Source organism: Tasmannia lanceolata, unplaced genomic scaffold (genome assembly GCF_043159265.1).
Source record: "Tasmannia lanceolata isolate RefF3 unplaced genomic scaffold, GAP_Taslan_0.1 ptg000008l, whole genome shotgun sequence".
Taxonomy (NCBI): Eukaryota; Viridiplantae; Streptophyta; class Magnoliopsida; order Canellales; family Winteraceae; genus Tasmannia; species Tasmannia lanceolata.
This window is the reverse complement of record NW_027518685.1, coordinates 12,078,352-12,366,709: the sequence shown is the minus strand read 5'-3', so window position 1 is coordinate 12,366,709 and position 288,358 is coordinate 12,078,352. Positions and strand designations below refer to the sequence as shown.

Genomic DNA, 288,358 nt, shown 5'->3' with positions numbered 1-288,358 from the left:
TAAAAATATCTTTCTCAATACCCAAAGAAGATCATCAGCCACATGTTTTTGGTTTCTGTAAGTGGGGAAGTAAATGAAAATAAGTATGCATTGAAACAAAAGCTTTTTCTTTTACCATGAATTCAACAAGCAATCCCAACTCGTTTAGCTCAATGCCTCAATCCATCTATTGTTTAAGAGATCAATTAGCAAGACCATGTCGTAATTAACAGAAAAAGGTGGCTAACTGTACACTTGGCATACATGTTTGGTGATTGAAAGCCGTTTATTTGATAAACCATCATGGTCGAGACCCATCCCCAAGAATGAGTTGTTCAAATATCAATGGCTTAAAGTCTCTTTAATGGAAGTCTTTTTTCGTGACCATTGATCAAGTGATACGATCATTTGATGAAGGTGAGACTAAGTTTTACCAATTTCCTTAAATATGGTGATAGCTCAAAAGAGTTTTTCATTTGGGTTAAACTTTATCTTCAAACTTTAATTAATAGATCTTTCTAATCATCTTCTTAAATTCCCCCGCACCATTGTTTAATCAATACACTTGGATTACTTTATTGCCATTTTGATTAAATTACTATATAATCTAAACTAATCATTTTCTCTTCAAGAAGATGCTTTTTGAAGATCTTTCCATAACCTTAAGGAGAGTTTGAGACCATTTGTGTGAGTTGTCTATGGTGTTTGTCCCTAAATTTCAGTGCTTTGGATGCCATTACCTAAACATCTATAGTCAAATTACACACGTGTTGTGCTGGAGCAACTAGCCAAGCCAATGCATCCAATTGAACATTCAAAAGTAACTCTTCTTATAAAGCCGACAAGAAGGGACACCTTTTCCTTTCAAAGCCCATACATGGTGGCATTTTTTTCATTCAAACCTACAACTAGTTAATCCCTTTTCTTTGAAGCCCATAAGAAGAAGCAGCTTTTCTTTTAGGCCCATAGGAATTGGAACCTACTTTTAAGCCCACAAGAAGTGGCACCGTTTCTTTTAAGCCCGAAAGAAGTGACACCCTTATTTTTTAGAGACCAGAAGAAGTGGAACCTTTTTTTATGCCCACAAGAAGAGACACTTTTATAGCCCAAAAGAAGTGGCACCATTTTCTTTTAAACACCCAAGAAGTGTCACCCTTTACTTTCAAGCCCAGAAAAGGTAGCGCCCTTTGATTTTAAGCTCACAAGAAGTGGCAGCCATTCTAGAAAGCTCACAAGAACTGGCACCCTTTTCTTTCAAGCCCACAAGAAGTTATGCACATATTTTACTTTCAAGCCCACAAGACATGGTACCCCTATTTCATTCAAGCCCATTGAAGTGGCAACCTTTTCTTCAAGCCCACAACAAGTGGCAACCTTTTCTTTCAAGTCTACAAGAAGTGGCACCCTTTTATTTTAAGTTTACAAGAAGTGTCACCCCTTTCTTTTTAGTCCACATGAAGTGACAATCTTTTCTTGTAAGCCCACAATAAGAGGCACCCTTTTCTTTCAAGCCCGAAAGAAATGGCGCCCTTTTCTTTCAAGCCCACAATAAGTGATATCTCTTGCGCATGCTTTTAAAATCACATGGCACCTTCGCTTTTAAGCCAAATAGAAATGACATCTTTTTCTTAATTTTAAAGCCCACGTGAAGTGTCACCTTTTCTTTTAAGCCCACAAGAAGCTGCACCTTTTCTTTTAAAGCCCGCAAGGAGTGACGCAGGAGTAGATGCTCGATCACTTGATGGACCACTGGATCATCCCAAAAGGTCAGCAACATGGACCTTAAATTTGTCCAACAGGCCTTCAACAAACCTTTTGCAAATGAATTACATGAATTATCCTTGTTAGTTATTAGCAGTTTTGAGCTCTACCCAGAAGAGTCTTATTTCCAATTTCAGTATCTCGGGTAACAATCGATCTTATTATTATGTGACAGCAGAGGAGACTGGGGTCAGCCAGTTGAGAGGACCTAGGACAATAAATCCCACCAGCAGATGTTTCTTTTTACCTAGAGAAGACTGTTTTTCCCTTCAGTGCCGGGTGGGGCTAAGGGTGGTGCTATTTGACAATCGTTGCTGGGGTGATATGCGTTCTTTATTCCACGGTACCCCTAGGGGGCGGCCCTTTTGTTCACTGGTCCAGGTTTCACTCGGCAACTACTCCCATCCTCCTTCTCCAAGATGGTGTAGCAAGGCAGTCCTACAGCCCCTGCTTTGTGCCCCATCACTCTCTTCTTCTCGGGTTGAATCTGGTCCAGTTACTATCCATCAGGTGATTGAATTGATGGTGGATCATACAGTGTCTCTCAGCTCACACTTGGGCCTAGTTTATCCGGGGCCGGCTGAAGATTACCGATCCAACATAAAGGCGGCAGAATTGAGGGAGGTCGATGGAGTGTCATCTCCTGCTCCTATATCCGATGCAAATCTGAAACGTACGGAGAGAGAATTGATACGGCTCCACTCAGATATCAATTATGACTCTGGATCGCATAGCAGTGGTCTCAAGCGTAAGACAAAAGGAAGAAAAAATGGAGTTGGGGAGGGGAGGATCTCACTGCACTCTAGTTGTTGATGAAGATTCTATCCTGGAATATCAATGGTTTGGGCTCTCGGGAGAAACGAATTCAAATAAAAGCAATAGTTAAACACCGGCGACCCGAGGTGGTGTGTCTACAGGAAACTAAGATGGAGCAAATCAGTTCCATAGATATGAGTAGCATGGGGTTCAACTCTGATTGGAATTTTGCTTTTGTAGCATCCAAAGGAGCTTCAGGGGGTATCTTGGTGGCATGGGATACAGTCTTGTGGGCCAGCTCGGATGTTTGGCGAGGGGTCTTCTCACTATCTGTAGCCTTCTGCAAATGTAATGATCAATCAGAATGGTTATTCACAGGCGTCTATGGTCCTTTGTCCGCTTCCGACAAGTGTTCCTTTTGGGAAGAATTAAATCAGAGGCGTGGCCTATGTTCCGCTCCTTGGTGTATTGGGGGGGATTTCAATGAAGTTCTAGATTCACGAGATCGAATTGGGGGTCAGCGCATTACTGTGGGTATGAGAAATTTTGCTGATTTTATCGCAAACAACGAGCTAGTCGATTTACCGTTGGGCGGTGCATCTTTCACATGGGCAAGAGGTACGAACCGGAGCCGCCTTGATAGGTTTCTTTTATCGGGCGACTGGTTGACAGGCATCTCAGAAGTTTACCAGCAGGCATTACCCCATTCTGTCTCCGATCATTGCCCTCTTCTTTTGTCCCCTAAAATGGAGTCCTGGGGCGCCCCTCCATTCCGATTTGAATTAGCTTGGCTGGAAAATCCCCTCTTGGAGGCTCAATTAGTTCGATGGTGGGCAGACTGTGCCTTCTCGGGACCCAGTGATGTTGTCATTGGCAAAAAATTAAGGTTCATCAAAGGGAAATTAAAAGCATGGGCTAAGGCGCAGAAAGAGATTGCCCTCGGCAGGAAGAGGGTCCTTGAGGACCGATTGTTGGAGATCCATTCATTGGCTGATCGTGGATCGGCAACGGCGGAGGATTTTGAGCAACAAGGAAGGCTCATACAAGAACATAAAGAGTTGTTAAGGCTTGAAGAAATCTCATGGCGGCAAAAATCCTGAGTCAAGTGGTTGATGGAGGGGGATAAAAATACAGCCTTCTTCCATGCCATAGCCAGTGCTCGCAGACGAAGGAACCGAATTGAATCTTTAGAGGTGGAAGGGGCTGTTGTCTCGGACCGGGAGAGGATTATTGCGGAAACTATTGCATTCTACCGATCTTTGTACTCCGATGACGGGCTTGTTCGCCCAATACCCCAAGACATCTGTTTCTCAAATTTGAGTCTGGAAGCTTCTGCTGGATTGGAAATCCCCTTCTCCGAGGAGGAAATCAGAATCGCTCTATTCTCTCTAGCTCAGGATAAAGCCCCTGGCCCTGATGGATTCTGCTTGGCTTTCTTTCAGACGTGTTGGGACACAGTCAAATCGGATCTTATTCGTTTCTTCCTAGAATTTTTTGAGGGTGCTATTCTCGACAAGGGGACGGGGGCGACTTTTCTAGTCCTTATTCCCAAAATTGATGGAGCATCCAAAGTATCAGATTTTCGTCCGATTAGCTTGGTGGGCAGCCTATACAAGGTACTTGCGAAGGTGCTGGCGGACCGTATCAAAGTAGTTCTTCCATCCATTATCTCGGTAAATCAGAGTGCTTTTCTAGGCAAGCGTCAAATTCTTGATTGTTCCTTAACAGCAAATGAGGCAATTGACTATTACCGGCGGTCAGGGGAAGGCGGCATCTTATGTAAGCTTGATATGGAGAAAGCATATGACCGTGTGGATTGGGCCGCTTTAGATTATCTTATGGGTCGTATGGGTTTTGGGGAAAGGTGGAGAGGGTGGATCCGGAATTGCTTATCATCTGCATGGTTTTCTGTTCTACTCAATGGTTCAGCAAAAGGATTCTTCAAATCCTCTAGAGGATTGCGGCAGGGCGACCCTCTATCTCCATTTCTTTTCTTGATAGTGGCCGAATCCTTATGCAGTATACTGAAAAAGGGTAGTGACATGGGGCTATATAGAGGATTCCTAATTGGGACCAGTAAGGTGGAAGTCTCGCTGCTTCAGTTTGCGGATGATACCCTCCTGTTCTGTTCACCGGTCTTCTCCCAGCTTCTCAACCTTAAAGCCATGCTTCGGTGTTATGAGATGGTCTCAGGTCAACGATCCAATTTTGGCAAATCTCGGTTGTATGCGATTAATGTATCTGAGAGCGAGGCTTCATCCTTCGCCGGAATTATGGGGTGCGGTCTAGATGTCTTTCCTGCTACCTATTTGGGTCTACCTCTCGGGGTGGGCCGTCCGAGACACAACCTATGGGCTCCTATTATACAAAGGATTGAGCGTCGGTTGGCCACATGGAAGCGCCGTTTGGTTTCCAAAGGAGGTAGATTGGTGCTTATAAAGGCTGTTCTCTCTAATATGCCAATTTATTTTCTATCCCTTTTTCATTGTCCAGCTTCTGTTGCTAAGCGCATAGAGCAAATTCAGAGACGATTTCTGTGGGGTGGTTCAAGGACTTCCAAGGGGGTCTCCCTTCTTAAATGGAGTCTAGTCTGCTCTCCAATTAAAAACGGAGGTTTGGGTATCAGGAGAGTCCAGCTCTTTAATCAGGCCCTTATGGGCAAGTGGTTGTGGAGATACGGAGAAGAACACTCCTCTTTGTGGGTTCGGGTCATTGACAGTAAGTATGGTTCATCTCCTGGGAATTGGGACTCCGTTGATACTTTCAAAATCAAAGGAATCACAGTATGGAGGGACATATTGCGTTTGAAGTCCTTTTTTGCCCCTGGAGTTCGCTTCAGAGTCTATAGGGGGGATCGAATTCGGTTTTGGCAGGACCCTTGGTGTTCGTCCCATTCTCTTCAAGTTTTGTTTCCTGACTTATATATTGTATCTTCTCAGAAAGAAGCTTGGGTATCGGAATGTTTCGAACGGGTCCAAGGGCAAGTGGAGTGGATTCCCAAGTTCCGTCGAGCCTTTTTTGTTCGGGAGTTAAGCGATTACAGCGCCCTTATCTCCTTATTAGGCTCTTGCTTCATCAAGTCTTCGGGCTTAGATCGTCGTATTTGGATTTGGAATCCGTCGGGGATTTTCTCTGTTAAATCTTTTTATCTCCATCTGATCCCCACTCTAGTGGAGCATGCGTCCTCCGCGGTTTGGCGCCTCGCATGCCCTCCAAGAGTTGCTTTCTTTGGGTGGTCGGTTAGCTGGGGACGAATTCAGACGATAGATTTCTTACGGAAGAGAGGAATGTGGCTGGTGGATCACTGCCCCCTATGTCTATCCGCCGGGGAATCCATCGACCACCTATTTATACATTGCCAGGTTGCTTCATATATTTGGGGTCATCTCTTTTCTAGATTTGGAGTCAGTTGGGTTGCTTCCAATTCTATGGCCGAATTTATTAGGAGTTGGGACTGGGCTCCGTGGAAGAGGAAAGGTAGAATTTTGTGGAAGATGTGTCTCTTAGCCTCCTGGTGGTTCTTGTGGAAAGAGCGGAATGCGCGGGTCTTTGAAGGGAAGGTCAGGTCCCCATATTGGATTTATATACAGGTGGTAGCAGCGGTCATCTCCTGGGCCCGTTCACTTCCTCTTTTTCGGTTTGTTTCTGCGTATGCCCTTTGGGAAGGGTGGTCAACCATATGCATGGAATCGGTTAACAAAGTGAAATCTCGACCCTCATGGTCCCCCCCGCCACCGGGGTCTCTGAAGCTCAATTTTGACGGTTCCTCTATCGGTAACCCAGGAGCGGCTGGAGTGGGGGGGTTATGTCGGAACCATAAAGGGGAAGTCATTTGGGCCTATTCGGGGCCTCTTGGATTTGCCGACTCGTCTGAGGCGGAGGTTCGAGCCATTCACAGTGGGATTCTTTCCATGCCTCGCTTGGAGTGCGACAGTCTGATTGTCGAAGGCGATTCCGTAAATGTTATTCGCTGGCTTTCGGGAGACGCTTCTCCCCCTTGGAGATTTGTGCACTTCTTTGAGGAGATAGAGGATAGAGGAAAGGGCTACTCCATGGTCTTTCAGCATGTCCGGAGATCGGCCAATGTGGCAGCCGACTCTCTGGCAAAGAGTGGTGTTTCCCGGGCCGAATTGGAGTGTTTTGACTATCTCCCCCCTTGAGTCATTGTCTTGCTATTTTATTTGCTCATTGTTCCGACAGGACCATCTCGGTTCTGCTTATTCATATATATAAATATATATTCTGTTGCTTTCTTCAAAAAAAAAGTTATTAGTTAGAGAGTTTCTATCAGTTGTTAAATTATCATTACTTAACTTATAGAGTTTTTATATGGTGCCCGAGTGTGGCCATGTATATTATGTAATAACAAGAGGAAGGAAAGAGATAGATGTGATTAAAGTAAATTTTTGGAACATCTTTTGTGAAGAGAGCCTTGGCTCATTCACATGGTTGAAGTAACTTGACTCCTTCACAGGTTATGTTTTGAGTTTCTTCTCCAAAAAATGTGGTATGAGATTTTCAAACCCCTACAAGTTAATTTAGTCGCTTCTTGTGTGATCTTCATTTTGGGTTGTTGCTCGATGGCCCTACATGAAGGAGTAACATCTTTGCTTTTCAAGCCCACATGATGTGGTGCCATCTGGTCTTGTAAGGGGTATTTTATCCTGAGATAGAAATTTTATTACATATTATGTCATACATGTGCATCATATATGACTTTCAAAAAAAGTATGGTCTCAAAGTAACATGTTTGCTTTTGTTTAGATTTCATCCCCAATATGGTGGTCACAAGTTTTCAAAACATTTTGTCGGTGTCGAAATCCGATCTAGCCGAGGAAGGAGTGAGGATTTGCTTCGTGCTCGTCCAACGCTCAAAGAACACAACATTAGAGGTTCTGGAGTTTAGACTCCGGAAAGACCCTCCGATGCTCAAGTCAGAAAATTGCTCAGATAGAGAAAACCGAGCAACAAAGGAGCAGGGTAACGGTGTAAATCCGAGAGCTTAGATGCTTACCTTGGGCGTGGGGGTCCCTTTTATAAACTCGGAGTTTTAGGCAGCTTAGGAGACCTGCCTTTTTTGGAGACTCCCTTATTGGGGGCCTATTTCCTATTAAATCTGTTTCATACTTACCTTGGCGATCTTTGGGTTTCCTTATGGACCTTGATTTCTAAATATATCCGAACTTTTAGGAGAGTTGTTGTATAGGGCTCGGATTCTTCTTTTAGCTTTAAGGCACTTTCCTATTTGAATAGGATTACTCGAGGGGAAGATGCGAAGTGACCCTTTTGTCCTCAGCTTTCACCTACTGAGTTAGACCCAAGGTCAGTCTGGTGCCACATGTTGAGCGCTTATAGGTGGACGGGTTTTATCCCTTAACACGTTTGTAGTCCCCAATTGAGAAGTGTGGTAAATTGTTCATTCGTATACAGGGAAGGCTTCAAGGTACCATGACACAAAAGCATAGGTGAGTGGCCCATCTTTTAGTTCTGAACCCCTAGAACAAGTATCTTATTTCTGATGTCTCATGGCCAATGACTGTCCGATTAAGCCAAACAATAGGTGTCATCTTTCCCCAACACCTCATTTGTTGGCTTTGCACAAACTACCCTCAAGTTGAGAAAAAATTCACAATGCAGAAAGAGTAAGTGGTGATTTTATATCACCAAAACTAAGAGATGTAATGCTCAACTTGCTAAACTACATCTTGTTACCATCCTTATAAACCTTTAGAGTGTTAACATAGAACATGGTAGCCTTGTGTCGCCATTTGAATAGTCCCTTTGCTACCACAGGCAGACACCACAATCAGGACCCATTGAACTTTGGAACCACGCTTTAATCTAAAATGTAATGCACTCAATAACAAAGGGACCAGAGCTTTTAGGCTGTGAAAACTCAAAAAACCTTCCCCCACCCCCACCTCCTCAAGCAATTAGGACATAAAGGCCTTCCATCTAGCTTTACCCATTTAAGGTACAATTTAAAGGGAAAAGGGTTTCAGCTAAAAAGAATCACGCATGCCACTTGCCCCACTGAACTGAAAAGTTAGCTTTCTCACTTTGTCACCAAAATAATGTTGAAAGAAGCTATACAGGTTCAGGTTCAGTGATAATCCATATCAGAATCAAGTACTGTTTTGGTGTAATTCTTTTTCCTCAACTTTTTTTTTTAACCTGAAAATTGTCTATAAAAGCCAAGGATACAAGGGTGGCAGAGTCACCTGGTCTCAGTACAAACAAGAATAAGAATCTCAATTATGTTGTACCCTACATATCACCGATAATGGATCTTAAGGAATGAATTTTCTCTTGAGAAATCTGCCGACAAAAATCCGATCAGATCGTGCACAAAAAAAAATGAAAAAGTAGAAATAAAAGAAAATCACAAGTCGAACACTGAGATTTTACATGATTCGGCCAAGATGCAAACATCTACTACGTTCATGGGTGGGAACATGACCTTCCACTATGAGAAAACAGAATTACAAGGCAAATTACTATGTATGAACTCTCTCTCTCTTATATCAATAATCTAGACCATCGATGGAACATCATAGGTGGACATACACTTAAACGTCAGTGTATAAACTCCATAAGCTGTGAATAATGGTAGCGAAGAAAATCACTCGAATAATTGAAACTTCTGATATTTCAAGCTAGTGAATAAAAAAAAGGAGAAATAATTGGGATTCATAAATACAATTCCAGTTGGCTTTCAGAAACTTACCCGTGCTTGGAGTGAGGGGCGCCAAAATTTCAAAAGAATGTTCTCCACATGGGTAGTCTTGGGAACATACGAGCCAAAAAAAAAAAAAAAAACATAAGAAACAACTTCAAAAGCACGGAACTGGAGATGGGCAGTAAACAGAACTACCTCTCCATGAAATTATTTCTTTATAAATTACAAACCCACACAAGAATTAGTTTAAAATACTTTTTAACGGGCACAAACTTACATACATATATCTAATGCTGGGACCATAGCTCGAGAATTGGGGAACCTCGTGGCTCGAATGAGGACCACAGGTGTCAACCATGTATTGACCGTAGATGAGCCTGCTCGCATTGCAATGCGTTTGGGAAACGAGTCAACTCGGTATGCTCTCCCTCTCCGTGCCACTTTATTAAAGAGTAAAATTAATGTGTGGGGAGAATGAGAACCTTAATTATCCATCAAATTACAACCTTCCAAGTTCGAGTTATAAATAAATCTCAGCCCGTTGAAAATGACTGCATTCTCCTCAAGTACTCAGATTTTATTAGAATAGAGAGGGCCAAGTGTCTTCTTGTAAAAGGATGGCAATATAAAACCAACTCGTAATTTGTGAAAAAGAAGGTAGTCCTTGGCTTTACACATTCACGTAGGTTGTGAAGTTTACTTCTCATTGTGTGGAGTGCTTGGACCTGGCCACCGAGTGGGGCCGCCACAATCCTTTTCTTGGTTAATGATGTAGTTTGGCAGCAAACTGGCCCTCAAATAATATACTAATTGATAAGTTGTGTTGAGTAGAAAGACGATCTCATGTTAGTGAATGAAAAGGACTATGACTCAGAACACACACGACATATGTACTTGGTGATTGGGATTGTTGATCTGATGAGCCATCAGAGGGCCATCCAGTGGGTTCACGTCTGGTGTCAAACAGAGATCTTATTGGCAAGATTGATCAGGCATGCAAAGATTAACGGGTTAAAGACATATTTTTCATCATACTCATCAAATGTCAAGATTCATCGATGAGGTGTGACAGGGAAATAGGCAAGACTTACAATATTCATGGACCTAATCTCCTCACACATGGCAGTGGATCCCATAGTACAAAGATTGCTGGTCCTTAACAAAACAATGTTCATTCAAAATGTTCTTCGTTGCTACTCTATGTAACATTTGGGGTCCAAGAACGTGAATTCGGGACTCACATATTTGACACAATTTGGCCGTTACTAATAATGAATTAAATAGCAGTGAGATGTAGTTGTTGGTTACCGAGGGGGCCCATTTTCACAATCAGGCCCACCACCCACGTCTGTTTGTTTCACATCTCTAATCAGTGATTTAAGGAAAACAAAACAAATGACGTTGGTTTACAAAGAGAGTATCAAGTATCTATCCAATAACTAAAAACTAAGTCAATTTGGCTCTTTAACTATTCCCATCTTTATTGAGAGGAAAAGGCCAAGTGAGAAGAGACTGAATTATTTCTTGATTTGGGGATATTTTTGTCTTTTTGAGTGGAAGGATTAGTGCTTGATTATCATTATTATTTTGTTCTCACCTCCCTTGTCTTAAAATAAAAGAGGCATTGGTACTTGGCGTGGGCCAAAAAGAAAGTGAAGGAGATATAAAGTGAAGAAAAAAATAAAGGATAATAGGGCACGGGAAGGTTGGATGTTTGTCGGTTTGTAGGTTAGGGTGTGAGAGAAGAGGTGGGGCCTACACTCGCACCTCAACGACCACCCTCTTGTTTTGACCAATCCCTAACTCTATGGACAATGACTTCGAACCACTCGCACTCCTCCTGCACAAAACACACCAAGCTCACTCCCCCATAATCTTATCCTTGTGCTTGTATTTTTCAAACGTAAAGGGGTTGTTATAATCCATTCATGTCTCTAGTTTTTGGTACACAATGGTTTTTTAACACAATCAAGGCAGAGAACACGGCCTTATCTTATAAGAGATAAAAGATCTAGTCATCTTGAACGAAAAAAGATCATGACCCACTACCCACATGGCCTATGTGCTTGGTAATTGGGACGGTCATGACCGTCGGTGAAAGTCACTTTTCTTGAAGTGATTGATCTGATAGGCAGTCACAGGATCAAATGACTGGACGGAGATCTCATTCACAAGATTGAGGCATGCAAAAATCGACGGGCTTGAAGAAAGTCCTTTTCATCATATTTGGTCGGAGGACTAGAATTATTTGATTAAAGTTGGACCAAGGGCAATATGTCATATTTGTATTGTGGGCCCACAGTTCGTGACAAAAGTTGCCCGACTTTTCTTGATCATGTATACTAGGCCCATCCTTAAATATTTTAGGCCATTTATCTTGTGGGCCCTTTATGCTAAAAAAATCTTTTCAACCTTGGCGTGATGCTAATTATATCTTTGAGGGCCTACAAATTAATAATGGTAAAAAAAACTGTTACAAACAGTCCACAACACTTTTGAGGCCCATCAAACAGAGGAGGCCCATAGGCCCACCTCTACCTTTTGGATCGGTTGCTATGGGGTACCTTTCTTATTTGGTTTCATTGGATCCCCGTAATTGAGAGGGAAGAGGAGTGGAAATTGATCTCCCAGAGAATACTAAATCGGGACTTTAAAACTTTCATTACTTCAATGAAGGGCAGCATTGTCACTTGACATGCGATCCTAGCCCCAACAAATCTATGGTTAAGGGAAACGGGCCCAGTCCACATTGGAGAAATTAAATTCAATCGTTGGTGGGGCCTGCAATCCAAGGTTAGGGACCACTATATTATAGTGGCATCGAGGTAAAAAATGAAGTCATTTTAAACTTTTATCAGAGTGGAGTAGTGGTGACCCACAGCAACAGCAAAGAAAAGTTGTCTGGGGACCCACCCATAAAAGATGGGAGTGACCCACTGTGCATTAACTGAAAATGGGTAGGCCCTCGTCACTTCAGTCGACGAGAGGAGAGGGAGTTGCCTGAAAAGAAGTGCTGTCATTTTCCTCATCGGGAAATTATAAGAGAACCGATTCCGTAGTGTGCAAGAGCAGGGAAGTTGTAGTCCACTTTTAGCATCTTATTGTATTTAGATTCCACCCTGTACTATCATTATTTTTATGATAGATAGCTATATTTAGAGAATTAAAAGAGACGAGAGAGGGTCATGAATAAACGGTATCCTTTATTAGCCAACCGATCCGCTAGATCATTGGCACTCCTAGGGATATGAACAAAAGAGAGAAAGCTCTCTTTACACATAGAACTAATCTCATACAAAAACTTAGCTAATCTCCACAGACCAATGCTCGATCCTTGAACCCAAGAAATAACATTTGAAGAATCCCCTTCCACCTCGAGCTTGCCTTTCATTTGATCCCTAAATAAGCACATGCTGAAGTGGAGAGCACGAATCTCCGCTTCTGTAGAATATGTTATTCCAATCAGCCCGGAGAAGACAGATAATGATACTGTTGTATCTCTAAAAACCCCTCTGATTCCCACTTTGCTGGGGTTGCCAAGAGAACAACCATTGACATTGAGCTTTAAAACATTAGGTGGGGGAGGTCTCCAAAGCGCTAATCTCTTTTCCTTTGGAATGGAACCCATTATGACTCTCTTCCAATTCCGTAAAATGCAAGCCGTAGAGTAGCCCAAAAGGCACTGTATTGTCGAGCCCAATTTGCCACATTGAATCTGATATTCCAAGCTAGCTTAAGGGAAGATGAAGACTTTTCCTCAAAAGTCCGAGCGTTCCTTTCCACCCAAATCTCCCACATTACTGCAAAGGGGATGAGACACCAAAGTATTTTTCCAATGAGCCAAAACCTGTTATATTCCACCTCAATAGAAGATTCTTGATGGAGTCCAATGCTACCCACTGAATGCCATACTAACCATACACCTGTGACTATATATGACGCACCTCTTTGTAATGAACGAATATGTGATTAATAGATTCTTCCTCTATAGAGCAAATGATGCACTTGTTTGCTAGCGAGATATTGTGCCTTCTGAGTCTGTCCAATGTGTTGATTTTATTCAATGCTACTGTCTAGCAGAAAGCTTGGATTCTCATTGGCACTGAAAAATTCCAAACTTTAAACCAAGGGAAAATAGAAGCCGAGGGGAGGCCGAGAAACCTGAAAAAAGACTCGACAGAAAAGAGACCTCTCGGATTAGGGGTCCAAATTCGACGATCATCTTTATCCTGCGATATGTAACACTCTTCCAAACATAAAAGTAGGTTAATGAAGCTATCAACATCATGACCGCTAAGATTCCTGTTAAAATTAATATGTTAAAATTAATATCCCAAACTGTTCTACCCTCCACTCTCTTATAACACTCAAACATACCAACATTTTTGTTGGTTGCAATCCTATAGAGACTTGGGAAAGCATGGGATAAAAGACAAACCCCTATCCAAATATCACTCCATAATCCCACTCTCTTCCCATCACTCACCCTATATCTAATCCCTTACTTAAAACAATTTCACAATGAATAAATAGACTTCCATACCCCTTACTAGCATTTGGGTCACAAAATGAACGGCATCAAGGGTGACAATGATACCAGAGCAAAATTAAAGGGGGAAAATAGCGGAATCTATTTCCTGCCCTAAGGTGGTATTCAACCTTCGCTCCGCTCGAAATGAAAATTCTATTTGATATTTTTAATAAATTTTTTAATTTAATATTTTTCATTGAGTAATGAGTTATTGCCACAACATCGTGACGTAAGGCAGCCCTTAGGTATAGGAAAATCAATAAAAAGTGGATTTTTTTGCCCCCATGTCACATGGGTATAGGTTACCGATTCCAATCCCTAATTCAAGCAATCCTAATGCAATGGTATTTTTGGTAAAAAATTATTCCTCACATTTTCAGAGGACTACCATGTTTTAATAATTGCACAAACTCAGCTTGTCTTTTCTTCATGAATTGGTTCTTGAGAACTTTTTGTGAGCTTAAATAACCTTTAACAGTTGTTTGAGTAAATAATAAAAGACAAGATTTTTTAGTGCAAATATAAAAAAATGGTAGTGCCAACATTAGTAGTCTTTTATCTGTGCTCTTTCTTTTGGGTTTCCTTCTTCTATAATCATTTACACATGGGAACCTCTTGGTGGATGAAAACCTTTTTTTCTGAGAAAGCAATGGAAAGAAAGACGATAAACCTCTCATTAGGTGTATCTAGTTGTCATATGGAATACATCATCAACTTTCTCCTTTAGTGTGAATTGGATGACCCCAATGATTAAACAGGGAAATGTTGATCTTGTTTGGCCGTTAATAGCTAGGAAATTTGTGATTAAGCATGATAACTAACTAAAGCAACATTTCCAAAACCCGCAGAACCACCTGATTTCTTAATCCTCTCGATCTGTACCGCACCATGATCCGCGAGCAATGGCTCAACCTTCTTTCCATGAACAGAGCCGTCAATATTGTATCGAGCCCAATGGTTCTTAACGTCGGATTAGTAGTATGGAAAAAGTCAATTAAAACAAAAAAAATTGGATAAATGCCAATTGATTTGAAGACTGACGGATGGGGCCCACGGCCCGTATCGTATCAAGTGGGTCCCATCACTTCCACCAATGAGAGAAGACTAATTAAATTGAGTCCCTAGTGAGATCACACCTGCCGTTTTTAACTCTATAAGCTTATTCAAAACAATTCATGTGATGTTGGATTAGCTCGTTACATAGATTTTGTCTTTGGCTGCAATTGATGATTAACTGGAATTAAAAGTGGTTAACAGAAAAATTATATAATGATTAGATCGTTAAGATCTGAGTCACAGCACGACAGATTGTTTAACAGAAATGCTATACACAGAGCTTTAGTATATATATCTGTTTTAGAGAAAGAGAGAGAGAGAGGGGCACGTGAACACAATCCACTGTCATCTCACACGAGTGACATGTCACTTCAATCAGTTAACTAAACCGTAGTAGGCGGTTACTTTCGAACCCAAACAAGTCTTGAGCGAGTGCAATCAAGCTCACACTCACACGGTCACACCTATATATAAAGCAACGGCCTCATCAGACCTGTTTAAAAGCTATATCACCACTCTACCAAGTACTAGTATTAGCAAAATTCATACCACACTGGTGGTGCCAATATCAAAAACCAACCCTCGTCAATATCTCCTCCCTGAAGAAAACACCCGCCTCCTTCATTTCTCCCCCTATTTCTCTCTGCCGCATTTCTGCACTTACTGCCACCTCCCTGTCCTCCTCAATCCCAACCCTCCAGTTCGTTATCCAACGGATCTTTCTTCTTCCAATTATACCCTCATCTCCCTACCTAATTTAAACCGAATGCCATTCTAACATTCCACCCTATTTTCTTCCTCCTTAGTCCTTCCTCTGTAAAACATGATTTCATGGAAAGATCTCTACACCGTCCTCACTGCGGTGGTCCCGCTCTACGTTGCGATGATCTTAGCCTACGGATCTGTCCGGTGGTGGAAGATCTTCTCGCCGGACCAGTGCTCCGGCATAAACCGGTTCGTCGCAGTTTTCGCTGTCCCTCTCCTCTCCTTCCACTTCATCTCCACAAACGATCCTTACTCCATGAATTTCCGCTTCATTGCCGCGGACACGTTGCAGAAAATCATCATGCTCTTCGTCCTCGCTCTCTGGACTAATCTAACAAAAAACGGGAGCTTAGAATGGATGATCACAATCTTCTCACTCTCAACCCTCCCGAACACGCTTGTGATGGGGATTCCACTCCTGATCGCCATGTACGGGGATTTCTCCGGTAGTCTAATGGTGCAAGTCGTTGTTCTACAGTGCATCATATGGTACACTCTCCTTCTCTTCCTCTTCGAGTACCGCGGAGCTAAGATCTTGATCATGGAACAGTTCCCTGAGACCGCGGCCTCGATCGTTTCCTTCAAGGTGGATTCGGACGTTGTGTCGCTCGACGGACGGGATTTTTTACAGACCGACGCCGAGATCGGAGACGATGGGAAGCTACACGTGACGGTGAGAAAATCTACATCATCTAGACGGTCTATCGGCGGTGGAGGTTCAGCATTCACGCCGCGGCCGTCGAATCTCACCGGAGCTGAAATCTACAGCCTTAGCTCGTCTAGGAATCCGACTCCAAGAGGATCGAATTTCAATAACTCTGATTTTTATTCGATGATCGGAGCGATTCCGCCTCCACGGCAATCGAATTTCGGGCAGGCTGATTTATATCCTCTCCAATCGTCAAGGAATCCGACTCCTAGGCCGTCGAATTTCGAAGAGCATATTGCCGGAGCAACGGGGAGTTCGCCGAGATTTGGATCTTATCCAGCGCCAAATCTGGAAATTTCATCCGTGAAGAACACTCAGCATCCTTCTCAGAACCAGATCAAAGCAAATCATGATGCGAAAGAGCTTCATATGTTCGTTTGGAGCTCTAGTACATCTCCCGTTTCGGAAAATACTGGTCTCCATGTCTTCGGTAGTACAGATTTAGGTGCGTCCGAGCAATCTGGACGGTCCGATCATGGCGCAAAAGAGATCCGGATGATAGTTGCTGATCACCCCCAAAATGAAGGACACAAAGGTTAAAAAAAAAAAATATTAAATTTCTATTTTGAATTTTGTCTGAACTTTCTAAATGGGTTTTTAATTTAATTTTATACCGATACCAGAACCTGAGGATTTTGGAGGTGAAGATTTTAGCTTTGTTGGGAGAAGAGGGATCCATGGAGAGGAGGAGAGAGACAAGGAAGGTACGGGAGGGTTATCGAAACTTGGTTCAAGTTCGACGGTGGAACTCCACCCGAAGGATGGGCTGACGTCAGATTCCGGTGCCGGAAAACAGATGCCTCCGGCGAGCGTCATGACGCGCCTTATTTTGATTATGGTTTGGCGGAAACTTATTCGGAACCCTAACACCTATTCCAGTCTCATCGGTCTTACCTGGTCCTTGATTGCTTTCCGGTGAGGATAAAAAATAAGAAAAAATTAAAAACAGGAAAACAAAATTCAAGAAAAATTCTCTTTTCTTTTCAATTAAAGAAAAATTAATTTTTTTTTTTTGCAGATGGCATCTCTCAATGCCGAAAATAATCGCAAAATCGATCTCCATACTCTCAGACGCGGGTTTAGGAATGGCCATGTTCAGCTTAGGTGAGCTCCGGATGCAAACATGCGCCTTTCGTTTATGGTAGCCATGGTTTTAAATTTCGACCGATTTCGGTGGACATCGAAACGGTATTTTATTTCGGCCGAAATTTCGATTTTTCCGAAATTTCACCCAAAAAACCTGTCTATTTAATTAATTTAAAATTTCACTGAAATTTCGACCGAAATTTAATATTGAATAAAATATTATTTTCTTTGTTTCATTTCAGCCGAAATTTCGCCGAAACTGGTGCCGAAGCCAAAATTTTAAACCATGATGGTAGCTAAGGAAAAGAAAAAAATTTATCCAAAAACATTAACCTAACAAAATCTCCTCGAGGTTTACAACTGTTAAAACCTTTCGGCGCTGAATAAAGAGATCATGCGCATATGGGGGCGTACGTTAGCGTATCGATTAGTTTTATTGTGTCGGAAGGATTATTGATTTTGGCGGTGTTGTGACAGGCCTCTTTATGGCTCTCCAACCGAAGGTAATCGCGTGTGGGAATTCTGTCGCTACTTTTGCGATGGCCGTCCGATTTCTCACGGGTCCCGCAATCATGGCCGCTGCTTCCATCGTAGTGGGCCTACGTGGTGTCCTCCTCCACGTGGCAATTGTTCAGGTAAAAAAAAAAAAACAAACTGATACTTCCACCCTCACTTGTTTTGGAACTGTCTAAAGTTCCCTGCCCAATTATTCCAGGTTCCAGCCAATGAAAAGTTGTATCATTATGGCAGTTGTGGAAAAAGCCAAAACAAGAAGGGTGTAGTTAATAAATATCAACCCCCAGTTTTCATTTTATAACGTCTTACTTTTTTATTTTGTTTTATTTATCTACAGGCTGCACTTCCTCAAGGCATCGTTCCATTCGTGTTTGCAAAAGAATACAATGTCCATCCCGCAATTCTCAGCACCGCGTAAGTAAAGGATGAAACTTATGGACAAAAATACCCTCTTCGTACATACTAATATAATGTTACTGAATAGATAGACTGATTACATTTATGGACTTTTCATCAGTCAAATTCAAATACCCATCTAGGGGTGCAAATGAGCCGAGTGGAGCCGAGCTTTGGGGTGTTCGGGCTCGGCTCGTTTAGTTTTTATGAAGGCTCGTGTTCGGCTCAGCTCGTGAAATATTCGAGAAAGCTCCGCTCGGCTCGTCTCAGGAATGATAAAAACATACATTTGTGGGATTTGAATCCAAGCCCCCTCTAAATCTAGCGCCTTAACAACTCGGCCAAACTTTCATTTGTGAAAAACAACCCACATTCTTTTATTATATATATATAAAAAGCAAACATAATCCAAGCTTTAAAGTTCGGCTCGGCTCGTTTATGAACCGAGCCTAAAAAGTTCACGAGTTTTTTCGAGCCGAACTATACAACGCTCAAGTTGAGCTCGTTTATTTGGCAAGCCTAATCTTTGGGCTCAGATTCAGTTCGTTTAGTAAACGAACGAGCCCGAGCCGAGATATTAACATGTTCACGAGCCGGCTCGGTTCATTTGCAGCCCTATACCCATCAAACAAAACCGTCCAATACTCCAATCACTGTCCTTCAAATGGACAGTTAAGGAAAAAAATTATTTCCACCTTTATGAAATCTATTTTCCATGCCGTTACAGTGCAAGTTACTGCGTACAAAGGGAGTTGTGGTCAAAATGCATTCATTTTTTTCATGTGGCATCCACTAATTCATTTTTCTAATTCTACTTTTTGGAAATTTCAGGGTTATATTTGGAATGCTAATAGCATTACCAATCACTCTCCTTTACTACATTGTTCTTGGATTATGAATTTTGGAAGAGATTGAGAACCGAAAGAGAGAGAGGAAAATAGAAATTCGGTTTCTATCTGACTTTTCAGAGGCCCAAAGGAGTGACTACCGGCAAGTCCCAACCTGAAGAAACTGATATTGTGGTGAAACATTGAAACTTTCCCGAAATTCTTCAAGAATGGAGATGACTTATAAAGAAAGGCAGATTTTCGTCTTCCCCAGAAAGCCCCAACAATCAATAGACTGAAGCCCCATCTATTTTCATATGGCCGGAAAAAGAAATGAAATTTGATTCCGAAAACATGGAGAAGAAAAAGGAGAAATGGTCATATATTTCTTTTTATACAGTGCCGGATTAGTAAAGAAAATTCTTTTCTTGTAATTAGCATCTTCTCTGCCATCAGAAAGCATTGGGAATCACCACCTTCAAGATTTTCTTCTTTGCCTTTTTTTCTAAATTGATTAGCGCAGATCCTGCAATGGTTTCGGTTGTGACTTCTTCTTTTCATGCAGAAATTGCTGAAAGAAATTGTTCTCATTAGTTCTATTAAAAATTGTCACAGTATATATAGTTAAATGACCAAAAATCTATACACCAAAGCTAGGTAAATAAACTATTAGTTTTTAAAGCTTTAAAAAGCTTACTAGTTGTCACAAGCATAAATATTGTTTAATGTATTTGCTAGGAGCAACCATTATCTTTACGGAGTAGCACCATAGTGTGACGGGTTGGGTTAATCACATCCTCGTACTGTCTAGGCCCTTTCGAGCACGAGGCATCGCTAGCGCGAAACCATATATTAAATTTTCTTTATGTGGTGTTGCCCTATAAACCCCAGCAGGCCACGCAGGTCTACCAATAAAAGACATCTGCACAATACTAAAGCAATTTCACAGAAAGCCATTTCGCCAGCCCATTGTGGGGGAGAATAGCCCCATAGGCTCATTTTTTTAGCAGATTTTTTCTTATTCATTTATTGCATCTGAGGTGGCTGTTCTTTCCAGCAAAAGTGAGCCTCAGACAAATTGCCCACCACCAATTGAGTTTGGGAAACTTCGTAGCACGATTCTACAGGTGGTTGGTTCGAGACTTCCCATGTTTGTTGCTTTGGTGGGGGAGGGAGGGGAGGATTGTTGCCTTATGGTAGCTAGCAATGCCCCATATGCTCGAAGGGCCTAAACCGCACAAAGGTGTGATTAACCCTGCTCGTCCTGCTAGGGTGCTTCTCAATATAGATAATGGTTCGGTCTTTCCCATCACCAATTAGTTTTGATAAACTTGGTAGCGCCATGATCCTATAAAGCCACTTATTAGGGTTATAGGTGCTAGGTTTTCTTTGAGTTTTCTAGGCCAAGGAGAGTTTTGGAATCCTAAACCGAAATAATGAAACCCTTCTCTCATGGATGCAGGCACACAGTCGAACCACGTAAATCTTTTCTCCTTGCATTGTGTGATTGTGTTTCTCATATTGTTTTTTGACGATTTGTGGCAAATCGTGTTTTATCCTAATTGAGAAGGTATTTCTCGGTTTCCTACACCTTGCAAATCCCATAGTTTAATGGCCAATATCAAAGCAACGGTGGGAGGTGGAAGCCCCCTCTCATCTCGTGAGACAAAGAAACTCCACTACGATCGATTTTTATACTAGCTAAGCATTAATCAGCGCTTACCTGACATAAAGGAAGCTAATGTTTGGTAGGTAAATGGACAACAATTTAAGGATCAGGTTTGTGCCACTTTTGGGGATGATCTAGCAATCAAAGAAAGTACAATGGGAGGAGACGTGCACAAGTAAGCAATAAGGATGGAGTATGAGAAGCTTTCGAATGGGTGTCCTTCACCGTCGGGTCGCACGTCTCACGTCGCACGGAACTATCATCCTGAGCACACAGGGTATGAAGCATCAATAGTGAAAGACATTTGAAAGACGTTACATACAACTCCCAAGATGTTACCCTATATATTCATGGTAATTAAGGCCTACCATTCTACCCAATTTCATGCTAGGGCGGGGCCCACTATTTTACACATTGATGTGGTGGGTCCCACCAACGCCATTCAAAGCCATGCATTGGGTGAGGCCTACATTTTACCTCATGTTTTGATGGGGTGGGTCCCATGAGGTTGGGGGATTTTTGCTGTAGCTGCAGTTGTTGCCGTTACTTTCCAAAAGACAATACGGAGCATCGCCATGTCACGGTTCCCACGATCCACCCAGAGGAAGTACATCGATGAAATAAAATAAAATTATCGTTTATCTGCAACATCTAAGGTGTATAGGTATCTTGTTCACCTTCTAGCATGCAATTCATTTCCATTCTTCTCTCATTGTAGTGTTCACTCTGCCTAGCGGACTCGTATTCGGTGATAGACTAATTACACTCATTGCACTCTATCTATTCGCCCACTATGTTAAAACTGTTCTTCAAGCAACCATACTTTAGAGGGGACCCATAGGGAGGGGAGCCCAGACTGATTTGAACAAGTGACCAAACCAGCACCCAACGAACCTCAGCTGTGAGCGATCGGATGTCTGGTTTCATGGTTTGGATCGAGATGTTGAACCACTACTAGTTCTAGCATGCCTGCACGCACCATCAGCCAAAGTAATTGGGAAATGAATTAGATGATCTTTTTTTTAACTGTACGAGCTAGTATGTAAGAAATATAGAGGGATTGGCGAATCTTAATTAAATCATCGATAATGGGAACCCAACCTAGTTGACTGGAGATCTCAGGAGCTAGGATCAATGGGACAGACAAATGTTCTCAGCGAATTGGAATGCACCACTAACATTAAAATGATGGGATTTAAACGTTAGCTGGGAATATAGTTACAGGGCGCCCTTGACAGGCTCACATATGTGAGTGTGGAAGTGCTTCCACTCCTTATGTGAATTTAGTTTGATTCTTTAGAGCGGTCATGAAACCTGAATATAGAACCTGGCCAAAAGTTAGCAATTATGAGAACTCGGCTGGGCTGAAGTCGTTTATGTGTACGTGTACTACATTTCTCAGTCTTATATTCAAAGTATTTGATTGAGGATATATGTCCACCAAATTCTTAAAACATGGCGCACCTACATTAAGAAACATGGTGCACCTACATTAAGAAAGTATTTGATTTTGTGGTGCCCATGATCGAATTTTGTATTCTTTAAAGAATGCGAAGCATGGAGGGGTCGTTAATTGTTAAACATTCCAAAAGTTAGTTATTATTAGTTGTAAATATTTAAAAATAAGTTTATAAAGTTTTAAAAATAGTTTGATAACTAATTAGTAGTCTCACTAAGAAATTAATGACCATTACATACTTTATCACCACAATTAATTGCTAGGAAAGCAACATATGGTTTTCCTATATAGAGAGAGATTGTTCACTCATATAAGAAAACTTTCACTGCTTTAATTTCTTCCATCAAACATTTTTTACACACCATTTTCTTCTCATAGATCTACAACCAAGATTTTACAGACGTTGGGGGGGGGGGGGGGGGGGGGGGGGCTGGGCATATTATAATTGTAGTTGGCCACAGGGGTGTAGGACTTATCAGAATACAAGTTCCATGATTGAATCATTAGGACTGTCTTGAAACTATGATTTTTTAGGGTATGGGGTAAGTACAATTGGAACCATCAAACGATCACTCAAGATCAGGCTGAGGTCACGTGGGGTGGGCCCAGCCACATACTCTAATATCTCTTGGGGAAGTTATATATTGGCCCTTTTTTTACTTGGGGCAGTCCCCTCTAGTCTATTTTTTACTAATCTTTTACACTAGAGGGGGCTGTCTCAAATTATTGGGGGGGGGGACTATATCATTTCCCTTTCTCTTGGAGTACTACTTTTCCATAGCTTCATGCCCTTCAGATCACATGTTTTCTGACTTGGGTCACCATACAAACCAGAAAGAGCGACAGACACCAAGTCTCTGTATATACCCAGAGCCATGCTAGTTTTTATGGGCAGATGGTGATCGGTGATCGGGGATGTGGGTCCCAAATGCTTGTATAACAGTTGGTGGGTCCCACATAGGTGTGAATACACCGAATAGTTGTTGTACATGCCGTACATCTGAATCAGTTCACCTCCTACCTTTTTGCATGTGAAAATGGAAAGGAAAAGGTTGGCATCTTTTAAAGGACATTGGCTTTCCATGAGTGGGTTTTCCCTTTTACTCTTCAAAGTTAATTTGAATAAAAGCTCTTCATGGAAAGAAAGAGAAGAATGGTCAAAAGCTGCTGCGCCTCCTTTTCTTTTGATTTACACCAGGGCTGCAAATGAACCGAGCCGGCTCGCGAACATGTTTGGGTTCGGCTCGTTAAAAGCTCGGCTCGGGCTCGTTTGTTTACTAAACGAGCCGAATCCGAGCCCAAAAATTAGGCTCGCCAAATAAATGAGCCGAACTTGAGCTTTGTATAGTTCGGCTCGGAGAAGCTCGCCAGATTTTTAGGCTTGGTTCATAAACGAGCCGAGCTGAGCCAAGCTTTAAAGCTTGGATTATGTTTGCTTTTTATATATAAAATAAAAGAATGTGGGTTGTTTATCACAAATGAAAGTTTGGCTGAGTGACTAAGGCGCTGTATTTAGAGGGGGCTTGGGTTCAAATCCCACAGATGTATGTTTTTATCATTCTTGAGACGAGCCGAGCTTAAGCTCGGTTCGTTCCACTTAACGAGCCCGAGCCGAGCTTTCTCGAATATTTCACGAGCCGAGCCGAACACGAGCCTTCATAAAAACTAAACGAGACGAGCCCGAACACCCCAAAGCTCGGCTCATTTGTATCCCTATTTCCACCACAAGACCCATCTTCAGTCTATTTTTGTCATTCACAATAAGGGGTGGTTATTCGGTTATAACCGAACCAAAATTTGATAACCGAAATAATTTCGGTAACTGAAACCGAACCGAAATTTTTAAAAACCGAACCGATTAAAAATTCGGTTATAACCGAATAACCAAATAGTGGGAGGAAAAGAGGGAAAAAAGCAAAATCTTGGTTTCGATCGGAGGGCTAGGATCATCCAATCAAAATGATTTTTTGAGCACAACCTAATTAAGTTGTGATCAATCAAATGGACGGTTTTGATCATCCTACGGAGTGCCCATATAACACTTTTTTTGAAAAAATAATGGTTTTTATCATTATTTCGGTTAACCGAATTTTTTTTTAGATAACTGAAACCGAATAACCGAATTTCCAAAAAAAAAAAAAAAAAACCGAAACCGAACCGAACCAATTCGGTTCGGTTCGGTTATTCGGTTTTAACCGAATAATGAACACCCCTAATTCACATCTTCAACTAAAGGCATCTAAATTACCCCACTTCTTGTACCTTGCTCGGGTGACCAAATCCCTCCCAGTAACTCAAAGACGAGTAATTTGTGACTCAATAAAAACTCCAATTAATTTTGTTTATTAGTGTACTCAAGTTCTTTATAAACGCATATTTTTTAGATATTAACAAAAAACTAATACAAGGTGTGAGTTTTAACCCTATACTTCTTGCGAGAAATTATATGGTGGCCGACCGTGAAGGTTGTACGTGAAACGTACCATCCTTGATTTTTGATCCAACAACAGCCTCCTAAAAAGTGCGCTCCTTTTGGATCAAATATCATGGGTGGTACCATTTTCACGGTACTTGACAGATCGGGCACCATATAAAAACTCACCTCTTGCACCTTCTACGATTGTATTTAGGAAAACCACTCAAATCCTTCGTAATTCTAAACAGCATATATGGTGGAAATCATGGTTTTAAATTTCAACTGAAATCCGAAATTTCAGGACCGAACAGAAATTTCGCGAAATTCCAAAATTGGTCCGAAATTTAGGTAATTTTGGCCCGAAATTTTGATTAAATGTTACAAAATTTCTTCCGAAATTTCGAGCCAAAATACCAAATTTCGGATTTCAGTGGGGTCCGAAATGGGTTCTGAAACCGAAATTTAAAACCTTGTTAGAAATATGTAAGTTCAAAGTGAAAATTAGGCTCCCAACCACAGATGAGACCGGATTTTCATCCTTTTTTTAGCATGCTAGAAGATCGGCCAATAGAGAAGCTGACAGGTTAGCTTGATCGGATGCAGCCAGATAGAGCTTGGACATCTTTGATCACCTCCCCATTTTAGAGCTTTGATTGTAGTTATGTTACTCGTTCCTCTTCCGTTGTTACACAGTTTTTTGGTTTGTAGTGATCATTTCCGCCGCGGGGTCTTTCTCCCCCTTTCTTTCCTTTTTTCTCTTTGAAATGGTGGAATTTTATTAAATGAATAAAGAAAGCTCCAGACCAAGAAGGTCACGGAGGCACAAAATATAAAGAATGGAAGGACTTAAAAAAATAAATTCAGAGATCTCTAGAACCAGGATATCCACTCCATCACGAGCGAGCCGGTCTGCTTCTTCATTAGCCAACTTCCAAACATGCAGGAAGCGGACTGGATGACCATCCATATAGTCCAAATTCTTATCAATCATCTCAAAGTCTCAAGAGAGTGGCTCCCATCCAACCACCTTACAATGTTAAGGGAATCACCCTCCACGGTAAGGTTGTCCAAATCTTCTCTAGCCGTCTATCTAATGTCCTTAAGAATAGCTATCCCCCTTTCTTTCCTTATTAATAAATTTTTCATCATTAAAAGACACAAATATTTGTATCCATTTGTAGTTTGCTAGTTTTGACGTACTATCTGTTTCACATTAAGAAGTTTGGTCCCCAAAACTAAGGTAAACGCTATTCTGCCTGCAAATTCTTACTCTGAACACAAAGAAAATGGACCTCCATTAATGGTGAAACTTAATTGGGCCCCACTTACATATAACCTCCAATACTTGACCGTTTTCCTTCCCATATATCAATATTTCCCTGTTTTTAAGCTGTTTATTTTTGTATTAAAAGATGGGCAGTGATAAATCGACTCCCCAAATTGATAAATCGACTCCGATGTGTCTTTCTCTCTCCTCTCGACTCCCCAAATGGATAAATCGACTCCCCCATGTGTCTATCACTCTTTTCTTTCTATGTCTAACCTAGAGGAGAGAGAAAGAAACATGGGGAGTCGATTTATCACTCCCCTAAAAGATTTGGAGCTGACCCTACTGAAGTTTTCTTTATATGTTATTATTGTAGGATCAATAGGGAATACATGTAATGCGACGGAATTAAGGAAACCAGGAATTTACTAATAAAAAAATTTTGTTTGGTATTTTAAGATAAAAGACTAAACAATTCATTTCTAGTTTAGCTCCATAGGAAAAAAGTCTGTGCATCCAAACAGAATAGCAGCATTGATTTACATACACAAGGGGGGTAATTTATTTTTTTACGGCAGAATTTATCTAGGAATCCTGTGCACCACCTTATTTTATTAGTAAGAATAAGAGTTGCAAGAGGAGGTCATAAAACCTTGCGTCATCAAAGTACAAGAAAAAACATACATATGGGGATGATTTGGTGTGAAACACATTTTATAGCAGGTGGGCATTGACAATTGGATCATCAGAAGTGGGCCCCACAAGGCCACGCTCACTACATAAAATGTTAATGCATGTGGGTCCAAACTCCCATCACCCTTCAAGGTGTTGAACATTATCTTTGCAGGGTGGTGGACTAGTCAATTCAGAAATTCATGTAGATTTCCCCTTTAGGTCCTGTTCGTTTCACAGTTTCACAACCGATTGTCAGCCCTGACCCTATTATTAGAGTATAAATTAATAGGTTTAGGGCTGACAATCGTTTGTCATAATCTGAAAGGAACAGGGCCTTAGGGTAGTTTGGGAATAACAAGGTATGCCATAGAACAAACATACCCCATTGGAAAGGGATGGGTCTTTACTATTTGTGACAGTACCCACATACGATCACATGGGGTGCCGGAAAAATAAACATATATGGACAACTGCTTTAAAAGTAGGCAAATTAGCATTCTAATCATCTAATTCTTAGTAATTGACAGGGCTTTTTAGAGGAATTTTGGAAATAAAATTACGAAAATGATATCCACACTCCCTTGTTTCAAAAGTATCACTCTTTATAATTTTTTTTTTTTTCTGGTTTACCTTTGAAGCCCACTTTTTAAGAGGCTGCTGTTGGATCAAATATCAACGGTGGTGCTTCTGTTGCCCCCGCGTAATTTCTCCTTTCCCAGAGGTGGTATAAGTTGGGAAATTATATATATGGTGGGCATGCACATGCAGCCCCAAAAAACAGTGGGGCCCGAATTAATTGGGTGATCCAAACCATTCATTTTGTTGAGCCCTGACATGGATAGGCTGTAACTAGAAAATCTTCCTAACCCCTCGATCCGTAGAGGTTTCTATACCATACTTTCCATTTTAAACCTCCACAGATCGGGAGGGTTAGGATCATCCTGTGAAGAAGATTTTTAGGGCACAACCTATCCATGTCAGGACCCAACAAATGAAAGGTTTTGATCACCCAAATAATGTGGGTCCCGCTTTCTTTCTTTTTTTTTTAGGGCCTGCACCTGCATCCACGGCCGTCTACTATATATATTCTCGGTGTAAATATAGCCAAGAACTAGGTCTCTACACCCGGAAAGCAAGACTGACTCTGTGAGAGTTACTGAATCTAGAAAAAGAGCGTTTAGCAAAAGTGACCGTTAATATGGGCGTAATTTAGCGGAAAGCCATTTTGCTGCTGACTTTTGCAGGAGGGAACAACCACCACTGATGACTTACATGAATAAGACAAAAACTGATAAAAAGTGAGCCTGGGTGGCTGTTCTCTCTTGCAAAAGCCAACCACGAAATTGCCTAGCAAACCCCACTTTCGTTTTCTTTTTCTCTCTACAACTTTTGGAAGAGGAGAAAATATGAGTGAGTAGGTTCGTAGTAAGGGGAACAGCCCAGGTAGTTATGACTCGTGAGATGCACCCATTTCAGACACTCCTCATATGTCCGGTCACGTTAGCATGATATGGACAGTTCATCCATTCCCCGGACCATGCGGACCCAACAAGCATATAGGGCCCGCCTGGCTCATTGACATGCCCAACCGTCCGATCTTGATTGGTTTGCAATAAGATTCTAATATGATTTGCTGTTGTTCTCGCCAACAAAAAATCATTTCAATTCAAATAATGATATCCTTCTAATAAGAGGAGTCATTTATCGTTGAGGCAACAGCTAGGTTGATTAAGGTCACGTCTCCTACCAGCTTTGGGGTGGCAACAAACAAGTTATTCCAAATCAAATCAACCAACTGCTTGTAAATGAGAAATTAGGAAAGAAAACAGAAGAGAGAACAGTTAGGCGCTTTTGGTTTTGGATTTTGAGAACAGTTGGTGTGACTAAAACTGATTGTTGGAATTAAAATTAGTTTTGGACTAACAATCATTTCTCAACCAGACAGGGCACCTTTGGCTAAGAGAGAGAGAGAGAGAGAGAGAGAGAGAGAGAGAGAGAGAGAGAGTGTGTATCCTAACTCTCTTCTTCTCATAATTTCATGTTTCGAGCTTTGCTTAATTTCGAGTGCAAAAAGACTAAGAAAGTGCAATATCTCAAAGAAAGAGTTAATGTAAGTCCAATGATAAGTTTTGGACTCACAATCGGTTCATAACATCCAAAACAAACAGGGCCTTGTGTTAGAGTATAAAAGATAAATAACGCCTTTCTCCAATAACTTAAGCTTTTGGAGAAGTTGGTAAGTTAGCATGGTATCAGAGCCAAAGGTCTCGAGTTCAAGTCTCCTGGATAGCAAAAATTCATATGCAATGGTCGGCCCAAAGTGGGATCACATGTGCCACGTGTTTGCCAAGTGGGCCACACGTACTAAGGAGTGTTAAACTCTAAAAGATAAATAACGCCTTTTTTCCAACAGCTTAAACTTTTGGACAAGTTTGCAAGTTAACACCTTAAGACAATGAGGTCCCTCTCGCAATAGATTTTAATTTGTGCTTGCCATTTACAAGACAAGGAGAAGGTTGGGTGTGAATGAAAGAAGGAAGCTCGTTTCTCTGTCTGAATACTCGTATTTCTTTGAAAAGATTAAGAATTGTACGTTAAATAAGTACGACCAGTGTCATTACTTTATGAGACCAAACGATATCAATATTTATATAAGGATTTAACCATCACACCAGAGGAGTCCTTATAACATTTCTCATGGGCCCCACACGATGAATTAGTGTTGAGACCATCCCACAAACACCCATACTCATCCGGACCCACCAAGAAACGGACCCCCACCTTACATATGAAATTTTTATAATGATATACTTTTATTAGCTTTAATTATGTGCTAATACAGTTTCTTCTAGAACTGTCTCTTTCATGGCACTCGGGACCGTTTGAACCATTGTTTCAAATTTAGGTTTCGGAATGCGTTTTGGTCCTCACCGAAACCGAAATTTCGAATTTTCAGATGAAATCCAACGAAATCAAATAAAGTATTATTTTATATCGTACAAAATTTCAGCTGAAACCATGGTTTTAAATTTCGGTCGAAAATCTCCTACACCATTAAAAACATTATTTTATTTAATACCAAATTTCGGTTGAAATTTCGGCAAAATATTATATAATTAAAAAAATGAGATTTTTGGGTTGAATTTTGTTAAATTTCGGACGAAATATTAACAAATCGAAATTTGTTAAATTTCCGATACCATTTCGGGTATTGTCAATTTTGGTTTCGGTTCGGTCGAAATTTAAAACCATGGCTGAAACTACCGAAATTTCGGGGAAATAATAAATAATGAATAGATTCAAGAGTTTTTGGTGAAATCCCTTCAATTTCAGAATGAAATTTCGATCGAAATAATGTAACATTTTCGGGTTTGAACTAGACACTCTCTTTCATTGTATGAGAGCATTAGGGGTGCCAACCGCTAATTGAGCATTTCACCTTAGCCAAGTTACTGATCTCTTGTGGGAAAGAAGCCACGACCTTCCTTTTTTAAATGGCAGCAAAAACTTTATTAAAAAAACCTAGACCGAGATGGTCAATACATAAGAGGAGAAAACAATTACATTGGTCACAAATGTGCCTCGCTCCCATCTCGATCCAACGGTCTGATTGGTCCCAAATGTCAAGGATAATGACATCTAACAGCTCATGGACGGATGTACGTGCATCTCAATTAATACAGTCTGTCGTTTATGTTCACACGCACACATCCTCCTCATTGATCAAGTGAGACATAGATAATCATGGGGCCTACATCATGTGGATCTCAATGTCAAGCCCATGTGGTTAGCACTTTAAGGAGTGATCAGAATCAGCCGTGGGGTATGATGTGAAATGGATAGAACTTGACTAATAAAGATTGAAGAGAGCTCATTCAGTTCGTAGTTTTTTGTTTGGTTTTTTCTTAGAAAAGGGAGCAGAGGACCCAGAGTTGAGAGTGACTACTCTTGTATTCATGAAGGGTCTCTACCAAGCGATACAATGTGTCGAATAGAAAATGAAAGACTCTAGATAGTCCCTATACCATGAACGCAATAGATGAGTAATTTTCTTAAATATTATTGCAACTGGTCTTGTCATTTGGTAGACGAATAGACGGCCACCATGGCGATTCGATTTTCATATGGGTTATTTATTAATTACTTGTAAGTACGATTAGACTGCTAACCAAAAAAATATCTTGTTATTTTGCAGAACACACACAGCCTGTTTTGTCTTTGATTTTGAGCCCAGAACTGATTATTGGAGACTAAATTGTGTTTAATTTTTAGTCCAATGATGAGTTTGGACTCAAAATTACTTCTTACAATCCTAAACGAACAAGTGCGAAAGTTGGCCTTTGGATTATGATCCCATAATCCAAAGTGACCCCTCATATAATAAAAACATATTTTACTAAGACGACCATAATCATCAACAATTTATGTTGTTCATTTTAAAGAGGAATAATTTGGTGTGTAATCTATACACGAACATTCAACCCATACAGTTATTCACCATAGAATAATGTGATTTCAGCATTCCTTTTTTAATAACACTCACTTTTGGTAAATACATCTCTGATTGGTGGGTTTACTATTCTTTTTTAACATCCTTTAATAGAAGGAAAATGATATAGTTACTGAGAGTAGACTGATGGAGAAACCAACAATGAGAATAATGTGCTATATGTGCAAAAAAAATTTCCTTTTGGTGATTTTCCTGAACCAAAGGATTGGTTGTATGTCACTTGTGATGCAATGGCAACAGCCCATTTGTTCGGTTTCCTGCTCAGCTGTAAAACCAGTTTCCCTAGCATTACTCTTGGCTTCGTTTGGTTGCAAGTAAAAAAAAATTCCATTGAGTTTTTGTGGAAAAAGCGAGGAGACAAGGGGGTGTTGAAAAAGCGATATTTTCAACACCCTTGGAAGTCCTCTCCCTTGTCTCCTCCCTTAATTGGATTTTTGTTTTTTACTAGGGGAGTCCCCCCCCCCCCAAACAGAAATCACCCCCCTAAGAGAAATCGTTAACTTTTATGCTTTTGGAGTTAACGGTTGCTTCTCCACCCCTTCATAAAAGTTAACGAAAACTGTTAAAGGTGGGAAAATATCCACCAAGGGGGGGTGGGGGATATCACTGGCCTACTCTTAATAGAACATAGAACAAGAAAAGTGTAAATAAAGATAAAAGAAGATATGGTAACTGAAAATAAGAACAACAATGATATTTTCAACACCAACACCCCCCCCCCCCCCCCCCAAACACACACACACACACACACATACACACACACACGTGCAGTACGGATTCACCCCAGTACGGATTCACCCCCGTATAATGTGAACAACAGGCAACTTTAATGTTATCACGTTAAAAGGGGACCGAATGCGTACTGCAGAGCGGCGGGGGGAGGGACACACACAAGTGCACCCATTTGTTCGGTTCCTTTTGGTCTTACTCCTGGTTTCGCTAGCATTGGGGTTGAAAATATCATCCTCCAATAATATAACAGTCTACTTTTTGTTGTCTTTCCTAAACCAAAGGTTGACCCTAAGTAACTTGTGATGTGGTGGCAAGCACCCATTTGTTCGGTTCCTTTTGGTCTTACTCCTGGTTTCGCTAGCATTATTAAAACTAAGTCCTAAAATCATGAGAAATTATATGTTGAACGAGCGGACATGCTTATATCCAGCATACGACGAAAGTACCGCCGTTGATATTTGTTCGGACAAGAGCATCTTAAAAACTGTGCTGCTGTCAGATCAAATATCTAAGCGTAGGATGATGAATGCATATCCGCCGTTCATCATATAATTTCTCCCAAAATCATTTCCCCAGCATAATAATCGAGTACGGTGGTTAGTGGGGCCTGGCTCTTGTTTGAGGTACAGACCCACTTGAGTGAGTCACAATATATAATTGGTAGGCAATTTTGAAGAAAGCCATTCTGGGGCTCAATTATGCATGAGAGAATAGCCACAGGGGCTCACTTTTGAGCAGATTTTGTTCTATTCATTTAATTCATATGAGGTGGTTGTTCTTTCGTGCAAAACTAAGCCGCGCAATGGTTTTCCACATACGACCTCAATGTTGAAAACCAAAGCCTTAACCAATTGAGGAAAAGGCTCAACCCCTGGAAATGAAATTTCAAGCATTTTCACGCCTCTTGCTTCTCTTTTCCTAAAAATAGCTTCATTTTGTATCTCTTTTTGGTTGCCTTTTTATTTATTTTATGGGAAAGACAAGCAAAATAGTGAAAATAAGTGCAGTCAGTCTATAATAGATGGAGAACAGATAAGGAGAAGATGTTGTGTTGGCCGAGCAACCTTGACAACAACTTCTCTTGCTGTACGTGACACATTTCATTCATTCTCTACCTTGCACGGGGACCATGGTTAAATGTTTTCGTTAGGGTATTCTAGTATATGCCATATAATAAGACCATTCCATTTCATATTCTTAAACCTTTCTTCCGTTCTTTTTTTTTCTTTTCTAGTGAAAAGTTCAGGTCCGGTTTAGATATAATTTTTTTTTTTTTTTAAATTTAAGGGCGATGATATCCCCCCAACAGTACGCATTCGCCCCCCTTTTAACGTGATCTAACGTCAAAAAGCATTGAAATTGGGCCATTGTTTGGGTTACAAGGGGGGCGAATGCATACTGCAGGGGGAGTGAAAATATCATCACCCTAATTTAATTCTATTTAGGACTAGTGAAAATATCATCGCCCTAATTTAATTCTATTTAGGACTGACACGTGAGGTATGGGCTAGAGAATCTGAATTTTGATCTGTGGTTTGGACTAAAATAAATGGATATAGACAAAACGAAATCAATGCAAGAAAAAAGGAAGAAAAGAGAAAGGAAGAAGAGATAAGTGATGGGTTTATGTTGGTTGAACCACCGACAAAAAACCCAGCCCAGTAAGAGGTCCAACAAAGGCTCGTTCTCTATCTCGGACACTTTCGGTGGGTCCGAAAGTGACATAGGAGGGAAGGTTCTTTTACAAACGGAGCCATGACAAAACACATTCCCATACGTCTTTTCAAAGCCAAGTTGGCCCTCAGCTTAGCTTTACCCAACTCCTCTTGGACTAGTCTATCAGGAGAGGGAGTGCCCTGTGCCCTGTTCACGTGAGGCAGTGGTCCTTGGCCCACGATCTCAGCCACATGCATTTATTGTATCCGAGTATGTATTAAGATTAAAAATGGTTCTCAGAAATTGGTATTCACAACCCTTGGCATTGTTCACAGGCAGATATATCATCCAGTTCAAACTCCAACACCTAATGGAAAAAGTGAAAAATAAGGGGGTACATCTATCAAAATAAGGGGTCCTAAGAAATCTCTCTCTCTCTCTCTCTCTCTCTCTCTCTCTCTCTCACACACACACAAATATACGGGGCCTCTAACATGTTAGAAGATCATCTCACTGCTTAGCTGTAAACAGCTGGTTAAGCAGATAGGACAAGGTGAGTTTGCACCAATGAGAGAGATGTTTGTACATATGTGCTTCCTACCTCTCTAATGCCCATATGGCCTACATTGATATGAACCATTCACGTGAATGATGGAAGCAAAAGGGGGAAAATACATGAAAGTCACACACACGAGAAGTGCACAAAACAAGATGGGAAGAAACGAAGATTAATGAAGAGGCCTCACTCGGTGGTCCTCCATGTCTAAACAAGCCATCAATACCATGGATGCAAAAGGGGAAAAAAACATGAAAGACACACGGGGAGAGCACAAAACAAAGTAGGGAAGAAACAAAAATGAATGAATAGCTGGTGGTCCTTAATGTCATGTATGAGTGGTCCTTAATGTAATGTATGAATGTCTTGTAGCTTATTTACGAATAACCCTATACGATATTCATGTATGGGACCGTGTGCCCTTAATCTGTGAGTGTGTCCCAAAGGTGTTACATGGGATTGTGGTCACCTTTCAAGGGTTTCAGCTGTTTCTCACAAGTTAAGTGGATTTTTCAGGGGAGATGATATTTTCACTGCCCCTACATGAATGCACGCTCCCCTTATAACTGATTTGACATGAAAAGTGGGCAACTTTATGTCAAATCGGGGGGTGCAAGTAATGCAAATGGCTGAAAATACCATTACCCTTTTTCAGGGACATGATATCCACAATGTTAATGGAATGCTTTCTACAACTCAGCCACAGGCACACAGAAGAAAACACAGGCATAGGTGCTTTTTAATGAACTCAGTGATTTGACTCGGTCCTAGGCTATAGTGTCCATTTGATGAGCGGGTCTACATCTGACACGTTTTCTTTTATTTGGAATGTCTCCATTCATGCCCCCCATAATCTCTAACAAAACCCATGCACCCCACCGTTAAAGTTGTACACCCATGAGCAGCCCACCATCTCCACTCAAACTCATGCACATGGTGGACTCCACCATTTTACACCATGTTTTGATGAAGCCTCACCACAACTCCACTCAAACCCATGCATCAGGTGGGGCCCACAAATTTACACCTATTTTGTGGGTGTGGGGCCTATTATTTTATTACCCATGCATAGCATGGGCCAAGAATGCTGGTGGCTGGTCTGAATTGCGACAGACCAGCCGCAAAAAGCCTTTTACAATGGACACTAGCATATATATATATATATATATATATATATATATATATATATATATATATATATATATATATATATATATATATATATATATATATATATATATAGGGGTGGCAATGGTTCGGTTTCGGCTCGGTTTGACCCCCAAACCGATGTTAGGGTTATTAGGGTTTAAGCAGGATGCTTAAAGCATTACACCCAAGGTATCTAGTTTGGAATACCAAGTTTGTTGCCTCCAGCCCCTATATATAGAGATACACTAGGGTTAGAAGAGGTTAATGGGCTCCAGCCCAAATGGGCCCACTACACCTGGTCCATTACCTATTGGGCTTATATTAGAACATACATGGGTTATATGATATACCCAACAACCGAACCGAACCATCCTACACTCCAAACCGAAACCGAACCGAACCGAACCGAAATTCTGAATGGCCAAACCGAACCAAACCGAACTGATTTGAGAATTTCGGCTTTGGTTTGGTTTTCGGTTTCTTTCGGGGTGTAAAATAATTGGCCCCTTTCCATTAAAAACATGAGGTGAAAATGGAGGGCCCACCCTATTAATGGATTTGTGGCATGGATGGTAATCACCTTATGAAAACATGGGTTTTGGTGGAAATGGTGAGCCCACTGATGGTATAAAATGATGGGCCCCATCATACGCATGGGTTTATATTGGGCCCTACCATATAGAAAACATGAGATGTAAAATGTGAGGCCTCCCATGCTATGGCTGTAAAATGATGTGCTCACCTTAACATCTGATGTAAAATGATAATTGATAAGCCCCACTCATGTTATGAATCAAGCATAAAAAAATATTGCCATTTGTTGAGCTGCCTCCAACAAAACACAACGATAGAATATACTTCCTGAAAAATATTGCCATGATATCAAGGAAATATTCCACCAATCTTCACAAGGTTACAGACATCCCCACAACTAAAAGAACCATTGTACACATCCAGAAATCCGAAAAGATGCAACCCACCCACATTTATGTAGCATGACACACATACACTATATTATCATAACACTACTATATGATGACTAGTCATTACATACAAAAGAGAAAAGTCTCAAAAAGAGATGTAGGAATTTCTTTTCCCAAGTCAAGTCATAGACCGCAATTGGCTCTGGCATCAAGCAGCATACAAAATGGTGCAGCCATCAAATAAATCCTAATTACCCACTATATCAAATTTAGGGTGTAAATGGTGCAGACATCAAATAAGTAACTCCATAGATATTGTTTCCATAAAAAAGACAAAAAAGAGGGGTGGACATTATGGAAAACATAAAATAGATTCCTTTTGTTTTTCGAGAAATTAAAATCTAACATTACATATGACTAAAATCATACGTCTTCCCTGGCCATTTCCTCATCCTTCCCCGTGAGAATGGTGGCATGTATTGCATCTAGAACAACAGCACAACAGAAACAACACCAATAAGATGACTTAAGAAAAGAAGACGAACAAACATAAGTATGAACATAAACACTAACAAGTAGTTATTACTAATAAACACTCTTCCATCCCACTCATAACACATTCCATGTTGAAAAGATGCAACATTACTAATGCTTAAAATTACTTACCATCATCCAATCGTTGATTCATCATTCAATGATTCAATTAAATGACTATCATATTCACTATCAATTGTAGAAGCCGAGTTAATAGTTGAATATGCATCAATCGACCCGAGATGTGCGATCCCTATGAAAAATAAAGCATAAATATATCAAAAGAATTTACATAGTTAAAAAAAGATAAATCATAAAAAAACTTATTAAGTAAAGAAAAAACATTACCATTTCCTTCAGCCTTCAACCAATCTTGAGTACAAATTAAAGCTTCTACAGTACTTGGTTTCAAGCTACTCCTATACTCATCAAGAACTCGACCTCCTGTGCTAAATGCACTTTCAGAAGCAACAGTAAAGATCGGAATGGCTAGAACATCACGAGCAATTTGAGCAACCATTGGATACTTTCGACCATTTAATTTCCACCAAGACAATATATCAAAAGTACCATCTTCAATCCCTGCCCCAGGATGCACTTTTTCGTCCAAGTAGAGTTCTAATTCAGATTTTTGTGGTGTCTCCTCGGTAGTTTCCATAACAAAAACAGCAAGTTTTGCCAAGTTGGAATTTGATGTCGAGAAAGTTGCAATCGATGTGGAAACATGCCCATGTGGAATTATATCATGTCTATCATATTTTTCCACGTATGCATCATAAAGACGAAATAATGCATTCTTCACATTCTTAATATTCATCTTTCTTTCCTCTTCATATGAATAAATTTCTCGAAAGAAGTATTGAATCGATTTCATTTTATATCGAGGATCTAAAATGGAAGCAATCCCCAATATAATGCTAGTAATTCCCCAATACTTCTCAAATTTTTCAAGCATTGACGCGGCCATGTTGCTAATGCAATTAACTTCACTAGTATTCCATTTCTTCAAAGCAAGATATATATCACAAATATCATTGAAATAGAGATTTGATGTGGGATATCGACAACCAGGAATCCTTTCGGTAACATCATAAAATAATTTCAAACAACCAACAATCATCTCTGCAAGATTCCATTCATATTCTGATGGTGCACAAGTGTACTTCGTATCACATTCAGCCATACGATTAAAAGCTTCCTTGAATTTAAGAGTGTTAACAAGCATCAAGTATGTGGAATTCCATCTAGTAGGCACATCATAAAAAAGAGAGCTTTTAGGAGACCGAACTTGATTTGCAATTTTTTTGAACCTCTCCAATCTAGCTTGTGAAGATTTAACAAACTTGATACTTTCACGAATATTGTGGATGCTTTCACGAAGATATCCTAAACCATCTTGAACAATGAGGTTTAAGATATGTGCACAACACCTAACATGAAGAAACTCTCCATTCGAGATAAGAGATTTCTTTGGGTGGAATACTTTCAACATCTCCCGAATGACAACATCATTAGTAGTACAATTATCCAAGGTGATACTAAAGACTTTATTATCAATGTTCCAATCATAAAGTCTAGCAGTAATTGACTTAGAGATCTCTTCACCCGTGTGAGGAGTTTCAACATTTATGAAGTTTAAAATTTTCTTTTGAAGCTTCCAATCATTATCAATGAAATGACACGTTAAGCATAAGTAACCTTCCATGGTTCTTGAAGTCCACATATCCGATGTTAGACTTACTTTACAAGGAAGGCTCTCAAGTTCCTCATAAATGTTATTCTTTTCAATTTCATACATTTTCAGACAATCTGCTTTCACAGTATTCCGAGTAATCAACTTAAACATCGGCTGAAGATTTCTGAGAAAAACTCTAAAAAAAACATGATCGGCAATAGAAAAGGGATATTCATGATAAATAACCATCCGAGTAAAATCATCACGGCTTATTTGTTGATTGAACTCAAAAAAACTAATATCAACACTCCCATCAATCTTTTTCTCCCCCATTTTAAGAATCTGTTAGCCCACATCAAGCTTTTGTCTCTTGCTCTTTTTATAAGCAAAGCACGTCTTTAAATGGTTACTCAAACTACTAGTTCCAACTCTACTACTTCTTGCGTATTTTTTATTGCAATGTTTGCAATAAGCCCATTCAGACCCATCTTCCTTTTTTTCTTTCCTAAAATCGATCCACACTTTTGATCTCAAATTCAAGGCATTATCATAGGCACCTTTATCAGATATTGGAATATCATCTTCATCAACATTAATAGGCACATTCATTTCCACAGAATCAGAATGCCTGTAACAAAAGAAAATAAATAGATTCTTCAAATGTATCTAAAAACTCTTATGTCATTCTACTTCTAAAACAACATAATAAGGTTCTAAAAAGTGAGATTATATACCTAGCCACTGGTTGGCTTGAAGATCCTTGATAAGATAGATTCCTTTTTTCTAAGCGGGGGATGCAAGCACGACGTGGGCTACGAACAACTTCCTGAGTAGTCTTAATTGGAGGACTTTGCGAACTCATCTTCCTGCAAAGTTAGGAAAGGTTGAGCAAAAATTATTAGACTTACAATACTCTAAGAAGCTTCATTTACAGTTCCATACTTGTGAATTAGAGACAGGAGAAGAATATTACCTTAGGCACGGATTGAAGATCGAGTAGGATTCAACTATGTCTTAGACACAAGTCTAGTTGTTAGATATGCAGCCCTGGCATAGCCAATATGAACACATAGAGTTAAAATGAGAATGCACCGGATTTTGCAATCCATAAAAACGTTTGCACATGTATCAGAATTACAAAAGAAAAGAGAAGTGACTAAAAGAATCGGAAATTTACACAAACTTTCCTTTCTTTTTCTTTTATCTCAAATCTCTTTCGCCATGAAATTCACAGAATAGGAGAAGAAAACAAACAGAAAATTTGAACTTTGAACAACACTAATGTTCAATAATACGTACTATAAACAGGAAAAAAAGAAAAAAAATTACTTTAAATATTCATAACATGAAGAAGATAGCAATTGCAGGTCATGCAGCGATCAAATGATTCTAGATTCATAACTTAAAATTCAATTTCGTACATCACTTAAAATATAAGGATGGACAGGTGAAACCCTCTGCAAACCAAAATAAATTCCTAATTTTCACATAATTACACATTACTGCCCCAATTTCACACTAAAACTGAAAAAAAAGAACCCAGCAGCCAGAAAGATAATACTGACTTTTAATACTAATCCTTCTCAAAATCCACAATGACAGTCATAAAAAAAATCAATCAAAATTCAGAAATCACCAACATAATCCCTTATTTCCACGACGAATCCCTCAATCCTTCACTATATTCGACACTAAAAATCTCTAGAGGCCCTGTTTGGATTGCAAGAATATTTTGGAAAAGTTAGGAAAGGAAAAATATTTCTAAAAGTTCCTACATTTTTACACAAGAAAAAAGATGACCTGTACAAATCCTACACAATTTTTACTTAAAAGGGACCTTCAATTTATAATTATATCCCTGTAAATTAATCATTTTTTTAGAGCAAATCAGAAATCACTGTATTATGCAAAATAAAGAACAAAAAAAAAAACATAGCCATTCAAAAAAAAAAAAAAAGAACAAAAAAAAAATAAAATCAGAAACCACCTCCATCATTTTCAAAACACCCAAAACCAGAAATCACTGTATAATGCAAAATAAAGAACAAAAAAACATAACCATTCAAAAAAAAAAGGAACAAAAAACACAAATTAAGAAATCACCTCCATCATTTTCAAAACACCCAAAACCAGAAATGAAAAAAAAAAGGCAAAATTTACTCAAGCTCAAATGAATCAAAACAAAATATAAAAAACCAGAAAGGGAACTGTAATTTTCATTAAAAAGCAAAATAAACCCAAATTAAAAAAAAGCAGAGATTCTCCAAATCTTCCCATTTTCTACAAGGTTCCAACCAAAATGGGGAAGAAAAAGACAAAACCTCATCCAATATCAAAAGCAAGAAAAAAGAAGAAGAACATTTTCTATCAGAACAAAACAAAGAAACAGAAAAGGAATGATACTTTCCTTCATGCAAAAAGCAAAATAAAGGAAAAGAGAACAAAACCCATTTGCAAAAACAGTGCAAAAACAGAACCCAATATCAGGAAAACTGAAAAAATTGGAAGAAAATCCAAACCTCTTCAAGTCTTCATTTTTCACAAGACCCAAAATAAGAAGCAAAGATAACTGTGATGTACAACGAGGTGATGAGGGCAAAGGCAAAAGCTTGAGCGAGGAGAACACCCGAGATTTCGAGAAGGAATTGCAGACAAGTGTTTCAAACTTTCACTGTTTCACAGAGAGGCAACAAGACTACAAGAGGAAGAATGACCTTTTTTCCCCTATATCGTTGGGGTTTTCTCCACGACCTAATTTCTACGGTTCAGATGATCCTAATCCTAAGGGCTGAGGTGAAATAAGCGGTAATTAATCACACGTGTGTAATATGTGTAGAGAAGTAACCGAATCAAATAGGCACCCCTTGAATTTTAAAATGCCACCCCCATCAATATGTTTTGATACTTTTAGTGTTTCGGTTCGGTTTCGGTTCGGCAAGGGTTCAAACCGAAACCGAACCGAACCGAACATCGGTTTGGTTCTACGAAACTGAAACCGAACCGAAATTTGAATCGGTTTGATTTACCCAAACAGAAACCGAATTATCGATTCGGTTTCGGCCCGGTTCGGCCAATTTTGCCAGGCCTATATATATATATATATATATATATATATATATATATATATATATATATATATATATAGAGAGAGAGAGAGAGAGAGAGAGAGAGAGAGAGAGAGAGAGAGAGAGAGAGGAAAAGGAGTGTGCGGTCGACCGCTTTTTGTGGTGATCAAATCCATTTATTTGCAAGGCCCCATCATAGATAGGGTGTGTACAAAAAATCAGCTCTATTGGATCATCCTAACCCCTCAAAAAGTGGAGGGCAAAAATAGGCAGATTTGTGGCAAACGGTGTCTGTCCATTTTGCCCTCCACTTTTGGATGAGTTAGGATGATCCTATGGAGCTGATTTTTTGTACACACCCTATCTATGAGGTCTTGCAAATGAATGCTTTGGGCCATCCTAACAATGTGGGCCCACATGAGTTTTTGGCCCTCGACCGCACCTAAGCTTAGTGCGGTCGAGCGCACAATCTTATTCCTCACACACACACACACACACACACACACACACACACACACACACACACATATATATATATATATATATATATATATATATATATATATATATATATATATATATGAGGAAACTGTTGGTGCGCTTAAGCTCACCAAACTTATGGTGAGCTTAAGCGCCCAATCACATGGGGGCCCACTTTGTTAGGATGATCCAAAGCATTCATTTGAAAGTCCCTTACATAGATGGGGGTGTACCAAAAATCAGCTCTATAGGATCATCCTAAGCCCTCCATTTGTGAGGGACAAAAATGGAGAGACATAAATCTGCCCATTTTTTGTCCTCCACAAATGGAGGGGTTAGGATGATCCTATGAAGCTGATTTTTGGTACACCCTCTATCTATCATAAGGCCTTGCAAATGAATGGTTTGGATCACCACAGAAAAGTGGGCCCCCATGTGATTGGGGAGCTTAAGCGCACCATAAGTTTGGTGCGCTTAAGCTCACCACAGTTTCCTCTCTCACTCTATATATATATATATATATATATATATATATATATATATATATATATATATATATATATATATATATATATATATGCAAAATGTAATATGATATGAATGAACACCGTTTTTAGAGAGATTTCGTGTCATAAACATGTAAAGCTAGTTATTTTGTGCACTATTCTTTCATTCGATATATTTATTTTGCATGGAATAGCAAAAATAGAAATTATATTTACACGTCTATGGTTTAGTAATGACACTTCTCTCTTTTTGAAACGATGAGATATTATTAGAACCAAGGAAGCAGGATTCTTCCCTGGGAGTGGGGAACCTCGATTCCCGGTTTCTCGAATCCGAAACGAGAATTTTCTCAAATCCCCAAAAACTGGGAATCCCGGTTCGGATTCACCGTAAACCTGATTCCAACTTTTGGGAATTGCGGTTTATGATTCCCCAGAAACCCGATTTCTACTTTTGGGAACCGCGGTTTAATGTTATGTGAAACGTGATTTCCTGGCAATTCCTCAGAGATTCCCTGGCGATGTCCAACTCCCCAATGATTCCCCGACAATTCCCTGACGACTCCCCAACGACTTCACGATTCCCGCTTCCTACCATCCCGAGAGCCTTCGATTCCCGCTCTAGAAATCTTGATTAGAACAGCTATCCCACGACTAAGAAAGTTGAGGCGAACAAGAGTACAAGAGAAAAAGACAGGAAGAACAAGAACAAAAGAACAAGACTTGGTGGGTAAGAAAATCAAAAATCACTTAAGTAGATCTATGTACACCTGATCGGGCTAGTCTATCTTCTGACTTGGTGGAATTGGACCATCCGACCGACCCTCTACTCGATCGAGGATCAAATCAATAAACTCTACCCTCTACTCGATCGAGGATCAAATCAATAAACTCTAAGAATCTTTAAGGAGAAGTGGATCTCCTGCCCAACCATCTGATAACAGGTTGTCCATATCTCTACCTACGATTAGCCTAATACCTTGAAGCTTCCACGTCTTTTGAGTCAAAAGGCCCACTTGGTGGTGCCATACTCATCTCTAAGAGCACCCCAATACCCGTTGACCCCGAATTACCCAAGATGGACCCGTCAAAATTTAATTTTAGCCATCCGGGCCAGGGGGCTTCCATCTAGGGGCAATTACCTAGTGACACTCTCTTCTAAGACAAATCTCCTTCCAACATTGTCTGATGTCGGTGTATAAAGCTAAAACAGAGGAGGATTTTAGCTCAAGAAATGACTTAAGGATCTTTGCATACAAGGGCGATGCACTTCTAACTTCGTTGTCGAACATGCGAGCATTTCCCTCTTTCCAGAGCAGCCATATAAATGCCATAAACACGAGCTTCCATAAGATCCTTCCCTTGGTAGGCCACGACACATAGAACCGGCAGGCTAAAAGCTCCGTGATATGGACGGGGAAAACCCACAAGATCCTAAGCAAGTCCAAGATTGTGGCCAAATTTCTCTAGCGAGCCTGCAATGGATAAACAAATGGTTCAATGTCTCGCCCACCCTCACACATAGGGCACAATGATCGACATTAAGAATATGACAATGACAGAGAAGGTCTATGGTCTAGAGCTTGTACTTGCAAGCTGTCTACTCGAATGCTCATACTCTAGGAGGAGCTGGAATGGACCGCACTCTAGAAAAATGCAAGTAAGGGGAGAAAGAAGCAAAATGGAGATAGAAAGACCACCGAGAACAATCAAGAGGCATTCAAAGTCCAAACCCTTTTATCCCTTCAATACTTCTCTATGCAGTGGGACTCTACAAGATGATGAGTGGCAATCCTATCAATCTCCCTGTCAAAGAAATTCTATCTGAATTCAATTTTCTATGAGATCCTATCACCTTCTCTGACGAACAAAGGCTTCTCCATTCGAACCCACTCTAAAAAGATCTAGGAACTGCACCATGAGGGGCTCCTAAGTGCACCATCTATCATGCCAGAAACTACATCCATTTTATACGCTATATATGTTATATTGACGCCTTCTGGGAATTTAATATTCTATCTTAAGATGTCTCTCCAGATAGTGAGAGCAGAGGGGCTACATTTGTCTTCCCACATCCAATGGCCTGGGTTTGACCCATACTTTGTTGCAATAAATTTAGTCCAACAAGCGACTGAGATGAAAACATGAAAAGACCAGCCAACAAGAAACCTCACATGGAGCTAAAGAAAAACAGAGGCGGCTTGTGTTGAATCCAATCGTGTTAAGTTCCCAATCTCCAAGATTATTATCATATATGGACTGGACTAAAACTATGTTCTACAGGTATTTCCCAAGATTATTATCTCATTTGGATTGAAAAAACTACTCCAAAATTATTCTTAATTGATGTTGTGAATTAGAACTGAATTCCTTCTACAAGTCTTTCCCTGCCCAAATTGGGATTAAGTTTTTCCTAGAACGTTCTCAGCTGCTAAAAACATAAAATATGCTGTGGTTAATGTAATAGATTTACTTCCTTTGTGTTATGGTTGACGTAACCTAAAATTATTTCTCTGTGTATCAGTTGGATGACCTCTACCAAGTGTCACGGTGACACTATTGAAACTGTTAATCACGTAGATTGTTAAGTGGGGGTTATAACTAATCAAAGCATGGGTTCCTATACGATGGATGCACATATTTTCCATGGATACATATGAGTAGGCGGAAGTACAAGTGGGGGTAACTTGTTCAATGATCCAAACCATTGAATTCCTAGGCCTTGTTATGGATGAGCTATAGAACAAAATCCACATCCATTGTCCCATGGCTCATCTATAGCAAGGCCTAGGAAATAAATGGTTTCGATCATTGATAAAGCCCCAATTGTACTTTTGTCTGCTCATATTTTTCCTTGGAAACGATAGGCGGATGCATTGTATAAGAACCATCAAGGCATAGGCCAAATGACTTATTTAAAGAAGACGACTTACAGCATATATAAAATAACTAAAATACCCTCACGCACATGAATACTACATTCTCACCATTTAAGAAAATGTATTTACATTCTAATAGCTCCCCTCAAGGTATTACTCTTTAGAAGCATAAGTAGCCTTTCAACTAAAAACTAAGGATGATCTCATCAAATTTGGTAAAAATATAAGCCTAATGATCAAGACGAGATGTATTTTGGTGCTGAATCATCAAGCTCTATCCTTTCACACACAAATTGATAATTAATTTCAATATGATTAGCGCGTACATGAAGTGAGAGCTTTAATCAAAAGATGAATCCATGTCAACTCAGAAGTACCAACAACCCTTGATCAATATTTGACCTTTGTAACAGACCCTGTAACAATTCTCTATATTTTGCTACTCCATGAAACGAGGCAACCATTCATGACACAGAAACCACATATACAGTTCCATCAGAGGTGGCGCCTCTTAAAAAAGGCAACATATTTGGCAAATTGAAAATGTTCCTCTCAAGGATCATGCAAGAACAGGCAGACATGAGTTACAACAAACAAGTTTACAACAAACATAATGGCAAGTCCAATGGAAGTCGGGTGTTGATGGGCTCCAACCAGAGGCTTCAATATCATACAATCTATGACAATTCCTCCCTCCCCCCCCCCCCCCCCCCCCCCCCCCCCTTTTTTTTTCTTTTTTTTAATGATGACCTTTATTAAAAGAGAAAGACTGAGTGGTCTTTATAAGCAAGAACAACAATAAACGAAACATAATCAGTCAATATTAGGGGATGCAAAAGGATTTGACAATTGCAAAGGAGGCTCTATCAACACTCATCAACAGTGTTATTGGCCAGCCTCCGAACATTCTGAAAAGGAAACACATATCCTCCAATAAGGTCAAAAGAGTCCAACACATCAGCAAACCTACAGAGGAACTCCTTGGCCAACATCCAATTGATAACGTTCCTCAAATCTCCCTCGAAAAGAAATGGGGTGATCTTCTTCTAAGCTCATAACATAGTGCCCCATATGAGAGCAAGCAACTCTACCTCATTCTAGTCCATATTGTAATGGGACCCAAGAAAGCCAAAGAAACCATCCCAACATGATCACTGGCAAATGCCACTGACACCTACCAAACCTAGTTTCACAATACTAGATCTTTCAAAGTTGAATTTGATGGAACCGAGTGGAGGGGAAATCATCGCTGACTCTCTAATGATGTGACAGCCCAGAAATGTCCCGAGACCTCCTGAGATCCTAACAAGAGACTTAAATGAATGGCTTGTGCCCTAGAGCCCACCGGATGATGAGACCAAAACGCCAACTACAGATGGCCCTACGGGGTCTAGCCTTACCATCGAACACCCTCATGTGCCACTTCTTCCAAGCTAGTTTGTTTTCACTGAACCTTAAATTAGCAAGAGTAGTGATGAGATTATAATTAGTCATATTAAATTTAGGCGATTGATACTCCATGCCCCCTTAATATCGTATGCCAATACTTGTCATTGTCTAATATCCTGCATGTTGCGACGATATAGTTTCCCCAGCCAGTTCTCTTGGAAAAAAAAAAACAACACTTGGAAGAAAATGTATACTATCAGAAACGGATAGGAGCCTACCTTTCCTATTTCGAAAACTCTACAATGAAGAGCAGAGAACATAAGAGGGAGAGGAAGGGACCATCCTTGTACCTACAGTGGAATTTGCAAGCTTGTTTGCTCTTTTTCGCTTTTCTTCATAAGCTCTTGCAGGTCCAGCATCTGTACGGTCAAGAGAGCCCCTACTTTCAATCCAAACGAATTTGAAAAGTCCATTCTGAACCACAAACAAATAACCAGGTTTGGCATTGGGGTATCTAAAACCATACCCTTTTGCAATGCTGATGTGAATTTGGGGTTCACAAATTAATTGTATGGGAAGAAAGGGAACGATCAAGGAGGACTGATGCTCAAGGGAACAGAGAAGATAGATATACAGAGAGCAATGGTTGGCAACCGGACATGGGAGTATAAACTCAATTTTGTTCAACCATACCATCATAATTAACTAATTAAGGCCATAGGCCTCTATAATTTATAGGCAAAGTACTTCCCATGAAATTCTAAGGCAAAGTACTTCCCTTACTTGAACAGGATCTGATCTATAGGCTCGTACTTCTGTTTCCTTAAGCTCTAAAGAGACAGGCATCCAAATCTGGTTGATGAATCATGACCATGTGACCAGAGCGTGATTGACGGCTTGGATCTCCCTGTGAGATCTTCAGCTATGGAGGATCGTTCTCATCCGGTTTACCAGTTGGGGCGGTCGCATGGTTGTCTGACAGATCAAACCCTTTTTTTAGGGCCACTAATGATTGAGGGGGATTCCTAATGTTATCGCATGGGCACTTGGGAGAAGTGGTGGACCGTGGCGTATCTATCAGATTATCGATGAGATCAGGGACTTAGTTTTGCTCCTAAAACCCCAGCAATCCCATAAGCGCAGATCGGCGAACTCAAATGCAGACACTTTGGCTAAAGCTGGGGTTTTATTAGCTGAGCCGAGGATCGCAATATCTCATATTGAGGGGAATGTGTTGTAATCTTGGCTCCTTTCTTACGGGTGTATTTTTGGCTATGGCATTCTGTAATTGTTCTGTCGGTGGGACATCTTGTCCCCTTTACTGATTTATAATAAAATCCGTTACCTTTAAAAAAAAAAAAAAGTGGGAGTAAAACTATAGTCCTAATTGTCTAATGATAATAAAAGCCCTGTTAAAGTACAAAAGATTAAATAATATCTTTAATGGTGAAAAATTAAATCACATGGCTGCCATTTAAAAAAAATAAAAGATTAAATCACATGGCATTGACTCAAACCCCTTTAATTAGACACCCTACTATTACGACTTTTATTCTCCCTGTACATGGACTCTATCTTTTGATGAGAATGGCGAAAGATTTTATTAATAAAGTGAAATGCCCCAGGGACCGAGGTGGTCAATAAAAGAGAAAACCAAGATCAAAAGCCTCATATATTGACAACAAACACTAGAAAAGTCAAGGACAAAGGAAATCAAACAACTCAAAGTGGGTTCTCTCGACTACAACCCTATCCAGCCGATCTGCGTCTCTATTAACCAACCTCCTAACATGTTGAAAAGCTATGTCGTGGCCCTCCAGTCGATCCTGGATTTCTTCCATGGGTTCTGAAAACCTCCAAGGATATGGATTCCTATGACCCATCCATCTAATCACGTTCAAATAGTCTCCTTCCACAATCAAACAATCCAAGTCACCATTACATGTGAGCCTAATGCCATCTAAAATAGCCATCACCTATGCTTCATTGGAATTCTTGATACAAATTTCATCTGGGTTCCATCGAAACCAATCTAAATGTTACCAGCTGTGAAACAACCAATTACTCTAAAAGCTTAATGCTCTGTTTGGATGCTAGGTTTTTTTTGTTCCCAGGATTTATGTGGGTAAAGTTTTAGTGGTCACATCAGCTTTTTCTTGCTGACATCAGCAAAATCTTCTCTTGAAAATTGTGTTCTCTCTTTCTCTCTCTACCCTCTCTCTCCACTCATCATAATATCTTTCTCTAATTAATGCTTGTCCCCTCTTTTGTCTCCTACCTTTACCCACATAAATCCCAGGTAAAAAAAAAAACCCGGCATCCAAACAGAGCATAAGCGGTTAGCGATGGTGTTATTTAATCATTTATAGTTTAACACACTTTAACACACCCCTCACCTTGGCGCCTCTTTTTTGGGCTGGTCGTACACATGGAACGTGTAGCCCCTCCTTTTCTTTTATACTTTAACACCAGCCAATCCACATGCCCACCTCTGAGCTTTTATAACTGTATAAGCGACAACCTGTGATCGGATGAAAAGCCCATGCCTTTAGTTGACCGTGGAAACAGAGGGTAGAAATTCAATGGATCGAAAACTATCAAGCGAGACTTGATAGGTGAAGAGCTCCAAAAGACGTCATTTGTCCCAATCCATTGAAGGGTATCGCGGCTCAAAATGGGCAAAGAAGCTTCACCATTGATCACTCGTAATGGCCACCATTAAAAGACTACAGATACAAGGATGATCTTCTGCTCCTCTTCATCCCCGCTCTGCTCATCGTTGCACAAGTTTTTGAAAAAGTAAAGGTGGGCCCCTTCCCTTTTGTGATATTATTTCTTCTTTCTTTTTTCTTCCAAGATTTTTCAATATAACCAACAAGGGCAACTATTACTTCCCCAGCCCACAGGATAATAGACAAAAACATGTTCGGCACATGCCAAATATTGAGCACGGAACATGGAGAAATCTTTTTTTCCAGAATGGAGATATCGATCAACTAAATTTATCAAGTAAATCAGAAGCATACTTTTGCTGGATGAAAAGACATTTCTCATGATGTTCTTTATATCTATCCCAAGAAAAAAGGAGTTGTCCATTGTGATGTTCTCTACATCACAATGGACATAGATATCTTCACAAACAAGGAGTTGTTCAATGCACTCTTTTGAAACCTAGGCTTTAAAAAATCGGTCAAACCAAAACTTTGAGACTTGCATCAATCCAAAGAAAGCTTTCTTCAATTTACCAACATATTCTCGACTACCTGTAGTATAAAAACCTGGTGGCTGCTTAATAAATAATTCTATTTCAATATTAACAAAATAAATAAATAAATAATTCTATTCCAACGTCCCAATGTAGGAATGCAATTTTCACATCCAATTGATGAAGAGCCAGTCATAGATAACAAAAACCAGCAAGGGCAACTATTACCATCCCAGCCCACAGGATAATAGAAAAAAACATGTATTGGCATGCATTATATTGAGTACGGAAGTTCAAGATATAGTTTTTCTCCCAAATGATAACGGAGCGTGGAGATATCAATCCCCTAACTTTATCAAGTAGATCGGAAGCATACTTTTGCTTGACAAAAAACATTTCTCATGATGTTCTTTACAACTAACCCAAGAAAAAGGAAGCGAGATGAGGTCCATCACAATGAACTTCGATACCTTCACAAACAAGGAGCTGTTCAATGCACTCTTTTGTAACCTAGTGTCACGAGCCTTTTCTTTTTCGTGCAGACAAACACGTGTGGCGCCCCAACATACGCATATGCTAAGGCTAGCCTTCTCTACTGCAAGGCCCCCGAAAGGCCCTACACCCTCTACACCTCTTGATGCTTTACTTGTGCTAACAATCTCCAAACTATTCAACAAGCTACTAGGCTAGTTCCTGCTATGTACCTTTTGATACTTTGATCACGGCCAAGGTTTCAAATTTCGGTTTCGGAATGCGTTTCATTCCTCATCGAAAACGAAATTTCAGTCAAAATTTTGAAATTTCGGACGAAATCTAACGAAACCAAATAAAATAATATTTTATCTCATACAAAATTTCAAACAGAATTACAGAGAAATTTCGGTAATTTTGGCTGAAATTTAGGGAAAATATTAAATAAAGAATAAAATCCAATTTTTTTTTGGAGATTTTCCTTAAATTTCGGACTGAAATTTCAGGGAAAAGAAATTTTGTAACGTTTTGAGTTTACGCAATTTCGGTTTCAGGGTTGACCGAAACCCGAAATTTCGGATTTCGGTCGAAATTAAAAACCTTTATCACGACTACCAAGCCTTTCATCAACCTACTAATATTGGCCTTGCCAAGCCCAACTGATGTAGGACTAGGAACAGAAATAGAAGAAAGGGGTGAAAAAGAGAAGACGAAGAGAAGAGAAGGTAGAATAGAAGAAGAGAAAGAAGAAGAAACATGTAGAGGGGGGAAGCCAATCCATTCAATTAATCATTCAAACTTAAAATCTATACTGCATAAGGCCTATATATAGGCAATGGAACTAAAATTCCATAGAAAATAAAAGCTCTAAAAATAACATGAAAAATAAAATCCTAGAAACTAAATAAAATGAAAAACTAAAAACATGTAAATAAATACTAATGGGCAAACATGCCACTTATTTGGCCTACTATCTTCATCACGCATTTTCTTTGGCCCCCGTCCTTCAACAAAAGAAACTGGAGCATCCTTTTAGAAAACTCACAGTCCGCACATTAGAGAAAGCCTATGAACTGCAAGTCGATTTCCTGATGTGCCTCACATGCACAAGCAAGGTCTTCGTACAACACTTCAGCAAACCACCAAGGTTCCAACCCATAGCTTGCTAGGCCTGGTAGGATGCCACGGGAGCAAACCACCAAGGATTGGACCAACCAAACGCTTAGACAGGAGTGCCCATCAAACGTGCTCTCCCAACATACTTTTGATGACAATGAGACGCAACCATTTGTGATGTTCCATTTTTACAAAAGAGTGTCTCCTTGACACCAGTCTCTGTAAAATTAGCCAAACCAAAACTTTGAGACTTGCTTCAACCCAATGAAACCTTTCTTCAATTTATCAACATATTCTCGACTATCTGCAATATAAAAACCTGGCGGCTGCTTAATAAATAATTCTAATTCAACGTCCCAAAACAGGAATGCATTTTTCACATCCAATTGATGAAGAGGCCATTCATATATATTTGCAAGGGCAACGATTAATGAAAAGAATATATGCCTTAAACAACTGAGTTGAATGTCTCATTGTAGTCAAGTCCAAATTTTTGGCTGAATCCCTTCGCAACATTACCAAACAATTTGTCACTCTTCCTCACCCTCCTAAATTCCATTCTACCTGTTAAATTGCATTGGCTTTCGAACCCCTCCAGTCCCCTCACTGTAGAGTTTTTTTCACCCAGGAGGGGCTCGAAAGTCAATTCATTATACAATAATCAAATCGTGACATACATTGCGACTTATTGCTTTTGTGGGAAGTGCTATATCCACCCCCTTTTATTACTTGTGAGTCAGACCCCCCTAGTGTATTTATGACTACTCTTTTACACTAGAGGGGCTGATCGAAGTAAAAAAAGTGTGAATATATCATTTCCCTAAAGCGTGACTATTATATTAGAGTGCGTTGATAGATATATCTTTGAGAATCCTTGCTTTGGATCTACTCTAGCGTAAAAATCATGCAAATCATCCATTCTCACAAAAGCATACTATTATTGTATAATGAATTGGCTTTCGAACCCCTCCAGGGTGAAAAACTCTACAGTGAGGGGACTGGAGGGGTTCGAAAGCCAATGCAATGGCACGGGTAGAATGGAATTTATGAGGGTGAGGAAGAGTGACGAATTGTTTGGTATTGGGATTTCGGACATAGAGTTGTGTTTGAAAATCATCCCAGCAGAGGAGCAATCCATTGCAAGAGCGGATAACCCTACAAGTAGAATGGCATGGCAATAAACTAAGTGTTGGATTTATTATAGGGAAACACGTGCCTTGCACAGTAGCGTAACATCTACGTTCATAGAAGAGGCCAGACATGGGTAGGGGTGATTTTCTCTCCGAAGAGAGAGATTTTGGAAATAAGACGGCAAAATTCTTTGGAAACGCTTTGGAATCTGAGGAGACAGGTGTTGGGCAATCGAGATATGATATCAATGACCACATCATCGGATAAAGCAACACTTCTCAACCTGCTACTTCTACTAGTTCTGTTAGTCTTATCAATGACGGTTAGTCTTATCTATGACTATCTCTCGTTCTTTGTAGAATCAATCAGTAAAAAACTAAGGTTTTCACACGTTAATAAAATCAAGGAGGTGAAGGACTTCCTCTTAGGAAGAAGAAGAAGAAGAAAGGAAAGAAGTAGTAAAGAAAAAACCTAGAAGAAAAGGCTGCGTACACTGAGAGAGATTCACGTTTTTCTCTTATAAATAGGGGAGATGATGAATTCACACGCCTTCTAGATGGGCAAGGCCAAGGTATGGTCAAAAGGTGAATTAGATCAACTATAACACATCCCAATTACATGGTAAAAGCTCAGACCAAAATCCTGATTTTTTCCTACTCAATTTTCACCCTGCATCATAGCAATCATAAAGTTTAATACTCTTTACTTGGACCATTCTACACAATCATTGAGCTCTACAGTTTAAGCATAAGAAAAGATAACCACACCTTGGCTTCTCCCAAACTTAACCCCATCAACCTACTCATGCCCCATCCATTTCTTTGTTGAATCAATCTCAGTTCGAAAATGTGAGAAGTGAGAACAGGTAAAACATTTATAATAACATTACAAGTCGAAATTCCACATTGAAGCACAACTAACTCTCTTCAGTTTTCAGCTTAAAGATGAGAAATCAATCATAAAGCGTACCTAGAGCACTAAAGTGAACAGATGAATCCTCAACCTCCTGCTTCTGGAAACTTTGCCTGCCTCCGGAATTCCTCATCAGCACCCCTCAAGAACTGATCCCATCCGCTCCCCGGGCTCATATCCAAGTAATCATGAGGAACCGCGGATTTCAACCAGGGGCGAACCCCACACCGGCTCTCAACAATCCTAAACTCAACACCCCCTCTCCTTCATTCCTAAAATTCTCCTCCAACTCCTCCCAACTGAACATCAATGGCAAAGTAAACCCACCCCAAGGATTAAAATCTATAACCTTCACCCGCCCATCCTTAGTAACATAAACATCAAACACATAGTCTTCCAATTCAAACTCTGACTTCAATTTCACCTCAAAGAATTCCCCAATAGACAACTCGAGATCAATCTTCTTTGCAATTAGGGCAGGGTAGAACATTGTAACCTCGCACTGGGATATTCCAACTAGACGGCGGAGGAGAGCAAAACAGCGGAACTCCATTTCCGGGCGGAGGGAAGGGTACCATTTTCGAAGGGCGAGGAAGAATTTAGAAGGGCGGGAGGTGGATTTATCGGAGCAGGAATTGAAAGCGTGGCAGAGATCATGAACTGCGATATCGGAGGATCGGAGAAGGAGACAAATCTCGGCGAAGGAAGTACACCGGAGGGTTCCTGTGGTGGAGATCCAAGCTGCATCGTTTGGAGCGCTCCAGTTTAGTTTGGGAAAGATTGCGCCGCCTAGGGTTTTGATTCTGATTATGAGTTTGATGGGATGATTGAATCAGAATCGAGGTTGTTGATTTTGCGGCAGGGGAGGGCATCTTCGCCGGAGATGGAAAGGGGGAGGAGGAATGGGCCGGAATCTTGGAGAAGGTATTGGATGAAGGATTCAGGGAGTTGGTGGATTAGGGTTTTGATGGAGAGGGATTTAAAGCGCGGGCACCATTCTTGGATTTGGCACCGCTTTACTTCTTCTTCCTTCATCTTCTGTCTGGTGTGGTTTTGAGAGAAGTGATAAATGGGGTTGATATCGTGTTTTTTTTTTTTTTTTTTTTTTTTTTTTTTTTTTTTTCTGGGGTAAAATTACATTTACAACCCTCTACCCGCCCATTCAACTTAACCCCTAATCCATTTCCTTACTATACTAAAAGCGAGTATCCTATAATTTCCGGCACGTTCTTTCCTGCTATTGTCTTATGCATCCCGCCTTAATTTCTGTCAAAGTCCCACGTATGTCCTTTTTCACTACTTCTTTTTTGTCATTTCCGCTTCTCATATGCCCTTGCACATGAGTTAAAAAAACGCCACCTGTCTCCCTTTTATGCCTCTTTTGCCCGTAATTGTCGTAATTTTTTAAATTTCTTTGTGCTTTTCCCGTAATTGTCATATTTTATTACACTCTTTCGGTATTTTTTTTCGTAATTTTGCTACTTTCTTTCATTTTCGCTTTCATTTTCCCGTCATTTTTCATTTAAAACTTAGTACCTACATGATTATTATTTATTACTATTATGTATTGCTAGCCACTTTTGCACAAATCGTTCTTCTGCAATCTCTGCTGCAAAGGATGGATGACAAGCAGACAAGTAGCCTCCGTGAAGGTGGCTAGCAAATCTCTATACCAAAAAACAATATCTTCAGAAAAACGTCAAAATTTCAGTTGACCCGCGGATCAACCCTGCTCGCATGGGCCGGGCGCGGGTCCATGCCCAATGACCCATAAAAATTTACGGGTGATTTTGACCCGGCCCGTTTGACCCGTTTCCCCATGATTTAGAGGGAAATGATGTGATTATGAGAGTTTTTATATAGTGTAAGTCCTGGTAGTGAGTATTTTTTTTTGAAAAAGTATTGTATGGCTTACATCGTAGGATGATCCAAACCGTCAATTTCATGGGCCATAATGTAAGTAGGTTGTGTGCCAAAATTCATTTCCATAGGATAATTACAACCCTCCAACCAATAAATGTTTCCTAAATATGTCGTTCCTCTATAGACTGCAGGGCTAGGATCATCGCATGGAAATGTGTTTTTTAGGAACACCCCATCAATAGGACGGTTTGGATCATCCTATGGTGTGAGTTATATAGTATTGTTTTTTTTTTTAATAGGGAGTGGAAGAAATATGTTTTTGGTTTGCAGGCTTTGTCACAAAATTCTTGTTAGAATATATATGATGTATACCCATGTAGTGAAGTATTTTTTAATAAGCCGGCAGGGGTCCCCGCAAAACCCCAACTTACCTATCAAAAAAGAAAAAAATTGTAATGAATATTTTACTGCCTACAACATAGGATGATCCAAACCGTCCATTTAATGGGCCACAATATAAATTGATTGTTCCCAAAAAATAATTTACAGATGATAATCCTTTGTTCACGCACGTGCAATGCACATGCATTTTTACTAGTGTTTAAAAAGTTACAAGTAGACCCCATGTGGTTTCAATTTGTGTAAGGTAGACCCCCTCCGTTGACGGTTCGTCCACAGATTGAAGGGTTAGGATGATCCTATGAAGCTGATTTTTTTTAGCACACCTATTTATGTCAGGGCCCATCAAATGAACGCTTTGGATCAACCAAACAATGTGGCCCCACCGTGTTTTTCGTAGTGTTTGGATTCAGGTATGGGGTTTGGAGGGGTGTATGGGTCTTCATTAGCATTGATAGTGTTTCAAAAGAAGGGGCCTACCTTGTACAAATTGAAACCAAAGGGGGTCTACTTGTAACTTTTTAAACATTAGGGGTTAAGTTGAATGTGTTAGAAACCACAGGGGTCTAAGTGTATTTTTCCCCCTTTTTTTTGGGGGGGGGGGGGGATGTAAAGCCGTCACTTAAGCAACTATTGAAATTGAAAAAAAGTGTCTGCTACAAAATAGATGGGTGATTTTTGGAGGAAAAGTGGGTGATTAACAAAGGGGTGATGATAAATTCGCACCCATGGAGAGTAGTTCACATCCTTTAATGTGATTTTGACGTAAAAAAGCGTTAAAACTCTGCCACATTCTCTCCTTTTTGACGCCTTTTTACGTCATCTCACGTTACAGTGGTGCGAATTATCCTGCAATGGGTCCAAATTTATCAGCTCCCTTAACATCACCGCCTCATCGCTTCTTCTAATCATATGATACCTTGGGTTCATGGAACATAAAAGAAATCTTTTTTCATGTTTTAGGTCGCAGATCCCCTAATGTGTTCCACGAAGGGCCGTTTACTTGATAGTTGATCCAATAGCAGCTAACTTTTTGAGGAGATGCTGTTGGATCTAACATAAGGATGGTACTTCTATCATACCACCTTTACATATTTATACGGCCCTTCATCATATAATTTCTCTACATTAACAATTGGGCCCTTGTGAACAAGTTGAAATTTGGGTTGGCTTGGGTTAACCTAACATAATTAAACTGGACCCCAGTTCATGATCAGCTAATTGGTAGAACAGCTCGTAATTCATGAAATGCCTCGCAGCTTAAATAAAAAAGCATGCCATTGAGGCTTGCGACTCATTCCTTCTAATTTTATAATCCACACATTAACTGAGGGCTTCGATGCCACTAAAACGGGTACTTAACTGCAAATAGGACATGTGGGCCTCTTTGGAAGCCATTAACTATATAATTTACAAAGCTAATTTAACCATTATTTGCAAATAATTATTTTTGACCTAAACCCACGTGGATTTAAGATAATATCTCTATATGTTTAGCGATATCAAAAGAGACCCTAACTTTTAAGATGAAAAGAAATGACACCCAAGTTCTTAAATAATCATATAACCTTGATCAACAAGGCTCTAACCATGATCAATAAGTCTTTAACCTTGATCAATAAGGTGTCTTTGAAGCCTTGCCGAGAAAAGCTAAGGCCCTGTTTGTTTTCGATTTTGAGAACCAATTGTAAGTGAAAAATTGATTGATTATTGAACTCAAATTTACGTGAAAAAATTGATTGATTATTGAACTCAAATTTACGTTAAATTTTGAGTCTAATAATAAGTTTTGGGCTCACAATTTGTTCTCGAAATCCAAAACTAAGAGGTCCTAAACTGTTAAATTGTGTGATTGTTCATGCTAAAGAAGTAGCATTTGTGGGGCATTTGGACCTTACATCAACTTGTAGGGGACCACATGTATGTGTTATGTGGGACCCAGGGTTAGAAGATTAGGTCCTACTAAAACATAGGGTCTGATATGTGCACGACCTCGTTTTGATAATCCAACGAATCGCCTTGTTTTATTTTGGGAATTGTAATAGCTTTTCACAATCGGTTAAATAAGTGTAAAACAAGGTGATTTGTCCTATTGTCAAAACATGGTCGTGGGGATATCGATCAGTCTCATAAAATATTAGCCATAGAGCTCTTATACGAAAAACAGGTGCAGCAAGAAATACAAAGTGGGTCCAATCTGTTTGGAGATCAAAACCATTCATCCACCGGACCTTACAATAGATGAGTAATAAGAGCTGTTATTAGGAAAAATACGTGCAACAAAATTACAAGTGAAGTCTAGCTATTTAGTAATCAAAATCATTCATGGATGGTTAATGAACAAAAACTCATCTACATTAGACAATGCTCACTATAATACATATTTGCGGGGTTTTCTTTAATAGTTTCTCGGCTTTATGAGACGTCCATTTCATACCCTGCAGTATGGATGCATAGGGATCTTCAACTAGTGAAGAAATTTTTAGTCGCATAGTCAAGCTATGCCCAGGACAAACAAATGAACAACTTAGATCATTTAAAAGTAATATCCTACTATTCTTTTCTTTGGGCATAATTTTATTTGAAGAAGTATAGCCGCGGATCAAATATCTCTAGGACAAATAAAGAATTAATTGCATTTTGAGTCTAAATTTACATATGGATGGTAGTTAATTTCATCTCTATTAACTTTTGCCAGAGTCTACAAAGTCTTTTGCCATTTTCTTTTCTAATTTTTTTCTCTTTTTATTTCCACCTCTTCCGGCTGTCACTGCAACTCGGAAGAGAAAGAAGGAGAAAAAGATAAGGAAAATGAAGATTTGACGCCGGAAAAATCATTAGGTGCTAGAAAATGGAAAATGATGAAGAAAAAGAAAAAAAAGAATAATTTGGCATAAAATGAGGTCAAATGGGCAAAAATCGTGACGAATCTACAAAAAGTTGAATCAACTATGTAAAATTGGGTTGACTCAGAAAAAGATAGGGTCGACTTTTGCCCGACATCGATTCTGGTTCTTCCTTCTTCCTCCTCATTTTCCTAGTTCTCTTCTTTTTCCTCCTTATTGCCCCTCCTTTTCTTCCTCTTCCTATTCCTCTTCCTCTTCCTCTTCCAAGTTGAAGCAATGGTTGGTGAGATGGTGGGGTTGGAAAAAAAAAAAATAGAGAAGAAGAAGAGGGCAAACCAGTATTTTTGAACTGCTATCCATACCTAAATTCAAACTAAAAAATGCAATTAATTGATAATTCGTCATTGTCATTTCTCTGGTGCATGAATCTCGTTCACGCAAAGAAGCAACGTTGTGGGCTTTTGTCGCTTCTCACCGTATCAAACACTCCATACGAACAAAAAACAAACAAAGATTTCAAACTGAAAATGGAAAAGTATCTAAGTGTCTGAATCTTCACTCCTAGATACCCATCCCATCAACAGTGACTATCGCTTTTCATATAAAAACAAAAATCCCATAAATTCCAACTATATTCACTGAAATGTTTGATTATTATTTTCTATAGCAAAAATTTGTATAAATGCTTAGTGAGCGGCGGAACGGTGGAAAACGGGGGTTGGGGTTGAGGTGGGAGTGGGGCCCGCATGCGTGGTAGGGGAGGAGGCGGGTCCCACCTTGTCGAGGAAGACACGGTTGGTGACGCGCTCACATCGAGGGCACATGCTGAGGGTGGACGCCTGTAAGGGCTGGCACGAGTGCGGGGATAAAAAGGTGGGTGGGTCCACCTTCATGGCTCTCAGCTCTTCCACTTCCCTTTGTAGTCTTCTGTTCTCTTCTGTTAGAGACCCATAGCACCTCTTCAGGTATTCGCATTCCATCTCCGTTTGCTTCAACTTCGTCCTGTTTTTCAATGATTTTTGTTTCTTAACTTTCTATTGATTTAAATCATTTCAATTATTTCTTCTCTCAATTAGTCAGTATAAGAACAAATTACCATAGCCAAAAAAAAAAAAAAAACCCAAGAGAAAAAGACTTCAGCTATATTAAAAAAGATTTTTAATCATGCAATTGTCAAATAAAAAGCAAAGAAGAGATAATAAAAGTGACCAAGTGATTAATGGTCGACAGTCAACAGACAAAAGTCTAACATTAGATGATTATGTCTAATCTTTGTCACCTTTTGGTCTATGATTCATCCCCCAACGGTTGGGGTTTCGATGTCATGTATTTGATCATGTCAAACACGGTTCAGTGTTTTCATATTGACTTCTTATCATGAAACCAAGAGTTTGTGATAAGGTAAAGAATTATATAAAATCTGATACTCTTCAAGGCTATGTTTGGTTGTAGGTATTTACCGAAGAGTAGTGGTATAGGTAGTCCACGGGGAGGAAACAAGTCTTGGATATAGCTGGAACTTTCTTCATAGAAGTGTTTACTTTTTCTTTTTCTTTTTTTATGGGTAGAAGTGTTTAGTTGTCAACTTAGTAGGGTAGTGGTAGGGAGTGTCATTACCCATATAGAGGGAGAAGAGAGAAAAAGAAAGAAGAAGCATTGCTCCTGACAATTGGAGTGTGTGTAATCAGATATCAGGTACGCCAATTGTGAGTGTTCATCTCGCCCAAAAATCAGATAAAGGGTGTATTTCATCTCGCCGCATCGAAAAGGTTTCATCTAATGGTTTATGTTTATGTTTTTTGGTTTATGTTTCTGTTTTTTCACAGAAATCAGATATCAGGTACGCCATATTTTTATATTTAAGGAAAAATTTCACAACAGTTCCTAAGAAATCCAAGCAAAATTTCCGCTTTTGTGGTTTTTGGCTTAATTTTTTGCTAGGAGGCTAGGGTGGCACTAGGGTTGCAACTCGGGTCGGGTGGGTCAGGTTTTAAGGAACCCAACCCTACCCGAGAAATATCTCGGGTCGGGTTTTTTTTCGGAAAACCCACAATTCCCAAACCCGGCCCTACCCATGATAAATCTCGGGTCGGTTCGGGTCGGGTCGGATTTTTTCACGTTGACGCAATTTTTTAAGGAAAATTCTTGTTTGGCAAGGCAACTCAACTCATAGAAGCAGAAATTACACTCACATTACACTTGAATCAAACAATGATGTAATTACACTCACATCACACTTGAATCAAACAATGCTGTAATCAAACAATGTTGTAATTACAATCAAACAATGCTGAATCAAACACTTGAATCAACTCAACTCATAGAAGCAGAAATTACACTCACATACAATAACAGTGGGTGCGTGGGTTTTCACTTTTAACTTTTAACTAACAATAGAAAAAAATGTACATACTATAACTTATGTAACTCGGGTCGGGTCGGGTCGGGCCCCTTCAAAACCGGCTCGACCCGAGATTCATGCGGGCTTTTGAATGCTCAACCCGGCTTGACCCGAAACCCATGAAACTTGAACCCAAAGCAGGCTATTTTCGGGTAGGGTCGATGCGGGTCGGGTAAAACCCGGCTCGAGTTGCAGCCCTAGGTGGCACATCAGCAGACATGCAATGGTTGATAAAGCAAGAGACATCTAATGCAAGTGGCCAAATAGTGATTTTGGCGATCTTTGGAAAGATGCTCGATTTTTGAAGAAAATGTTCGATTCTTGCAAGGAGTTGCAAGAACACTCAAATATGACAGGAATCTTGTATTAAACAAGATAATTGACCAAAGAAAAAAGGAAAAGATGTGAAGAAACCTAATCACAATCTCCAATTCTCAAGAAAAGCAAATGGATAGAAGAGAAGAGAAAAGCTCCCCCTAATTTCAATCCAAAGAAGGATTTCTACATAATTTCAAATCAACAAAAACTAAAAAGAATTACATGGGAGGGGTTTATATAGGCTAGCCCTTAACAAGTATTTTCCAAAATACCCATAATGAAAAGTTATTTCCCAAACTACCACTACTAGTGTAAAATGCCACAAAAGTACATGTAAAACCCCTAGAAAGATTAAACTACCACTAATGAACTGTGAAGACTACTGATGTAGAAATGCTAAAGGTGATGCTCCTGCATCAACATCCTTGCTGGTACTCTCCAAGGATTTCAATGGTATATTGGCAATCAGCTGACGTGGCATCCAAATGCAAAGCAAAACCCCTAAGCCATATCAGCTCTTGTGGAACCAAACACATTGTAACCCTCCCCAGACCCCGCAATGGCGGGAGCCTCATGCACTTGGCCGCCCTTTTAAGGATACTATTACTCGTCTTGTAAAATTAATTTCACTCATCACGACAAGAAACCAGCACGTGCTATGCTCGAACATTAATAATGCAAAATATGCGCCTTTACAAAGTAAAAATAGAGTCCCAACTCAACAATATAGAGGGCATTAAATAGCTACGAATAATTTTACAACTATAGATACTTACTAGGTATAGTAAAATTTACATTTGTAAGTTATTTAATACCTAGAAGAACCTTTACAATTATATGGTGTTAAATACTCTTAGGGACCCATTCTACTTGCCTGGACATGAAATTAATAAGATATACTTCTCTTTTACTACCTCATAAACCATCAATTAAAATATAAGGTGTTCAATAGCGATAAAGAAATTTAATTTTTTAAGTTATTTGATAACTACATAGAAAATCACATTTACAAGGTAGTTAATATTTAAAGGAAACTTTTCAGCTAAAAGCTTTAAAATAACCTCGAGACCACCCAACTTTTCCCATTATATATAGTATAGATTAATAGAAAGTCTACAATGTAAGTAAAAAAGGATAAAGAACTTAATATAATCGTGCTCATCAAACAATCATAGCGCAATGGATGGTCAGGATTATCTAATTGAAACACCAATGACAAATCAACATTGGGGACTAAATTACATTAACTACTCGGATCACATGCATGATATTTCCACCTGATCTTCTGGAAGTTCCACCCCCCTTTGTCCTTCTTTTCCGGAAAATGAGAGCATTTTCATCTCCTCTTGGTTGTCCACCCCCTTCTCCCCAGCATTTACACCCCCTTTTGTTTGTCATTTTCCTAAAAAGAACTTTATTTCCTAGGAAAAAGCAAACAAAAGATGTGAAAATGCTGCCATTTTAGGAAAAGAAACAAAGGAAGGAATACTGGAAAAGGGGGCAGAAACATCATTCCAAACACACAAGGAAATGATATTTTCACGCCTTAAAGAAAAAGACAAACAGGAAGGGAAAATGCAGCCATTTTTAAGAAAAGACAAACCCTAGAAGGGGGTGGAAAATATTAGTTTCCACACATATATATGCCCCATATCAAGAACACAACTACAATTTTTATTAAAATGTCAACCCATAATTCATAGTAAAATATTTTTATAAAGCATTTTCTTGTCACTTAGAAATACTTATGAAAGATTAAAAAAAAGAAAAAAAAGATGAGAAAATATAAAATAAAATAACAGCCATACCTAGCTCGACGATTTTGAAACCAAACTTCGACTTGGCGTGGTTTCAGCTTCAATTCAAAGGCCAAAGCTTCCTTCCGCTTCTGTAAAATAGGAATTAAAAAAAAAGAAATACATCAGGGTTTCAAGTTTCACCGATAAATAGAAAATAATAAAAAGAAAAGAACGAAAAATACGCACAGGATTCAAGGTCTGATTTTCTAGGAAACTCTTTTCCAACAACTGATATTGTTCCTTTGTGAGCCGAAGCTTCTTACGCGGTGGACCATTTTCTTCCTCGTCATCAACCATTCCTATTGACCACTCTTCAGATGGTAACTGGTTCATATCAAAATCCCTCATGCAAAAACCACCCTCTTCAAAAAAGATTAAAAAAAAAACCCATAACATTCAGATAAAGAAAGACAAGAAGAAAAAAAGGGAAACACCCAAGAAAAAACAAGATCATAAGAAAAAAAAAAAAAAAAGATGAGAAAGGATTAAAAACCAACTTGTCAAAACCAAAAAGTAGATAAAAAATCTACATATGGGTTGGTAATTATCCATGCAGAAAACCCAGATCAAGAAATAAATAACTGAAAGTGCATGCTAATTAGAAAAAAAAAACAAAGAAAAGATGATCATAAGTTAAATTAGAAAGAAATAAATAGGGAAAAGGGTTAGGGTTTCTAACTTACCAGATGATGATGATGAGATGAAACCTGGCATGGACATCGTCAGTTTTAACGACGAGGGTTTAATCGCCATGGAAGTTGCAGAAGAAGAAAAAAGGGGAAAAAAGAAGGTAAGGTGAAAAGGGAGTGGGGAAGAAAAAGGTAAATAAATAAAACATGAAATGATATATTTGTGGCCTTTTCTTCCTCGGGCCACCCTCTTGTAGTGTAAAAGACGGTCATAATGCACTGTTTGGGGGTGGTCAGATGAGAAAGGGGTGTGAATATATAACTTCCCATAAGTAATCGTGGGGCGTGGGGTTCCCTAGGGTTTTGACTAGTACCTTCGTGTGAAAAGCCTCTCACCGTTGGATCATTGACACGTGTCTTCAAGCATGAATTGGTGTAGGAAAAACGCCGGCAGGTTTCCCGTATAGAGGATGCTGAGTCAGCTTCGTGTTGTCGGGTTGTAGGTCGGCTGACGAAATGATTGGGAAAGGGGCTGAATATAGCAAACATTGGAAAATGGAAATAATCAAATGATTTTTCCAAACTAAAAATTATATGATTAAAAGACAAAGTTACCCCTGTTTATAAAGACAAAGACAAGATAAGGGCTTGGGATTCTTTATAAGAACACCCTTTCTATTTGTCTTTATCGTGGAACTGTCACACTCAAAATTATAAAATGTTAATTAAGTATGCTACGAATATATGATATGTGGCACTGGCACATCAACAAAATCATATAAATTTTAGTTCATTATCCCACTAGTAAAACGAGGTTGAGTGATTTTTTCACTCCCCCTGCAGTACGTATGCGCCCCCTTATAACGTGAACACGGGGCAACTTTAACGCTTTCTGACGTCAGATCACGTAAAGAGGGGGGCGAATGCGAATATCATCATGCTGTGTAGGAGTGAAGTTTAGTATTTTTCGTAAAGTAAACAGTGGAGGTCCATTTCATAGGATGATTTAAACCGTTCATTGGTTGAACCCCCGTGAATCATCTCCATAGGATGATCCAAACCCTCCGATCTTTAGAGCATATTTCTAAACAGTTGTGGGCGCCTACAGATCGGATGGTTAGGATCATCATTTGGAGATGATTTATGGTGTACGGTTTGGATCATTCTGCAAAGTGGGCCCCAGTGTACATTTTGACTATTACAAGCCTTCCCACGCACACGTAAAATCTCAAGGGGGTATTCTTATAAAGAATGGGCATGCCCTTAGTAAATTCTTTTAAGAGAATTATCTGCAATAAATTTATATAGTAAGGCATTGTTAAATTTCTTGATTGCTTACCTAATATTGTATTTGATGAATGATAGAATTGAATGAAGGGCGCCCTTGCAAAAATCATCTTCAAGGGTGCCCTTATTTGTTGATTTATGCAAGTCAACACAGTTTCCACTTTTTTTTGCACCACCATAAGTACATGTTGCATAAATCAACCAATAGGGGCACCCTTGAAGCTGGTTTGCATAAATCAACCAATAGAGGCGCCCTTAAACCTGGTTTTTGCAACGGCTCCCTTCATTCTATCATTCCTCATTATATTTTGTTAAATTCAAGAATGTAGAAACAAATTGCACATCGATGGAGTTATTTGTTAATTTAAATTACCATAAACAAGCTTTCTTAAAGTAAAAGTGAAATAATAGAGTACCCATAATGGGTATTTTTATATAACCAAACCTAACAAAAAATGGCTTACAAGAAATCCATTTCTAAAAGAGAAAAGAAAAGAGAATAAGAATTCAAAAGTAAGTTATTATTAAATTTTTTTTAAATATTTGGTATAAAGATAAACCATTTTAAAATATTTTTTGACATGTGATACAAAATTAGTATATATGGAATTTATATTTAATATCAACCATATTTTCTTCAATAAGACTTTGATTACTGAAATTTCACCCGAGATCTTGGCCACGTGGAACACAGGTTGCTGGTATATTTAGGCCCTTTCTTTTGGATTTTGAAAACGATTGAGAGACTAAACTAGTTATTGGAGTCAAATTTATGTTTAATTTTGAGTCAAATGATCAGTTTTGGACTCACAATCAGTTTTCAAAAAACTAAAACAAGCAAGGCCTTAATAAAAACAAAAAATGACAAAAACGCGTGTGTGAAATGATTTTCTAATAGCGGATCAAGTGTATGACAGAGTAAGAACTGTCCAAATTTCTGCTCTTAACGTCGCCCAAAAAGGCCGAACACATGTTCTATCTGTTCGCGATTCTCTCTCTCTCTCTCTCTCTCTCTCTCTCTCTCTAGCTCTCTCTCTCTCTCTACGATGTTAATTTTTCCGTGGATAAATATTCTAATGAGGAAAACATTAAATGTTTTATTTCAGAAATTTAGTGATAGGGTTATACGAAACGGTCGCTGAAAAATTTAAAAATTGCAACGCTTAAATTCCTCATGTTGCCAAATATTTTTACGGATTCCAAAACTGTCGGGGTAAGTCATTCATGGCGACATAAAAAATAGCGTCGAAAAAATATCCATCACTACTAATTGTTTTTCTTATAGTAGGAGGACAACCATCAATATATTTCGAAAGGTGAGCAATAATGTTGCAGATGTGAGTTATTTGGTTGTAAGTGTTGGGACCACCCTTAAAAGCTAGCCGTTAAGGGAAGGGTGCCCAAGTCCTTATAAGCCCATCCACAGCCTCTAACTTTTCTGATGTGGGATCTTTGCTTTCGCATGAAACCCCTAACAATCCACCCCTCCATGTTGAAGCAGCGTGGACAATCTCTCCCTCTAAACGGGAGCAATGTTGGAACTACAAGATCTCCCTGAGGGATCTTTTTCGTTCTCGGGGAGGCACACCGGGGCTACCGAGATCTTTCCCAAGGGATTTTCTCCATCTTCAAGTGCACACACGAGTGACCACGTCTCGTCTATGATACCACTTGTTGGGACCCAGGTAGAACTAATTAAACCTTAAAAGTTAGTCATTAAGGGGAGGGTGCCCAAGTCTTTATAAGCCCATCCACATCCTCTAACTTTTCCGACGTGGGGTCATTGCTTTCACGTGGAACCCCTAACAATGACATAGAATAAAGTGAACAATCGGGGGTTCAATCCCAGCTTACCAATAAAAAATAAACATTCATTGTTGCCAAACATGCCCATAGGAGGAATTGATATGGTTGTCATGAAGCATGAGTCTATGACCACTAGTAAGGGTGTCTATATTCACTCCCCTTTTAATTATACTATTCTATTTATAACCTGCCTTAGTAAATTTTATGGTATTTTCATTGAATCTCAACTTTTAATCATCGATTATGGATAAGAAGAAAATAATGGACGAAAACTAATTTCTAAAGATAATATGGGTGTCAACTTTTTTATTAATATAATTTGAGGAGTATCTAAATATATAATAAATTTCAATCTTCTCTGATAATTATTATTAATTTTAGGCGTACGATAAGGAGTAACATTAATAGATGAGACAATTGTTATCTAATATTTATTACATTGAAGCATGATTAGATTTTTATGTGGGTATTAATTTCATCTAATACCCACATTTAAATCATTTCAAACAATGTATTTGGCACAATTATGGCTTTGCTAGAAAAATAATATTTAAGAAATTTTCATTTAATATCAATCAATTTTTATTAAACTATTTTAAAATTAATATTTATGACATTTATATTTAATATCAACCATATCTTTTTCAATAAGGCTTTGATAGGTTTTCAGAACGATTGAGAGTCCAAAACCAATGACTCAAATTTATGTTTAATTTTGAATAAATGATCAGTTTTGGACTCACAATCACTTCTCAAAATCTAAAACAAGCAAGCCTAAATAAAACACTCAAAATCTAAAACAAGCAAGCCTAAATAAAACACAAAATGACAAAAAAGGCGAGCGTGAAATGCTTGTTTTGATAGCGGCACCAAGTGTACGACCAAGTTGGAACCGTCCAAATTTCTACTGTAACGTCTCCTAAAGAGGTGCATACCTTGCGGATGTAGCCATGTAGGGCGGTGGGGGGAGACGACAGAGAGAGGAGAGAGAATGGGAAAGACCGCTCGCGTTTTTGATAGGCTATGACATTTCGTGATGGATTCTACAACCGTCGCTAAAAACATATCTTCGGCTACCAAAATTTTCATTCTGTTTCACATAAAGGAAAATGAAAAATCAAAAAACTTTGCGACGGATAAATATGTTCTTCTCAATCGTATTTCAAAATGTAAAAGATGTTGAAGATGAGATTACTATGAGGGAAGCAATTTACAACAAAAATCCTTCTCAAATGAACCTTGATGGGGTGGTAGAGGCTCAAAACGACCTAAAGGAAACATTACTTCTAGAAGAAATTTTCCTAAGGCAGAAATCTAAGGAACAGTGGCTTAAAGAGGGTGATAAAATACTAATTTTTTTCATGCCTCTATGACTAATAATAGAAAATATTGTGGGATTCACAAACTCTTTCATATGAACAATTGGGTGGATGACCCACAAGAATTAAGTAATATTGTTTGTAACTATTACAAAAATCTTTTATCCAGTGAAGAAAATACAAGTTTAAACAACATTTTGGATAGTATACCCAAGATAATAAATGAGGATGATAATAGAACTATGGCTATTATCCACACACAGGAAAAAAATTAGAAAAGCTATATTTAGCCTTCTTCCTTCGGAGAGTGCCCCGGTCTTGATGGCTTCAATGGTATTTTTTACACTAATTGTTGGGATATTATTAAAAAAATACATAGTGGAGGCTATAGAGGCTTACACATCTCTAGTGTCACGGGAAAATAGTTGAGGGCAACCCAGTCTTTCAGAGCGCTCCGTGTCATGGGGATGCAATTGGCATTTTGGGTCATTAATGTCTAGTGAATTCTTCAGGGGTAGTCTTTAATAGAAATTTTAGCCAGAACCTTGGTGGTTTGCTTGTGGGTTGTAAGAGGACTTGCTTGTTCATGCTAGGCACATAGCAGGAAATTATACTACAACTAATGTGCGTGCCCTCAAGGTGGCAAACGGGCCGTGCCGGGCCTGCATAGCACGAAAAAATTAGGCCCAAAAGGGCCTACGGGCCGGGCACGGCACGGTATGGAAGGGTTCACGGGCCGTGCTATGCCAAGCCGGGCCGTTCAATCACATTTTTCAACCAAAGGACTTAAATATCAAAAAAAAAAAAAATTCTTCGATCCTAGCCCTACAATCTATAGTGGAACTACATATTATGGAAACCTCTATAGATATGAGGGTTCGGGTCATCCAATGAAAATGATTTTTGGGGTAAATATGCGGCCCATCAAATGGATGGCTTGGATCATTCTATGGGGTAAGCCTTATACTTTTTGAAAAATACTTTTCTATACGGGGTAAGCCTTATACTTTTCCATATTACATGTATATCGTGTAAACTTGTGCGTTTTATATGGGAAAGTGTTATATATATCTGTCCCTTTTTTAGTAATTATCTAATGGGAAAGTGATTATCTAATAATTATTTTAATCTAATGTGACAGGTTTACACTAAGCCATCCATATCTTAACTAAGGTAGGTGTAGACACCAATGAACCAATATTATAATCACGATGGGTTCACATGGTAATTTCACATTACCATTCTCTTCAATTCAACCTATTCATAGGCCCACAATTTCAACGTGGCAAACATGCCGTGGGGCAACCAACTCAGAATGAATACCTTAATTTTGAATATTGAGACCTCCCATCTTTATAAAAAAAATTTTAATAGGGTTGCTATAGGAAAATACTAATCACTTTTGGATAAAGAAAACTATGCAATAAACTTGTGCCATGTGTCAAAGGGATGAGAAACATAAGTACTAAAATAACCATGTTATAAAATTGTTGGAGGGGGTATTTTTGAGATTTTATGAAATATATAAGTTTTGGATGAGAATACCCCCCAAACTAGCCGTTTGAAACACGTTTTGGGGGGTATTCTCGGGTTTTTTTAAAAAAACACACACATTTGTTTTAAAAAAAAACACATTTTTTACAGGAGGCATCCGGGCTCGCGGGCCGTGCCACGACAGCCCGCCGGGTCACCCAAGCAAGCCCGGCATGGCCCGTGACTTCATGCTGTGCCGGCACAGCACGCGCCACTGTAACTATCCGTGCCGTGCCGTGCTTCGCCTGGCCATGGGCCGGCACGACCCGTTTGCCACCTTGAGTGTGCCCTAAGGGAGCTTTCGGTGTGGGCTGCAAGTTTTCTAAAGTGATGCTCCAGTTTCTTTGGTTGAGGAAGGTGGCCAAAGATAATGCATGTTGGGTTGGGTTCCCGCATGCATTGCGCTTACTGACCGGTGCCGGGGGCTTGCTATACTACTTGCCTTTTGCACCAGGTACATCTTGTGAGTAGGCCAATCTCTAGGTCTTCCATGAGTTTGGGCCAGGGGGCTTCGGTTGCGCTTGCGAGATGCATACCTTGCGGATCAGTCCATGGGGCGTGCTTGCTTCTTAGATGACCAAACCTTTGTGCTGGGCAGTTTTGTACGTGGCATCATCATGCCTTGTACTGGATGGACTTTGCATTGGACTTCAAGGCCTAATGTTCGATGTACTCGTGATACTGGCTGATCATGAGACTAGGCTCAGAGTTGGTCTCAGCAAGTCTAAGTTCAGTAGCTTGGTGAAAGGTTTAATGGCTGTGAGTAAAGGGGGTGGAAAATGATATTTCCACTCCCTTTTCTATCATTTCCACCGCTTTAATTTGTTCTTTTCTAGGAAAATGATATTTCCATTCTCCTTTTCTACCAAGGTTTGAACTTTGAATGCCCTTTTTTTGTAGGGAAATATTTACATTTGGAAAATATTTGCATTCAAGAAACATTTAAGGGCCCGTTTGGATACCTCAGATTTTGTATTTGGATTTGGAATTGAGTTTTCAGTACAAAATGAATAGATCTGCCAGCTCATGTTGAGGGAGACACAGAGGGAAGGGGGTAATCCCTGCTGCATGGGAGAGGTTGAGGAGCTAAGAGAGTGAAGGAAACTACCAGATCTATGGATTTCCAATTTTGTATTTCCACAACTTATTTGGAAGTCTGATTTTTTCACTTTCAGTTACTAAATTGGAAATTCAAAGATTTGATCGGGATCCAAATGGCAAGGCAAAAAGGGGTGCAAATGTGAGAATTCCAAATCAAAATCTCCTCGGCATCCAAACGGGCCCTTACCTTACTCGATTATTTCAAGAGTACCCCTCCCTTTAAATGGAAATTTTTAAGGATCAATTACCAATGGGGAACAAATTTTAGGTGGAATTATCAATAGGACCCATGCTTTTCAGAAATTATCAACGAGGGACAAAAGAGGTCTTGTCATAAAAAGCTGGACGGAAATGCCCTTTTCTTAAGCATCACGTTTTGCTTTTCCACTTTTCCCTCTTCTCTCTTCTTTCTCTCTCTTTTTTTTTACTTTTTCATTTTCAACTTTTTTTTTTACCTTACCAGTCATCTTCTTCATCATTTAGCCACCATTGGAGGCGGGAAAACTCAAAAATTTGAAACGTGAGTTCATTCCCATCTATCTCTCAATATCTAGGTTTTGTTTTTCATTTGTTTTAGCGTTTTGCATTTTTCCTTCTCCCTTTCATTGGAGGATGAGGAAGATGATTCGTAGGGTAGAAAGAAAAAAACGTGAAAATGAACGAGTGAAAAAAAACAGAAAGTAAAAATGTGTTCATAAGGGACTTGATAAGCCCATTCGGAATTTGGTAACCCCATTTTGATACCGGATAACCCCAACCCCAGAGACTTGAAAACCCCCTTCCAAAACTCCAGTACCCTTGGGCAATTTTAAGAGACTTGATATGTCCATTCGTAAATTGGTAACCTCATTTTGATACTAGATAACCCCAATACCAAATACTTGAAAACCCCCTTCCAAAACTCTAGTACCCTCCGCCAATTTTCAGGGACTTGATAAGCTCATTCAGAAATTGGTAACCCCATTTTGATACTTGATAATCCCAATCCCAGAGACTTGAAAACCCCCTTCCAAAACTCCAGTACCCTCGGCCAATTTTGAAGGACTTGATAAGACCATTCAGAAATTGGTAACCCAATTTTTGATACTAGATAACCCCAATCCCAAAGACTTGAAAACCCCCTTCCAAAACTCTAGTACCCTTGGCCAATTTTCAGAGACTTGATCACCCCATTCGGAAATTGGTAACCCCATTTTTTCTAGAGACTTGAAAACTCCTTTCCAAAACTCCAGTACCCTCGGCCAATTTTCAAGCACTTGATAAGCCCATTCGAAAATTGGTAACCCTACTTTTAAGAGTTACTAACCCCCTTCCAGAGAGTTGATAACCCCTTCTACTACAAAACCCCCTGCCTATAGCAACTCTTCTAATGGCATTACAATTCTGCCCATGATAGAAATAACAAAAGAAATGGATGTCGTTTTCATTAAATGTGCTTCATGTATTACATCCCAAATTGTGTATTACAAAAAAAAATTAAGTAAATCCAAAAATGTGTAGCCATCCATTCATGTATTACATCAACTTTTTCTTATACAATCACTTGTCTTCCAAAATAGTGAGTGAAGCCATCCATGCATTATCTCCAGAACTCACCCTAAAATACAAATCGCTTAAACCCTAAACAAGATAAATCAGAAATAGAGGAATGAAAAATAGTGCAAAACCCTAAAAAATAGAAAGAAAAACAAAACCTAAATACAAAGAGATAGATGGTAAGAACTCAACATTCAAGGTTTCAAAATTTGCCAGCAACAATGGTGGCTGAACAAGGAAGAAGATGACTAGTAGGACAAAAAATAAAAAAGGTAATAATGAAAAAGTTAAAGAAGAGGGAAGAAGGAAAAAACAAAGTCAAAACGTGTTCTAAATGCCAAAGGGCATTTTCGTCCAGCTTTTACTGACAAGACCTCTTTTGTCACTCATAATTTTTGAAAAGCATGGGCCGTGTTGATAATTTTGCCTAATGTGAGAATTCCAAATCATAATCTCCCTTACATTACTCGATTATTCCAAGAGTACCCCTCCCTTAAAATGGAAAATTTTAATTATTCGTACGGAAGTATCCTGCACATTGCTGTGAAAAATCATACAACACCCTGCCTCGTTCCTCCACGGACTGGAACCGGTCCCAGACAAATCGGGATCGCTGGGCCCACTTTGATTGTAAAGTTCGGAAGAAAATCGGCCTTCATGTTTCTGAAATCCACACAACGCGACAAAGCTATCGTACCTTTTGCCGATACGTGTCACAACAAGGAGCGACACGTGGCCCCACCAAACTTTTGCGTGTCTCGCATGCCTTATAACAACTTTAAAAGTAAGGAGTTATATAGCCATGCACACGGAAAGAGAATAAGAGACATCTTATGTACGGGGCTCATCTTAACCGTAGGATTTTTTCCACATGTGATCATATGAAGGCCTCCACCTTTGGGGGCCCACAACCAAAATTACATATATAAATCGTTATTACCGTTGATATTGGGCTTCCAATCCTGTAATCGTTTCCATTTCTAGGCAATGGTAGATGAATGGCCCACATAATCTACAAGTATCAAATTTGTACATGCATTTGCATTTGTATGGGTTGAGAGATTGTTTTTTGGGTACCAATCCTCAAAACCACAGTCTAAGTGAAGAAAGAAGGAGACCTCATCCATTTCACAGAATCTTAGATTTTAAGTAAGAAATTCAGGTTTTAGAGATCACTCCCCCATCTTGAGATCTCTAAAACCTAGAAACATGGTATGATCTACTCTCTTGCCGACAAAAAAAGGGTGAGAAATCAGAAAATGATGTCCGGACTGCTTCATCTCTCGTCTCCCAACTATGACTTTGAGGAAATCAAGATTATAAAATCCGTGTATCCAAACGGCCCCGAAATGTCCAAAGACATGGGTCACGGGGCCATTTTGTCTAGCTCCATTCGCACCCATGACACATGACCTTTTACTAACAAGGCAGCCAAGAGGTTGGTGGGGCCAACTTCTAGAAACGTTTGATCTTGATCGAACCATAATAAGATTCATCCGTGATCCGTACAGTCTGATCTTGGATGTTTCACATGTGATTATTCTCATTAAAATACTCAGTTTATAAAGTATATCTATCCAGTGCAAAATCATGGTTGGAGGAAGGAGACAAAACTACCAAGTTTTCAAGTCACCATACCTGACAAGGGAACAAAGCATGTAAAGAAATGATGCTTAACAGGGAATAAAAGTATATGAAGTGGAAGACAATGAATTTTCAACCGACATAATGTTGTTTTTATAGTGGTCATCCTTCTTATGATTTCGATTAGAATAACATGAAAATGAGCAAGTAGTAGGTTGCCGAAACTCTAGAGTTGGTGGTTTGACACTATTTTCTATTGTACATGTCCTCTATTCGTAATGTCCTACTTTGTATGTACATCATAATAAAATTACGTGACTAAGTTCAATGTGTTACAATCATAGTTTAAAAACTATAGGGACATGGAAAATTCACCCCTTTATTGTTCAAGCGCACACCCCTCTCGATCTGTCAAATTTCTTGTAGCATTGTTTGATGTGCAATATTACAAAAAGAAAAAAAAAGAAAAGAAAAACGGGCTCCTAACTGTTCACATTCAACAGGTGGAAGTCCTACTATTGTGGGAATGGTTGTCTATGACCATCTGTGATGGGGCCGCCAAATGAATTGTCAAGAGCTTGTATTTGTGATTGAATGTAATGGCCCCACTGATATAAGCGTTTCACACAGCTGAGGCCCTGTTCATTTTAGATTGTGACAACCGATTGTGTCTCCAAAACCAATTATTGGATTCAAAATTAGGTTTCATTTTGAGTCCAATAATTGTGTTACGTGCCTAGACGGGTCCCGCTTGGGGTGAAATAAATTACTTTGGTATTTTAGAGAATAAGATTAGATCTTACCACATGTGATATATTTAGTAGTTAAAATATTTAAGGATGCTATATATTTAGTAGTTAGGATATATTATGATTCTAATTTAGATTAAGATAATCTTTATTTAGTTAGTTCTCTTTAGATTAAGTTCATCTTTATTTAGTTATTTCTCTTATTATCATAAGATCTTTCAATCTTTAATTATCTGTAAGTGCTTTATATAAGCACATACTACATTAAATGGAAATCAAGGAAGAAATTATCTTAGAATTATGTCTTTTTGCACAATGGAGGACTGATCCATCCCTCGAAGTGGATCAAGAGGCTGATCTTCCCTTTAAGAAGATCAATCACGTTACGAACCGTTCAGGTTCGTAACATTTGGTATCGGAGCAGTTCAATCTGACCTCATGTCAAAGAAAATCGAAGAAATAATAAATCGATAGGAGGACGATATAAGAGGTTTCAAAAGGAAACTTGCATTTATGAATGCCAATTTCAACAAGATGGCATTATCACTTGGTGTGAAAATAGAAGAACCTCCATGTCTGCAGAAGCTAATGGAAGAGTTCAACGAGAGCACCGTCGAGAAGGCTTGCACAGTGAAAAGAAAAGGCGAAACAGAAAAAGGGGAAAAAAGCAGATAAAAGAAAAAGTAAAGAAGCTACAATAGAAAGTCGTCGTTGATTTTCAATGTTGTCGAGTTCGATGAGTTCACCATAGAAAAATCCGTCGTTCCTCTCAAACTGTTCAACACCATCAAGAAGATCCTCATCCTCGATCTTCCATGCATCAAAATTACAAACATTTCAAGAAAACATGGCAAAAGAGCTTCGATAAATAACACGACAAAATCCATTGAAGATGGAGCTGTTGTGACCCTTGGCGATGACATGCGAAACGATGAACAATTGCAAGATGAAGAGAAGTAGAAAGAGAGCGAGAAAAAAGAAGAGAAGAGACAAGATTTTTTGAAAGTCCCGCTGAAAATTTCATTTTTCACCAACTGGCCAGTGCTTAATCTCCAACCTTGAGGACAATGTTGATTTCAAGGGAGGTGGAATTTCATGTGCCTAGACGGGTCCCACTTGGGGTGGAATAAATTACTTTGGTATTTTAGAGAATAAAATTAGATCTTACAATATCTGATATATTTAGTAGTTAAAATATTTTAGGATGCTATATATTTAGTAGTTAGGATATATTAGGGTGCTAATTTAGATTAAGATAATTTTTATTTAGTTATTTCTCTTCAGATTAAGATAATCTTTATTTAGTTATTTCTCTTATTGTCATAAGATCTTTCAAGATCTTTCAATCTTTATCTGTAAGTGCTTTATATAAGCACATATTACATTGAATGGAAATCAAGGAAGAAATTATCCTAGAATTGTGTCTTTTTGTACAATGGAGGACTGATCCTTCCCTCGAAGTGGATCAAGAGGCTGATCTTCCCTTTAAGAAGATCAATCACCTTACGAACCGTTCGGGTTCGCAACAAATTGGTTTTGGACTCACAATCAGTTGTCATAATCTAAAATGAACAGGACTTTATTTTCTCCAACAGAATACACTTTCAAAACGGATCTTTTTTAAACTAAAGATGAAAGTGAAATTGACCAATGATTGATAATCTCTACAGTGTTATTTGTATTTCGTGGGTATTCGAGCTCACTTCTTTGTCTTTTGCTCATGTGTCACAACATAGGGTTTCGACTTTTTTTGTTTTACAAAACTTATTTCCATTTCGTGAGCAGCCCTCTTTTCTAATTAATGTAACAAATGGATGCATGTGATGTAGGACATGTTTGACAGCCATGAAAGTTCTTTCTAAGCAATATTGGTTCATCAAGTAGTGGGAGAGGGACAATGAGGGGTGGAGGAGATGGTGAAAAAATGGGGAAGTAAAAAACTCTAATCAAAATAAGGCTCTTGTTTTCTTAGTTTTCAGCCACTCCGGACCATCTCCTCACTCATGCCCTCTCAATTCTATCCCTCTCCTTCCCTACTCCCATGTTAACACTTTGGTTTGATAATATTATGTTAAAAAGGGGAAATGATATCACCAAAACAGTGTTTTAATAATCGCACTAATTCATCTTGTCTTTTATTATTTAAAGAGCTGTCATAGGTTTTTACAGTTCCCAAAAAACCCTTACAAGGGAATTAAAAAGGAAAAGACTAGCTGAGTTTGTGCAATTATTAAAATAAGGTTGTGCTGATATCATTTCTCAAAAGAAGGGCAGTGATAAATTCACCCCATTCTAGGATGAATTCACCCCGTATTTTTCAAAATGCTATGTACAGCCCACACCATAGAATGATCCAAACCGCCCAATTGATGGGCCAAACCTGGCAGTAACGTATCGTTCAACGAGCTTAACGAGCTGACAATGGTTATTACAATTCCCAGAAAGCTCTTAGCAGCCAATCAGAGAATTGTCAAGCAAGGTCATCCAAATTAGTCTGGGAAGTTCTGTGATTAATCTCACTAAAAGTATTTTTTTTAATCTCTGTCCATAACAAAAGAATTGAAGAAGGCTGGACAAAAGAAAACATGGCCGTAAAGTTTTTTTCAAGTGGTCGAACAGTTATAAGCAGCCTTATTTTAACCTGCCTTAGGAAATGATATGATTATGGACTTGCGGTTCATTTAGAGGGATATTATGAGATCAGGCTAAGTAAAAATTGAATAGGGTTGGTTCAAGTTGTCTTTTTCACTTCCAAACTTTTCAAGAATATTCTCGCAAATCCATAAAACATTGTAAAATCACAACTCAACAGCTACAACAAGTGGGTATTTTATTGTGTTGATTAGAGCGATTTTCTCAGCAATCATTTTTCAACGGTCAGATTTGAGAGTCGGGTAATGAGGAGTGCAACTGACCCTGTTTGTCGTTTGAATAACAAAATTCCCCCCAACGGGTTTTCACACGCACCAGTACTTTCATAAATTTACATATTGATAGGTGAATGGCACCTGAGCAAAGTTGCCTTCTTAGTTTACTAAATAATGAAAACCTACACTTTAAGTAAGCTAAGAAATTCAATATCCATAAAGAAGTAACAGTTTGAGTCCGTAATTGGTTTTGGACTCACAATCTGTAGTCATAATCTCAAACGAACAGGGCCTTGGTTGTTCAAATCTTAGAAATGTAATATTCATAAAGAAGCCGCAACAGTTTAGTGGTCCATCCCGACCGTATGAAATGTGGTCCACCCAGTTCCATTGGTGTCAACATGAAAAATGTATAGCAGATTTATCCAAAGATGCAATAAACCCGTGCTGACTATCGTCATTGTGAACAATCAATTTGAATTTAAATTCTGCTAATTCTTTTGCAACCCTTTTCTAAAAGAATATGGTGCCAAGAACGCGCTCGGCGCAGGGTTGTCCCAAGCACTTGACCTAATATCTATGTATTGTTGGACATGTGGCATGAGAGGAATGCGGGTTAGGGATGTCCCTAAACCACATGGTTCTTCGTAGCATTTATCTTTCCCAAATTAACCACTACTTAATGCAATCAAAGCAAAATTAATTATCAATATCGAATCTTTTCTCCGCTTTCTCTTGTTCAAATTTCGCTCATCCGCTCCAAAACAAACAATCCCTCCCAAAAACTCCCTCTTCGGATTTAGGGATTTTGCGGCCGATCGATAGGGTTTTTCTCATCACACTAGAAGTGGCAAGCCATTGGATAGAGAAAATGGACGACACAAGCGAAAAAGGTACCATGTATGAAGCTTCTTGTTATCCTGGTTCTTGAATCTAATGTACATAGGTGATTGAATTTCTTGACAATCAAATCCATTTTAGACCTTATTTGTAGAATTGCATGATATTCTGTTTTAAGATTTTGCTTAGTTTTCTAATTTCAACAACATTAACAAATGTTTAATATTAAAATAAATTAAAATTGTTGTGTCAAGGGAGGAAGTCCCTTTGTTAAACAAAACATAATTTATTGTCTTGCTTTAGTTTGTTTTAATAAATTATTCGTAATTATGTATTTGCATTTTAAATTGTTGTTATGGGCATCTTTGGTAGCTATTAAAAAATTTCATGGAATCCCTGCTAACTAGGGCTGGCAACAGGGTAGGTCGGGACTGGATGTTGGGGTCCCCCCTACCCCTTCCCCTCTACGGGGAATTTTCCCCCTCCCCTTCCCCTCCCCACTGCGGGGATGGTGGGGAATCCCCCTCCCCTTGCCGCGGGGAATATCTAATCCCCATCCCCTCCCCTTCCCCGCCCCAACATCAGCCCCTCTTTAGTCATTGATACACTACTGCTGGGTGTCCCTAATCTCATCACTCATCAGAGAGATGTTGCCTTTATTTGAGGGAGGGAGATTTTCAAAGGATTTAATGTTACCATTAGTGATTGTTCGATGGAGAAATTTTAGGGATTTCTAAGGGTAATATACTAATATAATGAGGGCCAATGCCCAATGGGTTATGGGTAAAAAAAAATATAAAGAACTATTTTAGGGACAAAACTGTACTAATGGTAATTATGAAAATTTTAGGGGAATCTTGTAGATATGTTTCGATCCAAGGGGTTTCTAGTAGTTTTCTCAAAAAAAAAAAAAAAAACACTTAAAAAATACAAAAAAAAAAAAAAAAAAATTGCATTAATGAGGCACGGGGCGGGGCCAACTCCATCCCCTTCCCCTTCCCAGCTCAAATTGGGGAATCCCCCTCCCCAAGCGGGGTGGATCTCCGCTTTCCCGGGTGAAATTGACGGAGGTATCTCTGGTGATCATTTACCCCTATTCATGGCTGAGCGCGTACATCAATGTCTCCCCACTAATTAGGCGGACGACAGGACTAGTGTCGCACAACGCCAATACCCTACAGAATGCATAGCCCTATATGTACCGATGAAAGTCACAAAGGTCATAAGCCTTACGAAAAAGGGGCAAAGCAAGGGTTGTTGGCAATGCGACATTAGTTGGCATATAACAATGGACAAGTGAAAGCCAATGACGGAGCTTACAAGAATACCGTCGCCTATTGTCACTAAGAAACTAAAAGAAACTTCAGAAACAGAAGAAAGGGGGGAAAGTGAGGAAGAAACAGATGTAGAAATAGAAACAACTTCCGAAAGGAAGGGGACTAAACAGGAACAAGAGGGATCCACCGAAGAAGACCCTTCCTTTTGTTCGAAAGAAAAGGAGGATCCGGACAAACTAGATGAAATGGAAGAGATCCGAGTGAATGGAAAGGCAAAACTTAAAGATAAAGAGGAATTCTATTTTTGGTTTGAAAAACCTTTATTGACTCAAAAAATTAATTGTAAATTAATAAAAAGATTGACACATAAGATAAATATACGAAGAGATAAGAAGAGATTCGTCCACCCCCTAGATATTTGATCCCCTCTCCTACAAAGAAACTTGCAAGACCAACCCCATTCGTAATTCCATCAATTACTCGTCTATCAAAAAAATGAGTTAGTTCGGCTAATCCTCTTATGCCCTGAGTTAAAGATATTGCATAAAACAGGTCTATGTAACCACGATTATATGACCAATTGTAGATCCCATTTATTATTTGGTCCAAGAAAATTCTCTTAGGGCTGATTTTAACAAATGAGTTGATTAATTCCAAATTCTGAAAAGATGAATAAACAGAACCATATAAAATAGACGATATGAATATTCCGAAATAGGCTATACTGACTGGAAAAAATGCATTTGTCGCAAATTCATACCAATTCACCTAATAGTTCGAATTTCGATGTAAAACGTTTATTGATGGGGTTAGCCATTTGGATAATATATCCAAACCCATTACTCCTTGATCGAAAGGAATTCCTACGAATCCAACGAACAAAGTAAATAGGACCAACACAAGTAGCGAACTACACCAAGGCACCAACAAAAGCAAAGCGTAGCGACCAAATCGAAGAAGAGAAGGAGAGGGGAGCTTACTCCGCTTAGAGAGACTAGAGATCGTAGTTTCAATCCTAACCTCATAGAAGATCTTTTCATGGAATGCCTTCCTGGCTCGTATGATTGTGTTGCCTTCCTCACTGGTATTCCCATATCGGGATCGGGGACCAAGACGAAGCGTAGTACCATACTCGAACCTACCTCTCGCTAGTCTAACTGATTTTTCCGACTTGGTGGTGGAAAGGGGAATAAAGCATGATTGCGAACTACACTAAGGTTCAGATAAACTCGTTAGCGGGAAGAACAACGACTAGCAGTACAAGGAGGCGATTCAGCAAGAGAGGCACACCTCTGCTATTGACCCGATCAACTTGTTTTGACTCAACAAAACCGAATCTACTCGTACTGATCTACGACCACCCTTTGAAAATTGAGTTCATAAAATGAGTTTTTCTCTTTGAAAAGGTTCCGAGTTTTCGTATCTTCTCCCGAGAAGGAATGACCTAAGTTAAGTAAGTGGTCATCAGTTGTATCTTCCCATAGAGATAGCTAGGCTCGCAGGCACAACCCTCTATTGTAAAGGTTTTTGGCTTTCCTCTCATGAGCAAAGAGCAAGCAGCTTACTTACCTAAGAAAAAAGGGCAGGATTTGATTAATAAACTAAGCTTGCAGGATCTAAAGTGGAGTCTCGCTACAAGTTGAGCTTGAAATGGAAAGTCCAATGGATAAAGTATCGCTCGCTTAGACAGGAGCGATATACGCAGGTGTTGTCTTGTTCTCTTTTCACCTTTCTAACTCTTCCTGCCAAAGGTGCGATGGGTTCGGGTGGCCTAACGAGATTAGCATAGCAGGTCTTTTTCATATGAACGGGAAAGAAGAGGCTAGGCTTAGGAGTCCTTAAGAGCAAAAACCAAGAAAGATAGAAGTTAGGAGCTTGGCTTTATCCTATTTTTCTTTGGGTTGATTTGATCAGGAAGGGATTTCTCGTAACCCTACTACTAACCTAGTATCAGAAAGGGGCACAAAGGGCAACAGAAGGAGTGATTTGTGGGAGTGGTGAGTGAAAAAAAGGGGAAAAAATCTACAAGCCAAGCGAAGTAGCTGCGTAAGAAAGGCAATCAAAAGAATGAGTTGAGACCAGGTGAGGCTCCTCCCACCGCTACTGCTGCAAGAACATCAGTTGACTTTGAAGCTTCGATCGTAGGATCGTTTGAACCATTTTATTTGAAATGGGAACCTGATTTCGACCCGAGGAGGGAAAATGGAATCTGTGTCCTTGGGTGAAGCTCCCGTTCCCCTTCTGCCGAACAGTTCGGGCCAAATCCTGAAGAAAGCTAAAAAGCGCTGTTTGATGTTGTCGCCATATTCCATATGTCTTAGTCATCTCTGCCTCGCTGCGGGTCAGCACCTCCGAAAGAAACGGAGAGAAATAATTTTCCTGCCCATCATCCGATACTCTCCTCACTCACTGCCCTCTGAAGTCTCTCTCACCATCCTTCTTTCCTCTCCTCACATTGGGTAAATACTAGATAAATAGGAATTCCTTGAAATGTTTTTCATGGTTGCCAAACATGCCCTAAGAGATCAAATAGTTAATGACTTGTAATATATATACCAACAACATGCTATATATACAAAAAATGTTAGTTTTGAAAATTCTTAGTTGGTATCGCCTGTATTTTCAATCAAATGGTCTCACATTCGTATATGCCTGAAAATACTCATTAAAGCCAGTCCATCTTCACATGTGGAAAAATCAAATGGCCTTACCCATTCATATATGCCTGAAAACCCATTAAGCTAATCTAAACTTGAGGAAAATCTATGTACCTTGAAAAAGATCAATTTTGGAAACATATATTCACCCCATTTTCTTCCCAAAAAAGTAGTCATAAATAGATTGGAGGGGGTGGCCCAGTGAGGAAAAGGGTAACCCCATTGTAGGATACTATGCCTTCATCTTCATGATCTGATGGTTCATCGGATCAATCTGCCTTCACTTAAAGAAGAATTGTCTAGAATATGCTGAGAAGGACAATTACAATAATAATTTTATGATTAGTATTAGTGGTAAGTGAGCAAAATCTGCTTGCCAATTTTTTCACAATCACTAGATGTATTAGCACTTCTCCTCATGATGAATATTAGATATTAAATTAAGGGATGCTCTATTCATATTTTATCTGGGGCAGTGATAAATCGACCCCCAAATATCTTAAATGGACTCCCTATGTGTCTTTCTCTCTCCTCAGGGTTAGAGAGAGAAAGCGGAGAGAGATAGACGCACAGGGGGTCGATTTAAGATATATGGGGGTCGATTTATCACTCCTCTTTATCTGGGAGGAAATACTTTGAGTTGTCCAAAGAGAGAAGAAGAGGTGTAATGTCCTCAGGGTCTACTTGTATTGTCACGTGTGACAATACGCCAAAGGTTAAAATATTTGATGGAGTGGTGTATATTTTGGGTTCTGTACCTATCACCTTTCTCAAAGATGCAGGTGAATCTAATATCACTTAGCATTCTAGACTACAATGAATGAAGAAAATGTGGAGCCACGATAATGAATGAAAAAAATGCGGTCGATAATATTGTTAGGTGAGGAATTTGATATCTAAATGTATTCCTATGAACTCGACATGTGACAGAAAAATATGATATGAGGTATGATAAATGTTGTGCAAGGTTTCTTTCATAGTTGGGGAGAGACAGATGTGACTAGTTTCCTAGTAGGGGATGATGATGGTGAGAAGCTAGTTCTTATGATGGGATAGGACGAATCAAGGCATTTCTCCATAGTTAACTATGCAAGTTGACTCATATGGCTACACATGTGCATTTATTATGTTGATCGAGTCAGGTGGCTTTAGGACCAGAATGATTCGATCAATGGTATATAATTGGTACTTCAGAAGGCCAATATAGTTTTGCAGTGATGGCAAACATGTAAAGATGCTATCAAGATATCTTCAAGAGGGATGCGAAATAAGCAAAGGTGGAGATTGTTGGATTTTATCATATTTCTTGCTTAACACTTGTGGGGCTTTTCAAGTATGACTAGGATAGAGTTAGATAGTAGTTTTACGTTCAGAATGATTTAAGACGATCTTGTCATTACCTAGGCTTTAGGTTTGGGAGATAACCTATATACCTTGCGACGACCAAACCCCATTGTGTAAATATATATTGTGTTCTAGGTTTCCTACCCGCCCCGGTTTTGTTATCCAGCAGCACCACAGTTCCGACCCATCCAGCAAGACCCCGCCCCTTGAGATGCTGAAAACGGGTCTACACAGTTGAAGGAGAGAGTCCACAAATATAGCCTAGCAAATTTTCCTCCCTTTCCAATGTGGGATCTCACAATCCACCCCCTTGGGGCCAACGTCCTCGCTAGTACACTGTACTGAGGGAGGTCTAGCTCTGATACCATTTTGGGACAACCCGGACCCATTGTGTAAACATTGTTCGGCTCCGAGTCTCCCCCGGTTTTGTTTTCTAGCAGCACTACCGTGACCGACCCACCCCGTAGGACACTGCCCCTTGGAGATGCTAAAAACACGTCTACACAATTTAGGGAGAGAGTCCACATATATAGCCCGACAAGTTTTCCTCCCTTTCCGATGTGGGATCTCGCATACTGCAATACACATAGAAAAACTGCATAAATGTTTGGAGATGATGATTTTTCTATTTGTTCATAGAGATAAGGAGGGGTGAGTGAATTTTTTTTTTTCTCTTGATAGAGAAAGCGAGAGGAGGGAAAGGTTTACATTTTTGGGCATTGGGAAATCCTTTTTGTAATCGTGTTATGATTCTCTCACAATTGAAGATCATTATCTTGCCTGTCAAAGTCTACTTTTATGTCAAACCACGGAAACACTCATGTGATATATTGTGTGCTTGTGTGTCTTTTCTTATTCAATTACTGATGATCGAATTTGGCCCGGCGGATTTTGTTTTAGAAATAGCTATAAAGAAATTCAGATCTATAAGTTATTTAATTGCTACATAAATTTACACGTATAGGATAATTGATTGTTAAAGAAAGTTTACATCAATAAAGTATTTAATAGTTAACAGAAACTTCATATTTCGATGATTATAAAGAATCTAAACGGACGGACACCCAAGTTTTTCCATTGTATACAATATAGATTGTTCAAGTCATAGAAAATTGGAGCTAAATCAATCCAACTTTATGAGCAATAATGTTAACAAATGTTAAAATCAAGTTCACAAAAATTACGATGGGAAAAGAAAATTAGAAACAAAAGATGAACCTGTAGTGACTTTTATTCCAGTGTATTTGTTACATGCACCAACTGAGGAGCTGATGAGGATGTCCGGATGAACCTGTAACTTGCCCATGGGAAAAGAAAAAAGTTCTAAACAAAAGAGAAAATCATTAATCTCCCGTGTCTAACTAGAGAGGCCCGCCTTTCTTATGTGGACTTGAGTGTAAGGAGTCAAACACTCCTAGATGTCCATTTCATGTTGAAATTTTTATGGTTAAATAACACCAACTCTAACAACTTAAGCTTTTGGAATAATTGGTTGTTTCACAAGGTATTTGAGCTATTGCCTCACAGCAAGTCCTAGCCACTCCTACTCGAGCCAGACGGTTCGCCTCTCCATCGCCGACCTCCTGACGTGTTGATAGCGAACCATATGACCCTCAATCTAACCCAAGATCTCATCAAAGAACTCTGAAAATCTCCAAGGGTGAGGGGCTCAGCCTTCCCACCGCCTCATGACCTTTATTAGGGAATCACCCTCGACTATAAGATTGTCCATTTATTTTTCCGACATCAATCTAATACCTAGGTGGATTGCTTTCACTTCTACTACACTAGAGTCCTTAATTCCTATCAGACATGAGAAGGCCCACTTAGTAATGCTCTTTTCATCTCTAAGAACACCCCTACACCTGAGGCCCTGGGTTTCCCAAGCTAGAGCCGTCAAAATTTAATTTCAATCACCCCATGTCAGGCAGGTCCATCTAGCGGCAACTATCTTTTCACAATCCATGCTACTGCAAATCTCCTTCTAGCACCTTTTTATGTCTAAGTCCGAGTAAAAAGAGAAATCAAAGAGGACTTTAGCCCAAGAAATGATTAAAGCGATTATCCTAGAGAAAGATACAGAAGCACATCTGACCACATTCCTAAAAGTACGAGCAATTTTCTCTTTGCACAAAATCCAGAAGGGTGCATATAGGTTTGAGTTGCAAACTCTCATCCCTCTATTGATTGCTAGGATATACACACTGTTTGGAAAAATATGGCACGACAGAGATTCTCCTAACCATAAATCCTCCCAAAACCTAGTAACCCTCCCCCTTCTCACCCTAATTCTAACTCTATACTTAAACAAGGGTACGTATTGACAAGCAAATTGTTACTCTCGAACCTTTTGCCTAATGATGGGGTCCCTACTCCCTATTCCCTCATTGCTTCCCATATTTGTCCCCAATAATTGTGCACCATTAGCCAACAATGCCCATTTCCATAATGTCTTTCTGTGGTCCAAGGAGAAAAAGACAAGCTTCAAAGGAGTTCTGACATGTTAGCTGGAAAAACCCAAGAGATGCCTAAAGATTAAAATGTAGGACACAGACCCTCAAGCTCCCACGCAAGAGAACAATGATCAATAATAAGTATGTGATATGAAAGAGATGAACATCGCCTCACGATGTTCTACAAGATCAAGTCTCGATTTCACATTCATTTACCCATTTGGTACTCCCAAAATTGTCATTTGCCATTAATCGTGAAAGTGAGTTTCTCTGTAGTCATTAAGAATTGAGAGCAGCGCTCGCTGGACGATAAAAAAAAAATCCATTAGTAAGGTGGTTAGGGTCCAATCAGAAGCTGAGTTTTGAACGAAACAGAATCCTAGTTACTAGGAAGAGCTGACCCTCTAGGTGGATGTCTAAGTTGATGTACGATCATCACAACTGTTTACCGTGGAAATCCTCCTGTTTTATGTCTAACAAGTAATACCGCATAAAGATGTCGATGGAAAGAAAGAGATAAATTTTCTCCTTAGCGTCCGAATAGGAAACACAGAAAGAACCCCCCTTTTTACATCCAAAATGGAAACCGCGTAAAAGGGAGGCGATCCTAAAACAAAAGAAAGGGGGACAAAGATTAGCTTGAAAAAAAAAAGGTTTAGTGCCAAAAAATAAAAGGGCATGTACCCTGACGTGAAAAGGGTTCTTATACGGGAACCCTAATATGCATCCCTACGTGGAAGGAAAAAACAAGGGGAGTTTGGAGGGTCTTTGCTCTTGAAGAAGCTAAGCTCTTCAATCTTTATTTTCTCTTGTATTTTGTTGTTGCCATTGTTGAAAGGAGAAGAAAAAGATCACTCTTGTCGACCTAGGTTATGTCTAACCATGTTAAATCTGTTGTCTCTTTTGAGTTGGTTGATTTTCTTGCTTTCTCTCTTTGTTTTTATTTTCTCATATATTTCTCTATTTTATGTAACTATTTTCTTGTCTAATGGGGTTGTTTTGCCCAACAATGGCTACACTAAAAAGATGGACTTTGCATCATATGACCATTCTTCTAATTTCTAATTGCCAATGGGAATTTACATGAGACGCCAAAACCTTGAGGCAGCTGAAAGGCATCCTGCCACTGTCACATATATGTGAGACTCCCTTATTTGAAAAAGAAAAAGTTGATATGCATCTTCAAGCTGATGTCATGCTGGCATAAAAAAATCTACCATGAAGCATCTGCAAGACTTCTGTTTCATGGTGTTAAATTCCCAAATCAACTCAAAAACTGTCCCTTCAAACATCTCAAAATGCAAACATCAAACAACAAATCTAAACCTTACCCATACACTAAACTTACGTAAGTCACAGGGCAGTGCTTTAGCATAGATACTAAACTAAAGCACTTTTTTTTAATTTTTTTTAACTCACCAAAAAATAAAAAAGTGCTTTAGTATCTATGCTTGTTCGTTGCACCATTTCCCAGTTTCAGGAAAGCATAAACTCAACTCAACTCAACTAAGCCTCTGTCTCTCACTAGTTGGGGTCGGCTTTTTAGGAAAGCATAGAAAATGGAAATTAAATTGGCCCTGCATCCTTATCATTAGTCGTTCAATACAAATCCCATATGTAGCACATGGCCTGTTGGACCAAATGTGATTGTTCTGCAGTGCAAAAATTGCACTAACCAGAGATGAGACCCACCTATTCAAATGGAGGAAGTCTTCAAGATGAAGTTTACTTTAAATATATATAAAAAACCCACCTTAAATAAAAATCCCACCAACCAGATGACCCTAATTGTATGACTTGTTTGCAGTTACTTCAAATATAGGCCTTTCTGTTCCAGTCTTCTATTTTCAATCTAGCGACTGGATGGTTAGCATCCTCAGGTCCTGATTTGCTGGCCATTGGTAATCAAAGGTGGTATCACATGGACGGTCTAGATTGAAGATCACTTTCCTCATGTAAACTACCCCAGAGTTGCACAATAACATAAGGTAAACGACTTGCATCACATTGTTTCTTTGTTTTTATTAGAGACATTATACTTCCACCCACTTCCAGCATTTCTATTCCTCATGTTTGTCTTTTCAAAAATAGCTGCATTTACACCATATGTTTGGCTTTTCATGAAAATATAGTAGTTTAAGTAAGAGACAAAAAAGGATGTATTTCCCATATTATCATAACTATCATCATCATCATTATTGTTGTTAGACTTCTGCTTGCCCTTCATCTAGGGGCCACCATGAGATAAGGTAATATACAAGGGATTTTTTTTTGGTTGCTCCAGCCTTTTATCTAGTGGGACACTATGAGACTGGCGCAGTTCCCATGTGTTGATAACCAGCAAATTAAAAAAGGGCTTTTAGAGTTTTCCCTACAAAAAATGGCCGGAGCCATTTGGTTTATTCGTCTGGTATTCTACAAGGAGCATCTTATGATCGAGTTGTGGTCCAAAACACAAACTCTATGTTGTTACCATAAAATTTTCATGTTTACAAAAAGAAAATAATTTATATTAAGCTTACACCTCTCCATGAAACGTTTTACTGATATAAACGAAGGGGATTCTAGCTAATAGTCATGCTTTTCACTTCTGTAATTAACCACTCTCTCCGTTACCTGTGAGCATTGCCCATCACTTTTGCACCTCACTTAGCACCTTACTATTGTGAGTGGACAAATTCTACACCCATGTTGCATGGGTGTATAATGCACCATGGGTGTGATATAAAATGATGGGTCTCACCTTATCAAAATATGTATTGTAAAATGATGGGGCTCAGTGGCTCACCCCTGAATAGCATGGTGTAAAAACAATCTACCATAGAAAAAAATTTCCACGGATAGAAAACAAAACGAATGACAATGCAGAGAAACCCTCCTCTCTTGTATAAATATAGTAGACACCTCTCAACAGTCTAATTACGCTAGTTTCTGATAATTTTTACTACGTTATTTCCCATGCAACTCAAAAGTAGAAACCAAATCTTAACCCAAACCTTAACTATTAATAACAAACACCAACATAGTTACAGTAAATAAACAAGTAAAACAAATAAAACCACTTCACTCATAAACACCACCATAAACTCAATTTAAAACAAGGGCTTATTTCAAAAAAAGTTTCTTAGCAAACCCATCACACACACACACCACACTCTCCTTGAAACAGAGCTTAGATAATATAGAGTTCATCATCAGCAAAGATGATGAAATTAAAGTCCTCAACGTCTCTTGTTCGCGGGCTCCTTCTGAGCATTGAAGTACACTGTGGCGACCGGAAGACCAAGGCCGTACTGATCGGAAAACTCCCGAGTTCGGAAATTGTTACGGGCTACCGGAGGTTCGATCGGAATGCTGGGACCCTTCTGTTGGAAGAGAACAAAGATGTACCGGTGTATACCGATCGGAGGCCGAGGTCCATTGTAGGCTAGAACTTCATTCCCTGTACAAAAATTTCAGTCCAATGAGGCCTAGAAAAGAGATTTGCCAGGTGGCATCATCAGAGGGTCCAACGTGGCACATGCAGTGAGAGTTCTCTAAATTTATATAGAATAAAAAGTTCTTAGACCCCTGACATGGCATGCATGATACAGATACTTCTGCAACGTGTCAGAAGGAGAAAGAAAAGGACAAAACAATATATAATAAAATAAGATGGATATTCTGCCCTGGGAACAAACATAGTTTGTGCTCTGTAGTCTGTACATTGCAGGGGTATTTTGGGGAACTAAAAATTTCAGACCCGAGGCAAGTCGGTAAGGAAAGACCCCACCATACCTTGAGACGCATCAGATCCACCCGGTATGTCGACCATAATCCTGAAATTTAAAAATAAACACTTACAAATGAATCATTTAACATGTTCTAACATGATGATCAGAAAAATAAAGGCATCCATGAGATCTTTATTTACATGCAACCCTGTAAATAGGCAACGGAAATATGATGGAAACTTAAAGATGAGAAACAAAGAAGAAGAAACATAGTCACTACCAATGGATCCACTCGCGCATGGTGGGGTCGCTAGGGCTCGGAGCATCAGGGTCCGTCATCACCTATTCATCACAAAACCCACATAAAAAAAAATCCCACTTGAACGATCTAAGCATGCTAAAACAAAGAAAAAGCCCAAATACGCACGCTTCAAATATGTAGAAAACCCACATAGAAGACTCAACACAAGCTACAAAAACAACATAAAAAAGACCAGAGGGTGCTAAAACGACTTAGCTTTACATATACTACTAAAGTTCAATCTATACAAAAGAGTACAAGCCCACCAGAGTGTAAAGAGTGCTGGGGCGGCCTGAGATCTGCACGTTTGGGGGGTTTTCAGCCATAGAAGGCTTAATGTCGCATCCGTTGGAGACTCGCTTAGACCCATAGTATACAGACATGCTGATACTAGGCACAAACATGTCTATAACATCGCCAATAACCTTGCCCACCACAAGAGGATCTATAGAGTGAGCCATGAGAAAAACGAAAGAAAGAAAGAAAGAAGAGGAAATGAAGAGGAAGAAAAGGGTTGTGTGTTAGTGGATTATATAGCGGATGGAGGGGCGATATACCTAAGGAAAGTAAATTATTCGCCCCTCTTTTTTTACTTCGGACAGCCTCTTTTAGTGTATTTATGACTACTTTTTTACAATAGAGGGGGCTGTCCCAAGTAAAAATGGGGGATGAATATATCATTTCCGTATACCGAATATTAGGTGCTTATTCGCATGCAATATTGGTGAAGGGGAGAGCCGGAGTAGCATGAAACACGTGTAAGCTTAACCGAGAGGACAGTCACCATTCGTCTTGGAGTGTCGACACGTGTGGGAAGGAGCTGCGTTTGGTTCGGATAATAATAGTAACATTTATTAGGCTAATGGTGTATTTGACTGATAATAGTCGTGTTTGAACATTTCCTTTCTGTACAGAAATTTGGAAGGGGTTGATGCTTTGATTCCTTTTCCTACTTGAGGAATGCATTGGATTCTTAGGTTCTCAGAGTTGTTTTTAAGCTCTATTCTAGAATGGCTCTGCAAGTCAATTTCAAAGTGCGTCTATCGGTCCTTTGATGATATTAAGATCACTAACTATTTATAGTTTGATGTCAAAAGACCACCTACTATTTACAATTTCATGCCGAACCTGCTATTTGTAATTTATTTGATGTCAAAAGGCCACCTAACATTAAATCCAATGGACAGGGTCTTTGAGCTTTTGCATGGTAAAAGGTCGTAGATATGATGTAAAGAGGTAAAAATTAGAGTTTTAACGCTATTAGGACATATTTGGGAACAATGAAAAAATATTTCATGGAATACTAGTAGGGCTAGTTGTTAGAGATGGGCAAGTAGGAGGGTGGGATTATGGTTAGCAAAGCTTGAATCAGCAAAAAAAAAAACGGGGCGGGGAAAATTTGAGTTAATACTGTTGAGTATAAATGATTATATAACATCAAATCTAATAGCTTAAGCTTTTTGAGTAATTGGTTGTTTCACATGGCATTGGACCAATTGTCTTAATGTAGGTCTGGGGGTACAAAACCAAACAGCTCCTAGATATTAAATAGCCACGAGTACGGCCAACCTAAAACAGGGGCCACATGAGCCCCGTGTACGGCCAACCCCGCCAAAAAAAAAAAGGGCCCACGTGTACGGCCAATCCCCCACCCCACACACACCCAGAGAGAGAGAGAGAGAGAGAGAGGTGAGTGGGAGTGTTGAGTATAAATGATTACATAACACCAACTCTAATTGCTTAAGCTTTAGGAGTAATTGGTTGTTTCTGTATTTGTTTAAAAAACACATTTAATATTCGTATTCAATAAGATTAAAATTTTGACATTTATAAAATGTTGTGGTGTAAAGTTCGAAATTTGGAATGTTGGCCAAAAAAATGCTTTCCATACATAAAATGTGTTTTAAATACTTTCCTAAGAAAAAAAAAAAATTTGCTGTAAAAGCTTTAAACAGAGTTTTAAATGAACCTAAATGAAGTTTTGGTAGCTATTGGTGGGAGTGAAGGAAAAATTCTGACTTTGTTATTCAATTTGAAGTAGCCTATTTTTTTTCACTATTTATTATGAATTTCTTATCCCCTCTCCATTCGTGCTCTCTCTACCCTCTCTCTCATCCCTCCTGATGGGGTCCGAACTCAGCACTGATGAGGTCCGAACTCAGCAACCAATTGGCTGTTGACACGTGGCCCTCACAGGGACCGCTGCAAAGCCAACACCTGTCCCTGCTAGGTGTGACACCTGGACCAATCAGGGACTTCCACCTGCCCCTCCTAGGTATGAGACCTGGTCCATACAGAGGCCACCACCTGTCCTGGACAGGTGGCTCAGAACTACCACCTGTCCTGGACAGGTGGCTCAGAATCACTATAAATAGCCTTCACTTGTGCTAAGGTGAGGGATCTGAAAATCAAAACCCTAAGCTTTTGCTCTGACATTGCTCTGCACTCCTGCTCATACTGACTTGAGTGTCGAAGCGCCCGTCCGGAGCACCACTCCGGGTTGGTCTTCTGACCCTTTGTCTTCTTGTCTGTGCCCTTCAGGCCCAGATCAGCCCTTCCGGCCCTAACAGCGCAGGACTCCATCAGCCCTTCAGGCCCAGATCAGCCCTTCAGGCACAGATCAGCCCTTCAGGCCCAGATCAGCCCTTCCGGCCCTAATAACGCAGGACTCCATCAGCCCTTCAGGCCCAGATCAGCCCTTCAGGCATAGATCAACCCTTCAGGCCCAGATCAACCCTTCCGGCCCTAACAGCGCAGGACTCCATCAACCCTTCAGGCCCAGATCAGCCCTTCAGGCACAGATCAGCCCTTCAGGCTCAGATCAGCCCTTCAGGCCCAGATCAGCCCTTCAGGCCCAGATCAGCCCTTCAGGCATAGATCAGCCCTTCAGGCATAGATCAGCCCTTCAGGCCCAGATCAGCCCTTCAGGCATAGATCAGCCCTTCAGGCATAGATCAGCCCTTCAGGCTCAGATCAGCCCTTCAGGTCCAGATCAGCCCTTCCGGCCCTACCATAACCTGTTACCAATTTTAGACCTAACAGATTTGGCGCCATCCGTGAGACCCCGCAACAAAAAGCTGTTCGAAATCTCACTCAGACAAAAATGGTAGGACGGATTGGCGCGGAGAACACACGCCCCCGGACCGGAATCAGACTCGTCATTTCACAAGACGAGACAACAGCCTCCGGGACAGGCATGTGCGTCCTGAGTCTAAGTGTTTGCAGTGCTTGCAGACTTAGACCTCAGCAGCGGTGCAGAGGTTCACTCCGTAGAACCTGTTTGCAGCGCAGCCTCAGCAGCGGTGCAGAGGTTCACTCCGTAGAACCTGTTTGCAGCGCAGACTCAGCAGCGGTGCAGAGGTTCACTCCGTAGAACCTGTTTGCAGCGCAGACTCAGCAGCGGTGCAGAGGTTCACTCCGTAGAACCTGTTTGCAGTGCAGACTCAGCAGCGGTGCAGAGGTTCACTCCGTAGAACCTGTTTGCAGCGCAGACTCAGCAGCGGTGCAGAGGTTCACTCCGTAGAACCTGTTTGCAGCGCAGACTCAGCAGCGGTGCAGAGGTTCACTCCGTAGAACCTGTTTGAAGCGCAGACTCAGCGGTGGTGCACTCCGGCTCATCCTAGTGGCTTGGAGATCAGTTCCAGTCGAGGACGCCAATAGTGTGGCCCACCCCGGCTCATCCTAGTGGCTTGGAGATCAATTCCAGTCGAGGACGCCAGTAGTGTGGCCCACTCCGGTCATTCTAGTGGCTTGGAGATCAGTTCCAGCCGAGGATGCCAGCAGTGGAAACCACCTTCAAAGACTCTAAGTGTTTGCATACTTAGCTCTCAGCTCGGTGCTTGCAGACTTAGAAGCCCCGCAGTGGTGCACTCCGGCTCATCCTAGTGGCTTGGAGATCAGTTCCAGTCGAGGACGCCAATAGTGTGGCCCACTCCGGCTCATCCTAGTGGCTTGGAGATCAGTTCCAGCCGAGGACGCCAGTAGTGGAGACCACCTTGAATACTCTAAGTATTTGCATACTTAGCTCACAGCTAGGTGGTTGCAGACTTAGAAGCCCAGCAGTGGCCCACTCCGGCTCATCCTGGTGGCTTGGAGATCAGTTCCAGCCGAGGACGCCAGTAGTGGAGACCACCTTGAAGACTCTAAGTGTTTGCATACTTAGCTCACAGCTAGGTGGTTGCAGACTTAGAAGCCCAGCAGTGGCCCACTCCGGCTCATCCTGGTGGCTTGGAGATCAGTTCCAGCCGAGGACGCCAGCAGTGGAGACCACCTTCAAAGATTGCAGACTTAGAGAGCAGAAGTGGTTCACTCCGGCATGTCCGCTAAAGGATAAAAGACCAGTTCCGGCCAAGGACACCCAGTGAAAAACCACCTTATAAAGCTCAAGTTCTGAAGACTTGGATCCGATCAGAAAATCCTGGTCATCTCAGGCCGACCAGAAAATGAGGTCATCTCAGGCCGATCAGAAAATCTGGTCATCTGAAGAAGACAAAATTCTGCCCGGCCGAGCCGCCCAGAAGGGCTCGGGCCGACCAGAAAATGTGGTCATCTCAGGCAGACCAGAAAATCTGGCCATCTGAAGAAGACAAAAAATTCTGCTCGGCCGAGCCGCCCAGAAGGAATAGCCGGACAGGATATGACGCATTCGCTAGAAGACCAAAGATCTGCCCGGCCTGGCCGTCCAACGTCTTCGCCGAAGCCGGACAGGATATGGCACAACCGCTACGCGACAAAAGACCTGCCCGGCCTAGCCGCCTAGAAGGCTTAGCCGGACAGGATATGACGCGTTCGCCAGAAGACATAAGATCTGTCCGGCCTGGCCGTCCAGCGCCTTAGCCGAAGCCGGACAGGATATGGCGCAATCGCTACGCGACAAAAGACCTGCCCAGCCTAGCCGCCCAGAAGGCTTAGCCGGACAGGATATGACGCGTTCGCTCGAAGACAAAAAGTCTGCTCGGCCGAGCCGCCCAGAAGGGCTCGGGCCGACCAGAAAATGAGGTCATCTCAGGCCGACCAGAAAATCTGGTCATCTGAAGAAGACAAAAAATTCTGCCCGGCCGAGCCGCCCAGAAGGCTTAGCCGGACAGGATATGACGCGTTCGCTAGAAGACCAAAGATCTGCCCGGCCTGGCCGTCCAGCGCCTTAGCCGAAGCCGGACAGGATACGGCGCACTCACTAGGCGATAGAGGACCTGTCCGGCCTAGCCGCCCCGTCCAGGAGATCTGCCCGGCCAGACTTCTGGTTCAAATTTCGGCCGGACTGGATTGCACAGGGGCTCTTGCCCGGCCGTGCTCCTTCAGGCCAAGTTTCAAGGTCGGACCAGGCCGCCCAGAGGCCCCTGGCCACCGAGGTTTTTTCTGGCCTCTGCTTGAGGCCGGCCTCAGCTGCCCAGAGGCCTTAAGGCCGGCCAGATGCTGTTTTAACCCTCTTTTTGCTTCCCCTAGCCGCTGTCACGACTCGGAGAACCAGGGGGCAACTGATGGGGTCCGAACTCAGCACTGATGAGGTCTGAACTCAGCACTGATGAGGTTCGGCACTGATGAGGTCCGAACTCAGCACTGATGAGGTCCGAACTCAGCACTGATGAGGTCCGAACTCAGCAACCAATTGGCTGTTGACACGTGGCCCTCACAGGGACCGCTGCAAAGCCAACACCTGTCCCTGCTAGGTGTGACACCTGGACCAATCAGGGACTTCCACCTGCCCCTCCTAGGTATGAGACCTGGTCCATACAGAGGCCACCACCTGTCCTGGACAGGTGGCTCAGAACTACCACCTGTCCTGGACAGGTGGCTCAGAATCACTATAAATAGCCTTCACTTGTGCTAAGGTGAGGGATCTGAAAATCAAAACCCTAAGCTTTTGATCTGACATTGCTCTGCACTCCTGCTCATACTGACTTGAGTGTCGAAGCGCCCGTCCGGAGCACCACTCCGGGTTGGTCTTCTGACCCTTTGTCTTCTTGTCTGTGCCCTTCAGGCCCAGATCAGCCCTTCCGGCCCTAACAGCGCAGGACTCCATCAGCCCTTCAGGCCCAGATCAGCCCTTCAGGCAGAGATCAGCCCTTCAGGCAGAGATCAGCCCTTCAGGCATAGATCAGCCCTTCAGGCCCAGATCAGCCCTTCCGGCCCTAACAGCGCAGGACTCCATCAACCCTTCAGGCCCAGATCAGCCCTTCCGGCCCTAACAGCGCAGGACTCCATCAGCCCTTCAGGCACAGATCAGCCCTTCAGGCATAGATCAGCCCTTCAGGCCCAGATCAGCCCTTCAGGCATAGATCAGCCCTTCAGGCTCAGATCAGCCCTTCAGGTCCAGATCAGCCCTTCGGGCCCTACCATAACCTGTTACCAATTTTAGACCTAACACCTCCTTTTAAACTCCTCTCCCACAATTGGGCCTGCCTTCGAAATTGCTCTTCTCGAAATGTGTGTGTGTGAAGGAAAAATTCTGACTTTGTTATTCTTTAAAGATATAGAAATATAGGTAGATAGGTTTGTTGTCATGTTTCATATCTCCTTTTTGTCCCCAGGCAGCCCACCGCCGCCCCAAAAAAACTTTATAAGTTAAGCCAAGTGAAAAGAACACTAAAATCACCCTCAAAGGCTAGCTATCAGAGCGAGGGTTCTCATTCCCTTATAACCTAGCCCCTTCCCCATCACTTTTCCAATGTGGGACTATTTACTTTTGAGTGACACCAACAATCTCCCCCTCCACGCGGAAGCAACGTGGACCATCTCGCCCCTCCACACGGCGGCTGCGTGGGAACTACGAGATCTTCTCCGAGGGAATTCCACCGTCCTCGGAGGCACACACCGGGGTTACCGAGATCTTCCCGGAAGTTACCACGCCCCAGCTCTGATACCATTTGCTGGGAATTTAACCGGTATTTCCACTTCGATATCCCCTCGCAGCAAATCCAAGAATAAACCGGTATTCCGATCGAACACCTGCTCGGATACCACTGTTGGGACCCAGGTAGAACTCGCCCTCAAAAGCTAGCTATCAGAGGGAGGGTTCCCATTCCCTTATAACCCAGCCCCTTCCCCATCACTTTTCCGATGTGGGACTATTTGCTTTTGCATGGAACCCCAACAATTAATCGGGCCAGTTATGAGAGCAGGGCGGAGAGAGGGAGATTTCAGAGGGTCGTAGTGAGGGGAAGTATGAAGAGCCCCATAAAATAGGGGGGGGGGGGAATCAATTTGAAGCTATATATTTTTATTTTAGTGTTTTTAGGGATTTCTCATGCTGCTCTCTCCATGTTCTCTTCACTCGCCGTATCAAATCTCTCCCCCTCAGTCCTTCTCAATTCGTCATTAACAATTGGGTCAATGAATATTCCATGGAAGACTTTTCCTAATTGTTAAACAAATTCTAACAATTTTTTTCCAAGAACATGTATAACCTAGATGCAACTATTGTCTCTCCTTATCTCCATTAGCTTGCAAAGGGGGGAGTTCTATCTAGAAGGAAACTTTTTCTTATGAAAATTTTGTTGTTTATTTAGACGGATATGGTATGGTATGGCTTTTAAGAGGGATATAATTAATTAATTATAAATTAAAGGTCTCTCTAGATTAAAAAAAAAACATAAAAACAGTGGTTTAAGTTATTTTTTTCCATGTGTAATTAAACAAGAAAAGCGAGAAATTTGGAACAGTTTTTCTCTTCCAAACCTTTCCAGTAAAATTCTCGCAATCCAAATGGGTCCTAAAAAGAAATTTTAAAAAGTTTCCAATGATATATTTATTGATTAATTCTCCATTTTAATTAAGACTATTTAAGTCTTTGGATGCCTGGAAAATATTTTCACGAGAGAACTTCACTAAAAAATATCTAAGGTCAAGACTGGTTTAAAGAAAACCTTGAAAAACCAGAAAAAATTATCTTAAAATAAAAAAAAATTAATGAAATTAAGATTAGGCAAACAGTAAAAACTTATTTTCTCAGAAAATATTTCACTCTACTTCCAAACAGCCAAGGATAACATATTCGTGTATCAATTCCAGGAGAAATTATATCGTGCCTACGGTGAAGTCAAGTGTAGGATAAAGGCATTTTCCTCGATATTTGATCCAACATCAACTCAATTCAACTCAACTCAATTCAACTAATCCTTTGTCCCAAACTAGTTGGGGTCGGCTAATGAATCCTCTAGAAAATTTCCATGAAGAAGGTGAAAAGATCTAACCTGCTCAAATTGACTAAGTCTAATCCAGACACTAGTTGGGTTCGTCGGCATGGATCATTTTCTTTCATTCTATCCTATCCAAGGTCATATTTGATCCAACAACAGCCTCTGAAAAAAGTGGGCTGATGGTTGGATCAAATATCAAGGGCGGTCCCGCCTGCAAGAGATTTATGCTTGGGCACCATATAAAAACTCCATTTTTAGAAGGCATGGTATGACCCACTTTAGACATAGAACTTTGGGGAAGTGATATATTTGCCTCCTTTTCTTCCTGGGGCCACCCCTTTAGTGTATTTATGAGTTATGACTTATGACTACTCTTTGTACACTACAAGGGGTTGGCCCGGGGAAGAGAAGGGGGCGGATATATCATTTCCTCTCACTAACGAATTAATCAACTTGACCTAATATCATTGCACCACGCGGGGACCAACCCCGCATTTCCTCTAAAATGTTTTATCATTTAAAAAAATATTTTCCCAATTTGAGGATTATTTGAATGGTTTTCCCAATTATAACCAACGGCAATATTTGCCAGAGCAAATTGGAACTAGAGAACAAAGAAACCCACCCCAAATGAACTGTGTTGATGTGAAAGGTGCAAAGTAGGAACCAAAATCCGAACCCAAGCAAATCAAAGATTCATCGTGCCCCAAATTCTCCCCATCGGATGATCCTAACCATCCATACAATATACTTTTTTAGACTGGATCTGAACATTTGTAGATAAGCTCTCTTTAATTGTCCACTTCATCGGATGGTTAGCTTTGAATCGAATGGTTCACCATTGTCCTATTAGAGAAAAAATAGCTTTTAACCGACAACTGGTGGTACACTGGCACCTATGGCGCAAGTTAGTGAAACAAAAAGATAAATCTGAATTTCCATGTCTAACCTTAACAAAGACGAATATTACAAGAAATGCTTAATACTGAGCTGCTATCCTAAGAGACAAAAACACAGATCAATTACAGAGAAGAAAATAGAAAGAGGGAGGATAAAGTGGATGAAATGGGATGGAAATCTAAGAGGAATGGAAGAAGATTGATCGTTCAGCTGAGCAGAATCAACGGCCAGGGGCATCCCATCTCTGCCAAGGCTGCAAGATTGAGGGTCGGATGAAGCATCAACACTGCCCATCATAAAAGCCCTAAGGACTGAGGAAACTGTAGGGACGTAGAGTGTTGTGTTCTTGGCCAGAAGCCATGTCAGCCCCATCAGCTCGCAATCTCTGTTGTGCATTTTGCTCTTCCTCTCTGATTCGCTGCTCCCATTCTTCAGCTGCCGTAAGGAAACAAAATAATATTAAAATGAAAGTCAGAGTCAAAGGCTTTGTGTAGTGAGACAGATACTAAATTAAGAGGCATTCATGATTCTTGCCACCTAGAAATTCGGATGATCTAGACCCTCCAAATACTGGGCTACGCTATGGATTGGCCATGGTAAAGTAAGCATTAAACCAGATTACATACGAACCTAACCATACCACAAACAAGGATTTCGACCGAAATCCGAAATTTCGGCCAAATTTTTCTAGGGATTTCAACCAAAACATATATTTCTTTCCATTAAATATTAATTTTCCGAGGTAATTTCGGCCCAAATTTTCGTTTTATTCGGTTTCCTGGATTTCGCCCGAAATTTCGGTTTCGGTGCCGACCGAAACTACCCCGAAACCGAAATTTAAAACATTAATCATTAAAAGCGCCATGAAAGCAAGAAAAGCTCTACTCCATAATGACCAAAGCTAAGAATAAAAATATCCCGACTGCCCCAATTCATTCGATACCATTAAAATAAACAATTAAAAATCCAAAAAAAAAAAAAAAAAAAGTTGTTCCCCTTCATCATTGCTCTGATAAAGAGAGCGTCAAATAAAACAAATAACTTTTTTTAGAAAACATTTTTCCAAATATTCAGTTTTAATTCTTCTTAACTTTAAAAAAATAAAGGCTTCTCAGATATTGGCAGTACAGTGTGTTAATAATTGCACAAATTCAGCCTGTTTTTTCTTTAATTAGCTTTTAAGGGCTTTTTAGGAAATGTAATAATCTGTTTAAAAAAAATAAACGACAAGATGAGTTAATGCAACTATCAAAACATCCTAGTGCCAAAATCAGTAAGACCAAAATAAAATAAAATAAATAAACAGGGGAATGATACAATGAGACTGGCTGCACCTGATAGAGGCTCTTCAAGCACTTGGAACAACCAGCAAGAGACGAAACTCTACAATCTCTCTCCACCCTCTGCACCCTACCGTCTCCCACAAGCTTCCCTTCAGCCGACACAGAGAACGCCTCAGGGCAGCTCAGCACGTGCAATCGTATCCCACAATAACAATAAACCGCATCACACGTGTCATTTGGCCTTTGCAATTCAATCCCTCTCCCACTCAACGCCTTTTCGAAATTATCCACGCACGTCTCCGAATCATCGGGCAGAACGGGCAGCAGGTCGTAATTGGGATCTGCGGGCAGCCTACTTGCCCGGCCCAGAGCTGTGTTGGAGTAGGCAGCGTAGAGCCACGTGGCAAGGGCCGGGCAGCACCGGGTCAGGGTCACCCTCTTGCCTCCGCCGCAGGCCCGGCTTATGCCGTGAAAGAGCGAGTCGGATAGGTCCAACGGGCAGCCAGTTGAGTCCGATTGTTCTGGGAAGGCTGGGATCGTGGCTGGGGAAGATGTGGTTAAGAAGGGTTGGATCGGGGCTGGATCTGGGTTGGGCAGGATGGGCAGCGCGGGCAGCACGGGCAGCAGAATGGCGAGGAGGACGCCATAGAGAAGAGGGTAATCGGGCATTTTCCTTCACTTTTTCTTTTCCACAGAGAGAGAGAGAGAGATTGGAACTTGGAACTGGGTGTTTGTCTTTTCACGAGGGTCGAGCAGAGACGCAGAATGGGTATAGGGCTGGGATAGAAAAAAAAAAAAGGGTGCTGATATTGGTTCTGCCATGTTTTAATAATGGCACTAAATTCTATCGTCTTTTATTGTTTATGCATTCTTCAATGGCTAATGCAATTATTAAAACATGGTAGTGCCAATTACACACGAGTCTTCAAAGCTGAGTTTGTGCAATTATTAAAATATGGTAGTGCCAATATCAGCACCCTAGAAAAAGGAGAAAAAGTTAGGGGGGTGTAGGGAGACTAGTGTAGTAGTGTGGGGACTTTATGCTAGACTGGCCGAATTTGGCGGTTCTCGCTTGATATAGAGGAGTAGTAAAGTTAGCAGAGATGATAAACAAATGATTGAGAGGTGAAGGTGATACTGACACTTGATTAACGATGTTTAATCACAAAGACAACTACTATAGTATGGAGAAGTGGGGAAAGATTTGTGTAATTCAAAGTAGTCAATGTGCCCCACAATAGACTACTTGTCTAGAAAAATTTGCATAATCAAACAGCACATAAAATATTTTTCATTTCCCACTCAATCGTAAATTTCTAGCTATATATTGATGTCAGGAAAAGGAATGGCTAGAAATTCGTGAACAAGACCTGATGGTCGGACAATTTGGATTAATCGAACTAAAAACAAATGGGGATGGGTTTTGCACTAATAGACATTAAGGCTATGTCTGGCAGCTTCGATTTTTTTTTCTTGAAAAATTACTGTCCGTAAGTAATGAGAGAGTGGAAGAGATGTGGGTTAAGGAGAGAGATTTGAAAGGGCACGATTGAGATGAGGGTGAGAAGTGGCTAAAAATCAGGATAAAGTCGCTCCTATTTTGAGTTTAGTGTTTTGTTTCCTTATTTTAGCCACTTCTCACCACTTTGAGAGAGGCTAATTTCCTTATTTTTAGCCAGGAAGATGTGGGTCTCTCATGATGTTTTACAAGATCAATGGTCTTGATTTTACATACATACCCACAGCCCAATGCCCTATTTTTTACAACTTCTAGCATTGTAAAGGTGACTTCTATGTGAAGTCCCTCCAATGTTACTTGGAAATTTTGGTTGCATAAAATTCTATTAGTTCTCATTTGGTGAACTTAATTATGACCCCAGCACCCTTGTTGGTTGTTTATATAAAATTGAAAACTTTATGGATGGATGTGACATTTTGGAGCATATCACGTGGTGCATTGTCTGCCTTGAAGGCGACTTCTCCCCAAATTTCGTGATTCAAAATTGTGGATGCTTCACTCTCCTCGCTTGCCTCCTACAATGGGTAGATTTGAGAAAGGTTTAGTCTCATACTCTCATCACGAGACACTGAGATTCATTGTTAGAAATTAATTGCTTACTTTGGATCTCGGGGCGAATTAAAATCTATATGGATAATTTGGCATTTAGTGATGATAATGGCTGAATGAGATTGAGCTTTTGCTAAAATTGAATTGTAATCAGCCACAACCCCAACCAATTTTTTGGTAAAAGCTCAACCAATTTCCCAAAATATCAACCCAAGTTGCACCTCTATAACCACATTGATTAGGATTTCATACTGTTCACATGATGGCACCCGTGGCATGCCCCACAAATTGTTACAAGTGACAAATAGTTCAATCATATGATTGATTTATCAGTGCTAACCCTTTCCATGAATGCAACACGCCCCCAAATCCCCAATCCCTCCACCCCATCAGATTACTCTAACCCTTTGATTTGAGGTGTTCTTCATGAATTTAGGCAATGTCCGGCAGCCAGAAAATTTTTTTATGATAAATTAGTGCCTACAAGTGGAAAGAGAGGGCGTAGGGTGGGTGGGAGGAAGTGAGAAGTGGGTAAAGTCGCCTGAAAAATGGGACCCTAATTTTTAGCCACTTTTCTCCCTCTTCTCAGTCTTGCCCTTGGCAACTCTTTTTTTTAATCATTCGGCTTTGGCCCTGTTCATTTTGAGTCCAATAATTGATTTATTTTTTGATGGGTAAGCTGGGGTTAGGCAAGACCCCTACCAGATTTCATTAAAAAAAAGAAAAAATACATGAAGATTAGAGACAACCCCTAACACAGGGCGAAACCAACAAAAAACAAAAAGAGAAATAAACAGAGCTAAGACCTAAACAACACAGCAAAAGAGGAAAGAAAAAAGAGATCAACAGCAAAGGCAAGAATTGGCCTAGGGATCACAATTGGTAGGCACAATCTTAAACTAACAGGGCCTCAGAATCATTTGATAGTACAAGAGGTTGGCCCGTTGATTTATAGCAGATAAATGGTTTGAATCAGCTATGTTGTACTTAAGGATATAGGTGGTGTAAGATTAATTTATTGTTCACCAAACAGCTCAACCATTTTCCCTTGAAAATTATACGGAGCTGGTAAAGTGTAGCCCAAAAAGAGATAGTGGGCCCAATGGCTTTTTGTGTGCACCATATAAAAACTCTTATATTATGTAACCAATGACACCGAGTTGCTCTTTCATTGCACGTGCTAGCTGCTAAGTATGTCCACAAATACTTTTTTTTAGTGGAGACCAATGTGAACCACGCCATTAATCCTCTCGAGTTTGGAAATCCCATCCAAAATTGAAGATCGATGATCTAATTTATGTAATAAAATAAGACCCAGTCCTAATAGTTGGATAATAATCAAATTTAATGACCATCCATTTTGAGGAACTTGATTGGACGGTAGAGATTGAACAGAAATAGGGTGTGGACGGTCTAAATGGATCATAGGTAGGTCCCACCTTTAAATACAGGTGCATGGCATTATCTCGAGCCTTCTCATTGGGTTTCTCCCTTCTAAGGTTCTATTCTCAAACCCTGATGTAAATTCATTTTCTTTTTCTTTTTCCATTTTTTATTGTGAATTAGGGTTCTTCCATCCCTATCCCACTGACAAATGCATTGTGATTACAACTTTGAAGAAGTCCGAGGAGTTATTTTGACTGTGGTGTTGGATTTGGAACATTTTGGGAGTTCCCTTTTAGTGGGATGGCGCATTCGAGTGTGACTTTCGAGAACATTGGTGGGGTGAGTAAGACTGGTGAGACTTGTTAAACCTAAAGTACTCAGAGCTTTGAATCTTTTTGCAGCCACTTCCACATACAAACTTTAAATGTGTTAAAGCCTTAAAAGCTCTCACTTTATACTACTTCAAGATGTTTTTAGCGTTAAATGCTTTACATCGATAGCTTCACTGCATGCGCGTGAGTCACCTCCCTCTCTCTCTCTCTCTCTCTCTCTCTCTCTCTCTCTCCATTGCATGCGCCTGAATCACCTTTAACCCCTCTTTCTATGTCTATTGCAAGAATAATGTTTCTGATAGAAAAAAATTTCTCAGAAAAAATTTCTTCCCACAATTTAGAGAGAAAGGTTTGTAGTTAATTAAGAGGGATACTGTCATAAATCAAAGGTCCCAAAGTAAAAATTAGGGGTGCAACTCGGGTCAGGTTGGGTCGGGTTAATCGACCTGAGGAACCCTTTTTTCCAATCCGAACCTGACCTGACCTGATTTCCACCCCGACGAGGTTCAACACGATCCGACCCGAGGAAACCTTTTTCCAACCTGACCCTGACCTGACCTGACCTGATTTCAACTCGACCCAACCCGAGTTTTTAAGCTCACAAAAAAATATGATAAAAAATGTCGGGTTTCACTTGGATCAGGTTGCCCAAACCCTCAACCCGAACCTGACCCGAACTCGACCCGACCTGACTTTTTCTTCGGGTTGAACCCGACCCGAATTGCACCCCTAGTAAAAATTGAATAGGATTGGTTCATGTAATACTTTTTTTCATATGTGAATAAGTAAAAAATTTTAAGAACATTTTTCCTTTCCAAACTTTTCTAGAAAATCCATTTGTTTTTTTTTAAAAAAAACTTTTCTAGAAAATTCCTTCGATCCAAATAGGGCCTAAGTTTCTTTTAGGGCCATGCCCACAAAAGGGGAACCGTTGATTTTTGTTGTTTATAATCTTATGCACTAGGTATGAGATGTCTGATAGGCGTGAGAGCAAGAGAGGGTGGGGTTGCCTCATGATATTCTACATGTTCAACTGTCTTGATTGCACAAACATGTTCCCATGCGGGACCCACCATTTATCCCAATGGTCTATCTGCATGGCTGTTTTCTTTCAATCAATTGAGTTGCTTAAGGTGCATTTCTTTTATAGTTTAATTATGTTTGTATTTTATGTAATAAAAATTAATTTAAATTTATTTACTTGAAAATCAAATAATTTGTTGACCCACATGTTACCTGGTGGACTCCACCGCGTGATTTTGTTGGCAAATACATATTGCGAGATGATATTTCCACCCCCTTTTGATTGTCTTTTCTTAAAATGGACTGCATCTCTACTCTTAGCAAGAAAAGACAAACAAAAGGGGGGTGAAAATGCAGAAAAGGGGGTGAAATATCAGTTACCATATATATTGTATCAGATTTGTAGATTATATGGGGATTTGCTAGCATCCATCGCAAAAGGCATTTCGAGGATGGTCTGTCGCATCTGACAATGGAGACAAAATCTGCTGAACAATGAGCCCGTGTGGCTGCTGTCAGATGCAACAGACCATCTGCGAAATGCCTTCTGCGATGGACGCTAGCAAATCCCGATTTTGTGTATTAATAACTAGGAATTTGCTAGGGACCATCGCATAAGACATTTCGCGGAACGGCTGTTGCATGAGAGAGCAGCCACATAGGCACACTTTTCAATAGATTTTGTCTTTAATCATGAGGTGGCTGTGCTCTCGTGGCAAAATGCCTTCTGCGATTGTCCCTAGCAAATAAAATGTAATAAAATGTTGCTACTGTAATATTAAAAAGGTGCTAAATCTGGGGTAAATAAATTGTACTTGAAACTAACAATATACAGCGATAAGGCTGTGAAAATGTTTAAATCTTATAAGGGTGATGATTTTTTCGCCCCTGTAGCACCCCCCCCCCCCCCCCCTTTTGACATGATTTGACGTCAAAAAGCATGCAAGTCTGCCCACAATTCACCTTAAAAGGGGGTCAGAGAGCATCATCCCGGTGTGCTATTATAAATTATAATATCAAGGGGTGTAAACGAACCGAGCCTAGCCGAGCCGAGCCGAGCCGGCTCGTTAGGCTCAAAAGCTCGGCTCGGCTCGGTCAGGCTTGGCCAGGCTCGCGAGCCTTACCGAGCTCGGATTTTATTAAGTTCACACCCCTCTTCTTCCTTGGACAGCTCTATCTAGTGTAATTTGACTACTTTTTATCATTCCTTAAAATTATCTTAAAAATTCCAAAATGAATAGTCAATTCTTTTTCTTTTTCTTTTTCTTTTGGGTTGGTAATTGTTTTCTATTGATTCATATCTCTGTAAGGTTGCTATTCATTTAAGTTGTGCTACTGTTATTCTTCCTTTTGTTTTTTTGTTTTTTATTCTTCCTCTTGTTTTTTTGGGTTGAAAGACGTTTTCTTTTGTAAATTGTTTTTTTTTTTTTTTTGGAAAAAGTTTAGCAAATTGTTCTTATCTGAATTTATGGAGGTGTTAGGTTCTTGTGGATCAATTGATTGATATGTTTACCTTTAAAAAAAATTGCTTGATATGTTTGATTTGAGCAGTTGGGGAATGCTTCTTTCTTATGAATGAGACAATCAGTTCCATCTGTGATTAGCTGGTCTCTTCTATTGTTCATTTTCAGTATTTCTACAGTTTTGCTTTAGACCCTACATCTCCATTCTATTATTTTCTCAGTTCACCCTACATCTAGCACTCCCGAGACCCCGCAAAGGCGGGAGCCTCGTGCACTGGGCCGCCCTTTTTTATGTTGATTTTGATGGGTTTTGTCCTACATGACTAGGGCTGCAATTATAGTAGCATTTTCACCAAGTTCAGTCTTCTTTTGCACCTTTAGCTAATAGTGGAGAATATAGATTTCTACATTATACCTATTTCATTCCTACAAATTCCCATGGCACTGGATCCCCAGCTAGAGCCAGCTGACAATGTTGGTGATACCTGTAGAATGGTACATTGAACGTCCAGCCAGTCGATCAATACCGTTAGTGATACAACCAGTAGAATGCTACATGATGAAGCTGTCAGGTGACCAGCTCATTGCAATTTGCTGGTACTTTGTAGCCTGGAAGAAATTTTGTGATGATCATCATAAACTGTTCCACCCACAGTACCCAGAAACTCCTTTAACAGGGTAAGCTTCACATTGGAAGCTAAATTCTACTCGCTTCCAAAATTTTTAGGAAACACGCTTCCAAAGTCAAACACTTGTTATTGGTTGAGAAGTATGCTTCCAAATTAATAAGAACCACACTTAGTAGTTGATATGAAATGTGCCTCCTATTAATTGAGTGTTCGCTTCTAATCTAACAAGAAGCTTGCTTTCTTTCAATTTAGACTGCTTCTTGCTCAGGAGATTCTTTTTCTCCCTAATGGAGTTTTCCTAGTTAATGTGAAATGCACTAATGTATACCTTGGAAGCTCTTTTTTGTATCTAACTTCGAGCACACTTTCTTTTAATTAAGCTTATACTTCCTGTTAGGCAGGTCTTTTTTTCTTCTAATGGCATGTTCCTAAAACACTCCCAATTTTCAAATAAAACTTTTGTGGCATTTTCTTTTCAGGAATCTTTGTTACATAGATTACTCTGAATCGGCGACGTACCCATGTCAGACACGTGTCGAATTCCAACACTTTAAGATTCAATGTGGCATCTCTATATCTCTTTTATCAATTTTTTTTATTAAATACTACAACAATAAAGGTAGGGATTACATGTTTTGAGTTTTATCTATTTTAATAGTAAGTTTTTTATACGAAAATAAAACATTATATTTACTTCACCTACTAAAATTTCCAATGTATAACTATTATAACCATATCATCATGTAAAAGAAATAAAATTAGGATTGATTAAAATATATTGGTGAATTAACGAATCACTCGGTACTTGTGTCGGAATCCGATATGGAATCTATTTCCCTAAAACTTGCAACTCTAACCTTTCTTTTCCAATGTGCTTTCTGTTCATTTTTTTCAGCAACACTTCCTACACAATTCATTTTCCGCACAGTTCGGGTTTCTTTTCCATCATGTTGCCTAAGCACTTCTTCCTACTCACTGATCACATTGTTTTTAGTGCTGCCCATCTGCTGCATTTCTCTTTTTTAGAGCCCCTTCTTCCTGCTGCTTCCCATAGAACGGTCTTGGTGGCATGGTGGAAAATACTAATCTAGTTGAGTAGAGCCCCAAATGAAGGTGGATTTGACAATTGTATTTCCACAACTTTGGCTTTGCAACCCATGCTCATTGAAGCCATCCTCAACCTACTGAGGAAAGGAAATAGGTAAATGATATGAAGAGCGGGAAGATTGAGATATTCTGCCATAGTAATGACGAGGAAGAAGGCATGTGTCATCATAAGCACGCACTGAAATCTCCGACGGCTCCATGGAGAAGACTAACCAAGGGAGCATTTAACCAAGAAATAAAAGTTCAATAGCTTCCAAGTTGTCTCCTCCTCCTCCAAGTTGTGGGGCCAACACAATGACCACATGATCAACGGGAAGCTTGGAGATAAGCAACAACAGCTTTGCGATCAAGGCCTCTGCCAAGTTAGCTGCCACTCCTTAAATACCTAATCAGGTTGGGGGAAAAAAAATCTGCCCGTTGTCCATAGACTGCAACTTATTGATCTTAGATTGATTTCTGTTTTGAAGGCCTGTCTCAAACCCAAAGGAAGTGATATTGAGGATAGGCCTCAAAAGTCACTATTTGAAAATCCTCCAATAAAATTTAGGTAACTTTAACCCAATCAATGTCGATATGATTTCCATTGATGTTTTTGGGTGTGTGTCAGTTTGTTAGTTTCACGAAAATTGTGGATCACCTTTCGCCAAGAATCATTGATGATGAACTCCGTTCTCCGGCTCAAGTTGCATATTCAACTTAACTCACTGATGATGAAGGATGGGTAAGCTTCAATCCATGATTTTCTTATGTTTATCTCCTTGCAGTCTTGATCCCTTCCTAAACATTACAAGCTAGCATTCAAAAAAAAAAAAAAAAAAACATTACAAGCTAGCATTGAGTGTTTTTGTCTCTTGTATCTGCAAACCACGGAGCTGCATCATTGAACAAAGGACTTAAGACAATGAATAGACCACTTAATTGCCTTATTATTTAGGTTGCTGCTTTCTCTTAGAAAGATAATCATTTCTCAGATTTGCATCTTTAGTCCTTCATAGTAGTTTTCTACTTATAGCATCTAGGTCTACCTTCGATGGACAAAATACATACTACTAACTAGAATTGCTTGATCAACATGGTTTAGAAATCCGAATGTTCAACCACATGTTCCTTTATTACCCAAGTTAAACAGATGACTCAATTGGTGTCCTTGTTAAAATTGAGCAACTGGTGGCAAGTTCCTAGTCAAATTTAATTTCTTACTAGATCTCCCTAATCGGAAAACGATAAAGACTAACAGGGAAACATCAAGATGTTGTAGTGAACGCACTTTTGCACCTGCTAAATTGGTGGTAAGATGCATGCCTAAAGGATTTTGGATTGATGGGTTTTCTGATGAAATCCAATGTAGAAATTTATCGGTTTTATTCTGTGGACCATGGATGCTTCTTTAAGGTTTTCTGATTCCCATTTGAGGAAGACCAGAGTTTGGAAGCTCCACGACGGATTAAAGCACTTGGGACGGCCAAAAACCCTAGGAATCCGGGGAAATGCGTGACTTTTTGCGCATCTCAAAGTGCGAAGATGAAGCCTGTAATGCAAGAACACAGTGATAGAAGAATATATTGCAAAAAATGTTAACATTTCCCTTGTTTGTCAATTGCCAGGAATCATAAAACATTGCATCCGGTCCGAGCAAGGCATCCAAACTAGGCTAATCAGTCATCACCACAAAATAGGGAACTGATAAGGAGATAGACTTGCTCGAAGGTAGATAGTCATACACCAGTAAAGTGATGAGTAAAGGTGTAATAAGAGTGAATCAGTCCATTGTAATGTAACAATGGCAGATTTAAGGGGATGTAGTTACTAAGAAGAGACGAGGTGTAGTAGAGTTTAAAGTGCTTTTCACCTCTCCTCCTCTCTCGATCACCTCTCAAAGTTTGGTTCATAAGCTGCTTTCTACTTATCTCTCTCCTCTCCTCCCTCAACAGTTGGTTCATAAGCTGCCTCTTTCTACTCCAATCTTACCCTCGCATTTCCCACTGTTGGGTTCGTAAGCTCTCATGTTGGACTCGTATTTTTCCTTAATCCTAATTTCTTTCTTAATCTTTCTCCTTTTTTTAATATTAATTTCTTTCTTGATTTTGATTCCTTTCTTGTTTCTTACTTTATCTTCATAGAGAGTAATTTGTGAACCCTAAATTCTCATGGTTACCTCTTTTAATTAACTTTTCTTAACCTTGCCGATAGATAAATTGTGCCCTAATATCCTCTCCCTTTGATGATTCCAAACCATTATTATTATAAGATGTAATAAATGGATGGTGAAAACCTGCATCAATAAATCATGTCGCTACATCATCCAAGGAACTGAACTTCTTAGACTGTTCTATAAGGAGAAAGAAATCCTTGGATAACCTATTATTGGGATTGGCCATCCTTCTTGGATAATTTTATCTTAGTAAACTGCTCGGACCTTGCCACATCTTTCCAATAATCGGTGAACTAATTGCGGACGGACCATGGTTTCCAAAAATCTCATCATCTTTTCGAATGGACGGTTGAAACAAAAGCAAAGTATATATTGATGGCCCCACTTCCAGATTATGTATTCCAGAATCTTCGAGAAACCTCGTGGAAAACGCCAGCCTTGGGCTTGCGAAGCGGCTTCTCGTGCTTGCAGATTCCCTGCTCATTTCTCGTCCATTTTCCCTCATTCCAATATAATTATCCTCCCAACGCAAAAACCCCCTCAAAATCCGACGTGGACGCCGAATTCCAAGAAATTTACAAGACGAAGAAAAGCCTCGGGGTCCTACACTAAACCTAAAATCACATGGACAGTGAAAGACTGAAAGCACTCACTTCATTATATTCTGAATCCGACCTTGTATCTTACTTGAATTTACTATGGAACCACCTTCTTTTCTTCTTTTCACTTTTCAAACGTCACAAGGGTACTTGGTCATTTCACCTATTACAGGCAGCTTTGTCCCAAAAAAAAAAAAAAAAAAAACCCACGGCCACATCCCTTCCATGTGGGGTGCAATTATAAAAATATCCCTCATTTGCTAAGATATTAATGGAAAATTCATAGAAGTGGAAGACTAAAATTCCTTATTAATACTTCTTCCAGAAATTGAAGAGGTTAGGGCACTTGTAAATTGTTTTTTTAACCCTTTTTTTTAATAAGTTACTAGTAAATTGGTTCATATCATGAAAAGAATTAGAGCCTACGAAAGATCTAAAAATGTATGATTTGATGTTAAATAATGATAATTGCATTTCAATTTCTTAAAAGATTTATGATCAGCAGAATAACAATACGCAAAAGATAAACGAAAGTTCCACACACAGATTTACGTGGTTCACCCAACCAGTATGGTATGGGCTACGTCCATGGCAGAGCGACAAGCCAACGATTCCACTATTCTGAAGAAGAGATTACAAACCCTGACGCCTTTCTAAGGCGTCTCCTGATATTAGGGTAAAGAGTACAGTACTTTCCATATTAGACTGAGATCATGCTTCACCAATAACAGATTCTAATAAGTAGTTTGTTCTCTTTTTAACAAATCAACTTAATGTCACTTAAGTGATCTAGGGTTGTAGATGAATAATTATGGGCGCTTTTAAAATAAGGGTATTTGGGTAATTTGCTTTAAACTTGAATGTGTGTGCATGATTCAGAGGCCCTTTTAATCCTGGGATGTTTTTACTGAAATACATGCATGGTCCATGGACCTTGCAGTCTTCATGTGAATCCACATACTCATTTGTTAATATATATTACATCAAATCTCCTGGATTGAAGATTCATGGAGCCCGAGTCGGTTAGGCTTCTCTTATGGGGTCTCTTCTCCCTTTTTGGCTTCCTTGTTTTCATCTTCCTACTTAGAAATCTCTCCAAACAAAAACATGGATCTTCTTCGCCTTCCCCTCCTCCTCCAATTTATTTATGTCATGTTATAAGGGAGATGAGCATCGCCACTCTACGATCAGCGACTGATAATTTTAGCATGTTGAGATTGATCAGAATCGGTCACTCTGGCGATTTCTTCAGTGGATGCATAGATGGAGCTGAAAAGATTGTTGTGAAGAAGGGTGTTGTGGAGGTATTAAATAAGGAGCTTGAATTGTATGCTTGTCTTAGTGATAGGAGGTTGGTGCCATTGCTTGGTTATTGCCAAGAAGAGAATGATAATCTTTTCTTGGTCTATGAATTTATGGAGAGAGGAGATCTAGCTACCCTTCTTGCTAGGAAAGATCGATTGCTTCCTTGGATCGCACGGCTGAAAATCGCCATTGAGGTGTCTGAGACGTTATTATTTCTCCATTGTACCTGCAATCCTCCCATTCTTCATAAGTAAGTTCATGTGATTTAGTTGAATATTTTCGATTAAAAAAAAAAGTTCATGTGATTTGTCCTATAAGAAGTGACTTTGTCGTTTCTCTTGATCACTCTATTGCTTGACATTGTTTCTACTCTAGAACAAAGAAACACTGATGCCCAATCGAAATCCCATGCTTCTGAAAAACCATTAGTTGTTGGAATTTAAAAGATCCCACTTAAGTGCAGCTTCTGTGCGAACTGCAATGTAAAAGATTTTTAACTTTGGACACAAACTGCACCCAAAATGAGATTGGGTTGCATACCCATGCTGATCAAATCAAAAAATAAATAGATATTAGAAATTCGAAAATAAATGAAAATTATGATTTTTATCTGTTTTTAATGTATTTTGAACAGTCCTTTGCAAAAGAAACAGTGAAAATTTGAAATGAAAAAAAAAATAAAAAAAATGTAAATATTAAAAATAAGGAAAATATAAATTATGTGAGGAATGATAGACTGAAGGGCACCCTTGCAAAATCCAGTTACAAAGGCATCCCCATTGGTCCATGTCAAGAAAGCACATTTATTATGGCACAGAAAATCATGGAAATGACATTAATAAATATAAAATTAAATGAATAATAAATGCACTTTCTTAAGATAGAGACCCGTGGGGGCGCCCATGTAACTGGACTTTGCAAGGGCGCCCTTCAGTCTATCATTCCTCAAATTAATTATCTATAATTTACCAGGAATAATTGGTGTTGTTATCATTGCTATTTAGGTTGTAGTAAAGATGATTGAGAAAGATAGTAATTATTCCTTGTTTATGAGCAGTGATGTGAAGAGTAGTAGCATTCTGCTGGTCGCAAACTATGAAGTGCGGCTTGGGAGCTTAACCAGAGCTATGAAAGTAGAACAAGGGGAAGGATCATTGAGCTACGATGTTCAATGCTTCGGAATACTACTTATGGACCTCGTCTCCGGGCTAGACGTAAGCGGAGCAGAGGACCCATCTGCACAAAAATGGCTTCAGAAAGCGATGAATTACACTGATCCAGCTGCATTACTTGCCTCAATCGACCCAACTCTCATCGTGGAAGAAGACCTAGCCAATGAAATTCTGGGAGTGATGACCCTTGCAAAGGCCTGTTTGAGCAGTGCTGAGTGGCTTTCCATGAAGCTGGTTCGCCAATTCTTGGACCAATCGACTCACATTGGTGACACCATTTCCATGTCTGGGCTCGAGCCGTTTCTATCAAGCTCAACCCTCAACGAGATGAATGTTTCCAGTGCATAAAATAAGTGGTTTTACCTTCTCCTAAGCTTCAATCATCCTAAAGATTTCCTGCAATCACTGGGCCTGATTTTTTGGAGATTAAATCCGCCTTAGACTCCAAAATTTTCTTGGTGTTATTTAATCATTTATGCTTCAACACACCCCCTCACGTGGGCCCTCTTTTTTGGGTTGGCCATACACTTGGCACCTGTGGCCCCTCTTTAAGTTGGCCGTACATGCAGATTTTTTAATATTAAGAACTCTGGTCCCATGGTCACAACCAATTACTCCAAAAGCTTAAGCCGTTACCATGACCATCCATCATCATGTGTCCTAGGTCCTGCTTAATGTTATACACAGTGAGGGAAGAAACTTGTGTATAACATTGAGAAACAGGAAAATCGTCATTGCATGAAAATCGGGAAAAGAAAATGTGGGTTTTTGTTCTGAGTAGGGTGCTTTTAAAGTTTAAATGATACAAAAACACCTCATAATTAGACAAATGAATAGTTTTTTTAGCAATGCTAGGAAAACGGGATTCCGTCTTGGGAAAAAACAAGGCAACAAACATAGGAGCCACGTCCACTAAAATACAAATGGAGGAACTCAAATCCCCATAAAAGGAAATAAATACAGATCGAAAAGGGTTGACACGTCCACTAAAAGACAAATGGAGGAACTCAAATCCTCATAAAAGCAATAGAGTAATGCTAGGGAAACCGAGAGTAAGACCTAAAAGGGGACCAAACAAATTGCTTCATGCCACAACTTCACTAATGACATGACCAATCCCTAAGTGAAGGGAAATCACCAAAAAGTAAAATTTTCTTTAACACGTGGCATATTCTCATTACAGGTCCTGTTTTAGGTGGTCCTCTACGTCTCCATATCATTTGCCAAGCAATAAATACTGATTGAAAAGGATCAAATCAACAGTCATTTCAGTTCCGTTTTCAAAATGTTTTCCTAGTTTAAAACCTGTAGTTTCAATTTGTATAAGGTAGGCCCCCTCAGTTGACAGTTCGTCCACAGATTGAAGGGTTAGGAAGATCCGATGGAGCTGATTTTTTGGGCACACCCTATCTATGTCAGGGCCCATCAAATGAATCATCCAAAGCAATGTGGGCCCATACCCGAATCCAAACACTACCAAAAACACAGTGGCCCCACATTGTTTGGATGATCCAAAGCGTTCATTTGATGAGCCCTGACATAGATAGCATGTGCCCAAAAAATCAGCTCCATCTGATCATCCTAATCCTTCAATCTGTGGACAAACCGTCAACTGAGGCGGCCTACCTTATACAAATTGAAACTACAGGGGGTGTAGTTGTCACGTTTTAATTTTTAAACTATAGGGGTAGAAGTGGATGTGTCAGAAACTAGAGGAGGGTGTCAATGTAATTTTCCCTTTCTCTTTTGTACATGACACCCTTCATTTGGATCTAGGATGCTCCGTCCGATTTTGTGGCTATGTTTGGGTCACGATCCAAAATAATTTTGGGGCGGAGGACTCGTTCTTTTGACTTGACCTTGTATCATGGAAAACCAATGTGGTAAGACTGTACACACAAGTTACTAATTAGTGAAATTAGTTGGCAATGTAACTGTCAACTGCACAAAGGTCCATCAAACCGTAGCAGTCAGTGACGTATCCAATGGGCAACGGTGGATCCAAATGTTGTACGCAAATCCCGTCTCAAATGAAAAATCTCAAAATAAGTGTAAAATCATGTTCCCAAGGCCCTCTGCATTTTTCAAAGTAAAATTTTCTCTGAATTACAGCGAAAGAGGAGAGATAAAGCAAATTTCACTGTAATATTCTCTAAATTTCGAGATAAACTGAACATAGTAGTTACTAGTTAGTATACATATGACAGAGTGGATAATTTTCAGTTCTACATTTTTCAACAATATTTTAGGTTCACTACTAATTTTCAGACTCACCACCTTCAGTTTTACCAAGAGATATTTGTAAAAGTCAAAACAGGGCTAACCTGACTCTTTTCAATTGAAGCTCAAGAAAGATTTGATGTACTATAGGGTGCTGTTTGGATACAGGGAAAGAATATTGAAGCTCAAGAAAGATTTGATGCACTAAAGGGTGCTGTTTGGATGCAGGGAAAGAATGAACTTTCCAGCAGTAACTCGATTTCCAGGGAAAGTCTCTTCCCAAAAAAAAAAAAAAAATCAGTTTTTAGGAAAACTTCAACCCTACTACCCTGGAATTTTTTTCCCACCAAAGGGTCACTAGATTAGTCATTTTCTTTATCTATGACGACTTTTTCATATCCGGGAGTAAACTCAATGTATCACAATTCACAAATGATAAATGTAGGCAAAATTAATTTCAGAAAAAATATAATTCAATTTATCAACCAATTTCTTTCTTTAAGAACAAATTTCTCTCTAGTTAACAGCCTATGAAAATTCAAAAAATAATAATTGCGAAGGTGAATAAAATCCAGAGATTATTTTGAAACATAGTAAATTAAGAGAGTAGCATAACACCAAGAGTATTGGTCACCCTCACAAGAAGATTATCTGATGTAGAACCATATAATCAAGCAGAAAGATAATTTTATATCCAAACTAATTGGGGAAAATATTAAATGACATTAGAATCCAAATAAAGTGAAAACATTCTTCTTAGAAAGTTTGATATGTTTCAGTTTAACTATATTGCAATAGTAAACTAAGGTTAGGATACTAACATATGAAGTTCTAGGAGTACTTAGTCTGTCATCAAAGTACACCCTCACCACTAGGTCTTCCTAACATCTAGTGTTGTTAACCCCATTGCCAACACACCACACCTTTGTCAACGACACCCTAGGTACAACACCTTCCACAACAATAAACACCTTGTACACCTTCCTCGACACCTGTAAAAAACTATACCAAGAAATAATCATTTCATTTTACTATTTGGGTGCTAATACTCTTTAACGAACATACCTGAATTATGTTTGGCCACATAAAAAAATTTCAAAATAATTTTTATAACCGCACAACCATGTTTTGATAATGCGGCGAATCACCTTGTTTTATGCTTTTTTAACCACTTGTCAAAAGATATTATAAATCAACAAAAACTCAAAGCAACCAATTACATAAGAGTTAAAAAAGGTGATTTGCCCTATCATCAAAACATGGTTCTACAGATATCAGTTCCCTAATTTTTAATGTCAGCCTTCAATAATCGAAGTAATCTAGCAAACTAATTGTAAGCATATGCAGGACAATGATGGAGTTGAAACACTTTAGGGGCCGTTTGGATACGCAGATTTTAGAATCTTGGATTTCCTCAAAATCCTGGATGGGAGACGAGAGAAGGAGACCATCTGTTGTTTTCTGATTTCTCGCCCTTCTTTCCGTTGAGGGAGAGCAGGAGATCGTCCCGTGTTTCCAGGTTATAAAAATCCCAGGATGGGGGAGAGATTTCTAAAACCTGGATTTCTTACTTAAAATCCAGGATAACGGATTGTAAAATCCAGAATTTTACTCCACTTTCAAACTAAGACCTGGATTCTCAAATCCACGTATCCAAACAGCCCCTTAGATAGTAATAAAAGAAATAGTAAGTACCTATTCTGCATCTGCATTCGCATCAGTCCGTTGTCGCTTTGCCTCATTTTTCTTCTTGTTCTTCCACCACGAGCGTTTTCTCGCACCTGCATTAACATTGTCTTGACCGACAAAGCTGACTGTAGGGGCTGGCGCTACCAATTGATCCGCAGTTTTCACTTGTGAAACCTCTGTCTGAGAAGGAGGAGGAACTCCGGTGAGTGTAGAAGAGGTCGGTATCTGGGCTGGTGGGGAAGTTACTTGTGCTACCAACGACGAGTCTGACGGTGAAACTAGAGGCATTGTTTGGTTGAAATGGGCCCCATCAGTAGAGCCAGGAGCAATTTCATTAAACATTTCCTCCTTTGGTTTCTTAAATTCAGAAACAGATGGATTAGATACAGGGGCCAAAGAAATTAATCCAGAAGACATAGGCTCAGAATACGCAATCTGCGGCATATTAAAAAGATTTCGTCCTCCCATTGTTGTATTCATATCATGCGGAAAAGTAAACTCACTAACTTTGTGTATTGCATGATAAAGTTTGATCTTAGATTTTATAATTTGAGAGAGAGTAGTTCCAGAGCCAGAGTTACCTGCAAAATAATATCAAACTATTAAAACCAGCCCTTGAAAGAATGAAGAAATGCCACTTCCAAATCATGTGAATGAATTCAGATAGAGAACCATGAAAGCATTGTACATACCTAGAATGGACTGGATAGCAGTTCGTGCTGCCATCTGTTCGGCCTCTTTCTTATTCTTTCCGGCACCCCCTGTGTAACTCGTACCATCAAAAGACAACGAGGAAACAAAAACAGGAAGAAGCCCTTCTGACTGAGTGGTATTATATTTTGGCATTTCCACATTCATTTTCACTGCAAACTCATTGAGGATGGACTTGCAGAATACTGTATCCTGAAAAATGAATAAACAAGAAAGCATATAACATGATCCCACAGAAAAATGCATAGGTCATTAGTGATGACTTGCTCAGTTTCCTTATTTGTCCGAGTGTCCAAACATAAATTAAGCAATTTCCTGATCTTATTTGAAACTACTACGCATTTATCAGGAACTAAAGCAGGGTCACACACCAATAAATACCGAAGACAAATTCTGTAAGAATTTGTATCATTAAGGTTACTGAAAAAGATCATATCTTGAGTGATGGAAAACAATTGCCAAATGAATATGAAAGCCAAGACAAATGAATACAAGGGTGCAGAAAATAAGTGGCTACTCAGAGGCAAAGACAAGAAAGGGGGGAACGGGTGAACGAGGGTGAAAATTGCAAGGGGGTTAATAATAATACAACACATCCCTAAGCTAATGCCAAATTTCAGCTCTCCTTAATTTCCATACATTCCATATCACATTTCATCACTTAGATTCTCTATATAGAATGGTCAGAAGGCATAATTTGTTGACCGTATTGTAACTCCAAGTTGTCTAGCTGATTCTCAAGTAATATACAGTACGGTTTTTTCACTTTGTGTAGAGGTAACAGTAATTCCACTAAATCATAAATTATCTGATAAGATTGATTATTTCTCACAAACAAATTCAAATTAAGGATTCATTACAGCAATTCCGCTTCTCGCAACTTTAACATCAATGCAATTAAAGGCTCGGGAAGACTTTTAATGAGCAGAAAGGTCATACAATTGGAATTCAACCCATGATGGCAAACAGGGACAAATCTCTCTGTTTAGCACAATGATGAGAAACAAACAAATATGGGGCAGTGGATGACAAACCATCCCCATCTATGTGAGGTCACCCCCCAAGCATTTATGTCACCAAACAAGGTCTCGATGTGATTTTTGAGACATTCAAAGTTATTGAGACAACTGATAATTATAATCTATCGACAGATATGAATAACACAAATAATTTAACTATGAAACTAGCTTCTTTCCAGAAACCTGCATGCTGCTATATGTCAATGGGGCCATATTTAAATGTGACGTGAAGAAAATTTGTGAGCAAAAATAGTCATCAACACAATTAGCATTGTAAAATAGCAAAAATTTTACAAGGATAAAGAAACACAAATTTTGATGAACAAATGGCAGGTAGTTGTCCCACCCATTTTCCCCTCCACTGTTGGATGGGTTAGGATGATCCTATGGGGCTGATTTTTTGTGGACACCCTATCTAGGTAAGAACCTTTCAATGAATGGTTTCGATCACCCTAAAATGTGGGCCCCCACTGTTTTTAGCCGACCGAGTAGATAAGCTTATCTACTCGACCGTATATATATATATATATATATATATATATATATATATATATATATGAGGAAAGTGTTTCTACTCGGTCCCCTAGATAAGCTTATCTACTCCTCCCTTTAAAAAATACAGTGGGCCCACGCTGTTTGGATGATCCAAAGCATTCATTTGATAGGTCTTAACATAGATAGGGTGTGCCCAAAAAATCAGCACCAAAGGGTCATCCTAGCCCTTCGTTTTGTTGGGCACACCGTGTCCAAAATGGACGCATATAAACGTGGACGTTTATATGTGTCCATTCTGGGCACCACAAGGCACTACAAAACGAAGGGCTAGGATGACCCTTTGGTGCTGATTTTTTGGGCACACCCTATCTATGTTAAGACCTATCAAATGAATGCTTTGGATCATCCAAACAGCGTGGGCCCACTGTATTTTTTTAAAGGGAGGAGTAGATAAGCTTATCTAGGGGACCGAGTAGAAACACTTTCCTCATATATATATATATATATATATATATATATATATATATAGAGAGAGAGAGAGAGACTATACTATACAAAATGAATATGCAGATGACATAGCTACATATACAAGTTGTGTTTGCCACTTTGCCTGCATGTGTGTGCAGTTTAGTTTTACACATGTATCCGGACGTTGTGGCCTCTAAAGTCACCACTTTTTTATACATTGCTATATTACTTTTACTATTTTTCCTAGAGAAGCCAGATGCATGTAAGGGCCTATTCAGTTCAAAAAACATTTCCAATCAGAAGAGGGGCTTAACAATAGCAAAACCTCTTTTTTGTGTGAATTACATAGATGGTACTTACATTATGTTGATTTTAGATAGATGTCCACATGATATTTGTAAATCGAGGAAACCCTAGAAACGACACTCGGTGCCTCTGAACGTAGCCAATTATATCAAAGTCATTGTGAAGATGAAAGAAAGCAACATGACATAACAACAGCTCGTCCAGTGCATAACATCTAAGAGCACCCTTTGGCATCTGCTCCAAAAAGATGAAAAGGTGCGACATTTTATTTCGACAGCTCACCTTCACTACATGCATAAAAATCTTAAACATGGGTTAGTTAATCTCTGGTTGGAGTAAAATTGAAATGGTGGAAGGCTATTTACATGGATATTTTTGTCTTGTTAAGTAGATGTTAGCTTTACCAAGAAGAAGAGGGTAAAAAAAGAGTTTTTGCCTTGTTAAGTAAGTGTTAGCTTTACCAAGAAGAAGAAGGGGGGAAAGAGACTTCTAAGAGGCAATTCACAACCTGTCCAAATTTCTGTTGCGACAACAATCAAAATCAAGAAAATTAATACTCAACTCAACTAAGCCTTTGTCCCAAACTAGTTGGGGTCGGCTAATGAATCCTTTAGAAAATTATCATGAAGAAAGTGAAAGGATCTACCCGGCTCAAATTGACTAAGTCTAATCCTAACACTAGTTGGGATCATCTACATGGATCATTTTCTTCCATTCTATCCTATCAAAGGTCATGTTCTCTGTTATGTTCCTAGCCCTCAAGTCTTTCCTCACTGTTTCTACCCAAGTTGTTTTCGGTCTGCCCCTACCTCTTTTTACTCCATCAACTTGGCACAAGTCACTTCTTCTCACTGAGCATCCAAAGGCCTACGTTGGATATGACCAAACCATCTTAAGCGGTGTTGTCTCATCTTAAGTCCAAAATCAAGAAAAACAATATAAAAGAAATATTATAACAACTCCCATTTCAAATATATATATATATATATATATATATATATATATATATATATGAGGAAAAGGATTGTACGCTCGAGTGTACCAAGCTTATGGTACGCTCGGGTGCCCAATCACATGGGTCCCACATTTTTTGTGGTGAACCAAAGCATTCATTTGCAAGGCCCTATCATAGGTGGGGTGTGTACCAAAAATCAGCTCCATTGAATCATCCTAATCCCTCCAAAAGTGGAGGGCAAAAATGGGCAGATTTGTGGACACACAGTGTCTGTCCGTTTTGACCTCCACAAATGGATGGGTTAGGATGATCCTATGGAGCTGATTTTTGGTACACACATCATCTATGTAAGGGCCTTTCAAATGAATGCTTTGGATCATCCTAACAAAGTGGGCCCACATGTGATTGGGCACTCGAGCGTACCATAAGCTTGGTACGCTCGAGTGTACAATCCTTTTCCTCTATATATATATATATATATATCAGCTATTATAGAATATGCAAAACTATTAAGAACATTTTACATATCAATGAAACTGTAAAAAGCAGAGTGTACATTGCATTTCAATATGAAATGATGCAACAGATAGCCATAGGTCTTTCAAACCAGAAATACGACAAGGACAACCTTAAAAAAAAGATTTTTTATTAATTTTGGTGGCTTTTAGTTGAATTTTCATAATATTTTTGTTGGGGGCTTAGAAAGTCCATGTTCTAGGATAGGGTGTGTGAATTGTGGAGGTTTACTTTGGAGTAGGAAGGCTGAATGAGAGCTGGTATATAATTAGAAATAGTTCCAAGAGAACGTATCATTCTTATAGGTGAATTGAGTTTGTTTCATTTGGAAAATTTTGATTTTTATTCATCAGAATTCTCTCTCTATTAGGATTATTTTAGGAGTGTTTTATAGTTAGAAAGTGACTATGAAAGGCCTAGGAAAGGAAGTATTTTAGAGGTGGGAAAAATCTATTTATATGGTGTAAGACTCTCTTTGAGGCAACCTTGTCCTTTATTGAGGGGTGTGGTTGGTTTTGTTTTGAGTTTGAATTTACGTTGAAACTTGTAGTTGTCATTTTAGTTTTGTTATACTAGGAATGCCTTGAAGCTATTGAAAATAAAAAATAATAAAATATTCTTTGAAGTGTCCAAGCATGCTAGGGGCCACGCAAATAAGTTCAAGTCAAACAAATCGGTGAACATTTGTCTCCATTCTTAAAGTTTCAATGCCACATTAAATATTATAAGTTCATCACTTCAGATTTTTAATGTTAAAATGCTTTATAGCGCCTATTAAACCATGGGTAATGTATGTGGAGGGGTAGTTTGGAGTCGGAAGGCTGAATGAGAGCTGGTGTATAATTAGAAATAGTTCCAAGAGAACGTATCATCCTTATACGTGAATTGAGTTTGTTTCATTTGGAAAATTTTGATTTTTATTCATCAGAATTCTCTCTCTATTAGGATTATTTTAGGAGTGTTTTATAGTTAGAAAGTGACTAGGAAAGGTCTAGGAAAGGAAGTATTTTAGAGGTGGAAAAAATCTATTTATATGGTGTAAGACTCTCTTTGAGGCAACCTTGTCCTTTATTGAGGGGTGTGGTTGGTTTTGCTTTGAGTTTGAATTTGAATTTAAGTTGAAACTTGTGGTTGTCATTTTAGTTTTGTTATACTAGGAATGCCTTGAAGCTATTGAAAATAAAAAAATATTCTTTGAAGTGTCCAAGCATGCTAGGGGCCATGCAAATAAGTTCAAGTCAAACAAATCGGTGAACATTTGTCTCCATTCTTAAAGTTTCAATGCCACATTAAATATTATAACTTCATCACTTCAGATTTTTAATGTTAAAATGCTTTATAGCGCCTATTAAACCATGGGTAATGTATGTTAATGCAAAAAAATGGGAAAAAGCAATTCACTCTCTTACAATTCAATCAAATCTTATGGATTTCGAATTGAATCTTAATTTGTATTAACTTTACAATTTTCAATTGAATCTTAAGATTCGATCATAACTTGTACGATTTATGCGATTTATCGTAATTAAGTTTTGTATTAAGGGAGATAGAATTTCCTTTCAAAAGACTCTTTCTCTTTTGTGCTAGTAAAAGTTTCAAAAGCTCACTCATGAGATGGAAGAGGACAGAGGAGGAATTCCAACAAATTGAACCAGTCAAACACAATGCGATTTATCGTAATTAAGTTTTGTATTAAGGGAGATAGAATTTCCTTTCAAAAGACTCTTTCTCTTTTGTGCTAGTAAAAGTTTCAAAAGCTCACTCATGAGATGGAAGAGGACAGAGGAGGAATTCCAACAAATTGAACCAGTCAAACACAATGCATGCTGTCATGGGGAAACAGTTCGGGGACACAACCAATATTAAAACCTCGTCTCATTGCGTTTCGCAAAGTCGTCTCTAATAGAACATTTGGTGGGCACTCCTGGTTGAGAAGGTTGGTTGGCCAAACTCTATAGGGGGAGTTGGCCCCGTGACCTGCTGACTCCCCCCTCCCTCCCCTCCCGATAGGCCTAGTAGGTGTAGGCCGGAATCTTGGTGGTTTGCTTATGGGTTGCAAGAGGACTTGTTCGTGCATGTAATGCACACAACAGAAAATCATACTACAATTCGTGGGCGTGCCCTAAGGGAGCTTTGGGTGCGGACTGCGAGTTATCCACAGGGATGCTCCAGTTTCTTTGGTCGACGATGGGAGCCAAAGACAGTGCATGTTGGGTTAGGTTCCCACATGCATTGCGCGTACGGACCGGTTCAGGGGCTAGCTATACTGTTTGCCTTCTGCACTGCAGTACGTCTTGTGGGCAGGCCAATCTCTAAGTCTTCCATGAGTTCGTGCCGGGGCGACCTCGGTTTCCCTCGCGAGGTGTACACCTTGCGAATCAGTCCATGGGGCATCTTGCTCCTTGGATGACCAAGCCTTGGTGCTTGACGGATTGGTGCGTGGCATTGTCATGCTTCGTACTCGATGGACTTTGCATTGGGCTCCAAGGCCTGATGTTCGATGTACTCGTAATGCAGGTTGATCATGAGAGTGGGTATCTAGAAGTGCATGTCAAGATCTAAGCCAAGTAGCCTATTGAACAACTTAGAGTTTGTGTGCACCTGTTAAGCATCAAGAGGTGTTGGGCGTGCAGGGCCTTCAGAACTTTGCATCGTTGAAGGCTTGCCCTAGCATACACCTATGTCGGGGCGTCGCACGGGCTATTCCGTTGTTCAAACATTAGGCCCGTGACAGTTGGTATCAGAGTCAAATGGTCCAAGCTAAATTCACAGTGTGCTTGATAGTTGGTATCAGATGGTATCAAATGACATATCAGAGCAGGTTGTGAATGCAAGAGCTTGTCAAAGAGCTATGATACAGATGGTGTCTGTGATGGCTTAGTTGCAGCAAGTTGCAGTGTTTGTGGCTATAGTTAATGCATCCTTAGTGCGTGTAGCAGTGCACAAAAGAACGGGAAACGCTTTCAGTTGTGGCAGAGTTGGAAGGAACGTGAATGTTTGCCAAGTGGTGGCAGCTTGGTTTGCTATTCCGCGGATGTCTTTGAAACTATCACTTTGAAAGTCCATTAATTAGCCGAAGGAGAGCTGAAATTGTGTGGGTATGTTCCTTTCTGAAAAGTGATACATTGCTTTCTCAGTGGTGTGTGCGAGACATCATTGAGATGTGCTGGTGGCACAGGTTATTTTGTAAGCTCGGCAAACAAAGTGGCAAAGTATGGCACCTTGGAAGTTTGAACTCTCCCCTATTCTACTTGACTCACGCAACAGAGGCGCGATGGCATGGAAAGACTTGTTCCGTCTATGTTTGTTGAAGCATTGTTCAATGGATTTGCTCAAAGCTTGATACAATGGAAGAGCAGCAACCGTTAGCGAATGGGATGGCATGTTTCAATGAACCACCGATGTGTGAGATCGGAAGTAGCAGTTGGGGAGTTGTAATGCTCTGTTGCAGTGTTGGCTAAACAGCGATGTGTTTGCATATGGCATGAGGGCTTGAAATGACAAAGGGTTGGCTTGCTGGCATAAGCCTTCCCCTATCAGATGAGGTGCTGAACGTGTCGGCATCAAAGCGCTTTACAGAAGTGAAATTGCTTACTCAGTGTGATGGCATAACCAATTTGATGAGCTAGCAGTATGCTCCTAGGGTGAAGAGGAAGCACCGACGAACCAAGGTCAAGGTACATCACATGAGAAGGGTGACGATACTGGGGGCCAGCAGGGTGAAAGTGTGTTCACGACCTCGACGAACTTAAGATATGCTCAGGGTGAAGACCTGGTCAATGACAGAAATACTCGGATGGCATATCACAATCATTATCGGGCATGAGAGATGCCCTCCTCAGAAAGACCTAGTAATGGACGCCGAGGCCGCTTAGATCGATAATGGGTTTGCTGTGCTGATATGGGACTGTGGTGAGCTCAGATGGCATATGAGTTGACTGTGTTGGTATGGGACTGCATAGTTGACTTGTGTGCTTCTTGTTACTTTAGAATTTCTATGTTTGATGAGACTGAAAAGAGCAGCTCAATCTGAATAATGGAAGATTTGGGTGGTTAGCAGTCTGAGTACTAGCCGCGGACACCCAAGCAACCATTGGTGGCATAAGGGTTGATTGTTCAGACAAGTACTATAGCGATGGACTAAAGTAAGAAAGACTAAGCGTCGCAGTTGGGGATGTGGTTGGTTCCCCTTAAGATCTTTAAACCTGACAGAGTAGCAGGTGTTTTGCAGTTGCTAATCCCAACAGGGGATTCGTGGCCTTCACAAGGAGGTGGAACCTATCACGGTTCCTTTCACCCGGGGATGTAGGTTGTTTCCCAGCCAATGTTCTCACTTTGCGTGGCTGCCGCAGCAGTCAATCCTACCAGGGGATCCTTTGCCTCACCAGGAGGCAGGACCTATGATGGTTCTTCCGCAGCATTTGTAGGCACCGTCATAAGACCTTAGCCTAGTTTGATGGAGTCCGAGAAAACCATCGATGTTGAAGATAACTCCAACAAATCTAACGCAGTGGTTGACAGAACTTGAGGCAGTGATATGCAGTAGAAGTCAAAATGGACTGATTGTCGAAGTACCAATGACAGCTGTTTTCAAGATTGAGAAGTCACTGCTATTGTAGAACTGAACTTCGCAGAGTGCTCAGTGTCGACGAGGGCGTCGACGTTATCAGGTGGGGTAGTGTCACGGGGAAACAGTTTGGGGACACAACCGGTATTAAAAAGTCATCTCGTTGCGTTTCGCAAAGTCGTCTCTAATAGAACGTTTGGTGGGCACTCCTGGTTGAGAGGGTTGGTTGGCCAAACTCTATAGGGGGACTTGGCCCCGTGATTTGTTGGCTCCTCTCCTGGTAGGCCTAGCGGGTGTAGGTCGGAACCTTGGTGGTTTGCTTATAGGTGGCAAGAGGACTTGCTCGTGCATGTAACGCACATAGCAAGAAATCATACTACAACTCGTGGGCGCGCCATAAGGGAGCTTTGGGTGCGGACTACGAGTTATCCATAGGGATGTTCCAGTTTCTTTGGTCGAGGATGGGCACCAAAGACGGTGCATGTTGGGTTGAGTTCCCACATGCATTACACGTACGGACCGGTTTAAGGGACTAGCTATACTGTTTGCCTTCTGCACTGCAGTAGTCTTGTGGACAGGCCAATCTCTAGATCTTCCATGAGTTCGTGCCGGGGAGACCTCGGTTGCCCTCGCGAGGTGTACACCTTGCGAATCAGTCCATGGGGCATCTTGCTCCTTCGATGACCGAGCCCCAGTGCTTGGCGGATTGGTGCGTGGCATCGTCATGCCTCGTACTTGATGGACTTTGCATTGGGCTCCAAGGCCTGATGTTCGATGTACTCGTGATGCAGGTTGATCATGAGAGTGGGTATTTAGAAGTGCATGTCAAGATCTAAGCCGAGTAGCCTGTTGAACAGCTTAGAGTTTGTGTGCACCTATTAATCATCAAGAGGTGTTGGGCATGCAGGGCCTTCAGAATCTTGCACCGTTAAGGGCTTGCCCTCGCATACACCTATGTTGGGGCGCCGCACGGGCTATTCCGCTGCTCAAACATTAGGCCCGTGACAATGCGCTTGAGGGCATTACTTACATCGAGGGAGACGACAATAAGGACAACATCGACAAATCATCGGTTTTTTATAATTGATTTGTCATTTGATGTTTGAGACTTTGAGAATTGATATGATCTTGTGTTTTTATTATTTTTAAGATTATTATTCAATATGCCGGGATTAGAGCCGGGTAGATTCCTTTCACCTTCTTCATGAAATTTTTCTAAATGATTCATTTTAGCCGACCCACACTAGTTTGGGGCAAAGGCTTTGTTGAGTTGAGTTGAGTCGAGTTGAGATTATTCAATATGCATGAGTTTACATCATAATGGGAAATAGATGATTAGTGTGATAAGTTCTTTTTTTTTTAAGTTGAATGGTGTGATAAGTTTGTTACTAAAGAATTTATATTATGATATTGAATAACTAATCATGGTAATTTCTATTTTAATTTAATGGATTTCCATGAAAATTAAATAATTGGATATTTTATTATTATCTAATTTGTTTTATAATTTTTATATTTTTCATAAACCTTTTCTATATATATAGGGGAAACGTTTTCTGTGAGATACCTCAGATAAGTTATCTAAGCAAGAGCTCAAAAAAACATATGGGCCCACATTGTTTGGATGATCTAAAGCATTCATTTGGATAGTCCAAAGATAGATAGAGTGTGCACAAAAAGTTTGTTCCACAGGATTATCCTAACCCTTCAATTTGTGGAGGTAAAAGTGGATGGGTATAAACCTCCACAAATCTGTCCATTTTTAACCTCCAAAAATCAAAGGGTTAGGATGATCCTATGGAGCTGATTTTTTGGGCACGCCCTATCTATGTAAGGGCCTATTACTGGAGAAACGTTTTCTGCGCGATACCTCAGATAAGTTATCTGAGCAAGAGCTCAAAAAATCATGTGGGCCCACATTGTTTGGATGATCCAAAGCATTCATTTGGATAGTCCAAAGATAGATAGAGTGTGCACAAAAAATCTGTTCCACAGGATTATCCTAACCCTTCAATTTGTGGAGGTTAAAGTGGACGGGTATAAACCTCCACAAATCTGTCCATTTTTAACCTCCAAAAATCAAAGGGTTAGGATGATCCTATGGAGCTGATTTTTTGGGCACGCCCTATCTATGTAAGGGCCTATCAAATGAATGCTTTGGATCATCCAAACAATGTGGGCCCACATGATTTTTTGAGCTCTTGCTCAGATAACTTATCTGAGGAATCGCGCAGAAAACGTTTCCCCATATATATATATATATATATATATATATATATATATATATATATATGGGGAGAGAGAGAGAGAGAAAAAAAAAAGAGAAGGTACTCCCTGGAGTAGATAACTTATCTACTCCCTACCTTAAAATAACAGTTGGGGCCACATTGTTCGGGTGATCCAAAGCATTCATTTGATGGGCCCTCACATAGATAGGGTGTGCCCAAAAAATCAGCTTGATAGGATCATCCTAACCCTATGAACTGTGGAGGCAAAAATGGACGTGTATAAACCTGCACAAATCTGTCCATTTTTTGCCCCCACAGTTCATAGGGTTAGGATGATCCTATCGAGCTGATTTTTTTGTGCACACCCTATCTATGTGAGGGCGCATCAAATGAATGCTTTGGATCATCCAAACAATGTGGCCCCAACTGTTACTTTAAGGTGGTGAGTAGATAAGTTATCTACTCCAGGAAGTACCTTCTCTTTTCTCATATATATATATATATATATATGTTCTGTGCGACCGTAAAATCCCTACCAAGTTGAAGGGAAAGTTTTATAAGACAGCTGTGAGGCCAGCCATGCTGTACGGCTCAGAATGTTGGGCCACCAAAAAGCAGCATGTGCATAAGATGAGTGTAGCAGAGATGCGAATGCTTAGATGCTTAGATGGATGTGCGGCCACACAAGGTTAGATAGAATTAAAAATGAATACATTCGTAAAAAGGTGGGGGTGGCTCCAATCGAAGAGAAGATGAGAGAGCACCGCTTAAGATGGTTTGGACATATCCAACGTAGGCCTTTGGATGCTCCGGTGAGAAGAGGTGACTCGTGCCAAATTGAGGGAGTAAAAAGAGGTAGGGGTAGACCGAAAATAACATGGGTAGAAACAGTGAGGAAAGACTTGATAGCTAGGAACATAACAGAGAACATAACCTTGGATAGGACAGAATGGAAGAAAATGATCCACGTAGAAGAACCCAACTAAGAACCCAACTAGAACCAGGATTAGAGCCGGGTAGATCCCTTTTACCTTCTTCATGAATTTTTTTTTCTAAAGGATTCATTTAGCCCACCCCAACTAGCGTGGGACAAAGGCTTTGTTGAGATATATATATATATATATATATATATATATGAAAAGTGTTGCTACTCGGTCTTGTAGCTAAGCTTATCTACTCGGTCGGGTTAAATACAATGGGGGCCCACATTGTTTGGGTGATCCAAACCATTCATTTGAAAGCCCCTTACCTAGATAGGGTGTCCACAAAAAATCAAACCCATAGGATGATCCTAACCCATCCAACAGTGGAGGGAAAATGGGAAAAAATGGACAGACATAGTTTGTCCACAAATCTGCCCATTTTTTCCTCCATTGTTGGATGGGTCAGGATCATCCTATGAGTCTGATTTTTTGTGGACACCCTATCTAGGTAAGGGACTTTCAAATGAATGGTTTGAATCACCCAAACAATGTGGGCCCCATTGTATTTAACCCGACCAAGTAGATAAGCTTAGCTACAAGACCGAGTAGCAACACTTTTCCGATATATATATATATATATATATATATATATATATATATATAGAGAGAGAGAGAGAGAGAGAGAGCATTTCCTACACACTTGTGTAGATAAGTTACCTACACACTAGCTTAAAATACAGTGGGGGCCCACATTGTTTGGGTGATCCAAACAATTCATTTGAATGATCCTCACATAGATAGGGTGTCCACAAAAAATCAGATCCATAGGATCATCCTAACCATTCAAACTATGGAGGCAAAAAATGGACTAATTTGTGAAGGTATACACGTCCATTTTACCTCCACAAATCGTAGGGTTGGGATGATCCTATGGATATGATTTTTTGTGGACACCCTATCTATGTGAGGACCATTCAAATGAATTGTTTGGATCACCCAAACAATGTGGGCCCCCACTGTATTTTAAGCTAGTGTGTAGGTAACTTACCTACACAAGTGTGTAGGAAATGTTCTCTCATATATATATATATATATATATATATATATATATATATATATGAATTTTGTGATTTACCCTCTTACGATTTACGATTCAATTCCGATTTTCAAAATCTATTATATTTAAGATACGTATTGGAGTTCTTTATCGCAGCTCTTACCGACTGATGTTTGACAACCAAGAAATTTGCATGTGGATAACTAATGATAGAGTTAAAGGATGTACAAGTTAACATAGTTCTCACCAACCTATCATATCTAAGATACGTATTGCAGTTCTTTACTTCTTTAGCAAAGAAAACAAGAAGTATATTATAGATAGTCTATGAACCCTCACCCAAGCATAAGATTCAATTACTCAAATCAAATGAACTTCTTACATAAGAATGCCTCAAAACCAAGCCGAAAGACGTTACTCTAGCATCAAACCTCAAAATGTACATGCATTTCCCAACAAACATATCTCATTTAAGCTTCCCCTTGTTAAGGTATTCAAAATTTCAAATCCCAAGCTAAACGCAAGGAAGCTTGATCTAATGTTGTCTCATAAGGTATAGCTACAATTTTTCGAAAAAAAAAAAAATATTTGACCTAAACCCAAGGAAGCTTGATCTAATGTTGTCTCATAAGGTATAGCTACAATTTTTCGAAAAAAAAAATTGACCTAAAGAGGGAAATTTACAACAAGAAGTCATCGGGCAAAGGTTGCCCAATAAAAAGATATAATCTATTTGCACCAGATAAAAGATTTAATCTATTTGCACCAGATTTCGTAAGTCTATCAGCGAGATCATTCGCACTACAAGGAATAAACATGAATGTAAACGACTTATCTTTGCATCTGTTCCTAATCTCATCAATGTAAGAAGCAATATGCCATTGACCCTTACGGTTTCCTTTCGCCAAACCAATTAATTAGGTCCAGTCCGAACTTCCCATTATTTAATTAGGTGAGTTCCCCTCCAGTCCGAACTTCCCATTATTTATTACCTGAAATATTCAACAGTCCAGTGAGAGCAGCCCTCATCTCAACTTATGTTTTCCCTGTAGGCCCCGAAAAGGATCTCTGTCCATAAGAGTTATGGATGGAGCCCTCCAACAGCTGCAGGATCTGAATTCTCAATCAAACACCCATGAAAATTCAGATTTTGGCAATCCGCCAAAGTCCTCCGCCCAACTATTTAGCAAGGAGCGCCTTATTCCTTTAGATCAGATTGCAAAGGCCAAGCCCACCATACTTTTTTATCCTTACAAACCGCTTCCCATTTAGCGAGATGTTTTATATATTTGTCTTCTTGTCCTTACCAAAGGACATTTCTTTGAAGCCTTTCTACTCTTCTTGCCATATCCTTCAGAAGTTTGAAAAGGGACATAAAGTAGGTTCGAAGGTCTGGTAGAGCTGCCTTGATCAAGGTATCCTTCCTCCAAGAGAGACATTTTTTCTTCCATCCTACCAACTTCCTATCCATTCTTTCGATGATAGGAGCCCATAAAGCTTTAGAAGGAATACCACATCCAAACAGGAGACAAATATAATATATCGAAAACCTCTCGATATTGCAACTCATTACTTCAGCAAAATCAGCCGCCTTTTCTTCCTCATAAAGTAGGTTCGAATGCTTACTCAAATTGATCTTTAGACCCAAAACAGCCTCAAACATCTTCAATGTAATTTTAAAGTTGAAAATAGGCTCATTACTATAATGTTTACATTTTTTTTTTGAATGATAACTTTAATGTTTACATTACTTATGCTTTAAAGTAAACTAATTAGAATTTTTATTATTTTATATAAGGAAGTTAAAGAAGAAGAAATCAACCACTAGTAACCCCTGAAGGCTAGACTACCTTGATGTTAAGATGGAATAGGTAGCAGAGGAAGACAAGGACCTCAATAATAACGATGTTGCTGGGTGGTGAGTACCCGCTGCTTGAGGATGAGTTGGATATGAGCGATGAGAGTTTTAAGAACTTAATAACAATTTCAAATTTAATTTATGTTTAGTAATATTTATATTTGGCATTTGGCATTATGAATTGTGAGTTATATTGAGTTTTGCACTGATTTAATATTAATTAGGGTCACCGAGAGCCAATTTCATGCCTATATAGTATATGGTAGATCTTCATGTAGTAAAAAGAAATAGAAAACATTTTTATAAACATAGAACAACAATGCATAGTAACTTTTCGATCAATGATAGAAGGAAATTTTTGAGTCACAGAAGGGGCATATATGTGAGATCAAGATTGTTGATCTCATAGAACATCATGAGGGGGCAAACCAGTGTTTCAAGCCAAAGCAAAATGGTGATGCCAAAGCAAATCCTAGACGACTTGACACAGCGTGATCGAGTACTCATTTAACGCATATGAGGCCTAGGTTGTTGTGAGTTATGATTGATTTTGTACCGCATAACACATGCTCGGGTAGGAACATGGCTAAGGTACAAGGGAGCCGATTCGAGCAAGTCAACAATGATGCGGGGGAGTTTTGAAACTATGTGGCAAACATTAAAATGATATGAGAACAAATGAACAGGGAGGAAGCTTGAAAGAGCATTAAAGAAGTGTAAAAACTTTCTTGGGAGTTGTAAGGTACTATCGAGCATAGAAACAAAAGAATTAACAAAAACTACCATTGGAAACGCATAGTTGAATTTGTATTGACACTAAAACAACAGATATGCAATAGAAAACACATATGTTACCCTTCTGATTAGTGATATCATATAAAATGGCAAAGCATCTATAATAATTATTTCAACTCATAAAAACCATTCAATAAAAAAAATATTTCAACTCATAAATGATGTATGAGCACACCTCGGCGATTAGAGGGCATCCTTCATCCTTTATCTTTCTAGATATATTGTCAAGCGCAAATTTTGCAACATCCTGTTCCGCTGCCTTGCGATGCTGAAATGTATGAGATGACGTATATGTTGCACCATCAATTATAACAGTAGATCTAAATCTCGGTGCATGAGGGGAACCTTCATTAAAGGTATGATAAATTGGAAGTGGAATAGCTGAGCGTTGTGCATATTCTTGCAAACGATTCTTATGCAATAAGCGCACTGATGAAACACCTAAAGAAAATAAAAACACAAATGAGATCATCTATGCAAATAAAAAACGGAAAAAAATGCATTTCCTACTTTGCAACATATAAGAGAGTATAAAAGTGATTGAAGCAGAACAACATAGGTTTCATTAATATAATAGTTGGCTGCCAACAATACAAACTCGACAAGTAGGCCAAAATAGAAAATTTCGACTTGACTCCATGAAAAAATGAGTCAACTCATTAGATGACTCGGTTTCTACAAAAGGTATATAGACAGCATAAATAGATATATGAAATGAATGTATGTTGATAGAAAAATCCACTAAATTTTTTCTCATGTCTCACGTGATTTGGCCAAGTTGAACCTACTCAACTCAACTCAACTCAATTTCAAGTTGAGTGAACTTTTCAGCTTGCTAAAAGGGCGGAAGTACTACATAGATATCAAATCCCCCTATCAAAGCCTTCCCCAAGATCACATGTCATTTTTTTTGCATTTCACGCTATTTGAGCGGAGGGAAAAGCTCTATACTCAAAATCAAGGGGCCTCTATAATGAAGTTGGACAATCTCCAAGTGTGGAGAATGGATTCCTATATTCATGCTATGACGTTCAACGAGCCAAGCTCAACCCAAAGAACACTAGAAATTAAGAATATCGACCACGGGCAAAGCCTGAAGTCCACTTGGTTATAGTTTGCAGTGCCTATATGATGTGATCTAGGAGCCCGTGACTAGGCTTTTATGTTATTAAAGAGCATGTTTTTTTCTTTTTATTGAAGATTTATTTTAGTAATTTTATCGTATTTTGGTTAGCCTAGATGTAGGAAAAGTCCATTACCTAAGCTCAATACTCATCGCTTAACCCTTTAAATTCCTCTTACATCCTATTGTCCAATACCATGGTCTATAGCACCCCTCCCAAAATCAGAAGTTTTGTGAAATCAAAAAAGGGAAGCCCCTCTCTCCATATCCTTCTCCCTTCTCCGCTAACCTATAGGTTTGCATCACTATAGGATCAGAGAAAACGTTTACCTCATCTCCCTCATTTCTAATGAGTCTTCCAATTTCAACGAGGCCAAAATTATGTTGTGCACCTTCTAGCTGTGTCCAAATTTAAGGAGCCTACAGTGAGTAGGACCATCTTGAAACAACCTTTTTATTTAATGGTAAGGATAACTTCATTGATAAAGAAAAGCCGACTGAGGGAGTCCGGAGAGGATGCAAGGAAAGGGCAAATAAAGCAAAAGAGAAACAGAAAGAATTAAAATACAAAGCGGAAACAACTATGGAGGAAGAAAGTCGAAAAACTCCACTCTCTCCCTGAGAACTCCCTCTCTAGCGAGCTTGTCCGCCTCTCCATTTGCTGACCGCCTCATATGATTAAAAGATAACGAGGAGGTTTCAATCCTGTCCTGAATCTCATCAAATAGAGCTGCAAAATCTCCAAGGTACCTTATGAGGATCTCTTAACCACCTTATCACATTAAGCGAGTCCCCGTCGACCACCACGCTATTCATGTCTACATTACGCAGTAAAGAAATTCCTTGTTTTATGGCTCGAACTTCCGCCTCATTTGAGTCTACCACCCCTATTGGCCCACTGAATGCCCAAATAACGTCCCCATTCTCATTCCTTAAAAGCCCACCAATACCTGCAGGTCCTGGATTCCCCAAACTGGAACCATTAAAGTTCAGTTTTAGGGATCCATGAAGCGGAGGAGATCATGCTTGAACCACTTATCTTGAAACAACCTTATCCATCCAAGGGATTACAAGATGCTATTTACTTCCATTTTATAAATAGATGTCCAAAAAAATCACTAAATTCCATTTTAACAACCAATAGATAACAAAAAAGCTCGATGCCCATCACTAATGTCCAAGTTGGAGATGCCTGAACATCGAAGATTATATACATACTAGATACTCTTTTGGCTCATACTAGATAACCTCTCTCCATATATCTTGATCCACGGAAATTTTAAGCTATCAGTTCTTGAAATTTTTGAGGGTTTGGATTGTGAGATTCATATTTGGAGATATTTATCAACCCTGAATTCACAAAATTTCCAACTGCAGTTTATTTTTAAAGAAATGAAAATTAAACCGGTTTGTGGGACCTTGATTATTGAGGTTTAATTGGGAAGTTTCCTCCAACTTGCATATCAGTTTTGATCATAAGACTTTGGGTATTATCATCTACATCAATTGGTATCAACTATCAACACATTCATACTAAAAACCTATGATTTGTGGACACAGACACGAGTGTCGCGTGTCGACGCAGACACGGAGTGTCGGACACGGCAAACTCCCAAATTTTAGAAACGGAGACACGGCTAAAATAGAAAGCACATACAATTATGATTTGTGGATACGGATTCGTGTGCCGAGTTTTGACACGGATATGAGGTATCTGACATGGAAACCCTTAAAATCTAGAAATAGTGGCACACTCATACACGTACATACATACAAAGTTACCAACACTTAAGCAGTATTTAAAAGTGTCTAAAGGAGTGTCGACACGTTTGGAGATAAGTGTCGTGACACGACACGACACGTGTGTCAATAAGAAATTCTAAGTGTCGGCCAAATCATAGCTAAAAACAAATGTATGAATTAGTGTAAGAGCATCCATAGTAGGTTATGTCCTGCGTCCGTAGCCCCCATATGAGACACTAACCAAAATAGACTCGATGGCTGGCTTGATAAAACACCATCCAACCAAATTTGGGTTGCCATGTTAGATACCTCATATCCTTGTCGAAACTTGGCACACGAATCCGTGTCCACAAATCATGATTATATGTACTTTCTATTTTAGGCGTGTCCCCGTTTCTAAATTTTGAGAGTTCGCTGTGTCCGACACTTCGTGTCCGTGTCGTCACGCGACACTCTTGTCCGTGACTACAAATTATAGCTAATTCCTAAATTTGATATATTTGACCAAGGTTTTCATATTTCTTAGGTTTCCAAAATGACAAGATGCATACTCATTTTTTGTCTTCCCACAATCTAGGCTCTCTACAGTAATTCCAAGGGACCTAGATAAGGGCATAAAGTATGTTCAGTTTTAAAAAAAACGAGGCTTTGATGAGATTTGAGTGTGTCTGTGTGCCGGTGGGTGGGTGGGTGGGGATCCACCCACCAATAAGAAGGTAATTTATTTTCCACATTGCCAATCTCTTTTCCATTCTCTCCACTACATGCCTCAAGAGTGCTTTGGAAGAGATGCCTACATCAAGCAAAAGGCCAAGATATGTAATATGGATCTAGTCGACTTAATATCCAAAATACATATAAAAACATCTTCTCTTTCTTCAAGGAATACAGGTTCAATATATCTCGCCACCCAACTAAGTAAAAGACTTAAAGAAAGCTAATGTAAAAAAGAGTGGCAGAGAGACAGAGACTTACCTTCCCACTTCCTTTAGACCCATAAAAAAGTAACCCAAATATGATGATGAGAAATCAAGAAACTCGCGCAAAATACACAACCAATAATTCATATTTCAGTTTTCAACTAATAAGCCCAACCCATGTCCCCTATACCGTAATGTAAGAATTCCTCTGCAAAAATAACACCAACTGGACAATCCAAACCGTTCACTCGGAGACTTACGGGTCATCAATCAGATGTTTAGGCGCATCTGGCCACAATCATGGTGTGACCAAGGTTTAAAATTTCGGTTTCGGTACCAGTTTCGGACCCTGAAATTTTGAAATTTCGGTCGACATTTCAAAATTTCAGTCGAAATCTGGTACAAAAATCAAAACTAATATTTTATTCAATATCAAATTTCGGGGTAATTACGGTCGAAATTTCGGGGTAATTACGGTCGAAATTTCAGGGTAATTTCGGTCGAAATTTCGGTGAAATATTAAATTAATTTAAAAAAAAAAAACAGATTTTTGGGTCAAATTTCTGAAAAACCGAAATTCCAAAATTTCGGCCGAAATAAATGACCGTTTCGGTTTTTGGTGGTTTCAGTGTCGGTCTCCACCGAAATCCGAAATTGGTCGAAATTTAAAACCATGGGTGTGACCCCCCTGGACTAATAAATATCAATCAACTGACCGTACCATATACATGTTCAATCATGGAGTTGTGCAAGCTGATTCATCTTGGAAAAATTAAAATTCCAAAGAGCATGTAAGCAACTAGAAAGGTCCGTACATACAGAGCCTTACAAATGGAAGAGAACTCCCAATCACCTAATAACCACAAACTCCATTTCCATCAAATAACAAAGGAAAGCAATAGAAATCAAATCCTAACCAGACAAAGACATAATTTCTCAATCGATTTACCACAAACATACAAATCCAAACAGAATAAGATAATTAAAAAAATCCCATCAAAAAACTACATTCTATAACTGAGACAGAGCCGCGTTTTCACAACGGGCATTGCGAACCCTAGAAAAGAAAATAAGAAACCCTAACCCTAACCCAAATGATTTCGTGAAATAAACCCTAACAAAGAAAAAATGGATGAAAAAGAGCTGAGAGATTCTTACTGGGATTCGACTGGCTTGGATTTGATGGCGCTGGCATGGGATTTGAAGCCGCTGCGACTTCCATTGGCGCGTCCGTACGATCTAGGGTTTTGATTTCCTCTGGGTAGATCGCCTCTTCCACTTCGATCTATAAATAGAGCCTCGCCGAGAAAGGTTGAAGGGTTGATTGTTATTTCAGGTAACAATCTGACGATGTCCAGAAGATTAACGGTTCGCTTTTAATCGCCCAGTGTCACGTGCATCACGTGCATGGGGATTGGGTTTTGGGAATCTTATCGCCCATTTCAACTCCAGAGTATTGCGGAATATGGCAGTGGAATCCACAATCCATTCCGATTCCGCTTGATTCCGAATTCAGAAAATGAAATTTCGGGGGCGGCAAATCATGCGACCCTTGTTTGAAGACCTTTTTGAGATGTTGTCCGAGCCGCTGACCATAGTGATGTCTAGTGAGAAGAGAAAGCTTAAAGCTGTAGGTCTTATCGCGTGAGAAGTGATGTCTAGTGAGGTCCCTAGCATGGGTTTTCATAGAAGATAGGAGGATCAAACATGAGGATTTTAAACGGCATTCCCGATAGCTCCTTTTTGCACATTTGCAACAAATGCACAACCATAGTTAGCAAAACTTATTTTTTAAACGCCACTTCTTTTGCCTTCTGTGGGTTTGCAGTTTAAAAATTCCTTTAGATCTTAAGGAAAACCTTTTAAAACACATATTAAACATATTTTAAATGTATGAAACACGTTTTATTTGACCAACTTTCTAATTTCACCCAGCAATATCTTGTAAATGACAATTTTAAATAAATGTATTAAACGTGCCGTTTGGTTGCCAGAATTTTTTTGGTTCTTAGGACTTTTGTGGACTTGCCGCAAGAAACCAACGTTTGGTTGCTGGGCCCAAAATAATCCCAGGAACCAAAATAAGCCCGCATGAAACCCTAGCCTGGAAAAAAAATACTCCCAGGAACCAAAAATAAGCTTGCAAAAGACACTTTTTCTTCCCAACAATTCAAGCAACTAAACAGAGCATTTTTTTCCCACCATAGTCCGGTCAACCAAAAATGGGATTTTTATTTTACCGGGATACCTCTATGGAGGTTTTTTTTCCACCAATCAATCTCCCAGGGACTTTTTTGTTCCACAGAAATCCCAAGAACCAAAAAAATTCCAGGAAATAATTTTGGGAAAATTATATATACACCCCCTATGGTTTAGCCATTTTCCGCTTTAAACCTTGTGGTTTGGAAGTTACCAAAGACACCCCCTCAACTTTCCGTGAGTTTTTTTTAACGCGACGGAGTGGGAGAGGGGGAAATGTCTATATTGCCCTCGTCTTCCCCAACTAAAAATTAGGGTTTTCATATTTAAAAACTGAAAATTAAGGTTTGATTCAAACCCTTGTTTATTTATCAACATAAACCATTGATTTAGGGGTTTTATTTGTCTTCATTCACATCATTATCATGATTTACACAAGAACCCTAATATTTTAGGGTTTTTATTTTATTTTTATCAATGTTTTTTTCTTGAAATGTGGGTTTGATGTAGCCATGGGGTGGGGTTTCATTGTCTGTGATGGAGGTGACGGAGGTGGCCGGAGATGGCGACGGCGGCGGTAGGAAACGGTGTAAGCCTAATCCCTCTACAAATGACTTAAAACCAGTGACATGGGTATTTCTATTCTCAAAATATTAACCATGGTTAGTTTTAGTCATTCCGTGAGGTTAAACGAACATACTGTCAACGGATGGGGTCTACTTAAAAATGTCAGAAAGTTGAGGGAATGTTCGTTGGTAACTTCCAAACCACACGATTTCGTCTCAAAAAATAGACATGAAGCCTCATGGAGAGCTAGCGACAGAAGACCTATTGCTACATTTGAGACGGATAAGCGTTAGCAGATGGGGGTTAAAAGCGGAAAATGGCCAAACCACAGGGGGTGTATATGTAATTTTCCCAATAATTTTTGGGCCACAACCTATTTAAGCTGTGTAATGGGCGGTTTGGATCATCCTGTACTTTTAATAAAGTGAGGAGTGCTGTCATCAAAATACAGTAGTGCTGATAACATTTCCCTAAAATAAAAAGGTTTTTTTTTTATCTAGGGGAGACGTTATCAGCGCAACATATTTGCACAAACCCAACTGTCTTTGCTTCTTTAATTGGCTTGTGAGAGCTTTTTGGGAAATGTAATAACCTTTTGACAGGTCTTTAAATACAAAAAGACAAGGCAGGTTAGCGAAAATATCAAAATATAGTTGTGCTGATACCATTTATCTTCATCAATCATCCGCAGCAAGCAAGCAGGTTAGCTCCGTTCCTTTTGGATTTTGATAATTGACAGCCCAAACCCAATTGTTGTACTCAAATTCACGTTTAATTTTGACCCCAACAATTGGGTTTGGACTGAAAAACAATTCCCAAAATCCAAAATGGTGGGAATTTCTCCGATTTCCAGGGTGGGATTACAACAAGATAGAGGCTAATAATACATTTCCGGAGAAGGCAACAGTCCAACCACTCCCTTGGGTGGGTATTTGAAAAAGCCTGTAAATTTTGGGAAATGATTTTTTCCACGGGCCTCTCCCACCACTGGGAGTTGAGAAAGGCCAGCAGGAGTTTATTGCTACCATAGGGTACTATGACTATTTGTCGGTGATGGTCCTACCATAGCATGCCATCTGAGTCAATGAATACAAGCAAGATACACAACGGGAATATTCATAATTCAATATTCAACGGAAAAGAAGTGTATATCGAAAGTTGAAGATTGCTTGAATGGCAAAATAACCATGGGCCATCCACTGGACAAATAGTGTATATTGAAAGTTCAATATTGCTCGATCACCAAATGAAGTCCCCTTACTCATCTCAGCAAAAAATTTCCAATCGTCCCAGGCCGACTGTTGTTAATCCAAGTAATTTCTAAAATTCAAGCAACTTTCAGCACATTTGAAAGCTAAGAGGAATTACCCAAAAAAATTGTCAGAGAATCTGAATGATTTCAAGTCATAGCAGATAAAAGTTCATCGCTGTAAGCTTCTTGTGATAAATGTAATGCAAAAATTGATAAATTTCACTAGGGAATGTATACCTGAATTTGATGAAAATCTCGAATTTGGAAGAGGTAATGATTCGTATATTTGGGATTCTTCAATCGGATAAACTTATTGAAGTCTTACAAACATTAGGCATTCAAGGCACCCAGCTCATGTGACAACCCATCGATTGCCTCATCTGAATGTTCTGCAATAGTTTCTGCCTGCAGAGTATAACAGTATCAAGCAATCCACCCCAATTCAAAAATCTTTCTCACATTTCAAAATAGTTTTTACAGAATAATTTCAGCAGCACAGATCATAACTTTCTTTAAGGAATTCCCATTTTCTATAAAAATGCCACTAGACAAATTCATTTCAATACATGCCGCAGGGGATATCTTAAAACTTTCATGCCATGTGAACCATTTTAAAGAATAATTTTTATGTGCGCGGTTATGGCATTCAGATATTACGTAAAAATTAACAGATCCCTACACGAGTGCATATAGAGGTACTATTTCATGGTTATCAATTTCCAAGAACATATATGATATGTGCAACCAATAATATGATGAGATATGATATAGTACTTAAGTTGGAGAAGGGCTTATGCAGTTCACTTACTTTTGAATCTCTTTTTGATTTCACAACCACGCACTGGGAAGCACTGATGCTTGCGCTCTTCAACAGGTTACGGGCATTATAATTTAGTTTATTTGGGCCATCTTTGGTAGCTGTTGGCTTCAAACCCTCACCTTGCGGTGATCTAGGAGGGCTTTGAAGGGTTGTACGAACAACGGATGCAGCAGTTCGCTTTTCAAAACTGTTGTCTTGATCAGCAACATCATCCTTAGGTGTGCAGACCCGCTCTCTGCAAAAAAAAAAAACTAGGCACGATCAAACATAATGATCCAGCAACAGAATTTTATTATTTTTCTGTCGTCTATTTACATATACCTGGGCAAAGAGGCATACTGCCGCTGCAGTGGAGTGCTTCTTTCCCCTTTACCATAGTGCTCTTCAAGATGAGCAAATTGTCGTTTGAATCGATCAACACCACTGTTGATAGGAAGACAACAACTCAGCTTTAGCATACAGCAACTGTTACAGCATGGAAGGCCTTACAAGCATTATTCGTGACCAACAGTAGTCCATATTTGGATGCGTAGGCTAATAGAATGATATGCCTACTGTTGTTGCACGGTGATATTAGCTGTTGATGTTCAAAACATAAAGAGACTAGAGATTTGGTGGAATATGGCATTGGATAGCTTAAACACAGGTAACCAATTAAAGAAAAGAAGAAAAAATAATCAAAATGTCCAGCAATTATTTAATGACTTGACTTTCCTTCTCAAATAAATAAATAAATAAATAAATAAATAAATATATATATATATATATATATATATATATATATATATATAGAGAGAGAGAGAGAGAGAGAGAGAGAGAGAGAACATTTCCTACACACTTGTGTAGGTAAGTTACCTACACACTAGCTTAAAATATAGTGGGGGCCCATATTGTTTGGGTGATCCAAACCATTCATTTGAATGATCCTCACATAGATAGGGTGTCCACAAAAAATCAGATCCATAGGATCATCCTAACCATTCAAACTATGGAGGCAAAAAATGGACTAATTTGTGAAGGTTGATACACGTCCATTTTACCTCCACAAATCATAGGGTTGGGATGATCCTATGGATCTGATTTTTTGTGGACACCCTATCTATGTGAGGACCATTCAAATGAATTGTTTGGATCACCCAAACAATATGGGCCCCCACTATATTTTAAGCTAGTGTGTAGGTAACTTACCTACACAAGTGTGTAGGAAATGTTCTCTCATATGTGTGTGTGTATATATATATATATATAATGACTTGAAATATGTAGGAAAAAAAGTGACACCATTGCGTCGCAAAACTAAAACCCAGTATTGTCTCACTTCTTTTAGTAACAGGGAAGTCCACTTCTTGAAACTGGAGGGTGGTAATTGAGAAACCTTTCCTCATGTTCGGTTTTGAATTGAAACCTAGGACTCCCAAACCAAGTAATCCTAAAATCTTTGTTGACCATGAACTTACAGTAGGGCTTTAACCATGAAAAAACCTACAATGGACTGTCCATGATTGTGTCTCTATACTAAAAGCATTACACTCATCCGTCAGGCAAAAAGAGTGTTCTTTTGCAAATGCAGATGATCAGCCCATCTGAGAGCAAAGGCACTAATTAGATAATATTCTATAGATCTCAATGAATCGCACAACTAATTCAATGTTTTAATGCATGTGAATCTTCTCTTATTTTCCATATGTTCCCATAGGTTCTTCTTACTTCCTATTACACTTCGAAGGAGTCTTATCACCTACCCACCTTTCCCAAAAGTAATGGAAAATAAACATTAGAACAACAAGATGGTGGCTCTGTGGGAGTGAATATGGTGTGGCCCATATAAGACTCACCCATATCTTTGGAAATGTCTTCATCTCCTATTTAGTCTCCCCTTTTAAAGTTTTTAGCAACAAGAGTTTTAGAAATTACTTCCCATGCTTCTCAATTATCCACATACATGTATGGTATACCTTATAATATAGAAGTGTGGTGTAGTTAGGACTTCTGGCCCTAATCATAAAACACTCCATATATCACTCTCCTTGTACCATTGAAAAAAAGCAGTCCCCTTGATGGGAGGAGACGTGAGACAAATAGAGCATAAAACCTATCATAAGAAAAGTCCCTGATCTGAGAAGAGAAAGCATGTGATTCTATCAATCTAGCCGTCAAGCCATCGTCAGAAAAATAGCACTCCTTCACGGATCATGAAGATCATATAGGAAGAGCGTCATCATCACCTGAGCGGATCACCAATCGGAGAACCAAGACCAGGATCTAGTCATCATGGCTGGAGGTGAGTTTTTGCATATTACTTTAAATCAGAGGTTTTATAGGATCAAGTAATCGTAGTGTCAGAGACTACCCCAAGTCAGCATAGAAGAAGTTCTGCTACCCACCACTTTTCAGAACAAAGGACAGAGGAATCGCACTACACGATCCACTACCTGCATTTGAATGAATGGCGGAATGCAGCGACTTGTGTTCAGCACAACCATCCAAGTATTTCAGCGTCTGAATGGTCGCAGGAGTTAAATAAGAATAAAATATGCACATCTTGTCTGGGTAGGATCCTTGAAAGGTTGGACTACTAGAAATTGTCCACACATTTGGAAAGTGATCTAGGTTTTCAGTTTTATATGGTTCCTAACTTTGGGATTTCCAAGGACAGGTCCTCCACCAAGGAGATTTGAAACCGGAAGTCCTGGAGCCTCGGTACCAGAAAATTCTTGGAGAATTGAGTTCAAAAGGGTGGGGTCTACCAGAATGGAACACACTAACCACTGAATTTACAGAAATACAGAAAGCCAAAACCATAGTTGCCAGAGTGGGAAGTGAGTGCGAGAAACGATGCAGGGAGCGAAAGCGGGAAGTGATGGTTTTACAAAGGTAAAATGTGGGAAGCGAAAAGCTCTAAAGAAGTAAAGAGAAAATGTGGGAAGCGTCATTAAAAGTCAACATGAAAACTGTAAATGTTGGTTGAAATGGAAGCTTGCCTCAAGAGTTCTGTGCAACCATAAAATCCCTACCAAGTTGAAGGGAAAGTTTTATAAGACAGCTCTGAGGCCAGCCATGCTGTACGGCTCAGAATGTTTGGCCACCAAGAAGCAGCATGTGCATAAGATGAGTGTAGCGGAGATGCGAATGTTTAGATGGATGTGTGGCCACACAAGGTTAGATAGAATTAAAAATGAAGACATTCGTAAAAAGGTGGGGGTGGCACCAATTGAGGAGAAGATGAGAGAGCACCGCTTAAGATGGTTTGAACATACGTAGGCCTTTGGATGCTCCCGTGAGAAGAGGCGACTCGTGCCAAATTGGTTGAGTAAAAAGATGTAGGGGCAGATTTAAAACAACTTGGGTAGAAACAGTGAGGAGAGAGTTGATAGCTAAGAACATAACAAAGAACATGACCTCGGATAGGATAGAATGGAAGAAAATGATCCACGTAGAAGAACCCAACTAGAGCCAGGATTAGAGCAGAATAGATTCCTTTCACATTCTTCATGAATTTTTTCTAAATGATTCATTTAGCCGACCCCAACTAGTTTGGGACAAAGGCTTTGTTGAGTTGAGTTGAGTTGAGTTGATGAAGCATGTCATAAGCCTCATTGGAAGCAAAGTAGCGAACAAGAAGTACGTAGAAAGAGTAGGATTGTAGTAGGTTTGGGAGGGAGGGTTGATATAGGAAAGGATTACATGTAGAAAAAGAAGATTGCCTAATTAGAATTACAAGTTTAAGGAACTCATAGTTTCACAGGTTTTATTCATGTATATTTAATATAAATTTTGGGATGAAGATCCCACATAATTTTCATTTGAAACTCAAGATGAGTTTTCATGTTTTGAATGCACGCTTTTTTTAAATACACTCCTTCAACATTCTCTTTTTTAAAATACCATCATTCAATACTCCTGCACGCCCTTTTTAAATACAGTCCTTCAATATTATCTTTATTTTTAAATACAGTCCTTCAACATAATCAAAAGGAGAAAATTATCTTTTAGGAAGAAATAACCACCTAAGTACAAAGCACACACTTAATTAAGAGGAAACACGTAGTAAATGTCTCGGAAGCAAGAAGAACTTAGCTTCGGAAGCGAGTTTCCGGGGAAGCGAGCTTCCCATCCAACTAGGAAGTTTCCGGTAACTATGGCCAGAACTCTTCCACGACAAAAGGGTTGGCAAAACAAAAACTTTCAAACCTGTGCCACCAAGCATTAGGCTGAGTTTTATGGAAGAAGACAATTTAGGAGTTCATTCGGTATTATGCGGTTAAAAATTCTCATGCAATGTAGTGCCACACATTTCAACAGCCAGTTTAACTTACTGTGACGATAAATCATAAATAAGTTGAAAAAATACCCCACACATGTCAAGAGCCAATTTAAATTTTTGTGACGATAAATTGAAAATCAGTTGAATAAATATCCCACACATTTCAAGAGCCAATTTAAGTTTAGCGATGATAAATCATAAATCAGTCGAATAAATATCCAATTCATTATAGGAAATAACCTAATCTTGGCTAATAAATGTTCTAATGGGTTTGAGCTCAAAGAAGTATATGAAACTCAAATATTTCACCAGAACAGTATTAACTGTCAATCTCATTTTCATCAGAAAATAGACAGACCTTGGGTACATGAAGCTAGTCTGATCTGCACCACGTAGATACTCCTGCAGCATCTGAGGATGATACTCCAAAATCTGTTTACTTTTAAAAGAAAATCCATTATAAACAAAAAGTAGATTTACTCAAACTACCATTTCAACAAGTATATAGCTGTGCAGACACACCTCTCGATAAATTAGTTCTCTTACATCATCTTTTGTCAATTTCCTCCTTTCAAACTCAAACTCCAGTTTCGAAATAGGCTGCGTGGATGGTTCACGATCCACATTCGCCAAGCCACTAAAGTACGGATCGGCTAGTGCCTGCATAATATAAACAACTTAAGTATTAGAAAACAGAATTAACAAGTGGCAAAGTTGAATGCTTTCTCAATGCTTTCATCGCATAAAATTCAATTTGCGGTGCTAACTATCTCGGTTAGTAAAATCTTATCTCTTCTGCAGACGGGCGATCAATAGGATCAAATGCAAGCAGTCGTTCAAGTAAACGAAGTGCCAAGGGATCTGCATCAGGGAACTTCTGTGAGAATGGAACCGGTGTTTTTTTCCTCATGCTACTTAAATATCTTTTAGCCTTTTCATTCCGAATCTGCACATGTTAACACAGAAGAGAAGATGAAACCAAAGCAAAGTACAGAATAAAAGCCGCGATGATGAAATTCAATATTAGAGGCAAAGCAACATCTTTTGTTGTGAATCTTTAGAGTAGTTGAATAAATAAAATCTGTCAGGAGACTCAGGACCATTTATGACAATTTTTTTTTTTGAATGGCGAACCATTTATGACAATTAACATTAACTTATTAGGAGAAAAAGGGGAACAAACCCTAGCAGTAGATTCAGGTGAAGGAGTGCCAAGCAAATCAGTCATGAGATCCAACTGATGAACCACATTCTTCCCAGGGAACAATGGTTTTCCTGTAAGCATTTCTGCAAATATGCAGCCTATGCTCCAAATATCAATTGCAGGAGTGTACTGCAAAACATGAAATGTCTTAGAATCTGCATCCCAGGCAGCCATTACAATAATTATTTTCAATTAAAATAATCACAATCCAATCATGTGAAGAAAAGAAATCATAAAGTGAACTCCATGCGGCATACACCCATCAAGTACTCGCTAGAAGTAAAAGCAACAGGGGTTCCAGTACATGTCACCAAAATCATAGCACAATAAAACATATTAATGACAATGATCAGTCTGCAACAAGAATACAAGTTGCAATTAGCAATTCACAACAGATTCTAAAAAAAATGCATAAATAAAAACAATATAAATCCCTAAAAATGGTCCACAATGCAACTATGAATCAAAGATCACTTATATTCATCAATTGTAATTTGATGGCATAGAATTTACGACATCAAGAAAAAAAATTATATTCATCAAAACATAACTTCAGTCTGCTACTGTTCAAAAAAAAAAAAACATAACTTGAGTTTGTAATCATAACAATATATATATTTTTAGCCTGTGCACTATAAGTCCTTATGATACAGATTGAGTTCCATTAGCAGATAACGATCAGATCAAGAAACATCATTTTTTTTTGAAACAGATAATGAAAAGATATATTAAATTAAAAAAAAAAAAAAAAGGAGATCTAGAAACAATTGAGGTAGCAGTCAACTGTTTCCAACATTCTTTTTGAGTGGAGTAAGACTGACTACAAGGGTGGCCCCGCAGCAGCCACTACATCTCTTGGTAACAAAAATATACTTCAGAGGTATATCAAGATTCAGTCTCCAATTCATACTTCAACGACAAGTCGTTCCTCATTCACATCTTTTTTTTAAAAAAATTCTACTGTAATTCTTTACATAATGACTCCAAAAAAAGAAAAAGAAAAAAAACCAACAAAAGAAAGACCAAGTCCCAGTTAGCAGATAATTATTAGATTAGAAAACAATCAAGGCAAGGTAAAATGTCACTCAACTCATCCTTGTCTCCTCGGCCGTCTCTCACATAGAAGATTTAGAATATGATATCGAGCAAGGTAAGCCCTCCTCCAGCACATTCTATACTTCACTGGCTCTAAAAAAATCCGTAATCGAAGAGGACTCCCCATCCCCACAACCAAGACTTAACAAGGGTCCCCAGCATCCCACCTCTTCAAAAGCAATACCCTCAAATCCATCCCATAACTCTCTCCTTCCAGTCCAACTTTGACTTGCTCCTCACCTTTTCAATCACGACAGCACCATTGTCCTTGACACCGTGGAAACCTCAGCACCTAAAAATATTTTAGAAATTGTTTTCCTTTCTTTTCTTTTCTTTTCCTTTTTTTTTTTAAACTTTTGGAAGGAATACTCGCAATAACACCTCAGCAAGCCCAATAGAAATACAAACGAGTTAGTGGAAATGACTAGTTTTAAGGGACCCAATAAGAGGCCTAAAATAATGTAATTTCCAATTCCAATAAGCTTTTCCCCCAAAATTAAATAATTCCTAAATACTTTAGTCCTCATTAATCTTTCTAAGAGGCAACTTACCTAAACTGACAGTATTAACCATAAATTATGGTTACAAATATTTTTCAGGAACTTCTCGGGAAGGTTGTATCTCAGAATGTTTTAACTTTTTGTTATTTTAGGGTTTTTATTATGGAAAACTGGAAAATAAAATATATAATATATATTTAAGAACAAAATTAGGAAAACAAATAATATCATGAATTTATCATGATATTTGTGTGATATTTTTGGGGTAAAAAAATAAATATGAAGACATCTCGATGATTTTTCAGAATATTGGGAAATTTTCAAGGTTTTGTTGTTTTATGAAAAATCTCAAAATATAGCGACATTTTTTAAAATATGAGAGATATTTGTGACTATGCTTTAAATAACATTAAATAAGTAAAGCTAGCCATACAGATATGGCAAAATTAACTTAAACTACTCATAAGAATGTAGAAGAAAGAATTTTCATTTCAAATATATATATATATATATATATATATATATATATATATATATATATATATATATATATATCCCTAAAATTCCTACACACTTCACACTTGAATAACATAAGCTACTCGTAGTAGTAGTAAAACAAAGTACCTGAACCACCGTACGATATTGACAACGTCACACTCATTTGGAAGAAAGCATGAGAAATTATAACAAATTAAATTGTGAAAATGCAATAAACAAATTCATGCCATACATAGGGAAGGTTCCAAAACATATAAATTTCCCTGTTCTTAAAACTTTTATGACATTTCTGAGAAAGAAGTATGTCAGGAACTGTAAGTACGCTGAATTAAAAATAAGGCCAAACAAGAGGTGTACTTCAACTAATCAGAGTTCAAAAAGAAGAATTTGACTTCTGATGAATCTTCAAGATGAACTCACATAGATACACAGAAGCCAAGAAGATTTCTTTCTGGATTTGTATTTATACCTGATTTCTATTTTTGTCAAGTATGCAAGAAGTACAAGAACTAATAATCCTTTATAAAAATTAGTACAGCTTTCAAAGAAAATTGCAAAGAGCGAAGAGAAAACCCTGCAGATGAAAATTTATTCTCACAACTCTTTAACTTCAGAAAATAGACAGCAGTGCAACAATTTCTAGTTTACTATGATACATTGATACTACCTATTGCTTAAAATGGCATTAGTTAGCTTTCAAAAGTCAGATTTTGAATTAACAAGCAACATGTTAACAACAAAATAAAAGAAACGGTGAAATGCTGTTACAAATCATGTAACCACTTATACAATCTCTAATGCCTAGTGCAAGCTACGATGCAAACCTCCAGATACTACAAAGGCCACTAAAAGGAAAAAATTAATGGCTAACACGAACAAAACTTTTTCTTATTACTCACGGGGCACACATTAGCAGCATCAATTAATATTATAAATGCCAAAAATAGCTAAACTGAAAATTGAAGTAGAAGCAAGGACAGTAGAACGCCCAGCTATCTCATACAAATAGGAATTTAAAATTAGATAATATCAATGAGCTTACTTTGGAGAAAAAAGAACCACAGAGTTCAGGAGCACGATACCACCTGGTAGCCACATAATCCTTCAAAAGAAAAACAAATAGAACAAAATAACTTATGAATGAAGAGCTTCACATGAATATGAATTGGAGGTTGTTATAAATTATATGTTATAATCAAATACATATATACTTTTTTTAATGGAAAATAAATTATATAATTAGAACATCAAAAGCAGATATCATTAGAATCCAGAAAGCTACAAATCAGTAGAGGTTTGAAGTTATAGAGAATATAGCTTCAAGAAACTACATGGAGAAGTTATAGAGAATACAGCTTCAATAAACTAAATGGAGGGGGCACACACTGTCCAGAAAATAGCAGATGGGGCATCATTAAATGATGCACGTGCAAGCCCAAAATCACAGATCTTCAATTTGCAGTCTGCATTAGCAAGGATATTTTTGGGCTTCAAATCCCGATGGAACACGTTTGCTGTACACAATAAAAAAAATTCTATCAATATCGCTGGGAATACAAAAGCAAAATTAAAAGGCTATAGTATCGAAAGAAAACATAACCTGTATGGATATATTTTAGAGCTCGAAGAAGCTGGTATAAGAAAAACTGATAATGTTCAGAAGTAAGATCATCATTTGCCTTAATTACTTGGTGAAGGTCAGATTCCATCAATTCAAAAACAACATAAATATCTTTAAATTCTCTTCGAGATGGAGGGAGCATTATATGCTTAATTTCTACAATATCTGGATGGTGAAGCAGCCGAAGGAGCTTGATTTCTCTGAGAATGCGGGTGGCATCAGAAACATGCTCAAAAACATCATTGATCTTCTTAATTGCCACCCTCTCCCCAGTGTGGGCATCAATTGCAGACCCAACAACGCCATAGCTTCCTTTGCCAATGACCTCTTGTATTTGGTATTGACTTGCCTCCCCATACTCTGTGAAGAAATCTGTGTCAGCAGAACCCTGAGTAAAATAAAGAAATCTTAGTAACCCTAGCAAATGTATTGGTAGATAGATGATTTGAGACAGAAAAATAGCATAAATACTTTTAAGTTAGCAACACAACAATAAGCAGTTTATTCCACCAACACTATAGTGAGAAAGTAATAGATGGGATAAACGATGAAAGAATAAGAAATTTATTCTGAATGCTATTCATGAATACTTCTTGCGAGACCAAAAAATTTCAGAAAGCACACTGCCAGATGAAGTGATGTTTAAAAACACAACGAGATAGCTTGAATCTTTTCCTCTTCTTCTTCCATATAATCTATTATTGTCCCTATATGGCTATTCCATTTGCAAAGGGTTGATTTGGAGCAAACAGGGCAAAGCCAAAGGCCTAAATTATGAAACACCTGCAGAAATAACTGGACTATGATAGTAATATGTCAGTGCCATGTGTGACGCATGTTTCTTTATGGGCAGTAAACAAACCTCATTTAGGAAGAAAAGGGAAAACCACACAATACAAGCAGTTGATGGGAAGAAATCCCAAAAGCAGTTGATGTAGCAAATCAGTCATGTACGATGGAGAATCTCTGATGTAACTACACGTTTAGATTGATTACTCAAACCGACGGATTTTTTACTGTGTTGATAGGTTCACTCATCCTTCCTGTGTAATTTTTCTGTCAGAAATGAAGTTCAAATTGGCTTGTTTGAGGGTCAAAAAAAGCAAAGACGCTACAAGAACTGACAAATTTAACATTTTGCTCATTGTTGGTGATTTCCAGATTCAGGCCTCAACCTAAGTATTATAGAGTTAAAAAGGCCTTCAGAATCAAACATCAGAATAAACGAAGGGCAGTAGAGAATCCGAACAGATGCAAACAGATCCAAATACCACTCAAATCTTTCTTACCAAAATTCAAAACAGTCCAGATCTTGATCACATCCAGGCAAATATAGGATTAGAGTGAACCACGTACATTCTTATGTGGCTCGATAATTTGTTTTGGATTTTAAGTACTGATTGTGTGTCCAAATTGATTATCAGACTGAAATTCATGTGTTTTTTTTTTGGGAATGGTAGCCAATTTTATTGCAAAAAAAAAGGGGGGGACCGAGATAGTCTATACAAGGAGCAGCAAATACAACATGGAAAAGGAAAAGCAAAATAAAAAACAAGAAATCAATGGGGAAGAGAGTCGAATAGCACCAAGGCTTCCTTAGAGACTCCTTCCCTTGCTAGGCCATCGGTTGGCGGAACGACGAATATGCTGGAAAACAATATAAGGTGATCCCAACCAATCCTGCATTTCATCAAAGAACCGATCAAATCTCCAAGGGTGATTGTGCGAACCTTGGAGCCATCAGATTATATTATTACGGGAGTCCCCTTCGACCATCACTTTATCCATTTGGTGTCTATCTAACAGCTTTATACATTGGTGAAAGGCGCGTACCTCTCCCTTAGTAGCAACGGCCACCCCTATGAACCCACAAAGGCCCAAATCACCTCCCCGAGTTCATTACGCAAGACACCACCTACACCGGCCTGGCCAGAATTCCCCAAATTAGAACCATCAAAGTTTAGCTTCAACAATCCAAGCGCGGGGGAACCCACTCTGGCACTATTTATGATTAATCTCTGCACTTAAGCACGCCTCTTTCCAACCATTCCATAAATCAAGGGCAGAGACAAATTTGAAACTCGGGTAGAGACAACTCATGAAATAGTCGGGGCAATAACTTTGATGAATAGGAAAGCTGACATTTTAGAGACACCTTTGAAGACTCTGGCATTCCTTTCTTTCCAAAGCACCCAAATGGTTGTTAAGGACACATTCCTTTAATTTTAAGCACAATAATCAGTTTTGGACTCATAATCGGTTCTAAAAATCCAAAACAAAAGGGCATAAGGAGGTTTCGAATTCCAAAATAATCAAGAAGGCAGGTACAGAGACCTTTCTACAACAGCTCCAGCGATTCCACAACGTGGAAAAAGAATAGGACTTTCAGAAACCATTTCAAGCATTGACCGAACAGAAACATGAAGAGAAAAATCCAACGACTGTAAATCCAAGCTTCTTACAAATCATAACACAATACACACAGGATGAATGAAACAAGCTAACCCAGTTGAATCTGGATTAAATGTTTAAAAATTGAATGCAAGGCACAAACAGGAGGGGAAAAAATAGTTATATCATGTGAAACTAACCAACCCAATGAAGAATGACAACAAAATAAGTCAAGGAATTGCGGAATAACTACCATATATGAAATGAAACTGACAGTGTTTGCATGGTATATTCTATAAAAGCATATGAAAATAAAAATAAAGAAGCAACTAAAGTAAACTTCATACACGTCTCCGTGGCTGTTTGGGATAAGGATTTACACAAATCCTTGTATGTTGCACATCTCTAGAGGAGATTCCAAAGAGACGCAACACGCCTCTAAACATTTTTTTACATTTCACCTTTGCAGAGAGTGTCCAAGTATTTTTGGCTACTTCAAGATAAATGGATTTTATAATACAGGATTTTATAAGCTAAAATCTTGATTTTATAAACTGAAACCTGGAATTCATAAGCTAAAACCTAGATTATACAATCTTGAAAATGTGCAATCCAGGTTTCAGCTTATAAAATCCAAGTTTTAGATATTAAAAACCTGGTTTTAGCTTGTAAAATCCAAATCCTGGATTTTACAATCCAGTAATATAAAATCCTAGTATCTAAACAGAGAGATAGTGTGTTTTGTTTAGAGTGGGAAAAGAAAACAATAGATTGTATATAAACCCTTCGTTAGATTTTCTTGACTATTTTGTTTTGTTGAAATTAACGAACTTTCTTGTTTAGAAAGAAATGCTTGATCTTTGTAGAGTCCAATAAACTACTAAAAAAAATCAAATAATCCAACACGTCTTAAACTAAACGAAGAAAACAAAAACACAAGCAAACAAACATAAGAAGAAACAAAAGCAGTTTCAAAGAGAAAAGATCAAAACAAAATGAAAACCCTAAGAAAGAAAACCCTTATAAGAAGATTAAAAGGGGATGGGAATCTGACCTTCTTGTTCAAATCGATCCCGGCCATGATTTTGTTTCTTTTGGGGACCCTGATGAGATTCAAAGCAGAGATCTCGAAATCGTGTATAATCTTGAGCAGCTGCTGTTCGTGGTTATCTTGGTCTTGGTGTTTTTCAGGGCTTATAAAAATTTTGGAGGGTTTATTAGAAGAGAGGCATTGAAAGCAGCGAAGAAGGGCATCCAGGAGAGCTCTTCCCCCCATATGAAGTAGATCGGAGAGCCAGAGCCTAATGATCTCAGCATTCCCCGCTCCTCCCTACTTTTCCTCCCAAACCTCCACCTCCACCTCTCGCTCTCTCTCTCTCTCTCTCTCTCTCTCTCTCCGAAATGTGTGAGAAAAATAACAGGGTCGATATCCTTTCCCCCTTTTACGGACCGATGTCCAATAATAGAAAGTCTGATGTAAGCTATACATATAGTTTATTTTAGGGAAAATTACATTTACACCTCTCTAGTTTCATACACATACACATCTACCCTGTGGTTCTAAAAGTGACAACCACACCCCTATGGTTTCAATGGGTTTTTCAAGGCGGCGAGGTGGAAATGACCAAAATGCCCTCATCTGCTCAACTAAAAATTAGGGTTCCCAGACTTGAAAACTAAAAATTAAGGTTTGATTCAAATCCTTGTTTATTTATCAATATAAACCCTCGATGTAGGAGTTTTATTTGTCTTCATTCACACCATTATTTTGATTTGCATATAAATCTTAATATTTTAGGGCTTTTTAAAAAATTTATCAATGTTTTTTTCTCGAAATGTGGGTTTGATGTAGCCATGGGGTGGGGTTTCATTGTCTATGGTGGATGTGACGGTAGTGGCCGGAGGTGCGACGACGGCGGTGGGAAATGGCGTAACCCTAATCCCTCTCTAAATGAGGGTATTTCTGTCCTCAAAATATTAACCATGATTAGTTTCACTCTTTCTGTCAAGTTAAACTGACGGACCTTTGATGGAGGGGGTATAGTTGTCACGTTTAGAATCACATGGCTAGAAGTGTATGTGTCAGAAACTAGAGGGGGTGTAAATGGAATTTTCCCCACTTCTTTTTTTTTGGGTGATGATAAATTCGCACCCCTGGATAATTCAGACTCCTTTAGCATGAATTGACCTCAAAAAGCGTTAGAGTCTGCCACATTACTTCCTTTTTGTCGTTTTTAACGCAGTGCGAATTATCTTATAGGGTGTGCGAATTTATCATCAACAGTAGTGCGAATTATCTTATAAGGTGTGCAAATTTATCGTCTACCTTCACTTGTTTTGAAAAATTACAGCAGTATAACGGAAAGTGGCTATTGATACTGAGACTAACATATTTTAACAAGGAGTGCTCCAATGGGATGAACATGCGGTCGTTTAAAGGGTTTTAAGAGCTTTTTGAGAAGCTGTCTGTCTTTTCTATTTTAATCGGCTTGTTAGAGCTTTTGTGGGAATTCGAGCTCTTTACACAATAAGACGAGATGAGTTAGTGCAGTTGTCAGAATATGATTGTGCTGGAATGCTGGTATCTTTTTCCAAACTAAAACAAGTTTTAGCTATAATTGGCCTTGTTTCTTTCCCTTTATTCACAGATATAAGTCAGCGGCCATTTTGGAGTTTGGCTTTCTCATGACTCAGCATTTGTGAGAGAAATTGGATGGGTCTGTCCTATCTGTCATACATCTCCACCGTTTACTGATTTAGAGCCATCGAATCATTTATCTTTTCTACTTGATCGCTCTGAGGAAAGTGGGTCCCATCATTATTACAATAGAGGTTGATGACGCATGGAGGATCACACATTCCACGTGGACTTGATGGCCAAATCTCCTTCCATACACAGGCCGTGTTTACGGTGAATGCGGAGTAGTGATATAGTGCGTCGCAACTTAGATGGGCCAAAGACTTAAATTTATTGCAATTGGACAATCTCAGCCTTACAATAATTGAATGCTCTTCAAATGGAGAGAAGAAGAATCATTTTGATAAGAAAATGATATGGTGATGGGATGGTTACTGTTGTTTTATCGTGGGGTTGTGGGTCATCGATGATACACGTGACGAAGCAACAAGTGGACCTGATCATTTGGAATGTGTGCCATGTCTAAAGCAAAGATAGCGAGCAACAGATGCACAGAGGAAGAGATAAATGCTAAAGGCCCATTACAACTTTGATAGTGGATGTGACTGCTATAAGCTAACTCTATTTTAGAATTTGAAAAGCGATTGTAAGTTCAAAATTGATCATTATTGGACCCAAATTTAAACTTAGGCACAGTTCATTTCCGATTGTGAGCCCAAGCCGATCATTGTACTCAATATGTTGGGAGTGCGGGGAGCATGAAAAGTTCTGTAAAAACAAGAAAAATAGGCCCAATTTCACGCTCTTTCTCTGCACGCGTGCACTTTCTCCACTTTCTCCACTTGTGCCTTAACAATTCTCTCCCCTCCCCCTTTTCAACTCATCTTTTAGAGCACGTCTGGCAGCCTTGAATTTTTTTCATGACAAATTAGTGTCTCCAAGTGGTGAGAGAGGGGGTAACGGGGGCGAAGTGGTTAAAAATAAGGAAACTAGTGTCCCCAAGTGTTCAGAAGTGGCTAAAAAACAGGAAACAAAATACTCTACTCTAAATAGGATCCAACTTTTTCTTGATTTTTAGCCACTTTTCACCCGCATCTCAATTGATGTTGTTGCGGATTCCAAGCAAAAGCAAAGGTCCCACGTCAGAAAAGTTGAAGGATGTGGATGGGTTTATAAGGATTTGGCCACCCTCCCTTTAACGGCTAGCTTTTAGGGGTGAGTTCTACCCAGGTCCCAAGAAGTGGTGTCAGAGCCGGGGTGTGGTAACCCGATGTGCCTTTAAGAGAGGAAAAATCCCTCGGGGAAAACTCAGTAACCCGGGTGTGCCTCAGAGGATGGTCAAATCCCCTCGGAGAAGATCTCATAGTTCCCACGTTGCCGCCACGTGGAAGGCCAAGATTATCCACGTTGCTTCCACGTGGAGAGGGAGATTGTTGGGGGTTCCATGCAAAAGCAAATATCCCACTTTGGAAAAGTTGAAGGATGTGGATGGGCCTATAAGGATTTAGGGCGAGATTATCCACATTGCTTCTGCGTGGAAAGGGAGATTGTGTTTGGGTTCCACGCAAAAGCAAATAGTCCCACATCGGATAAGTGAAGTGGATGGGGATGGGTTATAAGTAGGGCTGCAACTTGGGTCGGGTTTTACCCGACCCGACCCGCATCGACCCGACCCGAAAATAGCTTGGGTTGGATTCATGTTTCTCGGGTTTCGGGTCGAGCCGGGTCTACGATCTAAAAGCCCGCATGAATCTCGGGTCGAGCTGGGTTTGAAGGGGCCCGACCCGACCCGAGTTACTTAAGTTATGGTATGTATTTTTTTCTTTCTAAAACTTTGTTACTTTAAAAGTGAGAACTTAAAAGTAAAACTCACGCAGGCACACAATCACAGGGACTCTTTCATCTTCTGTTGGTTTCTCCCCTTTAGCTCTAGGGTTTAAAGTTTCAACTAAATAGTTAATGCACTAAATAGTTTGTTGTTTATCTCATATGAGTATAATCATTTTCATTTAGTAATGCATCAATTTATTCTCTTTGGACTAGTTATTAGTTAATGCACTAAAGAGTTTGCCATGCTTGAGTTTTCTACTTCTATGAGTTGAGTTGCCTTGCCAAACAAGATTTTTCCTTAAAAAATTGCGTCAACGGAAAAAAAAACCCGACCCGACCCGAGATTTATCATGGGTAGGACCGGGTTTGGGAATCATAGGTTTTCGAGAAAAAAACCCGGCCTGATCCGACCCGAGATATTTCTCGGGTAGGGTTGGGTTCTTCAAAACCCGACCCGAGTTGCAGCCCTAGTTATAAGGGGATGGGCACCCTTCCTCTAACGGCTAGCTTTTAGGGGTGAGTTCTACCCGGTTACATTCCCTACAAATTAATGGTATCAGAGAGCTCAGGGCGTGGTAACCCCGGATTGCCTCTGAGGGTGGGAATGTCCCTTAGGGAAGATCTCGGAAGCCCCAGTGTAGTTATCTCGTGGTTCCCACGTTACCACCGTGTGGAGGGGCGAGATGGTCCACGTTACTTCCATCGGATAAGTGAAGTGGATGGGGATGTGTTATAAGGGAATGTGCACCATCCCTCTAACGGCTAGCTTTTAGGGGTGAGTTCTACCCGGTTAAATTCCCCTACATATTGTTGGGGGTTCCATTGAAAAGCAAACATCCCACATAGAAAAGTTGAGGGATGTGGATGGGCTTATAAGGATTTGGGCTCCCTCCCTTTACTGCTAGCTTTTCGCGGTGAGTTTTACCTAGGTCCCAACGGAAGCTCTCTCAATTCTCTCTCCTCCTCCCACCGTCCTACTCCTCTCTCATCATTTGGAGAGAACAATTGAACAATTTATAATGAGAAAAAATTCAGGGCTGCCAGACATGGCCTTATAGTTGAACCCGCAGATATTCCATGAAATATTTTTCATGGTTTCCAAACATGGCTTGGGTCTGTTTGGTTGCACAATTTTGGGGGTTTATCAGGTGTTTTGACTAGTTTTGGGATGCCACATCATCTTCTAGAAGTATTTGGTTGCATGTCCTGATTCAAACTACTATATACGAGAACACTCGTCTTATCTCTCCCTTCTCTGCTCATATGTCATTACTGTTGTCCCCCCTCCAAATTACTTTAAAAAAGGTGATTTTTTTCTCTAGTACTCTCTCTCTCTCTCTCTGCTCACATGTCATTACTGTTGTCCCCCACCAAATTACTTAAAAACGGTGATTTTCTCCTCTCTGCCTTCTATATCACTCCCTTATGTTTGTAAAGACAATCCGACAAGGAAACTAGTTAACTTGGCAACCAAATACTACTGACCATCACTCTACAAGGAGATTGCTTCACTGCTATTACACATGCTGAGTACTTCAATTCTAATCCATCACGACTATACAAAGCAACTACGTGCAACCAAACTTACCCTCATATGTCTGTTTGGCTGCAGGTATTTATGTCGGAGAGCAGTGATATAAGTAGTCGAGATGGAGGAGATGAGCCTTGGATTTACCAAGAACTTACCTTGTAGAATAATGGTAAGTAGTGCTTCGTTGTCAACTCCGAAGAGCAGTGGTAGGGAGCGTCATTACCAATAAAAAGAGAAGAGAGAAAAAGGCATCATTCCCAAGAAATCCAAGCAAAAAACTACATTGCCCTCTTAGGTGTCTTAAGGATGTGAGAACTTCACAAGTAATAAGCAATCATCCTTAGCTACATCGACTACTTGGTTTCAGAATAGCCATATCCCACTAGTTAAGCAGCAGGCCGGATGGGACAAGAATGTGATCAGAAAAGGAGGCTCCAAGATGAGCGCATCTTCCCTCTCCCCCTCAAATTTGGGCTTGCGTTACATTTCATTCACCTCATATCGGCTTAGTATTTAATGCCGATAGTATATATCATTTTGCGTTTATCGTATGCAGGTGCCAAATATTATCATGAGAGTTACTAAGCATTCTGTTGGGCTCCACTACACACTGCCAATCGTGAAGTATCTATGTTATTTTAGATTTTGGCATTTGAGCATATCATTCTCTCATAAAGTATGAGAGGGTGTAAATGGATATTCGGAAATTCGATTACCGTCCGTATCCGAATCCGTTTAAAGCGAATATTATCCGAATCCGTTTCAAGCGGATATTATCCGAATCCGTTTATGAGATATCCGGCTCTTAGCGGATGCGAATCTGGTAAATAGTATATCCGATCCGTTTAACATCCGAATCTGAGAAGTAAATCTTTTTTATTTATTATTAATAATATCATTAATATTTATTTTTAGTAATGACACACTATCTTTTGTTTCTATAAGAAAAGTGAATATTCTTTTTAGAAAAATAAAAATAAAAACAAAAATAGCCCAAACCCATTCTATCATATACAAAAAAAAGAAGGAAAAACCTGAAAACCACTACCAATACTATCATCCATCCCCATCCCCATCGCCTCCCTCTCTCTCTCTCTCTGCCTTTGTTTTAAAAGGAAGAAGATAATCTCATATATTTTAGGGTTTGAGAGTTAATTTTGTGAAGAGAATGTAGAGGTCTAGTTTTAGGGTTTGGAAAACTCATTCGAGTAAGTAGGAGAAAAAAGATAAAGTGCTGCAATAAAATCTTCGAATTTACCGGATAAACGAATACGGATAATATCCGAATTCGAACAATATCCGACAGATACGAATTCGGTAATAGATATTAAATATCCGTCGAATCCGAATCCGAATAGTGTATAGTGTATTCGAATTCGTATATAGCCATATCCGCTCCGAATTCGATCCGTTTACACCCCTAGAGGGATATGATATTGGCATTCCGTTTTTTTATGTTGGCACTTCCTTTTTTTATATTGAACTTCTCTTATTAGCAGTTTTTCAACCGTAACAGTCCATATAAAAATAAGATAGATATCTCAATATCTAAACGATGGAGTGCAGATATCAGTTCTTCGTATGACACATTTACAGCATATATTATAAAAGATACTAAATTAATGAACAACTTAGAAGACCATTCCAAGCACCAGTGGTCTAGTGGTAGAATAGTACCCTGCCACGGTACAGACCCGGGTTCGATTCCCGGCTGGTGCAGCTATTTGTTTAGTTTTTTGGGCAGGTGCTTTAGTCACATGCATCTGGACTTCTGAAAAAACTAAGGGCACCCTTGCAAGCTGCAAGAAGGTAGCCGCAAGAGCGCTCTGTTGGATCTACATCACCCAAAAGCATCTAAACTCTTTTAATCTGCATTTTCTGTGCTTGTTTTAAAATCACAGTTGGTTGAAATGGATCCGATGGGGAACGGACGCCCTTCAATTTAGCATTTCTCAGAAGAAAAAAAATATTATCATAATCCTTCACTTTTACTTGGTGTTGAGTAGGGGTGCAACTCGGGTCGGGTTTTGAAGAACCCTACGCTACGCGAGAAATATCTCGGGTTGGGTCGAGTTTTTTTCCGGAAAACCCACACTTCTCAAACCCGTACCTACCCATGATAATTCTCGGGTCAGGTCAGATTTTTTCACATTGACACATTGTATAAAAAAAAAACAAATCTTCACACAAAAAATCTCTAAATTTATGTAATCAAGTGTATAAATTTAAGAAGGAAACTATATTTCCACATCGCAAACATGATCACCTCAATGAAAGCAATTATACCAATATATTGAAAAATAATTTGCTATGTTAAAAATGTAATACTACACCTACATAAGTCGGGTCGGGTTTCAAGTTTTATTTTTTTAAACCCAACCCTACCCAAGATTGAGCCAGGTTTTAAAACTAAAACCCGACCTACCCAAGGCCCATGATTTCTAAACCCGACCCATGCTATTTTCGGTAGACCTGGCAAACGGGTAACCCGCGCGGGTACGATACCCGCGGATACGGGTAAAAATTACCCACGATTCTACGGGTAGGTTTTTCATGTACCCAGACCCAACCCGCGCGGGTTGGGTAAACCCACTGGTTACCTAGGACTAGTGGGATTTTAAAATGGAAAAAAACAACTGGGTGGTGTTCACATGCCCAAAAACTGGGTGGTGTTCACACTTCACGAGATAAAAAGCAGATGATTTTAGGGAATGAAAAGTTGAAAACAAAAGAAAAACTTAACCCTAGTTTTGACGGGTAACCCACAGGCACGAGGACCTGACCCAGACCCACCTGCTGGTCACGGGTACAGGCCGGGTGCAGGTTTTTTTTTCGACGGGTGGAAAATTGGTACCCGTACCCACAAATCTTACTACGGGCCAGGTGTACCCGCGGGTATGGGTCCCATTTTGCCGGCTCTAATTTTCGGGTCGGGTAAAAGCCTACCCAAGTTGTACCCCTAGTGTTGAGTAATAAATCACTCATTTTCGGACAAAAAATAGGAATGCTAAACTAAAGGGCGGCCTTGCACCAGCCACAAGGGTGGCCCATTGGACCCACATAATCAAATTGAACTTTAATATGCATCTTAATACAATAGGAGGAGCCCTTCAGTTTAGCATTCCTTCAAAAAAATGCATCTTAGTACAAATCATCATTTTAAATCTCCTAGGTGTGGACATTATCGCTGCAACCAATTAGCTATTTAGATCCTGTTCTAAGGCTCATTGCGAGTAATATGCACCACTTTTCAGCAGATTTTGTCTTATTCATTTAATTCATCTGACGTGGCAGCTCTCACATGCAGCAGCCAGCGGAGAAATGCCTTTCTGCGATACTCCTTAGCAAATCCCTACATTTGAATTACATTTACATGGGAAAAGGGCGGGGGGAGGGGCTAATATTCGTAGTTGTCCATTTCAACAAAGAAGTCAGAGGAAGGACGTCATGGTAGAATTAGCTTCCATGGAAAAAGCAGGTTCCTTCTCTGATGGCTTACCTAATAATCCTAACCTTCAACATCAAATATTCTTAAAATCAAACTCTTTCTTCTTCCTCCTCGCTTCGTGGTGGAAATCTTCGCCATGTTTTCCAAGCTCTCCCCTTTCCGCAGCAAAGCCAATCGTTATCAGGTGCGTAACTCACGTCCTATGTTTTTTTTTTTTTCAGCCCTAAACGCCCAAATATTGTCCCGATCTTATGATTCAATTGTCAAATCGGTTTGACTTCTGTCATTTTAGTTTGAATTGTGGACAAAGTTTTGCTTTTTACCACTAGTGGACGGTTATGATCGTCCGATCTACCAATCTTTTTCTTTTCTGAAATTTTGATTTCATTTTTTTTTTTTTTTGGCTGGTCTCTCTTCCGCTGGATAGCGTTACCGATTTTCATCATGGATTTGAGAGCTGTGTTTTTATTCATCTTCTCAAATACAGAATTTAGTTTGATTTCTCGAGCTTTATCGTTCTAATTTTTTTTTATCTTTTTCTTTTTGATGTGATTGCTCCGGTGTAATTGCTAACATCAAATTCAAATCACTTTGTTTGAGAGTGAGACAGAAAATGCTTTGCGCAGTGTGGGGACCACCACGTAAACTGTCTAATGAGCCCCACAATTATTGTAAACGATTCTTGAGGAGACAAATGATTTGGTGTGGAACACACCAACCAAGAAGGATTATAGTGGTTTAGTCAGCCTATCCTAAGCCGTAGAACCAGACATTGATTTTTTTTATTTTTTTTTGTTGAGAATGGCAGCCGAAAAAATGAAATTATGGAGGAAGGGAATCATGTAATGCCAAAGATTCCTTTGACACACCCTCACAAGCTAAACTATCTGCCACCTCATTGCCGGAACGACGGATATGATGTAAGTCTATGGCACACGACCGGACCCAATCAAACATCTCAATAGAAAAACCTATCGAATCTCCAAGGCGACTTGTGGGATCTTCTTTAGCCACCGAATTACATTCAAGGACTCCCCTTCGATCATCACATTCTCTCAATGTTGCCTTACTAACAACTTTATACCTAGGTGCACTGCCCACACCTCCACTTTCCAAGCATCCGCCTCCCCCAATGGGGCCAGCAATGCCCAAATAACCTCCCCACTATCATTTCTCAAGACTCTCCTAATGCCAGCAGGAGCGGGGTTCCCAAGACTAGATCCATCAAAGTTGAAAAGAAGAATCTCTTTTCCTTGTAAACCTAGGATCATGGTATTCAATATGTTTTTTTTGGTAGGTAAGCTGGGATTTGGCAGTGACCCCTACCGGTTTATTAGATAGTGAGAAAGATGTTACATTTATGGGTACAAGACACCATCCCTAACTCGGAACACATGTGAGAGGGAGATCCAAAAACTCTGGGTAGACAAAAACAAGACACTAAACTTAAGAGTTCAAACCGCTCAACACTCTTAAGTTACATAATCAGCCGACTTTATAAGATTATGTTGGGATCTTTGGGAGCGTCTTATGCAATTCTTCTTCGGAACCTTCTGCCATGGTTAACCTTCGGAGTTATTGTGATTCGTCAATAATTCGTCTTCCGAGGCTTCTCTCCTTAGTTTCCCACTCAAGACCTACTTGGGAGGGTGACTCCGCTCCCCCTATCATTTCCTTGTCATTTTCTAAAAATTCTATGTGCAATACATTGGATTCTTCTTCTCGGCTCGCTAGTTGGGTCTTTCGGCGAAGGACAACATGGAGCTCATCTTTACTTTTCTTCTCCGACTTTTTTTTAATCTCAATTGCAATTTTTGTCTCCTATTGTCTTCTTTCCGGTGCGACTGGTATGGTATTGCTATCATAGAGAGTCTTCTGGTTTACAAGCCTCCGTTCTTGAGAAAAAAAATTCCTCAATATCGCTAGTTTTTGTGGCACGTAGTGGTTGAGTGATTGAAATCTTGGCAGTTGTTGCAGGCTTTGGCTTCCAATCATACTCAACTTTTGGTACTGAACCCCCATAGGAGTGGTGAGTTTTATGGTATCAGGATAATTTTTTCGGGCATCAATCTCTACACGAAACCTTGCATAGCTAAGCCTTGACGCTTCTGCTGTAGGGATATACATATAGAGAGGTTTCCCGATTACGGGCTGATTTGCTGAGATTATGGTGTGTCTAGAATTGGAGTTGGAGACCTGGGAGCCAAATCCAAATGGCAATCACTGTTACACTCATACACTCAAGGAAGATCTCTGGGGTCCATCTTTGTAATATCAGTGGTCTGCCTACATAAATGTGGGTTGTTGTTTCTAGAGCATGAGCGCAATCTTCTGGGTTTGTGAATTTGAATAAGAAGAATCTGTTGTTCAAAGCATATAGCTGAAGCTTCCCTTTTTGGCTCCATCTCCATGCGAGATAGTCTCTGAGAGCTATGAAGTATAGTCGTCTACCTAGAAAGTACCCCACTATGCAATTTGACCATTTACTTGCAGCCTTCCCTGCGTCCTCTTCGCTGAAAATTACTTATGCATCTTTTTCTTCCTCGTCCAAAGGGATGTGATCTAGCTTTGTGATTTGGGCATGGCTGGATTTTGCCTCGAGCAGATGGTTCATTTCCTTTGGCTGGCCAGAGTTCACCTCGAATAAACGAGTCCATTTTTTTGGTGGATTGGAGGTGTGGCAATGGATGCAGGTGTGGTACTAGATGGATCATCTTTTAGAAATGGGTATTCAATATGTGGTGATGACAAATCCGTTTGAGGTATTTAGAACTAATATAATTTAACCATGCATTAAAATCTAGAATACAAAGAAGATTGAAAAGTTACATCCATCAGCCATGGTGATGATCAATCTGGGCTGGATCTTTTACTATCTCTCCAGTTGACTAGTTCACTTGGAGATCTCCTTTTAGTAAGTTAGATGGCAGCATAGACCGACCCATTATTTTTAGACAAAGACCCATTAGAGTTCCATCCACAATTGTAGTTGAATCTAGGGCTACACTAATCATTCATGTCTCAATAAGGATGAGATGCACTGATTACCCATATACCATCTAGTGATCACTTTTGTCAACGGGTAACTCAATAATTTCGGACTTAATCTCATTCATCGATCTAGACCGTTGATCTTAGACCAATGATTGCCCACATAAGATCTTACATTCATTTCTTACACCTTTTTGTAAATCAAGATCAATTGATTAGGATCGTCCATCCACTGGATCAACCTCACCAATCACCATGAATGGTGGAGCCTACCAACCTACATGTGATGGCCCCCACGATGTTAAAACTGATGTGTCTGCTAAAAGAAAAGTACTTTTATTACAAAACTCATTGTTTCAGCTGGAAAACAACCCCGATTGGATCACCCATTCTAGTTTTTATATCCACTGTTCTTGGGACTCTTGTTTACCGTTGTAGGGTCAGTTTGGGTGTGCATCTAAGTTGCATTTTGTTACAATTTGCATGTAAATTGCAATCTAAGAAGGCTTTTTGGGTTGCGGTCTACACACAACTAGTAGTCTAGTACCCAAAATGCAACTGAGTTATATACCATTATTAGGAGTATGCACACTTCCAATCTGGTGTTCAATTAAGAAAACTATATTCTTCTCTTTGCAGAAAGGAAAGCATACTCGTTATGGCCAGATTGATTCAGGCCTCCTTACTGATGAAGATGATTACATTTCAAAGACAAATCCATCCTACTCAGCATCAGAATCATCTCTGAGTGATAAATCTAGTTCTGGTGTCCCCCATAACCGGTTTGGCGTCCGAAAGTCAGACGTTTCACCTTTATCAACCCAAGCCTCAGAGGGAAATTCAAGCCTGAGATCTTTCGACCAATATTCGACTTATGATAATTCTAGTTCCGATGTCCCCCATACCCGGTTTGGCTTCCAAAAGTCAGATGTCTCAACTTTTGCAACCGAACTCTCAGAAGAAAATTCAAGCCTGAGATCTTTCGAGCAATATTCGACACATGATGATGCTAGAGATAGCCCAACAGCCTCTTCTATCCATACTGAGGAGATTGATATTGGTAACCCGGCACTTCTTTCTTATGAAGATGCAGAAGAACAATTCTTGCAAGAGCATGAAGGTTATTTTGAGCACCTGTCGGTGGACTATGTTCGGAAGGATCAATATCCTAAGCTTGAAATGCAAAACCTTGTCTATCTGGACTACGCAACTTCTCCATTGTACTCACGCTTTCAGGTACGTGGTTTAGTTCCTTCTGAGAAACAAATGCAATGAGCTTAGCTTTTACTTCATGAAATTAAAGAATTTTGCCAACCATCAGCTGTGTCCATTTTGTTTTTCATTGGACTTGTCTGCATTTTATTATCAGGTGGAACAGCACATGCGGGTCCTACTTGAAGATGAGGGCCCATACTTGGGTGCACTCTCTACCTTTGACAATCCATCTGCATACCTTAAAACATACATCAACAAAACTTGCAACTACCTTCTAAAACTTTTCAATACAACCCAGAATGACTACACCATAATTTTCACTCCTGGCCTAGCATGCTGCTACCGACTCTTTGGTGAGATGCACCAATTTCAGAAAGGTAGTCTTCTTCTTGTCACCGAAGACAACCATGAGTCTGTTCGGAATGTGGTGAATTCTGCAGTCCTTTCTGGAGTGAAAACAGGGCCAGTGCCCGTGAGAAACAAGGACTTGTGTATCCATGGAAATGAAATGCACAAACTGCTTAGAAGGCGTGGTTGGGGCAGTCTTGGATGCGGGCTCTTGATATATCCTGCTCAGTCGTGCCTATCGGGAGTCCGTCATTCCCTGAATTGGATTATTGATGCACAACAAAATGGATGGAAAGTCCTTTTAGATGTCTCCAGCGCCTTACCCACGCTTACTGTTGATCTGTCTTTATATCAACCTGAGTTTGTTGTGGGTTCCTTGTACCACATGTTTGGATATCCTTCAAATGTTGGGTTTTTGCTTGTTCGGAGGAATTCTCATTCCGTTTGCACTCCAAAAGGATCCAATCAGTTGAAGATAGCAGAGTTGCCAGAGCACGGAAGGGCTGTCCATATTGTAACAGAAGGCGATACCTTGAGTCTTCACACATTTGCAGCTTTCAGTTTTGGCTTTGAACATTTGGAGAACATTGGCATTGTTGCCATTCAGAAGAGGGTAGAGAGCTTGGCCGCTTGGTTGTTTCAGACTCTCAAGTCATTGAAGCACAAGTTTGATGTGAAGCCATTGTTGCAAGTAAGTTCTATTAACTATTATCTTTGATATGATGAGGCAAAACAAAAGAAAAGGTGCTATATTGATTCCTCTACATGCTTGGAAATTGAAGACCCATCTTAGCACCCGAATTCACAAAGCTTTAGTTGGTCTCATCCAAGTGAAATAAGTGTCTCCTCTACATACTACTGCATTTGAAAGTCCACGACCTTCATCTAAAATTTTCAATTCTCTTCAATACCCAATATGTCTAGATATATAAAACAGTTTATAATAAACCAGACTCATCTAGTGGAAACTTCATAGTGAGAGGTCAATGAAGAACTTCAAGTTGTTGTTTTCAATTAGAAGGGTTGCAGCTAGAAGGATTTCATTTGAGGGGAAACCAAAAAAAGAAAAAAGAAACTCTTCCATCTGTGAAAAGAATTTCAAACCATGTAACCTGGGGTGGGGATACACTATGTCAAAAAAAAAAAGAATTTCAAACCAATGCTTCTTCTCATTCTTTCAAAGCCCAAGTGTCACTGTAGCTTTGCCAGGAAAAAATAGTGTACTCCTATAAAAGCTACAAATAGTCCTTTTTAAAACGAAAAAAAAAAACTATGTTTTACAAAAATGAAAATCCCAAGGGAGAAATAATTTGGCCTTGCCAATTTTCACTAGGAAACTGGAAAAAAAGAAGAAGAGAAAAATAACAAACGAAAGAAAAAATATCAAATAAGGAAAGATGAAGGTGGTGATTTCAAAGATAAATTTAAGAAAAAAAAATATAAGAATAATATTTGCAAGTAGCCAAACTAAACTCAACAGAAAATGAAAAAAAAAAAAAAACAATAATAATAAAGAAAGAAATTGTGTAAGGTAGTATTAGAATTTAGAACATTGTTTTTAACCTGATGAATTTTGATACATTTCCATGTTTTAACCCTTCCATTAACTGACTCTGAAGGCCATCATCTCTGCTGATAATATTAGAACATTGTTCATATAATGCTTTTTATTTTTCATAATATCTATGGAGTCCATGATGAATTTTGAAACTCTTCCATGTCTTTTATCTTTTGCGTTAACTTACTCTGAAGGCCATCATCTCCACTGATATGCATATGTATAAATTTGTCATGGTATGTCAGATTCATGGATCATTAGACGCAAAGTACAGAGGCTCTGTCTTGGTATTCAATGTCTTAGATTCAACTGGAAACGTATTTCCAGCGGGACTTGTTCGTAACCTGGCAGAGAAAAACAACATCTTCTTAGGTTGTGGTACTCTCAGCAGCCCCGATTTGGCTCTCCTTTTACACCAGAAATCCGACAGACAAGCAGGCAGTACGAGTGTTTATGCATCCACCTGTCACTTATCAGTAGTCCGAGTGTCGCTGGGCCCAGTCACAACATTTGAAGATGCCTACAGGCTGGTGCAATTCTTGTCTGACTTTAGGGATGAAGATTACATGTCATCTGAAGCTGTTGGGTATGTGGAAGAGCGCAATGGTTACTGTTAAAGGGATAAAATGAGTTTATGGGTTACCATTAAAAAAAAACAAATGAGTTTGTGGGTACTGTGGAATCCAGATGTAGGGCTTGGTTAGTATTCTAGGAAACTATTTTTTGAGAACATTATTATTTTTGAGTCTTTCAGATTTGATTAAGGAAAAGGACTAGAATAATGGGAATTTGTGTATGTAGAACCCATTAATCATTGTAATACATTTTGTTAAATTCACTGTCTTTTAGATTGAAGGACATCAGACTTTAGCCAAGCTCCATTCAAACAATATAGGTGAAGCTCTCCGTTCCAAGAAGGAAGAGTCATGCATTACATTTTCAAGGAGGCATCCAAGGCTGGATCAATGCGAGATATACCATCATGCGAAATTGAATCTACTTACAAACTAAAAAATGAGTCCGCATTACATTTTTTCCCAGTTTCTAGTGATGTAGGATCGATTATAATTATGATTATATTCCTGTCTTTACTCTTCCAAGTCCACTGTCGATAAATTGCTATCATCCAAAAAAACCTGAGAATTTTCCACAAGTACAACCATCTGGATTGCATCTCAATCTTATTTGAAGAAAAAAAATAGAGGCAGAGAGAATATGGATCTATATCTAACAGATAACTAAATAACCAATAAATCATTTAAATAACAAATAAATCAATTTTATCAGTTGAGATATTGGCCAGTTAATTCTATTTTATTTCAGACTCATAATCCAATAGATCAGTCGATATCTTGGGCGATATGAGATGTCCTTGGCTTATATGTCAGATAAATATATGTTGAAAAACTGAGATGGGTTCAGCTCAGCCATTTAACTTTTATCAGCAAATCAATAAAGGCAATCTTTATGGGCCAATGTATTGGTTTTTTGGGTATATGTTTTCCAAAATAAATACACATCTTGTATCCGATAGGGGACAATACCGAGATATACCAAATTACCGATAACTCAGCCAAGATAGATACTATGATTGCAAGTGAACTTGACCTATTTGTATTAAATCTCTCACCATAAGTCAAGGTAAAAAGTCAGCTTCTATGTTTATCTACAACTCCTTAGGCCCTGTTTGCTTAGGATTTTGAGAATTGATTGTCATTTAGAGTCAAAGCATCAAAGATATAGATGATCATGGGTCAGAATTTCAAAATCACCCTCAACAGTTAGACATTGAGGGATTTTCACCATATTACTATTTCAGAAAGCTGGCTTTTGTAACATTTTCTCCTATTACAAGATTTGCACCACTAGTTATGGCAAAAAGTGCAAAAATTATACAAAACTGCTGTTACAAACCAGAGGAACTCTAAAATCTGCAAGAACTACGTGCGTATTCAATCTCTTTGTTGCAGCTTTCCATCAGAATGGTGTTACTTGGTTCTTGTAGTTCTGTGAGCCCTTTCAAAGATAGGATTTTCCAGAAGTTCCTTAGCAGATGGTCGTCTAACAGGGTCAGGATCCAGCATTACCTGACAAGATTATGGAAGCAGAAACAAAGATAAGAAAGATATTACGCATTCCTGAGCAATAAAAGAAAGAAAAATGTATAGCTTTGGTCTAGGATCCTCACCCTTTCTCAGCTCTGTTATGAATTCATTATTAATTGAGAAAATGTTAATAAATATCAACTATTTTCTTGACTGAAAAAAAAAACAGAAATCAATGAAGTTTCATAATTGGATATGGGTAAGATTCTGTTCACTTCAAAATGAAAATTAACATCTTCTAATATCTAAAAGTGCAGTTTGGAATTAAACAAAAGAAGGGACTAATTTGTTTCCTTTGAGAACTCAGAAGACACTTGGATCACTGATTTCATCAATTTATTGGCTATGAAAGGTTATGGTCTTGTCACTTGAAAGTTAAAAGCCAAAACTAGGTTTACACAGCATTACAAATTAAAATATGAAATTATTGAAAATTAAAAAGCATTATTTCCTTCTTGAGCTCCGGAACCACTTTGATCAGTTAAAAACAAGAAAACGGTAAGTTAATCAATTTGAAGGTTTATGTTCTAAGTAAGATATATGTGACTTTATTGTGTACCTTCAGCAAGTTCTGAAATTGTATGGAATTCCCAGGAAGCAATGAGATCTTGCCCTCTCTAAGGTTTAAAAACTGGGGCCCAGACTCTAGCAACGGAGACCCTTTCACAAGCTCATAGATAGCAGCTCCTAATGAGAAGATATCGACCTTGTCAAGATGCTCGTACTTGTCGTTCAGAATTTCCTGAGGCATGTAGCGCGAATCACCTTCTTCAATGGGTAAACTTCTATCGATAAGTGTTGCGCAACCAAAATCCCCAAGCTTATAAATGCCATCTTTGACATAGATATTATCAGGCTTTACATCTAAGTGAGCTATCCCACGTTCATGTATGAACCGCAATGCCTTAGCAATCTGTACAAATCTTGGTCATAGTGATCAAAATTGACATTTAGTGAGGGAGCAGGAAATTGTGTCAAAACAGATATGAAATAGAAGACCGCTAGCAAAATGGAAATCTCTTTTGTAAAAAAAAGATGGAATCCTCTGTGACACATGCGCAAGAAGGATGTGAGCTTGAATCCCACAAAATGCCAAAAAGCAGTGGAAATGACCAAATCGTGGGTTTATTTCTCTTCCGTCTTTATTTTCCAAACAGAGTTCTGTTTTCGAAGTGTTTTCCTAAGAAATAAAAACGGGAGATAAGAGTGAAATGGTCAGCAGAAGCATAACCAGAACCCAGTAACATGTTTAAGTTAGATGATTAACAGAGCAATAATAGAAATAAACAAAGCAATTTTAAACTCTAAAACATTGAAAATCAGACAAAAATGTTTGAGAGGATGAAGACTAGAACTAGCTTCTGAGATATAAAGCATTTACATTATTGTCAAGAATATCACTAGCAATTTACAATTACAAAACAAAGACTTTCCTGGGACATTGAAATTAAGGTTTGGAAGTGACTTTTGCAAAGTCACTCATCCAATATTCCTCGGAACAATGACACATGACCTTGATAGTTACTTTGTAGGAAGCAAGTAATAAATGTGGTTCACTTTCCTGTCAACAAAAAGATAAAATTGCCTTGCCATTCTAAATAAATAAATCAATCAAATTGCATCTATCTTCAACAAGACCATGGATCGCTGTGGGATTCGGACTTTCTTCCATCTGCTGAATAATTCTCAACTAAGAGCACTTCATAGTTTCTGCACGTGTTATATTAAATACTTCTTCATTAGAGTTCATAGATGTACTGAGAAAAAGCACACAAACCAATAAATGAAAACCTACACCATCTGACTTCATAATTATCACAAGTGGCCATCTAAAGATAACAAAGAAAGGAAAAAGAAAAAGAAAAGCTTTCTAGATGGAGCAAGGGGAATGGCCTAGTAACCTGATACATTGCATCAAGGACTTCTCCCTCCGAGAATAAATGAACATGTGAAGTGATGGATAGGCTGTGATCACAAAGCTCCGTCTGGATATATAGTTGCTCGTTTTCGAACCAAGAAGTGTAGTACCCAACAATGTTTTCATGTGATCCTAATCAGAAGAGTTCGTCAATCCAACCGATGCAGGACTGGTAATTTAGGCCATGTTTGGCAACCATGAACATTTTTTTTTCTATGGAATATTAGTTTATCAAGTGGTGAGAGAAGGGTAGGAACGGTGGGAGGAGAGACTTGAGAGGACATAGGAGAGGATGAGAAGTGGCTGAAAAATAAGGAAAAAAAAAATCGTATTTTGAGTTGAGTTTTTCCCCCCTTATTTTCAGTGTTTTCTTACCATCTCCTCACTCAATCCCTTGCAGGTCTCTCCCTCTCCCGTCCTCCCCCACTATAGCTAATATTCCATGGAAAAAAATCATGGTTGCCAAACAGGGCCTTAGTGTCAACAGTATGTAAAGAAGGCAAAGTTGAGAAGTAAATAGATTATCAAAATACCTAAAGCTCCCAGAGCTTGGACTTCCATTAATGCTCGCCTCCTGCAAAATGTAACGGGGAAATAAATTTAATACTGTACACAACACAAATTCACAACTATATGGAAGCAGAAAAATAGGAATCTACCTTTCTGTGTCCTGATGCAGCTGCCGTATGCTATGTTTCACAGCATACATACAACCATCAATTCTCTTCAAAACCTTGAAAACATGACTGAAGTTCCCAGAACCAATTTGCTGGAAATAGAAACAGGTGGAACAAGTTAGAGTAACTGGAATGGAACTTCGAAAAAATGATTTGCCAAACTAGAACAATCCCAATCTCAAAAAAAATAGTGCAACCACTACACTCTACAATGCTAGAAATAAACCAAGATACATGAATGCAAAGGTTAGAGAGTCTTGTGGATTCTTTTTTGAATGGCAAAAGTCTTATGGATTTAGATGCAACCTCAATCTCATGGAAATCGGTGCGGTATCGTGAGAGCCCGTCTCCACCAACAAGTGAGGGGAAAAAACCTGTGATTTCCAACATGACAGAAACATCACATGAGACATCCAAGAGAAGACAGTCCAGTATCACAACCTTTTAAATGTAATTTTCTGATCATATAATTACAAAATAACAGAAGTTCATTACATAAGTTATCAATATGCAATATGAAAGGCAGTAAGGGGCACCTCAGCAACGAAAAATTAACAACAGAAAAAAATCCCAGAACTTAAACAGGCTTCAGTTGAATCTCAGTTATAATATAATTCTATGAGGAAAGGTACGCCCAAAACAGTCTTTGTATTTGTACATTCCCGGACAAAAGACACATTTTAATCAGTTTACATTCGAATATGTATTCAGTTACTTCCAGAAAGCAATGAATGGTATGCCCATCAGTATCTTTGTATTTGTACACTTCAGGACAATAGGCACATTTTAATCAGTTTTTTTTAATGGTTACACATTTTAATCAATTATACATTCAAATATGTATTCAGTCACTTTCAGAAATCTAGAGATATATATTTGAATAATAATAACCATTTATCCATTTAGATCCATTTACAGCAGATTTGTACATTTAACTACACTTATTCCCATATGCATGTCTTCTGCAATAAATAAATAAAATAAAAAGAACAGTAAGAAGAAACCTGTGTGGAAGTGCTCAGTTTATTAAGAAAGATAAAATAAATCCACAGTAGTTGCCAAACTTGTGAGAATATTAGGAAAATTTTCTAGTTTTGAAAGGTTAGAGCCATTCATCTCAAGCAACAAAAAGTAAATAACTACCATAGAACTTTGGTCCTCACAACATTAGCAAGGAAGAGAAGAATCAAATGTTTACCTGTAGCTTTTGATCTTCGGTTGCCAAAGATATCAAGATCCATTGCTGCATTATCATTTAAATATGGGTTCTCGATGCAAGGGGGAGGCATAACCCGACAACGCAAAGCTACTGCAGACTGTGAAACATAATTCTGCTTCTTTTGTGACCCATTTACCCATGGTTTTGCTACCTGCAAGTCATCTGAGCCAAAAACGTCGATTGCAAATTCTGACTCGTGAGGATGGCAGGGCAAGTGCGAGTTGAGGCCATTCACCAATAATCCTTCTGAGAGAAAGTTGGACATTTCAAATGTCAACATCAGTAATACACAAATTCAAGACAAAAAGAAATTAAAAAAAAAGGGTGAGTCTTGATAAAACCTCAGAAGAATCTATTCCCATAATCCCGAATCCATACATAGATTAAAAAACGTAAAAATTAAAAAATTAACTATTCTTACTGGCTACTTTAGGGAGCAAAATAAACCAAAAGGAATCAACACTTAATACATCCTTCCAAGTGCAAGCTGACAAATGATGTCAATCAGCCAATCCCTTTTTGAAGTCATATTTATATTGCCTTCACTGAATTGATCTACGCAGTGTCATATTTTAATATCACACACTATTAGGTTTTATGGTTCAAACAAGTGGGAAATCAAAATCAGTAAAAAAAAAGAGGGGAAAACAAGTCTGAAATGGAACTAATTTTAATGGTTTAAGAAACCAATCACACAATATATGCAGGAAGCATTAATCAAGCAACTGAAATAAGAAACTGTAAACTAGAACAGATCTTAAACCTCGCCAATGTGATTGATGCCAACAATTTGCAAAATAAGAAACACTCCAAAGATTAAAAGGTGAGGAAACAGAGCCAAGCGACAAGGTTGAGATCTCAAACTCAACAAACAGAACTTATAGCAAAGAAGCATTGGAAGAAAATCTGACAGAGGGAAGTTTTTTCTTTTGGCAAAAATACGAGAGAATAATATCTCCTATACATGCAAAAAATGCCATCTATGGTCGGCCCTCTTTAGAATAATTTTCTTTTCGAAAGCTGATTATCATCTTTATTAAAACAAGAAAGGGAGAGGGTGATAATAATGAAAATATGATTGGGCCCACAAAAGTCTCACCACAAGGTTGCAACCAGACGCAGATCATGCCCACACAACTCGACTCAACTCAGCATAGAGGATGGTTATGTTAAAGAATTTACCGACAAATCCTTCTTTCTTTTACGGTTGTTTCCCAATAAAAAATAAGCTTCCGTTCATATGCCCGCTCCCCCTTTCAACATAAGGCTTAAATTGGGAGCAAACAGGCAACAAGGGAAGCTAGGTACTCTCCAGTTTTTTTTATTCAAAATAAAGGTCATAAATCATTTACTATTGAGCTTATAAGTCATCAACGATGCTGAAATTACAACTTCAATGCTTATAAATCTATCTGACATTAGGTGATTTTCAGCCACATAATTCACTAATAGAATAGAATATTATGTAAGTACCTATTGGTCATGGCCAAATTTGTTAGTGCTCCTAACCATTAGGATTGTTAAAATAATGCTCACCATTTACTTTGTAATAGTACTAAAATCTTAAGCATGAAATATAGGATATGTAATACACAAAACCCTGCACATGTTCCTCCAGACATTCGATCCATTCCTAAAGCATCCAGTTAGATTGATATGAACACTTTAAAGATTGCAGTTAGTCATGTCTCCAATCAAACTACTACATCCAATATTTCAGTATCCACCCTCCTGTTATATCAGCTTGATATTGATAGGATGGTGGGTACTGAAATTTCCAGTCTAATCTTTACTTGCCTTACATGATTGTGTGTTGGACTGTTGGGGATTCCACACATAAGAAAAAACATCCCACATCAGTAAATAGAAATGGATGTGGATGGGTTATAAGGGAATGGGCACCCTCCCCTTAATGGCTAGCTTTTAGGGGTGAGTTCTACCCGGGTCCCTGACATTGTGCAAATAAACGTAACTGATGTACAGATAGAACATGCAATCAGACATAAAAGAAAGGGGAAAAATAATTCCTTTCTAATAAGCAATCTTACCCTTTCTGTGTCTTTTACTTCTAACAGTGTTTAGCTTCTCTGGTGATTTTGGACAGGCAATGTTTTCCTGCAAGATGATTAAAGGAGAAAGTGAAAAGTTAATCATATAGATGCTCAATAACCTTGCAAGTGTGATCAAATGTACCTTATTGGAATCCAAATTACTAGAGATTTGCTGCCCATCTGGAGTAATATAATCTGGAGTACTGTGAAACAGAAAAATAAAACAATAAACAAAAAAAAAAACCTCAAATCTGAAAATCAATAGAAAATATGGGTCTGGTTCTCGAACTTTGCAGCTTTCTAAGTTATGACGAACGAATAATATCTTATCCATCCAATCAATGATTTGCTCATTGAAAAAAAAAAAGATATTTCCCCAAAATTCATAGCATCTACATGGATTTTACAATCTCCTGGATTTTACAAGCTAAAACCTAGATTTTTGAAGCTAAAATCTGGATTTTACCAGACTGAGTCGTAACACACCTTATTTATGTATTCAAAGTCCAGGTTTTAGGATTTAAAATATTTTACCAGACTGTGTGGTAACACACCTATGCATTTAAAATCCAGGTTTTAGCTTAAAAATCTAGGTTTCAGCTTGTAAAATCCAGGATTTTACAATCTCCGATTATAAAATCAATGTATCCAAACGGCCCGCCAATGTCAGTAGTCGCGCTCCCACACTACTGTTATGGAGGAGATTAGGGCGGACTACCAAATTTGGAGATCCGAGAATTACCTTTACATTTCCCCCTAAATAAACCCTAGATTAGAAAAAGGGAAGAAGTACCAGAAGAAATCCTGACTGAGAATGCAATCTTTTTCGTCCTCGACATTGCCATCGTCAAGAGGGAATGAGGAAATGGAGAGATCTTGGCCTTGTAGAAGCTTCTGAAAGCGACAAGGATTGGAGAAGTCTGGGAGAGGGAGCAGGGTGACTTGCCCTAGCTGCTCCGTAAGGTGGCCTGCAACAGAAGCTTTTATCGTCATTCCTCTTTTCCCCTTCCTCTTTAGGGTTTTTCTCTTCTTCATCATCTCTCTCTCTCTCTCTCTCAGAGCTGATGGAAAGAGGAGAGCTTTTGTCTTTGTTTGGACGGCGGGACCTTTTGAAAAGTGGGACCTTTCGCAATTTGCCGCCGTTGCGCTTCGTACTTTTATTTTAGAGAACTGATATATATTCCCCTCATTTTCTTCCTGGGACCACCTCGTCTAGCGTATCCTACAAGTAAGTGGTCGGAGAAGAAGAGAGGGAAGTATATTATTTTTTAGGCCGATGATTTTTTCGCCCGCCCCACTGTAGGATTTCGCGCCCCCTTAAGCATGATTTGACGTAAAAAGCGTTGAACTCTCCCACAATTCTCATGATAGGGGAGCTCATAATCCTACGAGGGGAGAAAAATCATCTCCCTTTTTTCTTTTTTCTTTTTCTTGACACGACGAGTGGTTTGCCTCCGAGGGTGGGAATATCCCTTGGGGAAGATCTCGGAAACCCCAGTGTAGTATTTCGTGGTTCCCACATTGCCGCCGTATGAAAAGGCAAGATTGTCCATGTTGCTTCCGTGTAGAGGAGGAGATTGTTGAAGTTCCACGCGAAAGCAAATAGTCCTACATCTGTACAGTAATGAAGATGGGAATGTGTTATAAGGGAATGGGCACCCTCCTTCTAACGCCTAGCTTTTAGGGGTGAGTTCTACCCTGTTTTATTCCCTACAAAACGCCGTGATGGAAATTAGAGGGTTTGTACGAGGGAAGGGATGTTTTTATTTTGAGCACCATCCTCGTGTTGAACCAAACCGATTCAAATTTTGGTTCGGTTTCAGTTTGGGAGAACCAGACCGATGATCAGTTTCAGTTTGGTTCGGTCTGGACAATGATAAATGTGCCCCTTTTCCTAGGAAAATGATAGAATGCACCCCTTTTCATCCGTTCGGTTTGATTCGGTTTGGAGGTTCGGTTTGGACATATATATATATATATATATATATATATATATATATATATATATATATATATATATATATATGAGGAAAGTGTTTCTACTCGGTCCCCTAGATAAGCTTATCTACTCCTCCCTTTAAAAAAGTACAGTGGGCCCACGCTGTTTGGATGATCCAAAGCATTCATTTGATAGGTCTTAATATAGATAGGGTGTGCCCAAAAAATCAGCACCAAAGGGTCATCCTAGCCCTTCGTTTTGTAGTGCCTTGTGGTGCCCAGAATGGACACATATAAACGTCCACGTTTATATGCGTCCATTTTGGACACGGTGTGCCCAACAAAACGAAGGGCTAGGATGACCCTTTGGTGCTGATTTTTTGGGCACACCCTATCTATGTTAAGACCTATCAAATGAATGCTTTGGATCATCCAAACAGCGTGGGCCCATTGTATTTTTTTAAAGGGAGGAGTAGATAAGCTTATCTAGGGGACCGAGTAGAAACACTTTCCTCATATATATATATATATATATATATATATATATGTTCGGTTCGGTTCGGTTTGGAGTGTAAGCATGGAATCGGTTCGGTACCGAAACCGAACCCTTGCCACGCTTAATTTACTCCCAACCCCAATTTGTGGTGAGAAAATTAAAAAAACAGGTCTATATTAATCAAACAAAGACTATACAAATTGGAGGGTCAGGATCATCGAATCCCTCGTCCATCTAAGAGTTGAGAGAGCCACTCTAGCATGCCTCTTTGTTTTTGTACTGCATCAAAGATAAATCAAGAGATACTTTCCTTCACGTAGTTGCTCTCAGTTTCAACTGGCCGTGATATACCGCGACGATCTTTGTCCTCTTCCAGCTATGCCCCTGAAAACCAGAAAACCCTAATTTTTTCTCGTCTTAGGGTTAGGGTTTTCCTGTTTCAATATCTAGGGTTTTTGGCAAACAAGTTAAAGAACAGCAGCAGCGCTGCTGAAAAAAAGAGCAAAAAGGCCAAACAAAGTCCGGTTTCGGTCTCTCAATTAGGGTTTCTGCCCTTCTGAAATCGCGCAAAACCCTCCCTTCTTTTTTTTCCCTGTCTTAGGGTTTTCCTTTTTCTATTTCTAGGGTTTTGATTTCTGATAATTCCATAGATCGAAAAGAACAGCTTCTTATCTAGGGTTCTTGTTTCTGCCCCTCTGAAATCGCTCACCTCTCTGCCTGACCTCCCCTTTTTTGTTCTTTTCAAACTAATTTGCTTGTTAGGGCACGAAAATGTCGCATAAAAGACGAGCAATCGATGATCCTCCGTTATCAGAACAATACAAGAGAATACAAACCCAAACTGCAAACCCTTTACTTTTTCCTCCCTCGAATGCTATTCCATCCGGTTCTTCAATCCCTTCTCCGCAGCCGCGAAAACGTCCAACCTTTGTTTCGTATCTCGAAACCCCTAATTTGCCACCAAAAACTAAATTACTCTGCGACATCCTCTCCAACACTCCTTCAACCAATGTAGAGAACACACTCAACGACACTGGAATTAGGGTTACTCCAGAAGATGTAGAGGAGGTCTTAAAGCTCTCGTACGGATCACCCGGCCCCGCCGTGAAGTTCTTCCGGTGGGCTGGTCGCCAGCTCAGCGACAAGCACAGCCCATACGCCTGGAATCTCATTGTCGATCTGTTGGGTAAGAATTTGCTCTTTGATGCTATGTGGGACGCGATAAAATCAATGAATAACGAAGGGTTATTGTCTCTTGCAACATTTGCCTCTGTTTTCAGTAGCTATGTAGTTGCAGATCGTGTCAATGAGGCGCTCATGACCTTCGAGGTCATGGATCAGTATGGCTGCCCTAGGGACATTGTGGCATTGAATTCTCTGCTTAGTGCGATTTGCAGAGATGGGAAGACATCAAATGCAAGAGATTTTTTAGATACGGTGAAGGGCAAGATTCGACCCGATGCAGATACTTATGCAATTCTATTGGAAGGTTGGGAAAATGGGGGGGACGTTGCAAGCGCTAGGCAGACGTTTGGAGAGATGGTGATTCTAATTGGGTGGGACCCGGAGAATGTACCTGCCTATGACTCATTCTTGAATACGTTGCTCAAGGGTTCCAAGAGTCCGGGCAACATTGATGAGGCAATGAAGTTTTTCAGTATTATGAAAGAGAATAGGTGCTACCCAGGTTTGAAATTCCTTAGGAATGTGCTCGAAGAGTACTCCAAGTCAAGCAACGTTCGTGATTCTTCTGCTTTGTGGAAGGAGATGGTGGGGAGGTTCGCTCGCGCTGCTTCTTCTTTGTGGAAGGAGATCGTGGGGAGGAATGGTTGCATCCCCGACACGGGAATGTATAATTCGATGATCGCCTTGCAGTGTCATCTTAACAATGTAGATATGGCTTATCGGCTTTTGGATGAGATGGTTTTTGATGGGGCATTCCCGGATTCACAGACCTATAATGTCATGCTCCAATCTTTGATTAAGAGTAGAAAGTTACGGGAGGCTTCAGTTATATACAATGAAATGGTGAAAAATGAGTGCCTTCCCGACTATAGTAACTGTGACTCAGCAATTAGGGTTTACTTGGATTTTGGTGATTCAGATATGGCTATAAGAGTTTGGAAATGCATGGTTGAAAATGACATTACTCCCTTAGAGGATAGTGGGAACTCGTTGATTGTCGGGCTCCGTGACAACGTTAGGCTTTCAGAAGCATGCAAATATGCGGAGGATATGATTAATAGGGGCATCAAGTTAAACTCTTCGACATTGTCAAAGTTGAAAGCCAGTCTTCTCAAAGCGCGTAAAGGAAATGCATATGATCAGCTTCTAAGAAAATGGAAATCTCATTAGGAAGGACGCACTCCTCAATCCCGTAGCATTTTTAAGTGTTGAGGTGACAAAATCTTTTCACTTAGTTTTGGGTTTTTGTTCATGCATACTTCTATCCGCAACCTGGCCTTCACTGAGCAATTGAGTTTCTAATATGGAATCTGTCATCCACCTGATGGACATGTGAGCTACTTTGTCATGGGCTCTTTCTCTCAAGTTATCCTGTTCAATGTTATATTTATGAGCATGAGTGCCCCGGAAGACTCAAATATCTTTGTTTTCCCAGGCATTTCTAAGTTGTGTCCATTTATGTTTTGTTAGAAAATTTTCTACACTGGGATAATGGAATTCAGTTAAATTCTCTTCTTACTGGCTTCTGTGAGCAATTGAATTTTGCAACATTTTATGTTAATGAGTTGAATAGGTCTAACTTTTTTTGGAGAAATAAAAGCAGGATTGAATTGGTTTGCTCTTATACGTTCCTCTGAAGCATTCCGCTTAGTTATTAAAAAATTTATTTGCTGTGAGTTCTTTTTTAATTTTAATAAATTCGATGGGTCAATCAGTGGGTCGCAGATTTGATTCAGTTTTGGCCCTACTGTATTATTCAAAAACTTTTTTAACTTTCTAAATCAATAAAAAACTCACCACTCAGTGATTGAATTGACAGCATAACTCACTTTTACCTGGTCATTTCTTTGATTGGGTACCTGTTTCTAAACATTGGTTTTATTTTGATCTTTCCCCATCGTCTCCCATCCAGGATTTTGAGGAAATCCAAGATTCTAAAATCCGCGTATCCAAAAAAAGGCAAGCAGAGAGGAATGGGGGGAAGGAGACGGGGAGACTGGTTTTGTACTGGATGTGGATATCTCAACTTCAGATGGTGTAGCAGTTGTCGATGCTGTAAGATTGGTAGAGTAAAAGATAAATTTTGGCGATCTCCACCGTCAAAAGACCTTTCTTCTAAGCCAACGGAGGAAAGGTTAGAGGGGTTTTGGCCCGATTCTGGGAATATCTCAGTCAGCTCAATGGATGGGATTCCAACTTTAACTATCTCAGGGAAGGAGATGGAAGATTGTAGCCTTCTTTTAAAGTCTTGTCTGGTTGGTGGACTAAAATGGAACAAATGGAGCCTGACGGATATTTGGAAATGAGCCATGACTCTACGGAAAATCCCATCTCTTTCTAGGCCAGGCATTTTTGGTCCTGTTGAGATTTTATTTATGTTCCCTAGTGAAGCAATGGCTTCCAGGGTTCTGAAGATGGAAGAAAATGCATGTGGAAATTTCCTCTTCTCCCTCTCTGGGTGGAGTCCGGCTATTAGACACGAGGAAAGGGTGATTTGGATCAACTTCATTGGGATCCCCCTTCATGTATGGGCGACATCGACTGTCGAAGATTTGGGAAGGTTATTTGGAAGTCTTTAATGTGAAAATGAAAGGAAGCCATGGTCATTGTATGACTCACGCTTCGGCTCTTATCCTTACCTCGGATAGGGATGCAAAACCTTTCGTCCATATTCAGGTACAGGATATTAGTTTCAGAATCGATATAGAATCCCTGGCTTCCATGGCCCCGCCCAGTGAAATATCTAAGGATCCTTTTTATTCTCGAGTGGAATGGCCAAATAGGGCTTCCTCTCCCCTGATAGTTCCCTTGGATCTGCATCCATTGGTAAAACCTAAGAACCCTCGGCCCGTATCATCGTCCGAGTGTAAGAAGACCATGGGTATGGGGGAACAGTTCATCAAGAAGTCAGGCAGAGGTGAGATTTCAGATCGGCCAGAAGCTTTGAACTGGATTTAACTCAGCTGAGTCGCCCAGGTGGGTTTGCTTTGGGCGGTTCTCATGGTTTGCCTGTGGAATTCAAAATTCAAAATGAGCAGTCAAATCGGAATGCGTCCTTCGAGAAGCACCCTCTACAGGTAGGTATCTCCCAGGGCTTTTGTAAGGAAGCTACTTTAGCTACTTCAGCAGCTTTATCTCAACCAGGTGTGTCCTTAGGACATCAAGGTCAATCTGCCAAAAGGCTCCGGAAATTAAATTCGAAAGGAAAAAAGCTGTTGGGTGCCCTTTTGAGAGGCATCCTGGGACAAGAGCTGAGCACCCAGGTTTCATCTCTGAAATTTGGTCTATCCAAGACGTGTCAAATTTTGCAGCAAGCGATGGGACGCCAGGCGTGGAGAAGAGCTCTTACTCTTCCCTTATGTCGTAGCTTTTGGGCAAAAGATAAACTTTAGGTAGTGATGGGCTCTAGGTTAGAACTCTAATTGATTACACATAATCCGGTGTTTTGGGAAAGGTGCTTGTGGAAAGGAATAAGTACCTTCTCGGTCTAAGTTACTGACAGCTCTATCACCGCCTCCATTAACTGGGTGGCGGTGGCCTCGTTTCTATAAACTTTGGTTAAGGAATTATGACGAGGAGTAATAACATTACTTGACTAGCACGCTTTCTTGCCCTTATAAGGTTTGACAAACAAGGATTTGGAAAGGAAGTCTCTGGTTTCTTCAGAAACCGCGGAATTAGTTTAGTTCAGTTGTTACTCTGGATCTTAGTGCTTCGGAAACTCGAACTTTCAAACAAAGAAGGATAGAGTTAGTCGATTGTTCCGCTTGGATTAACACTCTTAAGGAAGTTCAAGCCCTTATATATAATGAGACTAAAGCATCCATTGAAGATCCCACTCCATGAGAGCTTGTCAAAAGGGAAATTAAAAAAAGGCAATGGCATCAGCTTAAAGAGGACTTTCTGCAGAATATGAAGGAGTTATTTCCACTGACAGGTTCTCGGAATATTAAGGATATCTGTGTTCCGGTTTACAAACTTCGTTTCTTTAAGAACAGCTTGGAAGATGAGAAAAAGGTGCGCCGAATTAGTTGGGAGGCAGACCGTCTTATCTGTATCGAAAAGCTAGAGGAACTAATTGCTACTCTTGAGGACCCGATGGAAGAAGTCCCTACACCCGAGTTTCTTTAAGAACAGCTTGGAAGATGAGAAAAAGGTGCGCCGAATTAGTTGGGAGGCAGACCGTCTTATCTGTATCGAAAAGCTAGAGGAACTAATTGCTACTCTTGAGGACCCGATGGAAGAAGTCCCTACACCCGAGTTTGCTATTGTGTTCTTCTCTAAAGAAAGGGAGTTGTAGGCGAGCGTTGAATTCTTCCTTAGTAGATTAAGGAAATGCTCCTAGATTTGGTTTTGTTTTTATATAGTCGTAGCTAGTTTTTTGGGGATCCCTTGCCTTGGGACTTCTGGGAAGAGTATGGAATTTTTTGGGAAATTAAGGGTCTTTTCGTTTAATTTGTGGTACTTATGACGTTTTTAGTTCTGTTAGCTGGTCGTAAGATGGTATTTAGTATGGTGGTCCAGAGAGATAACAGGAGTAATTGGCCCATATAATGTCGATTTTTAGGTGCTCCAAGGATAGTAGTAGATCCTCAATAGCTTGAGAGACCATGGTCTTTCGCTTGTCGAGGCATTGCTGCTTGGAAATTATTTTACTCGGCTATTAGCAATGGAATATGGAGACATTGCGTTTAGAGAAGTGCTGGGGCTTTTTGGAGGTTGATTGATGAAGTTGATGATTGTAGGTTGGAATCATGGTAGTGCAGGACAAACGTTGGGCATGGTCAAGGAAAGATTCTTTTGATTGTAGTGCATGACCAGCCCATGGCATGGTGCAGAAAGAAAGGGCCCAGACTGCTATTGTTTTTGTTTTTGGCTTAGGGTATGCCCTGGCCAGCTTTATTTGATATTATGCAACGCCAGGTGGGACTCCTGGTCCCTAATGTAACTTTCATGGTATCAATGAAAATATGTCAATTTTCAAAAAAAAAAAAATTGATCTTTCCCCTCTCAAAAGCAATGATGAGTTTGCAGCGGATGGCTTTGACCATGGACATGGCAAACTTCTCATGTACTAGGTATTCTCCAAGCTGCTTGTGTAAACTCACTTGCAAAGTCCTGCCTGTCTTGATATTGCGTTACCTTGGGTGGAACCATGTAAATCTCCTTGGCGCCATGAAAGAGTGACAACTTTGAAATTTGACACAGAGTATACTCTTGTCCATAGTTACTAGGGTAGGAAACGAATTTGGAAAACGAAACGTGAAACGGAAACGGGAAACTCATGAAAAAAATATAGGGGAAATGAAAAATGAGAAAATAATAGAAAATCGTCGAAGTTCCACACATGTTTCCTACACGTTTGACATGTGTTCTCTACTAATGTTGCATACGTTTATCACGCGTTTCACACATGATTTACATAAGTTTCTCATGTGTCCCATGCGTTTCAGAAACATTTCTCCAATTTTCTTATCATGTTTTGGAAACGTTTCCAAAACATGGGAAACACTTTTTAGAGGAAACGAGTTTCCCACCCGCGAGAAATGCGTTTTAAGGGAAACGGGTTCCCCACTCGCCCAAGGAGTTTCCGGCAACTATGCTCTTATCAACTATCCATTTCTTATGCTCTTAACCTTGCTTCATGCATCTACTATAGACCATCTATTCTTACTATGCTGCTATCATGCATACAATGATCTGGTACATGCATCACAATGCACAAAACTTATCCTACTTCTAGGCTTTCACATTTTCGAACTTCAATTCCGAGGATTTGCTTAGCAGGGGACATTTTTATGACAGCCTTGAATACTGCACATGTTTATACAAATTATTTCAGTGTTACGCCAGTCGCAATGCACCAGAAAGACCTAATGATCAAGATAAACAATTTGGAAATATCCTTGATCCAAGTTTAGCACTGTATACCGGTCTGCAGGACTAGGATTCGAGATTCTATTTTGAGGAGTGTAGCTTAAAAGAGTAATGAAACTGGCCAATTATTGGAGCCAATGATGATTGCCTCCATTCTCTTGCTCTAGCTATGTTCTCTTCTATGCACACGCTTCTTTTGGAGTCGTCGTCCACACTATTTTTTGATGAGGCCATTTTGGACTGCAGTCTGGAGGGCTTGGAAGTGCATGATTATGTATCTTTGCTGTCAGTGATACATCTATTTTTCTGAATATTTTGGCTCATTTCATTGCCACTAAAGTGTGTTTGTTTCTTCATTCTTACTATGCTTTTGGCTGTCTAAGATCATAATCGTGGATTCCATCATCTTGTGGACATGGTATTAGTCCTTGCTCACTTTTTTATATGTTTTGGTATAGTCTCTGTAAATAACCCCCACCAAATAGTCTGTGTAAAGGCTTCATTTATTCCAGTAGCAGTGAACAGCCACCACAAGTTGAGATGGTGTCTGTCAACCCTGGTGTAGAATACAGAGTTCTGAAATTCATAAACTTCTGGAATGAATATAGCTTTGGAATAGCATTTGAAAAGAAGACTATTTAGATCACAACTTAAAGAAAACTTGTCACAATCCGTCTTACTCTTATTAATTCCATTTCTTCCTCTTATTAATTCAATGGAATGTGATTTCATTTGTTTACTTGCTCTTCTGCTTGTATGGGAGGGAATGCCTGTGCAGTTAGTTATTTCTGAGTGTTGTTGTTGATTGTTAGTTCTAACTTCAGGTCAAAACTCTAATATATAATCTGATAACAAAGTGCAACTCAACATGTGTGCTTCCACCCTCTGTGCAACTCAACATGCGTGCTCAGTTTTGTTTTGGATTTTGAGAACCGATTGCAAGTCTAAAACTGATTACTGTTTTGGACCAGTAATCAGTTCTCAAAATCTAAAACAAACAGGGCCTTAGCTTTTCTTGGCGGAACCATAGAAGAGGGCTTATGGCTCAAGGACCTGAGATCATTCAATCAAGGTGGTCTGAACAGAATTTTGCCGGAATTATGGTAGCCGCTATTGCTCATATTTTTCGTAACCGCTAGAGTTGAAGTCGAGAGCCACTGATTAGATAGTTGGGATCATGCGTATGATTTTAGTTATATCAACTTCATAACAGAACTATCAAATGATTGATCGAGATTGTCATGTGCCTGAGCCTATACTTGGCTTAGGCTTCTCATGATATTATTTCCCTTTTAAGTTTGTAACGTATAACGAGATTTAAGGCTGTAATGTGTGGAGATTTGGAGAGTGGGAGTTCTATAAACTCCACCCTCTTAGCTGATCGAGAACACACCATGCAATAGAGAAAATCCGCGTAAGAGGAAAAATGACACTGCCATTGGAAGAAGAGATCACATCCTCTTTTTGCAAACACTGCATTCTACGTAGTTTTGCAATAATCCTCATAATACAGATCCTTCATCTGAGGGTTTCTACCCAGACATGAGGTAAATGTGACTGCTTTCAAACATTTTTAACCATTCAATGATTGAACTTGAAACTGGGTTGTCAATTTTTTCTTGATAGTCAATATGAATGCCATTTTTCAAGCACTAGAAATTATTTGATGGAGATATGGTAAGAGACCCAGATCTTAGGACGATCAATGTTTTCTGGCTACATTAATGAGCAATCAGATGACAGTTTCCGTTGTTACTCATTAAAAGAAAGAGCAAACACAAGAAATTGGTTGTCCTGAGGTTGCTTATCATTTTTGGGTCCCCCAATTACTTTTTATTTGCTAGTAACAGCTCTGATTTCTTCTTCCAAAAAGAAGGTATAGGAACAATGGTTGTGGGATATAACTCCTTGCAGTTTACTCTGAATTACATGGGGTATCTTCATCAACTGAGATGGAACAGTGTTAAATTATAAAGAAACTAGACTGGAGTTAATGAGCCCCCTTTCTGACTGAAATTGCTTCTATTTTATTTTCATTTACTGTGTTATAACCTGGTTCTATAGTTTTCATCAAAAATTTGGGAAAATTACAATGTTTTCATTGGAATTCCGTGTGGCTCTGTGCGAAATCCATGGAGGACCTGGTTTTGAACGGATTAGATGAACAAAATGTATATTATAAAATAGGAAAAAAACCCTCCAAATGGATAATTAAATATAAGAAAGGTACACATTCTTGATCAAGCAGGGATGCATTACTGGTCCTTTTGACAGTGGGATGCACATCCCACCAGGACATTCTTAGAATCATTCATTTTCATGTACATCTTCTGCAAAAAAAAAAAGGTAATAAATTGGGTACCAGAGAGTATTTCAGTCATATTATATGCTAAAAACAATTTTCAACTGCAATTTCTTTTTCTGTATTTCTTTCAATTATTATCTTAATAATGTTACTGACACAATTAATGAAACTACAATTTTCTGGAAGTCACAATACACCAACAAATGATGCGGGTTTGGAGTCCCTCTTGTCAGGGTAGATTACAAATCAAGTTTTTCCAGACTGCTCAACTGTGATTCCCAGAGCCTGATGCAATCTTTGCCAAATAACCAACAGAACATTTTCACCTGAAACTTGTAATATACCAGTAAGATAAATACATTTAAGTTGATGATTGATGACAAAAGTATAGAAAACAAAGAGCAAAAGTACAGAACATACGATCCAGTAGGTACTGCTAGCATTTCACTTGAAGTCCTTTTCGACTTGTGCTTTGATCTCTTTTCTCGCTTCTTCCCCCTGCCACAACCATTACTATGCTTGAGATGAGAGCTGATAACAAATAATTCACATTGATAGGAAGAAAGGCGAAAAGAAAGATAGGATTCTGAATGTGTGTTAGAAGGTACTCGTCTTGTGAGCTTGGATCCCAACAGTTCTTCAGCTTCCGATCTATATGCCTCATATCCTTGGCTGAAGGGATTTTGAGTTTCCTCTCCTGTAAAAAAAATGTGATCAATATATAGCTGCACTTAACCATGTGAACTAATTTGATCAACATATAGTAGTCCCAAGCCTCACATTTTCTGCAGTTAGCGTCAAAAGCAAATGCATTCTACTCTACCCACATTTACAAGGAATACTTTTCTTCCGTAACACAGCTGCTGTAAAGATTTTTGTTGTCCAGTAACAAAAATCATGCTGTGATATCACTTAAACACCAGATAATCAGTGTTGCATCAGTGTGTGATACAAATCAACATGATATGCATGTCAACAAGCCACATGAAAAATAGATTGCAGAATTGTCTGATATAAATATAAGCTATTGATACCGGCACTACCATGTTTTAACAATTGCACAAACTCAGCTTGTCTTTTCTGATTTAATTGGCTTAATAACTGTTGACACCTGTTTAAATAATAAAAGACCAGAGAAGTTGGTGCAATTATTAAAACATAGTAGTGCAAAGGGGACTCCAGGTTGATGGACTTTCTGGAATTGGAAGAAGTTGAAGTTCCTCGTGAGGAAATGGATGAACTTTTGGCAATAGGAGATGTCTTCGGAATAGGTTTTGATGATGATTTGGAAGCCACAAAAAACTTATTTCGCTCTATGGCTATCAGAAACCTGAAGGAACACAGAAAAGTTGGGAAGCAGAATGAGGATAAGGGGGCCGAGGGTAGTAACCCTATATGAAAGGCCTTTCGCGCCCACCCCCCCCCCCCCCCCCCCCCGCAGGAAAAAGAAGTGAGAAAAAGGAAAAGAGAAAAGCAAAAGAAGAAAAAGAAAGATATGGTATAATAGTGGGAGAATGGAAAGAAGCTGATCTAGGGTTGGGACTTGGGAGATGCTAGAATCTGAGTTGAAATGTAGTGTCTATGCAAATAAAAATAATAATTGCAATGCAGTCTCACATCCATGGAACAAACATATGCGAAATGAGAGAAGAGAGGAGAGGAGTGGAGGAAATTTGCGTGAAAGAGTAAATGCTGATCTTTTTTTCATTAGCTTTTAGTGAGTGTTCTCCATGGATTTGAGGAGAATGTTTGTGTGGAAAAGAGAGTATTGATCTGTTCTCTAGGCAGTTTTAAATATCAGCTTCATAGGAAACAATTGGGAAACTTTACAGAGAGCACGGATATACATGATGCCACTTATATGACAATCTAATCTTACGGTGTGTAGCGAATATAATAAGATTGCATTGTGCATACTAAGAACATAATATTGCCTACCGTGTTATATCGTACATTTATCATAACTTGATGCATTATTTAATATGCCAGTGTGTGTAAGACATTACATGTTATGTTTAGGATACCTTTTTTTTAAAAAAGATGACATATTTTATTAATATTGAAGAAGCGTTCGGGACCAATAGTTCCATCCCATAATACAAAATATTAAAACAGACTGGACCGGCATACCGTGACCAAAACAAAATGAAATAAACAAAACATACCCCATTGGAGTATAAGCATTCATATTCTAAACAGCAGACTATATCATTTACACCTTCTGACAAACATTATGTGACTACCACAAACACCTGCTTAGACCACAACTTACTTCCAACCACCATCATAGAGTCTCAAAGACAACACCTTCGACTTTAGGAATAATTGGAAGCACAAAACGGATCGCAAATACCTTCGTAACCCTTACACTTCCGAACTAATGCACACCCAGGAAGGGAACCATAGCTAAAGCATCAAGACAAGAAACCAAAGCAACGAATCTCTCAAGCTACAGTTGAAGGAGGTAAATTCTAGATAATCAACAAGTCGATTATAGAGCTATTTAGTCAGTGGATACCTGGGAAGGTGCATCCTTCAGGCTCTTCAGCCTCAATAATAAAGTTTCAGAAAACAAAGCCCCACCTCAAAACCTTCTAACATCTCCCAACCCTTATCTAGATCAGCTTCTTTCCATTCTCCTAGGATTATACCATATCTTTCTTTTTCTTTTTCTTTTGCTTTTCTCTTTTCCTTTTTCTCACTTCTTTCTCCTTTCTCCCCCCCCCCCCGCCTTCCCCTTTTTTTTTTGGGCTGGGAGGCCTTTCATATGGGGTTACTACCCTTAGGCCCCTTATGCTCATTCTCCTTCCCAACTTCTCTGCGTTCCTTCAAGTTCCTGATAGCCATAGAGCGAAATAAGTTTTTTTTTGGCTTCCAAATCATCATCAAAACCTATTCTGAAGACATCCCCTATTGCCAAAAGTTCATCCATTTCCTCACGAGGAACAACTTCAACTTCTTCCGATTCCAGAAAGTCCATCAACCTAGAGCCCACTTCCAGAAAGTCCATCAACCTAAATAGCTCTATGATCGACTTGTTGATTATCCAGAATTTCCCCCTCAACCGTACCTTGAGAGATTCGTTCTTTCGCTTCAATTTTTTGTCTTGATGCTTTAGCTATGGTTCCCTTTCTGGGTGTGCATTAGTTCGGAAGTATATGGGTTAAGAAGGTATTTATAATCCATTTTGTGCTTCCAATTATCCCCAAAGTTGTTGAAGGTGCTGTCTCTGAGACTCTAGGATGGTGGTTGGAAGTAAGTTGTGGTCTGAGCAGATGTTTGTGGTAGTCACATAATGTTTGTCAAAAGGTGTAAATGATACAGTCTGCTGTTTAAAATAGGAATGCTTATACTCCAATATTTATGTTTTGTTTTTGTCCCGGTATGCCGGTCCAGTCTGTTTTAATATTTTTATTGCGGGATGGGACTACTGGTCTTGAACGCTTCTTCAATATTAATGAAATATGTCATCTTTTAAAAAAAAAAGTATCCTACACATAACATGTAATGTCTTACACACACTGGTATATTAAATAATGCATCAAGTTATGATAAATGTACGATATAACACGGTAGGCAATATTATGTTCTTAGTATGCACAATGCAGTCTTATTATATTCGCTACACACCATAAGATTAAATTGTCATATAAGTGGCATCATGTATATCCGTAACTCTCTGTAAAGTTTCCCAATTGTTTCCTATGAAGCTAATACTTAAAACTCCCTAGAGAACAGATCATCACTCTCTTTTCCACACAAATATTCTTCTCAAATCCATAGAGAACACTCACTAAAAGCTAATGAAAAACATATCAGCACTCGCTCTTTCACGCAAATTTCCTCCACTCTTCTCTCATTTCGCATATGTTTGTTCCATGGATGTGAAACTGCATTGCAATTATTTTTTTTATTTGCATGGACTCTACATTTCAACTCACATTCTCAAATTCCATTTATTGATAATATGAAGGAGCACACTTTGGTTTCCACTCTGACATCAAAACAAAACGTTTCTACGTAAAAGAGTAAAAAATTGTTTCTCAAACAATTTTAAACATCTGCAACTACAGACAAGGGGACATGTATTTGTATGACAGGTATGCACGGATCTAAGCAGATAGCTAATTACTTAGCTGTATCTGTACTCTATTTGGTTTCTACTCTTGATTCATGGTTCATCACGAATCAAGAGCCTCGTTCTAGTCTTGAACACAGACCAAGAGTCGAAACAATAACACTAGATGAATTCATGATATCTATTTATCATTGTCATAATATTCCAGTTAGTTCTAGAAATTGAAGATAATTAGAAAATCCAAGAAATGTTAAAGTTACGGAAGTATTACCCAAGAATCAATAACATTAAAGGATTCATTTAGCGCTGATTTAGTGTGGGCAAAACGTTGTCGAGAGAAAATGCTCTCCAGGTATCTGCAAAGGTCACACAATTTGGAACAGAGGATTTAAATATCAACTGTAATAAAGAAAACAAATTTAGCTGCAAGACAGTAATGGAAATTAAAGAAATATAAGGATACTATGGAGCGAGTTTGGAACCTCTCAAAATCCAGGATTCTGTGTACCTCATTCGATCTATGTAAAGCAGCCAATGCCAACTGCAGACAAAGAAGAAAAAGGAACATGACTTTGACAACTAAAGAAATTCTAAAATAAGGACTAAATAGAGGGCGAACTAATCAATTTCTCAAGAAAAAGAAAATCCCCACATAAGACATGGCTCACATTTTTCTAATATACAACTTAGAGCCCGTGTCCTGAAGAATATATACAGGGAAATGTTATCAGCACTACTGTATTTTGATGATCGCACTTCTCACTTTATTAAAAGTACGGTATGGCCCGCACCATAGGATGATCCAAACCATCCATTAGATGGGCCACAACCTAAATAAGTTGTGCCCCAAAAATCATTTCCATAGGTTGATCCTAGATCCTAACCCTCCGATTTGAATGTTGGAAGGTTGATCCTAACCCTCTATAGATTGGAGGGTTAGGATCAACCTATGGAAATGATTTTTGGGGCACAACCTATTTAGGCTGTGGCCCATCTAATGGACGGTTTGGATCATCCTATGGCGCGGGTCATACCGTACTTTTAATAAAGTGAGGAGTGTGATCATCAAATATAGTACAGTGCTGATAACATTTCCCTATGTGTGTGTGTGTGTGTGTGTGTGTGTGTGTCGTAATGATGAAGAATACCTGCCCAGGAGGGAAGACAAGTGGTGCATCAGTCAGCATAATTTTATCTACCTCCATCTTTGCAGTTTCTCGCAAATCCTAGAAAGATATTTAAACAAAGAAATAATAATACGTCCCATTAAAGGAAAAAGTATCACTCATGATGCAATCTAAATCTAGCAAGCCAATGTAAATTCACAAGAATTTCATTTCTAATTATAATGCGAAAGAAAACAGACTGCCGTGCAGATACGCTGACATCCACCGATAAGGAGACACCTATAACACCGCTGCACTTGCAACAAGTGCAAAAACATGGATGATAACAAGATCATCATACACAATATCCAATAAACATGCCAAAACAATGAATTGACAACAATTTTATATAGATGTATAGGGTGCAACAAGCGAAGTAGACAAAAAAAATAGCATGAAGATTATGAATAGAGCGGAGGTAGTTTAGAGATTAATAGAATAAGATGGAGCCAAAGGAATGGTTAACAGAAGGTTTGGCTGCCATGATGAATGAGATACTAATAACTAAAATATGATCCGAACGGGATATTAGAAAATAAGGATAGAAAGTGTCATATGGGAGAAGGATACTTGGATTGGTTAACGGATAATTAGTTATGGCTATTTATCAAGTGATAAGTATTAGGTTCCAGTGTAATATCTCGAGGAGATCCAACCACACAATATATTTATTCTCAAGTAGTCAAATGAAAGAAAAATTTGGTATATTATTGTATGTAAAGATTGGGTATAGTTGGATTGTTTAATGATATCAAAACTTCAAGAACTAGGAAAAGTATATCCATTGAACCAGCAGTCCTCCCCAGGACCATAGTTATAACATTTGAGAAAACATTAGAACATTTGTGGAATAATTCACAATATTTTTACAATGCGCAATTTTATGAACTATTCAAGATTTTTTTCTAAAATATGCAGACAATTTACTCAAGTCAAAAGCTCACATAACTGAAAAAAATACATGCCAAAAAAGAAGAGAAAATCCTGCACATTGAGAAAGAGGGAAGTGGTGAGAGAATGAGGCAAAGAGCGCAGTATTCAAAAGGGTTATCTTTTATTATCTTTTTCCTTAGCCTCTTTCCACTTGCTTTTTAATCGATGCAAATGACCCTTTTTAGAGACATTTTTTAAAATTGCCCCCATTTTTTAAAAAAAAAAGATAGCACTAATAATAGGTAAAATAACATGATTGAGAATCTTCTTTTTGGGTTGTAGATAACTTGAAATGTTTTTTTATGCAAAGGATAAAAGTACTCGGCAAACGCTTAGCTTTATAAGCTGGCGGCACTAAATGGTGGCAATGGTGCTCTCCTCCCTCTGACATATTTGGATTTTTCTGAACATTTTCCGAATTTCCAAAATTTTAACTGACCATGTTTTTCCATATCCAACTTCATCACCATGATCAAGATGAAAGTTGAATCAAGAGCAAGACAAAAACTTCAACCTCATCAGCTGCCTTACTTTCTAGAGAAAGGAAGCTTCGCCGGACACCAGGTTATAGTCCCACTGATGCTAGGTATGGGTCTTCCTGAGCTGACTTATGCACCATAAAATAAAAGAAATAAAATCCATATGATAAACCACTAACCCAACCAGTAGCTAGGGGGCATATCTATGTTGAGAACAATTTCAAGTTTTGACAAATTACAAAGATGATCACTGTAATTCACCTCTATGATGCCACAAAGGATTTAAGAGTAACAAATCATATTGCAGTATTGCACTAAATAAGGAACAGCCACAAAAACTAATAAAAAAAACACAATTACCTTCAATTTTTCTAGCTGGTCATTATTTGTTTGCAAGAACTCCTGGAGACCCAACACATAACGTTAAGAATCCAGAACTGCAAGTAGCAAACAACACACACACACACACGCACGCACAAGTATGAACATGAACACGCCTTAGCACACCTCCATATCATTAACGAAACCTTCAATTGATCGATAGGGTGCATAAACAATAAGATCAAATCCCAGGCTCTGCAAACAATTGAGCATTAGAAAAGTCAATAAGGCATAGATGCAATTAGAGAGGAAAAGACAAGAAACACAAAAAGAAATAGCATGTGAAGCATATCCATGCCTGAAGAACAATCATTTCATTATTGAGAATCACTTGATGGTCCTGTTGAATCCCCTTGCCAAGCTCCTCCGCTGATACATGATTCTCTTCTACCTTGCAAGATGCATATATGCAAGTTAGCCTGCACATATAAAAAAATTGGCTTTAATTTTATAGTAAAGACATTTTGAAATAATAACTACTGGAAATGCTACAGTTTAGGGACAATTCTACATGAGATTAGAGACCTAGTGCATCACATAAGAAATTCAAGGTTGAGAAAACATGGCAGTGTACACTGAAGTGAGGGACCATAGGATCCCGAGGAATATGTTATCCCAACAGCTAAAGCTTTCAGTTGAAAATTTAAAAAAAAACTTATCTTAGTGTCAAAACAGATGTCCTAGTAAAATCTTATTTTCTATCCAGTATAGCTTGATCAAGCATATCTTTCTCAACATGATGATGATAACAAATAGCTCATGATTAGGATTGAACCCTTAAGAAGTACATAAAAAAAAGGAAAAACACAAAGTAGAACTTACATTATGTGTTTTGGGTGATGCTCCATTACAGACCATTGCAAATAAAACCTTTTAAAGTATATGATGGCTGTTGCCTGCGAAACACGAACCAGTTTCATTGTATGAAGCAATGATGATGCAACCTCTACATGTGCCGTTTGATTTCTACAGACTAGGAAACAAAATTGCCAACCTGAATTTTATGTGGGAATCTAAATGCTCCACAAACTTCTTGAATTTTGTGCTCATAAAATACCCGCATAAGTTGCTCCTCTTCAGCATTAAGTGGCTTTGGAAGGGAATGCCGCTCACCTGCTGAGAGCAAACAAATATAAGATTGCAACTGGTACATTTACATCATAAAAAATTGACGGACAAAGAACCTAAAAATTTAAAATCAAATTGGCAAACTAGACCAATATGAAGAGTTGATTCATTGATTGAAAGAATTAACTCTTTACAGAGTGCAGTAGCAAATTGACACATATGAAGTACAATGGAGGTAGAAAGTAGTTACCATTATCTTTGGCATCAAATTGAGGTTCCGGGTATGATAATGATCCATCAACATCTACTTCCATACGTGTAGCTCCGTACTTCCAAGGAATATTAGATAATAAGATCAATGAAAAAAATGTGCTATTTGAAAGTCAATAAGAAACATAGATTTCTTTGAATAGCAAGTCTGTGCATAGATTGGGGGTCATACCCCACCAAATGAGATAGCATGGTAACATTTACAATAAGAATATCGGTCGAGGGTTTTGCAGATTGCTACATCACAATTGAGATACGAAGACAAAACTACTCATGATAAACCTTTTTTATTAAATGAAACCAAATTATTAAAGATATAAATTCATACTAAAACATACATCAAGAAAAAAGCAAGACAGGATGAATACCTGCTCAAGAGTTTTTATAGCTCTTTGATTTGCAGCTTGGTATTTTTCCATCTGTAGAGTGAAAACAGGCCAAACTAATAGTCAGATAGAGCTTACAAGATCTACATGGGAACAACAAACCAAATATAAAACAGGCTCATCATAGAACATAAAACTTTAATAAAATAGCTATGCACAGCAAGAATATGAAGGGTATATAGGCCGAGAAAGACAACACACTTAACGGAAAACTAAAAAGAGGCCATTTAGGCTCAGGCAAGTAATTGTCATCGGAAAACCAAAGCACATCTTCTTCCATTTGCATAATATCTTTTGAATTTGATGTGATGATGTACAGTAATCAGTTCATCGTGTTAAGCTTGATCATACAATAAACAGATCTAACATTGGAATGAAAAGCAGAAAATGGAGGTGATCAATGGCCATTGCAACATAAAGACTCATTGCAAGTCAATACTCAAGCAAGAAATGGCCAAATCTAGACATAAAGTGGTTAATTTATCCTATATTGGGCTGTTTCGTCTGCGGATAAGTGGAATAAAACGTATTCCTGGATTCCCCTCCCCCTGCTGTTTCGTTGCACTATGGAAGCGGAAACAGAGATTCTTCTCACCCCCATTTTCTCGCTTATCTGTGCATTTATGGGCGAATTTCATTCCAGCTCATATCTGGAATAAAATTCACTTCCATTTTCGTCGGGGGGTTGGGTTGAGCCTGAGGGATTCAAGGGTGTACGGGATTTAGGGCGAAATTCCTAAATTTTTATCCACACTCCAAACAGCCCTATAAGCAAACAAGGTGCAAGAATTTACAAGATCATCTGCTCGAATTTAATTGACTTACTAGTTACTACTATAACTCAGGTAGAGCCAACAAAACAATGTCGCAAACCCTCAATTTATTTTAAAGACTCCAATGAGAACAATTGTGCTTCTTCATAGGAACAGAGTTTTCCAATTAGAACTCTCCTAACGTCATTAGATTGCCAAGCAAAGTGCATCTTCTGCTAAGATAGGTACTTTAGGGCTGTCAATGTCAATTGGGATTGTGCACCCGTTGATATAGCTGGGCCTTCCTTCATTTTTAGTAATGTTTTGTTGGTTGGGATTGAGCTCCCTCGAATTTAGCGTTTTCCCCTTTTGGCTGTGTTTCTCTACCATAAATTTCTGTCTCTTCTAAATAATTGTGTTATCCATCAAAAACATAAATCTCGACGTAAAAAGATTTCATGGATTGGAATTCTGTTACCTTTGGAAAACAAAATATTGGTACAAAAAATATGATATCGTGTTTCAGCAAATAAAATACGCATGTAATTTGCATTTTATTCGAACTACTTTTGCATCCAATATCGAAATATGGCACTAGACAGGAAAATAAAAATGTAATATAGCGTTACCAAAGCCTGCAGGGTGAAAATCCACTTCGCCTTATGAGTTGACGTCTGAAAATCGGCCATTGCTACTCGAACCCTAGTCCAACATAATAACACGGTTCATTTATGGCATATTAGTCCACCATAATAACATAATGAAACACAATACTTGCCAAACTGTTACATATCACGGTTCTTATTTGCTACATTTTTAACTACAGCATAAATACTATCACAAGTTCATATAATCCCAAGACAATGAATAAGAGGGGTTTCTTTTTTTGGAATGGTAATGAATAAGAGAAATACTATGTAATGTATCTACAAAAGACTTTGTACAAAAAGAAAGAAGATGCATATCAATCCTTCCTTTGACTGTTTTTTTTTCTTTTTTCTTCCATACCTCTTTGTTTATAGTGTGCAATTCACATGCAACAAAACTACCCAAAATACACAGCATTGAAGATTTAAAAAAAAAAGATCTTCAAATCAACTTCTAAGAATAAGAGAAATAAAACTCATAAGAGAAAGATTCGCAAAGCAACTCATAGGAGAAAGCCCAAGTGAGAACCATATTCTATTCTCCTGCCATAGCGCTCCATGTATGTTTCAAATTTTCTTGCTTGATCATTGATTGGTTCTTATCTAATCCACCGTATATTCCATACATCTCAGAGTTGAAATTATTCAAACTTTATTGTCGATTGAATGAGTTGTTTATTCTGTTAAATTCCAATGAACCAGCCTGATTTTGTCAAATTTCTCGTGTAGGCTCATGTTGAGGATCTTGAAGAAGAATTCAAGCTTCTTAAGAAGCTCTCCCATCTGAACTCTATTGTGAGTGATCTCTATCATTCTCGTGCCTTTAAATCTCTAAGTGCCTATACTGCTTTTTTTTTTTACTGCTTCTGTTTATCAAACAACATTCTTTGATTTTTATCGAAGGGAGGCAAACACATTAAATATTATGCTGGAATTTGTTTAGGTGTATCCATATCATCATTGCTCAGGAAGTTTGGCACCTTCCTAGAGGCTGTAAGTCATTGTTGATCTTCAAATAACTGGGAATAGGCATTCAGAAAGACTGATGTATGTGCATTATTGTTGGACACGTTATAATAATGTACACAAGGGATTGGAGTGTCTCTACAGGAATGGAATTATGACAATTAAGAGAAAAGATTTGCAATCCACAACATTTAAAATGAAAATAAGAGAAAAGAATGAGAGACAACTGGCAAGTGATAGATTGTGGGTTAGAATATGGGATCTATAGAGTACAACTGGCGTGATGAGCTGAAAGAGGTGGGGATTTTGATCAAGATGATAGAATGTGGTGGGTATGATTCTGAGTCCAGGGCCATAAACTAATATCAGACCAGTTGTTTTCTGAAAACTAACAAATGATCTGAAAACACTAACAAGTGATCTGAAAACTCGCCACGAGAAATGAAACCACGAATTCACTAGAATAAAATTAAAAGAAAAAGAAACTCCCGAATTAAACAAAATAAAAAGAAATCGAAACCCTAAAGAAGCGACAAAATGCATATCTATTCAGCCAAAACAAAAATCCATCAATACCCCCATGTTCGGCCACTTTTTCAGCCAAATCAAAACCTTCGTTCCTCTGTTTCACAACCAGCCCAGTCTTGCCACTTTCCCCTCAACACCCGTTTCGTTAAACCCATTTAAGCATTTCCAACCTCAAACCCTTTTCCCTTGTTTTGGGCACAATCAGATTTTGAAAATTGTGGTTGTATGTTTTTCTTGTGTTGTGTTTGTTTGTGTGTGTGTGTGAGAGAGAGAGAGAGAGCGAGAGAGACAGCGAGCTGACCTCTGTTTTTTGGTCGTGGGATGATCTTCCGAAGCAGGTGCGGAGCCAGGAATTTTCTTCAGGGGGGGGGGGGAATTTGCTTGAGCGTGGGAGCCAAGAGGATGTCTCTTGTAGCACGTTAGGGCCCACCGCTTTACACTACACTTCATATTTTGATGTAATGGGGCCCACTATTTACACATGGTTGGAGTCCACTATTTTACACCCATGCATATAGACCCGGCAAAAAGTGACCCGCGCCCGGAAATTATGGGTCCGGGTCACCAATCATTGACCCGTTTGAAATTGACCTGAGGGTCGACCCGGCCCAGTTGAGAAGTGCAAAAGGTGTTATTTTGGCACCTTTTGACTTCTTTTTTTTCCCTAATTGTCATAGTCTTTGCTTTTTCTTTTTCTCTGTAGTTTTTTTTAGTAATTGCCATATTTTTGTACTTTCTTTAGGTTTTTTTTTCTTAATTTTTCTACTTTGCAACCATTTTTCCGTTATTTCTCATTTAAAACGTAGTACCCGTGATTATTATTTATTGCTAGCCACTTTTTCACAAATCTGCCAATCTTTGCGGTCGACAATAAGACAAATCTCTCAAACAATGTACAACTAAGGGTGTAGATGCTTGAGGCTTTGGATCTCAACCGTGAGGTTGTTGGTTCAAATTCCGAAGCCTCTTTGTCAGCAGAGAAGGTTCAAGGAGGAAGAATTAAACACGATACTCGTTGTTCAGGCTGTAAGGTCTGTTCTCGAAAATGAGTTGTTTAAGAAGGGGGCTCATAAATTCGAAAGTAGGTTTACTTATTCTCACCACTGCTACTCTCTCCTCTGAGTCTCGAGTCTGACCAGAAACACTTGGTGGGCCCAACAATAAATGGTTTAGATCATTGAAGATGGACACCATAAAAACTAAAAACTGTATTTATTTTTTTTCTGAAAAAAAGTCACTCGACCCCACCTAGTTCAAAGATCCAAACCGTTCATATGTTGGGCCCCAACGTAAATAAAAACTAAAAAAGTATTTAAAAAAATAAAATAAAGGTCACTTGAGCCCACCTAGTTCAAAGATCCAAAACGTTCATTTGTTGGGTCCCATCGTAAATAGGGCCTTGGTCATAAAATCTCAACAGGATGATCCAAACCCTCCAATAAACTTGTACAGATCAGAGTGTTAGGATTATTATGTGGAGATGATTTTTGGGGAAAGGCCTATTTACATTGGGGTCATCAATTGAATGGTCTGTACATTAGAATAACATGGGCAGCAATGAATTTTCTAATAAATATAGGGAAGTGATATATCAGCCGCTTTTGATTACTTGGGACACCCAGCACAAGTGTATCAATGATCTGACTAGAAGTGCATCAGCCCCTTTGTGGTCATTGATACACTGCTGCTTGATGTCCCAAGTAACCAAAAGGGGCGAATATATCACTTCCCTAAATATATGCTTTTATACGGTGTTTGAATGAAGGTGTACGTATTTTTTTTTTAATAGAGTGGGACCCACCTTGTTCTAAGATCTGAAACCATTCAGTTGTTGGCCCCCCAACGTAAATGCTATGTACCATGAAAAATCATCTCCATGGGATGATCTAGCTCTTCGATCTATAGACATTTCCACATGAAGGAGTTTATATACATATTAGATGGTTAGGATCATCCAATGAAACCCGGAAGGGTGTGGCTCTTTGGCGTAAAGTCATGGGTTTGCTCCCCATTGACGAGCGTTCGAATCTCCCCTTGTTTACCCGATGCATGTGGTCTCCGGGTGCCTGCGCGCATCCCTAGTGACTAGTCCCGCCCTACAAAGTGGCGTGGGGATACCCTATGGCACAAAAAAATAAAAAATAAAAAAGGATCATCCAATGAAGATGATTTCTGGGGCACGAGTACAGTAATGTTGGAGCCCAACAACAGAATGGTTTGGATTTTGGAACAAGGTAGACTTCATTGTATTTCTGAAAATATATGCTCACCTACAAACAGATGCAGTATACACTGGGGCCCACCTATTATATGGCACCTAATCCATACACGACAATATAGCACGCAACTTTTGGAAAATTTATAAGGGCCACTTTGTTCGAAGATCCAAAACATTAATTTGTTGAGCTTCGACATAAATAGGCTGCACCCCAAAAATAAGGGCGATGATATTTTCACTCCCCCTGCAGTACGCATTCGCTCCCCTTATTAATGCTTTTTGACGTCAAATCAAGTTAAAAGGGGAGCGAATGCGTACTGTAGGGGGAGTGAAAATATCATTGCCCAAAAATAATCCTATTTACTTTTTGCCACAACAAACAAAGAGTCTGGATCTATTGGATCTTCGAACAAAGTGAGCCCGAGGGATTTTTTAAAATTGACTGAGAATAAGTATGGGTGTTCAGATATCTAAATAATTCAGTTGTTAGGCCTCACCAAAGGTTGAGAGAGAAAGAGACGGAAGAGAGAGCACCGGTTGGGGGCTTAACAGCCGGTAAATGGGAGCAAATTTATCAGCCCCAATTTAAGAATTATAGTTACTACTTAAATGTATTCTTTTAATTAATAACAAACTTCATTCGTCTGCTATTTGGATCTTTTAAATAGAAAATCGAAAAAATCTCAACAAAATATGATCCTATTTTTGGGTTCTAGAGGAGGTCCCTTAGAAGTGGGACACGTTCGGTTTCTCTTCTCATTCCTTCTTCTCTCAAGTACTATATACAATTTGGTCTCGGTTAGGTGATATAGGGATCCATTTTTAATATTGAAATGAGATTATTCTTGTTCGGTGGATATGACGGGGTTTAATGGATCACAACAATGTTGGAAATCTTCCAAATAAAGTGGTTTTGAAAATACTCTTTATCTTCAATTTTAATTTCTATGGTTATCTATTATTTTGCATAGACAAAAATTAATATCTTTACCGATTTGCCAAATTTGAGGGTGTTTCGGGTTTAATTATGTTTGTGCACAACATCAAGAGATATTACTAGATATTCTACCAGGCTTCATTGCATCTCGGAGGCAATACTCTTCACTGGTCTTCTCTTTATTTCTCACCAATATTCTTCATCTCCTACCCTTCCTTTCAACAAACATTGGGCCCAATACTACGGCATATTTTTAGACTGTGGGAGTGCAAGCTGTGCAACTGAGGGCGATTTTTGGCAATTCGAGTTGAGTTTTTTACAATAAAATAGGGTTTGATTTTTGGATTAGAGTTGGTTCCAATTCGTTTTTTAGTGAAATCTCAACCGGACGCAACCGAAACTGCACCCTTTGAATGAAGTCTACATTGACAGAAGCATGCGCTATAAGGGTTCAAAGAAAATAAGGTGCAATCCGTAAAGCTAGGGGTGGCCAGAACCGAACCAGAACCGAAGAACCGAACCGGAACCAAACTGTAAAAAAATATTTTTGGTCCGGTTCGGTTCCACTGATGAAGAACCGAAATTATTCGGTTCTGTTCCGGGTCTAATGTTCTCGGTTCGGTTCCGGAACCGAAGAACCGAACTTTGAATATATATATATATATATATATATATATATATATATATATATATATATATATATATTACATATACTTAATAATTTAAATTACTCATAATATTAATAAGTAATAGTTAATACTATTCTTATAATAAGAAAGTAACTTATATTATAACTTTAATTAAAAGTTTTTATAAATTATAATTAATAATTAATAATTAGCCATTAGAACCGAAGAACCGGACCGGACCGAACCGATTATGTTCGGTCCGGTCCTACTGTGTACTACGGTTCGGTTCGGTTCTTACGGTTCATGGAACCGAGAACCGAACCGGTTGGCCACCCCTACGTAAAGCTGATGATTGACTCACAATCGGGTCTCATTATCCAAAACAAACAGGGCCTAAATGCAATTTCGAGTCTATGATCAGTTTTGGACTCAGACTCATTTATCAAAGTAAAAAACGAAGATGGCCTTAGCAAATGCCGGAAGTTGGACTAATCATTTGCTACATGCCAAGCAAAATTTAAGTATCAAAAGGCAGCATGATCTTTCTGTCAAGAATTTTAAATGCTTGTTTGGTTATCCTCGGATGGAGTACTTGGGCCATATTATTTCTTGGAGTAGCGGTGGATCCAGCCAAGACTTATAGGATTGTCTGCTGGTCAAAACCAAAAACCAAAAACCATCAGAGTCTTGGGCAGGTATTCAGGGGGTCCAACTATGGAAGGATCAATCAACTTTTCATGGATATATGCTCAAAAAAGGACTTTCTACTGGACTAAAGAGGAATAAGCTTTGGAGATAAATTTTCCATACACTTCTGTGGCTGATTTAAAGCACATGTCGTCTATTAACATCAACAAAATAATTCGGCAAATACCCAAAGCAAGCCATCCCATGAAATATAACAAATAAGAAGAAACATATTAACATTCTTCTCTCTATAGTGTCACAGTAAATGACCCAAAAATAAATCACACTACAAAATAAGCACACCCAAAAAATTAGCAGTCTTATTTAAGATGGGTTAAAAAATCTGAATCACCAGTTGATGAGGCATAAAAAATGATCAAGTCAGAGAAAAAATTGGAAGAAACTTCCCCACAGCCTAAATGACAAGTTTTCCAACGGGACAGACGTGTTAAAAGTGAATTCATAAATAAACCAGCTTCAAGTGCTTTCTTCTCCATTCTCCGACAATGATTGGAGCACTTGTCGGCAGAACCTGCAACAAACACAAAAAAGGTCATTGACATCTGATCAGCAATATATAATACCTATTTTTCCGTCATTAGCACATCTACAGAGTAAGCTAATAAGAAAAATAAAAGAAAGAACTTCAAGCATTGAATCACAATATCCTTGTCGCAGCAGCTTTATGTGTCTAGCCTTGAACATTGAGGTGCTCCCCTCTTTCCCATGATCTAGAGACAACCATGATCTAGAGACAAAAATAAGACCATATATTCTTTTCAAGTTGGAGACCCAATACCCCTGGTGGGGGCACGAGGTCCGCAAACTTAGGCCGTTTCTGGCCACCAGGAAAAGTATATCAAGAAAAAAAAAATTCCATGGAATAATTGTGGGGCAGCTATGAGAGATGGGCGAAAACCAGGTAAAGAAAAAAAAAACAATTCTAAATAGGTATTTTTCTTTCGACTAGTTTTAGGGATTTTTTATGTAATGACCTTATAAAAGAAATCTGTAAATGCATATAAAACGGTAGCAAATAAATGAAAATAAACTAAGTTTCAACATTGGGAGCTTTGAATCACAATATGACTTACCATTCCATAATCCGTAACAATCACTGATACATAATCTGAAGGAGTTACATCATAACTCTTACAGAACCAGACCAAAATAAGAGATTGCAAATTGATCAGATAAAATCATATCAGTATGTACTCCAAATTGTTTGAATTTTGAATACTCACCTAATATTGAGAAGTTGTAAATTTTTATTATCAGCCCAATTATCCAGATGATTGAACTCCTTTCTTTCGGGAATCTTTGAAATTATGTCAGGATCACCTGAAAGCAACGTGGCAAGTGTCTGTACATGAGCGTTCCAGAAAAATATGTGCTCAATTATAAGTTTACAGACTAAAGCTACGTGAATATCAAACTGTTTTAGGTAGACATACCAAGCTCATTAAAGCATATAGAATCAAGTTGTGCCCTTGCATGAAACTTATAAGCTTCGCAGCATACTAAGATGGGGACACGGAATTCACGGGCAACCATAGCCACACACGCAGTTCCAACTCTCGAGTAAACTGTTCCAATAGAAAATACAGAGGAAGCTCCCAGAAAAACCCCCGTGACTCCATCCATGATATAAGAAATAGCATTTATATGGGTATATGTACAACTGACACCCTTTTCCACCAGCCTACGCAGTAATGCTTTACCTTCAAGCTTTGTACGGGAGTCCACTACTATAACACGGAACTTTTTCCCAAGCTCATGTGCATTTGATAGTAACATTTCAACAACACGTGATGAGCCATATGTGAGAAGTAAATCCCCATCTCTTATATTTTTTACAGCATGCTTGACTATTATCTCATCCGCAAGTACTATGTTCTCATTTATAAAATGGTCAATATCTGACTGAAGAGTGGCTTTTGCTTCCAACTCTGTGAGAGTCAAAGGTAAATTGGCAATTCTATTCTTCAAAAACCTAGTTGCATTTTCCATGCTGATTGAAGGGGGCCTCTACACTCGGTCAAAAATGACATAAAACTACCAATTTTTTCGGTTAAATCTCGAACAAGAACTCTCTCTGGTGGTGTGGAGTAATCTTTTATGGCCTCTTGAAATGCTAGAAGCAATGCAACACAGCGCGAATTATCCCCAGAAATATCGCCAGCCAAATACTGTAATCCAACCTGATAATAATTGGCGGAAAAGACATTAGACAAGGTAAGTTGGTAAAATCTGTTTGTTCAATCAAACTCAGATCATGAAGTGGAGCATACAAATCTTTCAGTAAATCTGATTTGCACCAAATAAGATGGCCATGGACATACCTTGTAAATGGCAGGATGCATCTCATCAACTTTGAATTTTTTTGACTGGAGATCAGGAACCTGGGATCCGTGTGGACAATGAGGCAAATGTCCAAACAATTCAACTCCATTTTCATCATCCGTTTGCTTCACCATTACACGCCTTTTAGTTTTTCCAACACTTTGCTTACCCTTGAATTGCATAGCAGAGTGAAACTGGTAGACCATCTTTCTTTTGTGAAGAAGGTTTCAAAACGTTAGCCTGATTTAGCATTCAATGGCCGTAGTTCTCCGGGATAAGCACCCGACTTTCTTCCTTCACCTACAATTACCATCAAGTGGGAAAAACATACATAAGGGTGATATGGAGACATTTTTTTTCATGAAATAGCCAAGATGATGGGAGTATGACTTAAAATTGTTTCAATTACACAACATTTGAAGCATTTAGAGAAAAATGTTAACAACCGACAAAAGAAATATGCCGAATAAAAACAAACTTAGGCGATATGACCTAAAAAACAGTAACCTTGAGAAGGAAATTCTAACAATTGACTCCATCAATAAAATCTGAATCATCAGCTAGGGTTAATGTAACACTTTCTCTATTACTCTTTCCATCTCGTTAGTATGACATGTTAAGCAAACCCTCACACATCATGAACACCATAAAATCCATTCTAGCTTCTGGCTGCTCCTCAAAAAGATATCAGACATTACTATTTTAACATAGGCCACATGCCATTGCTAACAACCACAAGAGTGCAAATTCACTAAAATCCATCACCATCACACTAAGTCTTGCATGACCAAATTTCCGTCGATTGCTGATATTGCACCACTTAAAGAGACATTGATACCCAATACAATATCCCCTGATTGCCTCCCTAATAACATTTTGAACTTTTATCTATAGTTCTATACGATAAATAATGGGAAAACTTGGGTGGACCCGAGCATATTTAAAAGCATAAAGAGCTTATTTAAAACCTTATAACTGTAAAGTTTATTTATTATTTTTTAATAGTGAAATATTATTAGAAAACAAGGCAAAGAGCAAAGCCCTCGACCAAGTTGGTCCAGGACCACAACAAAAACAAAGACAAAAAAAAATACAAGACTGTGATCAGGCATCACTAACTCTGCTCTTCCAATCATTCTACGGGCCAGAGCATCGGTCCCAGTTACTTGGTTTCATTTTCTGATGGGCGACTTTAGTCTCCAATAGAAATCTATTATTAACAACAAAACAGCATTAACTAGATACAAAAGAGGCACATTGTAGTATCACTAGTTCTAATACACCTGAAAATTATATAAGGAGAAGAAGAAGTATAGGAATTACCTATATGTTTTGCTGCGACTCTTAACTCTCTCTGCAGTTTTTGGGATATCTTCTGAAATTTTAAAGAAAGAACAAAAAAAATAAAGGGTTATTTCAATCAATCTGTATATTCTCTAACCTCAAATGGCGTAAAATTGTTATAAATTATATGTTGAAGGGCTTGAGTAAATAAAACAAATATAAAATCTGAAATTTTCCTTAACATAAAATCTGAAATTATATGCAATAGAAGATAGTCATACCAGATTTGTCCGGGTGAAGAAACACCTCGATAGAAGAGTAATTGTCTGAAAATCAGCCATTGAGTAAATAAATAAACAGAAATTTTAATTTTTCTCATGACTTTTCTTTATCCTGCAATACCTAAAATTTGGATCGAATAAAAGAAAATAAAATTTTGCACGACAACGTTACCAGATCCTGAGGGTTGAGAAAATTCTTCAACAGATGATTGGGTGTAAAAAAATCGGCCATTGTTCCTACACAAGATCGCCCAAAAAAAAGAAAAGAAAAGATGAGTACAAGACTAAGAAACTAAGAATCAATAATAATGGAATAGAAAGCAGGAAGTTACTTGGAGGGAATTTAGGGTTTCAGTTTAGGCTCGGAGTCGTAAACACAGTCGCCATTAAAGAGGTTTAGAGAATTTTGTTTTTGGTAGGTAAGGTTTAGACTTTAGAGAGAAGTGACACGAGGGGAGTCGTTATATAGAAGACGCGCGAATATCAGTTTCGTATAACAAATAAACTTCGACTTCGTTATATGGAAGACGTGCAAATATCAGTTTCTCATAATGATAAAACTCATCTTTCCTAATATAGAGGTAGGAGAAGTGGAGAACCAAAGATTTATAGAAGCAGCGAAGGAATAAATAGTAAAGTAGGAAAAAGGAAACTATGCCATTTTACTAGGATTTAGAAAAGTTTGGAGAGGAAAAAATATTTCTAAATTTTATTACTTTCTTTACACAAGCAGATGAGTTAAACCAAGCCTAGGCAAGGGTCTAGGACACTCGTGAAGGTGTATTTTCAATGTAATAAATTTACATAGGGATTAAGAGTTTTACATGGCTTGTGAGTCTTTTTTCTCAAACAAACAATGTGTAGATTTACATTTCCAATGCACCCCTCGTTAACGAATCCCTTTTAATTTTACAAACTTTCAACTTATGATAAAGTCCCTCTAAATTATGCATGCTCATATAATTTTTTTTTTCCATTTGAAGGTTTTTTCTAGCAATCCAAACAGGGCCTAATTGAAAGGGAAAGAATGGAAAAGGTTAGCTTTTGTTGGCGGAACCCTAGACGATGCTTGATGGAGCACCGGATCCGATAACACGAATGCAGACAAGCGGGCCCCAGTGAGTGGCTATTAGGAAGAGCCTCATATCCACCTCCTTTTTAGTTTTTAGCATTTTCCTATGGGAGTGATAAATCGAGCATAGGGGGTCGATTTATCACTCCCCTTTCCTATTATGAAAAGGCATATATTTTGCATAGATTGGGCCCACAATTGATCAGTCTATATGATCCAATTGGTGAGCCCCATCTATTATTTACTCATGAACAAAATATCACTCCCGTGAGATCATCCAACCGTCCATCAGTGTAATCTTGGCCATCAAGGCCCTGTCTGTTTATGATTTTGACAGCCCGTTGTGAGTACTAAATCGATTATTAGACCCAAATTTAAACGAACGAATGTGTATTCACAATCCATTTTTAGGTCGTTGATTAAACAAAACTGATCCTAACATATTGCACTTTTTCGAGCAGGTGAAAAAAAGGCAGGTGATGCAACTTTCTCAATGATCCAAACCATCTATTTCCCATATAATTTCTATTTCCTGTATGAGTTTGGATGCAAACTCTAACAATAATCAACTATTCTAAGGGCTCGTTTGTTTTAGATTATGACAACAGATTGTGGAGTCCCCAACCGATTATTAGTTTCAAATTTAGTGCAATTTCCTGTCTAATAATTGGATGGGGACTCCACAATCGGTTATCATAATCTACAATCGGTTATCATAATCTAAAACAAATAAGAGAGTGTTTAGATCAAGGGAAAAAATTATGAAAATTTTTCCATAGAAAAAAAATTCGAGGGTCTCGTAGGTCTGCAATCTTCCTTGAACACATGGAACATTTTCAATTTTCAATTCTCAAAAAAAAAAAAAACAAAAAACTTTTCTCTGGAAATATTTTCCCTGAAAATAATTTCCAAACTAATCGAAACTTGAGAAAACCGCCCCAAACACACGCAACCCGTCGACTGTTCCTCCTAACCGGCCATCAAATGCACTCCCAAAAAAATCCCTCATTTCGCCATTTCCCTCCGCTGCCGATTTTCACCGCTTCATCTGCACTTGCGTTGCGCCAAACCCTAGATTTTTTGGAACTCAATTCACCGATTCCAAATTCTGAAAAATGAACCCTAGTTCCTACATTTAGATTTTCAAGAGTCCAACAACCCATATAGAAATGAGCTCATCTCTTTCTCCTTCCTCCCCCTTTACATTTATCTACAATCGCTACCATTTTCGCTCTCCTAACCCTTCCCTAGCATGTTCTTCGAATCCCTTCCTAAATTTTCACACTTCTAGGTATAAGAGACTCACTCTATTAGCTTCTGTAGCCCAACGAAGGCTAGAATCGTCTTGGATTCCTTCGGACTGTAATTCAGATGAAGATTATGGTGGCTGGTCAATTGTCGAAGCTCGAATCGATACTAAGAAAGGTCCCACTCTCTTATCTCTCTATTCCATTTGAAAGAAGACATCTTGATCGTCACATAGACATAAATTTTCCTTGATTTCGATTTGAAATGACAATGTTATGCACATCAGAGAGTAGGTCTAAAAATTTTAATTTTTTTCTTTTAACTTAAATATGCAGGTTGGGGGAAGTTTTTCTTATTAGGGATTGGGACTTCGATTGCAATCTTACTCGCTGCGATCATTCAATGCTCTGCTTCAGGCAAAGGTTCGCATCACATTGCGCAAGCCTATTTTTATATGAGTTTTTTTTTTAAAAATTTTCTATATAATTTCCGTTTTTATCTATCATATAATGGAGGAGCATCTATAGACAGAGGAGAATCATAGGCTAAGTTTTTGTTTTTTTGTTGAATTTCAATGCCTTGTATGCGAACTCATTGTTTCAGTAAGTAAATTTTTTTTCGTCTCCCTAGCAATTTAGTTATTTTTTAATTTTGAAATATTGTATGTATGTTACTTTGCGACTTATACTTCATATGTGCTGCTATGGGATTTGATCCATGACTATAGGGTTTGCAGGTTTCAAGTGTCGAGTCAGTGCCCCGTTGCAGTCTATCCGGGGGCTGTTCATAGGGGCTGATTCTGAGCCAGAATCAGTCAAATTAGCAGATTCTGATGCATCTCAGATGGATACTGAGTATACGTCTCGAGCGGATAATCTTGCATCAGATGCTTTGGATTTGCACCATGTAACAGGTATTGTTTATTGATAATTCTCAAGGATGAAGTAATCTGAAAACGGTCTTGATTTATTAGTCTGTCAGTATTACTGTTTTTCATTTGGTGGGTTCTGTTGAAATTAATGGCACTGCGTGAAGGACTGGACCCATGATTACTGGAGTGATATAAGGGAACTGTAACACATAAGATATATCATTGATTCTTCAAACTAAGCTACCTAAATTATCATAACCAGATTAAAAAGTTTCTTGCATTACAGTTCCCTAACGCATTACAGTTTCATTGGAACTTTATTTTGATGATGTAGATAGTCAGCTGTGTAATCAGCTTATCAAATAATTTGTCAGTATTACTGTGTTTCATTTGCTGGGTTCTGTTGAAAATTTCTGGCACTACATGAAGGATTGGACCCAGATGGTTACTTGATTGATACAAGGGAACTGTAATGCGTAAATGGATCCATGATTCTTCAAACTAAGCTAACTGAAATATCTGAACCAGACTAAAAGTTTGAGTTGCAGATTTTGGAGATTGACAAATTTCATTTACCTCTGCTATGGAATGCATTAAAGGATGTTGATGTATCATTATGCTGAGGTTAGAAGACTCAGATGCCCTTTTATGTATATCTTTGACAAATTTCATTTACTTCTGCTATGAAATGCATTAAAGCATGATGATGTATGTCTCTTTGATGTTTATCTCACCATGATAGTAAAATAGCCCATTGGATGCCCTTGGGTTTAGTCTTTGCTTAGCCACAACAATGTAGATACATCATCTAAGTTATCATTGGTTTGCTCACTATTAACAGTGAGTAATCCAAGTGGGTCTGTCTGTGGTGCACCTGATGATCTATAATATAATCAAACTTGAATGAAATCATCTTTATGTGACCAGTTTATGTGCAAAGGGATCAATATTCCATTTTACATCATGGTTATTGAGTTTTCCAGATGCAGCCTAAAATCATCTCATATTTGGATGGCAGGAAGGGTTAAAAGCCTGAAATTTGGTTCAGATTTGATGGTGTCTCAAGTTTGAGTCATCTCGAGCCTCTACCGAGTTGTACTATTATGGAGCTTTTTTGTATATTGTCTTATTTTTCCGTGTTGAACTTACAGTGTATATGCGTTTTGTAGCTCCATGTATACTATTTCTGGTCTAGTAATCTTCTTTGCACATTTTCTTTTTAATCTACCACATTTTTCAGCAGTAGAATGAATGGCTTGCAATCATCATCTTGATCTTTTTGTTTTTCTTTTACACCTATATCTTTCAGTGCATATGACTTTTTTATAATTTCTAACTATTCTCTTCCTCCATATGTGCATGTGTCTTTCTTTAGCACCAGGAGAAAAGCTTAAGCGTGTAATTGTTTCAGTTCCTGCGGATCCCACCCAAGAAGAAGCCCTCTTAGTTCTGAAGAAACTAAAGGTTTGTTGCTGGGAGCACTTACTCCAACCAAGAAGCAATGGTCTTGCTAGCATTCGTCATATGTGTCTAGGCATTCTGGAGCTGTGTTTGAATTGATGTGTTTACCTTGTGTTTGGATAATATTTTGATGCTTGGTTGGCATTAAAGCATGTATTCTTTTGTGACTAGTAAGTGGAATTCTTGTCATTGGAATCTTTGACCTGCCAAACTATGACAATGGTTGCTGGAAGAAAAGAAAGGAAAATAAATTACCCACCAAGGGGGAGTGAGGGAACATTCTAATGATAGTGACAATGAAGAATAAATATTTATTTTGTTAAGACATATGAATCGAGAAATAAATGAGGTGTAAGCATTATTTTTTCACAATAGACTACTGTGAAACTATGATTTTTCCAAAACAACCAACTTACTCTCTCAAATGTATTGTCTAACAAGAGCATATTAACTATGGTTGTTAATCCATATTCAGAAGATAAAGCATGCAAAATGATTGTTTAATGACATACTTTTCCTCGTGAAATTTCAGAAAATTTTACAATGTTGATATGCATATCATAGTTTTAAAACTCCCCTAAGTCATCGTGGACTCCCTTGGGTCGACTCCCTTTTCCCTTGGCCGCGTTCCGCATTTTGCCCTATAGAGCCAATAAGAACTCGTTTGACTCTCCCGAGTTATTATGACTGCATCAACTGAGTACTCAGACCACATCACGCCGAGTCGACTAGGATTTTCTTTGACCTCGTTTTGACCCACATCTGCATTTTGAAACACTGTGGATGGGATACAGATAATTCAATAAATTTCAGTTGATCATCCTTGAATTGATCCTTTCCATCACCTAAGTCACAATAAAATTATTTTTATCATGTTTTTATCCTTTTCCTAAATTTATGTGTATTCAAAACCTTTAGAAAAAATTTGTGTATTCAAATAATTGCATTTATTTCCTACTTGTATGCTGTATTTTATTAGAATGACTTTTCAAAGCGAGGTTTAAAATTATCAAGGTTTCATCTGATCAAACTCATTATGAGTCAACACAACCAAGTTCTCAAAATGTTTAAAATTTGGTTTCTTTTTAAATATATGAGATAAGTTGTAACCAGTGGATTGAGCTTCTTGAGTTTTTATTTGAGTTTCTCAAGTTCTTGATTTTTTTTGTGAATTGCACTCTCAAGTTTTTGATTGAGTACTGTCGCTTTTGTAAGGCGTTGCGTTCGCTGGTCTCCCAGCGGGCGCGTCAACGAAAGCGTAAATCAAAGGTTGATTTAACCTGCGAAATGCAGAGCTCTCTAATCTTTCAATGGCTGTCAGAGAGATTACTCTCCTATTGTCAGTCATCATAGCAAGGTTCTGCTTCTGCACATTCCTTCCACATTTTTTTTTTAAATTTTCAAAAAAAAAAAAGTTCTTGATTGAGTACTTTGAACTGAGTTGCTCAAGCTTTTAGCTGAATCCAATCAAAGCCTAGTGGAAGAAAAGCTTGGCTTCAGTCTTGATCTTGTTGAGTTAATCAACTTGACTGAGTTTTGATTTGACTCATGTTTTTCAGACTATCAAAACGAACAGCTTGGTAAAATGTTTGAATTCGAGGAAGAGCGGAGGATGTATGATTTTTGTTGTTGTTGTTGTTGTTGTAAAGTTGGCATGGAGAAAGTCTATGATAATGTTGATTGTATTTTATGAATTTTATTTACTTGAAATGACCGGTTTTCTGGGAGTTATAGAGGTCTGAGAGGGAAGGTGACCTACTGTCTCCATTCGTGTTTATGTTGGTGGGCAAAGTGTTAACCAGGCTTTTTATGAAAGCTGAATTTTCATGGTTAATAGAACTTAAGGTGGGAGGACCTTGATCACTCAATTTCTCACTTATGATTTGCAAATGATATACTTGTCTTTTATGGATAGTCTATTGATCAAGCTAGAAATTTGAAGTGTACATTAAGATGGTTTAAATATAGTGTCTAGTTTGTAAGTGGACCGCAAATATGAAGGCAAGGGTGAAACCACAAGAGAGAAGAGTGTTATTCTTTGGCAGAAATGTTAGGTTGCAAGCTTGAAACGAGGTTTGAGAGGGAAGCCTCGATTGGTTGTAGGATGGGGAATGAGACCAAGGGAGGTATATTGAGTTCATTGTACCCTTGGTACTCAGGTAACGATTTAGGAGAATGCATTAGGTTTATTGGAGGTGTTGATCCTGAGGTTCTAAGAGGATACTTGGTGATGGAGTTTACCTGCGAACATATTTGTAGTCAGGATTGGGGTTAGTCGTAAAGACTTGGTATGAGAGAATGGGACATAGGGTAGTACACTCCTATAGTCCATGTTACATGGATTCTTCTAACTAGTCGAAGTACCCATGTCGGACATGTCTTTGGATTCGGATACTTCAGATCTGAGTTACTTCTAGACCTCTTTTGTTTGTTTTTTTCTAAATAATACTAACCGAACATTACAATTACCGCATGTTTTGAATTCTGCCCATCCCAATAGTAAGTCTCTTAAAATGGAAGTAAAATATTATATCAACTCAACCTATTAAAATTTTCAATATATATCTTAAAATTTGAGACTAAACTATATAGGCTGGTTGTTCATTAGTTCTAGCAAGGAAGGAGTTTTGGGACTTAAGTTTTATGACATAATCTGCAATTGGAAGGAGGTTCTAATAGGAGATCCAAGAAGGAAGTGAGCTTTTCTATTTAGGGTGTCATCGATAGCTCTATCAAGACCAGTTTCTGTAGGAGCTCAATGGGAAACTCTGGAACTCATGAATATGAGTAACTTTAGTTTTATTTTTTAATAAGCAGTAAACTAGTCTCAACTCAACTCAACTAAGCCTTTGTCCCAAACTAGTTGGGGTCGGCTAATGAATCCTGTAGAAAATTTTCATGAAGAAGGTGAAAGAATCTACCCGGCCAAAGTGACTAAGTCTAATCCTGTCACTAGTTGGATTCATCTACATCATTTTCTTCCATTCTCTCCTATCAAGGTTGTGTTCTCTTTTATATTCCTAGCCATCAAGTCTTTCCTCACTGTTTCTACCCAAGTTGTTTTCGGTCTGCCCCTACCTCTTTTTACTCCATCAACTTGGCACGAGTCACTTCTTCTCACTGGAGCATCCAAAGGCCTACGTTGAATGTGCCCAAACCATCTTAAGCGGTGCTCTTTCATTTTCTCCTCAATTGGTGCCACCCCCACCTTTTTACGGATGTCCTCATTTCTAATTCTATCTAACCTTGTGTGGCCGTACATCCATCTAAGCATTCGCATCTCCGCTACACTCATCTTATGCACATGATGCTTCTTGGTGGCCCAACATTCTGACCCGTATAGCATGGCTGGCCTCACAACTGTCTTATAAAACTTTCCCTTCAACATGGTAGGGATTTTACGGTCGCACAGAACTCCTGAAGCATGCTTCTACTTCAACCAACCTGCTTTTATTCTGTGGTTAACATCCTCTTCAATCTCTCCTTCCTTATGTAGGATTGAACCAAAGATAGTGAAAGATATCCCTCTTAGGTACCTCCTGTCCAGTCATATTTACTAGTCTAAGTTGAGTTGAGTTGAGTAAACTAGTCTAAGTTGTAAATGGATAAAAAGAATGATTTACATGTTATTCTTGTTTTGTGTTCATATTAGAGTGGATTTTAGTAGCTGTCACAAAACCTGGAAGTGTTCTTATGTTCTGCGGATCTAGATTTATTTCCAAGAGACACAGTGGCATTGTTTTGTTTTTTTCTCTGAATGGTGAGACACTGTGGTATCGTATGTGGCTGTATATCTGTTTAAATCTTGAATCATAAAGCTTTAGTTCCCGTTCTGAGCATGGGCTAATAATTGTCTTTAAAGCATACAGGTCATTGAAAACGATGTCAAGTCAGATGAGTTATGTACCAAGAGGGAATTTGCACGATGGCTAGTTAAAGAAAACTCTTTATTGGAAAGGTAATTGATTATTACTTAAAAATACTTCATATTCTTTTTTTTTTTATGAAAGAGAAAAATACTTCATATTCTGAGCTCAATAATTTATTTAATTGGTTTTTCTGTGCCATATATAGGAACCCAAAACATTGGATAGTCCCACCTATGTTAACTGCTGGTTCCACGGTTGGTGTGTTTAACGATGTAAGTGTCGCAGACCCAGATTTTTGGTGCATTCAAGGTAAATTTTTGTCTAATAAACTCTGATTCTAGCTTAACTTCGTTTGAGAAAGTATCTGACAATTTTGTCACATAAATATTGCAATTTAAAGCCCTTGCGGAAGCTGGCATTGTTCCCAGCAAGCTAATCTCCCCAAAGTTTGGTTCTCTGGATGTGGATAGCTCAGAACGCCAAGCTAGGGTTGAATTTTTCCCAGACAGGTAATGCAATTAACTGTATTTTATGCAATATTTCTTTTCATAGACAATATGAAGGTAGTGATATGGGTTAAATTTATTTGATGTTGCAGTTTTATATCTCGGCTCGATCTGGTAAACTGGATAACCCAGTTAGAATATTCACTCTTGCCAGGAATAGAAGAGAAGGTATCCAAGACATTTTACCGTTGAAATTTATGTTGATAGTTGCGATTATAAAAAACGTCTATAATTTTGTAGGTCTTAAAACCTAACTTGTTTACAGTCCAGATGTTAAGGAAGGGAGTGGGTTTTATGGATGTGGAGGCAGTGGGTCCAAGTGCATTACCAGAGCTGTTCATGGACATGTTGGCTGGTGACAAAAGTATTGTTAGAAAAGTTTTTGGTATTCTCCTCCCCTCTTTCTCTTATTCAATTATTCCTCTGTAGTCCACAATACTGTACATTTATCCAGGTTGTGTCAGAACAAATTTTAGCAAAGCTGACTAGCCTTAATTAATCTTCTAACTAGTTGAGTTGTTGCCATCTGATACACACAATGACTTGGGCTTTGGTGTTTAAAGTGTATTACTAGTTAGTTCCTTTGATTATCTGTGTCTGGGGATTTGTTCATATATTTTGTTCTTCTTTTCGTATTTGAAATTCAATCATTGGTGGTCCAAAAAGGTCATTTGGCAACTCCTCCAAGTGGGGCCAGTCTCTCAACGTATATTTTTCTGATCTTTTGCTGGTGTGGTGTCTGTACCATTTCTGAATGTTTTTCAAAATAATACCTGTCATTAATAATATAGATAGGTTACCCTTTATTTCTTCTGTTCCTGCAGAAGTACAGATTTTTTTTTCTTCTAGGGCTTTTCCCTTTTTTGCTAGATTTTATATTTTTTCTATTGATCTGATTTATTTTTGTGATGTCCATTTCCTTCTGTTTATTTTCAAAACAATGGTTCTTAAACATTTTTGTATCAAAATACGGTGTCACTAGTCAAGATTATATTTCCAGTGATGTATAGCATACTCATGGATGTTACATTATCATCTGTGTAAGCGGGCAGGATGCTTGCACATCCGTCCTCATTGTTTTATTTATTTAGTTATTTTTAGTGAGCATTTTTCTGTTCAATTATTGTTAGCTAAACTAATTCCATCCTTTTCAACATTCCATTTTACAGGATACAGCAGGCGGCTTCAACCCCACAGACCTGTTACTAAAGCACAAGCAGCAGTGGCACTGACAAGTGCCAGGATGACAGATTTAATTTGTGCTGAATTATCAAGACTTGAAGCAGAAAATTCATCAAGGCAAGTTGAGATGGATGCAATAATGTCTGAGTTACTTCTCAGAGGAGAAATTCCTAGGTTTTGGGAGGGTAAACTGAATGAAGAGAAAGCCCATGGTTTGGAGGTTGAGAGAGAACTCCATGCAGCCACTCTTGATCTGGAAAAGGAGAAGTCCATTCGAGCCAAGAGGCTGGCTAAGTTCTTGAGAGAGAAGGCGGCTCTTGACTGTCAAAGGCAGCTGCTCTTGAGTTTCAAGGAAGAAGTGAGGGGGATGTATGAAAGGGTAGCCTGTGAGACAGCTAATGCTGTAGCTGAGCAGCGGAGGGTAGAGGAGCTGTCCGCTGATTTACAGGCCAAACAAGAGGCAATGATTGAGGAGAAATGTATTCTGGAATGTGAGAAAGAGGCGGTCCGACTCCTTAGGTGAGTCTTTACCTTGGCTCTGACTGCCTTACTGACAAATGCAATAGCTGGGTTCATCTATCTTCGGTGTTCATGTAACTTGATCCCCCAATAAGGGATTTTTAAGTATGACATTCACCATCTTACAATTATGATTTAATAATCATAGAGGTCATCAACGAATAAAGAGTATATTAATGAAAATGGAAAAAAAGATATTCCAAGCTTATTGAAGTTGAGACATAGTACTAAATTTCCAATAAGGTACAATACTGCGATTGAAATTGAAGAGATTACTAGTAAATTAGAAGAATTCTTCTCAAATGTGTTATTAAGAAACCAGAAGTCCCTTGATATGAGGTGATCCAATGCCGGTAAACTACCTCTAAACATGCTTTTGAATTTTCCCGAAACGACCGGAATGTTTCAATTTCCATCCCCACTGAAACGAAATCTACATGTTTTCAGTTTTCCTTCCACGTCATTATTTCTCTGAAATTCTGACCCAAATTCCCGAAATTCGACCGAAATGGCCAGAACGACAAAAAAAATGGAAAATGTTATGATATGCATTTCATTCCATTAATGGAGAGAATGATATTTGGTAGTCAACATTGTTGAACTTCACAACAAAGTAATCATATCTTTGAGGTTTGCCAAATCCGACACTCAATGCCCGTGTTGTATTCCAGCACTCGTACACGTACTGATGCAACATAGAGCTTGCCCCTACTTTCTCATCTCTCTTCTTCTTCTTCTTCTTCTTCGTCTTCTTTTTTGTGAATAGTACTACCACAACTTTACAACATAGGGCTTGCCCCTCTTATTTTCTCATCTCCACTTTGTTTGAATTGGATTTATAGTTAATTGTTTTAGTTAAGTTAGATTTTTAGAGATTACCATTTAAGAGGGTGTTTGCTGTATAGTCTTCAGCTACTCTCTGCTTTCTTTTCAAGCTTTCATGATATGGTGTTGTTTATTTTGAAGGAACAAAATCAAAGCTTAGCTTTTAGTTCTTATATTATTCTATAATTTTATAATTTCTTCCTTTCTCAAATCTAGATTTTTGGGGTTTCAATCTTGGGCAAGTAATATTTTAGATTCTTTTTCTTCTGATTTGGAGAATGTCAAATCAAGTATTCCATTCAAAAAAACAAGATGAAGTATTCCTTAACGTCTCTTCCTACAAGAGTCTCGGTTGTCAAAACCTGTTAACATCAATGATTTACATTGAGTGCACATTTTCATTTTCTAAAGTTCAGGCTCTATCTTTTTATTTTGTCTGTTTCTATATAATTTTTTTATCTTGAAAATGAAAGAATTGATACGCCTTGTCATTTCTCTGCACATCAAAGTATATTTTCTTTTGTGGACGGGAAAAAATGTTGTAGAAATCATTCTCTGTTGAACCATTGGGGGGGGGGGGGGGGAGAATTTCTCTCATGTTATGTTAAAGAAAGTTAATGTGGCCGAAGATGGGGCTAATGTCATTATCAGGGAGAGGTGGTTATAATATTTTTCTCATCCATGCAAACAATTCTTTGTAGGTCTTGGATTGAGGATGAAGGAAAGAAAAACCAAGCACGTGCGAAGGTTCTTGAGGAGGCTGGACGAAGGTGGAAATGGAACACCAGTTCTAGTGCTACACAGACATGTTCACCTCAGAATGAGAATGCAATCGCATTGCAAGAAACCAGTGCCATGAGGGTGGCAGAAAATGGGCGTAGTTGATCTTTAGAGGTATTTTTTCTGTTTTCTGATTTCTCTAGCTTCTCTAGCTCTTTGTAGATAGAAATTGGTGTTATAAGGAAAATGCTAAAAATAAGGGGGCTGTAACGCACTTTCCTAAAAGACATTTATTGGGCCCCACATGTACCTCGTGTATGGGATCAGATTCGTTGATCCAAATGCCATTGAGAACACCTTGATCGGATTGTCCTAGGACCTTTGATCATCAAGCCTCATTTAAGGCTCTGCCTAGACATGGTAATTGGTAAACCATTATTTGTGTAGTCCTTTATCTTATGCATGAGATGTCCATTCAGGATGGGACCATGACCATGTTGGTCTCCTCAGGATGTTCTACAAGATCATCTGTCTCGATTTCACATACATGTCCCCCTATGAGACTCGAAAAATTGCTTTTACCATTGGTCCCAACAATGACTTTCTGCCCACTCGTTCTCTACTTAAGAGCTATTAATACTGGATTTTCTTTAGCTCAAATAAAGTAGTCAAAGTAATAGGCCTTTACGACGAATGGTCCTGTGTAAAAAGTATGACCTACTTCAGACTATGAATCATCTGTACCATCCAATTGTTGCACCTTCCTTTCACTCTGGACCTTCCACACAAATGGGCCATTCTTGGATGGGCTGTAGGCTAAAACTTACAATGATCAAATGATTCTAAACAGTAGCTTGCTGTACAGTTAGCGTGGGGCAATGGACCATAAGAAGTGAGGCTAAAACTTACAATGATTAAATGATTCTAATCATTGGCTTGCTGTACAATTAGCATGGGCAATGCCATTCAGAAAAAAAAAAAAAAACAATTAGCGTGGGGCAATGGTCCATAAGAAAGTCAATTGACTGAATGGCTGCGATCATTCGTTCGGTAGATTATAGGCTATGACCTAACAATTGGGTGGTCTGGATTGATAGGAATGTGACACTGTAGATGTGACTTACATGTCAACTTTCAATGAAGAGCATTGTTCATTTATGTTGTTTCTGTAAGAACTAGAAAGTTAAATGGGTGATGTTAAAATTGTGGTTATGATTATTTGAAATTCTTTTCAGGTGGTTTTGCTAAATGAGTATTTTGGGTCAGAGGATAAGGAGGTGTGCAGAGTGTGCTACTATGAGTTTAGTGTCTTTATTCATTTGGGAGTACATCACAGGAATGGATGCTTTGTTGTTTGTTGTCCATACTGTAAACGGCAGTGGCGGGAGATTTCAAATTTTGGTGTGTAACAATAGGGCACTTCTCCATCTTTGTTTGGGATGTGTATTCAAGGTTAGATAGAAAATGAAGTTTCAAATGCCTCTTTTTAATGGGAATTTTCACTGAACATGGCACATAAACTCGGTAAGATTAACAGATATTGTTGTTTGATGATCCATCTGAGAACTAAATGGAGTGGTGTCCCTTTCTAGTGGAGCCCAACAACTGCAATATGGACCTTTGAAACTTTATAAGAACTGGATAGGGGTGCAATTTGGGTCGGATCGGGTTGAGCTTTTGGTAAAAATTGAATTGGAATCAATCCGAACCCGGCTCGATTTTATGGTAAAAACTCAACCAAAATTCCCAAAAATCAACTCGCTTTGCACCCCTAGAAGCAAAGAAGACTCACAAACCCTAGATTGTGTCCTCCAACTATAACCTGCAATGATCTCGACCATCTGTACCATATAGTAGATGGGCCAATGTAAAGATATGCACTGATCAGTGGCTGTAGTTTTGGTTGACTGGTTGCTGGCCATAAATGGAGGGCTGGGATTTGCCTGATCAGTTTACGTTGGCCCATCCCGACGAAACCGAAACTGCCTTAAAAATCATTTTTTCCCCCAAAATGGTTTTTACAATCAACCATTTATCTGGCCGGAGAAATAAACACTTGCTCTCAAACGGGCAGCAGCTAGTGCCAATTATTCGTTTCGGTTTTACTCCACTAGTTACTAAACTTACTACTCTTTAGAATAATCAGCCATTGCCCTTATTTACAGAGATTACAGGAAAAGCATTTTAGCAGATTTTTTTTTCCTAGGATTTTCTTTTTCATTTTTCATGATTTAGTGGGAAATGATATGGTCGTCTTCTTTATAGAGACTTTATAATAAATTGGAAGGTCCCTCTGAATAAAACTTGAACAGCACTGGTTCAAGTTATTTTTTTTTTCTTGTGTAATCAAGCACTGGAAAAGCAGGAAATTTTGGAAAAGCTTTTTTTTTTCCCAAAGTTTTTCAAAACAATTCCTACCAAGAAAGTGCTGGAAAAGAAATTCTTTCGTTTTAGCTGGAAAATAAATGTCTAAAAACTTGGGCTCTTATTTCCACTTAGAAAACGCATCAGAAAATGGGTGAGATTGGAAAAAGTACTACTTTTCTCAAGTGTTTTTTATAGGAACCGAAAAGCCCTCAGAAATTGCCAAACATAAAATAAGGGTATTGATAACTAGAAATTCAATCACCCCAGAATCCAACAGTATAACCATCTAACATAGATGACTAATAAATCAAGAACAATATCTATCGTCAGATGAACAATTTCATGATCTGGCCGATAGGAATACCATAATTTTGGAGTCACTGCATTTCAAACTTTCTATTACATATCCGTTGGAACCAGTATTTGGGTGTGTAACCACCTGAGCTGAGATGAAATTCTCATATACGGTTCTCGGGGAGTCCCCTTGGTTTACCTATGTCAAATAAGTCAGATGAAACTTGGGCAAGCAGGCCCCTTTGAGATGCCAAGGCGAACTTCCATCCCATGATGAATGTCTGCTGGCCTATAGGTTTCTGACTCGCGTGGATCTGCAAAATGTCCAGAAAATAGGCAAAATTGGCACAAGCACTGGAACTCAAACTGCATTACAAGCCTAACTCACCATTCTTTAAAAAAACATAAGCCTAACTTGAGCCTCGAGTATGCTAGCAAAACAAACCTCTCTTGTGATTCTGTTGCAGTTAATGATCATGAATAAAGGATCACAACACGTATAGAATGTGGTGGATAATTTTGATTATTTACACCAAGTCATGTTTTCTTTTTTGCTTCTAAGATTTAATGGGGGTCTTTGTCAATTATTCTTATGATTTCATGTCAAGGACCGCGATGAAACAGCGGTGAAAGAATAAAGCAAAGTTACCATTCAGGTAATCCTCGAAGCCAAAATCATCCAAGCTACCAGTGAGGGCTTCCAGACCTAGCATGGACGATGACAGAGCTCCAGGAGGCCTCTGGAATCTGTAAAAGCAATAAGAACACCAAGCTATAACATATAAGCAATTTTTTTCCGAAGAGCTTGCCATGGGGCTTCAAAGATGCATTTCTTTCACTATTATAAATTTATTTATCAGACAAAAAAACATTTATAATGCATGCACTAATATATATATATATATTTTTTGACGGGCTACATGCACTAATATTGAAGCACGAGTTTGTATAATTTTGTCCCCTAGATTATCATTTATGAACAATTATTTATCTGTTAGGGCTCAAAAAAGGAGCACAGGAAACCCTACAGAAAGGAAGCTGACACCAACCTCTGATGTAATATTATAACCAAAACCTCTAACAAAATACTATAATCAGTCAGGAATGGAGCTAAAGAACTTCATCTCTCTGTTTACTTAACCATATGTAACCTCAAGCTTTTTAATGGGTACTGCTGTCAACCTTATATAAACAATGCTAAACCTAGCAATGGCTTTCATTCTGTGCACAAGCATTCAGTATTTGATAACTTTAGAATAAAAATGCACTACTATGGAATAAAAGCTACCATATTCTACACTGGGCTAGAAAGTGGGCTAACAAGCAGTCTACCCTCCACTATCAATACAAGTGAAGACTTTGCTCCTATTCAAATCAAATCTAAAATCACCACACCGACAACCTGGCAGAAGTGCATCTAACCCTTTTAGCATCATTCGAGGAGGCTGGTACTGCCACCCAAAAAATTAGGCACTTCCACTGCAATTATTTGTCGTACTCATAGTTAGCTGAAATGCCTTGGACAGGTGGAGAACGTGTTTCCTGGAAATGCATTTCAAAAACATTTTTGAGACATCAAATTTTTTTGGAGAAACATTTCCAAAATGCATGGGAAACGTGTGGGATGCACATGGGAAGCGTATGTGAAACACGTACAAAACGTATGTGAAATGTAAGTTAAACATTTTGCAGAAATAACACCAAAAAGATTATGAAATACATATTAAAAGGAAAAGTATATATAGTAATAAAAAATAGAAATAAGCAAAAAATTATTTAAATAAAATAAAATATGTAAAGAACATACATAAACCATCTATGTCCGTCTCAAATTTTTTTGAATGGTATGTCTGTCTCTATTTAAACAAAAATTATGAAAAAAATTATGAATGCAGTGTAAAAGCTCGTAGAAATTTGAAATACACAAATTTCAAATTTAAAACACATATTTCGTATTTCCATTGTGTTTCATAAGTATTTCCCTAGACATTTATGGGTACGGAAACATTTCAAATGCATTTCCTAAGATGTTTCTCAATACGTTTCTCATACTATTTTCTATCACATCACTGTATCTCGATTTTTCTCTATTTTTCCTTGCATTCCCGCTTCTGTTTCACAGTTCTCTTCGTTTCCCAACTTGGTAATTATTGTAATACTATAACAGGTTGGAACTTTCTTGGTTGCCCAACTGGTACCTCAGATATTTTTTTCCTTTTAGAGAAAAAAAAGAAAGGGAAGAGTGGAAAGTAGTGTAAGTATGGATTACTAGCATGTTCATTTACATTTAGTGCATCCATTGGGAGATCTCCCCCAGTTATTTGGCATGACTACATTTCTTTACAACAATAAAGTGGTATCCAGAAAGTACAGTAAAGATCCAATAAGAAGATCAAGTTAGGGGAGTGAAAAAGGGAAAACCCTAGTAAATAGTCTCAATTGAAAACAAAGCAATAGATAAGAAAAGTCCCTCCTTTTGCTCTGTTCCATTCTCTCATATATGAAAGCTCTAGGGGTTTGATGTCTTATCCTCCGTTGTTAAAATCTTACGATTTACGATTTGAATCGTAAATTCAAATCGATTCGTGGGTTGAACGATTTAAATTGGACGAAGAATTTTTTTTCATAAAAATCGTACGATTCGACTTTGAACGTGCGATTTTTACGATTTTTACAATTCTTTTTACGATTTTTAACATTTTGTCTGTTTTGGATTTTGAGAACTGATTGTGATTTCAAAATGCTTTGTTTATTGCTGATATTTCTTTGTATGATAATTATTACAGATTTGAGTACGTGATTTGTTTACTGTTGTGATAAATTATATAATGATTTATAATATGATGAATATGGTTTGTGCTTTGTTTAGTAATTTATTGTGCGTTGAATATGGTTTGTGCTTCGGATTACTAATCATTGAATTTTATATTTAATTTAATAGTTTCAAATGGTAAATAGATAATTACTCATTTTATTCTTATTTTTTACCTTTTTATATTTTTTAATATTTTTTCTCATTTATATATATATAAATCTGAAAAAATCTTACGATTTATGATTCGAACCCTGTTACGATTTACGATTCGATTCCGATTTTCAGAACCTTGGTCTTATCCACATGATTTTTTGTGCAAATAAATAAACTAAAAGTATTTAAGTGTCTCCGAAAGTTATTTAAAGGAAAATGATAAACATTCACCCAGTTTGCAATAATTAATAACCCAGTCCACTTCTAGACAACAAAACCATAAACATGATCTGCTTTACATCAACTTTGAACAACAGGTTGTTGACTTATTAGAAACCTCCATGCTAAGTTCCAACTTATACACTCCAAAGTGAGGCCTGCAAATCAGCCCCTCATTGGAAAATCGTGTGGAAGAATTTCCATCCTATTTGCAGTACGTTTAATCCAGACCAGATTTTGGACTGAGCGCACAAATCAGCCCCTCATCTTTTGTTGTCTTGATCTTTTTTCTTCTTCTTTGATTTTTTTAATTTGATAGAATATTGCATTTGCATAAGTCCCTCATTGGAAAGCACTCATCCTCATTGGACCCATCCAATGTTCTCCCAATTTAGAATGTGTGCTCAGAGGATTTCTTACCTTTACCATAACCATGTCACTTTCTTCAATTACTTGTGGACGACGATTATGTTGCATTCGTGGCTTCAATATTTTTACAAAGTTTCCCATACAACTCTTTCATGCGTTCAACCATTTCTTCTGCTTCCTCACTTGCATTGTCCAAAATACGCAAACAAATCAAGTCGTAATAATGACTTGCTGCCTTCCATACGTAATTTCAAACGGGCTCTTTCTAGCAATGACTTCTTGAATAGTTGTAAGCAAGGTTTTAAATTTCGGTTTCGGAATGTGTTTCGGTCCTCACCGAAACCGAAATTTCGAACGAAATCCGAAACCACAAAAGTCTTATTCTATCTTCTCCTAAAATTTCGGCAATTTCGCCCGAAATTTCAGGCGAAATCTGAAATTTCGGGAGAATATTAAATAACGTCACAATTCCAGATTTTTTGGGATTTTCCAGAAATTTCGGACCGAAATTTTGTAACGTTTCAAGTTACCACGATTTCGGTTTCATTCTCCACCGAAACCCGAAATTTCGGATTTCGGTCGAAATTTAAAACCTTGGTTGTAAGTGAAATCTATTTGTGGTAAAATAGTGTCCCATTGCTTTTGCTTCCCATCAACAAGGATTCTTTAAAGATTCTCCAAACTCCAATTCATCGCCTCTGCTTGACTGTCTGTTTGTGGATGGTAAGCACTACCATATTAAATCCAAGTTCCAAATCAGATCCACAAAGTCCTAAAAAGGTGTCTTTGTAAGCAATCCCTTTTTCCTCAAAGGCTTCTTCATCATCACACTCTCTTCTCCATTACCATGTATGATGAGATGGGTATCCTGCACTTCTTTGGGTTTTCACAACACTTCGGCAATTTTATGTCCCAATTTCCTACTTTGAAAACAACTAAATTTGTTCTCTAGTAAATTGTGATGCTTTCAGATCACGAATGGTACTAGTGTTGGTAGATCCTCCTTGACCTCCCCCACATTTTTTTTTGGGTTTGGTTGGATGGATTTGGGATGCACCTCTATGAACAGAGGTTGTTACATTGCCTCTTCCACGGTCAACGATGCTTCCCCTATTACTCACAGAAACTAAAAGTTGTTTGGTATTCACACGAACCACTCACACGAACCCCCTAGTTTGTACTCCTTTTCTGTTAATGATATTACTCCTTGCCTAACCCCAGCTTACTCATCAAAAAAAAAAAAAAATACAATCTAGCATTGATATCAATTTCATGGCATGCAAAGGAAAATTTGCAAATCCATGGTGAAACAGTTCAATAACTACTTTTCCTCCCTCGAAGTTGAACGCGAGACTCGAGAAGGTAGAAGTCATTGGAGTATTCTCTAATTTTTTATGGTGTAATGGTTCAATAATTATTTGAACAATGAACTTGAGATGGTAGAAATAAACCAATAGTTGTTATACATATATGAATAGTAACATGCACAATAAATCCATATAAGAAAATTCAAGATGTAATAAGACTTACTCCCAATTTCTAATCTAACTTAAGGGGGATGCTAAACTCACAGGAGCCCTTGTAGAAAACGGCCACAAGGATGGCGATATTGGATCCACGTCAACCCAACGCATTTATGATGGCATTTATAATGGTAGAAGTGGAAGACGCGGATCCAATGGAGCCGCCCTTGTAGCTCTTTTCTACAAGGGCTCCTGTGAGTTTAGAATCCCTCCTAACTTGAACTACTAATTTTATACCCATTCTCTAATCCTAAACAACTTGTTTTATACATGAACTCAAATTCCAAAAATAAACACATCCTAAACATTAACATTCAAAAAAAAAAAAAATCCTAAGCATGGCTTTTCTAAATCCCATAAGAAAATTTGGAAGTACTCAGAAAAATGCAGAAATAATAAAATCCAACAACCATCCCCTTCTTGGAGTTTTCTTTTTGCCCAGTGGCTTGTAGGAACTTACAAGCCTACTCGATTTACATCACATGGAGATGTTGTCTATGGGACCCGGGAAATTAAAAAAAATTAAGGTCATGGGTAGGCATGGAACTATAGTTGAGTCGGGTTGAGGAAAACCAGAACCCAACCCAAACTTGAATGTCAGCCCGAAAATTCTAACCCTAAGCCCACATGCAATTTCTTTCTACAACCCGACCTGTGTTGCATGGATTCTTTGGCCCCCTATGCTGAATCTGTGTCGACACGTCTCCACATGCGAATCGGACATGGATTCACGTGGGACACACCCGGATTCTTGGCGTAGCCGTGTTCTGCACGAATCCTGTTTTTTGGGGCGAATCCGATTCATCATCGTCTCTTTTAAAATGCGAATCCTGTATATTTTCTCTTTAAATGTGTTTCCTTCTTAACCTTTTTTATATGAAAGCACAACCCGTACTCTTTTAGTAAAAACCCTAGTGCCTCGACCCTTGAACATTGAAACCCTTCCTTCTTCTTCGACTCTCTTAATAAAAACTCTAAGGCCTCAACCCTTCATCCTCAAATTTTTCTCACACACACAGATATATATATAGGTTGTTGAATATATATATATATATATATATATATATATATATATATATATATATATAGAGAGAGAGAGAGAGAGAGAGAGAGAGAAGTGTTGGTGCGCTTCACCATTTTTTTGGTGCGCTTAAGTGGTTATAACGCCTCCAATTGGTTCGCTTAAGCGGAACCCAAACATTTAAACGAATGAGAGGCGTTATAACCACTTAAGCGCACCAAAAAAATGGTGCGCCAACATATTCCTCATATATATGTATAATTTTAATTTTTAATTTTGAATATTTATTTTATTTAAAAATTACCGAATATGAATCCTATTTTTTAGGGTTTACCGAATCCGACACCTCAAATCCGTGTCGGATTCTGACACACGTATCCGAATCCATGCAACATAGAACCCGGCACAACGAACCTAACCTAGTTTATTAAATTCGAGTTAATCTTAGAGAAAATATGAGAAAGAGACCGAGCAAATAGCAAGATAGAGGTTGGGACTTGAAAAAAATTCTTAGTGTTAGCACTTATGAGGGCTGAGAGAAAATTATCCTTTGCATTGAGGTCCTCGTGGGCTTATAAAGCTCACCCACCTACTAGCTAGGTGATGTGAATCAAATCTAGCTCTGATACCAAATTGATATGAACCTAGGCTCTGCTACCAAATTGATGTGAATCCATGAGAAAGAGAGAAATGAAACAGAGAATCAAGATCAAGAAAGGGGAATAAAGATGAAGATAAAAAAAGAAGAGAACAAGAACATGAAGTGAAATCAAGATCAAGAAAAGAGGACAGGATTAAGAAAAAGGAGAAAGATAGGGGTAGAAATGAGAACAGTTTATAAACCCAACCAGGAAGGGTGAGAAAAGTGAGAAAAGTAATGGGAAAAATGATCGGACCATCTCGGTCTTCGTTGTTTTTCTTAATAAAATTGGCTACCTATTTCAAAAAAAAAAGAGGGGGGTGAGAAAAGAGATGGGAGAAAAGATAATATAAAGAAAGAGAGAAAGATAAGTTTAGGGATAGAAAACTGACATAATATGAAGCACCATATTTCTAAAAGCATTACATCCACACAAGAGAGAGACTTCAAATCTTATTCATTCCATTCAATAGCATTTTAGAAAAGTGTCGTGGGGCTGCATATATAAGAAAAGAAAGAGAACTACAAAGTTCTAAAAGCCTAAACAACAAATCTTACGCATTGAACTAAAATACCCTCTATTGACTCAATGACTTAAAATTTTCGTTATACTCATGTGGGACCTATTTAAAACACATAAAACTCAAATAAATTAAGTGATTTTGATGGGAAAAAACAACGATACCCCTCCTATAACTTACGAGACTTAAAAAACACCTAAAAGACACTTAAAAGATGAGAATATGGGACCTAGGATGGTCTCCATCACTAAAGGTCAGCCGCTACAACACCTAGATGGCTAGACATATCATGCAGACAAGTTGTCGACGCAATGGGCTTCTACACATGAGTGGGCAGAAAGTTGATAGTATGATACATGTTTTCGCCATCTAACATTTGGAACATCCTCAAATGATAGAATTAAATGCACATCAAACTGCACTAAGTGCCATCATACGCTAACGAGAGTAACGTGAACTTGCATCTTGCATAGGCAGAGGGAGATTTTATCGGTTGAGTGGATTATCACAACCAAGGATTAATATGAGGTTGTTTGATTAGGGTGAGTCAACCCATGCCACAATGGGGAAGAAATTTCAAGTTATTACTAAGCCCACTAGGGTTGGCTTTAAATTTAGGGTTTAGATTCTGATTCAAGCCTAAAATGTTTCTAGATTTTAAGGCTCATACTCCAAACAAGGATATTATTTACCAGATAAAGAGAAAAAAAAAACTGATTTCCATCCTTCATCTCAACTCAACTCAACAAAGCCTTTGTCCCAAACTAGTTGGGGTCGGCTAAATGAATCCTTTAGAAAAAATTCATGAAGAAGGTAAAAGGAATCTACCCGGCTCTAATCCTAGTTCTAGTTGGGTTCTTCTACGTGGATCATTTTCTTCCATTCTATCCTATCCAAGGTCATTGTCTATGTTATGTTCCTAGCTATCAAGTCTTTCCTCATTGTTTCTACCCAAGTTGTTTTCGGTCTGCCCCTACCTCTTTTTACTCCATCAATTTGGCACAAGTCGCCTCTTCTCACCGGAGCCTCCAAAGGCCTACTTGGATATGTCCAAACCATCTTAAGCGGTGCTCTCTCATCTTGTCCTCAATTGGAGCCACCCCCATCTTTTTACGAATGTCTTCATTTTTAATTCTATCTAGTCTTGTGCGGCCGCACATCCATCTAAACATTCGCATCTCCGCTACACTCATCTTATGCACATGTTGCTTCTTGGTGGCTCAACATTCTGAGCCGTACAACATGGCTGGCCTCATAGCTGTCTTATAAAACTTTTCCTTCAAGTTGGTAAGGATTTTACGGTCGCACAAGACTCCTGAGGCAAGCTTCCGCTTCAACCAACCTGCTCTTATTCTATGGTTAACATCCTCTTCAATCTCTCCTTCCTTATGTAGAATTGAACCACGATAGCGAAAGATATCCCTCTTAGGTACCTTCTGTCCAGTCTTATTTACTACACTCTTGTCCCGCCTCCTTACATTACTAAAGTTGCATTCCATATATTCTGTCCTAGTCCTACCCAGTCTAAAACCTTTAGATTCCAAAGTAGTTCTTCATAACTCTAATTTAGCATTTACTCCTGTTTTGGTTTCGTCGATTAATACTATGTCATCTGCAAATAACATACACCACGGCACCTCATCCTGGATACCCTTGATGTCCAGGATAAGGTGCAGTACGGATAAGGGTGCAGTACTATTATAATTGGAAACTCACTGGTTACTGCTCCATCGTACATATCCTTAATCACATCAACATACAAGCGTCACATAACAAACCAAAAAGAAGTACAAAAGAGAATCTGACCTGGAAAGAATTTGTCTGTCAAAATTCATTTTCAAGGGAAATGCTGATCCGTATGTGTTCACAAGGATCATTCGTTTCGTGTCCTCTTCACTCCTCCTCGTCTGATAAAAAAAGTTAAATCAGTGACCGAAGTTAGGGCTCAAAACAAAAATCCTTACCAACAAAGAAAATAACGCAAAGAAACCCCAAACAAAAACAGGTTCCTTTGAAAAATCATGTACAGAGAAAGATAAAAAAGAGCGAAAGAAAATAAAAGAAAGGGAGAAGACCGATTGGTAGAGGGATTGAAGAGGGTGAGATCCGACAACATCGCTCTTGACTCCTTGTAATCCAAAACGAAGGGCGTCATTTGGAATGTTACCCACTTCATGAGCTATCGACTTTGAACCCTCCATTTCTCCTCCTACTTCTTCTTCTTTTTCCTTCTCTTCGTTTCTTGTACCACTTGGTCACGCGCCACTGAGGTGAAACAACCTATAAACTTCTTAGGCAAGCAAGCCTCAGAAAAAAAAAGGGCGATGTTAAATTCGCACCCACCCAATGTAGGATAATTCGCATCCCTCTGAAGGAGAGTAATGTGGCAGACTTTCACGCTTTTTAACGTCAATTCACGTTGCGATGGGACCACGACCTCCTCTGGTGTATCTACGATTGCAGAGGGCTGATTTACGTGGCTGTCCCATGTAAAGAAAAGGGGCGAATTTACCATTTCCCAAATAATAAATTACTTCCCATTATAAAATGACTAAAAATTTAACCCCGGTCTCAAAAGACTAAATTGTTACGAACTCGGATCGGTTCGTAACGTAATTTGATCTTCTTAGAGAGAAGATCAGCCTTCTGATCCACTTCGAAGGAAGGATCAATCCTCCTCTGTGTACAAATACATGTTTTGGAATAAGTTTCTTCGTTAATTTGAAAATAGCCAATTACAACTTATTTATACCACTAACAAGCAAGAGACCTAATTAAGGATATAACTACTAACCCTTATCCAAAGAGTCACGCTAAATCTAAAAAATAATACAAAAATCTAATCTAGGTACGTAACACTGATAGGGTGCAACTTGGGCTCAACCCAAAGTAGTCGGGTCTAACTCGATTTTTTCTAGGGTTGGGTTGACTAATGCTCGGGCTTGGTTGCATTGCGGGGTCTGGTGAGTGCCAGATTTAGGGTTCGAAAAAATCAAACCAAAAATAATTTCAGTTGGGCTTGAGCAATGAGCATCAAGAAATCTGATCCTACACACAATCCAAACATCCAAACATTTCTTCTTCTTCTCTCTCTTTTTTTTTTGTAATTTATTTTTTATGTAGGGCAGCCGACATACACCAAAAACCTAGACTTACTCGAAGAGTAGTGGAATAAGTAGTCAACAAGGAGGAGATAAGCATTAGATTTGCCTGTAATTTACCTTGAGAATAGGTATGTTTGGTTGTCAACCTTGTAAAGTAGTGGTAGGGGGTGTCTTTACCAGTATAGGGGAGGGGGTGATAGAGAGAAAAAAGCATCGTTCCCAACAAATCCAAGCAAAACTCCACCTTTTTTGTGGTTTTGGGCTTGGATATTATAGGGAGGGAACAAGGGTGACACATCACCATTTATGTAATGATTAACCATGAGACATCATTGGGAGTCACCACGAATTTCAATGCCATATCAGCAACCAAACAAGGAGTTTTGCTTACATGGAATCCAAATGCCAAGCAAAACCCTAAGCCACATCCTGGTTTTGTGCAACCAAACATTGGTTCCTTCTCTCTCACCATGGTCTCCTAGTGCCTGCCGACTAATCTTCCAAGAAGCTAGTTAAAATCAGTCTAGCTGCCGTCCACCCTTCTTGATGATGGACAGTTGATCCAAGCATCAACACCTCACTCTGCCTCTCAGCCCGGCCTGAGTTGCACCCCTAGAATATGCTTTATTTCCTTCGACAATTGTCCAATTAATTCACTCCTCATTGAAAGTTACGAAGAGAAGTACACTTTGATCTCTAATAATTAATTTTTGGGACAAAAAATGAGCATTGTTCCGATGCTGATAATTTATATTATCTTACTTTGAATACTTAATAAAAAAATTAAATGATATAATACATTCTTAGGAAACATTATTCAAAGTATATACTTATGAACATCAGTGTGATCCATTGTGCTAGTTGCAGGCTTGCAGAAGCTATGGACTCAGGCGTGGCAACGACAACAATGTAAGATGCAAGTAGGAAGACTCCCGCAAGCAATGGCAATAACAGGTCATTGGGTTTTCTTCCGGTCAGCCGTAATAGGTATAAAACCTAGTTAGTGCACTAGATAAGTAGCAGGGTGAGGACAAAGAGTTGGACGAAAGAAGTGCCATGAGGCTAAGGACAAGGGACAAGGGACAAGGGTAAGGACGACTCCAATCTAACAATTAATATATACTTCCGTAATATCTTATATAAAATGCAGCCAGCAGCAATATTAATTATTGGAACCTTAACTGTATAAGAGTATGGGTATTATTTGAGCTCAACCAACTGAAAACAACAAGAGTAATTGTGGAGTGTCATGATTGAAACAAGGGAGTGAGCATCATTTCTTTTGGGTATTATTATTAATTTTCGTGGTTTGTGGACCAATAAATCGAGGACACAAATCCTAAGTTATGTTCATTATCACCATCCAAAAATTTTTCAAGGTGATGACAAGTAGTTCATACTTGCTCGACTTAGGCAAGCTCAATTAGTGGGCCTACAAACATATTAGTCATCCGGTTAGTAGCCTATAAACCTTATTTACAAATAGTACTGCCTGAGATTTGAAAAATATCAAGATGTTATTGGGATAATTCAACAAAAAAAGAAATATAACAATATCCCAATATTTGAAAATATTGTAATATTTATTTTTGTGTCTTCTTGAGAAAAGATCAGGAAGTTGGTATGACTTCTTTTTTTTGTAGTTTTTTTTTTCTTTCTTATTTTTTATATTTCACCTTTGTTTTGTATAGTTTGTACCGTTTCTCTTTCTTTTTTTCTTAATTCTTAATCTGTGTTTTTATCTTTGAAAGTGGGTCGATGAATAATAGAATATCCCACAATCAAAACACTTTTGATGGACGGTCAATCAAAGGTAGGGCCCATTGTGCACATTATTTTACAATACAATGAGGTTTCAACCCACTAAAGCATTAAGCGTCGGCATTTTGTCTTACTGTGTTACAAAGACAATAAGGTCAAAACCCACTCAAGCATGCTCCGACTCCCGAGTCAGCATTGTGAATGCTAATCCAACTAAATTAGTAAAACAGTAGAGGAATAAAGTAGAAATAGATAGCACAACAATACTTACGTACGTAATTCACTAAATATTTAGGGAGATGATATCTTCACCCCTGCATTACCTGCACACCCAACTCATAACCTGATTTGACGTGAAAAGTGGGCAACTTTATGTCAAATCTCATTATAATGGGGGTGTGCAAGTACTGCAGAGGGGGAGGGGGTGAAAATATGATCACCCAATATTTATTACAACATGGGTATTTGTGTTTGTTGTTTTCCTGTTTTTTCCAAGGGCATTTCATGCTCGCCTCACTCCCACCCTCTAAACTCTCTCCATCTCTGCGCATCCCTCACAAGTCACAACTGGATCCACTAATATTCCATGAAACATTTTTTTCATGGTTGCCATGCGCTACATAGGAAAAAGTTCCCAATATGGCCTATTGGTGGAATGTTTGAGTGATTCACTCGTATGGCACTTGACATGTTCCAAATAAAAGTGGTTTTCTGACCAACATCATTTTCCATTTAGGTGGGCCCCTATCTCTTGCCCCCAAGGTGTTGTAGTTAGAATCATCCTTTTTCTTCTTGAGTTGGTAATTATTAGTAAAGCCAGCCCTTCCTAATTCCTCATATATGCCATGATCCTTGTCTAGGTTGAATTTAGTAGTGTCAATTAGAAGCGTTTGTGTAAGATTTTTAAGTTGTTAGAGGTCATTTGGTTTGGATTTCACAAGATAGGAAGCTGCTCCTAGGAAGTCCAATATGATTGGCATGTTGGCTTCTGCAGGAGCTAGAGTCCTGGGAAGCCAGAAAGCTGGGTTTCCAAATCTTTTTTAAGAAGCCAAACGCCAAAAAGCCAGTAGCCAAAAGCCTGGGTTTCGTGAAACAAGCCCCTGCTTTGTTCTTTATTTTATTTCATCTTTAGTTTAGGTTTGTAGACTTGGAATTAAAAATAAAAAGGAAACAAGAATAGGAAAACATAAAAAATGTTACTCTCTTTTGTAAAGAGAGGTGGGTAGGAATAAGGACGTCTGCACCAATAGGATGAGATGGAGGTGAGTAAAAATATTCTTAGCGGACTTTATTGGTCAATCTAAGTTGGTGCTCATCTCGTTCTCTATAAGACTAATGCCTTCCATTCCATCCTGTCTCCCTACTTCAGATAGGTGATGATTATTGTGTATATAACAGAGTTGTTATTTGGTATTTCTACCTGACCTTTCACTTACATATGGGAAATGATAAATACACCCCTTTTCATTACTCCGGACACCGGCTGCACTGTACGTGAGGCAATCAGGTCGGTTGAATCCTTCACATGTGAAGTCACTAAAAGAAACATTGGTATTAGCGACCCACTAAATTGGGTCGCTAATACTAAAAATACCGTCGCTAATAGTAATAGCGACCATTTTTTGTGGTCGCTGCGTGGTCGCTAATTCGATCATCGCTAAATGTTACCTATTAGCGACCCATCAAACCGTTGCTAATGCCATCATGCAATCGTAGCTAAAGATTTGTAGGCAATCAAAAAAGCAACCAAATTAAGCATTAGCGACGGTCGGAGCGGTCGCTAAAAAATGGTCGCTACTACTACCTTTTCTTGTAGTGAGTACATCAGCCCCTCTGAGGTCATAGATACACTGCATCTGGGTGTCCCGAGTAATGAATAGGGGCGTATTTATCACTTCCCTTATATATGTCTATGAAGATTAGAATTGACCTTATATATATTTCCTGAGAAACCGTGGCATGTGGCTTGTTGATCATTACTCTCTTTGCCTTAAGGAAGGGGAATCTGTGGACCATTTATTCATGCATTGTTCTTTCACCCGATTGATTTGGAGATGTATATTTTTGAGGTTTGGAATCAGTTGGGTTTTTCCGAGGTCTATTCGGATGTTGTTACATCAGTGGGGCACCATGCCTTGGAGAAAAAAAGAAAAAATCTTGTGGGAAGTTTGTTTGCTTGCTACTTAGTGGGTTGTTTGGAAGGAAAGAAATTCTAGGATCTTTGAGGGTAAGGCGAAGTCTCCGTATTTTTTGTACATGCGCATTATCGCCTTGGTGATTTCATGGATGAGATGTCTTCCATCATTTCAATTTGTTTCGGCTTTTGACCTTTGGGAAGGCTGGAGGGAAGTGTGTTTTAGTAGTGAAAGATTGCCTAGCATCGTCCAAAGATGGGAACCGCCTCCTCTTGGTATGTTCAAACTTAATTTTGATGGTGCTTCTTTTGGTAATCCCGGGCCGGCCGGGGTGGGAGGGTTATGCCGTAATGGCGAGGGCGTTGTTCAATGGGCCTTCTTTGGTTCGATTGGTGTATGCGATACTTCGGAAGCGGAAGTTAAGGCGGTATTCTGCGGTATCAAGAAAATAAGTGGTGATTGTCTTGACAAGGTTATTATTGAAGGGGATTCCTTAAATGTTATCCGGTGGCTTAAGGGTGGAGTGGCACCTCCTTGGAGATTCATGCCGTTCATAGATGAGATCCACGAGATTATATCAGGGTCATCGGCTGTCTTGAAGCATCTGAGGAAGGCGGCCAATGAGAAGGCTGATCTGTTAGCCAAGAGGGGTGTGAATAGTGACTCTTTACAATGGTTTGATTATCTTCCCCCTTGATCAGCCATGTCTTGTTCTGTTGATGTTGTGTATTTTCTGTTTCTGCTTTCTTATCTTGTAATCTGTTATATTGGGTTGTCTCATCTCGGGCTTTCCTTTCCATTCTAATATGATTCACCATTTCAAAAAAGAAGAAGATTAGAATTGGCCTTTGATGTGTTCTTAGAGATGAGAGTGGTTACCCAGTTGGTATTATGGACTCAAATGAGGTAGAAGACAAAGTGGTTTTTTAGGGTATTAGGCTAATAGTGGACAAAGGCATGGACAACCTTATAGTGGAGGGAGACTCATTATTATCATATGGCTGGGTATAGGAGATCCGACCACCCCCCACCCTCCACTCCCTTTCAGATTTTTAGAGTTTATTGATGAGATATTTGATCGAGGGGATCCTTTCAGATTTTTAGAGTTTATTGATGAGATATTTGATCGAGGGGAGCGTAGGTTAGTACATTTCGACCATGTCCAGAGATCAACGAATGGAGAGGCGGATAGGCTAGACTGATCGAGTGTGCCCAGATATGCAATAGAGGTTTTGTATTTCTACCCTCCTGATTCTTGTTCTCTTCTTTGTGTTCTTTCCCTCTTTTCTTGCACTGTCTCCTCGACTGTATTTGTTTGTGGGCTTGCTTTTTTAATAATATGTTACCATTGAAAAAAAAGATAGCATGGGAAGGAACAATGAAAATATAGGCGAGAGAAGATGAAAAAGTCAAAAATCAAAATTGGGCAACGGATCTTTTAACCTAATGTTGCTTCATAATTTGCAACCCAAAGCCAGTTCATGCATATCGGTTTTCATTAGTCATATGGCATTGAGGATAACATACTTTAAAGTACTAGATAGTTAGAGTCGGCTGTTCTCCTAGATTTTGTAATATAGCATTCCAAGGAAGATGATCAAGTTGACCTCTGCAAACAACTCGATGCACTATCTCCTTTCAACCTTTGGAGCGAAATATGGCAAAAGAAAGGACTCATTCATAGACCGACGCCATCGGCTCCACTCTGTAAGAACTACGAGACCGCCTCGGAGTACACCTTCAACATCGAGGGGTCATAGACCGACCATTGACCCTATTCAATAGGTAGAACACGTTGCCTGTGTATTTAGAAATTCATGCCTCCTCCCAAGTTTGACCTGGCTTGGCCATATTGAGTTTACAAAAACTCCCTTGACTTTCTTAAGAATAAAAAACTCCTCTAAGTCAGTCATTGACTTGCCCTATCTAACTTTGTTTTACCTTGACAAAGTATTTATCGATTAAGACATTACTTTTATTATCCACCTTTTATTTTTAATAGTCTGATTCCAAGCCGCTGCTTAGTAGCTTTATATTATCCAATTCATAATATTATTGAGAGAAATGCGAAAAAGACTGCACGTTCATAACAAGAGCAATGATAGATACAAGGGAGCCCTTGCATAAAGAGCCACAGAAGGGCTATTCATTGGATCCACGCCATTTTCAGTTACATTTTAAAATCGGTTGAAAATGTAAAATCAGTTACATTTGATGATGTGGATCCAATGAAGAGACCTTTTGTGGCTCTTAATGCAAGGGCTCCCCTGTATCTATCATTCCTCTCATAACAAACACTCTTTGGGCCCCCGTTTGTAGAAATTTTATGTGATCGATATGAGACCGGTGGCCATAATTCTATCTAAATGCCATCGAGAACACCTCGATTGGATAATCCTAGGCCGTTGATCATTCAAGCATTCTTTTAGGATTCTGCGACTGAAAGCTGAACCCTTGATTTTTGTAATTAATTTACTTACGCATGGAATGTCTGTTCGGGATGGGACAAAGACCGAGCGGATTGCCTGATTTCTACAAGATCAATTATCTTGATTTCATATACGTACATATCCCCGCACAAGAGTACAAGACCCTTGAATTGATAGTTATTATTGATCCTACCCGTTATAATCTTACGATTGGGCCCACTCGATGACCAGGTCTTGCCAACTTACAAGGTCATACGAGGGGAGGATTAGGTTGAATTACCTGCTTTGGTAGAAAAAAAGCCTACTTAGTACAAAAAAGTAAGGATGACGCAACTAACAACCCCCCCTCTAAAATGAAGGGAGCCCTTGCAAAAAAGAGGTGAAAGGGCTCCCCATTGGCCGCAAATCACCATCATATTTGACTTTTCGGTAGTTATTAATGCATGATGGTGATGTGCAGCCAATGGGAGAGCTCCTTCACCTCTTTTTTACAAGGGCTCCCCTTCACTCTAGAATTCCTCTTTAATTTCATACTTTATTAGAAAAATCGTTATAGAAATTTTTTATGGGATTGATATATGAACTACCACATTTTGATAATGGCACTACTCACTTTGTGTTACCATTTTAAGTAGATTTTCACAGCTGTTACAATACTCAGTATGATATGTAAATCAGAAAAGTGTAAAACAAAGTGAGTAGTGCCGATATCAGGTCCCAATTTTATCCTTTTATTTTAAGGGAAATGGTAGTTCCACCCTTTCCTTGGTACCTTTCCACCCATCTGTGTAAACTGATCATCATTGAAAGCCAAAGTTGAAAATAAGTGGGGTGGAATGTTACCAAAATTTAAAATTATTTTTGGTGAAGCCAATGAAATAATTTTTTCCCTTCATCTCTCCTAACTTACAAAAAAAAAAGAAAAGAACATACAAAAGAAATAAAAAAAAAAAAGGGAAGGAGAAGGCATCCAGTATTGTTTCAAATATAGAAACATTAGAAACATTAGAATTTACACGGAAATTTATAAAAGACTAAGAAAATTAAAGAGAAAAAAATGAAAAAAGACAAGAACCTTAATTACTTACGATTAACGACCGCTAATTCGCGCCTTTCTCCGACAAAAGCACAGGAAAAGAAAAATTCGGAGACGGACCTACACGTGGCGACCTCGGAGGCAAATCGGACAATTGTTTTCCATAGCCATCGTAATAAATAACTCCAGAGAAATCCAACGGCTGACATTTCTCCCCCATCAAGATCTCTCTCTGCCACAACCCTCCGTCTCCGAATCCCTCTTCGGCTTTGGCTCCTGGCTCCTCGCCGATCTTTTTCTTCTGGATGAAAGGGATGGCCTTATTACTGAGCGTAGTAAGCATACGCTTGGGCGTCTGGAGCGGCGACCTCGGGGCGATTTTTGAATTACTCGCTTCGCAGCTTCCCGGCTTTCTTGACTCACTTCTGGCTTGCTTGGCGCAGAGCGCCACGAGAGCCACCACGGCCAGGAACAACCCCACTCCCATCGGCGTGGCTTGAAGAACCGACTCGTTCATTGGCGCTAACCTAGCCATCTCTCTCGCTCTGAAAATCTACCAGAGAATTTCAACAAGTACTTAGGAATTAAAAAGTAGGCGAACGTATATACATATATAGGGGAGCTGCGTGTTCAGTTCGGGGTAACTGGGAGTAGCGGGTGGTTGCTTTGAGTTTCGACAGACACCTACCGGTTAGTTTCTCCCCCATTTATGTTTTCGAAAACAACTTGGCTACACAACGTTGCGCAGGAGGTTCCTGAGCAACTCATTAAAATACACTAAAAGCAGGGGTGTGGCAACTGGCAATATCAATTCCATGGTCTGATTTTTTCACATCCCATGTTTGATATTTCCACACCCCCTGTTTCCTCTTTATTTGCTAGGGAAGTTCTCGGAAGGGCATTTCGGTTGACTTTTGCAGGAGAGAACCTCCCCACACAGGCTCATTTTTTCCAAAGTAGATTTTGTCATTTTCATTTAATTCGTTTTGAGGTGTCCTTTTCACATCACCTTATAAGGGGAGCGCATGCGTAATGCTCAGGGGTGGGGATATCATCTCCCAATTTTAAATGGGATTTTCTAGCTACCATTGAAGAATGGCAATTTGCGGCTGGCTGTTGAATGTGAGAGCAGCCACACATGCTCACTTTTTAGCAGATTTTGTCTTATTCATTTAATTCATCTGAGGTGGCTGCTCTCACATGCAACAGCCAGCCCCCCAAATGCCATTCTCTGATGGTCCCTAGCAAATCCCTAACTTTAAATTGCTGAAAGAATATGAGAAAGAGGGGGATGATATTTCCACCGTCTTTTTCAGCATTTCAACCCGCATTTGTATGTCTTTTCGTAACATGGCAGTATTTTCACCTCCTTTTGTTATCTTTTTTTACTGAGTTTCAGGATAATGACAAACAAAAGGAGTGAAAATGATGAGAAAGGGGGTGTAAATATCATTTCCCTATGAAATAAATGTGCAATTTGGGAATAAGTTTTATGTTGGGGTCCACTACTGGTCGTGGTAGTCACAACTTTCACATATGTTTTACAGAGAATAGGAGTCAGCATGACTGTTTGGTTGTAAGATTGGTTGTCCAAGATACGACCTTATTATAGATGTCTTATATTCAAAGAAAGGTTGTCTTAGTTAAGTTCTATAATCTATTGTACGCTATGTTTTTCAAATTTGCACTTCAACCCAAAAAAATGAGAATAATTTCAATTCTGTTAAGAAGTTGGAAGGAATATGATATTCCAACCCAAAAAAATGAGAATAATTTCAATTCTGTTAGGAAGTTGGAAGGAATATGATATTCCAACCCCTTTCTTAACATTTCCACCACTATTGTTTGTCTTTTACGAAAATTACTTCATTTAAAACCTGTTTAGTTTCGTTACATGGGTTGGGAAGCCGTCGGAAATGACCCGGCGAAAAGGAAAGGAAAAGGAGAAGATGCGGTTAGGAAACTCTCTTTTCACAGATTCTATTTAGAGACAGAGAGGGAGAGAGAGAGAGAGGATTCTGTGTGTGTTTTCCGAAAGAAATGAGCTTTTCCATTTATTGGAGGGTAATTAAAATCAGAGGACAAGGATTTGCACAAGAGCCGACAAGTAAACCACCTCATTTCCTCCCATAGATGAAACAAGCCAAGTGAACCAAAAACTTTTATGCTGGAGAAAAATATTAATATTCAGTTATAAGGCAAACTAATTTGTGGCTAATCCGAACCAATATTTGGTACTGTTGAAAATCAGAATAAAAATCAAGTAGAGAAGGCAAATTGCACTTATTAATTTGAAGAAAAAACCCATTTGAAAATTCAATTGTTGAAGGAGTTGTGCCACTTGATCACTCTCCTTAAGAATCGTATTCGTCCCCTACGATGTAACTGTGATCCACGAATCGACGCTTTAAGATAAAACTACCACACAGGATCTAGTAGACGTGCAGTCGCTTACTGGTCCACTTTAAATCACCTTAGAAATGTATTCAGACATACAGAAAGGAAAGACGAATGAAAAAATAATCACAAAATGGCAATAAGCAATTACAAATCTGTTTAGGAATTAATACCGCACGATTATATGTTCTGAAATTAGTAACTAACAATTAAGAAAATTAAAACCGTTTTGACGAAAATGAACCCGGACCAGCCCAACGTGTGTATTTTATAAACTTTGGTTCATGTAAAACTAAATCACCCAACAAATTCCAATATCACTGAAAGGCCCAAGTTTTTGTCTCCACTACCTCTTATATGGAGGAGAAAGTCTTTAACTTTCCAACTTGGGACTAAAAAACCTTGCATTGGATTTGAAACCCACTGACAACATACTTGGTTTTGGGTTCAAGCTCAAGGCACCACTAAAAGACAAGAGGTTTCACAAGCAATAGGAAGTTTCTTTATTTTGAATATTCCATTTAAAATGTTGAGTTCAAAATTCTTACATTTTGGGTTCAAAATTCTTATATTTTATAACAAAAAAATATCTCCACTTTTGATATGAAAATGTTTAAAACACGTTTCAAATTAAATTTATTTTTTCGGCCTACTCTCCAACTTTACCTTGACTATACTTTGTAAATGACAAAATTTTGAAATGTAGTAAACACATTTTTTTGTGTTTTCATTTCTTTTACCGTTTTCTACTATGTTTTTTGAACTAATAACATATTAAACACGATTTTCCCATCCTATTTTTTGCGTAATCATGTTTTGCTAACTATGCACCTGATTCTCATCTAAACTTTTAGAGGACTGTTAAACTGAAGGCCACCGTTGCAAAAAAACCAGCCATAAGGGCACCCACATTGGACCACGTTACAATGGGCATTCAGTGCTGTTATAAATGCCCTTATGTGAGGTGGGTCCAATGTGGGAGTCCTTGGGGCCGGTTTTTTCAAGGGCACCCTTTAGTTTAGCTATCCATAAAATTTTGGAAACACTTCCATAATGGGATTTCATTTGGAAATTAGAGTTTTAATTTATATGGTGCCACACCGTCAAGTCCCATGTGCGCAGTACCGCCCTTGATATTTGAACCAACAGCCCACTTTTTAAGAGGCCGCTCCCATGGGACTTGACGGTCAGGCACCATATAATTTTGCTGGAAATTAAGGACAAAAATGAAATTGAACAAGGATTTGGTCTATTCCAGAGCACATTTTGCTTTTGGTGGGGGAGATTCAAGCTCACTTCCTTGTCTTCTTTTTTTTTCACCTTTTTTTTTTTTGGAAAATGATATCAGCACAGCCATGTTTTGATATTTTGACAAATCATCTTGTCCTTAGTATTTAAAGAGCTCTGAAGAGGTTATTACATTCCCCAAAAAGCCCTCGATCAAAAACCAATTAAAGAAGAAAATACAGCCGAGTTTGTGCAAATATCAAAATATGGTTTAATTTGTTGATGACATATCTTTTTTTTTGGTTTTGCTAACCTAAGGGCACTGGTTAAGCATCATTTAATGAACCTGGGATCATGAAATTACAATACTTTGATGAAAAAAAAATCTCAAAATGGGTGTAAGAGTATAAAAGTACGTGTAAAATCATGTTCCCGGTGGTCATTAAATGATGCTTATCGTTAGCAACTCCCCTCCCCCTGCTTTTTTTTTTTTTTTATATAGCAAAATAGAGATTTCCATTTTAGTAGCAGCCCTCAAAATTTTTAATAGGCAACGGGTAAGTGAAACCATCTCTAAAGTAAATGTACAAGAGTTTTTATATGGTGTAAGCCTGTACAGTCCAGTATTTAAAAAAATGTACGGTACGGCTTACACCTTAAGATGATCCAAAGCGTCCATTTGATGGGCCACAACATAAATATAAAATCTCCTTTGTATAGATCCTTGAGGCTGCTTTTAACTTTTTAAGTACATTGAGAATTTATGTCGTGTAAACCATTATAGTCTAGTATATATATATATATATATATATATATTTCAAAAAGTACTATATAATGGAGAAACTATATGATGAACTCAACCTTATCCGTTGCAACCAATTGAAATCCTCCACGTGTCAGTTTAGCTAGAAGACCCTGATTTCCGTGGTCGGCATGAAAACTGAGAAACACCAATGCCCATCGTAGTGAGGGTTTGCTTTGAATATTAGGAGGGCTTCCACTCTCTCTCTCTCTGTCTCTGTCTCTCTCAGTAGTTTGTTTTCTTTGTCCATTGAGTTGAAGTAGTTGGGTTAATGGGACGAGTGTGAGGTGTAAAAGGAAGACGACCCTATATTCTCATTTTAATATCAATGTTAAGTGTTGACCTACTTGCAAATTAGCATACCGTCCATTTGTTTCATTGACTCACTCTGTTAGGACTAAGTCCACTTATTCCCCATCTCTTTCTCTCTCTACTTACATACATAATTGTACAATGATCTTTGGCCAATGTCTTCTTGGAGTTGATAACTTCGGCGAGCTAACTACATACGTAATTATAATGAGAGTTGACTCCAACAAAATTTAGGTGTGGAACCGCATTTATATGACATGTTATCAAGATCAATGGTTGTGATGTGTGGGGTCCACCACCTTCTCACCCACCTTGTGCGGTGCAACGTTTGACACCAAAACCACTCACCATTTTATCTTTCTACTTACATAGTTATACCCCTGTATAAGTGATCAATTCTGTTGGCTCAACTTTAGCTGTAACTCCGACCAAATAATATTTACAACACCTTGCTTGCACCTAAGCCCTTGATCCTTCAAGCTATGAGAAAATTATATGAGAGATTTCTATATTATTCTTGAATGTGTTACTATCAAGCCCCATGAGTGTCTATATAGAATGCTCAAGAAGATAAACATAGAAAGAGATATGGCAAGATTTGGGAAGATAATACTAATCTATTCTAATTACTCAATCTAGTAGACCCCAAATCAAATCAAATCAAATCAAATATCCTAATTTATTTAGGTTGCTTCATCTAACCCACTTTCCTAATCTTCCACTAAGATGATCAGAGGGTGAGATCTCCATACTCTAACCGTTGATTTTTCTAGTTCTTTATCTTATGCATGAGATGCTCGTTTGGATATATGGGACCAAGACCATGTGGATCACCTCATGATGTACCACAAGACAAGATCAATGCTTTTCATTTTACCCTACAGGTTCAGTATGGATCCTGAAAATCTTTAATAATTCGCACTACCATGTTTTGATAACAAGACGAACTGACCTAGTTTTTTATAATCTGCTATTACAATTCCCTAAAGGCTCTAAGCAGTCCACCAAATTTTGGTATCTGCCCACTAATACATTCCCTTGTATATATATATATTTAAATATTTATATATTGATATTCATATACTATATTTTGATAATATGACCCGTTGTTTTACACTTCTTAATTAACTCTCAGTGACCAGTTAGAGAAGTGTAGCGTTGTGAAGATGTCATTTTCCTAGATGTATATTGTCTATGGAAATTTCACAAAAAGCCATTTCACAACTCAACTGTTTTAATTCGGTGGTTGTTCTCTCTTACAAAAGCGAGCTGCGAAATGATTTTTTGCGAAAGAGAGCTGCTAGCAAAACGGGAATCCATTTTGTGAAAAAAAAAAAAAAAAAAAACTAGAAATAGAGCACGAATTCTCATGAAAGACAACAACCACTATAAAAAGGGATCAAATCGTCGGTCATTTTCACTTTCGTCTTTATTTTCCAAACGGATTTCTGTTTTGGAAGTGTTTTTACTCTGCGAAATTGCTCTGACAATCCCAAATATAAACGCACTTGTCTGTTCTTGAAGTTCACATCACAAGACACAAACCCTATGGCAACAGCTAGGTACGAGGGCTATATCAATTACTATTCATGATGAGTTAATTGTGATTACTTTTTTAGTTAATTGACTTTAACTATGATTACCAAAGATAAATGATTTGAATCATCTTTTCCCTTATTATAGTAGAAAAAAAGTTTGAATCGTTCAATAACTCTAGCCTATATTTTATAGATTTGTGACTGCGATGGATCGATAATGCGGATGACATAGAAGATGATGTCATTTACATAATTCCTGTAATGTTTGATGTTCGTGCTTCAGGGGTTGATGATGCGCATGCAAAGCTGCTTAGAAAACAATTTATTTTCTCCCTGTGCACATGAGGTCATATATACATGCAAATCTCCGATGATGGTGATGATGTCATGATTCATCCTTTTGAAAGGGTGGAAGCTTAACTCTCCAAATCATGAAAGGGCACAAGAGAGAAGGCTTCCAGTCTTGAATTAGATAACCTTGCTTTAGAGATGGTTAGGATTTCCCAATTGGAGCAAATTTTGGTCATGACTACTCCAAGGCAGGACCCACTAATATTAGGCATAGATCAGTCGTGGCAGGGCTAAGTACCTCCATTGCCATAGATTTTATTCACATGTGTCTCTTGATTTAGAGAATTAGAGCAACATTCTAAGTCACAAAATATTTTTGTTTTGGGGATGTCATAGATGTTTGAAAACCCAAGAATTTTGAGGCTGTTCTCCATGCTGATAGAAATCCTTGTATAAGGTGTTCCTAGGATAATTATGCAGCTTGGATAACTTTAGCTTGTTGTTCACCAAACTCTGTTCTGGGAATATTTTATCCAGGAACATTAATTGTTCACGTTGCTTGAGGATAGCAAGCCTAAATTTAAGGATAAAATAAACTCCATCTTGCTATCTCCATAGAGTGATGGCCTCATCGGAGTATATAGGAGCAACTCACACCTTGTAATGGTGTATGGGAGGGGGAGCAACAACTCGACCTGAAGAGTTTGGGTTGAAGATGGACTCTCCAACTCAAGCATAATAAAAACAATATTCAAAAACAGAAATACAATCCATTGTGAATATTTGAAAACCTATTGAACACCTAAAAATACTTTGTATCTCTTTAGAATCAGACATTCCTGTCCAACAGCCCGTGGTGATCGGAAACAATTGAGCTACACATCTATAATCTTTATCTGTGTATGGAATATGTTTATTCGCTATATATAAATACAAATACAATTAGGGCCCGTTTGGATACCTCATCTTTTGTATTTGGATTTGGAATTGAGTTTTGAATACAAAATGCATAGATTCACCACCTCATGTTGAGGGATTAGGGCTGGCAACGGGGCAAGGCGGGGCGGGGGCGGATGTTTTACTCCCCGTTCCCGTTCCTGCCCCTGCCGGAAGGAAGATTCCCCGTCCCTACTTTGGGGATGGTGGGGAATTCCCTCCCCGCCCCGCGGGGAATATTTAATCCCCGTCCCCGCCCCGTCTCCGCCGCGCACAAAAAAACTTCACCTCAAAAAAGCTTTTTAACGCCTATAAAAAAGAAACAGACAAGCCGTGTTTGTGCACTTATTAAAATATGGTAGTTTCAATATCACTATCCTAAAAGAAATATTTAGTTTTAACAAAAACAACCTCTAAAACAATACTAAAATAAGAGGATATTGATAATGACTTGCATACTAAAACGGGCCGGGCCGGGCCCATCTCCATCCCCATCCCCGCTTCGGGGAATTGTTAAAGTCCCCGGGCCGGCCCCAAGTCAGGGAATCCCCGCCCCGTGTGGGCGCAGGCTTGAAGAATTCTCTATACAATAAATTATTTTGTCGTAATAATATTTGATTTTCATCAATCAGTTATCAAACGAAGATATGTAACTAATAAATTTGATAATTGTTCATATGTCCTGATAAGTGGGAGCAGGCTCTACATTCTTATCCTTGTATACGGATGAAATACTTATGGTAGAAAATTACTTAGAAATGATCAACACATAACAGTCAAAACTTAGCTTAATATTTGAGATGAAAAATATGGTAGAAGCTTCAAGTGTTCTTAGAATTAAGATCACAACTGTTCTTAGATTTAATACTTAAACGTTTTGGGTGTGAATTGCAACCATCCAATCTGATTAAGCCATGTGTTGTTCTCCCTAACATCTCTCACTTGGTCACATTGTTGCCGAATGTTCCTTTTGTATGTCATTAAGTTCTGTGCAATCTGATTCAATATCAAATAAAAAATCGCTTGGAATATTTGCCCAAATCCTTATATTTTTTAACTTCAATATTCATATCTCGTCAGGCTTACATGCTTGATGAAAATTTCGTACTTATTCCTTTCATCAGAGCATCAACAATCACATCACTGATGGGTTAACAATCTTATCCCTGGCAGTAGGGGTGTACACGAGCCGGGCCGAGCTTGGTCAGGCTCGGCTCGGCTCGGCTCGTTAAGCTCAAAAGCTCGGCTCGGGCTTGAACCAGGCTCAAGCTCGTCTTGGTCAGGCTCGGTCAGGCTTGAGCTCGTCTCGGTCAGGCTCAGCTAGGCTCGCGAGCGGCTTACGAGCCTTATCGAGCTCGGGTTATATTAAGCTCACACCCCTTATCTTCCCTGGACAGCCCTATCTAATGTAATATAACTACTCTTTTTACACTACGGGGGGTAGTCCAAGTAACAAATGGGGTTCCAAAAAAGAAGTGATATATTTTGCCTCCGCCTTTCACTCCCTGGACAACCCTTTTAGTGTGTGTGTGTGTGTGTGTGTGTGTGTGTGTGTGTGTGTGTGTGTCTAATACAATAAGCTGGGATGAAAAGAGGAGAGTTTTTTTGATTTTTTTGAAAATTACGTGAGAATTACACCTCACATTTTTTGACTTTTTTTGAACAAATGCACCCATTCAACTCATATACTTTCAATCCTACCCCCGCCTCCCCTCTCCCGCCCTCATTTATGCTTTTAACAAAGGCACCCATTGAATCATATAATTGCAATCCTACCCCTCCTTTATGCTTTTAACAAAGGCACCCATTAAAGCCGTATAATTTCGATCTTACCCCCTCATTTATGGTTTTTTAATTAAAAAACTATAGGGTGATCTTGACCATCCGGTTTAAGATAAGAGGAATTATGGAAACATCTATAGATTGGAGGGCTAGGATCGGCCTATGGAAATGATTTTTGGGGCACAACCTATTTATGTTGTGTTCCATCACATGGACGGTTTGGATCAACCTATGACGTGGTCGTACAGTTCTTTGTCAGCCTCTGCATCGCACGGGTTTTTTACTAGTATGATACACGGGTTTTTTACTAGTATATATATATACTAGTAAAAAATCCCGTGCATCATGTACGGACTACGTCATAGGTTGATCCAAACCGTCCATGTGATGGAACACAACATAAATAGGTTGTGCCCTAAAAATCATTCCCATAGGCTGATCCTAGCCCTCCAATCTATAGAGGTTTCCATAATTCCTCTTAAATCGGATGGTTAAGATCACCCTATAGATTTTTTAATTAAAAACCGTAAAGGAGGGGGGTAAGATTGAAATTATGTGGCTTTAATGGGTGCCTTTGTTAAAAAGCATAAATGATGGGGTAGGATTGAAAATATGTGGGTTGAATGGGTGCATTTGTTAAAAAAAGTAAAAAAAAAGTGATGTATAATTCTCATAGAATTTTCAAAAAATTCTCTTCTTTTCTCTTATGCTATACTAGTAAAAAAACCCTTGCGATGCACGGGCCAACAAAGAACTGTACGGACCACGTCATAGGTTGATCCAAACCGTCCATATGATGGAACACAACATAAATAGGTTGTGCCCCAAAAATCATTTCCATAGGCCGATCCTAGCCCTCCAATCTATAGATGTTTTCATAATTCCTCTTATCTTAAATCGGATGGTCAAGATCACCCTATAGTTTTTAAATTAAAAAACCATAAAGGAGGGGGTAAGATCGAAATTATAGGGCTTTAATGGGTGCCTTTATTAAAAGCATAAAGGAGGGGGTAGGATTGAAATTATATGATTTAATGGGTGCCTTTGTTAAAAGCATAAAGGGGGGTGGGTAGGATTGAAATTATATGAGTTGAATGGGTGCATTTCTTAAAAAAAGTCAAAAAATGTGACGTGTAATTCTCATGTGATTTTCAAAAAAATGGAAAAAACTCTCTTCTTTTCATCCCAGCTTATTGTATTAGATAGTATAAGATAAGATATATATATATATATAAGATAAGATAAGATATATATATATATATATATATATATATTAAATTCTTAACGAGCCGAGCTGAGCTGGCCAGCCGGCTCGGCTCGGCTCGTTAAAGATTTGAGCGAGCTTCCGAGCCCGAGCCAAAATTGACACCCTTACCTGGCAGGTATATAACTTACCTTTATTTCTTTCTTTTTCATTATATATGTATCTCTAATATACTAATATTCAATATGGATGTGTTTTCTTTTGGAGTTTTTCTCGTGTGGGTGAAGGTGCAACAATGCACGGTCTAAAAAAAATTGGAGATTGAGCTAGAGATGGACTGTCCAACCCAAACAGCACATAAATAATACCTGGGAGGAGATAGATGAAATCCGTTGCGAATTTTGCTTCAAAGTGCTGAGTGAAGCCCCTCTCCCTTAACCCGTACAGGTGTGGCTCTTTGGCTTAAAGTCTCAGGTATGCTCCCCAGAGATGAGAGTTTGAATCCCCTGGGCTTGCCCGATGCACGTGGTTTACGGGTGATTGGTGCATCCGGAGGGAATTAGTCCCGGTCTACAAAGTGGGGTGGGGACACCCTACGCATCAAAAAAAAAAAAAAAAAAAAGCCCCTCTCCCAACATAAACGAGTACTTTTTTTTACTCAGTCATTTAATAGAAATCCCTCTTATTAGAGACGAGAAAATTATAAGATGGCCTATTAATGGTATTTCTGTGGTTCTATGTAATTCTGCTCAGAAAAATATGCGGTCCATATAAAAGTTCATGGTCATTTCAGTGATCATGTTGCATCATTGTCTTGCGCTTTGTCAATCCAAAATGGGGCACTATCTACTTGAAATTCAACGCGATAAAAGAAAAACACCAAATTCGAACAAATTTAGTGGCCCCAAACCCGTGAGAGTAGCCCTAAAATGGATCCTTACCTATCTCAGCCAATCCGAGTAAACTCAGCCCGATTTCCAAAAGTAAACCCAAAGTAGTTTTTACTTTTTAGAATCACGTTTAGAAGAGGAATGATAAACTAAAGGGCGCCCTTGCCAAAACCAGCTACAAGGGTGCCGTTTTTATAGTTTTCTGTGCCCTTATAAATGCAATTTGTTGGGATAGACGGATCAATGGGGGCGCCCTTTCAGCCCTTTGTTGCAAGGGTGTCCTTCAATTTATCATTCCTCCATTTAAAACTAAGGTATGCTAAACTAAATGGCGTCCTTTCAACAAAGGGCTGAAAAGGCTCCCCCATAGGCTGTTGGTCACCAAAGTGCATTTATAATGGCCGCAAGTCGGAGTATTAAATGCACTTCGGGGACCAAAATGGGAGCTCCCTTTAAGCCGTTTTTGCAAGGGCGCCTCTGAGTTTAGCATTCCTCTTTAGAATTATAGTTATAAAAGTTGAAAAACTCGATTCAAAAGTGGGTCGAACTCTAGCAATTCGAGTCAACTAGGACGAGTTTTGTCGACTCGATAATTTTAGTACTAAAAACAATCTTCCTTTCCCTCGATTAATACCAAGGGACTTTCCTTGACTTGCAAGTCGACTAAGGACACTTTCCCATAAATACTGAGGACACTTTCCAATAAATATGCTCCTATCATACCTTTTTTATATTGTGGTCGACTCACTTCCCTAGCTAGCAAGTCGAGTCAACTAGGATGAGTTTTGAGTCGACTCAATAAATTTTAGCACCTTTTTTCCGGTAGGTAAGATGGGATAACCTTGGACGTCAAGGTTGAATAACAAAGCCTTAATCTATTGAGCTAGTGGCTCAACCCATACTGGTACTATACTTAGAACACTCTTTGTCCCTTGATTAAAAACAAATGATCATCTTTTAGCCTTTTCAAAACAATCAAAGCATTAAAATCTAAGGAATTATGGCTAATTACACTGTTTTAACATCCAATTAAGAAGATACACAAGAAAACCAAAATATTCCAAGTTTACAATTTCCCTGATGAATCCATGGTTGCGTTTGGTAATCGCCGAGGGAATTCTGGCACCAGGTTTCCTTCAGAGTCATACACAATATTTCCCGAAAAATCCAGAGGCTGACAACGTTCGCCCATCATGATCGACTTCTTCCATACGGCTTCTTCGCTTTCCTCCTCCACTTTTTTCCATGAAATCATCTTTGCCATTACAAGTGCCTTGTTGCTGATATTGCTGAAACCGGACACAAGCTTACGATCTCTCGAAGGAATACGAATTCCTTCATTTTCTTTTATCGATCTTTTGTGCTTATGAGAAGTGCAAAGAAATGTTATGATGGAAGATACTATGAAGGCCGCGGTTAAGAGGAAGAAGAAGGTGGAATTTTGGGAAAACAACGTGAAATTTTCGTGATGGAGGTATCTGAGTATTCTTGCCATGAAGTTGGAATTCAAGTTACAGAAGATTGAAGCAAAAAAGAGAAGATAAATGGAGAGCTCAAGGAAGAATGTGAGAGAAGGGGAAAAATGGGCCTCTGAAAGCTTGTTGCACTACATGTTCTTTAAAAAGAGATAGTTACATGAGATGGGACGTACTTATGGCCTTACGGGTTCACATTAGAATAAAATTACGTAAATACCACCAGCTTCAGATCAACGAGCTGTACCATTTATTTATCAAGATGACTAAAATGTCCTTTTGCTAAATAATGAAGTAATAAAGTGCTGTTTTTACGTGCTTTCGGAGGATAGTAGGCGTTGTTGTTTGGATTGCAAGAATTTTTTGGAAAAGTTTGGAAAGGAAAAATATTTCCATCGGAAATGTTTTTCTTGCCATCCAAATAGGCAAGTAGGGAAAAAAAAAGTTTGTGGAAAAATTCTAGGTTTACTGTTTTCCTATAAACCACGGAACTTGTCTTTTCTTTTGTTTTTTGTTTTTTTTCAAAAAAAATCCATGGGAGAGCTAACCAAATACTTGAAAATTCATTTTTCCGGCATCCAAACATCTCTTACGCCCTGTTTGGTTCAAGTTGTTTCTTTCATATGCAAGCAAAAAATGGATAAGCAAGAAATTCTTGAGGAGCGGCCCGTCCATAACAATGACCTTTAGATCATTGGTATGGATCACTTATCAATTGGGTCCCACCTGTGCTTCTAGCCGCTAATATCTTTCCTTGGAAGTACCCCACTTCTAAGAACCCAATTAGTTTACAGTATCTTCCTTTGTAAAGCTTAAAATATAGTAATTTACAGTAATTTCCTTTGCCAGGAAATTTTGCAGACAGCCATGAAAGATAAATTAAGGGCAGTGATAAATCAACCCCAAAATATATTAAATCGACCCCCTATGTGTCTTTCTCTCTCCTCCTGGAGGAGGGAGAAAGACACATAGGCCGGACGAGAGAGAAAGACACATAGGGGGTTTGATTTAAGCTATTTGGGGGTCGATTTATCACTCTCCTAAATTAAATGAATAAGACAAAATTAGCTAAAAATTGAGTATGTGTGGCTGTTTTCTCCTGCAAAAGTGACCCACAAAATGGCTTTCTGCGTAGTTGCCTAGCAAATCCCTAAGGCTCTGTTCATTTGCGTTCCCTGGAAAGCAAATCCCTGGAAAACAACTTATTTTTTTCCCCGATAGGATCTTGATAAGACAGAATTCTAGTGTTCACTTGCTTTCCAGGGAAAATAGAATTATACATGTGGAATATTTGCAAAAAAGCAAAAAATGATATGGAAAAGCCCATTTTCCCACTCTTTAGGGATTTCATTTCCAACAAAAAACACACAGATTTCGTCTCCCTAGAAAACTAGTGCAAAAAGAAGGGCAAGCAGTTTCCCTGAAAATCTTTTCCAACGCAAGTGAACAGTCTAGGGAAACTTTTTCTTGCACAGATTTCCTGAATTTCTTTTCTTAATACCACGTCAGATTCCTAGAAAACATTTTCTTTTCCTTTCCCAGGAAAACAAGTGAACAGAGCCTAATATGAATATTGCAAATCCGGAGTAGAAGGATTTATGTAGCAAAGGACATGTTGGTCTTTATCACAAACTGATGGCAGTTTGGTCATTTGAGAAAAGTTTTGTGGGTGACCAGTGAGGGCAGTGACCGCAAAGTCCGTTTCGTTATTTATTCAAAATAGACGGGTATGGACCCGCATGGTTGTCCGTGGTTTCATGCCGTGTTTTACCGGTCACGCTGACCGGTTAAGGTCGTCGTTGACGAACCTTGATGCAGTTTACCGGCTAGGGTTTCCCGTAGCCGGTTACCATCTGCCCCGCCAAACACACTAGGGATATGACTTTGAAGGGACGAAACGTAGTAGCGGAATATTCTACACTTTGTTTTTTTTCCTTCGTATCATTTCAAGTCTCAATTATTTTTCTATAAAACCAAATGGTAGTAAGAGACGGGTTATCATAGAGGACAAATGAAACGCAATGATTGGGCCCCACCTAGATAATTTCGGAATGATCCTGAGCGTTTATCATGTGACCCCTATCTTGGAGAAGCTGCCATAATCAAAATCAGTTGCTATTCAATCGGTTGGGACACATCTTTGATAGTTCAAAAGAAAGGGGTCGAATTCAGCTGGCAGAAGTCCTTTAATCCAACGGTCAGGATAGTCCCAATAGAGTGATTTTTGGCAAACAATATCTGCATTATCGCCCTGTGGTAATGAACGGCTAGATGATGCTACTGTCGTGCGGTCGGGCCCCGTTATTGAATCTCATGAAAGTCTTATAAAAGTGTTACTCATAGTAAGATTTCCCAAGTAGAATTAGTGATAAAATGGTAGTGTATCTATTAAGTAGATGGACGAATGTCCTATTTCTGGTGTCTCTTTGCTTGTTTTGAGTCCGAAGAAAGAAATTGGATCAGCTTCTAAGCAAAGAAGTATGTCATGCTTTTTTTAATTTTTTTTTATAGAATTTCCTACCTAAAAGCATTTAAAATATTTTGTTCCTATAAGGTTGTTGGCATGATAATAAAAATAGTGTCTCGCTATGGAAATATTGTATTGAAAGAAGATTTTCTGGACCCACATGTGCCCTGTGAACTTGATTTGGGCCACTTGATCCAACGGTGAACAACTCATCTAAAAAATGTGCCGTTTATAGTGAGACACTTGTCTTCATTATAACAAAGAGACTAGTGTGCAGCACGATTTCTACTAGAAAAAAGTGGCCAATGGGCTAGGCTCAATAGCGCGTTTTTGAAAATGTAGTACCTATGGGCCATTGATGCAGGCAGTATCAGGGCAGTGATAAATTTCCCCTTTCTACCGTAAATCCCCTTCTAGGCTTCTACCGGTTGTGAAGCCACAACCTCTCTCACCAACATGAACAGTTGGCGGGCCCAACAATTAATTTGTTTAGGGGAATGATATTTTCCCCTAAACTGATAAAATCCCCCTCCCAACAATTAACGGTTTCTGTGAGAATGGTTCACTGCTTGAGGATAAATTCACCTCCTTTAACATTTTTCTTTGCCTCTAAAATTTAACGAATAACGTTAAGGGTGATTTTATCTGTCAGAGGGGGATATCATTTCCCTTCGTTCAGTGAACAAGGTAGGCTCCACCCATATTTTTCAAAACGGACTGTAGGGCCCACGCCATAAGATGATCCAAACTATCCATTTGATGGGCCACAACGTAAATTAAGCTGTGTCCCAAAATATCATTTCCATAGGATGATCCTAGCCCTCCGATCTAAAGAGAAACTGTATATTATGGAAACCTCTATAGATTCGAGGGTTGTGAATTTTTAATATCAAAGAGTTGTTGGGTTTTGAACTCCCCCTCATGTGTGGCCCCTTTCTTTTGGGTTGGGAGTACACGTGGATTTTTAATATCAAAGAGTTGCTGGGTTTTGAACCTAGGACTTGCCATGAGGCAATAGGTCCAATCCCACGTGAAACAACCAATTGCTCCAAAAGCTAAAGCTATCAGAGCCTGTGTTATTTCATCATTTATACTTCAACAGTTTCAGCTGGAGGCATCAAAGTTAACTAGAAGAGGGTCAAAGCCATTTTTTGGTGTCCAATGTCACAGTTGATTAATCATGTTTAAATTTTCTTAGTTTAGCTTCATTTTATCGCAAATTTATCAAACTTCAAATAAAATGTAACCAATTCTGTATCCCTAGTGGACCATTCAAAAAAAGAAAAAGAAAAAAAGAAAAAACTGTATCGCTATGGGTTCTAAATTTCTAATCTTCGGAAGGTCTCTTTCCTAATCTGATTCTTTATTTTCTAGTATTCCCATTGCCCATAGAAATGGCAAGACCTTTTCCCTAAGCCTACAAGCCATCTTTTATTGTAATCTTCCTTTATACTGCTCCAATTGCTATTCTGCATGACAATCTAAGAGGGAATATGCATTTGAAAATCGAAAAATTGAATTCTCAGTAACCGTTATCCTGAGCAGCCCATTTGTGGTACACCAAACTGAATTAATATTTAAAACTCAATAATCATTGGTTTAACTAGACCAGACTCTCCAGTGTAATTGTTAAAGATTTGCTGCTGGGTAGTTGTCTTGGTTAAGGTAGTTGCTTGATTGGGAGATACGAATGCCTAGAATTTTGGTTATGAGATTTAGATGCTTGATTGAGAGATATGAATGCCTATAATTTTGGTTTAAGTCATGGATTTAGATGCCTCAGCACTGGTTTGAACAGTGGATCGGACACATGGTATTTCTGTTTCTGAAGTTCCGAGTCAATGTTAGCAGTATCTGCTCTTAGAAGTTGGAAGTGAAGTATGAACAATGGTTCCCTGGAAATATCAAAATTGTAGAATTTTCAACAACCTCTGCCCAATTTGCTACAATCACATACTAAATTCTCCCTAAGATCATCACATCTATCATGGATGCAACTTTGGAGACCACTCCATTCTGGTAGACTTCAATCCGTTCAAATTGGAGTCCAATAATGAGTTTCGTACTCAAAAATAAATTCTCATATTCCAAAACGGACATGGCCTATATGTCCATGAATCTCTAGGAGGTTCCTCCAATAATTTAATGGTTACTCTGTTTTTATTCAAGAACACTAGAGCTAACGGCTTCTTGCTCCTCATGTCCATCTATCATTATCATTCAGAGCTGCCCAATTATGGGTTTTCTAATCTCATTGCAGGTGACCTTCAGAACATTTCAGCAAAGCATTTTGATTGCCATGCACATGAAATCAAACAATACCGTCATATGGGTAAAACTTTTTTCTAGAAAAGTTTTAAGATGTTAAAGAAGTAGAAGGAGAAATTGGAAACAGGGGATGAAACTGTAACTGCATTTATTTTTATCATTGGGACAAGTAATATATGATTCTGTCCTTACAATATTATTTCAAAACGGCAGCAGCCCCAACTTCCTTGCTTTCTTCCTACTGGGTCTTGCTTGTCTATAGCCTTGAAAGGGGAACTATAAATTTCTAGCAGCTTCTACAGGTGTTTGATTCTCAAAATTCAATGAGCGGGGTAATCCATTCGTCTCCTGGTATTGTATTCTAGGCGATTGAGAAGAAGAGGGAACTCACTTCTTTAAGTTACCAAAATGCAGGCCTAAATACAGAGAAATGAAGGAATGTGAATGTGAAATATAAAGCAAATAGACATTCAATCAAATATGACAGAGCACAAACAAGCACCAATGTATTCATAGAGAATAGAAACTAAAAGAAAATGCTCACCGACGAGGATGATTACATTTCTTTTAGAATTCATATCATTGGGTAAAGTTACAAACTGAGATAACTAAAATCTACAGTAAAGTTAAGATAAAGTACATTAAGACAGGTTGTTGAATGGTCCAGGAATCAGGACCTTTTCTTTGGAGGCAGTCATCTCCTTATATAGTTTTTCCATGGAAATCGTCCATAACAGTCCATTAATTTTGGGAGGAAATCTTTCGTAACTGTACTCAACTACCCATCTCGAATTTCAATCTCAATTCATTGGAAATAACTATCATTATCGACATTTTTAGAAAAGTAAACGTTCGTGCATAACTGATCCATTTGAAGCTCGAAATGCAAAACCGTGAAAGATCATGGAGAAGCTCGAGAAGCTATGGGTGAATCCGGGATAACAAAACAGGACTGATTTGAGCTCACACAATGAGGAAAAAACACCACCAGTTTGCCAAAAGCATCCTCCAACCCAGTGAGTAAAAATAACACCAGTTTCCAAAGGCAGGTCAACAACTGGATCCCAACCATGTCAAATTTACAGTAATAAATGAGAATCCAATTGATGTTTATCTTACTTTAGCTGCATTTAAAACTGACATTTTTTTTATGACATTAAAATTGGCATTTCTCCTTTGATATCATGCTTTCATGCATTGGCAATTGCTATTTTTATCTTAAATACTATATATTTCAAGACTACTGGCATAGCATCCTGTGTCAAATGAATGCAACATGTTTTTTATTTTTTTTTATTTTTAAAGACTACTTCGGTTGGAATTACTTTCGAAGTGATTTGAGTTTGTAAATCAAATTGTAATAAATGAGAATCCAATTGATGATCGTTTGCAATGCAGAGTGTATTGGAATAACTCAAATTCATTCGAAGAAAAACTTGGTAATCAAAACAGAAGGCTTATTTAGAAACTCTGCTAGAGCAGAGATCATTAATCCCCCACCTCCAATTGACTCAAACAGACGAAAGTAGAAGCCAAGTTTTTCTTTCTCCTTAGCATTCGCAGTTCTAATAGTTTCCTTCTTACTCCATTTGATCATCATATTCCTAACACAAGTATCATGCATTTGATCTTAATGATTCAAATCTCAATCACAACCAATCAAATTAAAATATAGTTAAGAGTGTAATTTGAACTAATAGACTATTTCATTTTCACTACAAAACTGAATTCCACCAAAATAACAACATCAGAATGACAAAACTTTTGAGTTTTGATTCCAACCCAATTCAGAAACAACTGTAAGAACATCAGAAGAAGATTCAAATTCATTGAAAAAAGGCCAACATTTTTTAACTCTTCCTTCCTAGTTTCTCTTCTTCTTCAAGTGCTCAGCCATATCATGTTGTTGAAAAGAAGGTGGATGTAATAGACTTTGAAGGAAAGATTTAATCTGATGAATTTATTGATTGGCTCAACACAATTGAACGAGTGCTTGATTACAAGGACGTTTCAGATCATCGTAAAGTAAAAATTATTTCTATCAAGTTGAAGAAACATGCTTTGACTTGATGAGCGCAACTACAGGTTCGTACAAAAAGAATAGGAAAAACAAAGATACATGTGTGAGAAAGGAATAATTCTAGAGAGCATGAGTCCATGTGTTGCGGCCTTATTAACACCAAGGATGGATAATTCTTGGAATATGTATATCGATAGTCAGAGGATTAATAAGATTACAATCTAGCATAAATTTTCAAATCCTTTTATTTTTTTGGTCGGTAAGCTGGGGTTAGGCAAGGTCCCTACCAGAAATTAGAAAATAAAAGAGGGACTTACAATCTAGTATAGCTATGACCAGAGGAGTAACAGTACAATTTTCAAATCCTCATTCAGGAAATTGTTGGATATGCTTTTGGTTTGTAAAGTCTTTTCTATTATTGATTTTAGAAGTGGGGTCTACTTAGAAGATATCTCTGTGTAACACAATGATTCCATTAAGCACTTGAAACATCTTTTATAAGTGTTTGAAGCATTAAGGAGGCAGAAAGTTTATGATAACATGAAGAAGCATGAGTTTTTAACTGACGGCTTGATGTTCCTAGGCTGATGGCTTGATGTTCTTAAGCTATGTTGTTTCAGCCAAAGGCATCAAAAGTTATTGAGTTGCCGATTTCATAATTGATCCATGATATTTGAATTTTCATTGTATAGCTTTATTTTATCACAAATGTATCACTTTTGGTCAAATAAAATGCGTAACCAATTTTGCATCCTTAGCGGGTCCTAAATTTCTAATCTCCAGGAGGTCTTTCTCCAATTATTTGATTCTTTTTCTAGTATTCTCATTTCCCATACAAGTAACTAGACCTCTTTCCTGAGCTTAGAAGCCTGCCTTTGATTGGAATTTTCCTTTACATTGCTCCACTTGCTATTCTTCTTGACAATCTAAGAGGGAATATGTATTTGAAAATCGAACGATTGAACTCTCTGCAAGCTCTCTTCCAATGCGTCTTCATGTTTCAAACTTAACAATCACTTGTTTAAATAGACTTGACTATTCATTTTACTTGTTAAAGACTTGCTTCTGGGTACTTGTCTTGGTAAAGGTACTTGCTAGACTGGGAGATATAAATGCCTAGAATTTCTGTTAAACCATGGGGTTTGGATGCCTCAGCACTAGTTTGAACAGTGAATCGTGGTGAGTCCGTTTCTGAAATGTTCGAGTCAATGTTGCCTGTCTTCTTTATAATGTACTTGGGAAGGTTTTTGTAGTTTCCACTTTGTTATAGATATAACTACGGATTGATTCGAGAAATGGTTGAAATGGACTGTGTTGAAGTATATCTGATTAAATAGCATCAACTCTAACAGCTTATGGTTTAGTGTAATTGGTTTTTTCAAAGACTGGCCATCACAGAAACTGCAAGCAGAGATTATAGCAGTATCTGCTCTTAGAAGTTGGAACTGTAAGTATTAATAATGGTGCCCTGGAAATATCAAAATTGTAGAATTTTCAACAACCTTTGCCAGTTTTGTTGGGGGCCAAGACCCACGGCCAATAACACCTGCCAATCTACCACAGGCTAACACACGGAATTACCCAAGATCTTGCACAACAAGATGGAGAAAATATATGCCAACAAACCACAACTTCCAAGGGAAGGAAAACAAACAACCACAAGAAGACAAGAATATACGTGGTTCACCACAATGGGCTACCCCACGGATAAGGCAACACAAAAAATCTACTATTTAGAACCAATAGTACACCTCCAAAGTACAATGTTACCTCCACCGATAAAACCCTTCTCTCCAACCTTCTATGCAACTATGAAGCAACCCTCAAATCTCTAACCGAGTGTGAGGAAAACCCCTTTGGAAAACCTTCCAATACAATGCTTCTCTTACAAAGAAGAAAACTCTATGGAGAAGAAGAACAATGGAAGAAGAACACACCTTGAGTAAACAAGAAGAGGAAAAAACCTTTTTGCTTCACCACAAAAGCCTTTCAAGAGCCCAAGAGAAAACCCCTCCTTTTGCTCTAACCTTTTCTCCTCTCTTCTCTTCTCAACACCTTGAGTAACCAAGTAGAGAACCTTGCTTTTGCTTCACCACAAAAGCCCTCCTAGAGCCCCAAGAGAAAACCCCTCTCCCTAGACTTTCACCACCTCTTACTCTTCTCAACACCTCGAGTAAACAAGTAGAGAGAGCCTTGCTTTTGCTTCACCACAAAAGACCTCCTAGAGCCCCAAGAGAATATATGAATGAAAGAAAAAACATGCCGCTTAAAGGGCCAACTGGGACCCACTCCAAAATGAACAAAATAAAAAACAAAATGGGTGATTATGTATCACCGATTCTAACAAATTTGCTACAAACGCAGGTTAAATTCTCCCTAAGATCATGACATCTAAGGGTGTCAATTTTGGCTCGGGCTCGGAAGCTCGCTTGAGCTCGGCTCGAAAAAAGCTCGGCTCGAATCCTTAACGAGCCGAACCGAGCCGGCTCGTTAAGCTTAACGAGCCGAGCCCGAGTTAGACCAGGCTCGGCTCGGCTCGTTAAGAATTTAATATATTTAAATATATATATTATATATTAATATATACACTAAAAGGGTTGTCTAGGGAGTGAAAGGGGGAGGCAAAATATGTCACTTCGAGCCGAGCCCACCTTTTGAGCTTAACGAGCCGAGCCGAGCCTGGCCAGGCTCGGCTCGTCTCGTCTCGTTTACACCCCTAATGACATCTATCATGGGTTCTGTTAAACTAACATTACATGAATTGATCCCTTGGATGTTCGGCATTCAAATCAAAGAAAACTACTCCTTTATTAGAGAGAGTGAGAGATTTATACCTTGCGCCATTGCCGTTCCTCCGCTTGCTTCACTCTGATGAAGAACTTGTACGCTTTCATGAGCTTGAAGGCGACTCGAAAATGCCCCTCGCTCTTCTCTCCCTTCTACTCTCTTTGGTCAATGAGGGACCAAAGAGAGAGTGAGAGACTTATAGCTTGCATCATTGTCGTTCCTCCGCTTTCTTCAATCTATGAGGAACCTCTACACTTTCCTGAGCTTGAAGGTGACTTGGAAATGCCCCTTGCTCTTCTCCATCTCCAACTCTTTGGTCAATAGGGGACCTCTCACTCAAGAGCTAGGAAGAGGAACCAAGGGCCATATACATAAGAGAAGAAAGCTCACATTAAGCCATTCGTTTGGTCTCTTGGGGCTAACTTTAGCAACTTGCTAGAGCAAAACTTTGAGCCCAAGAACCATCCAAAAACTGTGTGCATACTTGCCAATTCAAGAATTGCCTTCAAAGGCCACTTAAGGTTAGAAACTTCTAACAGGTTCAACATCGAAGACCAGTACATTCTGGGAGACTGGAAACTATAAATCTCTAAATATCTAGCAGATTCTACAGGGTGCGAGTTGCATTTGTTCACATCATTTTAAGTTATTTTGCTTGCTTTATTGGGAATCAAAAGTAATTGAAGATGGTGCAAAAACCTGAATTGATCAGGGGAACATCTGAGAATAATATTTCCTTTTAGGCCACGTTTGGATACCAACAAGATTTAGATTTGGATTTAGTTGATATTTTGAACTGGATCAGATCCTTAGATTTCCAAATCAGCTACAACAGTGCAAAAAATTCCGATTTTCAAATCTGTTTTGCGAGACATTATTTGGAAATCAATATTTGTGGCAATTTCCTTCACCATCACTGCTCCCTCGACGTTGCTCCGGCAGCAGCGAGACATCCCTCCCTCCCTCTCTCTCCCTCTCCCTCTCCCCCTCTCTCTTAAAACATGATCATGAAGATGGTTGATGTGTTTTGTATCCAAAACTCAGATCCAAATCAAAATACAAATGCATGAGGTATCCAAACGGGCCCTTATTTCTTTTTCATGAGTAAAAATCTGCAGTCCTTTATGCAGAGGATATATGGTTTTGCTTTTCTCTTGATTGCGTTGAACTTCCCTTCTACAAGAAAAGCGAAGTAATTCTTGAACAACTCATATCCTTCACGAAGAGATGCAATCTCAATCCATGGGTTTAATCTTAATGATTCAAATCTCAATCAGAACCTATCAAATCAAAATATAGTTAAAGAGTGTAATTTGAACTATTCGACTGCTTCATTCTCACAACAAAACTGAATTCCACCAAAACAAGAACATCAAATTGCAAAACTTTGACTTCTCATTCCAACCCAATTCAGAAACAAGTGCAACAGCATCATAATAACATTAAATTCACAAAAAAAAAAAAAAAAACATATTTTTACCTCTTACTTCCTAATTTCTCTTCTTGTTCATATTCTTCGCAAGCTGCCACATCATATATTTCCAATAGAACAAATAAGCAACCCCCAACCCAATCAAAACAAACACCCAAACAGAATCGCTTTCCTTCTCCCTCTCCGACTCCATCTCCTCAATACTAAACTCCATCCTCCCCACATTTCCCAAAATAGCCTCATTCAAATGCCCATACAAAACATAAGCCCTATCATCCTCCCGAATAGCAACGCCCGTCGGGAACTTATCCTCCTCAAGGGCAATCTCGTCAAAAACCCTCGCCTCATCCCACCCATCCTCGCTCTTTAAAAACCACGCCACGTGGCTCGCCACGATCACCGCCACCCCATCACTCCTCATCGCGATCCCATCAGCTCCCGTCAGATCCTTCGTCAAAGAAACAATCCTAACCGTCCCATCCTCCGAATCCACCCTGTACAATTTCCCCGTATTCGTCTGTACGGCCAACAGCATGCTCCTCCGCACGTGCACGATCCCATTCAGCCCGCACCAGCTGTCCGCACGATCTCCGTACACGTGTCCGGACGAGAAGATAGGGGATCTGGAGAGGATAGATGTTTGGCCTGAGATTTCAACTTTCCATATAAAATTTCCGGCAGAGCTGGTGACGTAAGCGGTGCCAGAAGAATCAACGGTGACGGAGTTGGCGACGGGACGGTGGGTGGCGCCGGAGGTGTCGGAGAGCGGAGCGAGGAAGAGGCGGCGGCGGGAGGGGAGGTGGTAGGCTGCGAGGGCATCAAAAGGAGGGAGGGGGCTGACGGCGTGGAGGACGGCTAGGAGCCGATGGCGAGCCGAGTCGATGGAGAGGCCGAGGACGGAGGTGTTTGGAGGGAGGTTTGGGTCGGAGATTAGGGTTTCGATGACTCCGGCGTCGGAGATTGAGTGGATTGAGCCGTGAAGGACTGAGCCTACGATGAAGTGTTGGGCTGATGGGTCCCATGTGAGACTTTCTGGGTAGAGGTTTGGGGATCGGATTGTGATGACGTGGCGTTTTCTGGCGAGAGTGGGGCCTATGAGGGTGAGGAAGAGGAGGGGGATTAGGTAGAGGGGGATTTTGGAGGGGGAGGAAGGCATGTTTGGAGGGATGGTTGGGACTTGGTCGTGGGAATCTGATAAGTATGTCCTTATTTTTAGGGAAGTGATATCGGCACAACCATGTTTTTATAATTGCACTGACCCATCTTGTCTTTTATTTTTTTTAAACGCTGTCATGGGTTACCACAGTTATAAGGCCGACCTAGCTCATTTGGTAGAGCGCGTGGCTTTTAACTCTACCCAAAAAGCTCTTAGAAACGAATTACAAACGAAAAGACAAGCTGAGTTTGTGCAATTATTAAACCATGGTTGTGTTGATATTATTTCCTTATTTTTATCAATGCCTAACAATATGCTATTTGCCATGTGTCTTTGTAAAAAAGTTTACAAAGTCTGACCTTCTTTCAAAGGGTGTTACTGGGAATGTCCTTTGAAACCCGAGAAAACCAGGGCAGGAGCCGCAGTAGGGGCAGAAAACATTTATCGGGGGTAGGGGTGTAAACGAGCCGAGCCTGGCCAAGCTCGGCTCGGCTCGGCTCGGCTCGTTAAGCTCAAAAGCTCGGCTCCGGCTCGGCCAGGCTCGGCTTGTTAAGCTCAAAAGCTCGGCTCGGCTCAGCCAGGCTCACGAGCCTTACCAAGCTTGGGTTATATTAAGTTCACACCCCTCATCTTCCCTGGACAGCCCTATATAGGGGGGTTGTCAAAGTAACAAATGGGGTTCCTAAAATGAAGTGACATATTTTGCCTCCCCCTTTCACTCCCTGGACAACCCTTTTAGTGTATATATTAATAGTATATATATTAATAGTATATATATATATATATATATTAAATTCTTAACGAGCCGAGCCTGGCCTAAATCGGGCTCGGCTCGTTAAGCTTAACGAGCCTGGCGAGCCGGCTCGTTAAGGATTCGAGCCGAGCTCGAGCGAGCTTCCGAGCCCGAGCCAAAATTGACACCCTTAATCGGGGGTCCCAAATGAGCGTATTTTTCGCCCTTTTTAGTTCTATCAAGAGAGATGAAAAGTGAATGGTATTTACACCTCTTGTGTTTGGTAGATGTAACTCGAATCCAGCGGGCTGCAAAACAATGGAAATGATAATGTTGACATGTTTGGCGTAAAAGCCCTGCGTTCAGTGAAATTAAAACCAACGATTAGAACAGATTAATCCAATCCTTTAAACCATAACTCTTAATCCTCTCTTAACCAATAAGACCATACACCCTTGTTGAGAGAGAGAGAGAGATTTAGTTAAGGTTTTGTATGAAGATGGAGGTGGGCCATACTAGTATATCGTTGCTTAGTCTGATGTGAGCTCCATCATTTTTTGAACATTATTCCCTCTATATGGGCCTCAGTAGTAGACCGTTGATTAGCCTACATGTAGGGTCCATTGTCTTTTTTGGATGGGTCCTTTTACTGGCTCCATCTAGGGCTGCACAGGGTTCGGTCCGGTTCGGTTTAAGGGAATTTCTTAAACCGAACCGATCCCGTCGGTTTGGATTTTTCCAAACCGTAACCGAACCGATTGGCAGTTGAACAACCGGTTCGGTTCGGTTCGGTTCACCGTTTATTTGTATTTTACCTATAAGTAATGGGTAGTCATAAATAGAAAAAGACATAATGGATTAATATTGGACGAACCGTTTGATTTTGGGGATAATGGACAACTTTGGACCATTTGATTTTGGGGATAATGGACGAACCGTTTGAAGTTTGAAGTTGAACGGCAAAAAATACTAAAAAGAGATATCTGAACCGGTTCGGCTCGGTTTTCATATCAATTGCCGGTTCGGTTTGGTTTTGCGGATTAATATTTTCTGAACCGTGAACCGAACCGATTGGATCGGTTTTGTGAAAATCGTAACCACGACCGAACTGGTAGACATAAAAACCGAACCGAATGGCCCGGTTCGGTTCGGTTTATCGGTTTGAGCGGTTTTGTTGTGTAGCCCTAGCTCCACTAGCTCACAACTTATTACTATTTATGTGGGTCCCTATGGTTTTTGGGCGTAAGCCCTCCAACTTTAGCCACGCCAGCATATCCATGATTAGTATGCATGCAGGGTTCATTATTCTTTTCTACTATAGCTAACTCCGTAGCATACATGTGAGTCCCATTAATCTTAAATTCGTAATATCATTGAATGTAAACATTTTTTATTTATTTTCAACTAATAATGATCCAAATAGGAGAAATAATTTTTAGGAAGCAAGTTCTCTTTAAATTTATTGAACCAACCAATCAAGATTGTTTTCAAGGAAAGTAATGGAAAGGATAAAGCTTTCCCAGAAAAGCCCTTTATGTGGAAAGACCTTTCATTCTAACTTGTTGAGAAAACCAATGGTCGTGACCGTCGATGTAAATGCAAATAAATGTCGCTGTAACTTACACTGACACTTTTACTGAACGTTGCTGATACTACCGTGCCTAAAGCTTAACTTGTTATAGATGGTGTTATTTGATTATTTATACTTCAACACTCCCTCTCACGTGTGGCCTCCCATTTTTTGGGTTTTCCTTGCACTTGGACTTTAAATATCAAGGAGTTGTGAGTTTAAAAGCAAGAATCTTTAGCTCTATACCATGTGAAACAATCAATTACTCCAAAAACTTAAGCTGTTAGAGATGGTGTTATTTAATTGCTTATACTTCAAGAGTTTCCCAGCTTTCCTGTTTTAGCTAGGATTGTGTATTGTGGTGGGAAAGCAGAAACGAGAAAGATTTTTGATTCATAGGTTTTGTAACACCTAAGATATAAAAGATTGAAATAGAGAGGAGTTTTTCTCTTGTGCTTTGCGGCAAGAGTGTTGGGGCTTGTGGTGACTTTTTCCTTGTCATTCAATAGCTTAAATCGCTTTAGATATGCCGTCCAACATCAATTGGAGAGTCCAATGTAGAATCCTAATATAAATAAGACTTCAACGCAATCCTAATCTTACTGGTAGCTATTGCTATTGGTAGTTAATGCTAGCTATTGGTAGATAATACTAATCCAACTAAAGATTTATTCAAAAGACCCATACTAAACAAACTAGCTAGTTACTTCATGACATGCAACAGTTTGAGAGAGAGAGAGAGACCATGGTAACAGTTACTTCATGAAAAGTAACAGTTTGACACGTAACAAACTAGCTAGTTACTTCATTACCTTCTCGCGGTTTTTTCTCAGGTTACTCTCGGGTACAATGTTGATTGTTAGGGCCGGGCTAGGACAATGTTGCGATTTTGTGGGTTTTGGTTAATCCATTCTAATCTTTGTATATTGTTTTTCTGTTTTTCTCCTAGTGTAAGATCCCGTGGACATAGACATCTTGGCCGCAACGTAAATCTCGGTATTCATCTCGTGGTTTGTGATTATTTTACTTTTCTGTTAATTTGTGCATGATCAGAACAGATTTATAGAGAAAATGGAAAGATGCACTAGTTATGAAATGTATAGAAGGTTTGCAAAATGTGACACATGAGAGAGAGAGAGGTAGTTATTGGTAATAAGGTGCACAAATAGCCTTTTATATAACCTTGAAGTGCACATTGCCACTTCTTAAAGATAGATCCAAGGTCACATGTTAATTTCCTCAGGGATGCGCACCGGATATTTGTGGATGGTGTCGGACCATGGTCCATCCATCGGCAGGTCAATGGTCCGATTACATTTCCAGACAGCACTGTTGCACTTAAAGCCACTCCCAAATCCTATCTGCCACACTCGATCTCCCTTCTTCATCCTCCCTTTGTTCTCAATGTAGTTCAGTTCATACCACAAAGACGAAGACGACGTGTTCCCAAACCGATACAGCGCCATCCTCGAAGCCTCCACGTGCTGCGGCATAAGCCGAAGGTTCTTCTCCACTTCATCAATCACACCTCTCCCGCCTGCATGGATGCACATGTGCTCAAACGCCCGTTTGAAATCCGGCACATAGGGTTTCCATTTTTTTTTGAACAATTTTCGGCCTAGGAGGTTGAAGAGGTAACGAAGCTTCTCCGAAATTGGAAGAACAATGGGTGCTAAGGTAGTGATGTTACGTTTGAGGGCATCGCCGGCTACATACATGAGGTCTTTCGAGAGAGAAATCCCAACTTTTCCATTTCTATCTTCTTCCTCCATTACACTAAGGTAGGACTTGTCGTCCCCCGACATATTGGTTCGAACGAGGTGGAGTAAACGGTACTTGGCTCGGTTTCGATCACTTCGTTTGTTTGATATGAGAACAGCGGCCCCTCCCATTCGAAACAGGCAATTCGAAACCATCATCGACCGTTGAGTTCCTGTGTAGACACCCATGGTAATTGTCTCCGTGCTTACCACCTATTTGAAGAAGAGAAAACTATATTCAGAGTATAAATAAGAGATTGCATATTCACGAGGAGAGTAAAAAGAGTCCCTCAAGATCTTGAATTTAGCAAGGCGATCAGCTAAAACATTGGCACTCCTCGAGAAATGAATGCTCTTTTTTGAAATATAAATGATCGAATAACATCTCCACCTCTAACCGCCCAAGCTTTTGTTGCAATTGAGTGTTTCCCATGGCTTCAGAGTTATTGCCTCCCGGGAGGTCCCGGGTCTAAAACCCAACAACTCCTTATCAACTAAATGATTGGCACTCATAGGGAAATGAATGCTCATTTTTTTAAATAAAAATGATCAAATAACAACTCTAACTAGAACAACTAAAGCTTTTTGTGTAATTGGTTGTTTCACATGGTATAGGGCCGGGAAACAACTCCTTGATATTAAAAATCTATGTGCATGGCCAACCCAAAATGGTGGGAGTCTCGTGCACTGGGCCACCCTTTTTATGGCCAACCCAAATGAGGGGTTACATGTGCCACGGACAACCCAAAAAAAAGGGGCCACATGTGAGGGGGAGTGTCGAAAAATAGATGATCAAATAGCAATTCTTCTAACAGCTTAAGCTTTTAGAGCAATTAGTTGTTTCACAGTCTTGAGACTTGAACCCATGACCTTTAATACAGAAAATCAAATTACTTACCAACGCGTAGGAATTGGGTTTTACTCGAAGGAGGTCTCGAGCTATATCCACTGCTATAAGTCCGGCGCTGCAACCCATTCCGGCCAAGTTAAAGCTCTGTATATCGCTTCGCATTTTGTACTTGTTCACCACCATGGCGGATAACGAAGGCCTCGGGCAAAAACCATTGCAATTCACGACGAGGACGTTGATATCCTCAGGACTGATACCCGTTTTCGCGAGAAGGGCATCGATGATTGTGAAAATGACGAGCTGAGCTTCCGCCCTGGCGTCGGGTAAGTTGGGCATTGGGGGAACATAGTGGGCCGCTGGGGGGAGGCTAGTTTCCTCGCCGAGGCCGGAACGTGTGAGGATTCTCAGCATGAAATCCACACATTTGGGCTCTGATTGATAGACAAGTTTTTGGTGTTCAACGAATGTAGAGAAGGGGACACGGCAAGTGGGTAGAGGCTTGAAGAGAGTGTAATCTACTAGGTAGATTGAACGAGGTTTGGACATGAAATAGATGGTGGGGATAAAAATGAGAAGAAAGGAGAAGCAAAGGACTTGCAATGTTTCAAGTTCATAGTATTTTGATATCTCAATGATTTTTAACTGAATCCATGCCATTAGAGGAGAGAGGAAGACAAAGCTGAGGACGAAATGGTTTCTTAGAAATTGGTGAACAGTGCTGAAGAAATGGGATAAGAAGGTTAGCATCTTGGCGGGTGAGAGAAGAGAGGGAGAGAAGAGGGTTTGAATTGTAGGGGTTCAGTGTACTAGTGTAATAGATTTCATTTGGAGTATTATAAAGGCTAGGTAGCTAACCTCAATGAATTGGGGCAGGTGGCTAGGTTTCGATTTATGACGGGTCTTACACCGTTCAACGCTACATGACCCTTATATCTCACTGGGTATGATTTTTCAAGTTTGAATCATTGTGAGGTTGAGAATTATTGGGCCACATTTAAACTGCTCACCCATTTCATTTAAAGAAAATCTTGCATTCTACCTCCTCCTGCAACTGTACGAAAAACTTGAAGCTCTTCAACTGGTGTTGAAATATATTTTTGACTTCTAAAATCTATCTACTACAATATAGCCGGAGAAAAAAGGAATTTCTTTTCTTTTTATCTCGGATTTACACATCAGCATTACTCTTTTACCATTAACCCCTTTGCTGATATCTAACATCTATCTATATGAGAAATTATTTGAGGGTAAAATCGTAATCTACATACGAAAAGTACAGACCCGGGTACCTATCTATGACAATTATGAAAAAAACTATCAAGAAGAGGTAAAGACATATGACAATAACGAAAGAACTACTTTATATTACTATGCAGGACACTTGCAAAATATTGACGGATTCCGGGCACCTGAAGAGGAACAACAATTATGGAAACCTATATCGATTGGAGGGCTAGGATCAACCTATGGAAATGATTTTACGGGCACAACCGATTGATGTTGTGTTCCATCACATGGAAGGTTTGGATCAACCTATAACCCTCTATAGATCGGAGGGTTTAGATCAACCTCTGAAAATTATTTTTGGCGCACAACCTATGTAGGCAGTGGCCCATCTAATGGACGGTTTGGATCATCCTATGGTACGGGCCATACCGTACATTTTAATAAAGTGAGGAGTGCTATCATCAAAATACGGTGAGTAGTGCCATTATAAAATATGGTTGTGAGGACATTAGCACTATATATAATTTGAAACCATCGTTGTTCCTTAGATGTCCCCACGCTGGTCGAGTTCAACCCGAATCTGGGTTGGGTCGGGTTAAGCTTTTTCGCAAATCGGGTTAGGTTGGGTTGGGAAAAATCAACCCGAATTGGAAATCAGGTCGGGTCGGGTCGGGCAACCCGACCTGACCCGAAACCCGAATTTGGGTTCCATCTGAAGAAGTTCTGTATATGTGTTTTTCTTTTTCAACATTGAAATAGTCTCCACAGTTCACAATGGACGGTTTGGATAATCCTATGGTGCGGGCCATACCGTACTTTAATAAAGTGAGGAGTGTGATCATCAAAATATAGTAGTGCGGATAACATTTCCCTTTGTTAATTGTTAGTCTCTGTTTGGTTTGGATTTTGAGAACCGATTGTGAGTTAAAAACTGATTATTGGTGACTCACTATTGGTTCTCAAAATCCAAAACAACCCGGCTTGAGTTGAGGTGGTCAACAATTGGTACCATATCAAATCGGGTCAACCCGACCCAACCCGACCCGAATTGGAAATCGGATTGGGTCGGGTTGAGGAAATTGAAAATCGGGTTGGGTTGGAAAATATGGGTTCCTTGGGTTGGGTCGGGTTGAGACCCAAGTTGCACCCCTAACGATGACGAAAAAACTACTTTTCCTTATTCACTATGTGCGGGTCAAATTACGGAAAGTTTGATATTACGAATGCAGGACACCTGTAAAAATATTGACGAATTCTGAGCACCTTAAGAGGAACAACAATTATGGAAACCTCTATAGATTGGAGGGCTAGGATCAGCCTGTGGAAATTATTTTACGGACACAACCTATTTATGTTGTGTTCCATCACATAGACGGCTTAGATCAACCTATATATGATGTGGTATGTACAATTCTTTGTCGACCCGTGCATCGCACGGGGTTTTTTGCTAGTATGTTATTATTCTAATATAATAAAGAGGGAGGGGGGTTTACTGTTCACTGCCCATGTGGCAGCCCTCCCCTTCCTCCATTCACATTTTATTGACTTTTTTTAGACAAAGACACCCATTCAACCCACATATTTGCAATACTACCCCCTCCTTTATGCTTTTTCACGAAGGCACCCATGAGGGCCACATAATTACAATCCTACCCCCCTCCTTTATGCTTTTTAGCAAAGGCATCTATTAAAGCCAGAAAATTTCGATCCTACCCCCCTCTATGCTTTTTTTACTAATATAATAAAGAGGGAGGGGGGTTTACTGTTCACTGCCCATGTGGCAGCCCTCCCCTTCCTCCATTCACATTTTTTTGACTTTTTTTAGACAAAGGCACCCATTCAACCCACATATTTGCAATACTACCCCCCTCCTTTATGTTTTTTCACAAAGGCACCCATGAGGGCCACATAATTACAATCCTACCCTCCTTTATGCTTTTTAGCAAAGGCACCCATTAAAGCCACATAATTTTGATCCTACCCCCCTCTATGCTTTTTAAAAATAAATAAATCTATAGGGTGATCTTAACCATCAGATTTAAGAGGAGCAGCATATTATGGAAACCTCTATAAATTGGAGGGCTAGGATCAGCCTATAGAAATGATTTTTGGGGCACAGTCTATTGATGTTGTGTTCCATCACATGGACGGTTTGGATCAACCTATGCTGTGGTCCGTACAGTTCTTTCTCGGCCCGTGCATCGCAGGGAGTTTTTTACTAGTATACTATATAGCAGAAGGGAAAATGAGAGAATATTTTGAATTTTTCCTAGAGTTACACATCACTTTTTTTTACTTTTTTTTAACAAAGGTACCCATTCAACCCACATATTTTCAATCCTACCCCTCCTTTATGCTCTTTAACAAAGGCCCCCATTAAAGCCACATAATTTCAATCCTACTCCCCTCCTTTATGCTCTTTAACAAAGGCCCCCATTAAAGCCACATAATTTCAATCCTACTCCCCTCCTTTATGCTTTGTAATTAAAAAAATGGACGTTTTTGCTTCGCAAAATTACGGATTGGGTCTATCTGTTACAGAATACTACGGATTTTTGTGAACATATTACATAATACTACGGATTCAGGACGGCTTTCAAAATATTGACGAATTTCAGGCACTTTAAGAAGAACAACATATTATGGAAACCTCTATAGGTTGGAGGGCTAGGATCAGCCTATTGAAATGATTTTACGGGCACAGCCTATTTCTGTTGTCTTCCATCACATGGACAGTTTGGATCAACCTATGATGTCGTCCGTACAATTCTTTGTCGGCCCGTGCATCGCACGGGGTTTTTTTACTAGTATACTATATAGCAGAAGAGAAAATGAGAGAATTATTTGAATTTCTCCCAAAATTCTATGAGAATTACACATTACTTTTTTTAGCAAAGGCATCCATTCAACCCACATATTTTCAATCCTACCCCCCCCCCCCCCACTTAATGCTTTTTAACAAAGGCACCCATTAAAGCCACATAATTTCAATCCTACCCCCCTCTTTTATGCTTTTTTTAATTATGGAAACCTATATAGATTAGAGGACTAGGATCAGCCTATGGAAATGATTTTACGGGCACAACCTATTGATGTTGTGTTCCATCACATGGACGGTTTGGATCAGACTATGATGTGGTCCGTACAGTTCTTTGTTAGCCCGTGCATCGCACGAGGTTTTTTACTAGTATAACTATAAAACGAAATGAAATACATAGACACCTCTCTTTATTTAGAACTTTTTTAAAATTTCAAACGATCTAGACTATAGTTGGCAAAACTTTGTTTTAAACAGAAAAATGTGTTTTGTAGGTTCCCCGTTTAGTACTTCATTTAAAACATTTTACCACAAAAACTCTGTTTTTCAGGAAAACGATTAAAACATGTTTTAAACGTTATGTTTGTACCAACTCTCCAATTTTACCCCTGTTATATTTTATCGTGGAAAAAATTTGAAGAGTATGAATTGTTTTTTTTTTTTCGTGTTTTGATTTATTTGACCATTTTTTAATTACACTTTTTGAGCCCATACTGAATTAAAAAAAAAATACATACCACGTTTTGCTAACAATGATCTAAATAAGCCAATTGAGCGGCTAAAATTCACAAGAAGGTTTACAATTGGAGAAATAATAAGATGTCTGGTTAGTAGTTTTCACTAAGGCCAGCCATGTTTGTTTTAATTTGGATTTTGAGAACCGATAGTGAGTCCAAAACTGATTATTGGTCTAAAAATTAAGCAATCACTTTTCGACTCGCATTCGGTTCTCAAAATCCAAAACAAACAGGGCCTATAGACCTCTCTCTCTCTCTCTCTCTCTCTCTCTCTCTCTCTCTCTCTCTCTCTCTCAGGTTCAAAATGCAGACCAAAGCAAATCCTAGTCGACACAGCCCAAAGCGGTCGAGTACTTGGTTGATGCAGCTGAGTACTTAGGTTGACGTGATCATAACTCGAGAGAGTCAAAGGAATTTTGATTGAATGTACATAACACGGACTCAAATAGGAACGCACCAAAGTAAGGGAGTCGCATATGGGGAGTCCACAATGATGCGGGGAAGTTTTGAAACTATGAGCCACAATCATGCAGATGTAATGAAGCAATTATCAGATAATCACAACTGGTCAATAATTGACTCTTTAATAGACCAAATAAGAAAGAATAAGCATTGATTAAGTAGTTAGAACTGTTTGCAGAAACCAATCTTCATATTTATGTGATCTAGAAGTAGCCACCCCTCAGCAGCATTCAGAGCACATGCTAGCACTTTTTTTCTTTTGAACAGAGGCTTAAATATTGCCTTCTATTTCGTCGTTTCCCTCCTATCACTCACTAATATTGGTATAAAAATGACAGTACCCTGAGACAGGAATACTAACGTCGCGTCCAATTGGGTTCAGAAGAAATGCACCCTTATGAAATGATGGAGACGTAACATTTTATTGTAAGGTCCAAAAGAGAGAGGTAAAGAAGGGCAGCATGCATTTACGTTGTACCTGTCCCAACTAAACACCTGTGAAATGAATATTTTAGTATTATAAAGGTGCGTGGCCTAATAGATGCACACCGTTTCTTAGTGTAGCCCACCTAAAACAATTACAGAGTGCACGGACGAGAGACCTACCCCAAACAGGAAACGGTGGGCAGCATTGGTATTAGATAAACTGCCTCTTTTTATCTAGAATTGTTGAAGTATAAATGATTGAATAACACTAACTCTTAACAGCTTAAGCTTTCGGAGTAATTGCTTGTTTCACATAATATCAGAGCCATTGCCTCACCCAACCCAAAAAAGAGGGGCCACACACGAGGGGGAGTGTTAAAGTGTAAATGGTTAAATAACACCAACTCTAAGAGCTTCGGCTGTTGGAGTAATTGGTTGTTTCACAAGAATGGTATTTACAAGAGGAACTTGTGCAAGCTTGTAGATATTATTCCAATTAGGTTGGAGGGAATAGGACTAATAAGAGAAGAAAATTGTTCTCTTGATGTCAAATACACGAAAAATAAAACGTGCTTTCTAAACTATTCTAGAGATTTCAAATTTCATTGATAAACTTGTATTTGAGGATGTTACATAAGTGGTTCATATAGACTACATTGCCATACAAGATTAACACACGCTTAATTGCACGTACATTTCTTAATCACCAATTTATACAAAACCAAGTCGAAAACAGAGAACCCAAACGACTTTTATAATGCAATGATAAAATCTGCCCAACACTTCTCGTTTTTTCAGTTTTCAGAGCGGACAAAACGAGCAGAATAGAATCATGTGGAGTGACTACTTTATTCCCAAACAAAAAAGAAGAAAGAAAAAAAAAGAAAATCAGCGAAAAAAAACTCCGAAAGTTGCTCAAACGACGGAATTGGGAGAAAAAAGGAATGACGGGTTGGATTTGCCAAACTTCATTCTCCTTTTTTTTTTTCATTCTCCGCAATGAAAAAGCATAGAAGCACTTCTTGTAAGGGTTAAAAGAGGAATTTTACATCCACAGGCGCCCATGCAAAAAAAAAAAAAAGAGTTCCTGACCCTTCGAATTATGGAGGTAAAAAATGGACAGATTTGTGAAGGTTTATACCCGTCCATTTTAACCTCCACAGATCGAAGGGTTGGGATGATCCTATGAAGTTGAATTTTTGGTCACATACTATCTATGTGAGGGCCATCAAACGAATGGTTTGTATCACCCAAGCAATGTGACCTCCCACTGTATTTTAAGTCGAGGGAGTAGATAACTTATCTACACGAGCGTGTAGGAGCACTTTTCTCGTATATGTATATGCCCGCGTAATGGGTTTTAGATTTTTTGGCTATTCCAAACTTGAATAAGATATGCCCATAAGTTGTTTGGGATTGAATGTGAAAAGGATAGATAGGAACATCTATGGATGAAGAGATGATTTAGAGATTCAATTTTGCTCATAGTGATTCAATTTTGCTCATAGTGCAAAAATTGTTATCGGAGGCAGGTTGTATCATTTTATCTTCAATTAACTTTATTGAAAAGTTTCCATATAGTACAACTGAATTTTTTTGGGGTGGCCCTTAAGAATATTCTTAGACCATCCATTGACATAATGACGGTTTTTTAAAGAGTTCCAAGCGGATTTAGTGGAGAAAGTGCATGTGTTCGTTGAGCTCAAAATCAGTGTATCACTTGGGCTTTGATTTTGGATGCTTTGATGTTCACAATCATGTTTTTAAGGAAGGTGGTGTTCTATTTCGCCGATATCCCATTAATTTTAGCCAGTAATGAAGTTTTTCATCTGGAAATATGATGAAGCCTTGCGTAGGGCCCATAATTGGGCAAAGCCTAATTATGGGTGGATCCCTAAAAAGGCAAAGGCCTATTAGTTAGGCCCATAATTGGACCGGGCCAAGTCAAAAATTGGTCCAGCCCTAAAGAAATCGAGCCCAGGCAAATAATACAATTCAATTATTGTTGAGAGAATCCACCGGGCAAATCCCATCCGATCATTGGCTGGGCCCGTCTTAAACATAAATGCAGCGGCCTACAATATTCGATTTTCCAAACCAATTATTGGTTGGGTCCGACTTAAATAGGTCCTGCCCCAAAAATCATCTCCACAGGATGGTCTGACTCTCTCATATGCGACTACACATTATAGAACCCTCAATAGATTGGAGGGTTAAGACCATCCTATAGAGATGATTTTTAGGGTACGGCCTATAACTGATTTAATTTGAAGGTTGCCCAATGAATGGTTTTCATCATTAGATAATTTAGGCCCTACTATATATATATATATATATATATATATATATATATATATGAGGAAAGTGTTTCTACTCGGTCCCCTAGATAAGCTTATCTACTCCTCCCTTTAAAAAAATACAGTGGGCCCACGCTGTTTGGATGATCCAAAGCATTCATTTGATAGGTCTTAACATAGATAGGGTGTGCCCAAAAAATCAGCACCAAAGGGTCATCCTAGCCCTTCGTTTTGTTGGGCACCACAAGGCACTACAAAACGAAGGGCTAGGATGACCCTTTGGTGCTGATTTTTTGGGCACACCCTATCTATGTTAAGACCTATCAAATGAATGCTTTGGATCATCCAAGCAGCGTGGGCCCACTGTATTTTTTTAAAGGGAGGAGTAGATAAGCTTATCTAGGGGACCGAGTAGAAACACTTTCCTCATATATATATATATTTCAAAATACTGGCACGTACCTACAAATATCGTATACCTGTAGAGTATCTTATAAGATGGAGTAACCTGATTGTTGGTCAAGTTTTCTATCATTTATGAGAAATTAAATGGTGCAAGGCCTTACAACAATAAGGCCTTTGTACGGTGGAAGTACCGACCTTGACATTTGATCCAACAGCAGCTCCTCAAAAAGTAAGTTGCTGTTGGATCAAATATCAAGGGCGGTACCCCTACCGGATTGTTGTAAGCCCTTACACCATATAAAATCTCATCATTTATATACCTCGACATAAATAAAGGGCAGTGAAAATTCAACCCCTGAAACGATAAATCGACCCCTTGAATGTGAATAAAAGTGAAAGCCTACCCCGCCACCCATATGCATGGGCTCTGGTGGAAATCATGCGACCTACCCCAACAAAGCATGAGGTAATATAAGAGGCCTCACCCAATGCATGGGTTGGAATTGAGTTGGTTGGACCCACCCTATCCAAACATATCGGTGAACTTCAAGGGTATTTTGGCCTCTTTATAAGGTTTTTTTTTCCATCTTTATAAGGACATTTTGGAAATGATTTTTGGGGCACAACCTATTTACTCTGTGGTCCATCTAATGGACGGTTTGGATCATCCTATGGTGCGGGCCATATGATACTTTTAATAAAGTGAGGAGTGCCCTCATCAGAATACGGTAGTGCTGATAACATTTCCGTTTAGATAAGGTAAACAATGTTGGCAATGGCCACAAGTTGGAAGGGTAGGATTAGCCAATAGAAGAGATAATCGCTAAGTTGCCCACCCATTGTAAGGACTAGTAGATGAATGACCTGGATCACCAAACACGAGTTCCTTTTTCTTTAGCGGTGTTATCTTGAAAAATAGGGCTACTAGCATAACGGAAATCCGTTTTGTCAAAAAACACAGGGCACCATATCGTGACACGTGGGTAAGAGTACAAGGAAGAGAGAACGAATCCCCATGGGATGCAAAATACAGCAAGCAAAATGACAGTTCCTTTTCACCACCACCTTTATTTTTCGCACGGATTTCGATTTTAAAAGTACTTTCCCTCGAAACATTACTCCTCAGTTGGTGGTTGTAAACTTGGTGACAATTTGAATGCCACCCACAATCACGTAGACGAACATGAACATTATTTATAGGGCATAGTTTTAACGGAAAATTCTTTAAAAAATGCAAAGTTTATGCTAAATTGTGAACAAAGGGTGGACCATTCAAATCTATAAAAAAAGGGCTGTCATTTACGAAAATAAACCATTTATGACGAAAACACCTCCCCCTTTACTTTTTCCCACCAACTTGTAGGATCTAATCCCTAAGCAATTTCACCTACCACCTTTTCTTTTCTTTCTTCTTCCCCAAGCAAGTTCTAATGTGAGAAACAGCAATTGCCATTACCTGGGTTGATGAAAAACAGTCATTGCCAACGTAAAAAACAGCCATTGTTCTTTGGAAAAAAAAATGGGAAATGTTATCCGCACTACCGAATTGTTTGGATCATCCAGAGCGTTTATTTGATGGGCCCTCACATATATAGAATGCCCATTCTACTGGACTCTATTCGGAAGTCCAAAAATTTGGTCGGAAGTTCGAAAAAAGTTTCGGACTTCCGAATGGAGTCCAGTACAATGGGCTATTGGACTCTATTCGGAAGTCCGAAATTTTGTTCGAACTTCCGAGTAGGGCTAGCAGCCGATGGTACGTCCTCAGATTGAAGAGTTAGGATGATCCGATGGAGTTGATTTTTTCGGCACACCCTATATATGTGAGGGCCCATCAAATGAACGCCTTGGATGATCCAAACAATGTGGGCCTACTGTGTACCTCGGAACCACTGGGGAACCACATTTTATACCTCAGAACCACTGGGGAACCACATTTTATACCCCGGAACTACTATGGAACCACATTTTATACCTTGGAACCACTAGGGAACCACATTTTATACCCCAGAACCACTACGGAACCACATTTTATACCTCGGAACTACTAGAGAACCATATTTAATACCTCGGAACCACTCTTGGAACCACTTAACACCTTGGAACAACTATAATATGGTTCCCAAGTGGTTCCGAAGCCTATGTAATGGTTCCAAAAGGTTTAAAACACTCATGATCAGTTTCAAAATACTATTAGAATGTTCCAATCACAAGTAGCACTCTTGAAACCATCATTTAGACTCTTGGAACCACTTAACACCTCGGATAAACTATAATATGGTTCCCAACTGGTTCCGGAACCTATGTAATGCTTCCAAAAGGTTTAAAACACCCATGATCAGTTTCAAAACCAATTTCATACTATTAGAATCTCCCCATCACAAGTAGCACTCTTGGATCCATAATTTAGACTCTTGGAACCACTTAAACACCTCGGAACAACTATACTATGGTTCCCAAGTGGTTCCGAAGCCTATGTAATGGTTCCAAAAGGTTTAAAACACTCATGATCAGTTTCAAAATACTATTAGAATGTCCCAATCACAAGTAGCACTCTTGGAACCATCATTTAGACTCTTAGAACCACTTAACACCTTGGAACAACTATAATATGGTTCCCAAGTGGTTCCGGACCTTATGTAATGGTTCCAAAAGGTGTAAAACACTCATGATCAGTTTCAAAATACTATTAGAATGTCCCAATCACAAGTAGCACTCTTGGAACCATCATTTAAACTCTTGGAACCACTTAACACCTCGGAACAACTATAATATGGTTCCCAAGTGGTTCCGGAACCTATGTAATGATTCCAAAAGGTTTAAAACACTCATGATCAGTTTCAAAACCAATTTCATACTATTAGAATGTCCCCATCACAAGTACCACTCTTGGAACCATAATTTAGACTCTTGGAACCACTTAACACCTCGGAACAACTATAATATGGTTCCCAAGTGGTTCTGGAGACTATGTAATTTTTCCAAAATGTTTAAAAAACTCATGATCAGTTTCAAAACCAATTTCATACTATTATAATGTCTCAATCACAAGTAGCACTCTTGGAACCATAATTTAGACTCTTCGAACCACTTAACACTTCAGAACAACTATAATATGGTTCGCTAGTGATTCCGGGGCCAATGTAATGGTTCCAAAGGTTTAAAACACTCATGATCAGTTTCAAAACCAATTTCATACTATTAGAATGTCCCCATCACAAGTATCTTAGAATCATAATTTAAACATACTTGAAGCTATGTTTATCACCCAAGTAGTTTAGTAAGTAATGTTATTTTTTTTTGGGAAATGTTGTCTACACTACTGTATTTTGATGAGGGCACTCCTCACTTAATTAAAAGTACGGTATGGCCCCCACATAGGATGATCCAAACCGTCCATTAGATGGGCCACAGCCTAAATAGGTTGTGTCCCAAAATCATTTCCATGGGTTGATCCTAACCCTCTGATCGGAGGGTTAGGATCAACCTATGGAAATGCTTTTTGGGGCACAACCTATTTAGGCTGTGGCCCATCTAATGGACGGTTTGGATCATCCTATGGTGCGGGCCATACAATACTTTTAATAAAGTGAGGAGTGTCCTCATCAAAATACGGTAGTGCGGATAACATTTCCCATTTTTTTCCAAAGAACAATGGCTGTTTTTTACGTTGGCAATGGCTGTTTTTCATCAACCCAGGTATTGACAATGGCTGTTTCTCACGTTGGAACTTGCTTGGGGAAGAAGAAAGAAAAGAAAAGGTAGTAGGTGAAATTGCTTAGGGATTAAATCCTACATAGTTGGTGGGAAAAAGCAAAGGGGGGGTATTTTCATCCTAAATGGTCTATTTTCGTACATGACAACCCTTTTTTTTATAGATTTGAAATGTCCACCCTTTGTTCACTATTTAGCATAAACTTTGCATTTTTTTAATAATTTTCCCTAGTTTTAATATCTGATGCCTAATGCTCTGTTTGGTTGCTTATTTTGTGGGGATTGTGGGAGTTTCAAATGCTTGAGATCTTCCAAAGATCTACCCAAAACATGTTTGGTTGTCAATTAGACATTTGACCACTAGACAACTTCTAGACATCATTATTGCATTTTATCCTAGGTGGCGCCTATGTGGCAAAGATGTTCCCCCCCATAATTTTCTCCCTTTTTTCACCAAAATGAAGAAATTTGTGTGGGGAATTAGGAGAATCTTTCTTGTCTTATTCTTTTTCTCTCTTTCTCTCTCTCTTCCACCCTACTTTTTCCACTATTTTTCTCATGCAACCAAACACCACTCACAAATCTCCCTCCTAATCTTCTCTCAATCTTCCATGCTTGTCTTTTTCTCTTTGACTTCCTTTTCTCCTAATCTCCCACCCATCTACAAGCAACCAAACAGAGCATAAGCAAGCAACTCAGTCGTCAACATCTGAAAGAATGAAAGGTAATGAAAACCAGGCTAGTTTCGACTTTCGAGGAGGGATTTCTCTACCACTCCTTTACTAGTACTACACCTCAGAAGAAACCGGTAGGAACATAAACTTGAGCGAGAGAGACGCTTATAGTTGAGCTTTTAAATTAAATGTTGTACGTTATCATTAAGGACCTTTCAAAGCCTAACTGCCCATTATGAAAGGACGACAACCCCTTAAATGCCCTCCTTCATTTAGTAAAAAAAAACTCCTCGAGGTCGATCTTCCCTAGAATGTAATTTGTGTGACGATATTTTCACCAACCCTGCAATACTTGCACACCCCTCTGATAAGGTGATTTGAAATAAAGTTGCCAACTTTTCACATCAAACCAGGTTATAAGTGGTGTGTGCACGTAATGCAGGGGGTGAAAATATCATCTCCCTTGTAATTTTTCTATTTCTAAATATCTGGCAGGTCCAGCCTAACCCCAGCTTGCCCATCAAAAATATAAAGATTAAGGACCCTTTTTTCAAAGCTAGCCCACAAGCATCTTTTGAAGATGTCCTTATTAGGGTTCTTGCCTTACCTAGCCCACATGCATATAAAAGGGGCCTTCTTTTGAAGTTGTCCTTATTAGTTATTAGGGTTCTTGCCTTACCCTGGCCCACATGCATATATGCTTTCTATTGAAGATGTCCTTATTAGGGTTCTTGCCTATATGGCTTACTGTCATGGATCGTGGGATTTATATGTAAATTTTTTTCTCAACTGGAAAAAAAAATCTAAGGTCTAGTACAGTTGCAATTTCCAAAAATAAGAAAAACATAGATACTTTTATATTTTGGAAAAAAATCCATGAAAAAAGAAGTTAACCACATGCTGGGAAAGCTCATTTTGCATGGGAAAATTTTAGAGGGGTTAACCTCCCTCGCGACTTAGTGTGTCACCCGAAATCAGCCCATCCACTTTTCGGTGAATGGCTGAGATTAAAAAACCTGTTTTTCAATTATACTAATATAAAAAATTTCAAGTTATATTTTTCCCCAGCTAAATAAAACGCTCATGACTACAACAGAGATAGGCCAATAGCTGAGTTTTTAAATGGTGTGCGTTGCAAGAAGAAGACCTTATGGGTCATCGGGTTTTATACCAAAAAAAAAATTGAAAAAAAATCCAAGGTTTAGTAGGGTTGTAAGTTTCCTACAAAACAGAGATTTTTTTTTTCTTTGCAAAACAAATTCCATGAAAAATGAGTTAACCATTTGAAAATCTCAATTTGCATGCAACAATTCCCAACTTAGAATTTTCTTGCATCAAACAGCCGTTTATAAAGGGGTGGAAATTATGAAAATGAGGTAATTTTCAGGAAAAACACAGACAAAGAAAGGGGGTGTGATTTGTAAATATTGCTGCATATTTTGTCAGATAGCGTCGGTGGATGTGAACCATCACTATTCACTAATCATAACTAAGCCAACTGCCCGGATTCAAAAATGTTAAGTAGTCTTAAAATCCCCCCAAAATCCGAGTACTATATCAATCGTCCAAGCAAACCCTAACTCTGCCTTCGTCACCGTCTAGTGTTCACCATTCAAGATGCCTAACATTTTGTCAAATTTCTACAAAGCCCTCCAGGTTAAGCACGTAAAGAGTGCCCACCACATTCTCATAAACCACTGTTTCTTTCCCATCTTACTCATCCCCATATTAGCCTGGACTCTCCTTGAACACTTCTTCATTTGGAGAGCCCCAAACTTAAATGTGGTGCAACTCATTCTTTGCCTCACATTCCTCATCTTCTTCCTTTCCACCATCTACTACAAGTCCAAACCTCCACCAATTTACCTAGTGGATTATGCCTGTTTTAAGCCGCCGGTGACTTGCCGTGTTCCTTTCTCCACTTTCATAGAGCATTTGAGAATCACGCCGGAGTTTAACGACAAGTGCGTAGATTTTATGGCCAAGATACTCCAAAGGTCGGGAATTAGCCAAGAGACTTGTCTTCCCCCTTCAATCCACTATGTCCCTGTGGCCACCGACATGGAGGCTGCGAGGGAAGAAGCCGAGCTTGTCATCTTCTCGGCCATCGATTCACTTCTATTGAAGACTATGATCAAGCCAAAGGATATCGACATGCTTATCATTAATTGTAGCATTTTTTGTCCGAACCCGTCCTTATCTTGTATGGTGGTGAACAAGTATGGTCTCAGAAAAGACATAAAAACTGTTAACCTCTCTGGAATGGGTTGCAGCGCGGGGTTGATATCGATAGATTTAGCTAAAAATCTCCTAAAAGTTCACCCTAATTCATATGTTTTGGTGGTGAGCACAGAGATCATTACACCTTGTAGTTACAGTGGGACTGAACGACCAAGGTTGGTTCCTAATTGTCTTTTTCGTATGGGTTGTGCCGCGGTCCTTCTATCAAACAGAATGACTGAGAGGAAGCGAGCCAAGTACAAGCTACTCCATGTTATCCGGACCCATACCGGATCCGACGATAAGGCTTATTACTGTGTAGAAGCAGGCGAAGACAATGAAGGAAAGTTTGGTATTTCTCTCACAAAAGACCTCATGGTTGCCGCTGGCGAGGCGCTTAATAAAAACATAAAGACTTTGGCACCACTTATTCTTCCAACTTCCGAGAAGTTGCACTATGTCATCAATCTCGTGGGCCGGAAAATGTTGAATCCGAAATGGAAACCTTACGTGCCGGACTTTAAACGGGCTTTCGAGCATTTGTGTATTCATGCTGGCGGGAGAGCCGTGATTGACGAGGTGGAGAAGAATCTAAATCTCTTGCCGGAGGACGTGGAGGCTTCGAGGATGGCTCTGTATAGGTTTGGGAACACGTCTTCGTCTTCTTTGTGGTACGAGCTCAGCTACATCGAGGCAAAAGGGAGAATGAAGAAAGGGAACCGAGTTTGGCAGATCGGATTCGGGAGCGGATTCAAGTGTAATAGCGCTGTATGGAGATGTAATCGGACTATCCAAATGCAGTCCGATGGGCCATGGTCCGATTGCATCCACAAATATCCTGTCAACATCTCTGATGTCTACAAGATGTAGCCAACCAACTAAGCATATATGCATAATAAAGTGTATGCATTGTACATCTGATTTTTAGTTGCTCTCTCACTCTTTATCTTTATTTTCGTAAGTCAAGTGTATATGGATTCCAATAGTGGAATTTTCCATAATGGATAAATAAACGGAAGCATCTTTTAATTTCCTTTTTTCTGTAAGCATTCGAATTAGTATTTTTACTTTGAGGAATTCTAGACTGAAGGGAGCGCTTGCAAAAAAGAGGTGAAAGGGCTCCTCCATTGGCTTGTCGGTGTATATTTATCTTGAGGTATGTATAGAGGGCAACAGTATTGGCCCTGTTTGTTTTGGAATTTGAGTCCAAAACTGATTATTGAACTCAAAATCGCATTTAATTTTGGGCCCAAATAATAAATTTTGGACTAAAAATTAATTCTCGAAATCCAAAACGAACAGGTCCTTTATATATGTGGAATATCTAGTGTTGGATATTTTAACAATATTTTAATTTTCATTTATGAAGAGAGACACTTCTTTTGGGAAATGATATTTCCATTTAAAAGAAGCTTTTATTGTAAAAGGGTATCTTGTTTATTCAAAAAAAGGGTGCCTTAGTGTCTTTTTATCTTATATGCACAAAAAATAGTGTTTTGGGTCTCATTTCAAAATGATCTTTTGCAAATAGTGTTTTTATTCTCGTTTTTTTATATTGACACTCCTCTTTCACTCTCCTCTGTGTTCAGGGAAGTCGCGACATGGTGTCCATGGTCTCTCTCTCTCTAAGAAAACTATAAAATGTTCTATAGGGTAGTAAGCATTATATATGATTAGATTGTTCAGAGTTCAGACATTATCAAATGAAAAACAACTTGAGGTATGTATAGCTCCCACACTGATCTAGCTGCAGCTTTGATATGGGTCGGATTGTGTTGAGCTATTGCAATACTGTTGCCCTCTATGTAATTATGAGATGCCCTTTCACCTCTATACAAC

General features: G+C 39.0%; 17 protein-coding genes, 2 non-coding genes and 3 pseudogenes across 32 annotated transcripts; 10 read left to right on the top strand and 12 right to left on the bottom strand.

Moving 5' to 3' along the window:
* The first annotated feature begins 3,608 nt into the window (after positions 1-3,608).
* Positions 3,609-7,502, top strand: LOC143882733 (uncharacterized). Its single transcript, XM_077386167.1, has 2 exons — positions 3,609-6,444; positions 7,261-7,502. Exons 1-2 carry the CDS (start codon positions 3,609-3,611, stop codon positions 7,500-7,502), a joined length of 3,078 nt encoding a protein of 1,025 aa, XP_077242282.1.
* A 7,745-nt stretch (positions 7,503-15,247) lies between these two features.
* Positions 15,248-19,658, top strand: LOC143884378 (auxin efflux carrier component 4-like). Its single transcript, XM_077387907.1, has 6 exons — positions 15,248-16,771; positions 16,860-17,151; positions 17,255-17,340; positions 17,800-17,957; positions 18,176-18,252; positions 19,066-19,658. Exons 1-6 carry the CDS (start codon positions 15,586-15,588, stop codon positions 19,130-19,132), a joined length of 1,866 nt encoding a protein of 621 aa, XP_077244022.1. The 5' UTR covers positions 15,248-15,585; the 3' UTR covers positions 19,133-19,658.
* Positions 19,659-47,373: 27,715 nt separating this feature from the next.
* Positions 47,374-47,586, top strand: LOC143885710 (small nucleolar RNA U3). Its single transcript, XR_013253572.1, has one exon. It is a non-coding gene; the product is annotated as a small nucleolar RNA U3 (small nucleolar RNA).
* A 3,368-nt stretch (positions 47,587-50,954) lies between these two features.
* LOC143882996 (uncharacterized) lies at positions 50,955-54,535 on the bottom strand (annotated as a pseudogene). The gene is made up of 2 exons (XR_013252332.1): positions 53,494-54,535; positions 50,955-51,697 (listed from the first exon to the last, which is right to left on the bottom strand). The product of XR_013252332.1 is annotated as an uncharacterized LOC143882996 (transcript).
* Positions 54,536-58,907: 4,372 nt separating this feature from the next.
* On the bottom strand, positions 58,908-63,852 carry LOC143882995 (homeobox-leucine zipper protein HOX3-like). The gene is made up of 4 exons (XM_077386367.1): positions 63,746-63,852; positions 63,249-63,424; positions 63,072-63,151; positions 58,908-59,546 (listed from the first exon to the last, which is right to left on the bottom strand). The coding sequence occupies exons 1-4, from the start codon at positions 63,813-63,815 to the stop codon at positions 59,231-59,233; spliced, it is 642 nt and encodes a 213-aa protein (XP_077242482.1). The 5' UTR covers positions 63,816-63,852; the 3' UTR covers positions 58,908-59,230.
* A 25,164-nt stretch (positions 63,853-89,016) lies between these two features.
* On the bottom strand, positions 89,017-90,558 carry E12A11 (PEBP (phosphatidylethanolamine-binding protein) family protein). The gene is made up of 4 exons (XM_077387906.1): positions 90,325-90,558; positions 90,038-90,099; positions 89,822-89,862; positions 89,017-89,486 (listed from the first exon to the last, which is right to left on the bottom strand). Exons 1-4 carry the CDS (start codon positions 90,517-90,519, stop codon positions 89,266-89,268), a joined length of 519 nt encoding a protein of 172 aa, XP_077244021.1. The 5' UTR covers positions 90,520-90,558; the 3' UTR covers positions 89,017-89,265.
* Positions 90,559-99,108: 8,550 nt separating this feature from the next.
* LOC143884376 (putative GPI-anchored protein At4g28100) lies at positions 99,109-101,223 on the bottom strand. The gene is made up of 2 exons (XM_077387905.1): positions 100,431-101,223; positions 99,109-99,531 (listed from the first exon to the last, which is right to left on the bottom strand). Exons 1-2 carry the CDS (start codon positions 101,046-101,048, stop codon positions 99,190-99,192), a joined length of 960 nt encoding a protein of 319 aa, XP_077244020.1. The 5' UTR covers positions 101,049-101,223; the 3' UTR covers positions 99,109-99,189.
* Positions 101,224-112,145: 10,922 nt separating this feature from the next.
* On the top strand, positions 112,146-113,963 carry LOC143882732 (putative LRR receptor-like serine/threonine-protein kinase At2g16250). The gene is made up of 2 exons (XM_077386166.1): positions 112,146-112,637; positions 113,448-113,963. Exons 1-2 carry the CDS (start codon positions 112,146-112,148, stop codon positions 113,961-113,963), a joined length of 1,008 nt encoding a protein of 335 aa, XP_077242281.1.
* Positions 113,964-116,505: 2,542 nt separating this feature from the next.
* LOC143884375 (uncharacterized) lies at positions 116,506-138,665 on the bottom strand. 2 transcript variants are annotated; one of them, XM_077387904.1, is made up of 5 exons: positions 138,367-138,665; positions 133,598-133,863; positions 118,217-118,427; positions 117,531-118,105; positions 116,506-116,827 (listed from the first exon to the last, which is right to left on the bottom strand). In XM_077387904.1, the coding sequence occupies exons 1-4, from the start codon at positions 138,428-138,430 to the stop codon at positions 117,531-117,533; spliced, it is 1,116 nt and encodes a 371-aa protein (XP_077244019.1). In that variant the 5' UTR covers positions 138,431-138,665; the 3' UTR covers positions 116,506-116,827. The 2 variants fall into 2 exon arrangements, with proteins under 2 accessions (XP_077244019.1, XP_077244018.1); XM_077387903.1 differs by having other exon boundaries at positions 116,506-116,837; positions 138,367-138,660.
* Positions 138,666-141,074: 2,409 nt separating this feature from the next.
* On the bottom strand, positions 141,075-155,066 carry LOC143884374 (mitogen-activated protein kinase 9-like). Of its 5 annotated transcripts, none has more exons than XR_013252828.1 (12): positions 154,674-155,066; positions 151,208-151,616; positions 150,994-151,121; positions 150,650-150,709; positions 147,494-147,643; positions 147,103-147,256; positions 146,833-146,972; positions 146,669-146,742; positions 142,368-142,469; positions 142,035-142,281; positions 141,464-141,631; positions 141,075-141,328 (listed from the first exon to the last, which is right to left on the bottom strand). XR_013252828.1 is itself a non-coding variant. In XM_077387900.1 (11 exons), exons 1-11 carry the CDS (start codon positions 154,893-154,895, stop codon positions 141,557-141,559), a joined length of 1,761 nt encoding a protein of 586 aa, XP_077244015.1. In that variant the 5' UTR covers positions 154,896-155,066; the 3' UTR covers positions 141,075-141,556. The 5 variants fall into 5 exon arrangements, 2 of the variants coding, with proteins under 2 accessions (XP_077244015.1, XP_077244017.1); XR_013252829.1 differs by having other exon boundaries at positions 141,075-141,294; XR_013252830.1 differs by having other exon boundaries at positions 141,075-141,272.
* Positions 155,067-161,266: 6,200 nt separating this feature from the next.
* On the top strand, positions 161,267-161,337 carry TRNAG-GCC (transfer RNA glycine (anticodon GCC)). The gene has a single exon. It is a non-coding gene; the product is annotated as a tRNA-Gly (tRNA).
* Positions 161,338-163,040: 1,703 nt separating this feature from the next.
* Positions 163,041-170,036, top strand: LOC143884373 (molybdenum cofactor sulfurase-like). Its single transcript, XM_077387899.1, has 4 exons — positions 163,041-163,250; positions 166,697-167,293; positions 167,427-168,311; positions 169,424-170,036. Exons 1-4 carry the CDS (start codon positions 163,203-163,205, stop codon positions 169,793-169,795), a joined length of 1,902 nt encoding a protein of 633 aa, XP_077244014.1. The 5' UTR covers positions 163,041-163,202; the 3' UTR covers positions 169,796-170,036.
* Positions 170,037-170,844: 808 nt separating this feature from the next.
* On the bottom strand, positions 170,845-178,382 carry WEE1 (WEE1-like kinase). Its single transcript, XM_077386363.1, has 10 exons — positions 177,942-178,382; positions 177,291-177,351; positions 177,146-177,212; positions 175,077-175,343; positions 174,185-174,252; positions 173,861-173,970; positions 173,735-173,775; positions 173,185-173,333; positions 171,843-172,196; positions 170,845-171,265 (listed from the first exon to the last, which is right to left on the bottom strand). The coding sequence occupies exons 1-10, from the start codon at positions 178,184-178,186 to the stop codon at positions 171,167-171,169; spliced, it is 1,461 nt and encodes a 486-aa protein (XP_077242478.1). The 5' UTR covers positions 178,187-178,382; the 3' UTR covers positions 170,845-171,166.
* Positions 178,383-179,695: 1,313 nt separating this feature from the next.
* On the top strand, positions 179,696-182,285 carry LOC143884371 (pentatricopeptide repeat-containing protein At5g15010, mitochondrial-like). Its single transcript, XM_077387898.1, has one exon. The coding sequence runs from the start codon at positions 180,354-180,356 to the stop codon at positions 181,935-181,937; it is 1,584 nt and encodes a 527-aa protein (XP_077244013.1). The 5' UTR covers positions 179,696-180,353; the 3' UTR covers positions 181,938-182,285.
* Positions 182,286-189,043: 6,758 nt separating this feature from the next.
* On the bottom strand, positions 189,044-201,000 carry CYCH;1 (cyclin H;1). Of its 4 annotated transcripts, none has more exons than XM_077387894.1 (15): positions 200,905-201,000; positions 199,092-199,164; positions 197,693-197,743; positions 197,305-197,383; positions 196,981-197,102; positions 196,809-196,882; positions 196,285-196,405; positions 196,113-196,181; positions 195,966-196,007; positions 194,176-194,253; positions 193,510-193,568; positions 193,299-193,383; positions 189,558-189,646; positions 189,370-189,447; positions 189,044-189,281 (listed from the first exon to the last, which is right to left on the bottom strand). In XM_077387894.1, the coding sequence occupies exons 2-15, from the start codon at positions 199,149-199,151 to the stop codon at positions 189,272-189,274; spliced, it is 1,017 nt and encodes a 338-aa protein (XP_077244009.1). In that variant the 5' UTR covers positions 199,152-199,164; positions 200,905-201,000; the 3' UTR covers positions 189,044-189,271. The 4 variants fall into 4 exon arrangements, with proteins under 4 accessions (XP_077244009.1, XP_077244012.1, XP_077244011.1 ...); XM_077387897.1 differs by having other exon boundaries at positions 189,044-189,275; XM_077387896.1 differs by having other exon boundaries at positions 196,981-197,099.
* A 4,380-nt stretch (positions 201,001-205,380) lies between these two features.
* On the bottom strand, positions 205,381-209,487 carry LOC143882989 (uncharacterized; annotated as a pseudogene). Its single transcript, XR_013252331.1, has 9 exons — positions 209,315-209,487; positions 209,155-209,219; positions 208,983-209,027; positions 208,741-208,792; positions 207,417-207,717; positions 206,529-207,275; positions 206,319-206,415; positions 206,169-206,223; positions 205,381-205,606 (listed from the first exon to the last, which is right to left on the bottom strand). The product of XR_013252331.1 is annotated as an uncharacterized LOC143882989 (transcript).
* A 1,516-nt stretch (positions 209,488-211,003) lies between these two features.
* LOC143884369 (SLH domain protein) lies at positions 211,004-222,806 on the top strand. 3 transcript variants are annotated; one of them, XM_077387892.1, is made up of 12 exons: positions 211,004-211,479; positions 211,638-211,724; positions 212,039-212,215; positions 213,549-213,637; positions 217,504-217,592; positions 217,709-217,812; positions 217,904-218,012; positions 218,102-218,177; positions 218,250-218,394; positions 219,179-219,710; positions 221,237-221,429; positions 222,491-222,806. In XM_077387892.1, the coding sequence occupies exons 1-11, from the start codon at positions 211,224-211,226 to the stop codon at positions 221,418-221,420; spliced, it is 1,848 nt and encodes a 615-aa protein (XP_077244007.1). In that variant the 5' UTR covers positions 211,004-211,223; the 3' UTR covers positions 221,421-221,429; positions 222,491-222,806. The 3 variants fall into 3 exon arrangements, with proteins under 3 accessions (XP_077244007.1, XP_077244008.1, XP_077244006.1); XM_077387893.1 differs by having other exon boundaries at positions 212,030-212,215; positions 218,280-218,394; XM_077387891.1 differs by having other exon boundaries at positions 212,030-212,215.
* Positions 222,807-223,888: 1,082 nt separating this feature from the next.
* LOC143884368 (cyclin-B1-2-like) lies at positions 223,889-233,487 on the bottom strand. The gene is made up of 4 exons (XM_077387890.1): positions 233,253-233,487; positions 232,984-233,084; positions 224,566-224,663; positions 223,889-224,230 (listed from the first exon to the last, which is right to left on the bottom strand). Exons 1-4 carry the CDS (start codon positions 233,376-233,378, stop codon positions 224,130-224,132), a joined length of 426 nt encoding a protein of 141 aa, XP_077244005.1. The 5' UTR covers positions 233,379-233,487; the 3' UTR covers positions 223,889-224,129.
* A 4,811-nt stretch (positions 233,488-238,298) lies between these two features.
* LOC143882730 (uncharacterized) lies at positions 238,299-238,874 on the top strand. Its single transcript, XM_077386165.1, has one exon. It carries the CDS (start codon positions 238,299-238,301, stop codon positions 238,872-238,874), a length of 576 nt encoding a protein of 191 aa, XP_077242280.1.
* A 20,479-nt stretch (positions 238,875-259,353) lies between these two features.
* On the bottom strand, positions 259,354-266,659 carry LOC143884367 (NHL domain-containing protein). 2 transcript variants are annotated; one of them, XM_077387887.1, is made up of 2 exons: positions 265,519-266,659; positions 259,354-259,647 (listed from the first exon to the last, which is right to left on the bottom strand). In XM_077387887.1, exon 1 carries the CDS (start codon positions 266,624-266,626, stop codon positions 265,529-265,531), a length of 1,098 nt encoding a protein of 365 aa, XP_077244002.1. In that variant the 5' UTR covers positions 266,627-266,659; the 3' UTR covers positions 259,354-259,647; positions 265,519-265,528. The 2 variants fall into 2 exon arrangements, with proteins under 2 accessions (XP_077244002.1, XP_077244001.1); XM_077387886.1 differs by lacking the exon at positions 259,354-259,647 and adding an exon at positions 259,718-260,301.
* Positions 266,660-269,998: 3,339 nt separating this feature from the next.
* Positions 269,999-272,330, bottom strand: LOC143882984 (3-ketoacyl-CoA synthase 6-like). The gene is made up of 2 exons (XM_077386358.1): positions 271,588-272,330; positions 269,999-270,902 (listed from the first exon to the last, which is right to left on the bottom strand). Exons 1-2 carry the CDS (start codon positions 272,284-272,286, stop codon positions 270,153-270,155), a joined length of 1,449 nt encoding a protein of 482 aa, XP_077242473.1. The 5' UTR covers positions 272,287-272,330; the 3' UTR covers positions 269,999-270,152.
* A 13,517-nt stretch (positions 272,331-285,847) lies between these two features.
* Positions 285,848-287,552, top strand: LOC143882982 (3-ketoacyl-CoA synthase 6 pseudogene; annotated as a pseudogene).
* Positions 287,553-288,358: the final 806 nt, after the last annotated feature.

Bases quoted from the DNA above. Each gene is read 5' to 3' on its own strand.
- LOC143882995 (XM_077386367.1), bottom strand. From the start codon at position 63,815: ATGGCGATTAAACCCTCGTCGTTAAAACTGACGATGTCCATGCCAGGT. The intron at 63,152-63,248 runs GTGCGTATTTTT...CCTATTTTACAG, and splicing joins AAAATCAGACCTTGAATCCT to AAGCGGAAGGAAGCTTTGGC. The intron at 59,547-63,071 runs GTATGGCTGTTA...ATTGAAAAACAG, and splicing joins TTTCAAAATCGTCGAGCTAG to GACGAAGTTGAAGCAAACGG.
- LOC143882733 (XM_077386167.1), top strand. From the start codon at position 3,609: ATGGAGGGGGATAAAAATACAGCCTTCTTCCATGCCATAGCCAGTGCT. The intron at 6,445-7,260 runs GCGATTCCGTAA...GCTTTTGTTTAG, and splicing joins CGACAGTCTGATTGTCGAAG to ATTTCATCCCCAATATGGTG.
- LOC143884371 (XM_077387898.1), top strand. From the start codon at position 180,354: ATGTCGCATAAAAGACGAGCAATCGATGATCCTCCGTTATCAGAACAA.
- LOC143884374 (XM_077387900.1), bottom strand. From the start codon at position 154,895: ATGGGGGGAAGAGCTCTCCTGGATGCCCTTCTTCGCTGCTTTCAATGC. The intron at 146,973-147,102 runs AGATAAGATTTT...TTTATATTATGC, and splicing joins TGATCGCCCGTCTGCAGAAG to AGGCACTAGCCGATCCGTAC. The intron at 142,470-146,668 runs GTCTGTCTATTT...TCCTATCAACAG, and splicing joins ACTAGCTTCATGTACCCAAG to TGGTGTTGATCGATTCAAAC.
- LOC143884367 (XM_077387887.1), bottom strand. From the start codon at position 266,626: ATGCCTTCCTCCCCCTCCAAAATCCCCCTCTACCTAATCCCCCTCCTC.
- LOC143884373 (XM_077387899.1), top strand. From the start codon at position 163,203: ATGTTTTCCAAGCTCTCCCCTTTCCGCAGCAAAGCCAATCGTTATCAG. The intron at 167,294-167,426 runs GTACGTGGTTTA...TTTTATTATCAG, and splicing joins CATTGTACTCACGCTTTCAG to GTGGAACAGCACATGCGGGT. The intron at 168,312-169,423 runs GTAAGTTCTATT...ATGGTATGTCAG, and splicing joins ATGTGAAGCCATTGTTGCAA to ATTCATGGATCATTAGACGC.
- LOC143882730 (XM_077386165.1), top strand. From the start codon at position 238,299: ATGCGCATTATCGCCTTGGTGATTTCATGGATGAGATGTCTTCCATCA.
- LOC143884369 (XM_077387891.1), top strand. From the start codon at position 211,224: ATGAGCTCATCTCTTTCTCCTTCCTCCCCCTTTACATTTATCTACAAT. The intron at 212,216-213,548 runs GTATTGTTTATT...GTCTTTCTTTAG, and splicing joins GGATTTGCACCATGTAACAG to CACCAGGAGAAAAGCTTAAG. The intron at 217,813-217,903 runs GTAAATTTTTGT...TGCAATTTAAAG, and splicing joins AGATTTTTGGTGCATTCAAG to CCCTTGCGGAAGCTGGCATT.
- LOC143884376 (XM_077387905.1), bottom strand. From the start codon at position 101,048: ATGCCCGATTACCCTCTTCTCTATGGCGTCCTCCTCGCCATTCTGCTG. The intron at 99,532-100,430 runs GTGCAGCCAGTC...TCCTTACGGCAG, and splicing joins GCTTGAAGAGCCTCTATCAG to CTGAAGAATGGGAGCAGCGA.
- LOC143884378 (XM_077387907.1), top strand. From the start codon at position 15,586: ATGATTTCATGGAAAGATCTCTACACCGTCCTCACTGCGGTGGTCCCG. The intron at 16,772-16,859 runs GTTAAAAAAAAA...TACCGATACCAG, and splicing joins CCAAAATGAAGGACACAAAG to AACCTGAGGATTTTGGAGGT. The intron at 17,341-17,799 runs GTGAGCTCCGGA...GTGTTGTGACAG, and splicing joins AATGGCCATGTTCAGCTTAG to GCCTCTTTATGGCTCTCCAA.
- E12A11 (XM_077387906.1), bottom strand. From the start codon at position 90,519: ATGGCTCACTCTATAGATCCTCTTGTGGTGGGCAAGGTTATTGGCGAT. The intron at 89,863-90,037 runs GTAGTGACTATG...TTTAAATTTCAG, and splicing joins ATGCGCGAGTGGATCCATTG to GATTATGGTCGACATACCGG. The intron at 89,487-89,821 runs GTATGGTGGGGT...ATTTTTGTACAG, and splicing joins TGGATCTGATGCGTCTCAAG to GGAATGAAGTTCTAGCCTAC.
- LOC143884375 (XM_077387904.1), bottom strand. From the start codon at position 138,430: ATGGAAGTCGCAGCGGCTTCAAATCCCATGCCAGCGCCATCAAATCCA. The intron at 133,864-138,366 runs GTAAGAATCTCT...TATTTTCTTTAG, and splicing joins TCCAAGCCAGTCGAATCCCA to GTGTTTCATCAGTGCGCTTA. The intron at 118,106-118,216 runs GTATGTACAATG...ATTATTTTGCAG, and splicing joins TGCTATCCAGTCCATTCTAG to GTAACTCTGGCTCTGGAACT.
- LOC143882732 (XM_077386166.1), top strand. From the start codon at position 112,146: ATGGAGCCCGAGTCGGTTAGGCTTCTCTTATGGGGTCTCTTCTCCCTT. The intron at 112,638-113,447 runs GTGTCTGAGACG...ATTGCTATTTAG, and splicing joins GGCTGAAAATCGCCATTGAG to GTTGTAGTAAAGATGATTGA.
- LOC143882984 (XM_077386358.1), bottom strand. From the start codon at position 272,286: ATGCTAACCTTCTTATCCCATTTCTTCAGCACTGTTCACCAATTTCTA. The intron at 270,903-271,587 runs GTAAGTAATTTG...TTCTTCAAATAG, and splicing joins AACCCAATTCCTACGCGTTG to GTGGTAAGCACGGAGACAAT.
- LOC143884368 (XM_077387890.1), bottom strand. From the start codon at position 233,378: ATGGAGGGTTCAAAGTCGATAGCTCATGAAGTGGGTAACATTCCAAAT. The intron at 233,085-233,252 runs GTCTTCTCCCTT...TTTTTTTATCAG, and splicing joins TTCAATCCCTCTACCAATCG to ACGAGGAGGAGTGAAGAGGA. The intron at 224,664-232,983 runs GTCAGATTCTCT...TTGCTTTTACAG, and splicing joins GACAGACAAATTCTTTCCAG to ATTCCAGAGGCCTCCTGGAG.
- WEE1 (XM_077386363.1), bottom strand. From the start codon at position 178,186: ATGATGAAGAAGAGAAAAACCCTAAAGAGGAAGGGGAAAAGAGGAATG. The intron at 173,971-174,184 runs GTTGCATCTAAA...TTCTATTTCCAG, and splicing joins CCGATTTCCATGAGATTGAG to CAAATTGGTTCTGGGAACTT. The intron at 173,334-173,734 runs GTATTTTGATAA...TCTTCTGATTAG, and splicing joins CCAAGCTCTGGGAGCTTTAG to GATCACATGAAAACATTGTT.